We start from the raw sequence: 235,384 nt of genomic DNA on the forward strand, positions 1-235,384 counted from the left end.
GGCTCTCCTCTCCCCGTCGCCACATGTTGCCAGCAGGCACCGCACGGGGCTGCACGAGGTGGCGGCACGGAATGGCTTCCGCGCCGTCCCCGGCACTGCCACTTCCCCCTCTCAGCCCCCCCCGGCCGGGACGAAGGGAGGCTCCCCGCCTCAGCGCGAGGGGGGGGTCTCTGGAGGGCAGCGGAAGGTGACCCCCTGCCCTCCCGCGGGTGCGGCGACCTTGCACCGACGGACAGGAGACGCCGGGGCTGTCACCGAGGGAGGGGGAAGGAGGCCGGCAGCCGCGCAGGGGCCGAACATGCCGCGCGCGCGCGGCCGCCGCCACCAGCAACGGCTGTGCCGAGCACCCCGGAACCATCCTCCCGTCAGCGCTGCGTGCAGCCCGCGCACGGCCGCTACCCCCCAGCCCGCGCCATCTCCTCTCGCACGCTCTCGCCCGCCGCCTCCACACCCAGCTCCGCACCGCTGCCGCCGCCACGCCCGCACCGGGCCCCGCGTGCGCCGGCCATTCACCGGCCTCTCCCGCCCGCCGCCTGCTAAGAGCAGCGCTCCTACTCCCCCCTCCCGCCCCGGCCGTTAACGGACCTGGGTATGGTGCGAAGATCGCCGGACCCCTTGCTCTGGTGAGGCTCCTGCTGCGCGGGCTGCTGCCGGGCGAACCACACCTCCAACAGCTTCTCGGTCCCTTCGAAGAAGTGTGCACCGTTCTCCTTCATGGTGAGACAACTCGGCAACCAACAACCACAGAAATTAACGACAACCAAACTACCGCCCCCGGCCGCTACCGTTTGCTGCTGCACGAGCCGCGCTGCCGCCGCCGGTCCCAGTCCGTGCCGGGCGGGTTTCACCTTCCAGGGGATTTGCTTAATATTAATTAAAAAAAAAAAAAAAGAAAAAAAAAGAATAATAATAAGAAGGATTTTTTTTTTTTTTTTTTTTAAACCAGCGAAAACCACCCGGAGTGCGTGGCGGCGGGTGCGGCGTGAGCGTGTGTGAAAGGGTTACAGTCCGAGCGGGGGTGCGGGCGGGCAGGCGATGCGGTTCGGTTCCTTGTAGTCCGTGTGTTCCCCTGTTACAGAGAAGAGCGTTGAGCGAGCGCTAGCTAATGTCGCCGGCCATACTGTGTAAGCGAGGAACTAAGTGCGCATGCAGCCCGCTTTATACTCCTCAGGTAACTGCATCACGTAGGATCGCGCTTGCCATTGGGCTGCCGCCGCTCGGGCCCGCCCTGCCCTGCTTCCTATTGGAAAACCCTGATGCCTGTCGAGGCATATGCCGGTTTCTCTGGCCCCGCCCACTGCAGCCCGCCTGCCCGCCCGCAGGGAGCGGGAGCGGGAGCGCGGGCGGCGGCAGGGCTGAGGCAGGGCTGGGGCAGGGCTGGGGCAGGGCTGAGGCAGGGCTGAGGCAGCGCCCGGGGCCGCCGTGTGGTGGGGGCGCGCCGGGGCTTGACCGCCCCGGGGGTGCGGGGCCGGGGAGAGAAGCGCGGACTATGGTCGGCAGTGAGCGATCCGGGGGGTTGCGAGGGGGAGCGGGGCTGAACATGGCCGAGAGACGACATAGGAGCAAACCCCGAAACAAGTACGCGCGTAGCGAAGAGCAAACCCGAGAATAAAGCCTCTTCCCGGGCCGAAGCTGCAGCGCTCCCTCTGCACCTACAGCCTCTTGCCCTCTGCGCTGTCTCTCTTGCTAGCTAGCGAAGGGGAGGCTTAACAGCTCCCAGTCGGAATTCTCATTCCCTTCTTCCCTTCAAGGAGTCTAATTCCCCTCTTCCCTTCAAGGAGCTCTGTGTGTGTGACCAAAAGTAAGAAGCTGTAATTTATACGCGTGTATAAATGCCCGGGGAGGGCATATGGAGCTCGGTGCCACACGGGAGAGGCAGCGTCTGCCGGGAGGAGCGGGTGTGTGTGCGGGTGCAAAGATTTGACTACCGGCAATATTAGTATTTCTTATATCTAGAACACATCGTTGCAAACTAAACAGCTTTATGGTCCTTTAAAACATTTTTTTTTCATCTATAGATATACATCAACACACGTCAATACTTTATAGTCCAGAATTGCGATACTTTATCGTCCAAGGAAACACTCACTACTGACCAAACGAAGAACAGAAAGTACTATGTGCCCCAATGAGCCTACAACATAAAGCACGGGACAAGCAGCAGCAGATGGCTGAGGACAGATGAATGAGTCCCTACTAGGAGACAGTGAGATAGTATCAGAGAACATAATAGGCAGTGGGCTCTGTCCACTCTGACTCACTGAGTCCCTGAGTCATTCCCAAGGCAGCTGGATGTGAATCATTGCTTAGGTGGCTAGTTGCCACTGTATGCACCCTGGACACAGCCTTACAGCTGGCAGAGAAACATGTTCTCCAGTCCTGTGGTTTCACTGGCTTTTATTAACTTGTTACTACCATAAAAATAAGGTCTTCAGTTTATTTCTGCCTGCCCACTGCCTCCTTCTTTGTGTTGGTACAAGCACCTGCGAGCTGTGTAGTGGATTGCATCAGGTTTAATGGTAACTACTTAGTTTTAATCATGGTTAATAATTTTCAATTGTGATCAGCTTTAATGTGCATCAGTTTCCCAAGCTGGTTCACATCCCAGCTACATAAATGCTCATGTTGGTATAAATAAGAAGTTATGCTTGGGCAAGCAGAAGAAATTATGGATGGGGAGTGCAGGACCACTTGTTTCAGTAGCCATGATGGATTATAATTGGCTTAAAGTGCTTATGAAACTACAGTTGAGAGTTTGTGGACTCTGTCCAGCCATATTCTTCATTTATTTTTAATATCAGTGCCCCCATCCTTGTTTCTGGATCTGTAACACTAGTTCCTAAGTCCTGTCTCCTGTTGGTTTAATGTTAGTCTCTGTTTTTCAGTCAGGTACTCAGTCCTGCTTTCTGCTTGCAAGCGATCTGCGTGTCACTGCCAGATGTCTTGTATGGAGTCTCTGACTTCACGATCTTTGACTGTGGTCTCACCACGTGTCTTGGACTGTGTGCGCACAAACTCCAACACTTCCTGGAGCCTGGCTCTGTTCTTGTCTGCCCCATTCAACTACTGCTTTCCCTGACTTTTCCAATTCAGCACTTCAATGCCTTCTCACCTGCTACCGGACACCAGCCGGAGTGGGCCTCACCTACTAGCTGTGACGTTGTCTTGTGGTTTTAAGGCACACTGATCATGTTTCTAAGACATTCCAGTTGAGGCAAAACTCAAAAAAATGAAGTAAATTCTTTTTTATCTCTAGGAAGCTTCTCAGTGTGAAGGAGAACCTACAGAACAATGTGAAGTCTGAAAGTTTAACAAGGGACAATACAGCCCAGTATCAGCAGCTGACATGAGGAGGGAAATGATCTCAACGCTGAGTAAGATGGAACAGTGAATGAATTTGAAAACAAAGACAAGTACTTTGTCTGATGTGATAGAGAAGTAGCAGGGTGATGTAGGTATCTGAAGCCAGAGAGTATGGCTATGAACACCTAAAAAGAGATTTATATTAATGCTCAAGGCTGCAGGCCTTCCTTCATGAGAGGCTGGATTGCTGATAGATACACACAAAACACGTGGAGGAGGGAAAGGAGGAAAACACTGAAAGCTCTTTTTTGAACTTGACTGACAACTAGACATGAACAAAGTATTGTCCGAGGGACAGGCTGAGGTTTCAGGAAGGACAGAAGGAGATTGTTGTGGATTAGAGCGAGGTTCTGTGAGTCATCATTGGAAAGATGGTCGCTGAATTCATGTTTACAGCTGAGATTATCCAGGGATAAAGGGCAGAACAGGAGCTGAAGGACTCACAGGTTTGAAACTGTCCATTCAAAAGGGCTGCACTAATTCAACTAGAGCAGTTAAAACTATTAAATCAGTTTTAAAACTGATCTAATAACATTAATCAGACATTTTAATCAGGAGGAAGGAAGGTTTGGGAGGACAGGAAGGCTCAGATATCATCATATGATTGTGAGGCACAGGGCCAAAAATTGTTTATGATCTAGTTCCTTTGTAGTAATTTGCTGGCACAACAGGTACATTGCCCTGTGCGCAGGAGGAAATTCCACATAGTAAAAAACTGTTGCAACTACATCAACTCCATTTGGCATTTTTTATGGTAGGTGTGTGACCAAGCCCAACAGTCGGAGCAGTTCAGAGTTCCTGCATGCCGAAACCGAGCTTTGGGGAAGTCAGAAGGGGGATGCAAGCCTGTATGGTGCCAAAGCTGCTCCCCATTTTTGTTGCTAAACCAGCTGTAGAACACAGAGCTCACGGAATCAGCACAAAAGCAATGTTTGCTCTTACCCATATTCTTGAATAGGGCAAGCTTGGTGTCAATAAATAATTAAGTCCAGAAAGATGAGAAAGTATGAATGTTTTATTGTACTGAAAGGACAATGATGAATTCTGTATTCTTATCCAGTCTCTTTACACTTTTCCAGTAGCACAAAGGGGCTGTAGAGTTCTTGAAATTTCTCCCTTGGGAATATTCCTTCTGTAGAGGTTTCTTCACTTTGAACAGCTATTTTGAGCTGCTGCAACGATCCATAGGGGGCTGTGGCAGCAAAGTAATTTAGAGCTGCCAACTTACATGAGAGTCATTGCCAAGAAAAATGAAGATTCAAATATGGAATAAAGCCGCCTTTACAAGCCCTCCACCGAACAGGCAGCAAAGAGTCATGCTTGCTCTTTGTGAAGGGGAACATTCTTTGTTAATATTTATGTAAAGGTTATGTTACGCTAATTGTATGCAACCCCAGTGCGTGACCGTGAGCAGCAGAAACTGCAGTGTGCTGCAAGGAGGAGCACTTTTGCTGTCTTCCTCAGTTGTTTTGATGGTTGCTACAAAAAGAACAGAAAAGCAAGTTGCTACAGAGCCGGCGTAGGCACAGAGAATGCATGACTTTCAAGGCATTTTTTCTCTTCTTTCAAAAACAAAAGCACTCATCTGTGATACTGCCAACCTGGCCCTGCTCCTCCATTCCCATTCTGATTTACTTGCCCCACTTCTCAGATTTCTGCTTATGAAGAGGACAGCAACCGCAGCCAACTTCACAGTTCAGAGTCAAAAGTTGTGGAACAGAATTTCTCAGCAAATCTGGGCTGTTCTCCTACGTGATAGAAATTCTGAATTGTGTCATTATAGTAACAAGCAGCAATGATCTCAAGCTATTTTTAGCTCAGAATAGTCCCTGCAGGCACCTCATATGATTATTTCCTACCGAATAAATGAATTTATTGTCTGCAACCAGCCAATATCCTTCTAGATTAGATGAGGAAAGTAAATACAAAGAGTTGTCCTTTTCAGAAAGCCTTTTCAGGATGCCATTATCTGAAGTTTTCTCTGCAGTTCATTCAGATTTGACTGATACTTTTAAGTGTAGTGCTGCCACGCAGTTTATCTCCTGACAAATGACAATTGCTGACAAAAACATTGACAATTAAATAAGTCCTGTAAAATTCTGTGTAAGTTAAATTGTGTCAGTAAAAGTAACTTACTTACATTTAATACTTGGACAGTTATGTTTTATTGGAAACATGAAATCACCAAAGCTTCTCAACGTTTAGCTCACACATCCAGCAACAAATATTTGGCAAATAGAGTAATCACTCAATTACATCTGGAAAAGGTAAGTGAAATAAAAAGGCTAGGAATTTCAATTTTGGCATAAACCGTAATTGCTACTAGTTCATGTGTGTTCTGCAGGTCTGGATGTCACGGTGACGGGCTATAAAAACACCACTGCTGGAATGAACCACCTTTTTGGCGATAGGTGTGAAATTTGCTCCTCTCCATTCACCTGGCAGCAGATCCATGAGCTCATGTTCTAGTTCCTTTCAGGAATGGGGTGGGGAAGATCTGGTCTCTTGGTCAGGCTGCATGCATGTTCTTGAGTTCTGCTCTACCTTTGTTCTGAACGATGCTTTTCTGCATGCTCCTGCCATTATCTAAACTGTGTCTGCTCCCATGTACAGTCATTGTACTCATTAAAAAACATGGCACTGTATTTGTTTCAGATCAATAGGAAAGTGCAGTTTATGTTTTGCCAGGATTATCTTCCATGTCTCTCCATTTTATATTCCATAGCACTATAGACCTTTCTTTAATGTCTTTTATTTATGGGGATGAAAAATCTTTTTTGTTGTTTGCTTTTCATCTTTTTGGAAGTCTAACTCTGCTTAACTTTTGGCAATTTTCACTTTGTCCTTCCTTTTCTTCATCCCTTAGAGAGCATTTCCTTTGTGCTTAATCATTTTTGCCATTTTGTAAATGTTCTGGGTTTTGCTTGTGGTTATTTATTCAACTAGCTCTCTTTGGTAGAACTTTTCCTGCTTTCTCAAGACGCAAAGTCTGCATACTTTTATCCCTTTCACTTAATCATATTATCCTCAATATTTGAATTCCTCAGTCCCTGACTTCACAAGTGAGCTCCTTTGTTTATTAAAGCTTGTCCTTTTGAAACTGAGAATATTGTGTACTTTTGCAGTAGAAGATCTTACCATGTTTCCCTAAAATAGTTTTGACCTAATCAAATTATTTTATATCTGTTGTAGCCCTCTTCTGTCATTAGCGTTAACTTCTTTTTGTTAGGCAATGACTATCATGCCTGTACACTTTTTCATATGCATTTGGTTAATTAATACAATGCACTGAATGCAATAATGAATGTAATTCACAGGGTAAGGATTACAACATAAATGTTTTGTCTTTTATCTATGAAGATTACTTATAAATGCTTTTAGCTCAGTTGTAGTTACCTTCACTTTCTATTTGTACCTGATTTATTATTCAACCATATTCAAAACTAGCTACAGGTGAACTTCAAAGATGAACTTTCATCTTTTTTCAAGGAAAGAGACTTGGGTGATCCTGATTGTTTTCTCATTGATGTTATTTTTTCAATGTTCTAAAAACTTGTGTTACTCCCTGCATTTGGATAATTTACAAGTACATGGAAACTGCTGCTTGAGATGTTTTGCAGTTGTGTTCCTAAAAAGACCCACTTAAACTTCCCTCATTCTTCCCTACGGCACCAGTTGCATCTTTGAATCAATGTTGATTTGCAGTCACTAATACAAAGAAAGAAAATTACCATTTCTGGTCCTGAAACTATCCAGGATTACCTTAATAAATGAGGCAAACCAACTGCTTTTCTGTGGCAGTGTTCCTGTGGCACTTGAAAACAAAGCTGTCAGTGAATAGAAAGCAAAACTCATGCTTTCTTCCCTTCCACAGTTTCCAAATGCCCCTGGTCATACAGGTCATCATAGTCCAACCTAAAGGAAGTCAACACCCAAACAAAGGCCTCGCTTCTGCAAACATTTACATGTTTAACTTTTAAGCTAGTTTTGAAGTTGATCGAAGTACCCAAAATCTATGAAACTATTCATGTACAGAAGTATTAGCATGCATGATGGAATAAGAAAGGCAGATTCCTCTTATCTCCTTTGAGAGGAAGAAAAGGTAGTCTACAGTATTATCCATTGTCATCTGTCACCAGGATACAGGATGATCAGAACTGTCTTTTGGAGAGGGGTTTCAGGGAGGAAAATGAACTGTGCCCTTGGTTCTTATTTATGATATTTTTTTGTCAAAACAAAACGTTATTCTCCTTACTTTTAAAATAGGAATTCAGGTTGTATCTGCTCTACCCTCTCCCCTCCACCCACCCCTGGTGAGAGAACAAGAGAAACATGACAAAAAATTAGGTATTTGGTTAAATGACTTCATTGCATTGGCATGTACGGTAGTCAAATACTGAACGAACACATAAGAGATCTTTATTAAAGTTTCTGTGTCTCATTGCCTTGATGTACATTGTTAAAGAGTTCATGTCTGAGACCTCTCCATTATCTTCTGATAAGCAGCTAAACCAAGAAAGGTGCAGTAGGCAAAGGGAAAACATAGTGTTTGTTTCATAAAAAAAATGCAAAGATTTTTTTATAATTTAAGGAAAAGACAAAGCTCCATCTTTTCAAACACCCAAACTGGACTGTATAGAAAACTTTATTTGAAGGAACCAAGCTGGGAGGGATGGGATGTCAACTACACGGAGGAGTTTTATTTACAGAGTAAACAAGATGCACCCCTTTTTTTATGACCCCATATGGAAGGCCAATGGTCAAAGCTAAAAGGATTCTCAGGGAGAAAACACTGTAATACTGAAAGCCAGGTTTCTCCCAAGAGTGCATAGGTATATCCAAAGTTCAGTTTAAAATTATATTCTTTTTTATTTCATTTGGTCCGTCTGAGAAGTAAAGCATGCTCTTTCCTTATTGACTCGTTTGAAGAAAGCCAGGCTGTCTCCCCTTTATCCTGGTTGCTTCTGCAGGGACTGATTGTGATTGATTTACAATCAACCTTCCGCAGGGAAAATTTCATCCTCTTTATCACAAAAGTAATGAAAAAATATTTGTATAGCTTGTAATTGCTTACATTGTTTCTAACTGCTCATTTATATAAAGCAAGGATTTACCTTGGTTATATTATTATCAATTTTAATAAGCCTAAGCATAAAAAATCACCGGTTAGGTCTTAAACTAATGAGATTTGTTAAAAAATAATGAGATTTCAGACATTAATAAATTGGGATTTGACCTCTCGGGTATTTGTCAATGTGTACATTCAAAATTTTAAAACTCTGAAGCTGAAGCCAAAAGAAAACACAAGCCTATTACATGGATAGAAGTACAAATCTTAAAATGAGACACTGAGCGATAGTGATATGATAAAACCAAAATGGCTCTTTATATGGCTTTACACACGCTGCTGTATTTCATCCATAGCAGGAAAAACATTTCTTATAACAAAGAGGAGTAGATACCAGATTTAACGTATAATTAGCTGGTCTACAATTGAAATAATTTATTCTGCTCTACGTGACAGTGTCATTTAAGTCTCTCCGTAGTAGTGTTCCCTGTTGACAATGCTACAGCTGAGCTGGTGTCAGCATTTCAAAAATAAAACCTTTAACCAAAGGTCATGACTCATTTCTGAAAGTTGCTCTGGGATAAACTGTGAGGAAAGTGTATTTTTGGGTGATATGAAACAAAATCTAGCTGTTCTGGAGACTGGAAGGTAAACCTCTTACACAGAGTTCCACATACGCGGAGTTGATCCTAACATCCAAGAAGGTGCTGGCAAAAAATACCAGTTTTTCATGGCTGCGCTCCTTTTTAGTTTCCTATGGACAGCAGTCCTTTATTAACCAGAGCCTAGTTTGTGCCCTCACTTTTCATAAATATTTCCTTCGTAGTTTAATACTACCCCTCCCTCTATGTTTCCAAAATACTAGCTAAGGTCTAAATTGCACAACTGTCTTTGATTGCAGCTTTGAATCTGCGCGCCAGCTAGGCCAACTGGGGTAGAAGATACACATTGAACTTCTATACACTTACTACTAACTGCAAGTGCAGGAGACTGTCTGTCATTCGATCAACAGAGTATCTCTTACTATTGATTTCATCTGTATGCGATTATAGACTGTATGCTGCCTGTTATGAAAAAAGGCACATCTTAAGCAATATGGTCAGTTTAATCACAATAATTTGATGGTTTTGTTTTGTGGTTTTTGTTTTTTTTTAACTCAGTACTTGCAACATATAACATACCTTGATTGTATATTTGAAATAAATAATAGCTTTTCTTCTCCTACCTATCATCTCTCTGGTCTCTTTAATCCCTGTTTCAGGAAGGTGTTCGAGGCTTTTCATCTGAAGAATTCTTCTGATCTGGATACTCTACCCAAACTTGCCCCCAACAAGAAAGCTTGGTCGCTGTAGCAAGAGTGACATACATAAACAGTGGTAGGAGATAGTACTGATTTTCTTGGTTCATAGTCACCCAACATGGTTGGGGTACAAGAGGTTGATAACTTCGCATTAGTTCTTCAAATTATAAAACACCATGTACAAACATTACTTTAGATTTCTGTGATTTAGAGCAAGAAGTTAATTCAGACAATCTCTTTGATCTCCAGTTTTATAAAGGAAATGGCAAGATTTAGACAGGTAACCTAAGGATTTATTTATCTTTCTTTGTATCCAGGTCTGTTTATGTCAGGAAAATAATGTAAATCTGCATGCAACCACTATGTCATTGAGATGACTACTAGAGTGATAAGTTTTACTGTTTTGTTGGTTTAGTTTTCTAGCCTAGAACAGGATATATTTCAGTTTGAGAAACTTTCCATGTTGAATTTTACACCAAAAACTAGAAAATACTCTTTATACGGACCCTCAGTAAATTCTCTCCAGGTTTTGTCTGTTTCCTCTGCCTCAGATTATCTGCTCCAGATCTCTGCTGGTGTATTCTTCCCAACCATGTCTGTGTGCATTTACCTCGTGGACAGTTTCATGACATTCATAATTCCATGACAGATTCATGAAAAGGCTGATCAGTATTTTCCTTTGGTCAAAGAACTTTCAAGAGCTTTCTTGGCTTTCAAAAAATGTGTATTTGAGTTCTTTGGAAGGTGTCAGATGTCTCATTTTTGTCTGTGAAAAATGTCTGAAGCAATTACAGGCACCACCAGAGAAATTAATCTCATTTAACTTTTACATCTGCAGTGCAGATGTTGATAACTAAGATGTGTCACCCAGGGCTTCCCTTGGTGGTCAATGCAGAAGAACAGGTAGGTTTAGGGCATGAATCATCCGACTTATTTTAGACAGGGATTCATTACATTTTCTAGGTACACCAAAGGGTCTACTTGTTCTACTGGAAGAGTAGGCATAAGGGTGGCAGTGAAACTATATGGCCAGTCTGGGAAGAGTGAGCAGAGAACTGAACTGCCTGTGCAGCAACACCAACAGCATTATTACACATTTTCAGAAACACTACAAACTGTATTATAGCAAATAATAACCTATGGAATAATTTCTTTTATTAATATAATTAAACTGGTAGGAGTTTTGCATGAAGGCTGCTTGAAACGACTGAATAAAAGCATGCCTTTCTGTTTCAGGGATTGAAAGACATGCATCTTTACTGGAGAGAAAATATGAATAACTTTCTTGGAAAAAATTTAAAGAATGGCAACAAACCTCCCTGCTGAACACTGACCTGAGAGCATTTGTCTTCTGTCTTTACAGTACCAGCCCTGGAATTTGTATTATCTCACTTTAGGTGTCTGCAGTACTGATGTCTGAGCTAGTTCTCTAGACTTCGAGTCAAAGCAGAGTTAAGTGACAACCCCAAGGTTTCAAGATATGACTACACGAGAAAGTATGCTGTCAGCCTACAACCGCTGACACTGCAACATCAGAGTACACTCATACATAGCTGCTCATCCCGACACAGCCCAGCTTCTCCAAGTGTGGTTGTATGGGGTGGAGCCACACCAAAATGTGGGGAGGTCTCCCTGTGCTAACTCACACTGTGTTCCTCTGTGCAGAATTGTTCCAGTGTCAAGGCCAGGTTGGATGGAGTCTTGGGTGACATGGTTTGGTGTGAGGTGTCCCTGCCCATGGCAGGGGGGTTGAAACTAGATGATCTTAAGGTCCTTTCCAACCCTCACTATTCTGTGATTCTATGATTGTATGATTGTATGATTCTGTATTGGAATCAGTCCCCACAATTCTCCATTGCAAAGTGTTTTCTAAGGTACTATTTATTTTTTTTTTATTTTTATTTTTAATAAAAATCCATACTTTGCAATTTTCTCTCTGCCATCAGCATGCATCTGCCATCTGTAAAAGGTAATGTACCTTACATTTCTGGTTTGCATATCTTTCATATATGTGGAACTTAAGCAAGTCCTTCTAAAATGGTGATTAATGATGGGACAAGAATGATGAAATTTTGGGGGAGGAGGTAAAAATAACTTCACACTATGGAATAATGTTTCTAGCCCTAAAAAACACAGTAGAAGGTGAAATTGTGTCTTGCAGGTTTGGGGTGACTCGCAGTGGATGAGGAAATTCAGAGTGAAGAAAGCCATATAAATGAAATTGTATGCTGAAGAGGTACTGGCCCCAGCCTTCATCAAAGAGACACCAGAGTGAGAGGCACTTTGATGACAGATAAGCAAATAGTGTTCATGCTCTAGAAGTTAGCAATGCTAGCCTGCTAACCAGACAGTGGGCAGCCAATGGGGCTGGAAAATCCTCAGTGAAAACAGTTGTTGTGCAGGTCTGCAAGATCATCAAGCATCTCCTACTTTCTTGAGATTATGAATCAGGGTGGTGCCTGGGGAACAGAGGAATCTGAAGCGGGGGATGACAAGTTTGTGGTAGGGAAATAGGTTGGATACATCCTGAGTCTGCATCCTCTGAATACAAATGGGCACGTTTGATTTGTCCATGATGCAAACCTTGGTCGATCAAGGAAGATACACAGTACTCACAGGAAACATTTTTCTTTGACTGTTTTTTATTGAAGCGTGGGTAGTGAAACTTAGCCTTTGCTTCCCAAATGCAGAAACCAAAAAGAAGCGATTCAACATTTGTTTCAGCAAATGCAAGATGAATTTGGATTATTTACTTAAAATTCATAAGTAACACATTATATTAAGTGTAATCTAAGTGAAATAAGCATGCTGCTTGTAACCGTTGCAGACTTTCAGGTCAGGTTTTGTGAGGCCTGCTTTAAGCAGTAGAAAAGCATGGCAGTAGATTGGCAGGTTGAGCAGGCAAGCATCTGGTTAGTAACTATGGCATTGTTTGCCTAAGGGAAACATTAGCGGGTCCTTGTAGAGCTGTCCTCTGAGAAGGGCTGTTTCCTCATGGTCAGTTTTCCCACTATGGACCTTAGAAACAATTATCAGTTTCAAATTAACTACATTCATTACTGAAGTCTCCTCAGTTTGAGGTCAGAGTCCAGAGGCTGAGGGAGGGTTTGGAAATGTCCAGGAGCACCAGAACACGCTCAGGAAGCAAAGAGAACATGCAGCACCAGTGCAGGGTACTTCTGGAGGGTCCTCCCCTCGCTGGCCCACACATGATGCACACGTCTAGGCATGGATCTGCAGAACAAACAATCTTCCACACCAAAATACCAACGTGGTTGCGCTCTCTATATGGCCAGAACATTCTCCCTGAGGCTCTCCCAGCCTCCAGGAGTTCATCACTTCAGGCTCTGCTCTCCTTGCAAGAACTGCCAGGGGAGCACCGTGCCAGAGCGGCCAGTGGCAGGAACCATGTTACCTGCAATAAGTCAAGAAGGACAAGTAAAGGGCAAGGCAGATTGGGCTGCCTGGAGTTAGAGACGATGTGCTTGAGGATGGAGCTGGGAGCCAGAACTGAGGGCCTCAGGGAACAGGGTGTTGTACAAGGACTTGTGTGCAAGCTTTAAATGTGAGTGTTGTTACAGAAACTTCTGCTATTCAGTCAGCATTGTCGTTACAAAGAGAAACCTATTCTTATGCTAAAGAAGCTGCTGGGGTTTGATTGCTTTTAACATTGGTATATGAGCACTCAGTGTAGTGGTAACGTACTCTGCAGTTTTCCATTCTGAGGGAGAAAAGCTGAGTTGGTACTATAGACAACTTCCCAGGGAGTTAATTTTGTACTTTAAATATCCTTACTGAAAGTAAACAAAAAATCAGTGATTGAATACATACGTGATCAGGAACTGATCAGTACTTTGTTGGATTTTTAGATTAATGGACTAAACCTGTTAGCGTGCTACTAAGGCAACTGCGTCTTTCTTCAGCTAGCCGGGATGGTTTCTGTACAGGTAATCAATTTTTTTCTGGTTTCCCTGGCTGGGTGGTCAGGCTGGTAAGGAGGCCGGCAATAGCTGTTGTTTGCAGGGCGGACCAGGAATTACAGCTCTGCAACCATGGACGTTTGAGAAATTCCAAGGAGGAATTTGAGCCCGAGGGAAAGCTTGTTTCTTTTGCTCCTAAACTGGTTGTCTAGAGAGCTGATTGATAACAGATGCACCTATCTGCCTTTCTGTTTTTCTTGAAGCAAGTTATTTTCAGCAACAGGATTTTCCCTGTGATCTCCGCAGGATATTTCTCCCTCTACTGTCTATGCTCCCAAGTCAGGTCAGCACTCTGTGTGGAATAAAGAGGCTCGGAAAGCATATTATCCTTTGTTTAACCTGTTTTTCCCATTAATCTGCATCAGTCCTTCAGCAGTTATGGAGGCTGTGTTTTTCCAGGACTCTCTGTTAAAGAAGAGATTGTTAGATTTGCTAACAATCTAACAATTCCTGGTAACAAGAAGGAGAAGGAATTTGGAAACTTCTGAGACTTCTTTCCCTGCAGGAAGGTCTGTGTCCTCCCAGACAGCTTGCTCTGGGTAAGGTAAAGGCATTGCTGCAGGGATGCTAAATTGCTGGGGATTGCCAATGAGTCCTATGAAAGGGGGAACTGATATAGAGGATCTTAACACATGAGCACTGGAACAGTGTAGTCAGCATAAGGCTTAGTACAGGCGGCAGTGGTTATGACCATGAGAATGTCCCCAGCAATGACAAAGGCCCACCAGATACACACTGTTGCAAGTTCCCAACCATATGTATTGGGAAGATCCAAGGGCATATCTTCATGCAGTGAAGATAAGGAAAGCATGGGAACCTAAGAAAATTATGTGGAGGAATCAGAAAGGATCCAGGAGGATAAAAAGGCAATTTTTCTATAGGTAAAATATATATTCTGAAGAAATCAGAAGTTTTCCCTTGTCTGGAAACCAAAGAAAAGCAAGCTACCACTAAAAACCTGTTCCTTTGATATGCTAAGCTGCAGAAGAAAAGAAAAGGATGTTCCTTTGAAAAGAAAGGAGTCAAGTTCAAGCATTGCCACAAAGGAAGAAGCAGACCTTTTACAGTAAAATGCAGTAGGACATCCTTGAGCTCCTGCCCCCTTTCCTTACTGTACTCATTTTGGTTCTTTGGGAATTGGCCTCTAACCCCACCCCATTTCAAAGAATCCCTGGCTCTCCAACACTGGTGCCTGCCCTGCCTTAACACTCTGCTCTCTGCTTGCTCTTCAGAGGTAGGGGTTTTGTTCCATTTCAAGTGTGAGGATTTTGGGGGAATTATATTATTCAGGCAACACAAAAGCTTAGTTTTCACTTCAGTTTGGTGATGGAAATATGGATAAATATGACACAAGTTAGCACTTTAATTGTGGTACAGTATGCACATTTTCATTACAGATTCAAGAGAATAAATAAAAAGCAACTCAGTGCTGTGGCATTACTATGGAGGTCAACCAGCAGAGCATGCTCTCTGCAATCTCCTCTCATATGCTTTTCATGATGATACATTAATTAAAAGCAAATAGATTTACGATCAATAGTCTCTCTGTAGGTCATAGAAAAATAAGTGGTAGGCCCTTCCAAGACCTGCTGTAGCAGAGAAATAAGAGGTACAAAATATTCCTAAACTTGAACAGGGCCTTTTGCTTCTAGAATTACATCCAGCTTTAATAGAAACTGCAGCTATTAATGGGCTCTCACGTAATACAACAGAATTACTTGAGCAGGATTGTTTATTCCCAATCCTACCAACAGCTCTGGGTGAGCCCAGTTCAGTCAGGTGTTAAATATGATTAACTGCAGTGGCTTTGGGTGGCTTAACATTTTATTTCCAACACCTAGTTTCTTACAGTGCTGCAATACATGAGGCAATCTGAAGATAATACAGCTATTGATTTTTTAAAAGGACACAAGTGCATTTAATGGAAAACACCAGGATAAGAAAAGCAAGAGTATGTATGATTATTATCAGTATATAAGATAATGTAATAAAAGTGAAACAAAAGTAGCATTCCTAGTACAAGACTAAAGTGGTTAATTCTGCCATGTAATTGCAACTGATCATAGGGGGACTATACACAAGTTGAAACCATTCTGAAAACATGCCCACACACATCTTAGGTGTTACATGGGATCCAAAATCAATAGACACAATAAATTCCTTATTCTCTGATTTGATACTAGTTTTCTGGAAGTCACAACTGGCTCCCCTACAACACCTTAAGCCTATCAGTTGAGACTATCTTCCTGTCAAACCCTATCTCCAATGGGACTTGTTTCAAGGAATGACAAAGCTTGTGCACAGATCTGGTGCTCTGACATTGGGTTTGTTTAGCCTTCTGGGGCGTGTTGCTCCTTGTACTGATTTAACACAGTCTGTGAGACTTTATGCAAACAGCTACCAGGTATTTATGTGTGTCAGGGACACACCTTGGACCAGCTGCTGAGCGTTCCCGCATTTTCTGCATAAATGCCATTGCAGTTGCAGATAGGCATCTCACTGGGATAATGTGAAGGCTCAGGGTCTGCGGTCCCGGTGCAGAACAGCCACACGTTGATCTACTTGAACTCTGGGCAGTGAGAAACACACGTCAAATGTGCCAGGAGTTGAGATCATCTGTTTTGAAATTAAGGGATATACCACTCCCTTATTTTCTATCAACAAGGGTGATGGTGCAGGGTGGCCTCTACTAATCAAGAGAGTGCAGCGATGATGGGAGCTGCTGCAGCCTACCAACTCAGAGTACCAAATGGCCCGGTTGTTCCGAGCTGCTGAGCAACTTGGAGTCACGTTCTGTCAAATCTTTTCTGACACAGGGTGTATGCCAAGTTTTCTTTGTGTCTTCACTTTTAATAGGAAGTGCAATTTTTTTGCTTCAGGGGTAGTTTGTCTTCAGGGTCCTTCTCATGGGTTTTCTGATTCCTGAGCTGGGAAGACATGTACATTTTCCATCGAACTCTCTCTGACAGACTTTATGCAAACAGATACCAGTGAAAAACAGGGAAGGGTAGTGGTAATCTCATTAACTCCAGCAGGATTAAATAACTATTATGGATGTCAGTGTGCAGTCCCAGGATTTACCTCTACTCTGGGATACCCTTACACAATACACCATCATTATCAGGATGTCAGCTCCTGACACCTCTGTTTGGTACCTGTCTGTCAAAATGGTTTTATTCCAGTAAACTGAATCTTGGCTAGAAAAAATAGATAGATTCATGTCTTAATCTGTGAGCTTTCTTATGTCTTATCTAAATTGTTTTAATGCCGTATCTAAATAATTCAAATAAAGAAATTAAGCTTCTTGCCTGCATATACTGCATATACTGGGCTTGCTATTTTTCATATTAGCAGGCTCTTTCTTTTTTATATTAATTATAGTGCAGCTTTCAGAATGACTTAAGCTTCAAATCTTCTGACTAAGAAAGATATCTGAGTTTGCTATTTTCGTGCAGAAACTGTCCCACAGGATAAAATGATTGGATTTGGATTTGTTATAAGATTACAAAGAAGGAACCTCCTACCAGGATCAGTGTGCTGCAAAATATTTGCATTCCCAAGACATGTAGAGTGCCTAGGTGGAGCTTTTACTAAGTATTAAGCCACTTTTGAAGTCTCTAACTCTGATGCTGCCTTTGGGAAGACTGTCACTCAGTTCTTATACTATTAGGGATTTGGGTGTCTGACAGCCACAGTATGGAATTACTTGCCCACCACGTGGCCACAGGCACTGGCAAGTACTTGAATATGCACTACTTGTCTGCAAGTACTGGTGCTCCTGGTCTGCTGTACATGTATATAGCTTTACAACTCACCCCACTCAGCAGGAAGTTCTGAGGAATTCATGTTTCAGGTGAACTGAAAGGGAAGGGCAGACCCTTACAACAATACAGAAACACATAGAAGGCATGGTGCTAAACCGCACCTGAAGGTCACACTTCAAGCAATAATTCACCAGTTATAAAGCTCATAACACACAATGCTATAAAGCACACCCACAAAGTAAATGTACAGATAGAAGAATAAGGTAAGCAGCCTTACCATATTAATGCAATCTTATTATTAGAAAAATATAATAATTTTACATGCTATGTATTTATGCATATAGTAATGACTTCTGGGAGGTTTCTCAAGGCAGATATTTTTTAAATAAGGAGCATAATTTAGAAATATATTGGGTAATAATTACAATGTTGAGACTGAAGGATTTCAATATCCACTTAATCTGCTGGTTTACTTGGTTTCAAGTTGTAGCCTTTCAACTGCCCCAAAAGAGCATTCAGGAGTCCTGGCTACAGCTGAGGCCATCAGCATCCCTCAGTATGGCACACTCCATGCCATGTAGCACAGGAACAATATGGTTACTTACAGCCTGTCCCTCCCAGCTCTGCTGCAGCTTCATTTGGCCCTGCTCAGTAGCTTTTTTGGTGTTTTGGTCCATTAAGCTAATAAAGGCCTCGTAGAACTACTGAAAAATTGCACTACTTTACATTACAGTATAATTAGATAAGATTAAATTAAAACAGTCTTGTGAGAATGATAAAGAAAAGATGTAGATAAAGATCTCATCTTCTTTTGTGCTTATATATTGGCTCAGGATGCAGCACAACTTCCTGCTGTAGATTATGATAAAATAGCTATTGTATTAGAGATAAATTTATAGGAATATCACATCAGTTAAAACAAACCCTTTAGAATGCTAGAAATATGCTTGCACAAGGGGGTTTCCAGGTTAGCAGGATTGATTTTCAAATCAGTATAGCAAGTACAGTACACAAGGCTGTGTGAAATCAAGGTTTTAGCATGATTCAGATCTGTTTATACAGGTTTAGCCATCAGCAGGGCAGCAGACTGCAGTTTCCTTCCCAACATAGCTGGAGCAGATGAAGATACAATGTCTCACTACTTGTCACCATCCAGCAGCAGGTTACTGCACCCGTATCTCTTTTGTAGGTGCTCCTTGGCTCATCCCCTTGGACACTTCACGGATGTCATTCACCAGCCTCACTGGCACCGAGGGACCCGTTTGGGCACAGGCTGGCAGAACTGTGGGTGGAAGTGGCCTTTTGCAAAAGGTCATTGATGATGGGCTGGGGAGTAGTAACGACTTTGAACGAAGCAACTGTTTGCAAACTTAATTTGTGCTTATGGTCTACATGTATTGTCATAAACCTGACAGATAAAAATAGTTTTAAGTCAGTATAAGAGAGACAATACAAAAAAATTTCAACTAATTTGGTTAATAGTGCTTGAATTAAGTCCATATAGTTTCTGTATGTAGATTTGGCCTGCTGAGAGCCCTGCAGTGGTCACAGCTCTGCTTCTTCTATGAACAGTTTGAGCTGGGAAATAAAATTCCCCAAATTCTGGGGCTTTCCTCCATCTTTTATCCTTATTTTCAATATTGTTTCTCATATAGATGTGCAGAATTTCTCCATTAGCTCCCTTCTCTGTGAAAGTACATTATGTGCCCTGCTGCCTGACCAACACAAGCTATAGTCTCTGCACATCGTTTGCTCATCAGTAACTGAGCAGATTTAGCCCCTGATTTTCAGTGCATTCAGAATTGGTACAGCCAACAGATTGCTTTCAGGTATTAAATTCTTCTTAAACCTCTTTTTGACACTAAATGGCTTTTCCTATCATTTCAGTGACCTGACTTCTTCTCAATGAAATCTGAATTATTGACAGACAAAAATAAATTCATTTGTAATGTCACTGAGTTCAGTTCATGTCTTTGTCTTCTTTCCATCAAAGTCATATCAAGGTCAATTTGATGTCTGCCTTCCCCCCCAACTCCCTTTAATGTGTACTGGGAGGGATAATGATGACATGTGGTATCAATATTTAAGTGATATCAAGGAAAAAAGATTACACACGAAAGAAAGCATGCAATTTTACCAGACTTTAGAACAGGTATCATGTTACCTGCACCGTGCCAAACCCCGTTCAGTATTTTTTTGTATCTGAATTTAAGTCCGATACAGTCTAGGATGTTGGAAATGTTAAGAAAGAACGCACTTAATGTAAGGCAGAAAATCAACTCATACATACACAACCATACGATTCTCATCTGTGGATGTTTAGGTAGAAGATCTTTCACATGCAGGAAGTCCTAAAAGCAGTGAAAATACTTTATTCAGTAGAGTCATATGGTATGGACCTATGAATACTTTTTTCTTTTTTTCATTTTTTATTTATAAATGCTCCCCCCTCCCCTTAGGTTCTGACAGCAAACTACAATTTTTTATGTTTGGGAAATGGTGCTTAACTGCTGGAGCAGAAACACTGAACAAGGACTCATGTTCTGCCTCTCTGCCAGACCCTACTAATTAATGTATTAATCCAAATAATTCAAAACAACTGGGGTTTTTTCTGCTATGATGACACTAAATGGCTTTCGAGATTTCCCTTCAATGTTGTAAACAGTATGGAAGCTCCCAAGACTGATACTTTGCATATTGCCCAGACCTTTCATCCTCAGACCTTACTCATGAACTACTGGGAATTGTCTCTGTGATTGTAAGCCCCAGGAAACAGGGTTTAGGTGATATGCTGTTTGCCTACTTATCTTGTCAGACCCTCTTTAACAACTTTTGAACCCATGAGTTCATTTCAGTTACATTTGACGCAGAAATAGAAAACTTCAGGCTATGAAATTCCTCCAAGTTTCATGAAACGTAACAGCTCAGTAAAGGAAAGACTACTTTCTTCAGATTATTACCGTGACTGAAAGGCTGTTGCTGGAGCTCTAAGGTTATTTATGATGTTTAGTTTGCTGGCAGCCAGCACATACCTAATTCAAAAGTAGCCACATTTCCTTGTTTCTCACCTGCCTGGTAGCTGGAAGGCAGGAGGAGGGAGCTATTAACACTGGGGGAAAGGAAGTCTCATGATGGACAGGGAGCTGGAGCTGTGGACATCAGGAAAGGAAGAAGAACAGAATGCGGATCCAAGGAAGCCAGGGCTTAATTTCTGCCACTTGTTAAGAGCACAATTTGTTCTCTACCTGGGAATGACTTGAGTCAAAAGTGACACATCAAAATTAAGCAGACTGAAATGAGCTTGGCACCCAAAATGCACTCTTAGTTTAAACAGCACAATGGTCACCATTTAAACAAACTTGCTGTATATTAGTTTATCTTCTTTTCGAAAGCATCCAGTTCATTACATACAGTGTGTAGGATTTTATTACTGAGAACTATTTGGTAATCTGATGCTAGTCTACTGCTATTGTTTCTGTTGCCATTGATATCATAATTGTTTCTATTTCAAGCATGCTTGCTTCTAAACCAAGCATGCTAAAGTTACAGCTCCGTGTGTTTTGTGTTATACCAAAGATTCTATTGCAAGTGATGGACTCAATAGGTTATATGAAGAAAATTTTGTTTGCGCTAGCAACTATCATTTTACAATAATAAAGTAATAGCAATAAAATAATGATTAATAATCAGAGTATCCAAAGTTACCAATTAGATTTGAGATAATCCATTAAGGATGTCTAAATGTTATTACTCCTACTTTCTGGACCCAAGAACTGAAACACATATGATGTAGTTTTTCTGGTGGTAACAATGAGGTTTTCAACAGACTCTGGGATAAACATGGCTCCAGTAAGTTACTATTGAAGCTCCATTTGATTTAAAGAGCGTATGGATTTCACTCCCTAAAATGTAACTCTTCTTACTCTGAAATAGCAAACAAAAACCCTATGTTTTTTGCTTTCACACAGCCCTGAAGAACTCATGAGCCTGTAGAATCCAAATTCCTACAGTTTCTCAGAAGTCACAGGGTTACTGGAAGAGCCTGTTTTGCCTTAGGTTTACCCAATGGTGAGAAAACATCAGCCAGAGGAAGATTTTGGTTTGGTTGTCATGATATCAAACTGTGGCTGCGCAGTATCGAATACAACAGTTTCAGACTGAGGGAGACGAGAGATTAACACTCAAGTTCTTGTGACATCTTGTGACACTAAGGAGAGAGCAAACTCTGTAAAATGACACTACAGGATGCTGGTAAGCATCTGCTGGGTCCAAGGTGACAGGGTAACAATGGCTTCAGCAATGTTTGCTTTTTCTGACAGCTGGACACGCAGAATGTGCAGGAACTTCTGTACTTGCACTGCCTGCTCTTTGTCATATGGTGTAGCTCTTGCAGAAGCCACACACAAGCTTCACAGGTTGCCTGTGCCTGCATTAGAGGTTGGAAGAAGCAGCACATTTTCTTTGGTTGGTGCACACAACAGGAAGTTATCACTTTGTTAATCCTTTTTTGATCCATACGGTCTTCTTGCTGACACTAGTAGACAGGGAAGAGAAAATGACCTGTGACTTCTTCTACCCAGTCCTAATAAAAAGGATTTGGTAGTTTACCCACACAGAGTAGAAGATGAGAGGCATGGCAATTAGCCTAGTAAGATGCATCCCGTCTCATTCTTACCTTAGAGCTTTGCTATAGGTGGTGGGTTGACCCTGGCCAACAGCTAAACAACCACCTAGATGCTCACTTACTGCCCCCGAAGTGGGATGTGGGCGAGACTCCAAAGGGCAAAAGCAAGAAAAATGCATGGCTTGAGATACAGATAGTTTCCTGAGTCAAGAAAAGAAAAAAAGGAAAGACAAAGAAATAAGTGATGGAGAGGCACTCACTTGCCACCTCCCACCAGAGACTGATGCCCAGCCAGTCTGCAAGCAATGGCAACTTTGCAAAAACTCCCCACACCCCCCCACATCCCCCCCCAGTTTTATCACTGAGCATGATGTTATATGGCATGCAGTATCTCTTTGGTCAGCCCATGTCAGCCTACTTGCTGCGGGGGCAGGGTGAGAAACAGAGAAGGCCTTGATGCTGTGCAAGCAGTGCTCAGCAGTAGCTAAAACACTGGTGTGTTATCAGCGCTGTTTAGGTCACAAATCTAAAACACAACACCATACGGGTTGCTATGAAGAAAATTAACCTCATCCCAACCAGACACAATATACTATCAGAAGCTACAGGGAACCAAGGGCACTTTATCCTTCAAAGAAACATTAGGATGGCAGTTGAAAGTACTTCAGCTTAGAATTAAAACTAATTCAATAGTTTTGATTGCCTTAATTTTGTTGTGTAAAATTGGAATGAGGAAAAGACAGAAACTAGTGACAAGAAGTCTTACTCAGCAGCAAGGGCACTCGTTCTGTAGTAAGAGCAGCTACTGACTGTCTATGGGTCTATCCCCGTACTTCCCTTCCATCAACTCTTGTTTCTGCACCTTCTGTGAGGCCAAAGTCACAGTCACCTTTTCTGTGATATTTTATCCAGACAGAAGCACTGTAGGGGTTTGACAAGAAAATTTTTGATGTCTGTGGTAAGGATATAAAGTATTTTTTGGTTCAACAGTCAGTGCTTAGTCTTTTCTATATATGGCATTAGCACTAGGTATTTCACTCAGGATAGTCTCTTTTTTTTCCAAATTGTACTGGCAAGATCATAGCCTAAAGTATAAAAAGATTTTGGTCAGTTCTTTTTTCAGGCTGAAATTTGGCTGACTGCAAATTGTTTACTGGTCAATGGACATATCTACTAAAGCTAACCCATATTTTCAGTAATACTTTAATGCAAAAGTTTTCGTAAGGATGCAGAAATATTGTGCCTTACATTACAGATAGAAAACCTGGTCCTCAAAGAAATAAAACCATGTAGGACAATGGAACTCCTGTTCCTCGTCTCACTAGACCATCTGGCTTTCTTTTAAAATTCAGAGTTGCTCAACTTCAGCTTTGCGAGCCAACAGCCAATGCTGTCATTTCCTATTTGGCTGTAAATACAGTTCTGGAATCTAGATAATTTAGGATTTTGCCACTGAGGCACGGATGGAGTTAGGAAATAATAAAATTAGGGCGGAAATAAGAAAACCAGAACTTCAGCAAAATATTGAGGCTCTCCGCCTCAATATTTTCTTAGGTTTTACTGAATATAATTCTGCCATAGTTTCACAAAGCACAAAATCATTCGCAGGCAGGAGGGATTCAGCGCTTGGATCACTTGTTTCTTCTGTTAGCACATCCATCTCCTCAGATTCTAACAAACTGTGTTCTGGTGAATTCCTGATCTGGAAGTTTCCTCTGGTCCATGGTACACAATAGCCACAAATGACAGTATTAATTAAATATGCCTTCTGGCTTGATTTTTTTTTAATCATTTATCACACCCCCAATAATTTATTTTTCCAGCTAACAAATCCAAACGTATTTAGCCTCTCCTCGTAGGATCATACGAATGGCTGTAATAGATGAGACCAGAGGCCCATCTGGTACCTGATGAAAGAGTATACAAAAAGGGCAGGCAGACAGCAATAATCCTTTCTGTGTGCCTTCCCAACTTCCAGTAATGTGAGTCCTGCAGACTTGCTAAAACAGAGGCAGTATTTTGTATTTAAAAGCTGCTAATGTATTTGTATCCCATCATTTTGCCATTTCATATTTCTGAGTTTTGGTTATCCAAGCCTGAATGTTACTAATCCTAATTATGGATTCTGAGATGAGATGACTAGGACTGAAAGCAATATGCAAGTAGTGCACCGCAGTTATATGCAGTACTATGTGTTTTATGTTTCTTTTCTTATCCTTTTTCTAAAACAGTTTACCTTTCTTGTACTATTAACCACCTCTGAGAACTGAACCTTTTTTCATACAACTGCTCGCAGTGACTTCAAGAGTTTTAATGACTGACACTAGCTTTTAGAGGTCATCATCATGTCTGTATGTTTTTACCCCCATGTGCATTACACCGCAGTCTGGAACATTGCTTTTCAACTACCACTACTCACACAGTGTTGTGGAAGCCTCTTGCAGTACTTTTCAATCAGCTTTAGATCTGAATTATTAGACATGTTCTTCAAATGTTGTCACATCATTATTCATTCCTTTTCCCAGTTCACTAACAAATTGTAAACAGCTCAGCTTTAAGTACAAATCCTTGTGGGATAATCCTTCTGTCACAGAACCTCATGGTTTACTTCTGTCTTTTGGGTTTTGTCTTTTAACGGGTTAGTCCATGAAATGAGGCTTCTTATGTCATACAGAATAACAGAATCATAGAAAAATAGGGCTGGAAAGAAAACCAAGAAATCTAATTTCTAGCTACTCTCCTCAACATGGTAATGCTACCTTACCTACAAAATTTCTAAAAGAGATTTATCTAACTTTTTCTCAGAAATACCTAATTATTTTAATTTTAGTCTAATGATTACACAGTATCTCCAGACAATTTCATTATATAACTATCTTTATCCCTCAAAGGTTTTCCTATACATAAATTGCACTTGGTATAACTGAAGTTTGTTATTTCTTCTACAAAGACAATTTATTAAAGCGCTTTTGAACATTTGCTGCTGAAAACACTTGTAATAAGACATCTCTATCTATTTGGCTAGGAGCAACACTAAAGTATAATAGTTCTCTCTTTATAAATTATATATGCTCTATAGACTTGTCATGAAGTACTGTTCTATAGCCATAGCTTGTCTTTAGGATTAATTTGGCTGATACAGCAGTATAAAACTTATTATATCCAATGGAAAAAGTTGAAAACCTACCAGTAGAACTTGATACGGTTCAGGTTATCTGTTTAGCACAGTTCTGTTTCTTCTGTGCAGATGAATTTAACTTCAGAAAGCTATCAGACAGTGCAGTTTTGCTGTATCTTCCTTTATATGCCTCAAGCGAACCATATCCTGGGCTGCATCAAAAGAATCATGACCGGCAGGCTGAGGGAGATGATTCTTCCCCTCAACTTTGCTCTCTACTCTGCAGTACCGCATTCAGCTCTGGGGTCCCCAGCACAAGAGGGATGTGGAGCTGTTGGAGCGAGTCCAGGAGATGGCCACGAGGACGCTCCGAAGGCTGGAGCACCTCTCCTGTGATGCCAGGCTGAGAGAACTGGGCTTGTTCAGCCTGGAGAAGAGAAGGCTCCACGCAGACCTTGGAGCAGCTTCCAGTACCTAAAGGGGCCTACAAGAAATCTGGAGAGAGGCTTTTTACAAAGACACGGAGGGAGGGATGCATGGAGGGACAGGACAAGGGACAATGGTTTTAAATTGAAAGCGGGTAGATTTAGATTAGATATTAGGAAGAAGTTCTTCACTATGAGGGTGGTGAGGCACTGGCACAGGTTGCCCAGAGAAGTTGCAGATGCCCCATCACTGGCAGTGTTCAAGGCCAGGTTGGATGGGGCTTTGAGCAACCTAGTCTAGTGAAAGGTGTGCCTATCCACAGCAGTGGGGTTGGAACTAGATGAGCTTTAAAGTCCCTTCCAACCCAAACCAGTCTAGGATTCTATGAATTAAAGAAACACTTTTCCTTTTTCATTACATGCTACTGGCTTTCCCATTTCATGGAAAAAGATCAGTGGATTCTACTGGGAAATTTAGAATTATTATAGCTTCTGAAAACCTTTAGCTTCTTAAACCTGAAAGGAAACAGAGTAGGTGGAATATGGTGGTGCTGGAATGAAGATGCCAACAATGCAGGTGGATTGAAAGCATGTATATCATCAAAGCCAAGGAAACTCAGTTACACCGACAGTGCAGCTCCAAAATATTCAAATTTTGGCTGCTATGTTCAGAATTAGAGTTTATGCTTTCTCCATAATGGGCAACTTCTACATTTTTAGAAATCAAGGTTTTCTCTACATCTCTGCTTTGGAGCTATTGGCTGGCCCTCTAAACCAGCTATCATGCCGATTCTCAAGTGGGAATGCAATGGCGTTGGTTGATAGCATTCTCTAGCTTTTTGGATTTTTTTTCTGACAAATTGAAGCAAACCCGCTACACTGCACGCTGTACCCCAAATGAAATAAGCTCATGCATCTTGCTTCACAATTCACAGGGAGCAAGCGATATGCTAAGAAAGATATACACGTGGTTACACTTAGTTGATCAGCGATCAGGTTGAGTTGCAGTTGTGCAACGATGAACTGTGGCACACCGTGCAATGCAGAATTATTTCACTTCTACTTTGCTGTCTCCCACTTTTTGGGAGGTTTTAGTGGCTGAATGCTGAATTCCCTTGGTTTTGTTATGTAACTGCTCAATCTGGCCAGTCCATAAAGAGAAGGTAAGTAATAGCTTTTGTGATCTTGTGAGGGTTTTCTTTTCCTCAGGAAAAATCATGGGGAAAAACCATACAGCCTGTTTTGCGACCAGGTTCTTGGATTACACTCAAGAAAAGCAGCACAAGGTTTCTATTTTAGTACTGTTTGGATTATGGTACTATAAAAATGATTTAAAAAACAAAAACAAAAACACAGCTAGCCAAATAATTATATAATCAGAGCAGAAGTCAGGACTCCTATTTTCTGTTCCTAGCATACTCTCTCGATTAACTATAAAATCTTGGTAGAGCCTCTTAGTTATGTATTATTGTATTCTAAACCTCTAGAATAATGTTAATACTTTTATGATAGGTGTTTATAAGTTAATTGACATAAAAGATTCTAAAATTCAGAGTTTTACTGGGAATGATAATGCATGAACTTACAGCCAGTTGAAGATTTTCTAATCTATCCCTACTAGAAATTGCCTGGTATACTGTCCCACTTTCATTAGGCTCTTCACACTCTCACAGTAATATGTTTAAAAATCCCAAGTATATTTCTACATTTCTTGGAATAGAACTGTTAGTTTCTCTCTGCTTCTGTAAAGATGATAAGACAGTTCATGTGAGACCCATATTCACTGTAAATTTTCTCTACTCTTATTCTTCAGACTTCTGAGATTTATTCTTCCACTCTTAAGTGAAGCAACATCAGCTTAAATGTGACCGATGTAAGTAAACACTGTTTGCATATGTTTACAAGTGCCCCACTCAAGATCTGCTGGAAAAATGCTGTCTTGATCCCTGAGAAGCCCAAATTTCCCACTGGATTAACAAGTAAGAGCTTACAGAGAGAGTAAGTTAAGAAAAGGTGCAAATACTTCCAGATGTGGCCTAGAAAAATTAAAAAAAAAACCCCAAACAAAACAGAACAAAACCCACACGTATTTTTTGGTCTCACTAATATATGAAGAGAGAACTGTAAGAGACTGCATATGACAGAAAATACAACTTTACAAGCCAAGGAATGAAGTTAAGACAAGCTGGAAAGAAAATAAACCAGTGTATTTTACACGCAGGGCAATCTGCAAAGAAGAAAAACGGTCTGTGTGTGCTACTTGCTTGATACTAAAGTGTTAAAGATCAAATTCTTCTTTTTTTTTTTTTTTTTTTTGCATTAGAAATTCATGTCTTATCTGTCTTGGAGACAGATAATTCTCCACTGTCTTGGAGAATTCTGGTCACCAGAGAACTGGTGAGAATATTCAATTCCTCAACTTTCAGGCTTGCTTGAAACACCTTTTCTCTCCAACAGTCTGGGAACTATTTAACTGCAGTGACTTGACATTCAGAAGAATTGGTGATTTGAATGAGCAACAGCCCAGCAGCTTCAGTTAGGCTGGCAGGCTGAAAAACATCATGCTTGCAATCTGCAAGCCTGTCATTTTCTATTTTCTTTGGTGGGGCTACTCAGACATTCTACATCAGCACAATTAACAAATGATAGGGCATTACGTATTAAAAATGTCACAGTAATTTCTCTTCTGACTAGAATCGAATAATACAATAAGCCACTTTAAAAACCTCCATGAACGCTATTAAATATGTATTACCGCTGTCGCAACCATTCTACAAACATGGAAGACCAATGGTTATGTCATGATACTGTTCTGCCTCCTTCTCTCACCCCAGTTGCCACTGTTCAAAGGTTCACCTCTGCTCTGTAAATGGCTGCCTGCCACTGCTCCTCCTCTGGGAACCACCTGGAGAAGAGATGCCAGGCAGCTGTTCTCGGATAGGCCTGACAGCATGTGCCCACATAAAGAGTTTTCTCCACCTTTGTGAACTTGAAGTGGGATCCTGCCATGTGCTCCAACCTCAAGAAAAAACAAATGTGCCCATTTTCCATCTTTTAACCATGGATTGATAAAACTTTTGCATTCTGTAGGAAGGCAGCCTCATTCCTACTGGCTCTGAGATGGCCTACACTTGGAGCTGCCTAGTTGATTCTACACTTTCAATGGCATTTATGTGGCCAATGTAAGGATTCAGAAACTAGAAGCAGGGCTGTCTCACGAGACCAGGAACCAGGGCACAGATCATGTTCTGTATTTCCCACAACTAGCTTTGCATCAGGCCAGCTTCTGCTGGGGCGGCTCTTGAGGGGGATGAGAAGAGCATGGTTTGTTTAGTCCAGCAAAATAAAGGCTGTGTGGGGGTGAGATTGCTATCTATAAATACTTTTGGCAGGGGATACACACAGGAGAGCGGGAAAGGCTACTTCAGGACAGTATCTGCAGAGGAAGAAAAGATGGATGTGGACTGGTCACAGGAAATGTACGTTTGAAATTTTAAAAAGGCTTCCAGCTGTTAGAGAGGTTTCTCTCGGACAGCCTCTTAGCAGCACCAACAAAGGCCAAAATTCTTACTGATAATGATCAGTTTATGGAAGAAAGGATAAATTGGCTGCTTACAACACTAGGGAGCTGGGTAGCATAGGGTAGAGGGAAATTAAGCTGTCTTGGCTTACAAATGCCAGCCTAGCTGGGCTTTCATAACCAGGGGTGCCATTAGCCCTCTCTCACCAGTGCTGTGGACATACAATGAATTACAGTAAACAACAATCTTGTTGTTATATGGTGGAATTGTAAGGGTAGAAAACGAAAACCTTAGTGATGAAAATGGGCAGTTAACAGCTATTTTTTTGGTCCAAGAGGGCAATGGGAAATACTTGAAGAGTTTATTACCAACAGCAAGGTAGTCCTTATTCCTAATGACTTGAAGACTGAATGAATATATCTGGGTAGCATAACCTTCTACAGCTACATGCTTGCCCTTTTAAGTCTGTGTCCCTTTCTTCTCAGTGTTGGCTTTGATTACTAGGTGACCAAAGATGTGAACACTTTGCAAAATTTAAAGCTCTAACTTTAGCAAATGTCTTTAATGTTGACACTGAAAGATCAATGGTGTTCTCTCTCCTGTGTTCAGGAAATTTGCCAGCTCATGATCAGGCCTTGTTCTGTACCCACAACTGCAGAGAAAAGCACTCGTAGTTCTCTGGGAAATATTACTTTGGTAAAGGAGTGATTAAGTTTTCTGAGAATTTCAGTTGTTATCTACCTGGCACAAGGGAAATTCTGAATCATCTATTACCTGCTGGAGGAAATAATCACTTCAAAATGGTTACACTCCTTCTGCCATTGCTTGAGAAACAAACTTCTGGTTAGGACCTCATGGCTTAGCTATGCAGTAGTAATCATATATAGTACCTTACCTCGTAGTGCAGCTGACCCCTCCCTTTGCTTTGTCAGCATTGACAGCTTCCCAGCAGCTCGCTTACCCCTCCCATCCAGTGTGTCAGGCAGTGGAAGAACTTTCCATTTAAGTAACCAGTGCTGGCTGGGCAGGTGATGACCGAGATGGTTTCTGTATATGGACAGCCTCTGGTTTTACTCTTCCCTTCTCTGATTTCGTTCTATTTCCTTTACTTGCTGCTGTTATTAGCCAAGGTTGAATACAGAAGGTGGGGATTATTACTTGCTTGTATGACAGGATATAACCTTGGTATTTTGCTAGCTCTGTATGGTGGTTCTATAATGCAAATAAGCTTGCAGAGAGTGATGTTTTTCACTAAGAAAAACCTGAATGAGACAGACGTAATTCCAAAATGCCTAAGTACTTCTATCATCTCAAAATACTTAGCATGAAATCTGAACCTGAAAGCAGCATCATGTTTGGCTAAAAGCTCTGTGCTTGGGGCCGAAGGGACATAGCTTTGCTGTATTGACATCAGAAAGCCTCAGCAATAAGCCCGAGTTCGTATTTGGATGCAAACACTGTAACCTGTCCCTGCGATCCCCACTGTGAACGACCGTTTTACTCAGCAGCGCCTGGCTACATCCATCCGCCTTGCGAGGATCCGTGTTTCCAACATGGAACCGCAGCCACACAAAGGTTACTCCCGCTTTCCGCTCCTCCTTCCAGTTCGGCTCCAAACGGCCGTGGGCCTGCAGCGCGGCCCCGCCGGACCGGCATACCCGGGGCCGGGGCCGCGCCGAGGCCCCCGCTCGGCCGAGGAGCCGTTTGCTCTGGGGGGGGGGGCACGGCCCGAGCATTGCCGGCACCGGACGTGGCCCAACCGCCGCCCCCGCGCGCCGCTTGTCACCGGCAGCAACCGCCACTCCCGGGGCCACGCCCCCGCCCTCAACCCAGCAGTGGCTCTTCCCCAACGCCGCAGCCCCACCGGGGGCGGAGCGAGATTGACCAATCAGAGGGCAGCATCCAGAAAGGGGGCGGGGCCTGGCCATGAGTGGCAGGTCGCGAGATAAACAAGGTGCCGCACTGTTCAGCGCCCCGCAGCCCGGCGTGCGCGGCGAGGCCCAGCGGCGGCGGGGCGCACGGTCTCCATCCCTCCCAGTGAGAGGCGCCGAGCCCGGCCGCGCTCCCCGCTCCCGCCTCTGCCTGCAACGTGAAGAGTCAGCAAGCTCCCAGGGGCCGCTGAAACGCTCGGTGTCTCCCGGGAGCGCAGTGCGCAGACGCCGCCTAACCGGGGCGTCCCGGGGCATGCCGGGAGTTGTAGTTCTGCCGCCACAGCATCCCGCCCGCGTCGCCGGGGCCGGCTCCCGCAGCCGCACTACGACTCCCGGCATCCCGCGCGCCGCGCCGCGAGGAGCCCAGTTGAAGCGGGTGGCGGCGGAGCGCGCCCCCTCCCCCCGCCGAAAAGCCCCAAACCAAAACAAAAACAAACCGCCCCCCCGCCCGCCCTCCAACCCCCCGCTCGCCCGCCGAGCCCCGGAAATGGCGGCGCCGGGAGGGGGCTTTGCCAGCCGGGGGTGCTGATCCGGCCGCCGTGTCCCCTGCCCGTCCCTCCCCGCCCATGGGTGAGACATGGACTACGAGTTCAAGTCGAAGCTGGCGGCCGAGCGCGAGCGGGTGGAGGACCTGTTCGAGTACGAGGGCTGCAAAGTGGGCAGAGGCACCTACGGGCACGTCTACAAGGCCCGCCGCAAGGACGGGTAAGGGCCGCGCCGAAAGCGGCCGGCGGGGCCCCCCCTTCCTCCCTTAGCACCCCCCAAACCCTCCTCTCGCCGGTGCCCTCTTCCGTTCCCCTCCCCGGAAAGTTTCTGGCAGCGCGCGGGGGCCAGAGCGCGAGCCCGCCCAGGCAGCCCCCGCCCCGCGGCGGGAGCGGGCCCCCGGTGCCCTGGCCCCGGGGGGGGGTCGGCCCGCGGCCCAGCGGTGCGTGTGCGGCCGCTGGTCGGTGCCCGCCGAGCCCTGGCGACGCGTGAGGGGAAACGGAGCTCGGCCGGCCCTGACCCTGGGCTGCCCCGCCGTACCCCCCGCCTGTGCCCTCCGTCCTGCCGGCCGTGACCGAGGCCGAGGTGGCGCGTCCTGTTCTGTACATCTGCCGCGCTCCTAATGCCGGTGTAGCGGGCAAGGGGTGCTGTGTCAGCAGGCTGTGCCGGTGGGGTCACCTTTGGTTTTCATACCGGGCTTCAGGTCATGGCTTTTGTCTTTTGTGTGACTGCGCTCGTGCCTTGGCGTTCTGCTCTAAGAACTTGCTGGGAGGGCATTGAGAAACGAGCAAGTTTGATGCAAGGAGCACCTGACTGCCGACCGCCTCTCCCTGGGTTCTCCCGTTCAGGCCGATGCACCCAAGTGGTCCAGGAAGCCCCTGGGAGCATGTTGGTTCCTGGTCTGGTGCCAAGTACGAGGCTGCACACAGAGTCTGGCAGGCTTGGCCTGGTGGCCTGTCTGGGAGGCTCCAACAGGCAGAGCTGGCAGCACCTGTCAGTACCTATACACAGGTGTGCAGGAGGTGTGTCTCTATCAGCACCCATTTCCCATGTGAGAGCATGGCACTTGTCCATGTCCCCAAATACGTGGCTACTGGCTAGATCCTGAGAGGTCGTTTAGCCACTGAGCTCATGTATGTTGGCTAAGCCAGGCTTCCTTCTTTCCCGCTGGGAGAAGACAGCTGACACCATGGGGTAGGTGAACCGTGGATGCCTTTTTCTCTGTACTGTGGTTAAGAGAGCAATGGAGAACTCAGATTGCAGTTTGGGATTGCTTGGCTGGTGCAGCCACTGAAGAGGAGCAGTCCTGAGGCCTGAGTAAGGCTCTCACTCAGGTGCAGGTTCCAGATACAACCCTTTTCTTTCAGAAGAGCCATTAAGCGCTTTTTCACTGTTGTGTGTGGACAGTGCACAAACATGGACTGTATTTATAGAAGTGTTCTAAGGATACTGTGAAGTTCGACAAAATATGCTTGCAAATCGGAGGTATTGCCTTTCTAACAGAAAGCCAAAGAGCAGAAACCTTCCATTGTAGGCAGCTGAAACTTTGGAGAAGAAAAGACCAAATATAGAAAATTGGCAATTTTTTTCAGTAGAATTCTGGAAGTGGTTAATGGAATGCTGCTGTTTTAGATTAATAGAGAAGTCCAGGGATTTTTCTGTAGGAGTAAATTGCATTCATGTGTGTCTTCAAAATTTAAACGCTTGAGTTAAGAAGATGTAGTATCAAAGTGATTAGTAACTGAAAGGTAGCACACTAAGTCAGGTGGAGGATTAAATGCTGGAAAATGAGCTCTGATTCTGACTAGCTTGCTTTGCAACCTTAAGGATAATAGAGCATAGCTAAATTGAAAAGGGAATGTTAAATCTTTCCTGGGTATCACAGCTGCCACTGAGGTCTTCTAATATTTGTGGGTTTAGTAGTTGTGTCTTCTTTTTTTTTTTAAGTTTTCATTTGTTTATATTATTTATATATATGAGAGGAAGTGGTAATAAAAACACCCAAAAATACTCGTTAAATGTGTCGGGTTTTTTTTTTTTCTTTTTGTGTTCTTTGAGATAGTAATCCTAAAATTGCTGCTTGTAAGAACAGCATAGAAGAGGCAGAGGTTTGGGTTTGTCATTTTACCGGGGGGGTGGGGGGGTGGGCGGGGGGGCGGAGAGAAGAAAGAAAGATGTCTGTTTCTGACATATCTGTTTCATTTCAATCATTGGCAATGGAAAGCCGTTGCAAGAATTGCATTGATATTGCAAAGCACCATAAAGGACGTGTATTCAGAATCCCTACGATGATAGTAGTGTTATAAATGCAAACGGATAGTAAAGCAAAAGTAAACATGGTAAAAAAGATAGCTAATCTCTCAGGGCTGGCAATAATCAAAGGGAGACCTTGAGCCGTAAGAAAACTGTCTGGTAAAGAAAGTGCAAAGTTTCAGTAGGCAGATAGATTGAAATGTGATATGATATGGCACAAATGCAACTGTACTGTATACTCAGAGGTTTTACTTCATGAAGCTTGCCAACTAGGTTATTCTCCCTTCATTTGGGTTTTCTTTTTATGACACTGGTGAGTTTGCTCTTAGTTGCTTTTGTGTAACTTTGGGTAAAAGCAAAAAGTGAGCAAGTTAGACGAATATTATAGAACAACCTAAATCATTGAGATAAGGTGATTTTCTTATGAAAATATCCAGCTAAAATATCTCTGTGGGGTGGAGGATATTTAGTATTAGTTCTTCACTTTAAGGGGTCTTTAATAGCAGAGAGAAACTTTTTCCACTGCTGGCAACAGAAACCTAGTAATGCTGCATATTTATAGTGTGCTGGTCACTGGGGGATTTTGAGCCTCATGTGAAGGAATTCTTCTTTGGCCGATTATCATAGAGACTGTTTCAGTATTTCAAGTTTGCAAGGCATTCCTGTGTAAAAGAAAAAGATCCTGGTTACTTGCTTCTTATAGTCAATTTACAGTCTCAGGAGGGCTGAAGGCAATAAGAGCCTCGTAGCTCTGTAGAAATTCCACTGAGAGCCTGTCACTTCATGTTTCAAAAACTTGGCGTATAAATTTTATGAAATAGTAAAATGTGTTTATACAGAGCTTGGCAAGCTGCTCGATAGAATGCTTGTAAAAAAGTGGTTGCATTGCTTAGATCTCCGTGAATGGCTTGGGCATAAAAGCAGTTTTTTGACAAAGTAACAGCTTAGTTTGGCTTTTTCAGCCTGGAGTAGAATATTATTTGGGCATGTTTCTAGTGAGCTGATTGATTTCTATGACAGTTTAAAATTATTGTTCTTTTTTTTCGTAGGCAGATTTGAACAATGTTGGTGTGACATTTGCATGTACTGCATGAGTATATTTTTAAAGATGTCGAGCACCTGCAGCTTCCATTTACTTCAGTAGTATTTGTGTGGTCTGATAAGTTCTGGAGGTATTACCTAAATTAGGCACCTGGGTTTACAAAAGTTTTCATTAATATCTTTGTAGTCCAGAAAGGCTAAAATAAAAAAAGAGGTTTATTTCGGTGAACACAAAAACTGGACCAGAGGCTTCGAGCAGGGGAAATAGTGATAATAAGCCTCATGATTGGAGTTCAGTAGTCAGTGTGAAGTTTCCAGCTTTTTATGTAGCTGGAAAATCTTTTAGAATTTGTGTGTGTGTGTGCTGTCTCAAAACGTCATGTCGGCTTTCGCTGACTTTTTTTGACACTTGTTCACGTTTGTCCAGTAAAACAAAGAATGCGATTTTTCCAGTCACAGTTAGGAAAATGTTATTTTTGACCTCTCCTCATTAAGTTCCTTGCCACTTCTTTGATCCCAGTTTAAGCCACGATGTTGTGCTTAGTTGTTTCATTTCCTGTATCTCCTCATCATATGAGAGGCAATTTTTAGGATGAAGTGAGGGTTGATGCACGTGCCTGAATTATTTCCCTTTACTCTTCGGGAAAGATCAGTCTGTCAGTCCAGGCCACTACAGAGTATTTCTGTTCCTTGACCAGGATGTCAGCTCACCTGCAGGAGAATGTTTGGATGAGTCAGCAAGCTGAAAAGATACTGCTGTTGGTTAGTCAGGAGCGTGCAAGGAATAACGGGATGTTAGTCAAACAGAAAATAGGCCACTCTGTTCCTCATTATGTAGCAGCGACAGCAGATGTAACGCTTGCAAAAAGCTGAAATCTTCATGTGAATAATACCTTTCCAGTTATTGCTGCTTCTGCTTACCTTTAAACAAACAGCTGAGCTGGCTGCTTTCTCAAACACTATGGTTATGTTATATCTTTCTTTGACTCAAAACTGGGATTGGGTTTATTAAAATAAAATATTTTTTTTTTTTCTTTCCAAGTATCTACATAGGTAATATTTTTAATCTGTATGTTTCAAAGTGCCTTTTAAAAAGCAGGTATGTGCTTTTTAATCTTGTTATGGAGGGAATGGTAGACTTACAGAGCGACCAGCTTCCACGATGATGCCATCAGAAATGCCAGGAGTTGTACCCTGGGCAGCTCTAAAGCTCCTCTCCTGCTCAGCAGCTCGTGCTGCCCTGGCAGAGCCTCCTGACATGTTATCCTTTGGCAAGTCTGAAAGGTCTGGCACTGCCCTGTATTGTACAACGTATCAGCTGAATGAAGCGTGTAGGTTTATATGCTAATACAGTAATACACTTCTTAAAAAAAAAAAAAAAAAAAAAAAAAAAGGATGATTTGTAACCATTTGAAAGATACAAATACATTAACAGTGAAGTAATCTGACAAGAGAATTGGTATAAACCAGGCTTCACCTTAGCTGCCAAATATGGAATTCTCTTTTGGAAATCGGGCAATAGTAATGCAAATCCAAAAACATCACTGTAAAGTACAGGCATAGGAGGAGGGAGACAAATAAAATCTTCTTTCCATCTTTTGCCTCCAGTTTTCGAGTACTAAAAGCTTGCAACTGAAGAGGAGAGTCTGTTTTCCATCTTGGACTAATGCCGGTGTGCAGAAGCATTAATGTAAAGTTCTTAATGTGGATTTGAAGAGCTTACAGCATCTAAGTCCACACAAGAGTCGAGTGAAAGTTAGGGCATGGGAAGAGAAAGGATGATGAAGTACATAGCCAAGGCAAGCGTATCATCCAACCTAGGAATGCTGACTGTGGTCCTGGCCATGTAACGTTTTGCTTGGTTTTGGTTTTTTTTCTTTGATGAATCTTATTTTTTGGAGCAGAATTGGAAAAATATTGATGAAGAGAGAAAAAGTAGTGTGTTGTGAGGCATGGCTCTATTGGAAAAACAGGCTTTCTCCTGGGGCGATTTGCTGTGGTTGGGGTTTCTGCTAGTATCGTTATGTTGTTCAGAGGTTGCATCTGGTCACACTTAACGCCTAAGATCACTGTGGTGGTAGAAAACTTTGAGTGTAGAAGAGGCTAAGCTAATCTGCTTAATCTCCTAAATCAGTATACATATAGCAATAATTTGTGTACCGTTCTCCCCAGATTGTTGTTCTGCAGCACTTACTGAAGTCATATAGCACGAGTGTGTCAGGAAACGAAACTTGCACTCAAGTTGACTAAATGCTACAAATGAACAATGTTGGCGGTAAAATCATAGGAGAATGGTAATATGAGTACTGCCATTACATTTACTGTTAAAAGGGAGGCAACTCATTGATGTGGCAAAGATTACACTCTCTTGAGTGTGAATCTGGAGTGTACCAGTACAAGTTTATACTTGTAAGATATTTAAGATTCTATAATAATTTATGTATTTACATCTTATTTCCTCTATTGAAGATTATCTTGAATGTAAGTAATTTGAGTGTTCCTGTGACAGGCTAAATTACAGAAATATTGACCCAAGTCAGAAAGCAGTGTATTTGATCCTGAACCTTTCTCTGCAGCAAAGTCTCTAGCAGTGATGGTGTCTGAAGAGCTATGTTTTTCTTCCCGCTTTCTTATTTTTTTTTTCCTTGATGAAACTCACTATCTTGAGGAAGGTAAAATGACTGAAGGCATTCATGCTTTGCTACGATGTCTCAATAGTTAAGTAAACCTAAATACTAGACAAACCTGCAAATCCTGAAAACACTTGTTAGCACTGAGTGCTCGTGTGTGTGGAGCAGCAGAACTAACCCAGACCTGTCTGACTAGTTGCCTGCAATGCATTCTAATAAAAATACCCAGTCTAGGAAGAGATCATTAGTATTTTATAACTGTGCTTTACTGAGAGCTGCTAGTGCAACTATACTATGGCTTTGCTTCCTGCCCAAGAGGATAGTGCAAGTGGTGATAGGGTAATTTCTGTGCTTCCCACAGACTCTTGCATACAGTCTCTCCCATGGCTTCATGTGGCAAACATGAAGGTATTGTGGTAGTGGTAGGAGCTCGAGAAGAAAGGAGGTGAGTGTGGGTGATGAGATGTAGAAGAGGTTACATTCGAGAGGCAAACAGATCAAAATTTTTTGCCACACTTGCAGAGGAAGACTCATGCATAAATTAGCCCATAATAAGCTGTGAGGGAAAACCTCTCAAGATTTAGTGTTTCGTGTTTTTTAAGAGATGAAGAGGATAAGAAGTTTCCTGTTACAGGGTGAGGGGGTTAAGAGTTTTGTAATAGTGCTGCAGGAAAAGGAAGTAAGAGCTTGAAGGGGAAGGAGAGAGTCATTTCTGCCCCCTACTTGGTAAGAGGATGCAAAGCAAGGTAGAACGGGGGCTAGTTCAGAAGTGAAATACTCCTCATATGAACTACCTGGCACAGAAATTTAGTATGTCGGTGTACTTCTGGGTCATCCAGTCTGTTGTAGGTAGAAGTGTTGTAAAGTTTCTTTCATAAATTCATGTTTAAAATGAGTATTTTCACATCATGCGTGATTTAAAAGCAAACAAAAAAAACCCCCAACAAAAACCCCAAGCCCCAGAAATTGCCGTGATTCAGAATGCTACAGTTGTGTTTGCATAAGTAACCAGAATTTCTGTGGAATGTTCTAACCAAATTTCACTAAAGATTTGTTAGTAACATTAAATTTTCCCATATCTTTTGAAAATACCTACTGAAATGGTATGTTTGCCTCTTCTGTGGACTTAATCAAGCTCATGATTTGCATAGATGCCTTCTGACCCAAGTCTTTCCCCTCTCTTTTTAACTGCCGAGTTCTATGTTGTGAAATAAGATTCTGTTTGCATGTGCTCACTGCTGCTTAACGTACAGTTCAGGAGATGATATGGTCTATGGGTATGATCAAGGAAGGTACTGTCAGCATAAGTGATTGGCAGATCTTACATTTTGCTTTCAAATATATGTTGTTTCTTGAGCTGCTTTGCTGGCATTTGAGAACTGACGCAGGCTGCAATTTTATATTCTCTTTTACTGAAATAAAGTATTAGAACTTAAAAAAGATTTATTTGTTTCAATAACAGTGTGTTTGCCTGAAGGAATGCTGAAACTGGTCCAGGACAACTGCTTTTAGAATAAATTGGCTAACTCAGCATGTGACTTTAGGAAATGAACAGTTCTTGTTCTACTTGTATAGCAAATACAAAACCTGATGAGTCTGTTTTGACTTGACTTACAAGTGTCATGCATCTAAATAATTTAGGTTTATAAAAGACCTTCCTGCTCTGGAGACTTGGTTTACATGCGTCACCTGACTGTAAGTGATCTGGCTGACAGATAAAAATGCTACTTGTGCTGATATTAGAAATTATTATACTCTTGTGAACTTCAGCTATCTCAACAGATTCAAGAAGGAAGAATACAGCAAACCTTTTAAATCAAAATTAGCTGTTAACAAAATCCCATGAAAGTCTTTAAGTAGTACTTAACTTCTGTATCTGAATTTCTCATTAATATTTTCTTAGCCTTGTCTGTGGGAGCACAATTCTTTCATCCAGCAGTGGGGTTTTTTTGAGAATTTGTGGAATATTAGTGTATTTAATAAGACTGTCTGAAAGGGAAGGAGTGTTGCAGAAATAATAGTAACTCACCTTTGCGAAATTGCTGTCTGTAAGTGCGGGTTGGGTTTTTTGGTTGATGTAGGTTTTTGTGGGTGGTGTTTTTTTGTTTTGTTTTGTTTTTTTTTTTAATATTGGAAAGCAGAAATTTCTGGATGTGAGAAAGATTGGAGGAGCTGAGATTACTGCAGTAGTGGATCTCTGAAGGGCATTATACATGTTTGCTTCTGTCTTTCCTGCGATTAGCAGTTTTAAATAAATATTTTCCGATGACACTACTGCATAACTCCTTGTTTCTGCCTCAGTTGTCATCTGTTTTTTACAAAATTCATGATCTTGAAATATTCTAGGGTTATTAATCTCGTAGATGAAACCATACCGAGGTCAAGCTTTCCAATAGGCAAAGCAACAGCTATAGATTCCTGCATGTGCTTCCTGTACTGGATTGCTCGCTTAAGGGTAAGGGTTCTGGGCTAACAAAGAGCACAGGTGTGAACTGGGGGCAGTCTCAAGACAGTATGGCTTCAAACATGTGTTGCCATAAATTTGGCCTCATGTGTGGTATGATTATTTTTTTTGTTCATCCCCTGCTAACTTCAGTAGAAGATGCTGTTGATTTCATTTTATAGTCAAGTGAAAAGAAATGTTATAAGCAATTGACTTGGAGGCAGGAGCTAGATCTGCTGGAATTGAAACTACATCCAGAGGTGTGTTTGATTATTTTGAAGCAGTGTATCTGATTTCCTCGTGCATTAATTTCAGGAAAGTAAATCCTTTTCATGTGGCTGGAAGGTTTTCTGCCTTTTTTTGTCCCTCCTTTCTTATCCTGTCTACTAGAGCACTTGGAAGCATTCACACAGGTAATGCTGGGACTCTGCTCCGGCTGCAGTTGTGCTTGACTCTCCCATCTATTTTGTATGTCATGGGGTCTGAGTGCCTGAAGAGATCTGTTGATACAAAGGCCACTCGCGTATGGAATTCTACCAGCATGAAATTTATCGTTTCACTCCCAAGTAGTTTGTTTTGAGAGATGCTTACTTCTTATCTTATGAATTCTGCAAATTCAGAGGTGTTTAGAGAAAATTCTTATCCCTGTTAGTACTTCCATGGATTATCACAGATTCATGCTAAGATACAACACCGTGCTTACTCAAAATGCCATGTTTGTTGCCTTGGTTCATTATTGTTAGTGCAGCTGACAGTGGGTTTCAGCCTGTGTCTTCGAATGTGTGTATTCCTGAAACAGAGTTCCTGTACGAGTTGTTGCCATGTTCTCAAGGGTGCTGTAGACTTCAAAGTTAGCTTTATTTTCATACCTTTTAATTAAAACCACTCATTGTACAGGATGACTAGTTGTTCCTTTGCCCAGTTCTGTCATGCTCCAAATGAGGAACAAAGGCAGACAAATTACTAAATTTAATTTGGTCCTCGGTTCTGAACAACCAGAAGACTGTTACAAGTTGAATGCCATTTATTCTACCTTTACCGTGATTTCAGTGGTGGGGAAAAAAAAAATCACTGTAAAAGTTTATCCAAGTGATGCTCTTAAACTACAGAAGGAGCTCAAGAGAAGCCTGTTCTGACTATGGAGCATGAAGTTTTAAAGTTCAAAGGAAGCAGAACATGGCTTTCATTCCCTACGAACAGATACAATGATTGCTGAATAAAGACCTTGTTTGTTGTTGGGAGGTAGGAAGACTCTCTTAGTGGCTGGAATAGACATCTGTAACTTTGTGAAATCCTATTCACCTGACATTGAAATGAGGAAAAAAAGTGGAAATCTTAATTACCAATTGTGATTTTTTTAATTTAATTTTATTTATTTATTTTTTTCCCCCACCATTTCAGACTGAATTCCATTAGACCTCATCATGACTCTGTAGAATTTGATTCTGGTCCTTATGCCTTCTTGTGAGGGTGTTTTTTCAACTCTGCAACTTTCCAATTGTCACAAATGTGCTCTGTCTCACTCTGGCCCTGCAGAATGTTGGGTGCTGCTGCTTACTCATGATTTGGGTGCCAGCTTTTGTATCCAAAGGCTAGTTTGTTAACTAAAAATTACATGCACATTGTGTTGGTAAGCTTTCATGTAGGTCTGGCTACAAGAACTGAATTCGCACCAGATCATTTGAGTTGGGAAGTCTGAAGGAAAAGAAGAACAGAAATTGTGTGGCAGGTCTCTGATAAATGTAGGTTTTCCATGTGCTTTATAAGAAGCATTTGATTATGTCGTGAGCTAGAAAAGGAAAGTTGAATAACTGCATTTTTTAGGCAATTGTCCTTCTGATAGGTCTTGCATTGAGTCAAAATTTGTTTCTTCTGCTACAGGTTAGCTTATTGCTTGATAAAGATTTAGAAAAAAAATCTGCATTTGGTGTTTCAATCAGGTTCTCACCAAAAAGACCCCAAAGAAATACAGGCTTCCTAATATTTGGTGATTTAATAGTAATTTCCTACCTTTCAAAGCTGCAGTACTTAGCCAGATTTAACACTATTGAGAAAGGGATGTGGTGCACATTGAGCTGGACTGTGTACTTACAGTATGGTTTTACAGTATAGTTTAGGACCTATGGTTATAAATTGACGGAAAACAGACAGCTAATGTTCTTGACTTTTATAGTTAGTCACAAACATTCTTCTTATAAGTGGTTTTATGAAACAAATGGCAAATTCTTCTCTGGTGTAGTCTAGATGTCCCTGTGCCTGTGGCCTTGATACATAATTCGCTGATAAATAAAAGTTTGTTTTGTCTTTATTCAAGAGGTATTTTTTTTTTCCTTGCTGCTGCTATTCCTTATTTTAAAGTAACAAATCCTTGCATGCAGTGTCTTTTCTGGAAGAGAGGTATTTCCTTAATCTATTCATTATCTGTAATTAAGCCTGTCTATAAGATCAGGTACAGCTCTATCCTCTGCTTTAGTGTAGCAGATGCTGGAAGAAATTAACCTGGAGCAGCAGAATAATTTTACAGCTTTCAAGATTTAATGTGAACACTTCAGTTTTTACCTTTATAAACAGGCTGTCAAATCTGCTTATGCCAATCTATTATAAAATAAACTCATTCGTATGAAATTCACAGTTCTCAGTCACTCAGGATATTTTAGAGCCAGTCTTAATTTTAGCAATGGCAGCAGCCTTGTAGCTGGTTGAGGTCTCTGTGAATCTTCAACAATAGATTTGGGGTGAGGGTGGCACTAACTGAAATTGTGCTCTCTTTCCTTACAAATTCAAAGTTTTTGTTATTATAGTGTAAATTTTATCACTAAATTTTAATGAGATTAAGGTTAGTAAAATTGCCAATGATTTGATATTACAGAGGTCTTAAAGATCTGTGGTTGTGACTGTGAAATAGTCTGAAACTATTGTTAACAGTTAGAAGGTATCTATGCTACAAAGATTTGCTTTTAATTTTCTGAATTAGAAACTACTGGAAAGAAGGAAGACGATATAGTTAGGTTGTTTGTAATGGTTCTGTAATAGTTCCAATCTCCTCATGTTGCTATTAAAAGACCTCTGCTTCCCACTCCCAGTGTATTGAAATTATAGCTGGGTAGATTTTTCTTTTAATAACAGTAAATCTTAGCTCAGATTCACAGTTTTGTCTTATTAATCAGCTGTCATACATAAAGAACACATCACCTATGATAGGTGAAGATTGGATGGTTTTTTTAAAGTATTTATCATCTTTTGCGAGACTCTGTGGAAGCACACAATATAAATGTTGTTTAATGGCTAGTAGCTTAGCATCACTTTAAGAACTTGTCTTGTTCTTTAACATGCACATTTCCTTCTGCATTCATAAACTGGTTTACAGAGGAATAAACAAACAGAAGGGTAGTCACATCAACAGTGGCTTTTAGAGGTACACCTGGGGATATTCTGTAGGTAATAGAACAAAATCTGGGTATAGTTCACTTTCTAATATACTGTGATAACACTGACAGTTTATTCATAATCTGATGCCAGTGGTGCCCTTAATACGATCTCTTTTATATGGCTGGAATATGCCAGATTTTCCAGCAGGCTAAAATCTGTGTAGCTGTTGTGCCGCATGTTTCTTATAACATATGTAATGAAAGTCAGATATTTTTAAAAAAAGGCTAATTGTTGTAATCAGTTGCTCTATATTTGACTGTCTCTGCCAATTTATAAACGTTTATGGCAGACTTAATTTTAGAATGTTAATTTCAACCAACCAAATGTTCTCCTTTTTAATTGGAAGTTTTTATTTTTAAACCAACAACAAAAAAATCATTGTATTAAAAATTCACAGATTATATTACGAGTCCTGAGTTAGCCTTCTTTTGAGCATACATTTATGCAAGTACTTGACATTGGCAAGTCCATAAAATTATTGGAAAATGAGATAGGAAGCTATGCTTGGTGTTCAGTGCATTTTGAGAAGAGTAACATCTAAAATGACACAAACTTGTCTTTTGTTACTGCTGTGTTCAGAGACTCCAGAAGGGTTTCATGTATGAACCTTAAGTCTTGGAGGTAATGGAATATAAAGTGCTGCCTTCTGGTGTTACTGTATGTATATGCTGAGGTAGCTGGTGTCACCTGGGACGTTTAGAGGGAGACCTAGCAGAGTTTAGCAGGTATCATCAGGCAGTGACACCAATGAGCTGTGTAGCAGTCAGGGCCCTTTTTGAAAATTGAGATTATAAGGACTTTGTGAGACAAAAGATTCAGAAACGCAGTATGAAATGTGGCATATTGTTTCCATTTCAAAAAGTGTTTTCCTTGTGTGTATCTGGATCAGCCTTGGAGAGTCTCTTTTTACTCCAGCTTTTTTTATATTGCATAGTAAAGACTGTCCTATTTGGTTTGTTGCCTTGCTCCCACTCCCCAAGTTTACTTTTAGGTGTTGTTTCAGACAAGATGAAAGCTGAACTTTTAAAGATTGTATAGTCATTGCCTGCTGGGGAGGTTGGCTTCCCACCCTGCCACTAAGAGGAAAGTCCAGGCCCAGGTTCAAGCAGATGACGTGACAGACATATCTTTCTGTATGAGGAGTCCCTTCCTCTGCTCTACACATGTGTGCTCTTCTGTTTGCAGCACAAGATCCATGGACATGGTTTCACCATAGCGGAATGAGGTAAAAGTCTGCTAGTTTCATCGATTCTTGTCATGCCAAAATCAGCCAAATATAACTCTGGTATCCATGTCATATTGAACTTGCCTGGGACTGGGCTGTAGGAACAACTTGTGGCTGCTGTGAAGTTTTTTAGCAGAGCAGCAGACTGCTGCCCTTGAAGCTGAAGAAAGACAAACCTTTTAAAGGGCTGATGTGGTTATAAATTTCTTTTAAAGTTCTGCTTACTATCCTTACTGTTTCACATTTTGAGTTTTTATGTAGCCTCTCAAAATGAACTAATATATATGCAATGAAATTTAGCATGTGTACTGTTTTCTGGAAATAGATTAAGATCAACCCGTAGATTCCCAGCTTCTGTCATTTGTTGCTGCACGGATGAAAAGGAGCTGGCTGAGCTGCTGACTGGATAAGGCTTGATATAGTTTGAGGAGAACGATAAAAGAAAATCACTTTCCTAGTCTGTTGAAGAACATGTACCTTAGTGACACCATGTGTGGATTTTTTTTGATCTTGTAATTCTTTTGGCTTAGTGGCTACTTCTATATGCATAAAATACACTAAAGCATAGGAACTCATCACTTTTTGGGGAAGGATTAGGTCCCTTTTCCCAGTCATTCATAGACACTTCTGCTGGTACTATTACCTTTGTAAAGAGCTGTGGCCATGTGCTATGTGTAGAATTAAATCTGTGAGCAGCTTGCATGAGGTAACCAGTGTTCAAAGTGATCAGTTTAGTGGCTTTGCTGCCATGTTCCAGATACCATGAACAGTTTTTCAGTTAACTTCTAGGTGCACTTCAGTGCCATGGTTTTGCCTTTTTTGGGGGGGAGGCGCACAGGGAGTAGTTTGTACCTCTTGATCTCCTGCTGAGTGATTAACTTTATGCTGCATGGCAGCAATGAAACAAAGTGGTTAGAGCATAACAAGATACCTATATGAATGTTGTCCTTCCACTGTGTTTGAAGAACACTGAACTCAGTGTTCCCAGGCTTTGTCCTACAAAGTCACAAATGTTTAAATTCCGTTAGTGTTGCTTAGAAGGGTGAATTGTTGTTGCTTTCTGTTACTTTTTTCTAGCTAGGTGTTGGAATGTATTTATGGTGCACTTCATTTGTTTAAGAAAACATGGACTTTAATCATTATTTATGATAGTGTGCACTTAAAGTTATTATTAGTTTACACTGTAATGTTAATATCTGTATTAACTGATGTGATACAGATGTAGCTTCAGTGTGATTGCAGTCTTCCAAGCCAGTTCCTTGACGTGCATAATTAATTCTGAAGTTGGGAGGTATGTTAAAATATCTGTGAATTCAAGAGGGACTATCATTAAAAGTTTAAAAATTTGAGTAATAGGGATAAAACAATAGTTTGAACCATGCACTATTTGCAAATCCTCCTTCTTAAGTTGTTTCTAGTTTTGCATTGGCTTGTTTGTAAAGTAGTTTCTCATATGATGGGAGCACTCCGAAGTACAATTGCAATAGTTAAGACAGTTTAACTCCTTTGAAATGTTTTAATTATTCAAAGTCCTCTGAACTGTACCCTTCTAAAGTGAATTTGTTACTTTGTTCTTTTCAAAGCATTTGGAAAATGGAAGCTGAAAGCGTTACCCAGAACAAGTAATAACCTTTTTTTTGTTTTCTGCATTGAATACTGCAGTTGAACATAAGCCAGCTGAGTTAAATTTTTTTGGGGGGCTAGAGGACAGAAATCTCCCTTGCATGGTACAAATTAAAATGTTAACCTTAGGGATTGCAGAATGGAATATATATTGGTGAGGGAGAAAAGCTTAATATCAAAGACCAAGTTATAGCCTTACACTGGTATGGATTTTTATAACAGAAGGATGTTCTTAGTTATTGCTGGTAGTCATGAGGACCCTTCCATTTGGATGCTGCCTATGGCAATCTGAAATAGAGAGTCAGGAAGTTTTCAGGATGGGGCTATCTCATATCAGCACTTTAATTTTTTGTAAAAAGCGAATCCCTCTTAAAATAGCATGAATTGTAGTGCTTCTAGAACTGGAAACAATGTTGATTTTAATCTTTACCCCTAGTTTTGGATAAGGGAACTGGAGGTGTGGAGATGCTTGGTGGTGGTGTGACACTGCTTGTTTTATAAGGCAAATTCTTCTGCATAATTTCGAAAAGGTTTAATAAAGATTGTGAAGTCATGGCCTCTTAAGGAATAGCGGTCCCGTTCAGTTCTGTTTTGCTATGCTTTTATCTCAGATTCAGTGAGCACATTGCCACTGTTAGCCTGGGCTGGCTGTTTAATAGAACCTGCTTGATTAAACCTTGGTCTATGCCTTTTGCTCTGGCCCTCAGACAAACCCTCAACAACAGGACCTTGAAGTTAGTTGGCCTGCTCCCAAGCCAGTATTTCTGTGGACCAGATGAAAGTGATTATGGACACAAACCTTGCTTCTCCTTGGCTGTCCCTAGCATCGGGTGCCTTTTGCCTCATACCCGAGCTGTGTGTTTTGTTGTTGTTCAGGTTTGGTTTTTAAACTTTATCATGCTTGCTCTGCTCTCTAGTGAAAAATGTACTGCTATAGGATCTGCCAGAAAAGGGTTTATGAAAACTTTCCCGCTATATAATTCTGTACAAGTTCTTGAGATGTGTTCGGAGTTTACTGGAGTTTTTCCTGTATATTCAACATGAAGTAGAAATACTTCCCCCTGCCTCAAGTGTTTTGTAAGAGCATAGGTCTTCAGGGAGTTAAACAGTATACTTGCCTATCACACACACCATTTGACATTATTTATTGAATTTTTAAGTGTAAGTAGAGTGCTTATTATTTTATTTTTTGGCCATTTAGTACCATTTTTCTTTGGCCATTTAATACCATTTTATTGAGTAATCTGAATTGTATATTTCATCAGATTACATGGCATTGAAATTTTGAATATATTTCTTTCTTTCTCAGATTATCTTGAGATTACTGTTAAGTAGGAAATACTTTTAGTTAAAATACCACTTGGTGGAAATCTTATGGAAAGTACTTTAAACAGCTATTATATTTGCATAGTAAGAACAGTTAACTTTGGAAAAGTATTCATATAGACTTGCATTTCTGCCAAAGCAAGTAAATGGTATATATGTCTTTAAAGGAGGCTATGATTCCAAAGCTGTTGGTAAAAAAAAAAAAAAAATAAAATTTGAGAGATCTAGAATATTTTATCTTTGGAGTTCTTTATCCTTGATACCCATTTATTTTAGGTAAGTATTTCATTATCCCCATTTTTGCTCATTGTTCATAAACCCCAGTGTCCTAGAAGTATCTTCTGTGCAGCTCTGAGATTGTCTTCCCCCCTCCCCCTCCCATGCTATAATACCTTAAGTTGTTGGATTGTTTGTTTGTTTGTTTTTTTGTTTTTTTCTTTTTTTTTTAACATCTTTCATAATTTCTTGTTTGTATCTTAAAATCCTATGTCGAGTGGCTGGCTGTTAAGTGATGACAGACTCGCAGTGGCAGTGGTGTTAAGCAATGCTTGTGAGGGCAGTGTGTGCCAAATGGCATGCTCAGTCTCTGCAGTGACCTTCAGTCTATGAAGGTCTGAGTAAAGTGAAGGGCTGAGTAACTGAATGCAATGTCTGCATCTGTAGAACTAGTTCAGGGGTAGCCGTGTTGGCGGGGTGGTGCCCCCGGTTAAGTAGGCTAAAAGAAAGGGTATACTGCAGTCCTGTAGTGACTGCCTTGTTTGGGGATTCAAGATTATGTGTGTGCATGGGATTGCTTTGTACCATGCTGTTTTAAGCATGACCATAGTTTAAAAGCCATGAACAATTTTAAATGTCCAGAGTTGGTTTTGGTTCTGCAGACAATATAATTTTGTCTTCGCAATCTCAGTAAGTGATCTGAGTTGTGGAGTTAATACTTTGCAGTTTACATACTTCTGCATAGGTAGCAGAATCGTGTAGGAGAGGAGATGAGCACTTATTATTTACTCTTTAACATTTGGATTAATAAAAACATTTGATTAATAAAATAAAACTGATTTCTGTGAGATAAGGTATGAGCTGATTACCTGTAAAGTTATGTTTCTTGGTTTTGCATCCACATCTTGAGCCAAGTTTTCAAATGACCAATTCATGAAAATAAAGGGCAGCCCAGTGGGGAGCAAAGAAGGAATCCCAATTACTGTATCAGTAGATTCTGGTGAATCCTTCTACTTGGGAAGCAGACATGTCCACTTCTGAACCAACTGCTCGAACTACTTGTGAAAGTGTAGTTGGTGAACTACTCTTGTAAGGTGTTAATGCAGGGTTTGGCCTGATTTTAGTGATGGTAACTTCTTTGGCTTTCTTTTGCCTTTGAAAAGTTTTGGGTGGAGGCCCCCCCCCCCCGAATCTTCTGAATACAGATTCAAAAGTTATATGCTTAAAATACTGCAATATGAAACTACTTCATTCTAATTACCATAGGGGAATAAAGCCCCCAGAACTTGGAGTTCGTAGTTTGAACTGAGTAGCTGCTGAGTGACTCCTACTTCTTCCGACGTGGGTTTACTTTTTGCAAAACTTGCAGTGCACTGAGTTTTCATGTGTAGTCAGAATGCCTCTGGAATTTTTCTTGTCATTTTTTTGCTTCAAAAATGGGAATCAAGCACAATGTTAACTATAAGTATGCATTGTGGGTTTAGTTGCTACTGAAAATTATTGGGAATAATGATCACCTGTAGTTACTAACACATGTCGACAGCTTTAATTTCTGTTTGATCTCATCCTCTCCCCACATTCCTCCATTCAGCCACTTCACGTCCAATGAATTTCAGAGTTTTGGGGGTCTGGAGGAGAGTGGGAAAAGAAGCTGATGTTGGGCAGGATACAGGCCTTAAGGTAAAACCTAGAGTGTCTGAAATGAATTCAAGGTAACTTTTCAATGTAACAAACCAAAATGGCTTGGGACTAGTAGAACGGGAAACTAAAATCTGCCAGAAATGCCATATGGAATTTGGATGGGGGGCTTGTGGTTTGTTTGCTTGTAACTGGTGAGTCTGCAGGAGTGCATCAGCACTGGGAGTATTGGTGCTTAACATCTATTGATGACAGCTGAATCCTGCAAAACTGTACTGTAGGCAGTAAGCTGGTTACATTGTATTGCAAGGGCTTCAAGATACTACTTAATTTTCTTATTCTGTTGGTCTTAGCTCTAAATCACTTCAAACTGTGTTTATTTAATAGGATAGTACTATGTTCATGTTGAACGTTATCACGCTCTCCAGCTTTGTGCTTCAGAGTACACAGTTTCATATGCCCTGAAGGGGTCTGTCAGTAGCCAGTGCTTATATAGTAAGGATAGTTTGTTTAAAAGAACAGTATTTCTGGAGTAAAAGTGGATTGACAGTGGCTTGTAAAATTAAGTAAGAACCTTGTGGTTCCTGGATATTTCTAGGAGATTTTTCCAGGCGTGGAATACTACTGTGTGGCTTTTTCATGATAGTGGACAGTATCCTGGAATTTCAGGAAAATTGTTCTTTGTAGACACATTTGCAGTTATCTGTATGCTTTCAGAAAGAAATGGCTATAGGCTAACAAAGTTGCTTTATGTTTGTTTGGAATTTTTGAAGTATGTGTTAAAAGGAAACTTGCTTTTAATAATATATGTAATTTATGCATAAAAATGGTTTGCCTTTTTAGCTTCGTGATCCAGACCAAATTAAGATAAATCATTAAACTTGTATTAATTATTGTAATATGTCAGAGCTAAAAATATTTCTCTTTTTTTTGTTTTGTTTTGTTTTTGTTTGTACAGAAAAGATGAGAAGGAGTATGCACTGAAGCAAATTGAAGGTACAGGGATATCCATGTCAGCCTGTAGAGAGATTGCAGTAAGTGTGCATAAATGAAAGTATTTTTACTGACATTATTATTCAACAAATATTTTATTTTCTCTGAGTTAAGTAACATAAAGGTTGTCTAACTGTTCTCTTTAAGTATGCAAGCATGAAAGTTATTCAAACATGACCTTTTCTTAAAATGCTTTCTCCAAATAATAGTGGTGGGGTTTTTTGGGGTTTTTTTGGTTTTTTTGGTTTTTTTTTTTTTTTTTTTTTTTACTGGAAAGATCTAGGTAATATACCTCTTCCTGGTATAATTTTGTTTCATCTGCTTTTATGTGTTGAGAGGAATATACATGTGAACTTTTTATTGAAGATTTATTTTTAAGAAAGGAAGTTTTTATAATAACTTGAAGGAAAAAGGTTCTGAAAGATTACAACTGTCATTACAAGTCTGCTTGCTAATAATGTATTCTATTTCAGACTAATGGTAGCTTACTCTTCTTTAGTACCTGAGAACAGTTTGTTGTCCTCTTTCCTTACTTGTTTTGCTAAGTGTGTAGAAATTTCATAGCAAAATAAGAAAGTTTTAATTGTATTTTTATTACATGTGTCTTAAGCAAAAAAACAGATTCAGAAATTATATGCTTTTGAGCACAGTAGTGCCTGTAATTCCTTCTAAGTGTATGAAGCAAAGAATTTGATCTTTAAGTGTTTATTTTATAACTGAAAATTGTGCATTACTATCGAAGTGCTGGAGAGTGAGTACAATTTTGAAATGCAAATATTTCTTGCATTGCAACAGTGCACTTGCTTGATGAAATATTTACATTGTTTTAATGCTGTCACTATGCTGAGGGCTGTTGAAATGTATGTTAGGATTGTGCCTAAAGCTTTTTATAATCCAATAGTGTTGCATTTAAATAGAGCATTCAGGTGTGCAGTGCAATATGAAGCATTAGAAACTCATGATGTTCGTGAACTGAATAAACCACTGTGCTGTGTTTAGTGCCCACGGTAATTCTGTGTGAAGAGACTTAGCAGATAAAACTACTATCCTTTTGAAGTGCTTGTCACCATAAGGTCAAGGTCACTTGTGGATTTGAGAGTTGGCTGCGTTACTGTCAGTCACTTTACACAGAATCTATGTGACCTTTTTGCTAATATTTCTGACTTTGGAAGAAATTAAGTAATCCTCTTAACATCAGTACTAGATTATATTCTCGTTAATATAAAGTCAATTTTGACCACATTGAGGTTTTTGTTTGTTTGTTTCTTTGATTCTTGTCCTTTGTTTTAAGTTGTACTGCTATGGAGATGATGTATGGAATAGTCCGAAGGAGACTTTCCTGTTGTCGTGATAGCACTGTGATATGTGGTATGAAGCTGGTTCTGTCATACCTGGACACAACATTGTGAGGAAGTAGTATGTCAGATTATTTTTTTTTCTTTGGATGATACATCACCATTTCAGTCTTGATTCAAAAAAAAACCAAACCCAATAACCTCAACCAACTTTTTTGTTTCTTTTAATTGATGGAGCTTTGTGCAAAGTTCAGTACAGCCTGGGAAGTTTCACGACTACTGTGTAAGTTGCTTGAGTCTTCTGAATGGTTCTTCCTGTAATTCTTCCTTGAATGATACTTTACTCTTCTTCAGGCTTTATTGTAAAACTCAATAACCTGAAATAATGTAGCAAACCACTGTTTGCCTCAGTGGAATTTCACGTTGGTCAAATATTAGAAATGTGAAAAAGGTAAAGGTGAATTAGTTGAAAAAGAAATCTGAACTTTTTGTCATAGAGAAATAAGCAGAATTAGGTGCATTTTCCATAAAGAGAAGCAGACTTATAATTAGTGCATTAATAATTAATCTTGTATTTAAAGATTTAGATAGGTTATAAAGAGTGTAATGTTTACTGATTAAATAATTAGCCTGAAAAGAGGCCAGGTTAAAATGCCATGACCAGTTCTTCTGATATTTAAACTCCCATCCTACAGCCATCACTGTCACGCCCTCAACACCAAAAAACAAACCCCAAACCACACCCACATTCTATAGAAGCTGAGAAAATGCAAGAAAGGAAAGAAGCACTAATATATGTGCTTCTGTGTGTGTGTGTGTGTGTGTGTATGTGCTCAGAATATTTTAATAATTCTGTAACCTGAAGACATTTGACAAATAACATACCACTGAACTAAAAGGCATTCAGTTTTGCAGTCCAGGATCATTTTGTCTGTAGTATTGCCTTGAAACTCAGAGTAAGATCTACAGGCTAACTTTCCCTAAGAGAAAAGGCAGAGGACCCCTCTCTTTTGGTGTTACAGATCTAGTTGGTCTCTCTTTGCTTAGGACTTTGAAAAACTTTCTTTTATCACTATCAATATGACCTTTTCCTGGAAAGAGGCTTATGTTGGTGAAAACATCATATAGGCAGGGTTCCTCGGGCAAGTGATGATTACTTTCTTTCAACTGTAGGGTGATACATGCTGAAAGAATCCATATTTCAGCCAATTCTGTTGTATTGAATATGAAAGAACTACAGGGGATTCCTATATGTTAAAGAATTGGTGGGGGAGGAGAAACTAATTTCTTTCCTATAATGCAAGTTTATTCTGAAGATAACTGAAATATCAACTATTTCTGTGTTCTTGCTACATGGCAGATTATTGCTCGGCTTAAGCAACACTGTTTTTGAAGAGTAGTGCTGTAAAATATGAATGAGAGTTACGAAATACAGAGTTTGCATTTTTACATGATTATTTTGTTAACAAATATAACACCTCTTTCACCTCAAGACTTGTATTAGCTTATCGTGGAATGCGTGATGGTTCCAACATTGAACAACAGGGTGGGATTTCTGATTCTTTTTGTAAAGTGAGCAAAAAAATTTTTGTGAATTCCTAAAGCAATTTATAGACAAAGTAGCTCTAGGAATTTGGTACTATAGTTTGCATTGTAGACGGTGGAAGAGAAATAAAATACATTTTTAGCCATTAAGACCTTAAGAAAACTCTGTTCCTTTCCATTCAGAGGTGGGACATCAGAGCATATTCATTGCAAGATAGTTCAAAGATACATCGGAAGCCTATGCAGTAAAAGAGCATGTGATTGTGCTGCTGGGTGTTCGGACGAGGAACTAGATTTCTTGATGCAGGATGAACTTTCCTGTATCCTTTGATGTGGAATAAGGAAACCGAAAAGTTGAACATAATCAAGTGTGAAGGTAGACAAGGACAGTAAACTGGATTTAGAAATAATCCAATGCATGTTTTGTGAGAAGTTTTTTCTTCATTATGTTGAAAAGGCAACTTGGGGGGAAAGGAAGACTTTTATTCAGTTTTGCTGCCTTTGTGTTTTACTCTTTGCTCCTTACCTTATTAGAATAGGTTTCTTGGAACAGTGAGTGGAACCAGAACAAACAGACTTGAGGGGTATTTTTCATTAGGGCTGTTTTCTCCTATGGAGTATCTTGGCCATCATCTGTTATGGACCAATAGCTATAACTTTAAAAGTCTGCAAACAGCTAATAGTAATGGAATTTTGTATTTGTTTATCAAAAAAGCACCAGAGTAATAGAGCTTTATCTGAGGTTTCTTGTCTCAAAGGCTTTACTTCCTGTGAGAGGATTATGCTGGTTACTTCAAGTATTTTGCTTTCTACAGTGAAGAGACTATCAAGTTCTGATTGTGGATTTTTGGAAAAACTGAGGCAGAGAAAGAAAAATATAGCCCTTCTCTTAATCAGTGCTATTCACTGGCTGCTTTTAAAATACCTGGATATGTAGCCTGTCCCTGAGCATGGAAGAACTTCAGTGCAATTGTTTCTAATGGTGTAAGAAAAATAGTCTCACTGTGTTAATAAAAGGAGAGCAGAAAAAAAACAGTAAAATGTTTTTGCTTGAATTTATTTATTTATTTTAATTTAGAGAAAGAAATTTAGTGGCTGATTTGGACAGTGGATTTTAGGTTTATGCTGTTGGACTGCACACTGTTTGCAGCTATCTCCATTGGAACTTATGTTGGTGGCTAAGTCACATCCAGAACTTGTGGTTATCTGTTGCTTTTCACGTGAGGAATTGCAGAAACCAAAGGCTGAACGGTAGAAGAGATTAATCTGGAAATCCTTAGAAAAATTGCAGTCTCTAACAACTTGGGGAGCTACAGTATGATTATTGTTAATCGGCTTATTTAGCTATGATGGTGGAGTTTAGAATATTAAGTGGAGGGAGCATGTCAAAAAGCAGGATCACAACCCTGGACTTCAGGAAAGCAGACTTCAACTTCTTCAGAGATCTGCTTGGAAGAATCCAATGAGATTCAGCCCTGGAGAGAAGAGGGATCCAAGAGAGCTTGTTGATATTGAAGGATCACCGTGTCCAAACCCAACTAAGTTCCACCCCAACATGCAGGAAAGCAAGCAAGGGCAGGAGGAGACCTGCATGGATGAGCAAGGAGCTCCTTATTGAACTCGGACATAAAGAGACATCATATATGAGTTGGAATCAGGGATCAGTAACAAGGGAAGTATAGAGTTGCTGTTTGATTCTGCAAGAATAGGGGTTAAGAAAGCCAAGGCTGACCTGGAGTTATCTGGCAAGGGACCTGAAGGGCAGCAAGAGGGGATTCTACAAATACATAAACAGCAAAAGGAAGACGGAAAATGTGAGCCTGCTGCTGAATAGGAACAAATGATACAGAAAAGCTCAAGGTACTCATAACTTTTTGCTTCAGCCTTTACACGTAAGACTAGCCTTCAGGAATCTCATGCTCCTGAGACCAGAGGAAAAGCCAAGCAAGGAAGACATACCTTTGGTGGAGGAGGACTAGGTTAGGGAGCACTTGAACTAGACATACATGAATCTGTGGCGCCTGATGGGTTGCACCTGCAAGTGCTGAGGGAGCTACTTGGATGTCATTATGAGACCACTCTCAATTATCTTTGTAAGGTTGTGGTGACTGGAAGAGGTTCCTGAGAAATGGAAGAGAGCCAATATCATTCCTGTTTCCAAGAAAGAGGATCAGGGGAACTACAGGTTGGTTAGCCACACTGCAGTTGCTGGGAGGATGATGAAGAAAATCCTCCTGGAAACACATGGAGGACAAGATGGTGATTGGGAGTAGTCAGCATGGATTTACAAAGGGGAAATCATCCTTAACCAACCTGACAGTCTTCTACGATGAGATGAACTGCTTAGTGAATGAGGAGAATGCTGCAGATGCTGTTTATCTTGATTTTAGTAAGGCTTTTGATGTTGTCTCCTGTAACGTTCTCACAGACAAGCTAACAAAGTACAGGTTGGATAAGTGGAAAATAAGGTGGATTGAAAACTGGCTGAACTGGGCCCAGAGGATTGTGATCAGTGGCACCAAGTCCAGTTGGAGAGAAGTCACTAATGATGTACCCCAGAGGCTGATAGTGGGGCTGATACTGTTCAGTATCTTCACTAATGAACTGGGTGCTAGGGCAGAGTCTATCCTCAGCAAGTTTGTAATTGGTACAAAACTGTGAGACATAGCTGATACACCAGGTGGTTGTGCTGCTCTTCAGAGGGACCTCAACAAGATGGAGGAATGGGCATTAAGCAGAGCATTGCCAGCAGGTCAGGGGATGTGATCCTTCCCCTCTAATTTGGTACTGGTGAGGACATATCTGAAGTGCTGGGTCCAGCCCTGGGCTCCCCAGTACAAGGGAGGCATGCAGCAACTGGAGTGAGCCCAGTGCAGGGCCATAAAGATGACAAAGGTACTGGAACATCTGGCATAGGAGGAGAGGCTGAGAGAGCTGGGGGTGTTTAGCCTGGAGAAGAGAAGGCTTGGGGGATCTTACCAGTGTGTCTAAATTATGGGAGGGAATGAAGAAGCAGGAACCAGACTCTTCTCTGTGGTGCCCAGTGACGGGACAAAAGGCAATGGGCATGCATTGAAATGCATGAAATTCCGTTTGAATACCAAGACGCTCCTTTACTGTGAGGGTGACCGAGCACTGGAACAGGTTACCCAGAGAGGTTGTGAAGTTTCTATCCGAGGAGATGCTCGGAGCTCGTCTGGACAAAGTTGTGGGCAGCTTGCTCTACCTGACTGTGCTTGAGCATAGAGGTTGGGCTCGATCTCAAGAGGTCCCTTGAAACCAAAGGTTCTGTGATACTGTAAAACAATCTTCTAGTATTTCTGTCCATTTGCAGAAATAGTCGTACCTTTCAGATGTATTTCTAGTAAGCAGATAAATGTTTTGTACTGATAAAATAGTATTATATACTGCTTGGCAGTGAAATACAATGAAGAAACATTAGTTTGCAAAGTTGCAATAAAAGTTGCAAGTCCCTCTTTTATGCTGAGGCTCCTGGCTGGTCGCTGAAGTTAGGTATCTTACGCAAAGTTGTTGGAAAATTTTTGAAGGCTCTGATCTTTATTCCCAGATTCTTTTTTTTGTGTCTCTTTGTCACCAAAACACACATTCAGTCTAGTACTTATAACAGTTTGGTGGTATGAGTTGCACATATATTGAAAAAGTCAGTGGCAAATGAAAAGCAAGTTCTATTTTCCTCTGAAAAACAGTGGGTTTAGTGTATTGTGGCTGTTCTCTTATGGAGACAGTTCCATGGAAGTATATTCAATAAAACAGTAAAATGTCCTGGAAACCAGTGAAGTATTTGTAACAGTCACTTGTACTGCAGTGAGTACAGTCTTTCTCTGAAATTTTTAATCCAGAAGAGGATAGTTTAAGAATGTCTTCTTATAAGACTATTTTTTCCCCCCGAAAGTACATCCTACTTTAGGTTTTGTGTGAACTAGTGACTTGAGTTAGGTCCTAGGAGGCTCTTCTGTCAACTACTGATCTTTTCCAGGTTTTCTCCATCCCCGACACTGAGACCTTCCCCTCTTCCAAGGATAAGTTACCAACTCTAGCCACTTCCTCTGTTAATAGTGATCTTAATTCTAAACTTCATTGGATTTTTCTTATGTCGGGATTTTTTATAGCTCAGTATATTTTTTTTTTTTTTTTTTTTTTTTTTTCCCCTGTGGGGAAAAATAATTAGACCAGGCTGGTACAGATGATTTAAATGGGAGAAGTAGAGCCACAAGCCAGCAGCATTTCTCTACTAACCTTCATTAAGAATGCCCTGAATTGCTGCAGTTTTGCCCTGCATGAATGTTGGGTCTGGGATGTGTAACCATTTTAGTTGCCACATCCTCTGTGTGTGTGTGCTGGTTGTTAGTGAAGCTGCTAGAGGTTGCTCCTTCTGGGAGACCTTGAAACGTTGCCAGTACACTGTGGGACACTAGGGGAACATTAGTTGGCCTTTGTGTTCATACTTGCGTTTATGGGTACAGGCTAAAATAATTCAGACTGTAACATTGAGTTACTGAAAACTCATTCAAACAATTTAGCATGCACAAATTACTCTCAGGCCTTTTGCCTATTGATGCAGTGTATGTTACAGAGTGCTAGAAGGTACAGATATTTGGGCATCCTCAGTTTCTGAGGGTGGACAAGGTTTCAGAAACCTTACAGATTAAATGGTAGGTTTTTGTAAGTTTTCTGTGTTTGTTGACTCTCTTGAGCAAGGCTCAGTCTCACTGTATTTATGTTCTTATCTGCCTCCCTGCTGTCCATGGCCTTCCTTTGCAAGTAGGCAGGTTTTCTGGGCTGTATGTCCCTCCTCTTGACTTCGGGGGTCTGTGGTGGTGTGGTGCTGAAGCTCAGCCAGGGAGGTCCAGCTGGGCTTACTATCTCTGTCTCAAAGCACTCGGTGCCTTTGCTGTGTGCTTCTCAGCAGTGCTGCTGGCAGCATGGCACAGGGACACTCAAGGGGACACATCGTGCCTTGCTGGTAGAGCTCGTAAAGCTTATTTGCTTTTACCTCTGTTAGGTGCTGCATGTCACTTGGAAGCTGCTCTCACCTGCCTGGTTTGAAACTGCTTAGTCAAATGAACTGAATGTGAAGCTACTTTGAGACTGTGGACTAGGCTGGCCTTATAACTTGTTTGACGTGTCTTTGCATCTCTTAGGAATGCAGAAAAGATCAGCTGTACAGGAATAATGACAACTTTTCGGTATTAATAAGACACTGAAGATTTGTAACACCATAGGCATTACAAGTATAGTTATATAGAATTTCATAATAGGTACAAGTCTTCTTCTTTGGCTATATTGACCTTCTATTTGACCTTGCTATCACAGCAGCTTGCAGTGTTTACTGTTACGTAGAAAAATAGGTTTCCAGCCTTCATCCCTGGCTTTGTTTAAGGCGAAGTTAGGTGAAACAAGGCTTTAAAATGTCTGTGTCCCTGAGTACATTTGCTGTAGGAGATTCCTTTTGAATGTCAGAACTTCTTTTCCCTTGCCAAGATAACATAAATGTGTAGAATATTTGGCAGTATAAAATCTCCCCATAAATTCTCTACTACCTAATTAAAAAAGATTGTTAGATTTGTTTGTGGAAACTTTGAAACTCTACTCCCTCATTCAATAGCTGGAGGTAGTGATATAAGTATACATTAAAAAAAAAACAATGGATTTTTATTCAAGAGTTAAGGCATGTGTTGGCTAGAGGTGTCTGTGCATCGTGATTTTATAAGTATGAATCAGCTGGAAGGAAGGTTTTGGTTCAGCTACATGACAACTCATGTTTTGCATGCCATAGGAAGAATAAGAGCTCTTTGCAATACATTGCCTAATCTTGTATAATCTGTCTAATTTGAATGCTTTTTGTGTGAGAGAGTGCTTAAATTCCTGCTTTGGTTATTCTTCAAAAGGGTTCTGTGGACATTTTTTTTCTTTTTTTATTTTACTGTATCTGAAGGAACAATTAACTTCATTAAATAAAGTACACAGGTAGTAAATCTGTGAAATAGAGAGATTTTTGTTTTAATCAATTAAATTTACTTTATTCTTACTGGCCCCACAAATGCACTGTGATGCTTATGAAAAGAAGTTTCACAGCTTGAAGTGTTTTTTTTGTTTTTGTCAAGTAATTGTAATGAAAGTAGAACATCATGTGGGGCAGCTATCAGCTCCATTGTCTAACTACAGCCACCTTTTCAAGCAATTTAACAACAATAAAGAGCACGCAGAGGAGAAAGGAAAAGAGAAACACTGCCTTTAGCACACCATTGCTTTCTAAATACAAAATTCAAAACTTTTTTTTTCCATACAGAGGTTACTTTCTTTTTCTTGAAGTTGTGTCTCCACTCAAAGCAGGAGAGCAATTTTAACACATCTATGGCAAGTGTTTTAAAAAGAAGAATAAAAAGAAAGCTTTTACCCCATTGTAACAGTGTGAGCCGAAGAAGCTCCTCTACAAATTTGGTGCTTGACATCAGTTAGATATAATCTGAATTCCCAGTGCAGCTGGATAGGGAAAATGGGCATTCAGGGCTGTTCAGGCTCAGTTGTTTTCACTTTGAATCTGCTGTTCACTTCAGATCCTGAATGTTCTCAGAACACACAAATGTAAAACCAGCTGACGGTGCCTTCAACAGAAATGAACAAAAAAGCGAAGCCAAGCCTCTTCAGGTTCAGCTGTAGGCAGCAATGCATTGAAAGCAAATAGGTACTTTATCAATTAGATAAAGAACAACAGAGTTGCAGATGTTGCAGGAAAGACATTTTAAAAATACTTATTTGCCAAACTTAAATACTCCCTGCAAAATTGCCTGTGTGTGTACACACATGAACATATACGTTTTAAAGCTGCAGTTGGAATGTTTTGTGAATTTTGGGTTCTCTTCTGAATTTGTGTCATAAACCTTTCTTTGTCTCTTCTGTTTCTCATTGTCTCTTTCTCATTACATTTTTTCCTTATGTTCCTCCATTTGTACTTACCCTGTAGTTCAGTAAAATTAGTTTACATATGTTTTCAGTTTATTCTGTGGGGAGTTTTAAAATTGTTTGAATGGTATATTGACTTCACATAACTCTAGAATGTGCCTTTATCTAATTTAACATTACATATGGCTGGTTTTGATGCCTCAGACTGAAAGGTGATGACATGGGTTTTCAGATGGTGAATACTTTTTAAGTCGGGACCTCTGTTTTCAGATACTTTACTAAATTGCCCGCTTCATTCAGCAACTGGCTCACATTTTCTTGTTCATTTCGTAACTAATGTAGCAGAAGCTCTTCCTGTTGCCCTCAGCATTCCTTGCAAGTGGAAAAATCTTTAGGGCTTGGCCAAATGTTAATAAAAAAAGTTACTTTTTTTCAATACATCGATTGGCATTGGTTTCTGTCCTGTGTATGGCTAAGTGGATAGTGGTTTTAGTCTACAGTCATATTTTACTCTGCAGGTTTTTGTATGTAAGTTGTAGTCAGCTTTGTTATTGAAGGCAAAATGTCATGTGACCTTCTACTAAAACTTTATTGTATCTTCATTGAGTTTTGTTATAAGTTTCAGTGTGCTGTTCGTTTTCTTGTGAACCTCTGTCCATTTCTGTGGTAAGCTGAAAAATATCTGTTAAGTACAACTTCCACTGTATCATACTGAGTTTTTTTCCTTATCTTTATGATGACTTTATATATTATTGTATGGGGATTTTGAGACTCAGGGAGGCCTTCCTGTTCCCATTAGTTCCCATTCCTGTAGTTAACAGTACAATGGTCACTAAATGGATAGCCTGGATGTCTTTAATCCTGTGATGCATTTTCCACAGACTTACAGTGTGAGGTTGGTAATGTGTAGAGTTTGCTTAGTTTGCATTTTGATAAGAAAGGTGTGAGCATCATGGTTCCACTTGGCCATCAGACTGGCAAAATGCTCCTTTCCTGTAGAAAGAGCATTATGATCATCCTTCCTATCTCATTAGCAGTGTCAGGGTGCTTCCTGCCTGTTGCCTCTATGCAGTGCATGTGCTAAACTGTGAGTATATGTATATTCTCAGTATACTTGACTTTGATTTTTTCATATGCGGCCACCCAAGGATACTGACATTAGGGTAGTCCTGACAGGCCATACAATTGGAAAAAGTAATACTTTTTTTTTCTTTTAATATGGGAACAGCATATTGAAAGAAGCTATCAGTAGAATAATTTTGATTATAAACAGTTATGAAATATGACATCTGCTGCCAGTTCTTGAAGACATTTGAGGAAGCCTCTGCCTTTTCTTTCAGTGCTAATGAATTTATCCCACCCCATGGCCCCTGCAGAGTTTGTTTCTCAACTCTCATTGTCTTTCCATGTTTTCACGTATTACTCTAGTTCTTTTTTACCTCAGTTGCCTTCTGTACTATTTTCCTTGCTTTTTTCTCCCTTTATCTCCAGATGCCTTTAATATTTACAAGCAATACAGTGGTTTCATGCCCACTAGCTCTGTCTTGGATCCATTTTGATTTGACTTCTCTAAGCTTCTGCTCTAAAAAGTTCCTTATTAGTGTGATTAATGATCTATCTCTGACCAAACTCCAAGGTTTGTTCAGTATTCCCATCTGCCTTATTATGTTTGCACTTCAGACCAATAACTGTTCTTTTTTGACTTGTTATTTTTGTTATGTGTTAGTGATTTTGTTGTTGCCTAGGTTTTATCTAGTCTGTTTTATTTTTCTGAGGATGGGTGATCCTTGCAGCTTTACATTCTATCTCTAAGTATTTTATGCTTGAGGCCTAAAAATATTTTACAGCTACTAAATTGTCTTTTGTACTGTTCTGAAATTCACTGAACTTGCTCGAAGCTTTGTAGTCTAACTGAGGAATTCTACTGTGATTTTAAGTGTTAATCTTTTTCAGCTATCTCCATTGTTCAGAGTTTCAGTCTGAGGCCAGATGGATTATTTCATTTTTCCTTATTCTGGGTATCTCAAATCCAGACCATTTTCAAGCTCTTAGTTTGTTTCTTCAGTACTTCATGGGCTTTTCTTTCAGCACAGATGGGCCTGAGAAATGGATCTATATTCCTATCCCATTGGGATTATTTTAAATGTTATCTTTCTCCTATGAAACACTGCTGATAAAGTGCTTCTATGGAAGCCTTCCTTTAAAGCCATTTCTGTCTTATCAAATTAAGTTGCTTTGAATTCCCTCTAAAAATGCAGAATCTGCAAAACAAACAAAATCCCACACTTATCTTTTGTGGCTAAACTTAATATACTCCTGGTTACTCTAGTTAATGCTCAAAATGCCATCTCCTTGCTTATCACATGTTCATGTAATTATTTCTGTGTTCTTCTGCATACTAGTGGAAATGTAACTTGTCAGAGCATTCTCATAAAAGTACCAGTCATGTTTGCATTTTTAAAGTCCTGAAGTGTTTAGTTCTCTTGTGTGGTCTGTGGTGAGCTGCTTGCTTGTATTTTGGTTTAATAGCCTTTCTCCTTTACTTACTTGGCATTTTCTGGTGCTATTGAGTTGTACTGATTGACTAACTTGAAGCTTTAAGTACACACCCAGGACATGATTACTATTGCATGTGCAAAACCAAATATGTAAAAGCTTTAGAGGTTTTTTTTACAGAAGTTTCTCCCACAGCTACAGCATATGCATTTGAGGATAGACAGTGCTGCTCCTCTTCTCCCAGCCGAGAAGAAGGTGAAGGAGGAGGGAAAGTTAGTTCAGGGTACTGTCAGAAGGAAGATGAAGTGAGATGAAATTAGAGTGATAGTTGGGTGGTGGTGATTGTTTTGCAGCTTGTTCTGCCTCAGTGAGCTCTGTTTTCCTTTCTGAGTGCTTAATCTTTAGGTTTCACACACCATATGAGCTTCCATGTTCATTGGTCCTCCATCACATGCACATAGGAAAAAAATCTATCCCTCTAACTGAAGCATGCAGAGGAATTTGTCAGCTGGTGCACTTCATTGTTGTTCATATTTCATCAATATTCATAAATTTGTGGTGAGTTTGCTAAGGCAACGAAAGGCATCTTCTAAAGGTTAATTAGCTGCTGCTCTCCTTAATTTGGCCGGAGGGCACTAGTGAGTGCCGGTATGGGATAAGTTCCTGCAGCGCTTAAATATCTACAGTAATCCAGCAGCATGGCAGTGAATGTGACTGTTTCTGCACCACATTCAAGGGGACTGAGCTGAGATTTCTAGATTTCATAAGACTTGCTCTCAGAGTACTCATAAGCTGCAGCATTTTCAGCTTGACAACTTGGCAGTCATGGTGGTAGAAACTGGTTGGATACAAAGCCTCAGAGTGATTATTGCTTGGCCAAGGGACAATAACACAGCTGTTATGTTTAATGCATGTGAAAGTGGGCCTGAGTTTATGTGATCTGATAAATATGGGCTTAATGTTAAAAAGTCACAGCATTTGGTTGCATTAACGGCGGTAAGGGAGCGATGGGAAGAACGAATATGAAGTGTGACTTAGGGTGATATTGCCCTTTTATAGTGTATGATGCTCAGAAGGATTCTGTTGTCTAGGTAACAGGGTCTGTACTTCATTTCTTAAGAAAGATGGAACAGATGTTCTTGCAAGAAGCAACCAATTATCACCACTGAGAATATTGGCAGTATTTAAACTAATTGCTCTGTTGTTGCATACAGTCCAATTCATATGCTATGAATAGTAAAGAAAATTTAAAGGAAAGAATCTTCCTTGCATAGCTTTTCTTGAATAAGGTTTCTAAAATTTATATGCAATTATAAAATAGCACTCATCAGTGTGTCTTTTCACACTTCCATTTATCATTGTATTTTCTTCAATATCATTCAATCTTTTTATTTGGTATTTGTAACATCTCTTTCATGATCATTGAGTCCCATTGCTCCATCAAATCTGTGTCATATCACATTAAATTATTGTGTTCGGTTAAAATACTTAAAATTCTGAAGGCAGTGGGGTAAAACGATGCTCACAGTGGAATAAGAGACTGAAGGGTTTTTCTAAGTCATGTAAATATGTTCTGAGATTTGATTTTTTTTTTTTGTGGCAAAATCTAGGCACAGCTACTCATATAGGGACTATGCCATAAAAAAGCTGGGGCAAAAGGGAAGCCATGTAGACATGTATATACATGAAACCTCTGTGTGCTGCTTAGGTAGGGAGGACATGTGTGTATGTGGTAGGATGAGCAGGTGGTGACAGTGGCAAAAAAGAAAGGAGAGCTGAAGGGAACTGTGGGACAAGTTCTTTCACTGCAGCAGTCATCAGCAATGTGCCTTGTTTTTATGAAAGGTTGTGCTACAGCAACTTAATGTATTAATTAAAGTATTTATCTTGCTTATGGATATAGCTTTGTCTTCCTGAGAGATTATTGTCTTTACAGCATAGGATATGCTCTTGTCCTTTATAAGAGATCTGGGGGGAGATGTGAATGTAAATATGTTTTTATCCTTCGGGATAAAATCTGACATTGGATATTAAATAAGAAGAGAGGGCATTGGGACCAGAATCTCAGGGCACTGTTTGTGGGTCTTCAGCAAAGCTAAGCCATACCATTATGCATTTTAACAAAACATCTGGCCCCTTGCCTGAACTTTTCCGTGCTTCTTGCCAAATATAAAAGGTCTATTCTGGTTTTTTAGGTAGGGCATTGCAGAAACATGTTTTCTGTCTTGGCAATAATAGGATAAAGGAAGAATCCTTGACCTACTCTGCTTTTATCAGCTCTGATAAAGGACGTGCTGTTTTGATTTTTATCCAACTGTGGAAAATGTCATAATGAGTGGAAACAAAGTGCATGTTGCATTACTTAGATTATTTGGCTGCGTTATCCTATTGTATAGTAGTGACATGTTGATTGGGACAAAATGTCTTATTACATTCAGTTATTTCAATAACCATTGTAAAACATTTGCGGTCTGAGTAAGGAAAAAATATTATTTGTAGGGTTTTAAAATCCTTTTTACCAGGCTACTTGCATGCAACTTCTAATCTTTGGCTTGTCATCCTTCCTCTGACTCTGGCTCCTGGCTGTCTTTCTGTGAACTCTGCTGCATTCATCCTCTGTAATTTAATGCAGATGATGCATCTGGTTGCTTAGCTGTGCGTATGAGCTTGTGCTTGCCTCTGCAGTCGGGCAATACTACTTCAATGTTCACGTTCACTAGCAGAGCTGCTCTTTGTTGTCCTTTTCAAATGCTGTTGTCTCTAATTCCTGTTCTAAACCTTTTCTTTGTCATATATTCTTCTTTGTATAGTATCCTACATATTCCATTGCTTAGACTTCCTTATGATATCTGGTGTGTAAGTATTTGTGACTTCTCATATCCTCTTGTTCCTCCTTGCTTTTCTTCTGTTGATACACTTTCCGATTTGCCTCATGTTTTCCTGTTCTATCACAGGGTCTGTCAGCAGCAATATTTACTACTTTTGCAGCTTCTTTTTTATGTTAGAGTGCTTATAATAAAATCCTACAATCAGCTTCTGTGGATTTTTCCCCTGCTTTCATGAGTTTTCTCCATTTTTACAGTTTAATTGTATCACGTATTGCCAGTCCCAGGTTCTTGTCACCACCCTTTATGTAGTCTTTGAGCTTTCCTCTTTTTCTGCCTTCCCTTTTCACGTGAATCTAACTGATTTTATTCCTGAAGGTCATGCTGAAAGGATAAAAGAATTTTACGGGTACTGTATTTTTTGCCATTTTCTGTACTTGGAAATAGAAGCTTCTTCGTATGGCCATTGTTTTCTCCGCAGTGGTTCCATTCCTTATGACTTGTTTTCTTGTTTTCAACCTGCTCACAACACAGACATTAGCCTGCTATCTTAAGTAACTTCACTGTCATGGGAACTAATGCTTAAAAGAGGAGGAGGAGGGCACTTTTGCCAGAGGTTGGCAGGCTCTGGACTTTGTGCCGGTATTAGGAGGGGTGTTTGCTGTGTCAGACACTTTTCTGTGAGTTTTTCCTCCTTGACATTTTCAATATTTGCCCTTTGCTTTCCCCTTCAATAGTCCTTTTGCCTCAGTCTTGTTTTTGCTATGTAGTTCATTCCTCTTTGTCTCATTTTCCCCTCCTTACCTCACCAACACCTTTTTTCCCTCTTCAGCTTTGCTCGTGTGCCTTGCCCTCTGCTCCCCGCCCTTTCCCTTCTGTTTCCACAGCCAGTCGCATTCCTCACCACTGATGCACTATTGTAGTCCCTGTATCCTTCTCCCCTGGTCTAGTCTTTTCATTTTCCTAGTGTCTTTCTGTAAGGTCTCATGTGTCCCCTCACTGCTGATTCCAGCTCTGCAGTTCCTGCCAGTCCCAGTGTTGCTGAGCGGAACAGATGGTAAGCTGCAGCCTGTGTCTCTCTCCTCCTGCTGGTTTCCTTCTCCCTGGGGCAGTTCTTCTGACCAACTCTTCCTTCACCTTCTTTTTACCTCTTCTCTTTCTGGAGTGAGTTTCATGTCCCTTGGCCCAGATGAAGTCAGCCTTCTCCTCAGGGATTGAACTAAGCAGGATAAAAATGGGGAAAACTTTCTCCTTTGTTTTAGTGCCAGAGCTGTTTCTAACATGTGGCATTTAACAGCTCTAAAGGTCTCGTAAGTCCATTTCTACAGAGTATGCACAAATAACTTTTTTTTCCCCCAAGGGAAAGTGAAGAATCAGATGACAGTTCAGTGGTACAAAATTGCTTAGCCTGGTTTTATTTCTTTGCTAACCTGTGCAGAAGTGCAAAATATCTCATAATATTGAGCAGCTTCTGTGGTAAAATTGTGTTTGCTTCTATCAGCATTGAATTGTAGTGTAGTGGAAATGGGAGAGAAACAACCCTAGCTATTTACAGACAGCGGTGGCTTCTTGAACAGTCATTACTGTGGTGCAGATTGAGGGTAGGGGGAGAATCTTTGAATCTTCATCACTATTCTTCTGGAAGCAGCTATAAGTTTAGGAGCCGTTAAAAAGTCAAATTCAAATTAGAATGACTTTAAAGTGAATTACTAAAGACCTGAGAGCAAACCAGACTCTGTCAACTTTGTAAATCCCTGGTGTGTTCAGATGTTGAGTGTGCCATCCTGATACCTGTCCGCCTCCGAAAGGGTACAGTAGCACTAGAAAAGGTAAAGAAAAAGGGAATCAAGAAAGTTGGTGATACAAAACTACTTCCATATGAACAGTGAAAAAATAGACTGGGAATCTGTGGGTTGGAAGGGGATGATGCTGAAAGAAGGTGCAGGAGGTCTAAAATCACAGACTTGTATGGAAAAGTTAATTAAGGAAATGTTTTTCAGTGTTTATCAGAACCGAAGAACTAGGGTGACTAAAGGAAGATATCCAATCTCTCCCTAGTATAACTTGATTTTGAAACACAGCTTCCCATCTTGTAGAGATGAGGGATAGGACTAAGTTAGGGAGGAGGAATGCGATTGGGGGCTAGTTGAGCAAATGCACAAAATCAGTGAATGGCCTTGGTTTAAATTGGTTCTCTTATCTGGTGTATTGCTGGAAGCTGACTGCTCATACCGCAAAAGGCTTGTACTGTCTGTGAGCTGCTCAGCGTGTTCTTTTCCTTAGTGTTTGCCTCAGCTACAGCAGGGGCAGGATAATAAGCAGGCTTGAAATGAATCTTGAGTCTGGATCAAGTACAGCAGCTCTTACTTCTTTGAGTAGGAACATACATGTATTGCATGTTTTGTCCTCAGTGGTGTTCTTGGATAAATGGTTTATGGGAACAATCAGATGTTCACTAGTGCCCAGACTGGAAAATCTCAGCTCAAACAATTAGCTTGGCAAAGTTAGGAGCAACAAACATGCAGGAGGCTTGTTGTATTCTTGTGGATTCTTAGCAGCAGATGATGGCATAATTGTGTAAGAAATGTTCCTAAATTCCAAGAGATGTATTTCTCTTTCTCTAGGCAGTCTGAATTTTTATTCCAGAAAGTGCTCTAGCCACACCGCTCAAGTCTTGGAAGGCAGATGTGGGGACTGTGAGAATGAAGACCTTAGCCCCACTGTAGGAGAGAATATCTTAGGAACCATGGGACCTGATGAAATCCATCCACAGGTCCTGAGGGAGCTGGTGAATGAAGCTGCTAAGCCACTGTCCATCTTACTTGAAAAATCATGGCAGTCAGGTGAAGTTCCCAATGACCAGAAAAAGGGAAATATAACCCCCATTTTCAAGAAGGGGAAAATGGAAGACCCAGGGAACTACAGACCAGTCAGTCTCACCTCGGTGCCTGGCAGGATCATGGAGCAGATTCTCCTGGAAAACATGCTAAGGCACATGAAAAACAACGAGGTGGTTCAGCCAACATGGCTTCACTAAGGGGAAATCCTGCCTGACCAATTTGGTGGCCTGCTATGATGGGGCTACAGAACTGACAGAATAGGGGCAAAGCAGTCGACATTGTCTACCTGGACTTGCGGAAAGGTTCAACACTGTCCTGCACAACATCCTTGACTCTAAACTAGAGAGACATAAATTTGATAGATGGACCACTCGGTGGATAAAGAATTGGCTGGATGGCCACATGCAGAGAATTGCAGTCAATGGCTCAATGTCCAACTGGAGACCGATAATGAGTGGTGTCCCTCAGGGGTTGGTGTTGGGATTGATCCTGTCCTACACCTTTGTTGGTGACATGGACAGTGGGAATGAGGCGCCCTCAGCAAGTCTGCCAACAACACCAAGCTCTGTGGTGTGGTCAATACGCTGGAGGGAAGGGGTGCCATCCAGAGGGACCTTGACACGCTTGAGGGGTGGGCCAATGCCAACCTCATGAAGTTTAACCAAGCCAAGCGCAAGGTCCTACACCTGGGTCAGGGCAATCCCAGGCACAGCTACAGGTTTGGCAGAGAAGAGATTCAGAGCAGCCCTGCAGAGAAGGACTTGGGGGTGTTGGTCGGTGAGAAACTGCACATGAGCCAGCTTCAGTGTGCGCTTGCAGTCCGGAAAGCCAACCATATCCTGGGCTGCATCAAAAGAAGCGTGACCAGCGGGTCAAAGGAGGTGATCCTGCCCCTCTACTCTGCTGTCGTGAGACCTCATTTGCAGTATTGTGTACAGTTCTGGTGCCTTCAACATAAGAAGGACATGGAGCTGTTGGAGCGAGTCCAGAGGAGGACCACGATGATACAGGGCCTGGAGCACCTCCCGTATGAAGACAGGCTGAGAAAGTTGGGGCTGTTCAGTCTGGAGAAGAGAAGGCTGCGTGGAGACCTCATAGCCGCCTTCCAGTATCTGAAGGGGGCGTACAAGGATGCCGGAGAGGGACTTTTCATCAGGGACTGTTGCAATTGGACAAGGAGTAATGGGTTCATATTTAAACAGGGGAAATTCAGGTTAGATATAAGGAAGAAGTTCTTTACTGTGAGGGTGGTGAGGCACTGGAACAGGTTGCCCAAAGAAGTGTAAATGCTCTATCCCTTGCAGTGTTCAAGAGCCTTGAGTGATATGGTCTAGTGTGAGGTGTCCCTGCTCATGGCAGGGGGTTGGAACTGGATGATCTTAAGGTCCTTTCCAACCTTAACCATTCTATAATTATAAAGAAGATGCACATAAATGAACATTGTCATTTTGTCTGGGATTATAAAAATGTTATTTGATACTGCTAATTGCATGTTTAATGAGATACACCATATCTGGAAGAGTTCTCTGGCAGGTCTTGAGAGTGACTTCCAGTTACTCATTTCTGCATTTCTGGGACAGTCTGCACTCAGTTCTTGGGAAGAGTCTAACGTGAGTGCTCACAGTATGTTGTTTTCAGGGCCACATGGCTTTTCCTGCCTGGAGTTAAAAGTCAGTGCAGTACCTACTTGCTTGCAGTAAAAGTTACTTTAGAGAAAGGCTATATTCAGTGTAAGGTTAAATGCAGAACATCACATGCCCAACCTCTCATGGTGGTAAATACTAACCAGTTACTAGTTTCTACAAGTTACTAGTTTCTTCATCTTATTGCTTACTGTTTTTTCAAAACCTCTCTTACAAACCCGATGTTGTTCTGAGTCTTTATGGGTTGCCATAAGAGCATATTTACCATATCTTTTTTATATTTTTATCTCTTTGCTCACCAGATTTTGTGAATTACATGAAGCCACCTTTTGAGCCTTCCCAAACTGTATTGCTCCTTATTGGGGAAAATACTGGTTTTGCTGCATTCATTGCCTCATTGAAGATTTTTTCTTATATAATAGAAGAATGAGGAAATAGCAGGCCTTAGATTGCAAACTGACTTTTTTATCCAGTTGCAGTCTGATCCTGAGAGTATGAGAGGAATCTTGTGGTAGGCGTTTAATGACTTGGGAGGCCGCCAATGAACATCTTGTTTTAGCTTGCTTCACACATTAGATTTATCTAACGTGTGGCTAAAAAGATTGCATAAAATTCGGGTAAAAAGTGAAAACCTATGAGCAAAAGCAGAACAAATTTAATGGTTAATTGTGTTAATAAACACTAAGAACCATCCTAGCCTTGTACTTCCAGAGTGAAATGTTAAATTTGTTGTAAATAACTGTCAACAGAATTACTTCTATAATTCTTGGGTAAAAGCACTGAAAGAGTAATATTCTTAAGTGTATCTTATCCTGAAACAGTATACAAGAAATCTGATTGTAAAACTGTGTGCAAAACTTGCTGTCTTAAACAGACACAAGTTAATGAAAGGAAGTGAGAAACAAAAAAATGCTCACATTCTCTCCTCTAGTCTGCTGGCGTGTTTCTCACTTGGAGTGTGGTATTAGACTAGATTTATATTTACAGCTATAGGCTTGTCTATTGGCTTGTTTAACTAGAGGTAAGACATCTAAGCAGATCAATTGAAGTACCTCAAACTTTAGTGGATGCTGTCATTCAGAACTAAAGCAGCTTTGATTCCCATAAGGAATGGAGGTTTAATGTGCTTAACATGTTTTGAATTCGTATCTTGGATTTGATTTAATTTTCCATTTAAGGAAGACCTGAACTGTAAATCATGCATCTAAACTCCTGCCTCCCAGTCTGGAGTAAGCAGAATAAGTACATGTGAAAAATAATCATTAGTTTTTCTTCTTTTTTTTTTTCTCTCTCTCTAACTGTACAAAGGCAATTTTTAATTTTAATCCTGACATGCTAAAACCCATACAATTTATGTCACATAGTGCTGTCACTGAAAACTTAGTGTGATCTTCAAGACTGTATTATTCCTCCCTAAAAATTCTATTTCTGTAATTTGGCATCATTGGAACAGGACCTGATAGAGTTGTATCCTCACTGGAGGTTGCTGTTGTGTTGCTGGATCCAGATTAGGTCATAGGCACTTGGTTTAATCTCTTTTTAGGTTCTCCAAGTAAGGACTTCATGCTGGTTTAGGCTGACTACAGAATAGCTGATAGCTGATCTAACATACAAACAGTGGATACAAAGTTAAGACATCATTGATTTTATTTTATTTTATTTTTTCCTCCCTAAACAGTTTTGAATCACAGGAGAGTGTTGGATTAATACTTTGCATTATGAGGAGAGTGCCTTTTTAATATGCCATTGGAAATTCTAAATTACTGTTAGACTGTTGCCTAATTATAATACTTGGTATGTATTCCTGTGTAGTTTTGTATGAGGGAGATAAATGTATATAAGTTGAGGACTTGGATGTGACAGTTCTCTGTAGCAGCATATTCTTTGACCTTGAATAATACACCAGGTCATTTACAAAGCAGGGGTAGAGTTAAATTCTGGAGTTGGGTCCATAACATTCCGCATGCACAGTTGAGAAGCTGAGTAGGACTGAAGTTACATGATGTATCTAACATTTCTTAGCTCTTTCCAGGCCTGGGATAGCTTTCTTCAGGCTGCAGAGAGTCACCTCTACTTGGATATGGTCCTGAAGTCTGCATGTGCTTGAGCTTTCAGGTACAGTGCCCCTTCCACTCAGCAGGTCAGAGCTGTGGAGAGGGCTGAAGCCAGGTTTGCCACTTGGTGCTTTGGTTATTGAACAGTCAGATAAAGAGGAGATGCTCGCAATCTCCCAGCCAGTTACCTGTTATCTGAGAACACCCCTCACCAATTGAATTTAACAGGTGGTTTTGGCAGAGATTTTGGATCTTGGGTATAGGTGTGAGAGGGGTATTGGTAGCTTAGTACCATCATACTTGATGTATTCTGAGTTTATATAGAAGCAAACCGGGGAAATTTTCATATCATATGATGGCGAACTTCAGGATCAAAAGCAGAGGAACATAGTTGCACTTTTCTCTGAGTCCAATAGATGTGTTTAGCAAGTTAGAAGTCTGGTTGTTACCAATAGTAGGATACAAAAAATTGTTAGATAGAAGTTTTTTCGAGATCTAGATTTTGTTTTCATGGTAACTGTCAAATAACTTGTATTGTAAGTCATGTTGCATAGATTGTGATGTGTAAACTGTGGAAAATGGAAGAATATCACAAAAACGAAAATCTGATTCAATAATAAAAACATAAAAAGTGCAGGGGATAATAAGTAAGCTTCAGGAATAATGAGAAAAAAAATAGGTTGTAAAAGTATTTTCTGTGGGAATTCTTTTCAGCATAGTGTTGCAATCACTGCCCAATCTTTTGCATAGATTAGAACTTTATTACCTCTCAAGAGATGCATCACTGTGGTGCCATAATTAATTATGTTGAGGTTGGAAAAACATTTTTGGCCATTCTTCACTATTCCTCTTACTCTCTTTTGTATAACATTTATCTTCCTGAATTTTTTTTGGTAGGAAAGCCTATTTTGAAAAATTGATACCTAGTCTTGTTAGTTGCCCTTCTAGAAAGGTTTTGGGAAGTCTCAGTTGCCATCACTGTTTATTCTCTGTGAGATAGAGTGCAAGAGGAAGGCGATAACTGCTTGCCAGCAAATCGGAGAAGTGCAGAAATGTTAGAATAAGCACTGCAAGAGAAAATTAGTTGCAGTTTAAAAACCCAGACTGAATCTGTAGTTTTGTGGAATTATGGGATGTTTTTTCTGAATTGTAAAGATAGATTAGCGAAGTAGTGTGTGTCTGTCTGTCTGTGTGTGTGTCCCTCCGCACCGTCCCATTGTAAAGGCTGCTCTGATATAGCTTTAGGTTTAAGAGACTTTGTTAGTTTGATAGGAAATGTCTTCCATCTTCTCAGAAGCACAATAAATTTCTAGTCAACCGAAAAGCAAATTCAGGGTATCTTAAAATCTGAAGAAATGACAAACGTTCCATATTTATTTTAGCAGGTTACTTTCTATAGATGTTTTCAATTTAGTTATTGGTATTATCTGTGTGGATGAATGTTCTTTTCTTTTACTGTAGGCCAAATGAGGAGAAAAATCTCAGTTGAGAGAGACAGAGCTTAAACTTCTCTATACGTTTCAATTGGGAGGAAAATGGTTACTGTTAAATCTCTGTCAGTCTGACCAAATTTGACTACAAGGCTGCCTTTAACAGAAGAAAGCACAGAATGTGATCATCCTAAAAGAAACAAGGTGTTTCCTTGTTTTGGGGTGTTTTTTTGGTGTTTTTGGGGTTTTTCTGTTTTTTTTGTGGGATTTTGCTCATTTTTTTTTTTTACGCCCGCTGGGCGTAAGGAAACAAGGTTTCCTTTAGGAAGATGCAGAAATTCAGTAATAATTCAGATGTATTTTATGGGAGAGATGAAAATAAATTATATATTTAGTATGTGCAGTGGATTTAAATTGATATTGTATGATCTTAACGTTGGAATTCCTTATCTATTTTTTATAAAAATTTAACAATTTTCTTGTTTTGGAAGTAATTTTACAACAGCTCTTTCTTTCTATTTAAAAGTCTATGCCGTGGTATACCATAGTGGTAACTAACCAATGGAAAGAATCATTATACTTGTATTTCTGTCTATGTTCTTCAAGAAGAGTGCTGAAGTCACTTAATTTTCTTTTGCTGGGAACTTCAAGAATTAAAAATGCAGTTACCCTGGTTTCTATTTCTTTATTTTAGTTAAAATGTAATATTTATGAAAAGCCTTTTGCCAAGCTTTTGTTTTAGTATAATAATGTTATTTAGCAATGCCAGGCCATTTTCAGCTCCCGAAATGAAAATATTTATAGAATAAATACTTTCTTAATCCTTGTCATGAGAGGAGGGTGGGGCAGGTTTTTGTCCTCCTCCTGTCCTGACATTTGGCAATTTACTGGCTAAATTCTATTCAGTGTATTTTTACTTATTTCTTTTATAAAACTGTGTCTTTCTGTGGAAGTTTGGAGCCCTCAGTATGGGGGCTGTGTGCTTTAGAAAGATGGAAGCATGAAGAAAGGAGAAGGTTAAAGGGTGTGTAGATCAAAGTTTAGAGGGATGTTTCAATATGAAGGACTGCTTGGGGTAAAACTTATGAAAATTGGGTGGTTTTTAAATGTGGTTTGCTGTTTTAGTTCCTTTCTCTTTTCTTCTTCCTGATAACTTTGAGACCTATAGCACAGTTAGCAAAGGATTGTTCTTACAAGTTTAAGAAAATTAATAGCTGCCTGCTCTTATTTTTTATTTTGAGAGTCCTATGTATACCTCCCTGAGGGAGCAGCTGCAGCATGAGCTCAGTATGATCTGATGCTCAATAGGCATCAGAGAGTCTTTGTGGAAAGGGTAATATTAATAACATGGAGGAGAGGATCTGGTCTTGATTAATAACATCTAAGTAAATTGGAATTTTTAAAGAGCTTCTGAAGAAGTAAAATGACGATCTTAGGTTCCTTTGAAAACCTCAGCTTCAATTTAAAACTAACTTCAGTGACCCTAGAGGCTTTGAATGTATTTATCACGCAAGAGGCAACTTTAAAATTCTACACTGTACAATTGCTTTTATGAACAATCAGGCTCATGCTTTGGTCTTTCCTTTGACTTGTGATCTGCATCTCTGCCTGTTAAAGGTTTTGGCTCTAACTTTGAAAGTGATTAAATACATTACAGCGTGCATTTCCATCAAAGAAACTATCAAGGTTGTTCCAGATCAGTTTAACTACATAGGTGAAAAGTCTGGAGTAAACTACATGAAAGATAAGAACACCTCTTAGATGAGATTGGTCTCAGAATATATTTCTGAAGATGATTATAGGTTTTGTCATCACTGACACAGAAATACATGTTTACTGCAAGTTTTACTGGTGTCATAGTGAGAGCAGTGTTTGTCTCCCAGTTTTCTCTAATTTTTCTTAGGTTTCCTTCACAGCAAGATGAAAGTGTCTGTCCTCACCCTGCTCTTGTAGGTGGTAGCTAGAAAGCGTTATTCATCCTATGGTGTAAAATTATTTCCGTGTGAGAGTTATTTCTTTGAGGAATGTGCTGTCTATTTTTACATGTGCTAAACACCTTCATAATTCACCATGTTGTTTATATGAGTGACAGCATAGCTCTCTTCCTTCTGTCTTATAGAAGTCTTTTTCTTTGGGGGGGAAAATGGCAGAACTTTCTATACCTTAGAAGAGCAAGAGGCTTTCTAGTTGTTACTGCTTCATGTAAAAGTTACTTGCATTATATGGTGATAGGAAGTTTCTAGGCTAAGTTCAAAGAGTTTAAACCAGATTACTGTAGGAGCTGACTGTCAATCAGTGCATGATTTTTTTCATCTGCTGGAGATGATCGATAGAAGCTCACCAAACCCACCTTTCATGAAGGCTTCCCTAGAAGCACATGAATCTAGTATCTTACTGTTACATCAAATTCGTCAAATAACTTTTTTCCAATGGTGATCAAGCTGCAAATGAGATATGCTGGTTTTCCTACTATTGAGAAACTATTCCTGAACCTTCCTGTTCATGAGGTGCCATCTTGCAGGGTAAATTTGTCTCTTATCAGTTGTATCAGTTTGTTCTTGAACCATGATTATCATTTAGCGTAATTATGTCTTTCATCTTTGGTGCTCACACCTTTGTATTTTAGTGGATATCAATCGTATTTCTGTTCAATATTTGATCAGTTACAGTAATTGAGCAAGCTTTCTTCCCTGTTGAGAGATAGATTGTTTGCTCCTTTGGTTGCCCTTTGCCTCTTTCAGGGTGAATTCATCTCTCTGTGTCTGTGTAGAAGGGAAGGTGTTTGAGCGTAGGAAAAGAAAACTGCATTCAGTGTTATAAAAATATATCACAGAAACCTTTTGTGTGTTGATATCAATACCTCCCTTTTTCTAAATACCTCAAATAGTATATATAATATTAGATTTACCCTCTTAATTTTCTTTATATTATAGAAATCCAGCTCTACCATTTTGTCACTTGTTCCTGATGACTTCTCAGTCTATAGTAGAAACTCTTGGTTAGTTTCTAAATGCATGAATTCAGATTTTGTGCTCTTTAATTTCATCCCATTTCTGTTACCTTTTGTTTACTCAGTCATAGAATAAAGTATCATAAACGATGATGTATTATCACACTCCTTTTCTTTGGGAATGCTGCCTTAATTTAATCAGATAATTTAACTCATGCTCATTATTTGGATGCTAAGATGGGTTTTATTAACAATCACAATACCTATTCTTTTGTTACTCTGCAAATAGTTAATATATAGAACTCCTTTACCTTGAAATATTTTCCATCATCAGCTCCCTTTTTAGGTAAGTTCTTGCTCACCTCAAAATTATTCTAGTTGTCATCCTTCCTGTCAGACAAAAAACACTATTATAAAGTTGAAATGTGAACACAGATCGTCTGCTTGTATAGAAAATCAGTTATCAGAGATGAAAATCAGTGTAATTTGTTTTTATTACATTTTTCTTTATATTCATTGTTTCAAAATTTTTTTTCATGCTTTGGATTAACAGGGCTGCAAATGCATTGTCTCCTTTCCTTGTCCCCTCTGTAAATCTATGTGCTGTATTTGTTAATCATATGATGCCGCCTCTGAGTTCTGCTTATATCTGACTTTTAGACTAGAATTAACCAAGTCTCCAAACTGATATGCTTCTGCACAACACCTAAGAAAAATTGGCATTAGGTTTCATTTATCTGTTTTGTATGTTTGACATTTATATGGCAACCTGTAGTGCAGAAAAGCTGTAGACGATGATTTACTGTGTCTCTGATGTGGTCCTTGGGATTCTAGGTGTGACGAAATGCACATTTATGGTGTTCAACAGAAGTTGAACCATTTCAGGAAGAGGTGCATGACTTAACTGTTAGATGTATGTGGCATGTGACAGCTAATAAAGGGAGCAGTGGAAGGGCGAAACTGGAAGGTGAGCCATTAGATTAAGCTAAAGCCTTACCTAACTGGTCTTATGACACCACTCCCATCCCCACTTCTGCCCTATATCTCCTATTTGGACAATATATTTAAAAATTGCCTCTTCTGCTCCCTTATTCAAAGAACTTGAAGTCAGGTTTGTTCTCAGCCTGCACAAAGGCAATAGGAAGCACGAGACCTTCATAGCAGAAGATGGTAGAAAAGCAAAAGTGACAAATCTAACATGAGTTATGTTTTTGTTTTCAAGATTAGGGTTAGCTGAAGAACTAAGTGCTACTCTGACATCCTTTAAAGCAATACATGATTTTTAAGCCATTCAGCCAAAAAATAATGACAGTACAGTTAGGCGATTGGTGTAGAAGTTAAATATTGGCAAAATTCTAGTCAAACATAAAAGTCATGAGGATAGGTAGTTGATACAACCGTGATGCAAATAGCTTTAAATACATCCTCATGTTTTCACATAATTGGCTTCTACATGTCTACTTTAAGTAAAATACTGTTTATGAAGTCTCTGGCTTTTTTTAGCTAAACCTTAGATCAATACTTGTTGTCAAAACACTTGTCTTAAAGTTGCTGTCTCTTGATTTTCATAGCTGTATGTTTGGTTCTGCCCTATATTCCTTTCTCATAGCATCTTTCTAGTGCTTTTTGAATACTCCACTCATCTCCACTCTTCATGTACCTGTGAATAACATCAGTCCCTGTGGCCACCCTCTCTTCTGCTGTAGTCTTGTCTCTGGACAAGATTATTTTTAGACATAAATCTGACCAACATTTCTGTTCGTTACTTGTACCCTAAGCTTTAGTTTCTGATCACATCCAGTTGGTGTCTATCACCATTGCAAGCCCAGCATAGCTAGAGCAGAGCTCCTGTTCTTGACCTAGTGCATTGGACTCTGGAGCTGACATTTCCTTGGTCTGGCTCCTGCTGCTGGAGCACTCGCTGCTGCAGTACTTCCAGTCATCATGGCCAGAATGTAACAAAGCCTTTTAAAACCATTCTGGTTTGCATGTGCACCGCTTCTTTCCACTTGCAGCTTTCTACTTTACATGAAATTTCTTATGTCATCTTGTTATATTAGGGTTGTGGCTCAGTAGTAGAAGAAGGTATAAAGGTCTGTTGTCTGTTGAAACTACAAAAGCACTTCCAAAATTACTATCCATAAGTGCTAAAGTATTCACTTAAGACAGACACATGAGAAAAACGTAAAATTTTAGTTGCCTTCTTCCTTAATTACAAATGTGTTCATCTGTTGGAGTACAGAATTGATAGCACAAAAGCTTTTTTAAATATTCTTAATAACTTATCAGTATTCTCTGTTACACACTGTTAGATGGAAGAAGATGATTTGACAAGTTTCAGTCTAGTGTTTAATATTGGTCAGTGTATAAATAATTACAGAATGAGTTTAAGTCAGGGAATCAAGTCCATAAATGTTCTGAATAAATTATGAATATCTTAAATGCTATTAGAGAAGCTGTGTTTTGATGAGCATTCATGTCTCTGAAATGTTTTGCTTTATAACTGCTCTTCTTGAGAGGAAAAAATATTGTTATTTTATAAGGCTAATGTAGCCCCTATGATTAATGTGTTGGGAACATCTTGGCATCTTCTAGATTGCAACTTTAAAAATAACCACATTGCTTTTAACATGTTCATTTACAATATGGTTTATTGTAAATGAATTATTGCTAGCTTTTCTGAGCAGAGCAGACTTGAGAAGCAAGCAGGTAGAGAGTGTGCCTGCAACCTGTGGAATCAGACTTTGTTAGTCTGGTGGGAGCTCTTGCCCTCTGTGGCTGCAACTGTAACCAGCGGTCCAGTAGCTGAAAAATAGAGCCTCAGAACTTTTTTGCAGAGCCTGTTTGTTGGCCTTCAGCTTCAGGTCAGATACAGATGTTCGCTGTTGGAAACTCAACACATGTAGTATAAAAGTGACATAATGATCTCTTCCTCGTGTTCTCATGTTTTTTACAGAAATTGGTGTTTTAAATCATACCAGTAATAACTTGATTCTGTTGTGTGAAAAATGCTGGGTTTGGATAAGGATGCTTGTTGTGTCATCTATGTTGAATCAAAAAGGAGAATGATGCATAAGAAATAACTTACTCATTGTAAATGTGTATGTCATTGTTTTGGATAAGAAATGTACCACTTTAATAAGAAAGTGTCCTTTTGCACTGGCTTGCATGAAAAGGAGAGATTTCAGGTTTCATTTATTAATCAGGCTGTTCTGATAGATGGTGATCACTGCTATATACACACTGCTTTCTCTGTGTGGCTTGGTGTGAGCAGAGGTGTTTGGGAGCTGCAGAGTGTACACATTCCTGTCTTGTTTTCATATACCACCTTTCTGTTAATGCACAACACTTCAGGCATTCTTTCTAACCTTATGCTCCATATAATATTTCTGTTAACTTGTTTATTGTATGCTAGCATTTGATATGGAACTATATACTCTCTAGTTGTTTCTTGTTGCAAAGTTGTACTTATTTATTTTGAGAGAATGCTTTTTTCCCCACCCTAAAAAACAGCAACAATTTGAAATTATTTTATATTGCTATTGCTGCCAACAGTATCTTTAAGAAAAATTAATAGCAATTAAAAAAAAAATGTGCCTACTATAATGTTTTTAGTCCTCCTAGTCAAAAATTATCCTAAAATGAGAGATACCATTTATTAAAAAAAGCAAAGAAAAAAGGCATCAGCATCCAATCAAATACTTACTGGAAAATAGTTTTTAATACTACTAAAGACAAGCAACATGTCTTGATGCATGTCACAGAGACATGCAATTTCAATCTGCAGCGTTCTGTTAGTTGCTACTATTTGTTAAGTGGCAAAATGTTTATAACTCTATCTCATAAGTACTACCTGGACATGACTGTTAATCAGTTCATTAGGGAGGAATTTCTTTCTTTTACAACTAGAAACGCTTAGTGTTAGGGAGAGGAAGAAAAAAGGGAAGACGACACTTCCTACATGGGAGAAGAAGTATTTAACTGACTTCATTTGCTGGAAAGTGGAATAGATTTAAGCAGTCGTAATATTCTTTAGAAGATTTCTTGTCTTGACAGATACCTATATAGACAAAGGATAATAGCATTTCAAATTAATCCTTTTCCTTATTTTTCCCCCCAAAATAAATATCTTGAGTCTTTTTCTGTAAGGTGAGAAAGGGGAAGATTCATTTCTCTCAAATGTGCCTTGGAACCTTCTCCATTTACTGTTTTGCCATTATAAATTGATTCTTGGCAATTTATATACTAGTGCTGCAGATGCAAGCAATTTACAGATAAACCAGAAGTGATCAATCATTCTTGAGACAGCAGTATGGAGGGGAGAAAAAAGTGATTTCATGGAAATGATATTTTTGGGAGTACTGCTTCCCAGCTCCTCCCGAGACTGATTTAATCTGGCAGAAGGATGACTTCAACAGCGGTGCCTCCTTTAATGTGCTGTCTAATTAGTCATGAGACCTAGTTTTCTTTCTGGCAGGCAGTAAATAAGCTTGAGTTTATTTCTGGATTACAGGATAGTAGCTGAAACAACCTTTAGAAAAATGGTTTTGGTAAACCTTGCTTTGAAAATACCCTTATGTTCTGAGAACAACCACCCAGTGGACTTCAGGGCAAGTCAGGCAGGGATCCAATGCAAAAAAAAGTTATCGGTAATACAGTAATTATGTGATGATCAAGAATTGTGTTATCCACACAAAGAACTGGACCAGCTGTGTAAGCTTCATTCTGGCATCCTCAAATCCTGATGTTCACCTTTGATAAGTTATGTTTGTGTGTAGTAACATCTTGAAATAAAAGATAGAAGCTGAGGGCAAGTGGGATGGGCAACTGTGTGCTGAGTATGGGACAGACAAAGGTAGCTGGTGAGGGTCAGCTGTGCTGGCAGAGCAGCAACCCGTGCCACAGAGGCTGTGTATATCCTGATTTTGACCTTTCTGAAGATAATGTGCTCAATCAGTGGTGTCTCTTTTAGGGCCTGTTTTAGCATTACTTGTTTGCTATTTGTGCTAAGACCTGTTTTGTTGTGTTTTCTTCACAAGCACAGAAATAACAAGAGCTTCTCTATTTCTCTGCAGCTTTTACGAGAGTTGAAGCACCCTAATGTGATTGCATTGCAGAAGGTTTTCCTTTCTCATAGTGACAGAAAGGTTTGGCTGCTGTTTGATTATGCTGAACATGATCTGTGGGTAAGTAGAGATTTCCCTGAGTGTTTGAGCTAGTGTAATATAAGCTTGTTCGAAGTGACATGTATATGGCATACCTTTGTATAGCACAGAGATACAGAAATTTCTTTCTCAGTAATTAAAGGTCTAACTGACATCCTGTTATTTGTATGTTTTAAAAACCTGCAAAAGGCTATGTAGAATTTTTTAAAGTCGAATTGTATTTTGAAGCTAAAAGAATTTTCCTACAAGCTCTAATTGCAGTTAAAGAAAGCATTCCTAAATTGAGACCTTCTAAAATAGAGTTTGGGAATGTATTTAATTTTTACTGTTTTTCGGCAGTTTCACGCATGCTTAGGCACACACACACACAAAGAAAACAAGGAGAGAGACTGCTTTACTGAGTCTTCTCACTGAGATATAGTGGAAATGACCAACATTCAATCATCTAATTCTAAACAGTGAATTTATGACAGTATGAGTGGAAAGAAAATAAGAAAAAAGAGTAAGCCCTGCTAATTTGGCCTACTAATGGAGTATCACTATGTGGAAGAGGAGTAGAGACTTAGGTGTCCATTTTTAAGTTTCCAGCAAAATATGGTTTGGTATAATCTGTTGTAGGGGTGGACATCATTGACATCATGAGTTGAACTCAGGTACAAATATTCAAGCTCCACACTTACTGATAAGGTATGAGTTGCTTGGGCCTGGATTTGTGCTTAAACCCAAAAGAAATCAAACACTAAGAACAATCAGTATGCTTATAATTCCTTTAAAAATACTGTCAAGGAGAGGAAGTGGCAATATTAATTCCAATATTATTTTTTAAGGCTTCAGTAATATAAAAGTTGCTTTGACTAATGTTAGTGACAAATTGGTCAGTTTTTTTTGTACTTTGCTCTCAAGAGATGATTAATACATGCTTGTAAATGACACAAAATTGTAATCGGGAAGGAAAATAAATTTAGGCCATGTAAAAAGATACTTCTGGCTCAGAACAAGTAAAGTCATGGTATTTCATTCCCCTTCATATGCTTTGAAAATATATCATTTGATTTCTCAAATGTAGTAGGTTTGTATTTTAGAAGTTTTCTTCATCAAAGGTTAGTGTATGCTGAGAGTTTGTGTATTTCCCATAACTGGTGGCAGTGATGATGAATAGGAATGCAGCAGCTAAAACCCCGTATGGACAGAATTTATTTGTGCATCAAATGAGTTTACACATTTTATAGAACAATCACAACAAACACATTGAACTGCTACATTGAATGGCATGTTTAAAACACCTTTTTTTCTAACCTTTTCCATTAGAATTTATTTTGGGCGTGTGTTTTTTACAGTGTGTGGTGATCTTTCACATGATTAACAGCTTTAGATAAAGAATTACTGCAGTCTAATGTTCTTGCCACTCCTCACATCTGGCTGGGTTTTGGTCATAATCACAGTGAAGTTAATTCTTTTCTATTGTTTGAGACTGAAATGTTTGTTACACTAGTTATTTGATGTGAACTGGTCTCCCACTTCTTAACGCTCTTTTATTTTTTTCCTTTGGGACATGCTACACAAATCATTTCTCCTTTCCTGTATAATTGCCCATGTTTCCTTGCTTTTTAAGCCTTTGCCAGGAGTTCTTTTTCCTCCCTTGCATAAAGTTGGCCATGTTCAAGGCATTCTTGGTTCTGGCTTAAACTTGGTCTTCATTTCCTTTACTGTCAGCACTTCCCAAGCATCGCTCTTAATTCCCCTTTTGTCTCTTTTGCTCACTCCCAACTTTGTGTCTTTTTCCACGCTGCCTCCTACACATGGAACAGCCTCCCAATTAACGTACGTAAAGATCCTTCACTATCCTCCTTCAAAAAACTCCTCAAAATCCACTTAATTTCGTAACGCATTTCAGTAATAACAACCACTTGTCATTCTGTCTGTGTTGTGTTGTGTTTTGCATTTCCTGTGCTTTACAGCTTGTACCCTTTCAGCTCTTTGGGGTAGAAATTGTAATAGGGGATTGGCACATTTTGTTATTGCTTAGTACTATGTGCTTCCTCAGCACTACCTAAAACCAAAAATAAATCTATTCCTTGTGGGTATCAGTTTAGAAGGGTTTAAGTTTTGGAATGGTAGATGTGCTGTCACTAGAGAGATGTAGATTTCCAGAGACCAACAGTTTCAAATGTAGGTAGCTTAGAGTTACTGAACAAAATCTGTAAGTATGGGAATCATCCTTCCCTTCGAAGCTGCCTGGCTTTAGTAACTCCTGTTGGCTTCAATGAGAAGAGTAAATGCTTATCACTTACAAACATGAGATTAATTAAAATCATTACATTTTTCAGCTTCTGTACTGGAAACATTTGGCAAGAGATGAATAAACTATATTAGATGCTATCTTATTCTGTTCGTGTTGTAATACTGAAAAAAAAAATGTCCCATTCTAATGAGGAAACGTGATGGTGCCAGTTAAGCTTATTAAAAAGTTCTTTCATGGTGAGCAAGATTTTGGTTTTTTTTTTTTTTTTTTACTTTGCATGTAATTCTCAAGGATTAGACTGCTCAAATCTGAAATTCGAGTATAGATAGCTGCATACTTTATAATTTGGTGTAACTTGTGTTTAATACCATTACCAAGGGATGAAGAAAGCTATTCTAATTTGAACTACTAGTGACAGGTATTGGTGAAGATTTATTATGTTGTCCTTCCCTCAGAGATATTCAGTGTTTAATAACTAAGCCCATGAAAGACTTTTCCTTCATCACCTCTCAAGTTACATTATGCAAAACAATGCAAAGCCATTCATGAGATTACAATAAAGAATAGAGGCATTCTTTTGACCAATTGATTTATAACTCTTGTTTGTTTTAATTACCAAAATTCTTAGTGTAATCCACAAATGATTTCCTTATGATTTTTCTTGGCTATTAGTCTCTGTCAACTGGTAAAGTTCTTAGGCTGTTGGATGTGCCACATATGTTCATTTATAGTGTATTGTCTACACTGTCATCACTGCTTGTATATGCTCCTGCTACGAGGTGAATGCAAGATTTCTTAGCTTATACCTCAATGTAAAAGGAGCATCGGATGCAAGGTTAAAAATGTGTATGTCCACAGATGCCACTGAACATCTCGCACATGATAGGCCACATCCTTTCTTAATTCTTGATAACCTGCTTCAGTCTCACACCTTTATATTCCAATTGTCTGAAACTTTCAGCTTCAGATTTTCATAGCCACAGAGCCATCTCCTGTTCCTTCCCTTGTGGGGGACATGCCTTTTTTAGTATCTACTTGTAAGGTCTTGGATGCTTTTAGTTCAAATTGTATCCAGGTTTTCTGCCTTGGTTACTTTATGTTGAAAAATATAAAATTACAAAAAAAATGTAATTCAGTTAACACATAGCTGAATTCATCTTAAGTCAACGAGTCAAATTGATACCATTTTTTAAAGTTACATTTTCCAGTACACAGTTAGAACTTTAAAGTCTTACAAAACTATGCATGGGTTAAATCTTTCCAAGAAAAAGTGTAATTCCTTCAACTGATACACGTACTTTTCTGCTATGTTCATTTTTTACCTTTTTTTTTTCTTTAAAAAAAAAGGTTGGTTTACATGCGTGAATTTTTGCTGTTTTACAACTAGAGGATAACTTTTTTTGCTATTTAACTTTCATGTATGTTATTATTTTACCTTAGTCTTAAGTTGTATACTGCTGTCCAGAACTTCCTATGTAAAGCTTATACACTTTAATTATTCAAATTTATATGAAATACATTAAATGCATGATAATTAGTTAATTGGATTTAAAGAAAAGTTTGATACAAATGAGATCTACTCTGGAGGTCAACTGTTTGTTGTCAGTGTAGTTACTTTTAGCCATTGGATGGGTTATAATACTAGAGCTTTTCTTCTGTTCCTAGCTACTCTCCTATACTTTTACAGCATCAGATTTTTAGTATTTGAAATATTTTTCTGAAGCACACATTTTTGGTTTTTGTAATGCAGATAAGTGCCCATTCAATATCTTCAACTCCATTGTCTCTGTATTTTTAATTTTTGATTGTAAGCAACATTTTTTTAACTCTTTTTTTATATATTCTGAATTGATAGGGTATCTACTTTTTTAGCTATGGTACAGAGTTAATTCTCAGGCTCGTTTAATATGTGTGTGTAACCTCAAAGCTTTAACATCCCTTTTTCTGGAAATCTCTGTTATAACTGAAATCAGAAGCTTCTGAATTACCACCTTTTTTTTTTTTTTTTAAATTTCATTCTGAAAAGCAGTGACACTTTCATCACAGTAAAATGTGTTGAATGTGTTTTATAGCCATAAAAACTATTGTTGGTTCTTAATAAGTGAGTAAATAAATTAACTATGATTTGATAATATTGTATATGATGATACATTCACTGTCCAAGACCAGTAAACCATTCTGTGGGTTGTGGGTTTTTTTAGGTATGGTTGAATGTTTCTTTCTTATTATTAGATTCCAGTGAACTCTTAAGGGTTAACTGCTTCACAACAAATGCCACTGAGAAACACGGAGTAAAATTTAGCTTGAAATTACTGTTGATAGTGATAAAAATATATGGACAGACTGGCTTTGTATTATGTGAAATACTTGTTACGTATATATTCTGCTTTTTAAAAATGTAAGATAGAGATTATCGCATAGCCATGTGTATCTAAAAATAATAATCAAATAATGGAAAAGAGAAAATATTCTTCCTACATGTGGATTTGCTAACGCTACCTTGACTCTCTCAATATGCAAATAAATATACTGAATTTCAGCTAACAGCATTCTGTTCTTACATGCTAAATGAAATTGTGTGGGTGTTGCATACTAATTTGTGCAATAAACCTGCACATTTTTAAATCATGTGAATGTTTTCTAATAGATCTGATTTTTAAAGTATTCCTCAAGTATGGTGTAACCAGTTATAATTCTTCCACTAAGCTTCAGTTTAGCTCTTAACCATGAGGATAATTCAGATGCTAATTGATCATGAGTAGTTTTTACATACATAGAAATAACTTAGCGTAGCAGTATTATTTTTCTCTTTTAATTTTCTATATATGTATATGTTTTTGTTTTAATTCAGTCCTGCTCCACTAGGTGATTCTTTGTTCAGTCTGCTCTGTTGTGTGCGTATTTAGCAATATAGGATTGTGCTAGCTGGCAGAAGAATGTAAGATTTGTTGGCACAGAAAGGAATGTGCTAGCGTAGGTTTTGATTGCTTTAAAGTTACAATTTTTATCATCAGCCACTATTACAGAAAGTCTTTACAGCATGATTTATCCCTTCCAAATATAATGGATGAGGTTTTTTTTGACACTAAAGTGATGGTTGGATTTCTTGCAGAGAGCAGCGACATTCCTTGCTGATAGCTGTCTGTTCTGAGAATGCGCTTGTCACTCACAAAACTTGCTTTTTCTGCCAGAGTTGTAGGGATTTGAGGGTATTTTGTGTGGATTCATTCTTTGTACCACGAAGCATGAGAATTGGAGGAAACAACAGGTAGGAACAGACCTCAAAGACAGAGGCAAGGGTGCAAAAGGATGAAGTGTGTGAAGAATTAATGTGAAAAGTGGTGTGAATACTGAGTGTTGCAGAAGGGGTAGCTGAATTCTTATGGGTTTTATTATCATTATATAGACTTATTTTGACATATTTAGGTCTGAAAGATGTAGAAGACCTGGAAAGACCCCAGCAAAAACTAGGAAAATGATACTGAATCTGTTTATATCTGCTCTGTGTTTCAAAGCTTAGGTATTTGAAGCAAGTTGGCATTAGCAAAATTTAGTGTATTAAAGCTCCTTTCAGTGTTTCTTAAAATGTTCACTTACTGTCACTTGGAATTGGATTTTTTGTTGAGCACTTTGGTTAATGACATTCTAAAGGCAATACTTGATGATGGCCATGTACTGGCACTGTTTAGAATGTGTTGAGGTGTGTTTTTTCCCAGCCTTGTCTTTTAAAGGGCTGTTGTGTGTTGGTGGTTGTAATGCTTTCAAAATTGGAAACCTACATGATTGTTGTAGAAAGACTTTTACCCACTTTTGTTTTGATTTTATTAAATTTTACTTGTGATATACCCTTGACCCCTTTTTTTTTTTTTTGTGTCTGAAATGAGTCTTAAGTGTAGCCATATGAAGCTATGATTTATTTTCGAAACAGCAAACAAGCATTGCTCAGGTTAGTTGGATCTATCTTTGCTGCTGCTTTTTGAAAATTGTGCAAACAATGCATGATTAGTTTTTATAGCCCCTTTAGATTTTGATTTATTCTCCCATAGCCATTTAAGTGCTTTACATTTAACACTCAACAATATTAGTTACCTTTTTTTGGGTATTGATTGCTGAAGAGAGAAGATGGAAATCGTTTTATGTTTAAAATGAGACTTGAAGCCATATAATCTGTATCTTCCTCTTGACCTTGGCACAGATTTAATGTGCATCCAAGCTTCCATCTCTTTAATATTAAAATGTAATTTTACTTTGTACTGGTGCATTGACATAATTCTATTTTATTCTCAAAGGTTGGGTTAGGATTGGATAGAAGGAAAGGGTTTTGCTTAAGTGTGGGAGCAAACAGTTTATTTCAGCAGGGAGAGGCATCTGTGTTGACATGATTGCGTTTCAGTTGATGGAGATGCATGGAAGTTTGAAGTAAGCATTGCCTTGAAGAGTAGAACTCAAGTAGTCAGGTTTTCTAGGGGGTTGTGCCTTGAGGTCTGTGGCTCATCTTATGTCTCTTGAGGTGGGAGGTCACGCTAACTGCATTTAGTCAGACATGCATAAAATCTCTCCTTTAGCTGGCTTCTTACTTCCATGAAGATTTTCCAGGTCTGACTTGTTTTAACCTCTGTCATACTGAAGAGCAATTCTCAGAATCAGGAATGGGATGACACAAACAGAGAGTATGTTTGCATCAGCTTGGCTTCCTTGAAGCAGGCTGAAATTAGGATCTTTTTGAATGCTTATTTAACTGCTTATTAAATACTAGGGGTTTTCATGAAACTGAATGAGTTTGCTCTATATTGTCATGCATTGTGTATGGTGGAGGATTTAGAAAATATGAGTAATTCTTCCATCAGCCGATTTTTCACATCAGTCTCAACACATTAGGTAACATAGAAGGCAAATGAACTACTAGACTGAATATGAGTTACTGCTGCATTTTCTTTCCAAATGCTTAGCTCTTAATTTCTTTATGTGTTAATTGTTTATATGGTCTTGCCTTTGCAAAGGCTGAAATGGTCTTACTGAAATAAGCCAGTTCATCCATTTTTCCTCTCAATTTTATTTTATTTTTTGAAGTTGGAAATTGGGAATAAGCAGTTAGGAAACAAAACCAGTAGTCCCAGATATTGCAAACAGCAATTATAGCATGCCTCTGAAAGCTTCATTACTTTTCTAGAATGATTATAAATTCTGTTCTGTGTTCTTTAATGTTCTTCAGTGAAGTATTAATTTAGAGTATAGACGTAAAGCCACTGACACAAAGTTAATGCCTTGTTTAAATTTAAAACGAAATATGAAAAAGCAATAGAAATATTTTTACATAATGTTTATTTGCAAAAGTGAATACTTAATTGCCTCACAATGTTTTTGGAACCCAGTCAGGGGCAGCATGTTTTTAAGATTTAGGAATATGAAAATACAGATGCACAGAAGGGAAAAGCAACTTGGCTACTTTTGCTGAATAGATTTGAATATTGCTTGGAATTTCATTTACCTCATATGACATGCATTCTTTCATTTTAAAGCTTTTTAGATATATGGGAAGGAAAGCTTGCATCTGCAGTGTTCTAATGAACTAATTTAAATTAAATTATGACTGGATAATGTTGTGGGTGGTTTCTGTTCTGTAGCATGTGAATGGTATAGTGCACACAGACAGTTAAGGCTTCCTTAAACTTTTGCTCAAAGTGTCTGGGTATTTTCCAGCTTTTGTGGCCAGGTGATCTGTCAGAATACGGGAATTAAATTATCATTAGAGAACAACAGTGAAAAAAGATTTGGAGAATGCTGAAGCTGTTTCATTCTCTGCTTGTCTTGCTACAAACATGCCTCTTTGACTTGACTGAATTGTGGAACTCCTTATGCTTTGTTCTTAGTGGTTATCCATTAGGGGTAAGATTCAGCAAAGAACTTAAGCGTACCTAAAGCTGCAGTGTCCAAGCTCACCTCCTGGTTCCTGAAGAGAGATGCAGAATGTCCTTCTACCTGTCAGGTTTCAAATCTGTACTCCTAACTCACGGGGCAGTCTTGATGCTGTGCGATTCTGCAGAAAGATTTATTGAATGAGAGAAAGGAGGAGCGTGGTTTGGAAGCCTAGTGGTTAGGGCAGTCGTCTGGGGAATGGGAAACAGGTTGCAATTCCTATAATTCCTGTAAGTTATTCATACCTTTATTATGTCTGAGATTATGGCCTTTATATGCTGTACTTGAGGCTGTACTTTGTGACTATTCAGGAAGCGAAGCTAGTAGAGAATGCCTCATCACTTGCATAGTGCAGTTATGTATAAAGAACATACTAGTTTGTGCTGGTATCTGCATCCGTTTCTGTACCTGGGGTTTTGGATTTAAAGTATTAAATGTTTTGACTCAGAGCGTATCTCCCTCCCCTCCCAAAGTCAGCAGAATTACTTAAGAAATTCCTTTAGCATAGTTGTACTGGTATGGCATCCTTGCCCATTGGAGCTTACTCTACTCCTCTGTTTGAGGGATATTTTCCCACAAGAGTGATGGGATAATATAGATATATTTCTGAAAATATGCAGAAATAAGAAAAAGCTTGGGCTTGCTATTCAGCAATTGCACCTATTTGCCCTTCAGTTTCTTAGATGGACACTGCCATTAAAATTACTGATTAGCACTGGTTATGCATGTTGGTCTTTCTTTATGTGGGTAGTTCCCTACAAGAAATTGGATGAACTGCTTTTTTTACAAAACACTTGAGGGTAGGAATTGGTCACAACCACTGTGGATTCATTCCTATGGCATGGGGCAAATACAGCTTTTCAGTTCCCTGTGCTATTTGGCCTTGCAGTATGTTTTTAGTTTAATTTTTCTTCATTTCTCTAATCTAAACTGATGGGATGAAGTTTGTGATTTGACGAATATACACTTCTGTAGAGTAAGTTGGCAACAATAATTTTTATTTGCTTTTATAGGAAATTGAATTTTATCTAATAGTGATAGCGCTTACTTAAAACTATCAGTTTTAGTTCACTTCTGCAATTCAGTAACTCTTTCAAGAAAGGAGCTTGCTTTCTTAGCCTTTCTGACTGGGACAAGCAAGCATCAAAGCAAGATGATTTAAAAATGTGTGTAAGTGGTATTTCAGAGGCAAATAAGAGCAAGCTCTGTCATCTTCTGGAACGTGTGCTAGCTTTGGTCAGTGTGATGGGAAGCCTCAGTTATCAAGTCTGGTTGGGTAACTTAGCTTAGCATTGTGCTGATTTAGTTACGCTGGCTCTGGTTTAGAGGTAACTTGTGTGCTTAAAGCTCAGTGTAAGGGCAGATTATCTGCCTCAAAAGTTCGCTTAGGTGTTCCTGTGGAACGAGAGGAAGAAAGGGGATGCTGCTGCTATGAGTTGCCGCAGAAAAAAACCTTCCCCTCCTCTACCCTTGTGTGAGCATTACTTTGCCAGTCTTGTGGATGGCCCTGGCATACTAGTAGCTACTTGATTGATAGTGTCTTTTCCTGAACAGATTTCTTGCATTGCTTTAAACATCTGCTTAGTTCTTCAGTTTCTCATGGGACAAAATGTTTGGTGGGGTTTTCAATTCGTTGGAAGGAACCAGGAACCACATGGGAGGGCAGGGGCAGAAATCAGGGGGCATGAGAGCCTGATGCTGCCATACTTTCTTCCTTCAGAGGTACCAAAGGGGCTGTGGTAGGGCCAGAGGCAGAGCGTCCTCAATGCATCCGCAATTACTTGTGTCCCATTCTGTCCTATGAGACCCGTTTTCAGTTTAATTTTCTGTATGCCTTCGTTATAAGGAATAATGTTTTGTGTGGATGCTAGTCAGTTTTAAAAAGGCTATAAAAGTCCCTTTTAGTGATTACATGCATGTTGAAAAAGGGCTGGGTTTATGGGTGTTTGTGTTGTGACCTTTGCCCATTGGTGTTCTTGTATTTTTTCATACCATTTATTAATAAAGATATTCATTTGGAAGTTTATGGTTTCATTACTGATTTATAAAACATATTGTAATTACACGTGAAGGTTATTACCTGGTGAGCGTTGTGCAGTACTGGAAGGCAGGGACTCCTAGTTGAAGTTTTGACACAATCTTCTTGTGATATGATTAGAAAAAGCTTTTCTAAGGAAATGATCCTTTGAGGTTTTCCATTATAGTTTTCAGAATGCATAATTAAAGGATCAGGTACTAAGAGATTGTTTTGTTTACTGATGCTCATTTGTATATTAAAAACTGATAGTTGTGTAGATTTCTTTCTTATACTTTTTTTTAATATTCAGCCATCACTGTTGTCCATGTAGTGTGGAAGGCTCAGTGGGAATATTGCTGTTGATAAGGGAGTAAGCAGGCTGTTGTTCTGATGTGTTTTGCTTTTTTTTTTTTTTTTTTAATATTTAAACAGTATTGTCTACACCTTTGCTAAGCACAGTTTGACAGCGGCTAGAGAACTGGTGACAGCCAGAGGTAGCATTTACCATGAGGAAACATTAACCCATTACCATTTGCATTGGGAACAGTAGTGACAGACTTGGCGGGTGGTGGTGGTGGAGGGAGCAGAGGTCTAATGAAAGCACAGCCATTGGCTACCTCTTTAACCTGGGGAGGGGGATGATCTTGAACTAGACAAATGCTGTTTGAAGAACTGGGTAATTAGTAGTCTTGTCACTCTGCAGATTAGCATTTTGAATCGCTTTCAGTAAAAATGCAAACTGCCTTTATTATTTCTGTCTTTCAAAAAGCACATAATTGAAAACTTTTGTTATCTGAGATGCTTCTTTGAATTGCCTTCAAAAAGGAGATTTTTTTTTATTTTTTTTTTTCTTCATGCGAATGAATGGATTTAGTAGTTCGCAGAATGGCAGTATGTTGAGATTGGGTTTGTGCCTTGCATAGCCCCACCTTGTCTGAGGTTTGAAAAGGTAGAATGGCCTCACCACACTTTATTTCTTGTACAGAGTAGCAAAACCAAACCTAACTCATCATCTCCACATTGATCTTACAATGAATATTAAGTAGGTTATGAATATTTCATGATATCTCAGTAATCTTCTAATGATTTTTTTTTTTCCCATTCTTCAACTGACTAATGCTGGGTTCCTTTTCTGCATTCCCTGTTTTCAAGTGGTATTTGTCCTCTAATGGGCTGACTGACTTCTATAATCCAAAAGCCACTAGCTGGTTATCATCAATGAAGTATACACCCACAACTTGGAAGCAAGAATATAACCATTTTTAAATGTTTGAACGTGAGCTGACCCTAATGTGGTGCGGGGTTTTTGAAGTTGTGTCACATTGTGTGCCCTCTGCCCCCAATTTATTTAAATATTTATTTAATCTCTCTTTACTGGGTTTCTGATTTAGGGGGGAAACACTAAAGTAGGTGCAAGTACAGTGTTCTGGTGCTTTTGTAGAGGAGGAGGGAAGGTGTGAGAGCATAGAGTGTGGTCCTCTTTCTGTCAGATACTGCTGGTTTGGGAGTTTCTGCTCTAGCTGCTGAGGATAAGAGGATCCCAAATGGGGAGGAGGGAGGGAGGAGAATGTCTAAGACCCTTTACTGGAGGTAAGTAGCCAGTCTTTAGATATTAAGAAAAGCTTGACAGCTGTTTTTTTTAAAGCAACTCAGAGAGTAAAAACACTTTAAGAAAATTGTGAGCACATCACTATTACTTTCAATTGCAAAGTTTAGCAAACTTTGTATTTCATTCCATTATTTAGTGTTAATAGTTTATAAAAAAACAATACAACAAAAAATTTATCTAACATGCTTCGTGTTTCTACTTGTTTTATTTCTAGCATATTATCAAGTTTCACCGTGCCTCAAAAGCAAATAAAAAGCCCATGCAGTTGCCAAGATCTATGGTTAAATCCCTACTCTACCAGATCCTCGATGGAATCCATTACCTCCATGCAAACTGGGTGCTTCACAGAGATCTGGTAAGCGTCACATATATTACCTGGTTAAGAAAGTTTCACGTGCGTATCGTTGGGTAGGAGAAGAAAAGTCCCTATTAGTAATCTTGCATATCGATCCGTACAGCTCTTCCTGTTATTGTCGCAGGAGGCCAATGGAGACTTTAAACATGAAAACAAACTATGTTTTCACATTGTTTTTATCTGAGTCATCTGAGCTCAGACAATGATGCTAGATCCGGTAAAAGGTTTGCAGATACCAATATCCGAAAACAGTACGTGAGTCAGCTGATATATGTTGGTTGAACATTCTTATAAGTTTGTGCACGACTTTGAAAAGGCATTTAAGTAGGAAAGTGATTGATACCCTTGTACATTGTTTGGCTTACGTGCAAGTTACCATAAAAGCTAGTGAAAAAGTAGTTTTTTCATGGAGTATTTCTTTTCCATGTGGTATTTTTTCTGACCGTGGGAAGAGAACTATGAAAGGGTTGTCATCTTGAAATTTCTCATGACCTGAAGTGGCTCTGAAGATTGACTGCAGATTACAAGGGCAGCTGGTTGCCTTGTCTTAGTTACCCTTTTCCTCTGAAAAGTTTCCCACCACTTCTCATAACTTAAGTGAAGTGCCTACCAAGGGTTGCAGAATGACTCCTCCAATATGGGTGTAGTGTTTGCTGCCACTTGCATTGTAACTAGAATCTGTGACATGAGACAAACAACGTGATGGTTGCCAGAACAGTGCCAGAACTGTTCTAATAGTTATGCTATTGTAACAGCAGTAGTAGTTATGGTAGGAAGTGTAGTGTAATCTGTGTATAACGCCACTGCTTTTATTTGGTTATTTTTCCATAGTTGACCTAGTACATCAAAATAGGGATGTATGTCCAGAAACTTCTAATCACTAATAAAGTTAGATGAGACATAGATTGTTCTTGGGTCTTTAATAGCAAATAGGGGCTTGGATTAGTTTTTGAATGTAGAGCAAATGCTTTCTTAAAAGATACGAAAAAACTAAGGCAGGCCTGAAGTCACAGTCATCTTCTGAAATAAATTTTATTTCATTTTTGTCATAATACCTAAAAACAGTGGCCGGCAGTGGGGTTTCAGGTTTCGGTATGCATGATTTTATTTGTTTATTTGTTTTTTTGTTTTTTTGCTTTTTTAACCTTTAGAATTTATTGACAGTTTTTCTGTCAATATTAGTATACTTGGTGGGAGGGGGAGGTCACCTTTGGAATAGTAACTGTGAGCAAACACAGGAAGCAAGTACAACCCTGATTCTCATGCTACAATTACTGCTTTCCTTAGGAGACAGCTGTTGCTTTGGCAGAGTTCTGAGATGTAATTAAATACAGCTTGAGAAGGAACACCTGAAAAATCTATATTCAGCTATGTTTAGGGGAATTGTATGTGTTCATGGAACTATTAAGTATATATACACTCAGGTGCCATACACGAACTTGGTATCTTGATAGGAAATACAAGATGGTATCTAAGATAATAACAATGAATACCCTTGAGAATTTTCTTGCTGGTGTTGCTATTTCCAGCCTGCAGCACCAGGTGTTTTGTGTGCCTAGTGCTGCTACTTTATAGGTCTTATCTGCTGTTGATGAGTTGCAGCAATGCTGGTGCCTAGTATCTCCATTTTTTTTCTTGGAACTTCAGGAGGCGATAGCTGCTGTTATAAAAAGATGACTATTTTTCATGCCTCTGGAATGATGGTGCTTGATGATGTTGGCATAATGAAGAAGGAAGAACAGAAATTTTTGAAGTCTTAATGTGTTCTTGGTATGCAGATAACTTTAAGATAATGAATTCTGGGATACCTCAGTGAGAGAAAGGAAACCATTTTAAAAACTGCTGCGGTACGCTGGTGATTTAAAGGTGAATTCAGAATCTTTGCCTTTTTTAAAATTATTGTGGATTTCTGAAGCATTCCGGTATTTCAAGTAGTTATTTTGTACCTTGAACACAGTAAGAAAAAGCTGATATTATTCTGAATGTGTCCTGTCTGCTCTTGAAATTAAAAGTTAATGTAATCCTTTAGTAACCAACTTAAATTCTCACTGAATCAAAAATTTTATATACCTCTAATTTTTGTTCATACACTCAGACCTGTGATTTTTGCTTCTGAGAGCGGTACCTCAAGCATGATTTCACTGGGATCAGTTTCTTACATAATACATACATACCAACTGTTCAGTGTTTTCTTAAGATGGGGAGCAGTTTGTCTGGTGTTTTTCTCTTAGCTGTTTTAATTTACATCTGCTGGAAAAATATTTTTCTATTTTATGTAAACCAAATTTTGCATCAAGACACCTTGTACTTTGCTGGTTTAATATAACTCTGTTCTTACTATTTTTAGCATGCGTTTGGATGTAGACCAAAGATGGCAACATCCATAAAAGTCATGTTATGCTTATTTCATTGCTTAAAAAAAAAAAGATTCTTCAAGAATATTTATCATAATATTATAATATTAGTCACGTTCTCCTGAGCCATGGAAATGACCTTCAGAATCTATTTAACAGATGTTGCAATGAAAAAACCAGAAACATGGGAGGTAAGGTATTTGTGAGAGTACTTGCTTGGAGGTATTTGAAGAACGTTGTTTAAATCTTAATTTGTTACTGTCGTAGAGTTTTTAAAGAAGCTAGAATACCAGATGTGCTTTTCAAAACTCCCTGGTTCTCAGAATACTAAATGTTTTTTAGAAACCCCTTGTTCTCAATGGATCTGTATTTTTAGATACCTTAAAAGTGTTACTCAAGTTATTTTTAAGATCAGCAGTAGCCAGCAAGAGCATGACAGAGTAATAAAACTGATGAACAATGTGAACTTGCAGTCTTGCAATACTATGTCCTGTCCTTTGGCTGAGCTGGTGGATATTTTCTACCACAAGGAGACAGTCTTGTTCCCCTCTTCAATGCTACTAGGCATTGCCATCCATTCTCATGGCCTGGCAGGTGACACATGCGACTCATGGTGAGCTCATTCAGGGAGTTGAACCTGCAGAAAGTACTCACTTTTCTCCTGCAGAGCTCAATTTATGCAAGATTAACTCCCTGAGGATCGCACTAGGAGCTTATGGCTTACGTGTGCAGGAGTTGGCACAGAAGGAGTGTGAGGCTGGAGGTAGTGGCAGTAAGCTCAACAGGTCATTCTAGCATCATCTGCCATTGCATCAGATTATTTCATTGTTAAAATGCACCTTTTTCTAATTCTTAGATAAAATGCAAGTGTTTTTAGAAAATTAAACTCAGTTGTGGTTCTAAATCACTGTAATTTTTATGTTTATCTTGAATCTCTTCTGATGTGAGACTTATGTCAGCTTAAACTTTCCCAACACAAGTCCAAATTTAGGAAAGGGTCCAAACTGAAGCAAATTATAACACCAAATGCACTCTTACTTACACTTCTAGAAATCTGAAAATAATTTAGTGTAGTGTATCTTTCAGCTTGTTGTAATACCAGGGTTGTTTCTGGCTTTCTTATCCCGAAAGTAGCTAAAAGGTGCTAAGTGACTATTTAGATATATTTTTTTGTCCAAGGTGTTAATTTCTGTCAGTTAAAAAAGTATTCAGCAGTAACTTTCTTTATGGCAAGATTCAAACCAGTACAGAATGCGGGACAGGAGCATTAGAGTTTTGATTTCTTTGAATAGCATTTTGGCAGTTTATACACCTCGGAGTTGGTGTAAGTCTGTAAAAATTCATACACTTGTTCTCCTATCAAGCCATTTGGAGTGCAGTTTTGTTGTTGAACTGCATGTGGTTGGGCAATGATAATTTTGCCTTTTCAACATAGCAGCATTCCTGAAAACTGCATGTGGGAAGAAGGAGGCTTTGCTGGCTCTGCTAGTTGCTGGGGCATTTCATTATGAACAAGAGGTTAATATAGGTAGACATTAGAGAAATAACCTTTTAGTACTAAGCTTTTGATTTTTAAAGTCTTCTGTATACAGCGTGTCCACTTGAAGATGCAAAATTGTGCTCTGTACCTTGAGTCAGTAGCAAGCTAGAAGATGCAGCGCATGGAGTATAGTATTTCAGGGTATTATGATACCTTTATCGCCTCCTCCCCCAAATGTGAATTACTTAGATTCTACAGGAACATTCAGCAAAGGCCTTGCTTTGCAGAGGCATCTAAAAATGGAGATCTTCCATACAGTGTTCACGGTGTGCGCTCATGTTAGCAGCAGAAAGGATTCTGGCACTTTTTCTTGTGCTAATAACCCTTCTGTAGTTGATGTTAGTTGCTTAAGGACAAAAGCAGGCAGAGACCATTTCCTTTAGAACTTGATAAAAGCAATTTCTATATGTAATAGGATGTGTTTTCCTGGAGGGAAGTATTATCTATGAGATGTTTTAAGTGTACAGAAACCATATTGAGGAATTCATTTAAGATTCCGCTTATATCCCTGAGCATTTCTTTAGAATACTGCTTAATGTTATTAAAACTACTGGTTGAAAAGCTGATGTTGGAAAACAAACTCACCAGAGAAATGCACTTTTACCCCCCTTCCTTGTAGGATTGTGTTAAATGGTTGCTTTCAGCATTCTGAAATCAGAAACTTACTCATTGCAATAGTCATATAAACTACCTTTGTAAAATGAGCCGAGTTTCTAAATTTTAAATACTAGTTGACTAAGAATTTCTCAACTTTCTCTCGTATTGGCCCTTTACAGCTTTAGAATGTTTAAGTTGACTGCGTGGGTTTGTTTTTTTTACAAATAAAACAGATTAGCTTACAGCAGAAGTCTTTTAGATGGAATGACAGTAATATAAGTGAAAATACGCAATGTTTGACACACCTTTGAACTCAAAATTTTGATTGCATACGGAAGGCACAGTTAACATGTCCTGATGGAACAAAAAGTGTCCATGAGTCTTAAATTGCAGAGATTTTTTTTTTTTTAAATATCCTTTTCACTCTAATAATTGATTTGTATTATTCTGTTTAGAAAGAGATTTAGGTGTCTAAAGTATAAGTGCGACATAGGCTAGATTATAGCTGACGTGGTTCACTGGGCAGGCTTGGATGCATAACTTACTGTTGATGCAGGAGGAGGTCATGCTGCCTCTACTTCTCCTTGTTCCACCATGTTCCTCCTCCAAGCTGGGGATTGGCAAGATTTGTGAAGAAGAGGTTGACCTGTATGCAAGTTCATTCCCCGATCTGGTTTGGCTCACAATTGCATAAATGTTTAGGTAAGGTGGATATATGGGCAAGATGGATGTATGTGTGGGAGCCCAGAGGTCAAGGATGGGACATAAGAGAAGGATAGATTTCGATTTTCAGTGGCATTATCCTATTCTGCTGGCAGTGTTAAACATATGATCTGTAATCCTTCTCCTTAACCACTTTGGTACCTGTAAATTTGTTGGTGCCTAGTTTTTTGGCAAGAATGAATAAAATGAACACCTGAAATTTCTCAATGTAAGAAATCAAAGATTTGGTGGTTTGAGTTGTGTTTTTTGAAGAATCTATTTGCAGTTGTTTGAAAACAATAGGCTTTGCCATTGGTTTCCCATCTCTAGCTTTTTTATTACTATCCGTATGTCTCTCAAAGCAGGTGAAGATCATGGATGTGTTCTGTAGTTTGCTTCACTGTTGTCTGTTAGCAGAAGCTATTGTCATTGTGTGCTTAAGCTAATCAGTTTGTGTTTCTTTCTGGAGCGGATTATGGAGTGTTCATGCACTTCTGCCACCTGCAGAATTTATGGAGTGCTAATCTGGGCATTTTTTGTGGAAGGATGTAGCAGACAGCTGAGGTTTGATATAATTTTGACTCTGCCTGTCTGCTTATATAGCAAGTGTCTGTAGACAGCCTTTGGGATGATCAGATGTGAGCTCCTAGATTCAGGCTTCTTAACAGGTCCCCTGAATATCCAGCTGCTGCAGTAACAGTAAACCCAGTATCTTTCCAAGGGTAAGTCTTCAGCAGAGCCAAGAGACATTGTTGTAGTGACCGGTGCAGGCTCCAGCTGGCCAAGGTTTTTTTCCCCAGTGCTCCAGCTCAGTATCACTTCTGGAGTGGTGTGTAGTGGCCAATGCAATACTTGTTCTCTCTCAGGGTTGTCTGTAGACTGTGGCTTTTCTTCTGTCAGAAGTAAAGCAGAAAGGGAAAGGCCAAACTGAAGGGGCCAGGCATGACTTTCTGTGGGAATCAGCAACTTCTGTCTTCCTCAGAGGCCCAGCCAATTCAGAAATGATTAATAAGTGTTTCATCTTGTAACTGAAAATTTGTGATTTAAAAAAAGAAATTAATTTATTCAGAATATTTTAAGTGATCCGTCATGATGTTTGTGTAGAATAACAACATGTCAGTATATTTTCAGTAATTCAATTGTATTCAATAAAGCTCAAACAGTTTTCAGATTTTTAGTTGACCGGTTGACTTCCAGTTTAGGGATTAATTTAAAAAACAGTCATTTTCTTGTAAGAATCCTCCTCTATCCAGTATGTAAATCTGCAGTCTCCTACCATGGACCTCTGCCTGGACTCTGCTCTGCGACTTTGCTGCCACATTGCACAACTGACTTAAACTGGTTTTGCCCCTGTTTTCCAATCAGTTAGCTATTTATGAGGCTAATTTATAGTTTACTACTTTATGTGCTATGAAATCTTTGAGTGAAAGCAGTATAATATCTGTGGTTTGTGTAGTTAACTTGTTTTTGTTGTTTGATAGTCTTCTTCTAATGAGCTGGAAGCATTAACAAAGACTAAGAATTAAAATAATTTGCATGTTGTATGAAGGCACCAGAAAATTTCCTAAAATTTTGTTAATTGGATACTTTTTACTTCTGCTTTCATGTCAAAACCTTTGAGAAATGAAAAAAGTCTCTCTGTGCTTATTATTACTTGTTTATAGTATTTAAGTAGTCTCTCCTCTTCTTCTCTGTGCTCTTGCAAGAAGATTTTCCAGGCCAATAAATAATTAGAAAAGTTACCTAAAAAGTAGCAGAACCGAAATGTTTTTTAAATGTTCCACCTGCGTTTTGCTAAGCAAGCACACTGTGGGTTTGAAAGATAAAAATGATGAGTGTGGGAAACTCCCATTTTTCTGAAAAAAGATTTTTATGTGCTGATATCAAAGGTAAATTTAGACATAGGTTCATGCATCCCTCCCTTGACAAGCAGCTGCTGGGTAGGAATGCAGAACTGTTGGGTCCTGCCTTGTGCCAGTTATTTTGCACTGGCTTGAAGAGCTGCTTATCCCTGTTGCACTCATATGGGTGCACACACGCCTCCTATAAATAAACAAGAAGTCAACCTGTCTGCCAGTTTCTTCAGGCTTCTTAAAAACACTGTAATTATGGTGCCCTCCATTCTGTGTCATCGTGTGTGTGTGTTGTGTGCGTGAGAAGGGTACACACATGTGTACGGACATGCACTCCCAACTCACTTTCTTCTCTAGCTGTATATGTTTGGGCCTCTTAATCCTTTCTTGTTCCATTTGCGTGATGTCTTCTGGGTGAAGGGGGCTTTCCATAGTATCAAAGACCCTTTTCAGATTTACCAAAAGAAAGGAAATGCAAGCTAAACCTACATATTTTGAAAGATCAGACTCCATGATGAATTTATTAGCTGAAAGGTTAACACATTTTTCCTCTTCTATATCTGGTTAGAGAGACTCCCTTATAATGAGTAGTGCAGGCTCCAGCCAGCTATTTTCCCCAGTGCTCCAGCTCCACATCTCTTCTGGAGTGGTGCATAGTGGCCGGTGCAATAGTTGTTCTTTCGCAGGGTTGTCTGGAGACTCTTAGAGAGAAGGTTCACTTTTTTATTTACTGGTGAGGAACAACAGCATGTAGGTGCTTTCTATATGGATACATGCTTCTAGGTAGATAAATGAACCAGAAATGTTACATACCGAATAGCAAACTGAGTTTTGTCAGCATACCCTTTTTTGTTTTTCTGTTTAAACATTAAGCATATATTGAGGGGCACCTACTCAAAATTTCTCATTACTTGGAACTTTGCTTTTCTCCTTCAGTTGTAAAAACTAATATTCATGTGATTTAGAAAGATGTATGAAGACATATACAGAGTATTACCTCTTCTGAGTACATGGAAACAGCAATTTTTCCGAGACTGACTAATGCATACCTTTTGGTTTGTGGCAAGAATATTAAGAAGATGTTTGTAGATTAATTTTACTAATAAAAATAATTACAGTTGAAGAAAAAATGTTTTACCTCAGGATCTGAAACAAGCTTATGAACAAGCTTGTGCCCATAAAACCCTGACTGTATATAAATTCAGATGAGTCAGAAGAAACAAAGGGGCTGATTTAATGTTCTCTTGGCTGTGTTTTGCTGCTAAAGTCAACAGATGACATATGGCTCCTGTGAGCTTCATATCTCTCTTCCTGAGGTGGAAAAAGGGTGAGAAGGAAGCAAAAATGTTGAAGTAATACTAGAATTTGTTGGGGATTTTTTTGTTTGGTTCCCCCCCTTTCCCCCCCGATACAGAAAATACAGAAGGAAAATGTCATCTTTTCTAATAGCCCCAATTCAGATACCATCTACTGTATAAAGGTTTCTAGTAAATACATGATGTATTTAGCTTATTGGTGCAGCTGACCATTTGGAGTAAGCAAACCGGGTTTTGCACTTTAATTGAAAAAATGCAAGGTTCAGGAGAAGCTTTTAAAAGTTTTTCTATTGTAAAAGACTTGTCACGTCTTTTCTGTTGGAGAAAGTACTCTTGGGATGATGGGATTGGCTATGAGATTGGCCATGTCTGTCAGATTATTTCTGTTTGGACTCATTGCCCCTTCTGAGTAAGGCGACAAGGGTTGGCATCACGTTGTTGACGTGTTTATGTTACAGTAATAGAAATAAATGAAGCTTAAAAGTAGTATGTTAAAATCAATGAAGACAGCTAATGTAACAACATACGATCAAGAAAAATGAAAACACTGCATTTGTTCTTGTTCCTTGCCATCTTGCGCTTTCTGTTGTGCGTTTCCCTTCATTTGCAAGCATACTGTAGTTATTACTGCTCTACTAAGATGTTGCAATAACATTGCAGATTGTCTTGCATTTAAATTAAGCGTCTTCAATCAGTGATCCAGTAAGCTGCATTGACTAGTAAAGGATGTTAGTTTACTCCTCAGTTCTGATACGTGTGAACCTTGTCAAAGGAACTGGCTCTGCTGCAGAAAATGGCTGATCAGCTGGTATTTCACTGATGGCTTATCTCAGGGTCTCTTTGTCTTCTCTGACCTCCATCCTTTCTCCTTTCTGGCTAATGTTTCAGAAATTATTAGCCTCACTGTAGCTGTGATACCAAATACCACAGTTATGTCAGTTAAAGAAAATGAAGGAAATCCTTCATGCAGCTTGTCAAGTGGTCCTCTAGGGAACTGGTCATTAGGTCTTCAAATTTATCTTTATTGATGGTTATGGTAGTCTTTTAGTTGTATTTTCCTGAGTTTTATGTAAAAACAGCTTGGAAATAAATTTTCAAGGCATTTTAATAAATACAGGAACAAACCTTCTGCACATCTAGAAAACTGGTAAAAGTATTTACAATTTTCTTTCACCTATTAACAGTGAAGCTGCAAACATTTCCAGACAAGAAGGGCTTGTCATAGTGCAAGTAGTCAGTCTTAAATGCATGCAGTTCTCTGTATACGAAACCCCTGTACTGACAGGATTTCTTTAACTGTTCTTTATCGTCTCTGTTGTTCTCCTGCCTTCTGGAAGCCAAAGCCCATGTGAATACATGACAGGCATTTTGACAGACGCCCATTCCACTTTGTTCAGCACCTCAGTGGTGTTAGAGCACAAGTCGCTGTTACCTTCTGTTTTCCTTTCAGTGGCGTGTAGAAGCACTTCCCCAGCAGTTCAGTAACCTTCCTGTGCTGCTTTGTAAAGTACTAAAAAACAGTGTGGAAATTCTTTTATTCTATTTAAGTAAGCTGATGGCATCTGAAAAAAGGTTTTTATATTGGGATTATGTATTTGCATTCTCAAACAACCCCTCCATCTCACCTTCAAGCTAGTCCCCCTCTGTGATGCTTTGGTTCCTTCTGCCATAATAAACTTTGAATATAAATTTTGGTTGGGTTTGTATCACTTCTGTGTTTTTTATGTTGAAGAAGGAGGGAGGGGACAGGGGACACAGACCAAAACCACCGAAAACCCAAACACCACTCCCCTCCTCCCTCCCTTTCCCCTTAAAATAGTAATGAAAATGAAGTAAGATGGTACTAAAAATTTCTGCTTGCTTATTCTGCTAGCTTAAATATTGAGCCCAAGTAGTTCTGTAGACAGTATTTTGCATTCCTGAAATTCCCCTTGGAATGGGGGATTTTCAGCTACTCGAGCCATTTTGTCTCGCGCTGTAATTGCTGCCAAAGAGTGGGTTTTTCAGAAATGTCTTCTGTTCTACATTTTTCTTTAAGCCATGGAACATGCTTGTACATTTTTACTTTGATTTGCCTTTCATATAGTTACTTTTGATCTAACAGTTGTGGATGATGATTGTTAGAATTATGAATTAAGTGCAAACACCAGTAGGTTACATTTTAATGAGGTGATATTGGCTTCTTATGCTATCAAAATTATTTTTGTGGCTGTTGAACTGTATGATCTTTGCCAGCTCATCTGAAATCAACTCTCTTGAATGGGATGTTAACTTTGGTTTTGCTTCTTGAAATTCAGGATGTGAATTCCAGTCTCAGCCCTAAAACGGATTGCTTGTCAAGTAAATATTCATTTGGATTCTTGATAGTTAAACCCGAAAGAATTGCAGACCCATCTATGTATTGGGTAATGTGTGTGCTTAAAATTCTGGTTATCTGGATAGTTTAATAATTTTGCAGTAGCTTCTTACTAATTTTACTGTCAGCAAATGCGTGTGCTGTGGCTGGTTGACTGCCGCTGTCTGCTAGGATGCAGGATTTTCTTGGAAGCTTATTTCTCTGTGTGTGTCTCCTTGCTTTGGTAGGGAGCTGCAGTTCTTTGGTGCAAACTTCTGTAGAGGTATGGGAAGGGCTTACAGTAGCAGTGAACATTTTAGGGGACCTAAAAGTCATCTTTTCTATGTGACATAAAAATACCTGAGTGTATATGGCAAGTGGACTGTTAAGTTTGAAAAAAAAATGTTAAATTGAGCTGGTTTTATTTTATCATGTTTTCAAGCTGTTTCTCCTCCTGCAGTGTGGACGTTTTGATGCTTATTTTATTCTTATCTATAGGGTTATATATCCCTTTATGATCTATAGTTTACTGAAGTGCTGATCCCACAGTTCTGCTCACTTATGACTTTTTTTTTTGCTTCACTGGAAAAATTCTTGATGCTAATCTCTCTCTTCAGGATGGCGAACATGGGAACACTCTGCAAAGTCTGCATTAACTGTTGAAATAGATTAACTAAGTTATGTTCAACTTCTTTGTGGCTATTCTGAGTGGTCTGAAAACTGAGTTATGCTCAGTTCAACTGTGCCAGTGTGAAATGGTGCTGTCTTAGACCGTCCAGCCCTCTGCTGCACTGGAGGTGGTGGTGCTGGGTACCACGCAGTCAGTGATGCACGTGTGCTCCTCCGCTGCAACTGTCCCAGCCCGTGGTCCCAGTGCTAACTTTTGCCCTTGACAAAGGACTGTTTATTCCTGCTGAGGTGCTACAGTGGACTGGAGGGCCGCAGCAGAGGGGCATGTTCACTGCAACAGTCTGCTGTCTGGGTGATTATCTCCAGCAGAGAGACAGCGTGGACTGCTAGAGGCAGTAACGTTTGAAACTGTACAGCTGTTTTTCTTGGTGCACACGACTTGGAACCCTTCTTCAGTATTTAGGTAGTTTTAATTTAATTTAGTAGAAAAACTTAAACTAAAGTGGAGGGTATGGCTACATTAACAAGTTACAGCAAGGCAGTCTAGGGTGTGGGTTTACTCTGCATTAGTTGCTCTGTAGTAACTGCTCACCTGCATGTTTTTATCCTGCAGAAAATGCGTAGTCCTTTGATATCTCGCTCCTTAATGAAAGTACAATAAAATTGCCTAATGTACCATCATTAAAACTGGACAGCTACTGCCTTAATTTCCAAGTGCCTTATATTGTTTCTGAGGATGATTTAATGAAAATGCTGGTAACCAAATGTCAATATAATAATGACTGTATGTTTGTCTTTTGTGATTGTTTTTCTAACTGGTACCCATATGTTGAGCTTGTAGAACAATTCAACCTTTTGGGTACAGTCCTCTACAGCGCATATCTAGTTTAGTCTTTAGTATGCAAGCACTGCTTCAGTCTTACAAAAAATTGTGTTCAGAATTCAGGGTGGGGTGTGTGTGTGAGTACCTCTTTTCATCTTCTTAATATCAGATTTCAAGTTGTCAAATGAGTTCATAGCTTTCGGATTTTTAATAGTAGGGTCATTACAGCCATTAAATCTGTTAAAGCTATTATTGCCTCTAATAAAGCTTCCCTAGACTTTCATCCTGGTCCTAAGTTTGTAACGTGGCTATTTTCAGAATGGATATTGCAGCTATAGAGAAGAATTTCAGCTGATGGGCATAGCATATACAAAACATGGGACAGACTACCAGGGTGTGGATAGTGCTCTAGTGGTGTGTTCTGAAAGCTAGGGATTTTTTGTTGCACAGTAGGCTTTTCAAAAGTCATAATCTGGCTTTGAGGGACAAGAGTTGAGTGCCTAGCCTATATATGCAGTTTGAAAAAAAGAAACTAAAAATTCCCACAGGGTGTTTTATTTGCATTCTAAGCACTTGATGTTTTGTGAGAATGTCCAAGGACTCATTGGCAGCATCAACACTGAGGTAAATCATAAACCTTGAGCACTAAAAAAACAGATGTTTTTCCTAGTAAACTGGGGCCAATTTGCTGTAGCAAGGACAATCATGTCTTTCTTTGAAAAATGTACTGTGTGTTTGGAGTTGTTTAATGTAAAAAAAAAAAAAAAAAAACCCCAAAAAACCCAACAAACAAAAAAACACCCCAAAAAATTAGGACAGCTTGACCTGCCGCACTTTAACATGCTCATGTTTTTGGCATGAATCACAGCACATTTCTCATGAGTTTGGCGGTATCTCACAGCCACTGCATGTCTGTGCAGGTTGTTTTTAATTTTTTGAAAGGGCATAATGGTTGAATGGAAAAATATTGTAATTAGTTCTGAACTATTTCAGATTTTGTTTTCAGCACGTAGAGCCTTCTTCACAACTCTTCTTCTCTGTTTTCTTTCTTGATGCAAATCTTTCATTTGCTTCCAGCTTCCTGCTCCTCTGCCCACGTTCCTGTATCTGTTGATCTGCCTTTTCCCACCTCTAACATTACTCATATAACCTTGACTCAGCTTTGACTTTCCTGAAATACTCCTCTTTCTTCATCTTCACAACCTTAATTACTGCTCCTCCTTTTGGTCTTTGCAACTTCAAGCCCTGCAGTGGCTGGTACAGGTACAATGTTTCATACCTTGACCAACACGGGGGTACGCTCACGCATTCCAGGTGGAGTGACCCTCCTTTATTTTAGGTTCTCATTAAAAGTACCAATATCTCATTTAAAAACTTCATAGCCTTATTAAAACTGAAGGGTCTCTAGATGCTGAAATTGGTAATGGTCCCTACTGTGATGGTTCTGCGTCAGAAAAGATGTTGAGACCAGCTTCTCTAAGGCTTTTGTTCTCGTTAAAAGTACCAATCTCATTTAAAAACTTCATAGACTCATTAAAACTGAAGGGTCTAGATGCTGAAATTGGTAACGGTCCCTGCTGTGGTGGTTCTGCCTCAGAAAGATGTTGAGACCACCTTTTCTGAGACTTTTGCCTCCCAAAACAGCTTGTATGTACCAAATCTTCTTTGCCTACGCCTTCTAGCTTTTAACTTCTATTAGCAGCTTTAAGAATGAATAGTGTGATCATGTTCATGTATTTTTAAGCTGCTACAGTCTGTAGTTCTGACATGCCTTAGTCTATATCTAATTCTTGTAAAGCATTTGGAGATTATCCTTTACAAAATAAAAAAGGATTTTATCTATTTTGTCTTTGGCAGGCTTCTTTTTTTTTTTTTTTTTAAACAGTAGGTAACTTTTTGTTCTTACACTTCAAAAATATAAAACCAAAAACCAACAACAACAAAAACAAACATTTAACTTTCCAGAAATGTTTGTGTTATTTATATTATTGGAAGCATATGTATTACTGACTACATAGGTGATCCCATATCATGATTAATTCACTTGCAGTTATTTTGCAAGGCAAGTTAGTAATGTGACCAAAAATCTTCAACTGCAGACTTCAGTCCAGAATAATCCTCAATTGGCGATTGATTGAAAAAGCTTTTAATGGTGCTGAAAACTGGCTGTAGGCATTCGAAGTCAGTAACTAATTAACTCTTCCACGTGGTATTAGATACAGTACAGCAACTTCAATTCAGTGTGTAAGAGGAGTCTTGATACTTACTATAGAACTACTAAAAAAATGATGCAATTAACTCGAGACATAAACAAGTTAATAAATAAATGATAATGTGTTAGGTTAAATTTTTCTAAGATGACTTAATGACTTTTTCGGTTTTGGGTTGCATATGTCATTTGGAAGAGCCTAATCTTCAAAAGCAGTTAATGATCAGACTCCCACACCTTGTCTTAGGTTGGCTACCTAAAATATTTAAGCACCACCTGTTTATATTCTGCCAAGAACTGCTTTTTTGTTTGCATTAATGAGGACAAGTAATAATAATACCTAATGTATTTGTTCATGAAAGCATGTGTTAACATAATTTCTTTCGATGCATTTTTATTAATTAGTAAAATAAAAATGAAGATACTAGCAATATACTGCAAAAACAAATGTCTACAATCTGAAATGCCATGTTATAGCAGTACATTACACGAAGTATTGTAAAATAAATTACTGAATGTACTTATTTAAAAAAAAAAAAATTCTTGTACACTTCTGAAGAAATTACTGGTTTCTTGTGTACATTATTCTGGCCTGGTTGCCTTCATTCGTTGATGGAAAGGAGGGAGCAATGTTCACAGCTTTAACATGACGGTGTTGTGGAGTTAAGAATCTCTCTTAGTTGTGTCCCCTATACTTTTTCTATCACAGTGTCTGCAGAATCTTTATTTGAAATTTTGGAGGTGCTGGTTTGAACTGAATGGCTGCGAAGTATTTTGCAGAAAGAAAGACTCTTCTGGATAATGAAATGATGTTTTTCTGAGTGAAAACCTGGAAACAGTAGAAGCAGTTATGGGTAGGGAAAAATACTTCTGGTGCCCAAGATGGCAGGGTACCTAACAGCACTTGCAGCCTTTGCTTCCAACTTGTCTTAGGCTGTATGGTTGACCCTAAAACACAAATTACAAATGCCATTCTACAAAGTGAAACTGTTTTATGTTAACAAAAAAAAAAATATAATTGAAAAATTAGTGTTTATCCCGCTGTGTAAATACTGTGGTATCTGAGAAACGAAAAGATTCCTCTTTTCCAAGGCAAGCAAACTTAACTGTCTTGGACTGTACTAAATACATGCAGCAGCTAAGTAACCTGAATAAATGCTTAAGACTCTTAAAAGATAATTTGTGGTCTCCATAACTTTTTAATTGGCATATTAAATCTTAACTTTAAATAGCTTCTCTTTTCTTGAACCAAGTTCAGGTTTTTAATCTCTGTCCTCAAAGCCAATTCTTTCCCTATTGCTCATATACCTTTCCCAGCCTCCATGAGCTATACCCGTGGCTGCAGACACTTTCCTTGCTCTCTGTCCCTTCCTCCTGCATCTCTGTTGTTTTATGGGTTGGTCTCTGCTTGAAAGAACCTCTCTGCTTACTGTTCTCCAAGTTCTCTCCATCCTTGACACCAAACCCCTGCGCCCCATTTTTGCAGTTGCTGTTTCTTCCCTACGCAATGTGCACTGCTCTGGGTTCACTCTTGTGCCCTGTTGCTGCACTGGCATATCTCAGACTGGAGCTTTCCAAAGCAGGAGCCATTTATTCAGTACTCTACCCATTGTGTCCTTTGTGTACAAGAAGGGTTGCATAAATGAACAATAAAATGCTTGAGTTGGGTGGTTGTGTAGGCAGTGTTCACTCATGTTTCGAATAGCAGTATTCTAGACCTATACCTTTCAGTTGTTCATGGTTGTTAACAAAAGCACATTATGGATTGAGATTGTTTATGCTTGTTCCTGCCTGGTCTGTTAGAAAATTATTTTAAATTGGTTCTGTGTAAGCACAGTAGCCTTTACTTTATCTGAAGAATTGTCTTGATGAGAAGGTTTCAAATTTTTTTTGAGGTGCTGATAATTCTGAATTATTGTTGATTTAAGCATTAGGTCTTCAATTCTTCAGTCAGATCTAGACCATATAGACCTTTATTGTCAGCCTGAGCTGTTGCTGCAGTGAAGATTGGAGTTTATACTACAGAAGGAATACCATAAAAATTTGAATGCCAGCTGAACATTCAGGCTCCTTTTCATAGTATTTATGGATGAAATGAGCAGAAAGGGAATGCAGCATTCTTCTAAATTTTACAGAGGGTGCATACATTAAAAATACTTTGTACTGAGAAACATAAAATCATAATTAATGTAAAACATGCAGATGTGCTACTTAATATTTCAATCTCATATGTATGTAGGAGTATCTGAAACTGGCAGGTAACATATGAATCTCAGGCTTCAGAAAACAAGTAGAAATCTTGTAACTTACAAGTCTATCTGTAAAAATTTAGTTACCTTGGCCTAACTTTTTCTTCTACACGAAAATAGCCTAAAAAGACTAAAGCAGATCATCATATTGTGTTGGCCTTTTACTAACACTGTAGTGTTGAAATCTAATACTGAAGACTGGTGTAACAGTGTATCCAAAAATGTTTTGCTGTGTCTCATTAGGTTCACCACGTCATAAAATCTCATTAATGCGTTTTAATCGACAGAAACCATTGCAGCCCAGCCATGACGGAGCACCTTGAGCACAAGAGCAAGCTGTTGGTGCAGGGGCAGAGCACACCAGCTACTGAGGAGGCCTGTTTTGTGGGGCACAGTTGTGGAGCTGTGGGCTGCGTGATGCTGGACAGCTCTTGAGATGGTGTGGAGGTTCTGCTCTCCTTTAAGTTCTGGTTAATGTTGTGAAACACTTGCACTTTTAAATAACTGAAAATGAAATTAAGCATTTGTTGCCACAGTTGTAGCATGCCGTAGGCAGACCACAATTACTCTGTAGCTGCTTGTTCAGATGGAGACACCCTGAGACAACCTCCAAGGGGAAACTAGGAGAATCCATTTTCTTCAACTTTGTAAGTCGGTCTGAAATACAACTGTTGCTAGAGAAGCTGGCCATTGGTGCTTGGCTCCTTAAAAATCAGCACCTGAGTGGGCCTCAGGATCCCCCATAAGTCAGAAAACCGAGAAGTGGGGGAGTAGCTTCAGCGTGAACTCACTGAGAGATGGAGAGAGATTTAATCCAGTGCCTGAGGTGAACACAGTGGTTCTGCGTTCATAACTAGGGAAAGAGTTTCTATTAGGATGGATTTTAAAAGATATGTTTTGCTTATCTTTGTTCATAATGAACATGTCAGCTGAGCAGTGGTACTTTGTCCATCTGTTTGCTTTGCAGTTCATAGTTGCTTTTTAGCACGACAAGCCACATGAGATTGTGCTGCCTCAACTGATACATTAGTAAGTTGTTTGGCACATGATAACTGGATGGTGAGTTTAAGACCTTACAGTCCAGTGGACTCTTAAATCCCAATTAGTATCGCTGTAGCTGTCAAGGCTTGTATTAGGGTGATAAAATTTCTTCCTGAAGTCTGAAAACTAATCTGCTGGACAAATCATGATGAAAAAGGGACATTTAACTTAGCCCTGCAAATACTGGAAGCTGCGAGCTTGCTTCAAGGAGATACTCTGAGAAAGACTATAGAAAGATTTGGGTTACATTGTAAATCACTGCTCTAGATTATTTCCACACAAAGGAAAAGTTGATGCTATAGCATAACAGGCATTTAAATTGATCATGTAGGGTCAGATTTTTTTAGTCTTTAGACTCAACATGAGAGGAGGAGGGAAGAAGAGATAGGATCTCACCTTTTTTTCCTTGAGATTGTAAGCATAGAAAAACAGCACATATGAAAAGTGGATAAAAAATGTAGCTTGATGCTACAAAGTAATGTATAATAAACTGACATGAGTTAATTAAACTACATGAAATATTATTAGACGTAAACCTTTAATTGCTAAAATCTTGTAAAAGTTTGTGTATTTATTACTTTTCTAAGTCTTGCCGGAAGTTTATATGCTAAAATAATAAAAAAAGATACATGTTCAGTAGCTCTGAGTCCCTTCAGCTATATTCCCATGTCCATGTGTAGACAAAAAGGGACTTGTAAGAGCTACTCGACATGGAAGTAACCTTTCTAGGTAACCATGATACCTTTTTTTTTTCTCCTCTGAAATTTACAATAAAGGACTTCCCATATTTCAAACTAATTCAGTCCGTCTAAGCTATCCAAGCAGAAGCTGGTGTGTAATGAAAATGGGTTACATTTATATCTCTTCATTTGGTATTATATTATTTATTGCAGTCAGAAAAGCTTTGTTAATTCTTTGACTCTACCAGACTCTCAGGGGAATGGAGGTATTGGAGTTCTACTGCCAAAGGTACTTCGTGAAAAGCAATTAACAAAATGTTTTATGACAGTGTCAGCAGTCTCACTTTCAGTCATTTGTCCTTTGATTGGATAGAGGCTTCATCCTCCTGTCTTAATAACCCTACTAAGCTAAGAGGAGTAGTCAGAATATTGTGTAAAACAAATACCGGGATTTGGCAGTGGTGGAATTTAGTGCTGCAACGGAAAGAATTACCAGATATAGCAATTGCAGTACCTAATTTTCATGCTGCTGTAGCAGAAATGAAGTAATACTGAGTTCCAACAGCTGGATCAGGTGAGAATCGCATCATCTTGTTTCCCCCTCCTTTCGGATTCTAGTCTGAAGCTTAGTACAGTCATAGGCTTTCTTATGTTAGTGTTCTGTCAGACTTACTGTCTCTCTGCTCTTGCCTTTAAAAAGGTGAAGAAAGTGATAGTGTTTGTAATGTTTCACACGTGGAAGTATCTCCTTAGTTTATTTGCCTTTCGGTAGTTATTCTGAGTAAAAACAATGTATGGTGAGTAATAAGGACTTGATGGGAACGATGCATAGCCTTTGCTTGACTGCAGTATATTGGGGCATTCAGGATGTCTCTTGGAGCCCCAGCAGAGAAAAAGTTTGACTGTACTTTTATGGAATGAAATTTATTTATCCATTTCCTCTTCGTAATACATTAAAAAGCGGAACATTCTTCCATATTATTTCTGAGGTCTTTGTTCTGTTCCCATACATGATGGGCTTGCACATCACTTAGAAGATGCTTAGAAATGGAGTAGCAGAGCTTGAGCAATCTGTCTTGTCCTATGCTATGCTTGATGCTCCCAAAGAGCTCAGACAAGGTCTAAAGACAAGGCCCTAGATAATTGCTGAGTAGCTTCATGAGTATTTTGCTGGAGTGTGTACTGCAGTGTGCTGAAAATCCCAGGGACAATGTGAATTCAGCGTATTAAATATTTGCTTTATGACATTTTATTTTTCATTGATAATTTATGATTATATTTTTCTCTTTGTTTCTGTCTTCTCCCTTCTTTGTCCTTCTCAAGGTTACATGTAACATTTTAAGTTCAAGTATGCTATTGCAGCACTAGCACCAGCAGAATGCTTTGGATAATGTTGCGTAGCAACACAAAATTTAATTTGTGTCAATGTTTTGGCATTCTCCTAATATGAGGGTTTTTCATTCTTTTCTTTTTCACTTGAACTGCATTGTCATTGATTCGGGTGAAGCCACTGGTACACTAGCACATTGTGAAGATTGTTATAATAGAAGCAATGCCCAGCATCCAAAGTTGTCTGGAGTTTTCATTTTTGTCTTGCAGTAATTTAATGCTCTGTCAGCCTTAAGAAGGCTGAAAGAAATGGCGTGTGAAAGGAGGATTGTTGCGTTTCTGAACTTTTATGTAACCCAGAATTATATTCTTCTCTTGTGATTACTTTTATTTCATATTCCCCTTTTGTTTGCAGTCAGTTTTCCAGCGACATTACTACAACTATATTATCCATTGATTAACAAGCTGGTAGAGTTCGGCGAATAGTCTTTTCCTGTTTCAACAACAATCAAACACCTTGAGTTTGTAAATTAAGTCTATTTTCTAGCAATTGCCTTAGAAACCATTGTTTCAAATAGTTTTTGGAGCAGAGCATTCTTACAAGGAACATGGATGTTTTGCCCACTTCTGGCCTCGGTAGAATTGAGGGGAGTGAATTGAAAGAATTAATGTCAGTTGAGGTGCATGCTTAATTACCTCTCAAGAGAGCATCCAACCTATGAAAAAATGAAGTAAACCAGAGAAATTAATATTCTACCTCACCACTGATTTCATTATTGTAAGGGTGGTTATATATAGACCATATAAGGGTGAGAGTAACTGAAGCCATAACACCTTGAACAGAATGTTCTGTGTGTGATTATATGTAATCTAGTTAACATGAAGGCCAGGGAGGGGAGGGCCTGTCTTTCCCATGGTGAAGTACATTTGTTCTAGACTCCAGAATTCTAGGCTGACACTGTTGTCTCAAATATGTGTTTCCAATGTTAAGCATATATCTATGTACCTCTTCAGCCACAGGTGCAATACAAACACAACAGGGTGATGGAGATAGCTTTGTGTGCGTAAACTGTACTGCCACTGCATTCACCAGCCTCCAGTGTTTCCAGAGTGGACTTTTAACTGCCTAAGGGGGGCTGTAGAGAAGATGAAATGTGCAGAGGAAGGAGAAGGGGGAACAGACACACGATTCAACAAGAGATGTTTTATTAGGTGATGGGAAACTTATTTTTCATCAGCCAGTGCCAGGGAATGCCCACCAGGAAGGCTGAGGAACCACCGTCCTTGGAGAATTATGCTCCCTTGATTATGACTGTCAGCAACCTGATGCAGCTTCAAAGTTGGCTCTAACTTTGAAGTTGGCCCTGTTATGAGCAGGATTGGCATGAGATGACCTCCAGACGTCTTGTCCATCCCAAAGCATTGTATGATTTTGTCTAATCCTCCAGGTAAGTATCCAGATACATGGGCTGTTTTAAATCAATCTGTAACGAAGCCTGCAGAGTCAAATCTTTGCTGTGGTAGGCTAGGTAACCTTAAGTTTATTTCAGGGACTTTTTTTTAAATGTGTGCATATCTGTGGTTGCACTATCAACATAGTTTTAGTATTTCTGCATTCTTCTGCTTTTTGTGCAGAGAAAAGTTTTATAAAAATACATAAACATGAAAAGATTTCTTGGATAGCTAGCTTCGATATGAAAACAGTACGTTTCCCCTCTCAACATGTAACGGATACAGGCAAGGAATGTGTTTAACCAAAATCTTTATCTAAGGCATTCCAAAGAAATATTTCAGATATTTTACACGCAGTTTGTTCCTACTTCTAGCTAGTGATACTTTTTACCATCAGTCTCAGAGCTTGCGGTAAATTCTGTACTTCTAGTTGCTATTAGAGTTTCTGTTATCTGGAATTAACGACTATTTTGACCGTATCATTTCAGCAGCTATGAAATACATACGTCTGTAATGTAATCCGACAGCATGTTTTATGATTGAATATCCAGTTTCTATCTCTCAGAACTATGCAAAAGATTTTTTTTTGTCCCTCTCAAATAGCGGCACATGTCTTTATCAGTATCAAATAGCGGCTTGCATGTCTTTATCAGTTCTTTATGTGCTTCATTTTGAAATTATAAGATGCAAGAATGGAGCTAAAACTAAATGTTACCATGTATATATTATTACCATATTAATAACTATGTTTGAATGCATTAGTTTCCTCCATGCTATGAGTACATTTTCAATTGTTTTTATTGTCACAAATGTTCCTCTAATGATAATCAAGTATGTTTTTGAAACCTTTTTAGGATAACAGTCTGGTGACGCTTAGTTGTAAAATTTTATGCATACACACTTGTTTGTATTTTCATTTTTTTATTGCATAGTAACTTTTGGACTGATATTTTATTTTTAATTTGCCTATAAAGGCCTTCTGTGATAGTCTTTGCTTTCTGTGTTGTCATATATTTACTTAATGTGTTTGCTTCTGATTTTTTTCCCTCCTTTTTAGATATAAACAAGTTTTGAGTTCAGTTGAATGATCTACCACTTCAAAGCATTTTGCATTCCTTGTGATTTTGCTGCCCTTTTAGTTCATGCACTGTAGTGATCAGCTTTATTTGATAATATCTGTAGAAACGTTACTGAGTTGAATGGAATGATAAGTATCTTGATGGGCTTTGTTAATGATACTGCTTTGCAAGGTCAATCATATCAACAGAGTAGAGAAACAGTGGAAGTAAACTGTATGGATTACAAGGGTAGGCAAAAAATACAATGGGATAGGGTGTGATTTTTTGAAGATTAAGGATAACAGCTGACAAAAAAATAAGTTGAAAGTGATTCTGTGTAATCAGAACAGTGACTCTTAATGTGAGTTCACAGTGTATAAGGCTAACAGTTTTTCCTATATGTATTTCAATATATGGAAGGTAATTAAAATGCAAATTATAATGATTTGGAGGTTTGCAGTGCATAATAAAATCTTCTAAGAACCATTTATTTTTTAAACCCTACATAAATTAGATGAAATCTTATCCAAAAACGTTGATACCAGTGTGCCAGTATACTGATCTGAAAACAATGTCTGAGTTTGAACAGTGTTCATCTAAGGCAGGGAAGTTCCTACATTTCCTTGCAGGTGAGAACAACAAAAGCTTTGTTTGCAAATTTCTCTGAACAATCTGCAGCTTCCTCCTAATCCTGAACCTGAAGGCTCAGTGGTCTTTTGAGTAGTGCCTGTGGAGTGGAACACTGTCGTCTTACCTAGGACCTTTGTCATTTGCAGAGCAGTGTGCTAAAAGCTAAGGTAGAATCACCACTGCTCTTGTTTTGGCTTGTGAAATGAGAAGTGCATCTATGTACCAACACTGTGCTGTTTACAATTGCTTTTTTGAAATAATTGAGACTTGAAAAGACCTCATCACAAGCCAGTTTCTTTAATTGTGGAGGGAGCTTTTATCTGGAAGACTTTCAATCTCTTTTACAATAGAAGCCTCCTAATTTCAGATTATTCTTTGTCCAGTGATACATTCCAAACAGGAAACACATTTGTTTGGATATAAACAATAAAGAATGGTGTATGGAAAGTGGTATGTCCCTATGGTCATTTTCTCACAGGACTGTAATTCTGCACCAAATCTCTGAAGAATTGTGTCACCACTGTACTTAAGGAGATAACAACAATTACCATTAAAACTAAAGTATTGCCATCTATTGTTAGACTATTTTTCCTGTTTTGACCCATTATGCTCTTTCAAGACCATAGATGGTTTCTTTTTGTTCCCCATTTCTTCTAATCTACTGCCTAAATATAGGAAGCATATTGATTAAGATAACATGGATGTCCGTATGAGTCCCATTCATGACACTTATTCATGAAAACATACTTCTTAGCCCAACACTTTCATTTCTCTCCCACCAAGATCTGTTAATTGCTCTATTCCCACTCTCCTGCGGATATAGAAAAGTAAATACTATTATCCGTGCATATTATTTGTAAAGAAACCATTATCAACTACATCCCTTTTTGCAGATATTTCGGATTTTTGCTCCAGTTGTTTGTTGCTATTGACCTTGCTCTTTTTGCAAATGTTCTTTAGGCAGTACATCCTCAACTGTATTTCTCAGCAGGGATTTGTCTCTTCATTTTTATAGCTGATCTTAAGTGTGAGATTTCTGACTCTTACTGTTTCTGTTGTTTCTATAGTAACTAGATAGGTAAAGATGCAGCATCATCCCTTTGCTTCACAGCTGGTGTTTTGTGTTCTCAGAAAAGGGGTAGTTTGAGGAAAATAGGGTATTAATTAGGATGTAACTGGTTCAGAAGTGTAATTCATGTTGAGTTACCTCACCCTTTACTGAAGAGTTATTTAATGATTTTAAGCAGGGCATCTCAAACTTTCTTGAATAAAATTCTGTCCTCTCGGAGACAGATATTATTTACTCTGTGTCAGGTTTTGGTCTCTTAGCTGCTTGGGCCTTCATGGTTTTTTCCTCCTAAAAATTCCATTTTCTTTGTGACATGAACAGCAGTAGGATTTGTTTCAGGAACTAGACAGGTGCTTATCACCTGCATGTAGCCTGAACATACATGAAGTACAGGGCTTTTTAATTTCTCTTATTCCCACTTTTTAATCTGTTTTTTGCAGCTGTATAGTGACTATATTATACTAGACTGTAGTTCTATAGTAGACTATTAAGTGACCATCTCAGAGTAAAATGTTTTGATACTTAAACTGCTATATATCCAGAGATTAGACTAACATGTTCTCCCTTCTCCAAAAAGCAGAAGTTATTTGCATTCCCCTTAGCAGTTCTCTCTCTTACCTCATGATGGAAACATTCATTACTTACTTCCTTGAGGATCTCTCACGCCAAATTAATCCCTTTGAAATAACCCAAGATCTTTCCTCCATACCTGGGCACCTGAAGTTCTTCTACTCTGCCTTGGTGCCACTTGTTCAGCCAAGCACTCCAGATCCATGAGGGCTGGGTTGCTCTCAGTGTGGCTTGTGTATCATGAGGACTCTGGGGAGATGAGGAGTTTTACTTTACAGTATGTAACCTACTATTATATAAAATAACCACACATGAAAAAAAATACCGATGTTTTAAGCTGCCCTGAAACTGTTTATTTTCATTAAGTAAAAATTCATGGGTACATGAGCTGGATAACGTTTGTCTCATCTCAGAAGGATGGGTCCTATCAGGTTAGTGTTACTCTTAACTGGTTCAGCGTACATACAGTTAAAAATGCTTTCCTAACCAGAACAGCTCTGATTAGCAAGAGGAATTTGGAAAGTTCTTACCTTTTTAGTAGCCGATAACTAAGTGGTTTCTTTGCTCTAGTGGAAAACAAGGAGTTCAGATATTTTCTCCTTCTGACTTAAGGAACAAGTTTGAACCAAGACTTCTCACCTTCCAGGAAGCCGCCATGGTGCAAGCTGTTATTGAGACAACAGCCTGCGGGTCAGTGAGGATCCCGCAGGCACCAGGATGCCATCTGTAAAATGCCTGTCATCTCCACATTGGTGGTGGTACCTCAGGAGAAGCACTTGCTCTTTTGGAAACAAGATTAAGTTTTCAATTGTTTCCCACTTTATTCCTTCTCTGTTTTCCCTCCCTCTTTTCCTTGCCATGACTCTCTCAAATGGAGAGATTCACAAGAGCTAATGAACATGAAATCTGGTAAGTTTATAAATTAGCGTGCTTCTCTGCAGCTTTCTGAACAGGGTTCTGATCCTCAGTGGATTACATATTTAAATTTTAAGTGGAACAACATCTTTTTAAAACATTCTGATGTAAAAATACATCAATGGACAAGTCCCTTTCTTTCCATAGATTCCAGTCTAGTGTATCCCCGTATGTATAGAGCCACTAAGTTGCTTAGGGATTCAGTGTCTTTGTGAGGCTAAGGGAGCTGAGACTGTTCAGGCTCAAGAGGAGAAGGCTTAGAGAGGATCTTGCCAATGTGTATGCATACCTGATAAGCGGGAGTGAAGAAAACTGAGCCAGACTCTTCTCAATGCTATCCAGTGACATTTTGAGAGGGAATGGGTGTAAATCAGATGTATGAAGAAACTGTTTTTCACTGTGAGGGTGGTCAGACACTGGGATGGTGTTGAGAATTATCCTGAGATTAAAAAAGGAGGAATAAAAGACGCAATGGCATCTGGAAAGAGACGCTGTGACTGGAGCCAGGGAAGAAGCAGTGTCTAGCACTGGGGGTGAGGTGGGAAGGAGAAAGAAGAGTGGTTTTGGTTTCTGGTTGGTTTTCCTCTTTAAAAACGCTAAGGATTTGTAATTTTGAGCCAAATTATGTTTGTGCGTCTAATTTCAGGTAAATAGTGGCAAGCATTAGGAACTTAGAAATGGAGATTATGGTGTTGGCTTTCTGGACATCTCTCTTAGATTCTTGAACAACTCCTGCTCAAGCAGACCTGTTCAGGCATTAGTGATTTTAAATATAATTAATCTTCAGATGAACCTTCCAAAAAGTCTGCTTTGAATGCATCTCTTCATTCAAATCACTTAATGTTTTCAAACTTGATTACTTTTTTACAGCTGTTAATACAATAGGGGAAAAGGTTCCAAGGAATGACTATTGATGTCTGAGGGAGCCTAGGTCCTAATTGCAGAACAATTGCTGTGATGTCATGTGCAGATTTTATATGGTGTTCACAAGTGGCTGCTTGTGAACAACTCCAGATCACATAAAATGGCTATAAAGGTTTTGTTCTACTTGTAAAGCTGTTATCTACACTGTCAAAAGCTTGTGGATATAGCTGTCTGTGCATACTCCTGTTTTAAGTGAATTCTCATAGCATGAAATCAACTTTGTGGAAAAAAGCAGTTTTGCCAATGTGATTTTAATCATTCATACACCAAAACCAAGCACAGCTCCGAAAATGTAGCTATATATGATGATAACAAAAGCAACTCTCGTCTGTGCATTTGAATACCAAGATTTGGCATAATTTTCAATACGTTATATGAGCAAAAGTAGTTCTTGCCGGATCACTGATGTGTAGCGTAACTGTTAGCCTGGTATAAAATTTTTCTGTAGAAGAAAATCTCCCCAGTGAATGTGACCATTCTGGTAAAAATGGGAATGCAAATGTAGTTAAAGATTGTATTTCTTACTGTGAAATGTCAAAGCACTTTACTATTTTTCTAATTGTGAAATTGGTAACTAGGAATAAAAACTACATGTCATCAAAACATAAAGGTATGGTAATTTTAGACTTCTAAGGGTATTTATAGAAATGTTTTCATTTTAGAATAAAGGTATTCTTGAAGATAATTATCAAAGACTGGTCAACTAAATATGCTGGTTTTTGTTTTCCAGAAACCAGCAAACATTCTGGTAATGGGTGAAGGTCCTGAAAGAGGAAGAGTCAAAATAGGTAAACATTTTGAAATAATTTCATTGCACAGCTAAGGAATTACTTAAAAATGCATCTTCAGTGTAAGGTGGAAACAAGTCTTCGTTATTCTTAGAGCATATGTATGCACAACACCTAGTTCAATTTTAAGTCTTATTCACTGAGTTTACAGGCTTGAGAGATTCCAAGCATAGTAGGCATTTGTAAAGCTTGCCAAGGATATTTGATGAGATAGAAGCATCTGTAGGAAACAAGAAAGTAATAAGCATGTAGAACAATGGCAATGGCTATAGCCAGGGTTCTTTTGACTCCTACTATGATTAGTTAGTACAATATTGTTATTTATATATTACATTTGTTCTTAATTATTTGTGTATAAATAACATCAATGCATGTGTTTGTAGAGGTCCAAAGGTTTACTATGCAAAAGGCTATTTGACATCAAAGTGGGAAACACATGTAATTGTAATGGTCTTTATCCAAAATCTAATTACTTGTTTAGATCATAAGCCTCTTAGTCATGTGGATGTAAAGTTTTTAATAAAGCATGTGGCAATCCCTGAGAAGGAAGTAGCATACTGGAACCTCTTTTCTATTCATTGACTTTTGCTGTAGTTGAAAATAGTCAGCTAATTATTTTTGATACATATGCTTGTATTAGTATGGGTAACTCCAAGAAAATTATTCTTTGCATTTTATAACTTTGGAAGCAGAAAGATTTAAGTGAAATTGTATAAAAGATAAGTTTCAGACTTGGATTAAAATGTGTGGTTTTGAATGCAGACCCAAATTTTGTATTTTCCTGTTTAGCATTTCTTAATGTTACAAGATTGTTTCTAGAGGGAATTTTTGAGTTACATAAATTAAATGCTTACATTTAAAGTACACTTCTGCAACAGTAAACACTCACTGATTTCAGTGGTTACAGTTAAAAACTTTTTTCTGCTTCTGGAGTTTGTTCCTCCAAATTATGTCTCAGGCACACCTACAAAAATAGTGCAAAACGATCTACATTGCAGTCGTTTTGGTTTTGCGCTGTGGGTGAATATATAGCAGTCACAAAGGCTCACAGTTCTGTAAACATATATAAAAATGAAAGAGAAAATGTATATTACAGATCTACTATTGACTTCAGTTAAACAGGTTTCAGTTATAGTTCTGTTTAAATAAATAGGCATCTGTGTTATGTAAAGTTTTACAATACCATGATGAAAACACTTAAAAGAGCAACATCATCCTTCATAGTCTTATAAATTAAGTAAATGGAATTTAACCTTAGATAAATTTGGCCCAGTATTGTTACGAGTAACTTGTTACTTTCTTAGAAACTTTGATTTGTAAGTTTTAATGGTTTTTTTGAGCTTGTGTTATAATTGCTTTTTTTGGCAATACTGTTAAATTCTGATTTCTTTGTATTAAAATTTTACATGTTCTCCCCCCGCTGCTGCCCCCAGCTGATATGGGTTTTGCAAGACTGTTCAACTCACCTTTGAAGCCATTGGCAGACTTGGATCCAGTTGTGGTGACATTCTGGTACAGAGCTCCAGAGCTATTACTTGGAGCCAGACATTACACAAAGGCTATTGGTAAGTTCCTGTGTAAGTTCCTTTAAATTTTGTAAAGGAGGGTAGCCTTGCAGTAGATACAATGATCAACTAACCAGCTGGTTTTTTTCCTGAAGTAGCAGCAGATGGTGTATGATCCAATCTGTAAAAGATTGATCCAGTTTGAAACCTTGAGGACTGTGCTTTTATTTTTCAATATAAGTTAAGGTTAATGTTAGACATTTTAAGTTTTTGTTCTGTTTTTAAAATAAAAATATTCTTTGCATTGGTTTGTATGGTTTTCTGATACGGGTTTAGAAATCTTGTAATCTTGTAAACCTTCAAAAGGGAAGGCCGTTTAAGTGGTGGTGTTCTAGGGTGCTTCATGTCCAGCTGCTTCTATAAAGTGTAGCTGGATAAGGAGAAGGGCTGTCTCCTGCACCATGCACAATCTTCAGATCATTCACTCCTTACAACTTAGGAAGCTCTGTGTTCAGGAAATGCTGGTGGCCAGGCTCTTGTCTTCCTTCCCACTTAGTAAGTTCCATAAGCACAGTCATCTTTAACGCCTAGCTGTTTAGCGAATGAAAACACTGAGATGCACAGGAGCCATCCTGCCTGCATGATTAGGTTATATATTGAAGAGAAATGGAAAGGAAATGGCGTACCTCTGTTAATGGGGTTAAATCATTCCTATGTGTACAGAGGTGGCTTTCTTGGCAGTTGCAGGCGTTTTCCTGTTAGAGAAGTTTTTGGAGATGCTATGTGGGCCTTTGTTCAGAGAGTTACGAAACACGTGTTACACTAGCATCTCAGTTGGTGGACCAACATACCCCAACCAGTTCTTCCTTCTTCCTGAGTAACCGATCTGGGAGATGACACGTGTAATATCTGCGTGAAGAAATTTACCCCAACATGCTCCAGAAATCTTTGCAAGGTCCCTGAGGTGATGCTGTTTGTGTCCTGTTTGTTCTTCATGATGCTGCAGAGTCTGTTCACCTCCTCCCACGGCTCCTTTTACGGGTGACTCAGTGCCTCAACCAGAGCGTTGTCTGTTGTAAGGCCACTGCCACCCTGAAGTGTGAGTTCTAGGTGGCAGCACCCTCCGTCTGGGGCTCTGTCTCAGTTGAGGCTTCTGATTTCCCAGGATGTCTTCTCCAGTAGGTGCTGGGGATGGAGCCTTGTAGTGTTCCTCCTCCATGGTTGTGGCACAATCTGATGTTGTCTGAAGCGGATTCTTAGGGCCTGCTTTTCATCTGCTACCATGTAAACAAGGCTGCCAATTTCTAAAGTCTGTGTTTGCTGCAGCCTGTAGTGGGTAAACAGTTACTAGTAAGTGTTCGAAGAAAATACTAACAGGATTACTTTAAACATCTGTAAATTGGGTGCTTAAACTGCCCTGACTATGTTGATTTTGTAAAACACAAGTGAGTGGACCAGATTACTGACCTGTGTGTGTGGTACTGGGAAGTTACCTTAACTGACAATTACATATTTTTGATAGATAATATATTGTTTGCAGATTTAGGTGACTGATATGTACCATTATCTCAGGATATCTCTTTGAAGAATGAATTAGTATAATGCCATTGTTTTTTTAATTATGTCATAAATTACTTGATTCTTGCCCTGAGGGATCTGTAGTCTACACTACAACACAGACAAGGAGTCCCTATGAAACTCTAGAGGATGATCTCTAGGGAGATCTGGTTTTGCTAGTAGTTTATTATTTCTGAGGCTTTTATTTCTTGTATCAGACCCACACCAGTGAATCCCCAGGAGGGGTGCGAATGGATTGTAGAATACCTCATGTGCAATGTGAGTGCTGAGGGCACTCAGAACGGTTTGGGCAGCAAAGTAAAAAATACAGAAATGAAAACAAGGAAAGCTGCAAGATAAGATTTGTAGGCTTACTGAAGCATTAGAAGAGCATGTGACTGAAAAGAATAAAGGTACATGGAGGTGATCTATGTGCAGCTTTAAGGCAAAGGGAGGAAGCGGTAACAAAATGACAGCAGTGATGTTTTGCGGTTTATGAGTCCAGACTTGTGTTTTGCTTCTAGCAGTATATGCACTTAAAAAAAGGTAATCGTAATGAGCTAAGCACGCTAGTGAGAGTTTAACTTGAATGCTAATGTTTTTGGCAAAGGATGCAACTCTTAAAGCTCTCTCTCAAATCTCTGTGCAAGAAATAGAATTTTAACATCTCTTAATATTACATAAATCTCAGGAGCCTTAATGCGTTGCTTTTAATAATAACTCATAAATTATATAAGATTCTCATTTAACTGTTCTTCAGTTGGAAATAATAATTTAGAAGAAAGGTGGTTAGATATAACAATTTATGAAAAAGGCAAGGATGTGTTATTTGGTATAGCTGCTTATTTTCCATAGCTGTTTTCTCATGCCTTTTATATAGTGTATAATTTTGTATAATTATAAAATATCAATAAAATGAGGCTAAAAGCAATGTCATGCCAGCTTTAGTCTATTCTCTTCCAATTTTGTCAATGTGAGAAATATTTTTGGTTGAATGGACTAGAAATGCATTGTCATCAGTTCCCTACTGGAGCACGCTGGACATTGTCCAATAATTGCTGCATAATTCAGATGTTTGCTTAGGTTTTTACTGGCTTAGTCTTATTTTTATTTTATTTTCAATATATTTTATATATTCTGTATCTAATACTCTCTTTCTTAGCTTCACATGTAAGTTTAATTATTAGCAATGTATTCATAATATCCTGTACACTATCTACTATAGTGTCCAATTTGTTTTTGTTCTTATAATAAAGCCTTGCTTGCATGTAAAATAATTCTCATACATGATCAAAGAATGAAATCAGAATTTGATTTTGGTCTCATTCAGGATTTTTGTCCTTGTTTTCTGGACTCCATCTTAGTTACATTTTGTGGGTTTAACTTTTGGAAAAAAATGGACTTAAACACAGTCTGTTTAGAAAAAACTGTATTATACAAAACAATATATAAGTATATTTCATTAATTTAGAGGTAGTTTTTCAGTGACATTTTCCCCTTTAATTTGTCCCTTAATACTAATGAAATAGTCTATTGTTCATTTATTTGCTTACAGAACAAGTAGTTGTTCATCACATGTATAACATAATTTTTTAAAGAGATACAGGAGTTAGGAAAACAGTGTTGCTGAAAAACAGAAATGGCTTTTACTTTCTGCGTGTTAAAAGGATAGTAAAAAGCCCATGTTAGGGTTTCATGGGGAGTAATATTTTGTTTCCTGAACCGTGAACATTTATAATCTAAGCCATACTTGTTAATGAAGTTTCCTATATAATCTGCTACCATAGTTACAAGCAACTAACTTACCAGATAAATACAAATTGGGAAAATGGTGTTGTAGAAGCCAAAGGTCACTCTATATTCTGTTACCGCAATGTAAATCTCTACTAAATTCAGTGTAGCCTGTGGAAGTTGGTCCGCATTTCTAGCGCCATGAAGTAAAACCAGAATCTGTTTCCATGTGTTCATCAAATCCTAATACTTTTGCAAAGAAGTAAAACATGCAAATAAAAGTCACCTGAACTGCAAAAACGTAAAATGCTTGCAAACATTAATAAATTTACTGAACTTTTAGAAAGTCTCCAGCACAGCAGAAAATGCCTTTATATTCAAAATACTAAAGAAACAAGGTTGAAGTAAGTGGCAAGGTACAGTGCTCCTTTCATTTATAGGCAAAGACTTCAGTGCTATAATTTTAAGGAAAGTAAAGGAAATGGCTGTGGTAAAATGAAGGAAAAGTTAAGCTGGCTTTCAGCTTGAAAGGAGACATTAATCAGGTTTTTATTTTTGTTTTTCAGTCTAGGAACATCAAAATAGAAAAGGATTTTTTTAGCAAGTAAAGGAACTAGTAACAACTGTTTTTCGTTATAGGTTAAGAAGGCATGTGACAGTCTTTACTATGATTCATTCTGGGGCAACTTGTAGCATGATATCAAGGCATAATTAAGGCTTGTTTGTTATCAAGTTGCAGCTTGTATAGTTAGCAGTGCTATCAAACAAGAACATGTTATCTTACCTCTCTTTGCCACTTGCATTAATTAGAGAAAAAGTATATTTGATCAGTGGCATCAGATGGCTTATAGTATTCTAGACGGGCAGATTTTGTTGGCGAAAGAGTTCTTCAGAGTGATCATTCAACCACCTGTTAAGCAAGGCTAAAGCACTGTCCTGCACTGGAAAAGGATGGAGTTATTTAGTGTGAAAAATAAATCTGAGATCCCAAGAAATCTCTATTGCTTAGTTACCTTTCCTCGCTTGTCTAGTTTATAAGTCAGCAGGAATGTCAGAAATGGCCATGTGGCAACTGCATTTGCCAGCCTGAACAAGATTTAGGAAAAGAGAAACTGTAATTCAAAGCTTGGGCAGCGCACTGTCACCTCATTCTATTTCCAGACTAACATATGGTTATGGAAGCTGGAAACCATGTGAAAGGTATAAGCAGATAGCAAAATGCCTTTGAAAGCAAATGTCACAGGAAAATATTAGGTGTATCAGAAGGAATGAATTTATAATGAATGCTGGGATCCATCAGAGTTTCAACAACTCCATTTGACTTCATGCAGGAAAAAAATGAGAAATTTCTTGGGGTGTATTATGTAGGATTTAGGATGGAAATATGTGCATATGTGTTCCATATTGCCTATGCAGCGAGTCCCACACTTTGCGAGTGCATCAGATGTCCTTACTTTATGCGCACAGATTGTTGGCACGCTGGATGGGCTGTAGGGCCTCTGGAAATCTTGGACCAATGCCTAAAGCTCTTCTGGTCTCTTGTTCAGGGAGGGTTGGGAGGAAGGAGGAAAAAAGTAAGACCTATCGGGAAAATCTGGTAAACCAGTAATTATAAAAGGAGCCAACCAGAAGGTTGAAAAGTCTTCAGGAAAGATGTACAGGGGAGGTTCCTACCTGTGGGCTGTGGAGCCATGGGAATATGGGCACTGGTTTTAAACATCTGTGAGAGATAAGAACAGCAAATCTATAGTCAGTCAGCTTCTGTTTGCTGCATAGGGATCCATGTTCCTATTTGTGAGAAGTTGTGATTTTGGGGAAGAGGTTGTGAAAAAACTAGAAAAGTAGAGAAGTTTGGAAAATATTTATTTATGTGCTCGGAAAAGAAAAACTTGGGCTGCACTAGGAGGGGAGCCCTGTTCATGCCCTGGGCAATGTTATATGACATGGGAAGTAATTGGATTCAGATGATATTTTGTGGTAAACTTGTTTTGGCATGTGGTAAACTTTCTTCATTTTGATTATCACACTTGTTTTCATGCTTTTTCTGAGAGGCAAAATATTTTACTACCAAAGATTAATTGTTGCTCTCTTATCTAGTTACTGTAGGTGCTGGATGATTTACTGCTGGTTTTTCCTCTTGCTTGACAGTGATCTCTAAAATCTATACAAGTTTATTCTTCAAAAGGAGAAGAAAAAAATAATTAAAAAAAACCCCAAAACCAACAGCATTTGCTACACTCCACAATCTTATCACTGCAATTACCTAAGAAATGTGAAGTTTCATAAACGATTGTTAGGTCACTTACATTTTGAAGCTACTTTAAGAAGTATTTTTGGAATACTTCTTGAGATGCTGACAACAACTCAAGGAATATCATCCACAGGATTCATAGAATCACAGAATGGTTTGGGTTGGAAAGGGCCTTAAGATCACCTAGTTCCACCCCCCCACCACAGACAGGGACGCCTCACGCTAGACCATGTTGCCCGCAGCTCTGTCTAACCTGTCCTTGAACGCTGCAGGGATGGAGCATTTACCACTTCTTTGGGCAACCTGTTCCAGTGCCTCACCAGGCCCACAGTAACGAACTTCTTCCTTATATCTCACCTGAACTTCCCCTGTTTAAGTTTAAATCCTTTTCCCCTTGTCCTATCATTGTTATATGTTTGAATACATTAACTGTTTTGAGATCCAGTATACTAGTTCCTGCCTTGTTCTAACTGTTCTTCCTTCTTCTAACTGTTCTTTTAATTGCTCTTCCTTCTAAAATAATGTTGATTAGCTAGTACAGCTGGCATCTGTTGCCAACTCTGAAGAGCCTGAGAGGTGTGTTTGAGTGTGTACTAGCTTAATAGTCAGGAGAATTGTTAACAGTGCAGTGGGTCAGACCTGTCTCTGCTGTTGCAAAACCAATGGAGGTACGCTAATGTGGGACAGACAGTAAAGTTTCATCTCTTGCTATAGTAAGCTGGGTCTCAGAACACTTGGATTTAAATACTGATTCAGTCCCAAGTGTTTTATGTAGCATACAGCATGTAATTTAATTCATCCCGTGTGTTGTATCATTATCTATAAAGTGGGGATGCTACTTAATGGCATTGTCCTTAAGATAGAATCTTTTAATAGTAATAGGGAACTCCAGTACAAGTATGTTATGAATTACTTTTGTTAACTCAGTGAATGGATTAATTTGCCTGAGAACCTGGGTTGTCACTTAGCATCTGCAGTTAGCTTGAGAAATATACACATTCTGGACATGAAAAAAAAAAAGAAAAGGAAAACAAAACCATTGAATCTTCAATCACAATTAGAATCTGCTAATTGTCCTGACTCAGGTTACTCTGTAAATTAACCTGTAAACTTCTGCCCATGGTCACTCCATACTTTTTCACATGTTCATGATTCTCTACCCTTGCAAAACATATAAAGGGAAGAATCAGGTGCTTTTGCCTTTTCATTCAATATTTTGGCAGATTTGCTATTGCTTGATGATGACTATGACTTAACTGTACATGGATTATTTTAGAGCAGGAAAAATAAAATAACATAAAAGTACTCGGAAGGCAGAATATCCTCTGTAGTAATAGCTTTGTGATTCAAAACCACTTTTGAGCAAGAGATGCCTTCAAAAATCTGCCTGTGCTTAGTCCCATGTACATCAAAAATTGTGGACCAAAACCCCCTCCCTGCCAGTAATAGTCTGTTCCATGTCTTATTCCTTCTAATTATTTTCCACTCAGAGTATCAACTTCATGTTCTTCCCAACTCCTAATAACCACAGGGCCTCTTGTATGAGCAAGCTTTTCATTCCCTGGTATCTCACTGACTTTGCCCTTTACCAGGCAGATGAGCTTTGCAGCAGCAGGATTGATTCTCTAACCTCCACAAGCAACCTAGGCTGTGAGCTCAGTTGAAAAACAAAGATTTAGTGAAGTAAGGCAGGACTTGTTCTTGCAATGACTGTCATAACCCAGAGCAAATAATGGATCCTAATGTGAAAATGAAACATGACTGATGACATAGAAAGCAAGACTCAGCATTTAGAGAAGGTTAGAAGATGCATTTTGCCCACTTTCTCATCGTAGTCAATTCCATTCTGTACATGTCAGTTGGGATATATTGTGATTCTTTGTGATATACTGCAAATACGTTGTTTCTTTTATATATGAGCATGAATGAGATGAATGGTTTGGTGTGGAGTTGAACTTGCATCTCAGAGATGTTTGATTCAGTTTTATATTTTTTAAGGCTTCTTTTAAAAAGCAGTGGACTAAAGGATGATTTCATTTTCTTAAACGAAACATGAGGTTGCCATTTAAAGATCCAAAAGGTTGTCTGTTGTAAAACCTGGTTCCGTAAACATTTTATCCTCGCTAACTAGTGCAGTAATGAAGACTTCTAATGTGCTCTGTTTACTACCATATCTGAAAAGTTCACTCACAAAAGTTGACTTTGGCTGAAAACGAAGTGTCTACTATCATAAGAAGATGCATACTTCTGGTGCAGAGGAATTTTTTTAGCTAATCCATCAGTTTGATCTTCAGGCACAGTTACTTCAGCAATATCAACTGAAACTCAGCACTGCAGCACTGAGTAGAATGACTTGTTCTTAGGACAGGTGGGATTGCTTCACATGTAGACTTCTTGGCAATAGCTGTGACTGACAGCAGATTTACATTTCATAACAGTTTATTTCATTGCTTATCCAGTGGAGTCGTTTATAATTATGTTGGAGTTATTGCCAGTGCTTTATTAGAAATAGCTGTAAGGCTGACCCCTTAGTAACAGAAATTAACATACTGTACAGCACTCCGTTTAGAAGGGCAAATAAGCTTCTCTGACTGTGCTAAGAGGCAAGATACCTTCAGGTGCATTCCTCTCTATTGACTGAAATAAGGTAGGTATCAAAACCTTTATTAACTCCCAGAAAGGACTGTCATGGCTTGTGAATTGGAACAGGCCAGGAAAGTGCTCTTCACACATGTTCCTTGTTATAACTCAATCTACCAGATAGCAGGCCTTTTGCTCACCTTATGTTAGCTCTGAAGGTGTTGACATGTTGGACCTGGTAAAAAGTTGTAATAGTTAAAGACACAAGCCAAGTGAGAGCATACAACAGATTATAAACTCACTGTCCCTCTTTGTTCAGTATGAAGTTAACCTCCAAAGAACTCCACTGTGTACAGAAAAGCTGGTTTGTTAAAATAGTCTGCATTTAATTAGGAAAAAAGGTATTTCTCATTCCAAAAATATGTTCTGCTCTCTTCTCATTTGTTATGGTTCAGAAGAGCACAGAAGATAGCAACATTTTACTATGTGCAAAATAGATTTTATGGTATTGGACACTTATCTGCAGTGGTGGAACAAGATGGGGAAAAGAAATGGTGGAGGAGGGGGGAAATTAATGCTAAAGCACCATGGTTGGGAATCGAGAGCTCCTGGCTGTCCAGTCCTATGATTATATGTTACCATCAATCAATTTTTTTTTTTCCCCCCAATCATTTTTCATATGATAAATTGCAAATGCAAAGCTGTGGATGTTCCCTGAAAAGCTTTGTAAATACTATTTTACCACACAGCAGCACATCTTGACTGTTCTTCATTCTTTCATAATTACAGGAGGAAATGGTAACAATTTTTGTACTAGATCCGCTTAATGCTTTGCAGGATAGAAGAAACTCTTGACCTTTGCAACGAGAAGCTTTCATACTTCCTTTACTTGTTGCAGTTGTTTGATACTTGATAGGGGGAAGTAGCCCTAAGGCTACGAAGCTGCCTTTTCTGTCACCCATTACATTCCTGTGCTTTTGGTGAGTTGTCACTGAAAGAACATTTCTCTATTTACTTTCGTGTCCCTGAAAAGCTTTGGCAGCCTACCGGAGTACCTCTTGGACCCTCTGAGGTATAAGCACCGTTGTTGCTGGAACAGTACATTCTCCACTGCATCTTGAAGTTATAGGAAGTGGCATAAAAATAATAGCCCTTCGCTGTCTGTGAATCATCTGATGTTTTAGGATTAGGGAGAAGATGAGGCTGTGACACGCTTTCCTTGCCAGAACGCAGCACTCATCCCAGTGACCTGATTTTCCTGCCCTGAAGCGACATCACCTGAGGCTGGAGCCCACCCCAGTTTCTGGAAGAAGAACTGAGAGAAGAAAGAGGATGGAACCATCACTCTATTCTGCATTCATGCAACCATCACCCTATGCTGTCTCTCAAGGATGTTAGCCTGCTCTACTGCTAGCTAATGTAGTTAATCTGTAGTTTATACAATAGTAATCTTGGTGACACAAGTGGAGAGTTAAAGAATTGCTGATGAAAACGTGGTATGTAGGATTTGGGAGCAGGTGGGGGAGGAGTATTTGGGAAGACGAGCACTGAAAATCCTTACAAATCCTTTCAGTATAATGTTGGTAAAAGTTTAATTCTTGAGCTTCTGATGTTGGTAAAAGTTGGATTCTTGTGCTCTATGGTACAGTTATTAAGATTGCATTTTCCCCACCTTGAGTACATAGGTTGCACAAGTTAAATACCAGGTTGCTTGTATAGAGCAAGGTTGCTTGTATAGAGCAAGGTTGCGTGTATAGCTATTGTATAGAACCATAAACCTGGAATTTCTAAAATTTTGGATCTGAAGTTCTGTAACTTAAAGGTTAAAGTTCCTTAGCAGGGTTTTTTGTTGGCAATCATTTTTGCTGCATGAGAGAACTACTTAAGGCCTCTGGTCCTATTGTCACTCCCTGTATTAAATCTACTGTCCCTGTATTGTCAAGCTGGCCACAGTAATTTAAGTGTAATGCTGCAAGCTAAATAATGTGTCTAATGTGCAGCAGAAGACTGAAATCATATGATCCAGGATCTTTGTTTAATGGTGATATACTGAAGAATAGGAATTTAAGTGGGAAAATAAATATTTTGACAACCTAAAATAACTCTGTTTAAAGAGAATGAAGAAGTCCTTGCCCACTAAAGCCCTGTAGAAAATTACAGTTTATTTCCATGAACTCAGAATTTCAGTCAGAATGCTTAAAAATATTTAAGGTTGTATTAACTGAAATTCATTAAATTTGTCTTACAAATATGAGAAGAGGGCAGCTTAATTTAAAAGGCTGGGGTGGAGGCATACAAGTAAAAAAAGGATAATAGTTTTCATGACTAATGTGAATGAATATGGTTTTGCCTTTAAAAGTTTTAAAAAGAATTATTGTGACTTTGCATCATGGCACTCTTGAATTAATTACTGCTCTTAGATACATGTTTGGCTGGCTGTGAGCATCCTTCAGATTACTGGGAGGTATTATTTCTGTCTGCTGAACAGTCATCTTTGTGGCTTTACAGTATAAACTTCTGTTCTTCAGTCAAGTTCTGTTGAGATGCTGTTTGTTAACGATCGGTAAACATTGCCTAACTTACCAATGAGTGATAGCAAATTTCTGACCCTTAGCCCACTGACGCCACTTTTTGCTTCCCTTTGAAAAAGCTGTCACCTGTAAATGTTTGACCCCATTCTCAGTTCTCCATAGAGAATGTCAAATTTAAAAAGCTAGTTACTGTTTTGCTGACTAAAGTTTAAGCGAAGCATATAAAAATTGAGACCTTGATGTACAAGTGGAAAGATCTTTCCCTTGTGTCTGTATGCGATAGAAACAGGTATATAGTGGGTATGTCCTGTTCACCTTATTGGACCAAACGAGAAATTCCCCTTTAAAATATATTATTCTTTTAAATCTAATTCTTAGGTATTTAAAACCAGTCTTAAAGTGAATAAACTCTTTTTCTATAGTATCTCTGTGCTCCTAGGTCACTGTGTGTAAATATTCTAGATAAGTTTAGAATCTGCTGCTGTGCCCAGTGTAAGATACAAGATTTTTTATAAAGAGGTCCCTCAGCCCTTCACTTCTTTTCCCGGCATTTGGATGTGTCCTAGAGTCTAGACTTCGTGTTCAAAAGAAACAAAAAAAGCATGTTGGTTGAATTACTGATGCTACTAAACCAAACGTCACTAATGATGAATTCCTCAGGTCAGTTGCAGCTAAACAGCTGTTTTCCAATTCTTGACTTAGCTTTCTTTAACAGAATTTTATTAAAGAATTATATGAGACTAAGTTTATGTATATATTTCTTAGAGATAGTTAAGAATCATGAAGTATTTCATCTTGGACTCTGTCCTGTGTTCAGTGAAACATTTTAGTTAAAATGCATGGAAAAAGATATTTCATTTTGAGAATCAAGGCTATTGCTTAATAAATTGTCCTGTTGTCTTAAATGGTCATAATATTCTTAATGTTTCCAAAATCTTGGAACAAATACAGAAATGAGATTATAGTGCCATAGAAAGGAAAGGATACGTGAGCGTTTGTCTGCTTAATCAGCCCTAGCATTAAAACAGCTATATCAGCATCCTTTTGTATATGCTCCTTGGCTACAGCACTGAAATAGAGCAGGACATGCAGGATTTTTCTCAGCTTCAGTAGCTGGCCTATAAAGCTATTAGAGTCACAGGTTTGAAATCTGGGACATGGACAGACATACAAATATTCTAATAATCTGTGCACTCAGGCATATGTATGTAAAGTCTGTTTACCAACCACAAGTGACCATTTTTAAAAGGCTGTTTTATCCGTTTATAAAATTATGTAGTACTTAAGAAATGTCGTTACACTGGAAAGATATTTCACTGATGAATAGGTTTGAATGGGACCTGAGCAAGCTGTTTGGTGAGGAGTCTAGGGAAAAGAGTATGCTACAAAGGCCTTCGCTCCCACCCCTCTTTGAAGAGCCAGGGAGCAAGATTGGTGTACACTCAGGTTCAGTGTAAACTTGGGAAAGTAAAAACCTTTTACACAGACCATTCCTGAAACCTGATGATAGTAGAAGAGACTGTAAGAAACAGGACCATCCTTGCAGTAAGGGTTATATTACTCTAGTACATAAACTAGGATCCTTACAGGACATCAGATGGGAAAAGATTTGGTATCCAGTGCAATTTTGTAGGACCTTTGTGTCCCAGTTTTCAGTCGTCTGCGATGTAAGAAGTTAAAGTGGGTACTGTCTGTAGGTTAGTTTTGCCTCGGGAACAATGAGTTGATCATTAGTAGAGGGGGGAGCAGAGAACCAATTGTTGGATAATTTTTGCCCCTTATTTTTGGTGGTTGCTTTAAAAAAGAAACTGTTATATAGCATTATAAGAGGTTCCTGTTGTGCTAGAGACAGATGACATGCACTAGACTAATAATGCACTGTACTCATAAAATACTGCTTACGTGTTTCAAGCCTTGTTCATATAAATGCCACTTCTGAGGGGTAGTATGTTTTATCTGGAATAGATGTAATAATGTTGGGTTTGGTTTTGTTTGGGTTTTTCTGGGGGGCAGGGACAGACAGGAAGGAGTGGACACCATCAACTGAAAACATATGAAATGGCCCTGGATAGGGAAATTGCTAATTATTGGCACATTTTTCCATACCTAGAGCTGAAGTTTGAATTTGGTTAACTAATATGAATAATGTAGGAGATAAATACCTATTAGGACTGCTTGTATTGATGAAGCTTTTAAACTTGCCAGATTTTAATGAGGTGTTCCTGCTAGAAAAATGCCACATGTGGCAAATAATCACTGTAAATGATGAATGTTATTTAAAATTAAAAAAAAAAAAAAAAGGACTAGCCAAACATGACAGAAAATAATTAACTGTGAGAATGATTTCAATATGTGCCAAGGATGTGTTCAAGATCAGGTTACATAAAAGTCAGATTCACAAAGGGAAGACCCTGACCTGCTTGAGCTGCATGGCTGTAAGGCCTTTTCCAGCTGTTCAGTCTTCACACACAGATGTTAAAGTTTCATGTTTTCTGTATTAAGTATTCTGGGTTACTTTAGATTAGTTCTTTGAAGCTAAAAAGTATCTGGCAAGAAACCCAGCACTATCAACTACTAGAGAATATAATGACTGATCAGAGTTAAAGAAAACACACCACCAGCTTGGGCGTTACCAGTGTTTATTCAGATCTAGCATCCAGTTGGTACATTGTCTGTCTTTCTCAGACAGTGAATTCTCAAATTGAATTCTCAATGAATTCTCTGAATTCTCAAAGGGTTTAAAATGTGCTCTCTGTATTAATCACAGAGCCAGGAAGTAGGAGTGTGTTGCCATGGTGGTTCTGCTCTCTGGTGAACAAGGAATGAGTTCTAAGGTTTGACATGTCACTTGAGGGAGATTTTGCAGTTCCACTTCGCTGTCAACAAGAATACTAGGTTTTATTTTTGTGGTTGTTTAAAGGAAAAGGTCAGTCTGGATAGAGCAATAATAGAATAATGAGCAGTGGCCCAGCCTCTCTCTCACTATGTTGTGGACAGTGAGCACTGCAGAAAGCAATGAAAACCAAGAGGGCTGCAACTCTTTTGGCCTCTAGATAAACCAGCTCCCAAAGGATTTGCTATCTATTATAAAAATGACTGAATAGATACTGTTAAATGAAGATGCTATTCTTCAAATAATAAGTAATTTCCATTCTGGAGTAGATAATTTATTCTGACTACCCAGGTAGGAATTGTGATTAATATGCTGCATTAGCTGCTTGAGCAGATAAAATCTTAAGAGGTAAATATTTTGTTTTCATACAGATAAGGCTAATAAGAAAATCAAAGGAAGATAAAACCCTGGAAAAGTGATGTAATGCATGGAACAAGTTATACCCTGTTGAAACTGTAAAGTCTGAACGAAATATTATCAGACTCCTTTCTCCCAGGAGGTTGGGAGAAAGCCTTATAAATTGGGCACACCAAGCTCCACACCTGTAATATGATGATGGAACTGACCTGTTTTAGCAAAGAGAGTATGATGGCTCTTTTTTTTTTTTTTTTGTTCCCTACATAGAGAGCAGTGGTTTTTTCTTTCTTCGGGATACCATATGTCTCTTGGGTGGCATAGGCCACCATCATTGACAGCAAGTAGGGTTTTGAGTCTCAGATTAGTTGCAACAAACAAGAGACTTCTCTTGGTGTTCTCTAATAAACCAAATTCCATGGTTTTGTGTTCAGCAATCTATGCTCATTACTCATCTGATCTCAACGTCTTTTTCCAGAGTTATCCCAGACACGTATTTGTCAATGCAGCAAATCCATTTCTTTTCTGCTATTAACCTTCTCACTGAGAAGTTCACACTTTCATTTTAAGATGCATAATAAAGCATTCAGGTCGTACAGAACACTCAGATGGGTGTTGATAGTAGTAACTAGAATGAATACATGTAATCTAGAAATTTCTTCTCCTGTAAATGACACTAATGTTCTTGCCCACAGTAGACTTAATTTTGAAAAGTATATTAATGAGAAATTAATGAAATAGATGTTATGTTCTTTCATTAAAACATCAGTATATCACGCTGTTATTTTCTATATGTACATGACATGTAGATGAGGCAATTCCAGTGGGAGTCAGTTGTCAAGTAGGATTTTGTTTTAATTTTTTTAAAGTTTGGCAATCACGCTTCTATACTTGATTAAAATTAAGATCTTGTTTCTCCATTTTAACTAGCTTACATGTGCCTAAATATATGAGTCATTAGTCTTTTCCTTTTTAGTATTTATTTGGTTATCAATAATCTGTTTGGAAGTGTTCTGAAATATGTGATAGAACTCTTATTTCAATATATTTTTATGGGGGATCTATAGTTTGGTTTTGATGGTCAGTTGAATTCCCTTTAAGCTGTGTAGGTTTCTGCCATAACTGTGAATAGATTAAATACTGCACTGGCAGTGTACAACTTGAAACAGAATTTGGAGACTCTAATTTTGACTGAAAAAGAAAGTATCTCCCATTTTACCCTTTTTATGTATTACATTATTGCATTATTTTCAAAGTACTGTATATAATTAGACTGTGAGGCGTTTTATCTTACTGTGGTTATAGAGGTTGTTGAGAAATGAAACAAAAACCAGAATGATGAAGTACAGTAAATTTGCATGAATTATTCTCCTTTTTTCATAGATATTTGGGCAATTGGCTGCATATTTGCTGAACTGTTGACTTCAGAACCTATATTTCACTGTCGTCAGGAGGACATCAAAACAAGTAATCCTTTTCATCATGATCAGCTAGATCGCATTTTCAGTGTAATGGGATTCCCTGCAGGTAATTTATTTTCATTAAAGTGTCAAACGTAATGCTACAGAGTTGATTTTTTTACTAAAGGAGATGACTAGTTGTGTAGGTACAAAGAAGCTGTCAGTTTGATGGATTTGGAAATGCTGGCAATTATGGAACAGTAGCCCTGGCCAACAGAGTCAAACAACTGCTGTAGTTATTCCTTCTTGTGTATTACTTAACCTACACTTTCAGAATTGTAAATGCTTCTTCTTTTCCCCCCACCAAAGATAAAGATTGGGAAGACATAAGGAAGATGCCAGAATATCCAACTCTTCAGAAAGATTTTAGGAGAACAACGTAAGTGATGCTCATGCAACAACAGTTCAGTGAATGTAGCAGAAGATGGGCAGAAATTGGTTTCTATCCGCTGAGTTTATTGGAGGGAGGGGGGAGTTTTGGAGTTTTTGGGTTCTAATGCTGTGACAGCTGTCCTATTTGAATTAGCCATTTTGCTTGAATGGTGTTCTCTCCTTCAGCTGCTTGTTAAAAGCATCAACTGAGCGGCCTCCTCATTTCCCTAGAAGGGGGTTGTCATAAGTGCCATTTAATCTATGGCAGGCATAGACAAATGAGCTTGCTTAAACTGCTTCTGTTAGCTGTTAAGGATAACTTCATTCATTTTGTGTGAGAAAGGATAGGGAGACACTTCCCTGGTCCTTTTGACCAGCTTTTTTTACTGTGGAGACAATAAAGCAGTGGACAGAAATTTCTAAAGAGAGTGATGTATTCAATAGTTTGTGATGCAAAGCCTATCTGGGATCTGAGAATTTTACACTTTTAGTGTTTCCTGGTGCTTTGGCTAAATTATTCTAGTGGTGGTGGTAGATCAGAGGGTGTAAGGAGATTGTGTTCTTACAGATTCTGTTGTAAGGCAGAGGACGTGTATTCAGGAGTTTTAGATTCTGTTTCCAGCTCTGCCATGGATTCATTACACTGGCTTTAGACAAGATATGAAGCTTATCTGTGCACAAAGCTTCTTTCTTAAAATGACTGTAGATGATTTCTGGATTTATAGATTTAAGACAAAACACAGGTCATACATATCTGAGGCATTTTTGAGCTTGGAACTATAAAGACTCCGTGGTTTGCTGCAGGTTGGGGTCAGGGAGACAGAATGGTGAACAACTGCTTTGCCAGATTGCAGTTGGAAACAATAACTTAGATGTTGTACTGTTACGAACTGCTGTACACTTTTGTGGCAGAAATGCTTTAGAAAACTAGAGTATAAACTCCAAGTTGAGTTTCTCTGTCATATGCCCGTGTCAACAGGTTATCCATACACTATAGAAGTTGCATGTTCCATGGAAATAATCTGTATGCAGTTGTTATTCCTGTTGTGAAAAGCACACTTTGTGTTCAACTGCTTGATAAATATCTGACATGTTTTCTGATAGCAGTTCTTCTTACAGTTCACTTATTAAGGACTAGTAAATGTTTTTGTGATCATTTGGTACAGTTCCGTATTCTTAATGCTTTATTATTTCAGAAATGTCTTCGTTTAACTGTATTTTTCAGATATGCCAATAGCAGCCTCATAAAATACATGGAGAAACATAAAGTCAAGCCTGACAGCAAAGTTTTTCTTTTGGTAGGTACAACTTTAAAATCACTGTGGTTATAAGAATGAAATGCACTTCTCATGGTAATATCCATGTCTGTTGTTCAATCTCATTCTAATGAACACTGATGTTAAAGCTATTTATCACTAACTGGCAGTTTTTGAGATGTGTTTTCTTCGCATACACACACATGCTGAGGGTATACTTAAAGTGCTCTATTGAAGATCTGAAAGTCTTTCCTAATTATGATCTGCAAGGCACTCATATGCCCAGCCTTACCCTTATGTCTGCTGTGCAAATAGGGTAGTATTATATCCCTTGGTTCCGTGTTGTTTCAGAGAGCTAGAGTTTTGTGAAGGAAGGGAAGAGGAAAGGAGAAATTTAATTATTTCCTGTAGTAATTTTCTTTTTCTTTTTTTTTTTTTTGTTTTGTTTGTTTGCCTTTTTTCTTTTTCTTCCCTCTGATAATAGTCCACCTCTGTTCTGTGGGTGATTCCAAACAACATCCATAAACATTTATTTGCTGGTTATCTAGTTGAGTCATTCACTGTAGCTGAATATGGGGTTGTTCTAATACAACGTCATTTCTAGATGCCTCTTTGATGACTTAGTGCTGTCTAAATTTAGGACTGAAGTTCAAAGTGACTTTGCTAGTGCTGTAAAAATGGAGTCCTTGTAATGAGGCTGTTAGTGCAGCTTGAGTTCTAGTGGTCCGTTCTCAGTTATGGATTCAGCATAGTAGTCTTCTCTCTGAGTCCTGGCAAAGACTTGTTAGTAGCTGCCGGATGATGACACAAATAGCTGTGGAAACAGAATAGGTTTGTCCAAGTGGATGGAAGGGAAGCATTCACATAAGAAGTGTGAGACTTGAAGAAAAGATAATTAAAATTTCTTAAACTCAACTTATTGGGCAGACATTGGAATCATCTGGAGGAAAAGTCTAACTGAAAAGATTATAACTGTAAGAGACATTGTTAGTTAGCACCTGAATTTCCCTGTTTTCCTCCTAAAGGTGGAAGCCACCAGAAAGCCTGGTGAAAAGTCAAAGAAGCAAATGGGTTGCTCTCAGCTTATATGGCTAATTCATCAAGGCCATGAACACTAAGTTACGAGTCATTTTCAGTGGGTAGGCTACTTTTTCAGGAGAAATATTAACCAGATGTCTAAAGTACACAAAACGAACCATATTTTGGCACCCTGTGGCATATTATATGTTTATATGTATAAATAAAGGAACTTTTCATGATGGAGAAGTGGTGAGACAAAGTTATTATAGGGTGACTGAACAAATAGATAGGTGTCTATCTGTGAATTCCCCAGTATGATTGTGAGAATGAGAACTGATTCCAAAAGGATAAGAGCTCTTTCTGAAGATCACGAAGAAGACTTAGTTCACTTAGCAAGGTACGTTCTCGTAGTCAAATTTTTCTCACTGTTCATAAATGGGGATGAATAAGGATGGTTGTAGTGATTAGCCATGGAGATGGAGTCTGGTTTTAAATAGGTCAGTCTCCCAGAGCTCTGCATAAGAATGCCCAGGAACATGGACAACTTTCTTGGTATCTCATTGCTGCACTGAGGGGATTCATGTACCTGAATTGCCACTCCTTAGACTTTGTGCTAATGAATACAGAAAGTGTGGCACATAGAGAAAACAGGGCATCAAGGAGACCAGTGCAGTATAGCAAGTGATTCTTCACAAAGAGGAGGATATTGTGCCACTGTGCTGATTGTCATTGAATGGTAATATCTACATGAAGGGCAGAATGTTTTCCATCCAGAAAGAGGCATCTGTTCTTGCTGTCCTGGAAAAGTTATTTATATCTGTCATGTCAGGCCAGTAGAATCTGAGAGCGAGCAATCTTGAGAGCTGCTGAGAAGTATGAGACTGTTGATGAAGTCCAGTCTCACAGGCTTTCTGTATTGTGTTAGCAGCAAACTATGTCCAGACATTTTTATTCACTTTCCTGGGAGCAACAGAAGCTACAGAAAACCAGACTTTGCCAAAGAAAGTTGTTTCACAGTAGCCTCACTGATGGGCAGGAAAACTCATTTGGAGTGATACCATGTGTGGTATCATCTGGAATGGGCAAATAGGTTATATTCTTGGGGGTGGAAGGGGATTACTAAGGGGATGAGCAAACTATTAAAAGGTGTAAGGTATCTTTAGGTCTTCTGCTGTGGTACATTAGCCTTATATTTGAATGATGAAGAATACAGGTCATGTTTGGAGGCAGGTTGTGATACAGTGTTAGATATCTAAAAACTGAAAAACTGGAGCGTTCTCTTGAGAAGTACTGCAGTAACCCATTCTGAGGAAGGAGTCCAGGGGGCAGAAGGTGATGTCCTGTACTCTTCTGTCAATGATGACAGCTGGTACTGAAGACCAAGAGTGGCCTTATACAGAACATGAGTGTTTGTCTCTGGTGTCATTGTGGAGGACCTGGGGAGAAGAAATCTGTATCACCTGTAATGGTGTCACAAGCCACTAACACTGACAGAAATTTTGCCTGTAGGGAGAGATGGTGATTTGGAATAAAGGTACTGAATACTAAAACTGTTGTCTGTATTTATTGAATCATGTAAGGTCACTGTGCAGAGAGCCAACAGCACATTAGAAGTTGAATTTGTTAAGATACACAGGAAAAGTAGGTCTAAGGGTTATCTGACAATACAAAACACAGTAAATAAGTGTACCATGTGAACTCCAGGTGTCTGCAATGCAAAAACATCTTGAGGTGTATTTCTGTACAAGCAGCCAGAATCAATTCAGGAGTTGGTTGCAAATGAACTGATAGGTGGAGACAGCCAAAATGGCTCTTTATTGTGTTGTCAGTCTGTTGAGGTCCATAGCCCACAAAATATGGGAATAAGGAGGGGTGGAAAGGAAGTGGCAAAAGTACAGAGAATTTTGAGATGTAATCTACAAGGTAGGGTTAACTACAACTATTGAGAAAGGAAATACAGGGAATCATATTGATGAGGATGAATGTTTTTACTGAGGCTGTTTAGTGTACCATGTATATAGAATATAGAATTGTTATCAGATTTTTTATTTATTGGACAGAAAGCCCCAAACACCCATCTAAAATCACATTCTTTTGCTGAATATCCAGGGAACTTATGTTGGAGGCCTGGAAGATAGAGTTTGAGCTAAGATGCCCTTTGCAGAAAGAATTTTATTTTCACTGTTGATATGACTTAAGACAGTATTGTGTGAGAGTAGGGTACTGTATGATGTAATTTGAGCCTCAGATTTCCTACTGTGAGTTTATCAGAATGTGATAAGTACCTATTTAAAATAGCATGTTATGCCTCGAATTCCTGTTTTAAACTACTAATATATTGTAATCCTTTTATAGCCTGCTGCAGTCAACAGCATTCCAGCTAATAAATTTATTATTGCTTTCCTCCTAGCAAGGAAGAAAGGTTACTAGGAAGGGTCTGCTCCTCCTCTTTCTCATTTCAATACCAATTAGAGTGGGATTGGGACCTGTGTGAGTGGCAGAGAGCTCTGACTCTGGAATGTTGCCAGTGTGAGAAATGAAGATTTATTGTTTCTGTCCCTAAAGCGATATGGAGAGTCCTGGTCATGTTCAGTTTCTTCTGACACTTTTTTCCTGTTGTGTCAGCAGTACAGAACAGTATAAAAGCTATACATGTGCCACAACAAAACACCATCATTTAGAAATGATGCTTTATGAACCTGTAATAGCTGAATTTAGTGTCACTTTAGCACAGTGGTTCAGCCTTAGCAATTGATATTGCCTGATAGACTTAACCGTATGTCTTACGTGAAAAGTGCTTCACAGCCATCATGCTTTGATGGATGTGCATTCTAATTCTTGGGAACTTCACTGAAAAAGCAATGCTAACTTAGGCTTGTCTGGACAAGCTACAAATAATATAGCAATCCACAATCCAAGACATGTAAGTCATAGTTTGAAAAATGATACTTTGATAAGCTTTTTGCTATTCTTAATATTTTGCTTTGCAGCTTCAGAAGCTTCTTACTATGGACCCTACAAAGAGAATTACCTCAGAGCAGGCTTTGCAGGACCCCTACTTTCAAGAGGATCCTCTGCCTACATCAGAGTATGTATTCCTTCTTCTGTGCTCTTCAGGGGTGTCTTTTTCCTGCTAAATGCTAATCCCTGAAACAAGATGACAGCTGAAAAATTCAAGTATCTACCTATATCCACAAGAAGTAGTAGCTCAGTAGAAACGATTACAGTAGTACCGAAGTGTCTGTAGCTACTGGTGCCAGAACTGAGTGGTTGTGGACAGTGACCCCGTACCTCATTAATGTTGTAATTCTGAATGTACTACCAAAGCTAGTGTGACAATATTATTGCAGTATTTATGTTCTGCCTTGCACAGCCTCACAGAGTCCTGTTCTGCATTGCCTGGTTTCATTACACGTCTCCCTAGGACTACAACAGTTCTCTGACCTACAAACCTTTCCCATGCCCTCTTGCACGTGGTAATAATATGAGGAGAGAAAAGCAAAGAGAACAATGACTGCCTAAAATCCCACAGGTCCCTTGTTCAGAAGGCTTGAGAGTGCAGATTTTATATCTATCTATATTTTATTGTCATGAGAAATTAAAATTATATATTCAGTTCCTACTGGCAGACTTTCCTCTTCCAGTTTCTCTTCCCAGTTTTCAGAAGCATGATGGTTGGTAGCATTATGATCTGTAGGAGCTGGATGGAGGGAGATTTCCACCTTTGCTTTCACTGCTTCCTCAGCTAGCAGGCAACACTAAAAGGAGGGAACAGCCACTGGAGTGCAAAAGGAGTCTAGCTGAGATTGGTTGTTGTCGGGGTTGGTTTTCTTTTCCTTCTTCTGTTTCTCGTGAGACCTCACTTGGAGTATTGTGTACAGTTCTGGTGTCCTCAACATAAAAAGGACATGGAGCTGTTGGAGCAAGTCCAGAGGAGGGCCACGAGGATGATAAGAGGGCTGGAGCACATCCTGTATGAAGGCAGGCTGAGAAAGTTGGGGCTGTTCAGCCTGGAGAAGAGAAGGCTGCGTGGAGACCTCATAGCAGCCTTCCAGTATCTGAAGGGGACCTATAAGGATGCTGGGGAGGGATTCTTCCTTAGAGCCTGTAGTGGTAGGACAAGGGGTAATGGGTTCAAACTTAAACAGGGGAAGTTTAGGTTGGCTATACGGAAGAAGTTCTTTACAGTGAGGGTGGTGAGGCACTGGAATGGGTTGCCCAGGGAGGTTGTGGATGCTTCATCCCTGGCGGTGTTCAAGGCCAGGTTGGACGGAGTCTTGGGTGGCATGGTTTAGTGAGAGGCGTCCCTGCCCATGGCAGGGGGATGGAACTAGATGATCTTAAGGTCCTTTCCAACCATTACTATTCTATGATTCTATGTTTGGATAAGCTGAACACTGCATAGGAGCTAGATTTGTTTACAAACTTTAAAAAATCATGTCGTGCTGATTGTATTCTGAATGCTGGCACAGAAACCTAAGAAATTGATACTGGTCAAGATCGACCAGTAATTTTCTATTTAGTATTTATCTGATGCTATCCTATATAGAGCTATAACTCCCTGTGGATTACAAGATAACATTATGATAAAGTCTCTGCTGTAAACATTAAGTAAGGAATGTTCCAAATCCCATTAGCCAGCTAAATTTAAAAGCTATCTTGTATTTCTTTTTCCTCTAAACAAGACCTGAGAAGCTAATTGAAAGTAACTTTGCAGTTGTGATTGGCAAATATGTTTAAGCCCACTGTAAGCCAAGGCAGGCTTATAAGACATTAATACTTTTTGGATCAGGCCTTTTATTCAGTGAGCCATGCATGTTCCAACTAGGTGTTATGGAACCTTTCACACCGTGTTTGTTCATTTTGCCATCTGGATCAACAAGTGGTCTTTCTGGCATTCGGGCGTGCTCAACCATGCTGTGATTTCTAAATGATGACCTTGTGCCAACAGCAAAGGGATCTGACATTATGATCAGCACCTAATTGCTAGTATCTGCTGTTGTCTTGGATGCTCACACTGCCACTTAGGGAAACAGGACTCATGAAATGCAAGAAATTAAATTGTGTTATGTTCACTTGTTTTCAATACAGCATTAAGTAAATATATGTCATATGTATATATTTGTGGAAGTGTTTAATGTTTACTGTGTTTCAGTGTATTTGCTGGCTGTCAGATTCCATATCCTAAAAGAGAATTCCTCAATGAAGATGAACCTGAAGAGAAAGGGGATAAGGTATAATTTTATTTTCTTTTCTTTTCCCTTTAAGTATGCAGTAAGAATGAATCATGGTGCTACCAAATGAAAACTAATGAAATGTGAAGAGTTAACCAAAAATGTGTTTTCCAGGCAAGGCTCTATCAAAACTGCTTCCCAGACAGATTATCAGGTGGCTTTGGAGTGTCTCAGGCAGTATCACCAGCACAGTTTGCCCTGACCTATGGGGAATGAGCTGGATGGGTTTTTCGGTCAGCAATAGCCTACTTTCAGCTGCCATCATTCCAAGAGGAACTTGCTACCTCCTTCTGCGTCGCATGATGAAAATAAATACGTTATGATCATAAGAAAAGAATGGCATTTCCATTGTATGACTGGCATACATCCAGCCATTCGAAAGTTGATGGCTGTCAGGGTCTCAAGTAAATAGTGGCAGCCTGCTTCTGGCACTACATCAGAACATTTAATCCATCTGCACAGTTTCCTGATCATGTTTTAAGGGCCCTCAGACAAAGGAGTAATAAGGAGCATGAACTGTTCTGGTAACGACAGTCTGCCCTGAATCCTCTCTTTCCCATAGCCCCAAAGACATGGGGAAGAACTTGTTTGTGTGCATAGTAAATTTTGGCATGTTTGCAACATAATCTGACCTGCTTTGTGCATGTAGCTCAGCTGTGCTACGTGACTGCAGTGATTGCCCCATCATGCTGTGAAGGCTGGACAATGGTGCTATAGTGCAGGGAGCAGCTTGCTATTTTCACTTAGAAGTGTACAGTAAGACACCACCTGTAATGTATAGCTAGCAAAATGTGAAGGAAACAGCCTTAAATGGTAATTATCTGAGGACTACAGGAGGAGGACTGTTAATCTTTTGAAGAAACCATTTGACTACATGCATCTTCTGTTTTCAGATTTTTCTTCATAACATGAGAAACTAGTTGAGTTTAGAAGTATGCCTATCACAGTACATTTCAGACAGCAATTTTTGGTTTCAGAACAGACACTGTAGATTTTTCTGTACTAAGAACAAATGGTAACATCCTGGATTTTTGTGTCCAGAGAGTTTTTTTTTTTAAAAAGAGGAAACAGTCACCTAAGCAAAAATAAAAATTGTAATTTAGTTACTAGCTTTGCTTCAACTCAGCTTCAAAACAAGAACAAATCTTATGAATCGAAATTACTCTGCCTTTTGTTAAGTCAGTGTATTTAAAAGTAAATGTCTGCCTTTTTCCTGGGAGTGTTGGGGGGGAACAATGACATATTTATATTCAAACCAGCATTATATAAATGGTCTCTGAAATTGTTGGGGACAGTCACGTATTATGCACACTCCCAATTAAACTTTTGTGAAGCCGTTTAGGTAATACAAGTCACACATTACTCATTGAACATGTTCCCACAGTGTAGAAAATGTACAGGTAAAGGATATTCCAAAAGTTGGATCTGTGCCACGTTCGGTTTTCTTATGATGTTGCAAGTGAAAGGATTTAAATTTCTTTTTAATAGTGTTAGTTTCTGGTTTGCTTTTAAAACCATAAATATCTGTATAGTCCTTTGGAAACCTAGAGATGTTCTCTGTGTTTGTTTATTTGGAACGTGCATCTGAACTGAATAACCTTTAATGTAAGCATTTGTACTTCGAAATGGTTAATCTTTAGTCAGAAAAGCTAAAATGAGTGTTTGTAAAACAAACTCAAACTGTGTTAGGCAAGTTTCCGCTGGGTTCCTTTGGAGGTAGGACTGGAATTTCATTTTTGTAGTTTGTGCCTGAGAGTTGACACATGGTATTATGTTGCTAACTGTAGACCTTTTACAAGTTTATTTATTTAGGGACCACCGTGAACTAGACTGTCCTGAGGACAATGTTTTTGCTGGCATAAGCTGGTTTTGTACACTAAGGAGGTGCAGCTAGAACCCCACCAGAGCCTGCAAAGTAGATCCCAGTCTTTACCCAGGCAGTAGCAGTAGTTGCTGCACAGAAGAGCAAGCTCAGAGCAGTCAGGTAAATTTTGTGCTAATATCCAAAGCACAAAACATAGGACCTATGATGAACTCTTGCCTTTAACTGTGAAAGTTCCTGCAATATTTGTTTATGCATAACAAAACTGCATTTTTCAGCTCTCAGAGTAGCAACCGCCTCATTTGCAGACGAACAGCTCTATGAAAACACAAATTTTGGAATTCTAGCACAAATACCGCCTTAATTGTTTGTTTAAGTGAAGTTCAAACCATTATGAAAAGATAAATTGCTTCTTAACATTTTTTTTTTTTTTTTACAAGCTAGCTTCATTAACTTTTAAAATTATTGAACTTTAAATCTCCTGGGAAACAGAATCTGACTGAGATGGGATCTGAGGACTGTAAGCAGGAGGATACATTATTGGTTTTGCTAAATGTGAAATGGCACAAGCAAGCTGCCTGTGAGTCCTTGAAGATCCTTTGTAATCCTAAATGAATACATCATTACAAATTTTGTCTGATTGTATCTTGGGAGACCGTTGTGATGCATGGCATAGATACAGATCTTTTATGTCATTTATCTGAGGTAACTAAATGCCTTTTGGTGATCGGGGGCATCAGGAATTTTCTGCTGGTGGCAACTGGTTGTCATGCTTTCTGAGAAACTAATAAAGGGAGGTTTTTATAAAAGCATGCTTTGATAATTATATATTTTAGGGGAGAAAGACTCTCCTGAAATACTCCCTCGAGTGTATTGGGGGGAGGGTAATAACGCTTTTTAATTCGAGCCATGACAATTGTAATTTTTTTTCCATGATGAACAAGTGACATACCTCACATTTGGAGAGAAATTGCTTTTCTCTGCAATTCTCTTATGTGCTTTAGTGCTCTGGAGGAAGAGCCATCCCTGGTGTTTGAAAGCAGACAAATGGGTGGTCTTTCCTTGTAATTGTCTAACCATGGAGGGCAGAGTTGCACCCTGCTGTTTTTCTAACCTTTCTTCCAGTTCCCTAATACTCTTTTTAATCTGCAGCCCTCTGAAGCCAGAAGAATACAATGTCTTTGGCTCTTGTGTTCCCCTTCTTAACTTTTTTTCACCCCTTCGTGGCCCTTTTCTCTTTGTCTGTCTTCCTGCTAGGTCCCAGTGTCATCTTAATAGTCTGGCTTCCCTTCCCTTGCCAAATTCTTCTTTCAGCTGTTTCCTCCTCTTTTGTCTTCAACTATTCGTCTCTGGTCAATTTTCACTTTTCTGCTATTTCAGTAAGGTTTTCTGACCCTATATGTAGTGCACTATGCTGGACCATATTCCTAGTATACCACTCCTACACGGTACCTAAAAGCACAGGAGAGCAGAACAGTAATGAAACCTGTTTCTGGTTCTACTACAGAATTTCCTCACAACCTGGAAGAAATTACATAATTTCTCTGGTCTCAATTTGCTTACCTTTCTGGCAGTAAAGCTGCAGCCTCCATTGGGTTATTGTAACGTCATTTGTGAAAGTTTGAAAAGTGGTTTTGATTCTGAGTGAACAAGGCTGTTGAAGCACTTAGAATAATTTACTGTGGTTCACCACATGTGCCGCTGAGCACTAGTGAAATCTTGGGGGCTTTGATTCGGTTCATTAGGCAATTACTTCTTTATAAATTGTTCCTTCCATCCTCCTCTCTGAGTGCTTGTCTAGCTGTAGGAGGCACTAGACTGTCCTTCCAGTTTTACTGTAGCTTGCTTTCTTAAAAATACAAAACGACCACAAATGGGATACCCCACAAAGTGTGTGAGAGTGTACTGAGGACATGTTTCTCCTGACATGCAGACTTGCTGTGTTTTCCCATTGAGCAAGTGGGTCTGCTTCCTTCTCCACTGGCACGGGGGCTGGCAACTCCATGAGGCTCTCAGACTAGCTCAGAGCAAGTGATGGTCTGTGTTGGTTTTTCCCTAGAATCAACAGCAGCAGAATCAACATCAGCAGCAAACAGCACCTCAGCAGCAGCCGCAGGCAGCGCCGCAGCAGCCACAGCCGCAGCAGCAGAACAGCACCCAGGCCAATGGGACGGCCGGGGCCGCTGGCACGGGAGGAGGGGGAGCAGGCGCGGGGCTTCAGCACAGCCAGGACTCCAGCCTCAACCAGGTGCCTCCCAACAAGAAACCACGCATAGGGCCTTCAGGCGCTAACTCAGGCGGGCCTGTCATGCCTTCAGATTATCAGGTACCTCTTGAGTTTTTGCTGCTTCTGATACTGTAGGGCCAAAATGTCGGTTTTCCCCTTCCCCATTGCAAGAATAAATCACATTTTAATGTATTTCCCATGTAACTTCAGCAGGCGTGCTGTGATATGTTAGACAAAAATGTGGGCTTAAAGCTTTAAAGTAAGAAGGTTATGTTCTGTGGTTAGTAGAATACCAGTACGAGTCATATTTGCTGTACCCTGTGAAGTGTCGAGGACTAGTCCACTCCAGGAAAGCACTTAAACATATGTCTAACTTTATGTTCGGGGGTAATCTTGCCGAAGCTAGTGGAACTATTTCATGCATGTGAATGCTGCATGAGATCAAGTTTAGGATACTCTTCTCTTGGCAGTATTAAATTCTGTGTGAGTAGCAGAAGCAAAGATAGAACCAGGCTCTCGCATTTGATTCCTGCTTCATTTTACCTGGTATCATCACGTGTATGGAGTGGTTCTGTAGTTTATTCTAGCATCTTGCTAAGTCTACTCTTACTGTTAAAGAAAAAGAGCATGCTAGCACAGGAATGATGTTTTGGTTCATCATATGATTCATGCTGAAGTAGGGCATAAAGACAAGCATTGTTCCCAATGTAACCGAAGTTGAATAGCTTTTATGTTTTCCAGTACAGTAGCATTCATGAGTAAAAGCATGAAATATTTTTGGATTTGCATATTTGTGTTTGCTTAGTGGAATTGTGTTTTCCAGTGAAAAAGTGACTTGCACTAAATACAGAAAGCATTGAACTTACCAGGATCTTCAATACTTGAGTTTATACTTGCTGGCATAGTAACGAGTTGAAAGCAGAATAAGAAAAATGTAGATATTAAGGGTAGATTTTAAAAGATGCTAGGGATTTTGTTTGCCAGTAGCCTTCAAGAGGATCCCACCGTGAAGAATGGTCTTGTCAGGCTGCTTTAAACTGAAAACAAGTAGCTTTTTTAAAAAAAAAACAGCTCCAGAGTTGCCTTGACTGGAGTCGCCTCCAGACCTCCACAGACAATTGATTTCTCAGTGCCAGACATTTTTCTCCCATTTCTGTCTCACTCTTTTAATTACAAATGATCATGAAGGCATTGAGGGCAGTATAAGGGTAAGGACAACTAGGTTTCTTTTTTGAAGAGTTCCAGACAGGCTTGAGGTCTGGACAGATCACTACAGCTGTCTGACTATGCAGTATTTATGGCTGGCCTCTTTTGGTCTGTGTTCTGAGGGCTGGTGTGCTGCATTTGATATGCCCATTATAGAATCTTTATACACCTCTCTGAATTGTTGGCAAACTTCCCCCTTATAAGTTGTTAGCAGTCTAAATATATTTTTTCTTTTTTTTTGATAGTTAGATTATTATTTTTTACCCCTATGGCACTTTCCTTCTAAAGTTTAACAGCACAAGCATCACAATGATGATCTGTATGGTTCCTTTACGTCACTCACTAAATTGTATGGTGTGATTATCCAATTTTACACTTGCGTTTGGCTATCTGCCCTTAAATTCTAGTTGACTGTCTTCTGTTCCAGAAAGGAATGTCTGCAATTTGTCCAAGTCTGACTTTGTTAGAAACAAATTCTCTTCTGTGAACAAAAATAAGCATGAGCAAGTTAATACATTCTTGTTATCTTATGGCATTGATTTTACTCCATTGTATCTTATTCAGAAGTATGAAGAAGATTCCGTTAGAGTTTCATTTAGCTTGTGATTTAAAGTCTCCATTGAAATTTTTTGTAGTTCACCAACTTCAGTGTATGTTGCTTCCACAAAGGTCAGTGCAAATTCCGTGTTGGATTTTACTGAGCGTTCCTTATGTGACCTCGGGTGTTCTGCTCAGCTCACCATGCTAATGCTTTTCATCCAGAACTAGTTCCTATAAAGTCATAGAATTTATCACAATTCTTTTTCTTTTATGTTAGAAGTTGCTAAAGCTTTCAGAATTTTGAGGCAAATTTCAGTATTCCAGGTTTCAGACACTGTTAATCTAACCATGCAGGCCAAGTATAATCTAGTTATTAACGGCATACATGCTGCTGGAAGACATCTCTTCCAAAGCCAGTGTGATGAGCTGTTATCTCCCACACTGACCTTTTCAAACAAGTGAAGTTACTCCATACAACTACTAGTTATATTAATGTTATATTCCTACATTAATATCATATTGCTACATTAGACAGAACACAGAAAAAGTAATGTGATATTTTTGAGGTTTAGTATGTTTTACAATTTGTGTAAAATTAAAGGTATGAAGCTGTGTACAGAAACAAAGGGCAGAAGTTTTACACTCCCTGAACTTTAGGTTCCTGCTCTTCATCATCCAACTGAAAAGTTGTCAGGAGGCTTTCACAGCTTTCCTGGTTGGGATCTAATGGTTAGATGAGATCACTGACTGAGTTATTGCCTTCACTGAGTAGATTCTTGGTCTGTGGAGGATGTGGTGTTCTTACAGGCCCACTGTCTCCATGGAATTTCCATTCAGAACTCAAACTTCTCCAGAGGCTTTCTGTAACTCATAATCCCGATATTTAATCAGAATGTAGGTTCTTAACACTTTTCCTAGATGATGGCTGTTGGCCACAGTCTTGCTGATGACCCTTGGAAACAGCCAAGTACAACCATTAACTAGACAGTGAACAGAACTCTACTGAATGGCTGCCTGACCCTGCACTTAAATTGGCTGGAAGCAAACTGTTTGCTGACTGCAAATAGTTTTGGGGTGTTTTTGTAGACTCTCTTGTGGATTGGGGTGGGTTTTACCTTACTGGAGAGTCTCCTATCCATCGAGCAGTACTTCTCAGGCAAAGTGATTTTGCAACTTGCATTAGTTTACAGCTTTACATTGTTGCAGCTCATTATTAATTCTGGACAGGGAATGGATATGGTAATTAATAAAAGGAAAATTCAGCAGACTATAGGCAGCAAATGATCCATGAATTTGGCTTGCTGAGATTGTGGTCCACCCAAACATTGAAGGGGAAAAAAAAAGTGCTCAGGAAAATTAATGTTAGGTTATTACACAAACACATGCCCATCTTTAAGCAGTTGTCCTTCCTTCCAATACGTAAGGCAGCAGATTGAAAGACTCACCTGAAATTATTTTATTTTATCCTACTGGACATTTTTCATTTAGATAAATTGAGTAGCTCTTTGGTCATGGTTGTCTCTTTCTCAGGAACAGAATAAACTGTTTCTCTATAACGTTTCGTATTGCCTATCTCAAAAAGGACACTTGTGGCCTTAGCAGTTTGTTTTTCCACTTACAATGATAGACATAAATTTAAGCAACAGCTGAATTCTGAGATGGAGTCTGCCCTCTCTTGTGTCTTGTGTATTTTTCCTTCAAAAAATGGGTGTGTACATGCTGTAGTTCTAGATGTCTGCCAGTGACCTCGTGTATTTTGTGTGCTGTGTTAAGGCTGATTGCAGATCAGGTTGATTACTTGTTTTATGGGACCTTAAATAGTAACAGCATTTAGTCAGCTTCTCCAACAGTCATGTTTTAATGAGCTTCAGAGAGGTTAAAAGTTTCCTGAGTTGCATAGTCCTAACAGGCTGGCTTTCATTCCCATGTTCTCACTCTCTTTTCCTGCAGCACTCCAGCTCACGCCTGAGTTACCAAAGCAACATTCAGGGATCTTCTCAGTCCCAGAGTACAATGGGCTATTCCACGTCGTCTCAGCAGAGCTCCCAGTATCACCAATCTCATCAGTCTCACAGGTACTGAGAGGGCTAACAGGCTGACTCAAAGGAACGGACTAAAAGCCAGAAGACTCCAGCAATATGAAGTTCATAACAATGAGAAGAACCAAAAATACAAACTTATGATGCAGAATTAAATTCACGATGACAAAAGGAAAACTTCACTCACTGAAGACTCTCCCCATATTCCCCCCCTTATCCCTCTATTGCCATAAAGGAGATTCTCGTGAAGTTTTCCTTCCTCCCTGCCCTTGCATGTGCTCCATTGTGGTTACTCTAATGAACCCTTCTGATCTGAACCCAGCACTTAACTTCTTTAACCTTTGGAATTTTGAAGGATTCCTGGTGCACCTTCCTTATGCTGTAGTGATTGCCATAAATCTGTCTTTTCAATCTCTTTGATGGGATTTTAAAGTTTTAAAATCTTGAACTCCCAGGCTTTCAAGCTTGTATATAGTTAGTTTTATACTAGGCAAACCAGTTTAGCTATACAGGTATATTGCACCTTTTTAAAGCACTATGTTATTTTCACAGGATATTACTGTTTTGCTCATGGATGTCAAGAACAGCAAGATTTTACTGTTCCAGAGTATTTTACTATTCTGTTTTTATTAGTCTAGTTTTCAGGCGAGGTCTTAAAAATAAAAAATTTAAAAAATAAATAAAATTTAAAAAAGAAAAAGGAAAAAAATAAAAAAACCACCCAAGTCTCTGCAGCGATAAATATGCTTCATGCTACTGGACTGAACGCCAAACAGAAGATTGCTGATATTTCTTAACTCATTCACATTGAATTCTTGAAATCACAGTGATCGTGCTCTGACTAGTTTTAAACTAAGCGTTATTTTAAATGAAACCAGGACAGTCACATAAAAAGGAGATGCTTTCAGGATCTGTTGGAACAGAAGAATGGAATGTCTTCCCAGGCTGGACACCAAAATAGTCACGAAAAGGTATTTACTGCCCTCAAATCTCGGTAGGAATGTGGATGTTGGGCTTGTTTTTCTGCTAAGCAGCTGATTAATGTACGTGAGAGTTCTATAAATTTAGCTTTCTTTCACATTCCTGAGTCAGTTTTCTAAATGTAAAGGTGACAGAAATACTAAGACTTGTGAAAACAAATGCATTTAATCATTTTATGTTAGAATTAATAATTAAGAGAAATGACTGTGCAGTTTGAAAAGCATGTTGAAAATTGTTCCTTTTTCATGTTTATAATGCATATTCTGTGTCCCTCACATTGCTGTGATTAACCCAGATTAGTTACACCAGATGCACTTGATTGCACTGAAATATTTCTTTTTCCCTAGAGCAAACATGTTTTGATTGTGCCTAAGGATTGTAAGTGGATGGGTAGCTGGCAGAAAATCCCCAGTAATTAAGCAAGAGTTCAGAAGCATAATCAGAGGATTATTGTCCAACTTCTGCAACCACAGTTATTCGGAGAGACACAACATGTAATTTGGGACAGCTTCGTTTTTCCTTCAGCCTTCAGAAATAAGGCTGGTGCTTGTTGCAGAAAACCTGGAAAAATGCATTTAGAAAGCTACCAGCAATGTAACATCAGTGAACTTCTGTAACTAGTGTCCAGACAAGAGGTGAAGTGAGTAGAGTTCATCTGTCAATGGTTAATGTTACAGGCTTTTATACTGCAGTGTGTTCTCTTCTGTACTGTATCCATACAAAAAAATTGTTTATGCCCATACACATTCACACTGAAGTTGTGATCAGACCTAGCAAGATGAGTAAATCTGTTTGCTATGAGGAGAATGTTTTTCATCACAGCTAGACATGGACATGTTTCTACTGGATTTGATCTCCCAATCACTTCTAGTGCTCCGTTCCTCCTCACACACGTGTTGTTTTCATACCTTTTGTGAGCAGTTAGTTGGCTTGCTTTGGCCCTGTCTACCATAATGTGGTGTTGACAATACCCAGCTTCTCTGGAAAAGCAACCAAAACCTGGTTTTGTCATCAACTGGGTAAGAAGGTGGTGAAAATGAAATTAAGCAACTTGGAGGAGAAAAATATTTCTGGGGAAAAATAATCTCCCAAAGGATACTTGCAATGTGTAACCTTTGAACTGCTACATATTATACATACCTTAGTAGCCTGTTTGAAAGAACAGATTTTAATTGTTCCTTTATTTTATTTCAGTGAGGCTGGGGTTACATTCTTTCCATAAGTGTGATGTCTCACCTCTTACTGAGCTTAGGATGAGGTACCTTTGTGCTAATAGCTATTTGGGCAATGCCATAAAGTAACATTTATTTTATATTTCTGTGACTTGAATGTCACATTTCCGGAAATGAACTTTTGGCAGAGTAATTTTTGTCCCCTCCTGTTCTTTTCGCCCTTCTGTTCTCTCAAAATCTTTTGTCTTCTCCATTACAGTTACCTAACGTTTCTTCTCCCTACTGTATCTGATCATCAAAATTCATATAACGTCAGGAGGTGGCAGGAAGAAGTGTTACCATAGAGTTAATTAAGGTGGGCTCTTGTGCCAATAAGGCAAAATCATGGTGTAGATTAATCTGTATGTAGAGTGTGAATCTTCACAGCAATGTAAGGTACTTTAATTGAGTGAGCTTCCAGCTTCTAGAGTGACTGCCATGACCTCTCTCTAAGCTGAACTGGCGTTTCTGCCTTGGCTTGATAGATGACCACACGCTGTTCCTCTCTAGCTAGTGTGCACACATGAAGCCGAGCTGACTTCTCTGTTGCCTTCAAACTCACAACTGGGAGGAGAATGTATAAAAGCAAAAGTGCTGCAAAATGTAAGCTGTGCGCACTCTTCTAGTTCCTTCCTGGTGGTGAAATAATTCGCCTTTCCTTGTGAGCTTGACATGTGTTGCTAGGGTAGGTGGCAGTTGTAGCAGACGAAGCCTTGCTTTCCAGGGGTCATCTTGTCAGGTAAAAATGCTCTGCTTTCAGAAGTGAATCGTGCAGTGTGTCATGGGAAGCCAGGACCATGTCATTTTTATGTTCTTTTTTACCTGTGCAGTTTCATTAGTACTCACAGCTCTGTCTCTGCCCATAACTTTACACCCTGACCAAAGTGTTTCACACGGGCACCAAGAGAGGCGGGTGACACCGGCAGAGCTGTCTTCTCCATCCTGGTCGCCTGGTGGGAGAGCGGCCGCTGAGTATGGCTTTTCCCATCATGGCTCAGAGGAAACAAATGCGTGGGGAATGAATGGGATGAGCAGCCTGGTCTGCGTTGGTGAAGTTTTTATGTAGCACAAACTGCACAATGAAGGAAAAATATAGGGAAAGCTGCGAGTCCTGCACTGTATCTGTGACACTGTATCTGGGGAGGGGGAGGGAAGAGCATTCGTAGCGGGAGGGGTGGCGGGAAGCTAGAAGTGTTCAAATATGTATAATATTTTATATAAACATAATAAGCTTAGTTCCCCTTCATAATCTTCAGGAATGGTACTTTAACACCATTAAGCAAAGAATTGTTTTAGGATTAAATAAATGTATTGTACATAAGGCCATACGTAATCTTCTAAAAATATCGCCAGACAAGAGCGATGTGTATTACTATATGAAAAAAAAAAAAAGTCCTTAATGCACTGTTATCTCCTAAATATTTAGTAGTAAATTAATACTATTTAATTTTTTTAAAAATTTGTCTTGTGTAGACACTAAAAAGTATTACACAAAATCTGGACAGAACGTGTCCTTTTTAACAGCAATTTAAAGAACTTTTTATATATGTAAGGTAGTAACTTTTCAAATTGTTCTAGTTGTATTTTCCCATGTTTACTATTTGTGGAAGTGTGCCTGTCTCTCTTCAGTTAATTTTTTTTCTGATAATTCCATGCACGCATCTTTCATTTTTGTAGTTTTCATTAGAAATTATTGTGTATGCGCCTCATGCTGCCACAAAACTTTGCCGCTATAGATCTGTGGTGGCCACATTTGGCAGTGCCCGTGCCAATGGGCTAGAAAAACCACGAAGCAAAATACTTGTTTCTCATTCTAGAGTTGAGAGTTTACTGCTTTTAAGTTGTCCTGATGTCACTCTTGAAATGACTGTTAAAACTAAACTATGAGTTCATTGCATTTATTTTATATTCTTGGTCGTAATGAAATGGAATTGACTTTGCTTCAGTGTGAATTTTTTTAATAAAATAATATACATTTGTAATAATAATAATAAAAACTTCAAATCAAGTAAGTGTGCTGAAAAGTTTTTGTAAACATTGGCTTTGGACAACCAAGAGGGAAAATATAGCCCACAAAATTGCAGTTGTAATTATGTTCAGGATGTTTATGATATCATACACCACACAAAACAAAGCTTGCAAAACCTCAGAGGTGAAATTACAGCTTTTAAAATGCCCACGAAGATATTCATGGGTATGTGTCTATCAAAATAGAATGAAGCCTTATGGAAAGCAGAATCGATGGAGTGGTTGTCTTAGTTTTTGCCCTCTGCTTAGAAGTATCCTGGCATGCCATGCTGATGGCACTTGTGGAGATTCATTATTACTTGTGTGACAGTCCTACAGACATGTCTCCTAAAAAAAAGCTGGTCTACTGCATTCTAAAGCTAAATGCCCTCTTACCTTTTCCTCATGTGAGAACTTGGAAGATTGAAGTATTTCAGGTGACATTTCTGTTTCATTTAACTGTTGTTTCACAGATGGATAGGTAACTTTTTCCAGAAATCTCACTTGTCTTCTCCATAACAGTTGCACAGGTAAGAATGGGTGAGATTTACTTGCACTATCAATCACGTTAAGAAAGATTTTTTGATGTCTGATGTGCCTTTTGCGCAAGGGTGAGAACAGAAGTAGCCTTTTGCCAAAAAGCTTAGTCTGCATCTCTGACACCTCATGATAAAGAGCTGTTGCTTCAGCCTCAGCACAACTGAGCACCCCCAGCTCTATAATGCTCATAGTTTTCTTTCTGTGTCTGTTGTCCTGTTTGTGGTGCTTAGTCAGCCGCTTTGATTTGGATGTCATTCCTAAAACCTATGTTGGCTCTGTCCCAGTTTTTGTTCTTCTACAGCATCTCACTCTTTTTTTTTTTTTTTTCTACCTGGTCATGCAATTTGCAGTCTAATCCAGCCTCATCATACTGATCTGAATTACAGTGTAATTTCTTTTTCTGTCCTTGACAGCTAGACAATTTAGATTTCACAGTCATTCAAAAAGTTGCAGAGTAGGTTGTTTATTAGTCTCTTGCTTTGACTTGTTGCTTCCTGCTTTGAGTTACTGCCCTGGCTTTGCCATCTCTGTTGCATTAGATGTAAAGCTGCTCTCTTCACTTGCACATCACTGCCAAAGCCTGCTGTTACCCCATCCCTCTTACTCAAATCAAGAAGTTATCTGAGGTCAACCTCTACGCCACCCGTTGCATAAATTTCTGAAAAATTCCCTCCTAGGTGTCTTCTGCATCACTCGTTAAAACTCTTTGGCTTTGATGTCTCCAGAAGCTTAATATTTTAAGCTACTGGTGGGCTATGAGTTATACCTATTGTGTTAATGAAAGCTATCACAATGTTTCATTACACTCTCCAGTCAGTCTGCATTTGTCTGTCACCTCCCTGTACACCCATTCTGAGCTCCCTGAGACAGGAATGCTCGTTTTGTCTTGATACAGTAGCTTCAAGACTGGCATTGCAGCCACTCTGCAATGCAAATAATAATCACTGTAATATCATGGGGTTTTACTACTGGACAATACGCAGTAGTGGTGTGAGGTGTAATTTCCATGTACTGTTTGAACAAGAAAAAAATCATATTGTTGCCAAGTATCAATCTGATCTGGCTAAATATAGAACTTGAGCAAACATTGTTCCAATAGCCAGCAAAGGTTGACAGTGGTTTACCTATAATGTTTTTTTAGCAGGTAATACAGCTTTTTTAGGTTCCAGGGAACTTAATGTCTTTGTTTAAGATCACAGAAAAAACAGAAGCTTTGATTTATTTTGTTATTTTTATTGTAATGTAGAAAAATATTATTGCATGATTACTACAATTATTTTTTCATTTACGAGAAATATTTATTAGAACAATAATTGAGGTAGATTAAAACCACCAATAAGGTTATGAAAGATGTTTGTACAGTCATAGCTGAGCTGCTGAAATTGCTGTGGGAGTACCACAGTTATGTAACAGATACCCAAGATAATCCAGAGTAGGTGTTTAAAATAATAATAATTTGAAGTCTGAAAGTAATGCCAACCTACCTAATAATTTTTATATAGTATGCTTGCCTTGGAATACTGGTATAGGGTCAGTTTTCCAGCTTCCTATACTGGCATACTGCTAAATGTATTGTATAGACTCTAATGGGCCATTTCTGTGATTATTTTGTAGTCTGTTCTTCAAAGTATCTTTGAAGACCTTTGAAAGAGGATGGAGAACTTGAGAGTATGTAACTTTTATGTGTACATTGCATACATTTTGAATACATGCCTGAATGAAACACTCGGCAATACATTCCTTCAGCTAAATTGTCTTCTGATGATGTATAGTAGGAAGTTAGTGAAACCTCTAACTGTTGTTTGAAGTCATTTCAGAAGGTTACCTTTGCTCCAGTCTGGTGTCAGAACAGAGTTTTGCTTTGCTTATATTAGCAGTAAATGTTACAAATACATTAGTAAAGAAGAATCTGCATTATTTTTTAAATAGGACTTTTTAAAACAAGGAAAAAAAAACCAAAAAAACAAACAGGTATTTGCTACCAAGTCTTGGATGTGACCTGTTAGCCAGCGATAATGCATTTTATGCAGTCTCCATCCCACAAGACTAAGCATGTGTCTTAAGTAATGAAAAACCCAGTATGTGAACCACTGAAGAAAGAAAATCTTTGTACTTATCATCAGCAGACAAAGTTTTAATTATGGACGAGGTCCTGCCAAATCATGTATGGCTCAGATGTCATTTCCATAGCCTGCATTTGAGCCTACATTGGGAAGATTCTTACCTACGTCCACAGATTCCTTGGGATGTCGGGGTAGGGGATAAGGAGTGGAAGTGTGCAGCCTTTTGATTTTGTAACAGAGTTTTGATGCTATCGAGTTTAGGTGTCTGAAATTCTCCAGAATATGACGTACTTTCAAATACATTTAAATGTGTATTTTTAAATTGTTAAAAATACTTTCTTCCCACCTTATGTGGGCAGCGTGGAAGGGTGACCTCTAACACTGCATGCCTGACCCGGTCAGGGCCACGGTTGTCAATTTGGAGTCTCGCAGACAATTTACACAAGTGGACACTGAACTTTAACCTGTAAGCTTAGGTCACTCAGGTCTATGGAAAAGCAATCAGCTTTTAAAGAAAACATACTTCCCTGGCTGAAAGGTGAGACAGAGAACTGCAAAATTAAAGGCTTAAAGTCTTTCTGCAGAAGGCTCCTGTAGTTCTCCAATATGACAGATAGTGCTCTGAGATGATAGGGAATTGTTCAGTTCGCATTATTATTGGTAGGCTGTACAGTTCAAAAACATTAGTTGTTGGTCTTGCCATTATCTAATATGATATAGAATGAGTAGTTTGCAAAATCACTATTTTCTTTTTTCAACCTATCTTAATTGTATGATTCGTTCTTGGAGTAGTAGAGAAGAAAGAAGAGTTTCTAGTAGTTTGGTTTTGGCTGTAAAACTCAGAAGATTAACTGGCTAATGAAGAGGAACCAAAGGACATCAGGCTTCTCCCTTGCTGGTGTCCTCCTTTTGCTGCAGCGGAGGAGATTCAAGCAGGCAGATCATATCATGGCATTGTGTAGTAACTGCAGTTCTTGGGAAACATTTGAGTTCGAAAGAGAAAGGTTTATCTTCTAAGTATCGCATCACAACTGTAGAAGGTATGCCTAGAGAAGCTGACAGGAGTGAACCACCTTTACCAAATTCCCTGCACATAGCAAGCAGACTGACTCAATCATGTCAAGGAGTTTGTGGTCTTACCCAACCATTTGCATGAGAATCTGCATAGTTTATGGTTTCAAAATACCCTCCTGGTAATAATGAAGCTTTTGTTTAAACATTTAAAAGTTTCTTGTAGCTTGCAGTATCCCACAAGCATAGAAATAAAACCCTACCCATTTAAGAAACAATGGGGACATCTACTAACACGCCCTGGTGGGTATGTCCCAATGGGGATTATCAAGACTTTCTTCTACATCATGCTGCTGCTGGTTGAAAGCGGGAAGTCCCCTGTGACTTTGAGACAGTCAGTTCTGGGAAGCAGGAATGAAGTAACTTCTCTTATCACCCAGAGTGATGTTAGAGCTGTTCAGGTGTATTTGAGTCATCTGAGATTGTGACGTGTATCATATTTGCACAGTGGCCCTACGCTTTCATCTCCAAGAACTCAATCTTGCATGATAACGTTTACATACATTGTCTGTGGAGAAATGCTCAACTGTGGCTTGTTAATGTAAATCTTATAAAATGCTTATCAGGGGACTGTGTGTGCTGGAGGATGTAAGAATGACCTGCCAGCTAGATCAGAAGCAGACATGTTCTTTCCCTAACGTGCCAAACTCATGTATCAGTCGCTGTGCGTCATGCTTTTATTAATACACAGTGGTGGTACTATTCCAAGACCGTGTTATCATTGCAGCTTCTCACGTATCACAGCTGAGATAATCCGTTTATATTCTACCTAGCTCCTTCATGGTGTTTGGTGTATGACTGGGGAGACCAGCAATTCTCTGATCTGTGACTCTGGGTAGTGCATACACTACCTTGAAAATTAAATCAATGCACTGTAGCGGTATTGAGTCTTGCCCTAGTGTGGACTGAGATTCCAATGCGTGTGACAAGGCACACGTGGAGAGCACAGCAGGAAAAAGTGGGAAGGATCCCTACTTTTGTGGGGTCAGGAATGGTCTCTCCATGTCAATGTCAAAACAAAACACACTTTGGCTTTTGGGTTTCAGGATCTTGCCAGACAGTTCTAGCCAGAATTCTAGCAGTATGCTCATTTAAGTTACTAGGATATGTCCTAAGTTTGTTTAGGGGCCAGCATGGCTAATGAAACTATATTGACATTGGTAGTCATCCATCACCTCTCAAATTAAAAAAAAGAAAAAAAAAGAAAAAAAGACTAACCAAGTTTCATACAATCACAGGAAGGTTTGGGTTGGAAGGAACCTTAAAGATCATCCAGTTCCAACCCCCTGCCATGGGCAGGGACACCTTCCACTAGACCAGGTTGCTCTTGGTCCCCATCCAACCTGGTCTTGAACACTGCCAGGGATGGGGCAGCCACAGCTTCTCTGGGCAACATGTTCCTGTGCCTCACCACCCTCACAGAAAAGAACTGCTTCCTTTGATCTAATCTAAATCTACATTCTTTCAGTTTAAAGCCATTCCTCCTAGAACTATCCCTACATGCCCTTGTAAAAAGTCCCTCTCCAGATTTCTTGCAGGCCCCTTTAGGTGCATAGGTTTCCTATGTCTTGTTCCTCTCATGCACATATCCAAATGTCAGCTAAGGAATAATTCATTTCCCAAAAATGCAGTGAGAAAACAGGATACCGTGTGTAGCCAGCATAGCTGTGCATACTAAATGTAACAGTGCTGAGCATTCATAGACCAGGTTTCAGTCTTATGCCATGTACCGCAGCTTAGGATGTTTGGGGCCAGACATCCCTCCTGTGTAATATGATGGCTTCCTTCAGCTGGGTGCGGGACCCAGCTCCGCAGCTGCTGGTGGGCAATGCACCAGACTGAGCTCCTCCCAGCCAGAACCATCCCTCCTGCACGAGGAGGGCAGATGTGTCAGCCCCTGCATGGACCATGGCACCCATCTGATGTCGAGGTTTGCTACTGTGGATGTTCGCACAGTATTGAGTGAGTCAGTGCTTTGAGAGGGTTTGGAAGTGGTGGGGTCAGTGCAGAGGTCCCCTCTTGGGTCCTGGCTCCGGTGGTGAATGCAAGGGGTGGTGAATGCAACGCACCATCGTGGAGTGGCTCCAACTGCAAGACCCACGTGCTGAGATGTGGAGATGATCCAACCCCCAGGAGCAATGGGCCCACTTTACGCAAGCTGTCAGCACATGTTGCAGGCAGTGGGCGTCTTGGGAAGGTACCAGAAGTACCTGGGGTGAGCTGGGACAGGGTAGCACTGCTGCTGCGCTGCTCTCCCATTTGGGACAGAGAGGGTCTGGCGGTGGGGTCTGTGTTCTCAGGTGCTTTACAAACACCCTGGCACTTCAGAAGAGTTCTGTGGACCCCCTGGAGCCCGACTGCAATTCCCACCCCTGCAAATTAGAGCATGAGCAGCTGAAAGCATGAAAAGGATTGGAGCCAGAAGCAAGGTGCCAGCCTGCTCAGCGATGGGCATGTTGCGCACTGCCTCTGCTCCCCACATACGTTGCTCCCGAGGGCCTCCAGGCGGGAGAGGCAGAGGTGGAAGGTGCCACGTGAGGACCAAGGTGACGCACTGAGCTCCACGGTTGCGTGCCTCTGTGGGGTGTGCCTGCAGCACCCATCTTCCAACATGTTTTAGGCACCCATGTTTCTCGGAGGGTCTGATGAGTCCCACATGTGGGCGAGGGTAGGACTTTTGGATGTTCTTTGCAGCGTGCTCTCCTGCTTCTCTGCAGTGCCCCAGGTCCAGGCCTTGCTTTGCTGCGTTTGAGGTCTGTTCCACAGGAGTGTCACACGGTAACTGTCAGTTCACTGGATCTGGATTATTTGGGAGGTCTGATTCCATTCGGTGTTTTTCCCTCACTCTGTTCTCACTTGCGAGGCTGCTCTAAGCTTTGGCTAAAATGCCCTTCTCCATACTGTGGCTCACTCTGCCCAGGCCTGCACAAATCCCCTCTTCCCCAGACACCTGGCAGCCTGCACCTGAGGAGGGGGTTGGACTAGATGATCTCCAGAGATCCTTTCCAACCCTAATGATTCTGTGATACCATTTTGTGGCTAATGGTAGGTGCATTTAAAACAAAGACCATATTCAGAGAGCCCTTGGGTGGTGTGCTTCACTTGGCTTTTATTGCTGGGGAGGATTTTCTGCTGCCAGTGCTGCCTGGGCCCTGGCTGTCCTGGGGCGCTCTCTGACAGCTCTGGTGTTCGTCCATCAGGACATCTAATGTTACAGCATATTTCAGAGCACGGCATGAGCCCTCTTGCGATTACTGTCTTCAAATTTTCTTTGTGGATGGAAGCATCATGTGTCTTGTGGGAGAGTACTGGAGAAGCTAGAAAGAAAATGGGAGGGAGCCAGTCAGTTCAGCAGTACGGCAGACATCATCTGCTGTGAAGCTGGATCTCCTGGATCATGGAGGTCATGAGTCTTGCTGAGGAAATGCACCTCACTGACCTGCAAGTCAAACAGAAGGGGCTGATGGAAAATTGGATCCCATGGCCATGACAAAAGTAAGTCTGCAGATGCTGTGCTGATGCTCCTGGTGAGGTGAGTTGAGGTTCATGCAAGCTCTCCATAAATCATGGAGGGTTTATGGAACAGAAGCTCCATAAATCATCCGCTGGGTCGGCAGCCTCCTTCTGCCAAGGGAGGGAGGGGAGACAGCAGAGGGGCTGAAGCAAGAAGGGAGTCTCTGGCATCATGTTGTGGGGCTGCAGGATGATTTGCTGCCTCAAACGACAAGGAGGGGCCTGTCCCTTGTGCTTTGCAGAGGGGGACCCTTAGCACCTCACCAGCATCATTGTCTTGGCCTCCTCCCTCTGCAGCCCTGCCTGCCCCATGTGGCAGCTGCTTTTGGGGGAAAACTATCAGCAAAAGACCTACACTGACTCAAATGACTTTCCCAGTGCAGAAGAGGGCAGGAGCTGGGCCTTTCTGGGAAGGCCCTTGAAAATGAACACTTTTTCTTCCCTTTGCAGGTGCTGGCAGAGAATGAGCATGGGGTCACTTAGGGACGATGTGAACAAACCCTGCCAGATCCCATGAGAGGGACTGATGTCCTGGGAGGGGAAGAGAGGTGGGGAAGGCTGGCAGCCTCAGGGGTTGCTCTTTTCTATCCCATTTATGATCTGCTGATTTCCACCTGGCCGGGGTCCGAGCCCACATGATTCATGTTCACATGGGCAGGTGGGAGTGGCTCCATTATTTTGTTTTGAATCACCCCACATTTCTCTGTCACCAGAACACGCTTTAGCAGTTGTGTGTGTGTGTGTGCACACGAGACACAGCGAGCCTGGTGGGAACATGCTGGGCTGACTTTGTCTTGGCTTGGTGGACTTGGCAGTGTTGGGTTTACGGTTGGACTCGATCTTACAGGTCTTTTCCCCCCTAAATGATTCTATGACAGAACTGTGAGCAAGTGCCGTTCTGCAGGAGTTTCTCCTGGCTTCTGTTTTTCACATGAGGTTCTCCAATGAGGAGTCAGGAGCCCCTTTTTGACTGTCCACTGGGCTCTTGGAACACCAGCGTGCTCATTCTGCTTGTTGCATAGCTGGGCAGTGTAAGCCTGCAGCAGTCACTGCTGTTGGAGCTCACTGGTGGTGGGGTCATCACAGACCTGTGGTTCCCACCCACTGTCCAAAGACAAGTAGAGCAAGTCCATAGAAGGGCCATGAAGATGATTAGAGGGCTGCAGCATCTCTGCTATAATGACAGGCTGAGAGAATTGGGGTTGTTCAGCCTGGAGAATAGAAGGCTTCAGGGAGACCTTAAAGCAGCTTCCAGTATCCAAAGGGGCCAACAAGAAATCTGGAGAGAGACTTTTTACAGGGACATGTGGTGACAGGACAAGGGGGAATGGCTTCAAGCTGAAAGAGGGGAGATTTAGATTGGATATTAGGAAGAAATTCTTCCTTTTGAGGGTGGTGAGGCACTGGAGCAGGCTGCCCAGAGAAGCTGTGGCTGCCCCATCCCTGGCAGTGTTCAAGGTCAGGTTGGACAGAGGTTGAAGCAACCTGGTCTAGTGGAAGGTGTCCCTGCCCATGGCAGGGCGTTGGAACTAGATGAGCTTTAAGGTCCCTTCCAACCCAAACCATTCTATGATTCTGTGATTCTATGACTCTATGATTCTAAAATCTTCTTGCCTGTTGTATTGTCAAGTGTCAAGGAATGAGTGAGTTCTGACCTGTTTAATATAGAAAGTCTAATTAAATCTAGCTGCACGTGAGCAGGGCTGTGTCTGGCAGCAGCATCTTGGGATTTGGGAGGCGGATTTGGAGTCAGAAGGTGGGATTATCATTTCACACTGCTGTGCCTAGGAGAGCACAACTCTGAGGCAGCAACTTCATTTGGGAGCACAGCCAGGCCAAGAGAGACGTTCATGGTATGGCTCACAGCAGCAGTATGACCGTGTTCACCAGAAGCTGCTCCTCGCAAACCCCCTCTCAGGAAGGCTGTTGAGAGCTCCAGAAGCAGCCTGAGCCTGGGAGAAAAGGGCCTGAAATCTGAGCCACTGCTGACCTGAAAGCACAGGGCCATCTGGTGCAGACAAGATGTAGGGCTGCCCAGGGCTGGGCTGCAGCAAGCTGAGGCATCGGGGCAGCAAAGCTGTCACTGTCCCACACCCCAGCTCTGCTCAGAGGAGTGGTGCCCACTGGGCGCTGCTGCAGGGGTGGTGCTGTCCTGGCTCAGACGAGCTGGTACAGTCCCCGTGGGAACATGAGTAGAAGAGGAGAGGTGCAGGTATCGTGCACTCTGTGCAGGCAGAGCTGGTCCCTCGAGGGCTGAGCCGCAGCTCCTGTCATGCCTGGAGGGGCGAGCAGCCCCGCAGCTGCACTGGGAGCGCGCCAGCCTGCCTGCTGTGTGCGTGCAGGCAGGGTGGAGGTGGTCAGGCTGGCGGATGCTGTGGTCAGCAGTTGTGCCGTGTGCCAGCCAGCCCCTGGCAGTGCCAATGGGAGGGCAAAAGCCCACTGGTCGTGCTGGTTAACCAAAGCCTGGGAGAGACACTTAACTCCTCTGAGCTGCTACGTGTGCATCTGCAAGGGGAGAGCCACAGTGAGAAATGAGCACCTAGGCTCTGCACATCTAAGGTGCCAGAGAATGAATAACGTACAGGCTCCATATGACGCCCTTTGGCAACTGGCAAGAGTATGTGCAAGCTGGAGGAGGGGGAAGAGCCATGAAGCCCTGCTGCCCAGCCCAGCAGCCCATATCTGAGTTGAAATGGCTTTGGAGCCAGTGCTGTGCCACTGGTACCAGTTGTGGCTCCCAATGAGCCCGGGAGCGCTGGGGCACAGCCAGGCTTTGCAGGTCTGCCAACAGGGTTGTTCTTTAGGAAGGTGGTGCTGTTTATCAGTTAGGGGGGGGTGTTTTATGGGTTTTTCCCTTCTTAATAGTCAACTACGTACAAATGTTGAAATTCACATTTCTCGGCAGGGGTTTGGCTAAATGCTTTCTGTCACACGAACGGCAAACAATTTGAGCACAGGTCTGAGCCAATTCCTTTCCTAGAGCCTTTCGGATCAGGCTTGTTACTGGTTTCATGGGAGGCTTCAGAACAAAGCTGTTGCAGTCTGACTTTGTTTTTGCAAACAGCTGCTTGAGAATGAAATGTCTGTCCCTAGCCATTGCCATTTTCCGCTTGGTGTGTGTCTCTGCCAGCAGCCTCCATGATATTTTGGTTTTGTTTGCCTGTATCCTGGGCAATGCCCAACCAGGGTGAGTGGGTTCAGGGGCCCTGAAACTGAAGTCTGCAGTGTAGTATCTGTTCGGTGTTGACACAGTGTCTTTGATAACGGGCCCCTTTGTCATTACATAAAAAGCAATCTTTAATATCAAAGGTTGATCTGAACAGATAAACCTGCACAGGGTTTGAGGCCTGCTCGCTCTCTCTCCTAAATTTTAACATAGAAGTGTTTCTCTGGGCAAAATGGCTATCAGGTAGCTGAGTGCTCTCTTCTGCACACTGCTGGTGTTGGAACCAAACACCTCTGTGCCGCCTCAGCTGAACACCGTCTCTTTCTTGTCCACCTTCTCACGGCGCCGTGAACACGTGCCAGCATGTTGTTGCACCCGCACGTCTGGGTGGTTTGGATCAGTGCTGCGCCTAGTGTGGGCACAGGTGTGGGGATGGCCAGGGAAGGGGCAGGAAAGCTGGGAGGAGACCTTTCTGCTGTTTGGATGGGACCGGGGAGCTCAGCAGCCAAGCGTTTCTGGCCAGGACCTCTGTGGCTGGTGGGGACCTCTGCCAGGGGTTGCCTGCCATCTGCTGGCAAATCCCATGGGATGGATGCAGCCCAGGAGGGAGCTGGAAAAGGAAAGCTGTTGTGGTTTGGTGGTATCATTCTGACCAGAGACGATACTATGTTTTTCTAGTAGGGCGAGGTTCTGGGGGCCCATCAGAGTATGATTCCAGCTGGCAAGGCTGAAGGCAGCATTACCATCCAACCTGTTTCCATAACCTCATCGTTCTGGCCGGGCTGCAGAGAGATGTGGCCCTGGCAAAGCAAAGCCCTGAAATGCCTGATCTGCATTGCCTGGCGCTCATGTTCATCCTGGTGCTCTGTGTCCAACATTTGCGTACCTCTAACAGGGCCCACAGTGACCACCCCAGGGTCAGCCTGTTCTCTGCAGAGTTTCACAGCCCCAAGCTGTGCTGGATTCAGGGCTATGATGCTTTCTTGCCAAAGCAGGCATCATCAGTGCCTTTCCTCTGGGGCTGGAGGAGAATGACATGAGGATGATCCTACAGCAGAGCATCAGCTGCAGGGCCAACAGGGCAAGGCCACAGAGGTGAGTGGCCCCTGGGAATGAGCCCCTGACCTGCCCATACTAGGACCAACGCCAAAGCTGAGGCTGATCTCCCTCAGGCTGGAAAGGAGCTGCTGGCTGGGGCAGGCAGAGCAGCGAGGTCTGTCTGGTCAAGGGTGAGCAGGCAGCTGGGCACTGGCAATGCGATGAGGTAGATGTCAGTGATTTCAGACTGCCTGACTGTAAGTTTTGTGCCTCTCAACAGCAGTGCCTGAATCTATTTACATACCAGAGTGCTCTTGTGGTCTGGGGCCCAGGCAACCAGGCAAAGAGCATCTGTACGTGTTCCTGGTGCAGAACAACAACACTGTGATTTACAGCAAATGCCTCCCTCCCCCTATCTCTGCCATGGAGATAGGCAGTGTTTTGCCTGTCTTGCTGCTTGCACAGGGAACCTCTTTTCCAAATTACTGAGTACGTATTTTGGCTTTTTCATGTCTGAGTTGTCAGATAATGCTGGAGACTAAGTTAATGCAAAGAGCAAAGGCACCCCAAGAGCCTAGCCTGGCGGGTCAAGCACCATTAGCAGCAGATTTGACCACATGAGCATCTTGTCAGCGATGAGGACACTGGCCGGCCCAAGGCAGCACATGGGGGGCTTCAGCAGGAGAGCAAGAACCATCCCCTGCGCTGGAAAGCACTGCTGGTTGTGCTCTTGGCTCAGTCTTGCTTCCCACTCTATGAAAAGCTGGGCTGAGATAAACTGCTCAGCACTGCCCACCATGGCCACAGCTCTGGTGTTTATTTCTCTGTTCCTTTCCTTTTTTTCCCCCTAGGACTGGATTAGGCTGAGTTTTGTGGCTGGGCAGCCTTGGGTAGTGCCGGGCCCTGGTTGTGAGCAGTGGCAGTTGTGTGAGACACATTTTGGTGAGTTTTTCTAGAAGTTTGTGGCATTCCAGTGCATCTGTCCATGCAAAACCAGGCAGTGAGTCTGCTCTGGCCCTTCTGTACTTTTTGAACCATCTCTGAATTAAAGCTTTGTGTGGGCAGCTTGGAAATGAAGCCAGGAGTAGTTCTGCTACCAGGAGATAGGCATCCTTGGGTATCAGCTCTGGCTGCTGCAACAGTCACTTCTTTAGCCCTGAGAGTTACAGGAGCCAATACCTGTGATGCTTTTTGCTCCATTTTAACTTTGATTTTTTTATCCACAAGTTGTCCCTGTCTTTCTGACTCCTGTCTTGCCCAGGTGTGCTAGCTATGCCTCTTTTGTAATCAACAAATCAACACTTGAAAACACAATCTCATCCCTAACCTGGAGAGCGGATTATTACTGATGACTTAGAGTTCTCATCTGGCAGCAGCAAACCTCACTGCAATTGCTTTGTAACAGCACCTGGAGGCAGAGATGTGGCTTTAATGTAAGGGAGGTATTTGTGAGTGGGATAAGTGCTGCAACTATAAAAAGAAGGAAGACCCTGTTTAATGAAATGGCCTGTACTATGTATGTGTGTGACATTTGCTGTAAAGCTGTGAAAACTGTCTGTCTTTCTTCCCAAGCTGCTTTCTGGCTGTGTTTCTGTATACCCCCGATTCGGAGCTGTTGAAATAGTTCTAAACATTAGGGGTATTGCACAACTTGAGATAACGCTGCCAGTCTTGCTCAATGGCAGAGGGATAATAATGGCAGGCTCTTACAAAAAATACCTGTAGGGAGAGATCCTGGTTTCATTTGCTTGTTTGTTTAAAGCTGAACTGCCATATTTGCATTTGTCAGTGCCAAATTCTCTTGCTCCCTCTGCCATATAACTGAATGCTTGTTTAGTTACCTCAGAATGCAGCCTGAAACAATTCCCTGCTTCATGCAGCTGAGGAGAAAAGAACCCATACATTTTCAGGAGATACTTTGGCAGTGAAAAGGGTAGGTGATGCTCAGGGGGTTGGCATCTCACATGCAGCTCTCCAAGGAAACTCAGTGTGGGGGGAAAGGAGTAACAGCACTTCTTTGCTTCACTTGCAGAGCTGCAGACTTACTCTGCTTTCCCTGAGCCACCTCTCGACCCATTATCATTAGCATTAAAACCCATACCCTATTAATCGCTGTCATTTTTAATAGAGGGTTTTTCTGTCCTGTGCCAATAGAAAGGGTGTCAGCCCCTGAGCCCTTTGGCAGCGGCACGAGGGCTCCCATCGACCCAGTGGGTGCTGGCTCCCGGCCCAGGACAGCCGCCGCTGCCAAGAGCCACGCTGCTGCTCACGCTATCCAAGTGAGAACCCGATAGCAGGGCAGAGCCCAGGACAGCTGCAGCAGTCACACACCAGCGCGCCATTTGGAGACTTACATAGCGGCACAAAAATGAGCTGCCCCTTAATATAACTTATTACAGCCAGCTAAGCCACGCTTCGCAGGAGAAAATTACATCCTCTGCCATGTATCCTAAAGCTGCTGCTGCATCAAGGCGTTCTGAGGGCAGAATAAGATCTTAAAAATACATCAGACAAAATGAAATGCTTTTCTTATAGTGTCACAGTAATCCCGATTAGGGCTATAATGCGCAAATATGTGAGATACATGGTTTCTTAAACAGGGGCTGTTTAGGCAAGCGTTTCCTTGCCGTGCCTGCTGGGAATACAGCCTCGACAGGAAAACGACATTTGCAAACAAATGAGCAGAGCGACACCAAGTCTCATCTCGGAGGGAAAGTAGCATTTTGATATTCTGCACGGGGTTTGGCCAGGGCTCATAGTTGCTGTGTAATAATGACACCAATCATTAATAAATCTGATGCTGAAATGCCACGGGTCGGGGCTGTCTGCATCCCTGGCATGCGGCGGGGGCTCAGAGTGGGAGCTGCTCTCATGGCAGATACCTCCCTGAGAGTATTCTACAATGGATACATTACAAATGGCAAAAACTAAGGGATAAGAGGGGTGACTAGTAAGAGAGCTGAGAGGCATGGAGGTCATGAAAAAACTTCGGTGCTGAGAGAAGGGAGGATGAAGGTGTCACAGGTCTGGTGCTGCTCCTGCTGTGGCGCTGGGACCGAGTATCCTTTGGCGGTGTTTCCACCCCTTGCAAACAGCTGGTCCTCTCTGGGCAGAGGCAGCATGGGCTTGGGGCTTGCGGGATGGGGAGTGGGATGGTGTCATGGTTTCGGCAAGGATGGAGGCAGGGGGCAATCAGGTCCCTGTGTCTCACAGGTGGTGAGTGATTTGGTGGGACAGAGGGAAGGCAGAGGGGATGGAGCCTGACCCAGGCGACAGCTCTGAGGCTTTGCCCAGCAGAAGGAGCTGTAGGCTGGCAGGAAGAACCCCCATGTACCTGCATGGAAGTGGATGTTGCTGGTCTGGGTCCAAGTGCCTGGTCTGAGGACTCACATTTCCACAGCCTTGTACAGAGCTGGGAGGAGATGCTGCTGCAGCTCCCCACTGGCCCACCTCTGCCATCAGTCACGGCATTGTGTGATACATCTTCTATATAATCATATGGAGCAGTTTGCATGGGGAACATCTCTCACAAGCAGCTCCTCCTGTGCCTGTGTCAAGACCACCAACTTCCGATGATGAAGGTTTGAAGCCCCCCTGGCACAGATGGTTGAACCTTCATCTGTACCAGTCCCATCCAGGGACTGCAGGATCCAGGCTAACTGGGAGTGCTTATCCCACCAGACAGCTTGAGGGGTGTTATTCCACAGCAGGCTGCTTAGCAGGATGCACTTGAGTGAAAGTTCTTCACAGGCTAGGCACATCTTGTAACATTATGGTACATCACACAGCCATGGTGAGGCGTTTCTAGCGGCATCTGACACTGTGGCAATTGATTAACAGCAGCAGGTGCCTCTTTAGCCTGAAGCTGCAGTTTCACCCCAGGCCTTTCCCCATAACCTGCTTCTGATGTGATTTTTCTGTCGAATGTATCTGGTGCTCTCACTATTTTATTTTTTTTTTCACTTTAATGACTGCTTTTACTGCTCTCACCAGAGCCATTTGCCAGCTGCCGCAGTTCGCTGTTCCCCACACAGGCAGGAGAGGCTCAAAGCAGGACTTCATTCCACAGAAGGTGAGAAATGCACAGGCTGGGGCTGCTGGCTGGCACTGCTCCCTCACGAGGGTGCTCTCAGAGCCCCAACTGCTCTTTTCTCTCCCTTCTGGGCCTGGTCAGCATAATCTCAGCCTTACCGCTAAGGGCTGGAGTTTCTGGGGACTGATGGCACTTCGTTGTTTTATGTCCTATTTCTGTATGCGTATTTTGGAGGTCTTTCTCTGAGGTCTGCCTGGGTGGCTTTTGCCTCTTTTATGGGATTCTAAAATTATCGGCTGATGCTTATTCTCTTGGTTGGGTGAAAGGTCTACAGCCCCTTGCTAAATCGGAACGGTTCCTCTCTAATTTGCGTTTCTGTCTTCGTCAAACCCTAAAGAGAGAGTGATATTTTGAGTCCAAATTAGTTGTCTAGAAAGTGTACTTTGAGAGAAAAAACATACCGCTAACTGTGCAGTAGGTAAGGCCGAAACCCAACAGATAGCTATGTCGGCTAGCTGTGGAGATTTAACCGAGGCCACTGTCTTCTCAGACGCTCATTTCACTGGGCTACGTGGGTTGTTTTTGTAAGAGGGAGAACTGATTTTAAATCCCTGTTTTCATAATAATGTTATGGGCTCATACTGGTAGTATCTTAATGCCCCATGCAAACTAATGAATTGAGCCCAGCATCTTGTGTTCTGAGTTGTGCCCTGCCCTCCCTACCACAAGGTGTCCACAGGTTTGGCATCTGCTGTTGAAGGCCACAAGCTGGACAAATCCCAAGCCATGAAATACCTGCACAGGCTGGTGGCACTGAAGCCACAACCTGGAGCACCTGTGGAATGGCTCCAGGCAAACCAAGGATGATTTAGTGAGGCTGTAAGGTAATTTCTCCAGGTAATGGAGATAGGAACATCTAAGAAATGCACCTGCCAAAAAATGGCTCCCAGCTGAATGGGTGAGAGTCTTAGGACACCAATGGTCCCAGGACAGACAAAATGATCACACATTTAACCCACAGAACTTCTGGGAGAGGAAGATCAGGCCTGTAATTGGAGCAATAACAGGGGAAAGATTTGCTGTGGTCCATATTTTTTCAGGCACTCCTAGCGTGCCTGAAAGGCAGCCGGCCATGTGGCTTAGTGTTAGGCAGGAATTTCTTATCCTGCCTCCTGTTGCCTGTGCTTAAGACCACATCATTCACGACCACACCAGTCTTGCCCAAAAGTAAATGATAGATCAATAAATCAGGAATGACAAAAACGTTGCCATTGCAATTTCAGGCAGGGTTTAGCCAGATCTGCTCTATCTTTTTTTCTTTATGATCAGGTTAGTTGTTGCACAAGAACAGCTCTGAAGGCAATTTGTAAGAGCTGGAAATGTGAGGGTACATTTTCCATAGAGGACTATGCAGATCAGGGATTTACACTGTTTTTTCACTTGCTGCAGAAGAGCAGTCTGCAAAATAGTGGGAGCTTTTCAAGAGAATGTGATCATCAAGCACACCTCCAGGATTTTGCTTTGTTAGAGATGGCAAGGATGTTATTTGCATTCTCAGCAAGAAATAATTTTCCTTTATCTCTCTGGTGCCCAGACTGTGCAGCTTCTATGAAATGCTGTGCTCCTCTCATGCACTTATTCAAACACACACAAAGGATCACACCAGGAAGCAAGTGATACAGTTGAAGTTGCAGGTTTTGCAGCCATGGAAATCTAGCCAGGATCCCTGAGTGATGGTGGCGATATTAGCTAGACCTCCAAAATCAATGTCTGCACAAGCAAGGAGTTCTCTGGAGCCTGACTTTCAGATTTTTATGTATTTTTTATTTTTCAAGCTCTCCTCAAACAGGCTACCATGCTGCCTTCCTGACTCTCCAGTGAACACACTTATGCTGGATGGAGATAAAGTATCACCATCTACTGGCAGCTGAAAGGATAACGACAGAACATTTTAGAAGGTAATGAGATAAAAGAATTGGCTGTGCTTTTGCCAGGTAACCATGTGAGATGCTGCAGAGAGCCCTGCTCCAAGGGAGGGGAAGGTGGCTTTGCACTGCCTCACCTTGCAGGTCCCCCCTCCTGAAGCCTCCTTGCGTGCATTAGAGCAGCCGAAGCCTGGCAGGGTATTTCTGACTCACCCTTGCTGTGGTTGCACCTGCCCTTTGGTCTTGGGTGCAGGAAAGAGTGACGCTCCTGGCACTGCATGACATACTGGGTGACGCTCCTGGCACTGCATGACATACTGGGTGACGCTTCAATGGGCTGGACCAGTTGTGGTTTGGTTGTCTGGAAATGGAAATGAAGGCTGTGGCCGTGAACCATTCTACCCTAGGAAGCAGGCAGCCCTTCCCCACTGGAGCTGGGCTCAGATGTCTGGACAGCTTCCAGGCTATCCCAGCCAGGTGTCAAGTACAGGCAAGATTCTGTTTCGGCTATGCCCTTAGCAGCAAGGTGACCAGTGAATCCAGAGCAGAGGTGTGTGAAGATAGGAAGATGCTATTTGCTGCTCTGATTCACACCTCTTGATGGGTTGTTGAGATCAGACAGTGATGTGACAAGCCGCCATGACCTGGAGGAGAGGGAGGAGGTGGGGTCATGTCCTGGTGGCAGGGAGAACGCTCCACAGCCCACGACTTTGCTGCTATCCTTGCCTAAAGTTGGGAAAGCAGAGCCATGGCTTGGCTTGCACCCTCTAGAAGTGCCCTAGGGGAGTTGTCGGGTCCCACAGCCCAGGCACAGCCCTCAGCAGGTGAAAGCATGGGTGAGCATGGCTGGAGACAAGGATGGAGGGAACAATGCTGCGGATAGGATCTCTTTGCTCCCATAGCTATCAAGTCCCATCCACTGAAGGCAGGAAAAGGCAATGGTGTATAGGCACTGGCGCTGAGATGGACCTGTGGCATGGGCACACTTTTGTTGAACTGAGGGCGTGGAGCCCGTGGAGCTGACCACCAGCAGCATGCAATGAACCACCCGCACCCACCTGGGCAATAACTTCTCCAAGGGGCTGCTGACAAGTCCTAGCCTATCTTTGGCCAGTGCTCACTGGGATCTGTAGGGTCTGGGGGAGATGGAGGAGAGGAGCAAGGGAAACGATGGGAGGAAATAGAGTGAAGTGATATCAGAAAGCAGCTGGGAAACTGGCTGAGAGAACAGCTTAGGATTTCATGGCAGTGGTCATGGATCTCCTTCAGTAGCAGCAGCTCTTGCCCTGTTTCCCCAAAGTATTTATGTGACTTGGCCTTCTAATATAACCGTACCTTTAGTTTACATGCAGAGCATGTCAAGGTGGTAGTCACCCTGGAGGTTACAGTGCAATGTAGGCTCACATCTTTATTCGCTGCACAGTCACTTCCCCTACTTGCTGGGTGGGTTTTGAAGCCTGGGCTAAGCTTTGTGTTGCTGCAGCTGCCTGAGACAGCAGGATAGAAACTGCACACACATTTGTGTCACTTGTCCGTAAAGATGCACAAGAGATGTGTCTCTTCTTCCCAAGCTACTTGGACCTGTTGTGTTGAATACTTTAAGAGGAATTCCTAGGAACACCAGCATCCAGCAGATGTGTCATGTGGGCTTCTAAGATAGACACCACTGGGCTCTACTAAATCTTGACATTGCCGGTTAAAAGGCAATCTGAGGAACGAGGGACTAAGAGTCACCCTATGTTTAGGTGTTTTGTGCTTTTCGTTACTGAGGACATTATGACTTCTCTTTAAGCACCATCATCTCCCCCCTCTTTGCAAAAGGCTATCATAAAGCAAAGAGAAACACCTCTGCGCTTCAAGAAAATACTGTTCAAATCCTCTCTGTCCATCCGCCACTGCTGTTTCCCTCTCTTCAGTCTACTGTTCTGGGCATTTGCAATGTGCCACAGCAACCACAGCCTGTGTCCCTTGCCCAAGCAGTGCCTGTTGCTCACACTGTCCTGCCTAGGACAAGAGCCCAGCAGCTGGTGGAGCAACTGCTGAGTGAGGAGGAAGCAGGTTGCACTGGGGGCCTCCTGGGGCACCGCCACAGGGCATTTTAATATTCTGGCTTTGTTCCACCTAGCTACAAAACTCCAATATATCAGATTTTCTGTGAAAGGGACTGCAGCCTTGGCTCTGGGGAAAGCAGAAGGTCTCAGACCATGGAAATCATGGGACTGTGGGCTCCTGAGGACTTGAAAATACGGCCACTTGTGTTGCTGGGTGCATGACTGCTTGTCAGGCTGCCAGGGAATAGTGCTGAAGGACTGTTTAGGACATGTGTGGGCTTTGCTGGATCTGTGTCAAAGTCACAGCCTTTCCACAGAATGTTTCAACATTACTGAATTGGCAAATTCTAATGAAAGAAATGTTTCGTCTGATTTTATTTCACTAGCAAAGGGACACAGCCTGTCGGAACAAGCCCTTTGGTAACATATCCAAAGCCACAAATTTGGACTTTCTGTCCCCTCTGTCTCTTTCATGAGTGCTTCAAATCAATCATAGTTTGATGTTTCTCAAATAAGAAGAAAATCCAAAGCCCCATTATTTTACTTCTTTCATTTCACAATTTTCTGCCCTTTTTCTCCACCTGAATTGAAGCAGCGGCAGAGGATGGCAGACCTGATTCCCTTTACCTAAGTTTTTGTCAGGAGTAACTGTCCTGGGATGATTTTTGTTTGTATGTTGGGGAATCTTAGAGAAGCATGAGATGTATAAGTGGTGCACGAAATTATTCCTTTAGCTTCCTGAGTTGCTGGTATTACAGCTGTCAAAATACTGAGTGGTTTGGTTTTGCAATCAAGTGCTTGTGTTAAGCCTTGTGTGTTTTAATGATGCCCTTCAGAAAACTCAGATGTGTATCCTGTGCTATTTGTTCTGAACAGAAACAATATTTAGTACCTTAAAATAATTCCCTTGAGAGGACTGGAAGTCCTTGAGCATGTGCAGATTTAGTTCGGTCCCTCCCGAGTCAGCCAAGCAAATTCAGAAGTAACAGGAGCAGCATTCTGAGTAATCACTGCTTTCTGCTAGAAATCCCACATAGGCCAGCGTGACAGGGTGTAGGAGGAATACTAAATAAACTGTTCATCCCAAAGGCTTGGCAAGAACTTGCTGAGCATACCTGCCTCACTGTGGTCTTTCAGCGTATAGCAGGCATCAGCACATCCAGTTAAAAGACAAACTGGGTCAACTGGGAGGAAAGCAGCTACAAAAAAGGAAAAGAAAAAAAATAGGTGCAATCCAGGTCATTTCCACTGCAAGGTTTAAAAACTAAGTGTATTAAAGGGACAGTAAAGCAGCAGAAATGCTGTAAGGACATTGCCTTTGCTACAAAGTTCACGTTGTACTTCTTTAACAGCAATGTTTGTCCAAAGAACACCAGGACTCTACAAATCTTGAAGAATAACACATACCAATTTCAGAAGTGAAAAGGAGGGACAGCTTCAGCTGGCACCATGCTAGACTAGTGGTGGTTTTTGATAGCTCACTGAAGGGAGGCACTGGAAATGCATAATTTTTCGGTGCAGCATGTGTGCTATAGAGTGTGAAATTCCATCTGCTGTGGGACTCTCTATGCAGACATGAATTACCTTGTGCAGGAAACTGAAGAGTCACAGTTAAGTGCATAGTTCCCAAACTTGCCAGCAAATTTTGACAAAATGTGTCATTTTTCTGGCCTCTGTTGTCCAGGAGTGGTGGTGTGCCTGCAAGGAGGGATAAAACCATGGCTTGGTAGATTTCTCCTGGAAGGTCCTTGCTGTAGTGGCCATCTGTGCTGCTTAGCTTTGGCGTTATCTTCACCTACTCCTGCTTCCCTTGCACTACTTCTGTGTGGAAAAAAACTACCTGGAATATTGCTTGATGAGAGTGGCTCTTCCATACCTCTTAAGAAACAATGGATGTGGCAACAGGACTTGGTATGAGGTTTTCTACGGGGTTGTGCTTGGACAAGGATGTACAGTTAGAATTTGGATTTGCTTTCTAGCCATTTGTGGATTTCACCTGGCTCAGCTTTGCAGTAATCTTTAAAACTGTAAAGTGTTTACATAGCCAACATCAGCCTGAGATTGGACTTCCTGAGTGAGGCATGCTTGCATGCGTCTTTGGAGACTCAGCTTAACAAGCCTCTTTTTGTTTCGGCTCTTCATGGCCTACATAGAATCAGCAGTGAATGCAAATTCACCTGTGGAGTTTTGTATCCCTAACTGGTATGCAGAATGGGAATGATTCTATAATTGTGTGTAGCAATAGCTTTTGAATCTGTTGGCAAAGCTGTCCAAAATTTTTGCCTTCAAATGGGAATTTTTAATGAGAATATCTGACATTACCTGGCTGCATACCCATGCATAATCCCTGTCTGATTTTTGCCAAAACACACACAAAATATATCTCTCCTTTTTAGTACCTCTCCTTTCTTGTAAGGAATTGTTTTTTCTCAAAAATTTCAGTTACGCTTCATTGTTCTTCATGCTATGTTAAAGTCATCTTACATTAGGAAATTAGCTACAAAGTAGCTCCTGCTGACGTATGTAATGTAATTTCTGCTTGTCTGCTTTATTAGTCGAGGTGCTATTTTGCAGTATACAGTACACACAGTATGTATTCCAGACCCCTGAGGCGTTTGTTCTTGGCATCCTTTCTCCTCTGAAATCTGTGCTGCCACTTCCTCATTGCTGAGACCACCAACAGACATGATCTGGAAGTCCAAAATGCAGTGGTTTAAGACACTACTGGCATTCAGGTCCAACCCATGTTTCTGCCAACATAGACAGGGCCAAATAATATGAAATCTGTACCTCAGCCAGCTTGTTTCACAGACCATGTATTTGCTGAGGTATGAAGCAGAGGGCCATGGAGCAGACAGCTGGTATTGGTATCATCTCTAGTCACTTCATTTAAATCTGCCAGATCTCTCTTGATTCTGTCCTTGGTTATCCATGTTAAATAGCTTAAGCTAACATGATATTCTGCTGGTTTTTTTCTGCACTGTTAAGAAGCCACAATGCTTGTCTGTGATGTCCCAGAGAACACCCAGTTGTCAGAAAGAGCTCCGTGTATCGGCATGGAAGCCGTGTAAGGAATTCAGTAATTGCTGGCATGGTTTAACTTATCAACTGCAACAAAAAACAGCCTCATCAATTTTCTCTCTGCATACATTTATAAGATAGAAGGCACTATTTGTATGCCCGATCACTTACATAGAAAGGATATAGAATTTCTACTTGTCTTATTATCAAATTTGATAAATATCTGTCTATATTAGAATATCCCTGTGTCAGAGATTATCTATATCTATCTATCTATCTAAGAAGAAATACATCCAATTTGATGATGCTTAGAAAATTTCAAGAGGTGGAGAATTTCACCAATTCCTTTGATTGATGATTCCAGTAGTTATTTACTACACTTTCTGCTACGGACATGGACCTTGTTTCTCATTTCAATGAATCTGGCTTTAATTTTCAGCTTCTGGTTTATGTTATCTCTGTCTCTGCTTAGTGTATAGGACCACTTAGTAATTGTATTTTTTTCTTTTTCAGGTTCGAATACAGCATAAATTCTAGTCGCTTCTTTATTTTATTTCTAACAAGATTACAAAACAGAACTGTGAGCTCCCTTCCCCCTCTTCAAAGCATTTTCTTATGAATATCTTTTATTGGTATGCAGAAAACAGCAAAACATGGCCAGTACAAAATGCAGGATATTCTAAATGATGTGTATTCTAAAGATGCCTTTACTGTTCCCCAATTGAATACAGACTGGCTGTTTTAGGAGGGCTGTGGGGAATTTGCAAGGCCACGTTGTCACTCTTCTGGTCACACTAATGGTGAGAAAGTTGTAATGAAAACCTTGGAGCAGACACAGCTAGAGAGAATATTGCCCAGACTTTGCCACCGTGCCCCCAGGTGTGCTTTCTGATGCCATGTCTTTGCTAGTATGTGATCACTGATCTTACAGGAAAGAGGGAAACATACTAAAATAATAATAATTGGAACAAATCCAAAGATGGGCTTTTGAGTGTACCATGTTATGTTTAATTAGAGCGCTCTCTTTGGAATTTCTCTTTAAACTTTTGCTAAATGTATTTTTAAGATGTCTATTGGATTTCTCTTTTATAAGGCACCCCTGAAGAACTCTATTGTAAAGACATCATAGAGTTTAGCTCCTGCTTTCCCTAGAAGGCAAAGTCCATGTGTATACCCTGTAGCTGTAGACCAAAATGGAAACTATGTTCAGATAAATTCTCATTGCCAAATTCCTTTTAGACTAGTGCGCCTCTGTTACCCCAAAGAGTTTATATGGAGTAATGACTTGTAAAGCTCTCATTGTTTTCCTGCACATTCAACTTGCTTTTCTGAATTTCTGAATTCTTTTTAGATTATTCAAGAAGGGTGTTTATTCATACTGGACCAGTAAAGACAGTTTCCATGATGAAGTACTCTGTTCACATGTATTCACCATCTGTATGGCTGCAATAACTCCAGACAAAAGGATACTGTGGAGGAAGAGCTCTTGAAAATGTGAAACTGAAGTAGCCCCCACTGAAGTATCATGATTGGATGTATCATTGCAGATGTCTATAGTACAACTAGGAGACACTGTCTAGGCTTCCCAAATCCCATCTGGGCCTTTATTGCACTGAGTATAAATCCTGAGTTCTCTAGAGGAGTCTCTTGTGATTATTTCAGAGTCCCATTCAGGAGACAGTGGAAGAAAAAATATAGCCAAAGCCATAGCAAATCACTTTGGACTGCTACAACTGCCTCGTGCCTGCCTGGTCTGTTGCTTGAGTAGCAGCAGGGGGAAAAGAAGGTATATTGAACACGTTTGTCATGTAGCAGCTGCCAAAAAAACACTCTCAAATCAGAGAGAGGTTATGGCTCTGGGAACGGCTCTAGTTCTTTAAGGTTGATGAGAAAATGCTTGGACTGTCAAGAGGAAACAGGGAATTGCAGGGTTCCTTCCTCATAGTTCAGGAGAATCACGAAAGTTTTTGCGTAGCTGGGTGCACGTGCTGATCTGCTCTATCAACCGACTTGCTGCACTACTAACCATGTTTTTATGTCTGTTATGTGTATAACGATACACAAGTGATTGCAATCTAATTGCAAAACCCCAAAACCACTGAAGCAAAACTCATATAATGCCTTATTTTGCTTTCCAGAAGACAAAAACATCTGCATTACTTCACTACTTTTAGTGAAGACAAGATTTCTGCAAGGTTTTTTCAACACCAGTAATTCAATGGCTGACAGACATTTATGCAAGTAAGACCCATTTGGGGCTTACTCTCTAGAAGCTTCCATTGTGTTTGCATTGATAAATACATTTGCAATGGTCCTGTAGATTTTCCCTGGAAGGAATGAGAAATGGGTAACTTCACAACAGCAGGTGAGAGAAGATTACATTCAAGTTATGCTGTGGCTGATTTTCGGTGAGGTATCACTAGTGTGATAAAAGCAGACACAGGAGACCACTTAGGGATGGGCTCCACCTGCATGCTTAACTCGAGCGCTGGTGGCAGTAGTTAGATCATTTGTTTGACACAGCTGCAGTTCCTGACTCCTTGTAAATACTGCTCCTCAGCTGTGGGTTACAAGCCTTGTGAAAGGGAGTGGGGGAACAGATGGGTCAGAAACTAACTCCGTTTAAGAAGAGTCAATGGAAAGCTCTTGGCAACACTACCAGTTATCTGCCATCCACACCACTTTGGTGTTCAAGGTTCAGCTGTAATTTGAAGCTCAGTGTGCATGTATGAATGTATCAGAACCATGTCACTGACATGTTCCTTGTATACTTTTCATATTTTGTTGATACTACAATTTGACTTCAAAAAGGGGAGACCAGGAACAGCCCTTGCCAGTAGATGTCAGATTTTTCCTAGTGGGAATGACAAACTGAAGGAGGTAATTTTGTAAGCTCTGTCTTCTCCCATTACAAGTTAAGATCACTTTTTCCTCAAGGATTGCACAATATTAAACGGCTCAGTTGAAAAACGGCCTGCTCGTGAGTGCCAGAAATTAGGCTAAACCTGTAACTGTAGGTTTCCTTGTGATGAGCCATTACATATTCCCCTTGCAGGATTAAAAGACCAACATTTTAAACCTCTGGAATACTCTGAAGAGTGTTGTCTGTCGTGGACACCTTCAATCTTTCCATCCCAGTGGTTTCCAAAGACATTATAGGAAAGGGATCATAACCTCCTTTCAGCTCTTCTGTTAATAAAAGCCCTAAAATTCTGGAGTAAGTAGAGCTTGGGTGTGGATAGTCTCGACACATTTTAATTATAGGTATCTTTCATTTCTTCTTTAGATGTTCCCTGTATTTTCTGTTGCACAGAGTTTGTCACACAGCACAATCCTTTGGAAAGAGAGCCATGTACTCTATGTGAGCTGTACTATGACTATTTCTAAGTGACTGCTGTAAAACAACTCAGTGAGGAATAACAGTGACTAAAAGCATAGTTATTACTTCATGTAGCACTGGTGTAAAAGGATAGGAGGGAGGCAGGCGTAAAGCATGTTGAGCATCTTCTCAGGCTTGAAAGGTACAAGGCAAATTTGTGACCACCACATGTTTAAGAGAGCAGACATTGCAGACATGACATTAATAACCTTTGCAAACGCAGACATGTGAAAGTTTGTTATTAACTTTAATAGGAGTATAAATTTTCTTTCTTAACTCTGATATGGGCAGTAAAGTCATGATATTATCAAAGGCAAGCATAGAGAGAAATGTGTGCAAGAATGCCTATGAGAGATTCCACAGAGAAAAAACTATTTGTGGATCTTTTTAGGTATTAAAAAAAAAAGGTGCTGAAAGGGATTTATCTATTTCTCTCCTGCTCGACTTTTACACCAAAAACAGATATTCCCTATACCATAATGCTCTTGAAAACTGATGAATTTACTTGCTGTAGGAGACAAGACACTAAAACCAGGCATATGAGCAGCAATGCAGTATTTAACTGGAATGTTTACTATTCATTGATGTTTGGTTTTACAAATAACTATTTAACTAGTGTGGCTCTTTGCAGAAAGAAAGGCTTTGTTAAAGTACCAGTGCTGCATTCAAGCACATACCATTTCAAACCTGGAAAACATTCTCCAGAAAAACCCCAGGATGATTAAATTTAATGCTGATATTTATGAGGTAAACCCCAAGCAACCAAAAAATTCTTACTGCAAGCAAACAAATCTGTCTTTAGACTTACTAGTTTACACATCCTAAGAAAGAAACTGCAACAAACTCTAGGCTCACTGTTAAAACTTTGCAGATGCACAAAGACTCACGGTAGCTGTGAGGAGCACTCCTCTGCTGAACTTATTATTCGGATTCCTGGTTGTGTAATGTGTTGTTTGCTCATTTCTCTGGTCTGGTCAGGAGCCACTCAGAGCCAAGGAGCCTGAGGAACATTTGCTTTTTCCAGGTCTACACTGGAACAGATTGTCACCCCGAAGCCCCAACATCTGCTCTGTGCAGAGGAACAGTTGTGGTGCTTGCTTGGTGCCAGAGCCTCTTAAAGGCACATTTCCTTGTGAAACCGTGGAGCCTGACACCCTGTGAGGTAGCAGAAGTATTTGGGTCAGGTTTTGGAAAAGGAAGGTTGACTTCCAGTGGGTTAACAGGGGTTTTACTTCTCAGCTTCTTCTGTGCTTCCTAAAAATGAACTATGTATATAAGAAGGTTGAATTGACTTGACTTTTTTGGTTTTGTTAGTTTTGGGGATGGTTTTTTGTCTTGTGGTTTTGTTTGTTTGGTTTGTTTTTTTCCCCTGTGTTTTTCAATAGGGCATCCCAGAAAGAGCTCATGCAATCTGCTGGGAATGTGTCTTTCATCACAGAATCATAAAATTATTTAGGTTGGAAGGAGACTTTGGACAGCCTCTGATCCATCTCCTCACTCAGAGCAGGGACGACTTTGAACTTGGATCTACTCGAGAAGGGAAAACAAGTGCTGTGGGGAGGAAAAACCTTAAATATGAGAGCTGTATCTGCACCATTTTTTTCTGTATCTTGCCTAATTCTCAGAGCTGAGAGCAACTGGGCTGCTTGAGCCTAGCTGTTCCAACAAAACCCACTAAGTACAAAGATCTCCCATTGTAACCCACTTTGCTACTCCTTAAACAATTTCAAATTTATTATCTTGGCGTACTCTTGGTAAGACAGAAAAATAAGTCCAAACATAATTGAGGCTTTGTGACAAACTGGAGTACTAATGACAGTCATACAGATACGGGACAGATTACATATTTTACCTTTATTAAATGATATTATTTTACATTGTGTTCTGTAACTTTGGAAAAAACCAAACCAAAACAAACATGTAATATATCCAAATAACAGAGCAGATGATAAGGCTACTAAAAATAATTAACATTGAAGTAATGTCCTGGGGAAAAAATTGATTATAACTTCCTCTAATTGAAAACATCCATATGAAATACGCAAGAACTTAAATTACATTACAAATTATTGCCACAGGAGGATGTAAGCATATAACTGCCTCCTTAATTTTCATTTTAACGTGGAAAAAAGAGATGCCGCCCGGCGGGGTGGGCAGAGACCCACCTTTCAGAGGGACCTGCCCGAGGCACCCGGTCTGGGCGAGAAGTCGAACCACCCGCTCGGGCGGGAGAGCTCTGAAGGGGACAGGAGCTGTGTGCCGCCCAGGAACGCCTGCCCCGCCCGGTGCTCAGCCAAGCGCGGCCGCGGACCGGCTCCGCGCCAGCGGCGGTTGGCAGCGGGGTGGCGACCGTTATGCCCGCCCCCGGTCCCGCCCCGCCCGCTGGGGCGGAGGGGCCGCGGGCCGGCGGGCGGGGCGCTGGACCCCACCGGGGCACGGGACGGGACAGGGAAGAAGGTGCGTCTTCTCCGCACCGGCGGGACAGCGACACCGAGGCTCCCGGGCTGCTGCCGTGCCGCCATGGCTCCCGGCTCCGAGCGGCTCTTCGACTCCCTGGGACACTTCGGCAGGTACCGGCGCAGCCCCGTCCCGTCCCGAGCGGGGACCGCGGCGGTGGGCTGCGTCCCGTGCTCCGCGCACACGGGCACCGTCACGCTCGCAGTCACGCATCCGCACTTAGGGTCTGACGGACAGCCACGCCGCAGGGGAGCAAGCTCCCCCCGGGACTCACAGGCACACGGGGGCTGGCGCAGGGACACATCACCGTGTGTGGCGGCGTGTGCTGCAGGGGCAGGCACCCGCACCGACCGGCTCCCGCACCGACACACACGTGGGGGCTGACACATGCATTACACACGTGCACACACACTGCACACACACAGGCACGCAGAGGAGCAGGCACATGCGCTACACACGTATTAACGCACACACACGGAGAACTGACACACACTCTGCAACCCGGTGTATAAACTGACACTCTAGAGCTAGGCACTGATGCATCTATTCGCAGCATTCTACACCCCCACCCCCATATATAGTCTTCTATACACATGCTGTGACCCATGCATATGCTGACACAAGCTATGCATGCACCTATATATGCCACTTTCACATATGCATGCACACACTCGCAGTCACACTAGGCTCACACACCTGTAGGCATTCATACACACTATTTATGTGGGCACACATTCACATACATGCACTCTTAAAACACTTAATGTTCACACGTTTCTTGCACATGTGAGTGTGCACACCCCACCCCATACACCTCCCCCCCCCCCCCCCCCCAAGTCCCAGGCCTGAAACAGCCTGAGCTCTTCAGGGGTGACAGGAGGTGTAAGCAGTACGTGTAGGAGTGTTGTGTGCCAAGACAGGGTGTTTCTGCACAGAGCCACAGGCTTGCGTGTGGTAGATAGCGTGTTTTTATTGAGGTTGGGCTTGTTGCATGTCGTACATAGATATGGAGTATATGTATGCATGTTTATTGGCAGGGGATTATCTGCACGGTAAATGGTGGGTTGCATCGTGGCAAGTTTTCTTCAATGTGGTTTGTGGCTCTGATGTGTGTGTATGCAGACCTGGGCTAGTTAGATGGGATACCCATGCATGTGGTATGGGTGTGTATATGCTTCTGTAGCTGGTGTATGAGACTCTGCTTATAGCAGGTAATGGAGAGGCAATGTTTTGCAAGGAAATGAAATTTTAGAGGCTATGAGCTGTAAGACTAAGAGGCACACATCTTCACAGTGGCTTCTGTCCTGTACTTTCATGATGCGCTGATCAGCGTGGATCTTGCAGATGCATATGCCTTGGAGCAGGTGTCTGGAATAGACCAGTGTGTCACAATTTAGCTACAAGCTCAAGCTGTTGAATTGCAATGTTGTGCTTTCTAGCTCAGACGCCAGTGGGCTAGCCTAACCCACACTGTTGATCTCCTCTCTATGGGGGTGCAGGTGGGAGCAGTGTTTCTAACAAGGCCTGGGAGCTCCTTTTTAATGGTAGAAGTGCACACCTGAACTCTACATCAGAAGTGGCCCTAGTATCATGTGCAAGCAGTAGTGGTGGGTATCAATAACTTCTGCAGATACCTAAGATGGAAAGACTGTTTCTTTGCTTAACTAGGACCTTTGCTTAAATTACATGTTTGGCTAAGTTGTGATTTACAGGCCTCTCTGAACAGTATCTCATTCATTATCAGTTGTGGGTCAGCAACAAAACCTTGTTCTGTGTGAACTAGGAGAGAAATCCTAGCAATCAGTTTATTTCACTGTTGCTGTTGTTCTTTTGTCTTGCGTGGTCTTTGTGGAAAACAGGCATTTGACTCTGAATACTGAAATAACACAGAAGTAGTTTTTCCTAACTGCTGAAGTAGTTTTCCTACTTGGGAACATTTATCTATACTTCAGATAAAGTTTTCACAACTACTTCTTGCAACTAAAGGGAGAACAATTGTACAGTGATAACCTCACATCTGAGGGCCAGATTATTTGAGATGCAGTTCAGTAGGGTTTGCATAGGCATCTTAGGCTCATGGCTGTTTGAGATTTCAAAGATCATGTGCTAGAAGTAAGTGTAATAGTAGCTTATGGTGGATGTACCTATTTAAGAAAATGTAAAGTCTTTTTAATCCTTCAATACTGCTAGATAAATGATTACACTTTGCATAAAAAGTTGTTCTTAACTGTAACTATGAAGTTAGTTCTGATTAGCTTGTATTTATGCATCATCATGACTGACAGATGAGCGATCATTTCTTCAGTTTAAGCATTTCTTATAAGGCCTATATAATCTATGCATATATAGATTCTGTAGATTTGCCACAGTCAGATTCTGAGCAATCCCACTATGACTGTCAGTATTTTGAGGCTTCTTAAAATCTGACAGATGCAGTAAAGAATGGCCAGCTGTTTATGTCTATATAAATATATATATGGAGAGAGTACATATGCTTTACATATATATGTAATGTATGTAATATATAGCTATATAAACATTATTTTCATACACATAATATATAAACCTTTCACCTTGATTAAGATTGTGAATTTTGCAGAATTGACATTCATATGGATGCCAACAATATTTTGCTTTCCAGTTGACTATCCTTCAGAAGTCTCAGTGATGCTGTAGGTCTTACAGGGATCTTGAGACTGGGGTCTTTTATGGACAACCATAAATATGTAATGGCTTCTGTATCCTTTGCCATTAAAGGAAAACTTTATGCCTGTCTTTGAATTTGACATGGGTAGCATCTGTGGCCTGAAAATTCAAGGTTTTTTTAAACCTTGTTCTTGAGTCTATCTCTGGAGCATGAGATCATTGCTCGCTGTCGCAGAGGTGAATGAGAAAAAATAGTCCTGACTGCCTCAAATGGCCTCATCTCTAATGTCCTGCCAGGCATTACAGCTTCCAATTTACCTGCATTGAACTGCACCCTACTCCCATGCAGCAGTTCCTGCCCGACTGTGCTTATGGGCTCTCCCTCTCTGCGCCCTGCACCCTCCCCAGCCCCTTTCTGACCACCCACTCGAACTGCAAACACCCGTCCAGGGCCTGTCAGATAAAGAAACCGTTGCCACCGCAGGCAGGCCCCCGTGCTGTGAAAGGGGCAACATGACTAACGGGTGTAAGGTTGGCAGCAGAATATGTGCGTGGTGGGGAAGTGTGCCTTGGAGTCCGGCTGGCTCACACTGCCCATCTGTCTAGTTCCCAGGTAAGCTAAAGGACTTTTACAATAACTTTAGTGACTTTAATCTACCATCAGGACACAGAACTTACTTATCTGGTTGCTTATGAGAAACAGGCTATGTATATTGCAGCTCTGATCCACACCATGACAGAGTGCTGAACGGAGACATGATCTAATCAGGAATAGCTGTCTAGAGAGAAATCTAGTAAGGTACCTCTTATTGTAAGTGTGGGTGAGACTAAGGATTTGATTTCCCAGCTGGAATGTCTGGTAGCTATGAGATGCAGCTTACATGATATGTAGAGTTTTCCCTGTGATTTACAGTTTTCAAGACTTGGCTTATACTTTAGTTAAAAGCAGGTGGTGAAAATTTTTAGGGAGAGGGGGAAAGATTGAGTGTCATTGACACTATTTCTGGGATTCGTGGTGAAGTATTCCTAGACTCTTTTAAAGGATTGCCTTTTATCTAAAAGTATTCTGTCTTTTACAAAGTTGAGTAAGTTATCCAGATTTCCAAATGCTGGTTTTATAATGTATTTTACAAGCAGTTAGACTATCTAATAAATTAACAATGACTGCTCCTTACTGAAATGTTTGTGTATTTATTCAGTTTTTGATATCTTTACATTGTTGTCTTATCTGAACTTGTTGCCTGGTCAGTGGAGTTGCTACAATTTGGACTTTAGAAGCGACCAATACAAGGATTAGCAATGTGAGGAGGAGAGAAGCAGGACAGGCTACCTGTTCAGATAGGGTGCTCGTTGCAGCCAAATGTGGAGTTTACTAGAGAGTAATAAACTTACGAACACTTTCAACACTTTTTGTTAATTCCCCCAAAACTTTTGTAGTGTTCATAAATAGACCAGAGATTATGCTTAGTTTGTGGAAAAAAATGGCTTGACTTTTGTAGAGAGAGATTCTTGCAATGGACTTATACAACGCAGACCCTGCTGGTCAGTGCAGTAGTAACAACATTAGAACACTCAGTGCTAATGCCATTTCTCTTCTCCCAACTTTGTAGTGCTCTTGGTTCACTTCTAAAAAGTCCTGCACCAAATGGTCTATTTTCTTTTCACATCCCCAAACTTTTCCAGGCTCCTATTTTCATGCTGATGCCCTTACCCTCTCCTGTTTCATAGCTCACAGCCCATGTGATCAGATTACATCTTCTGCAAATTGTGGTGTGTACATGCTACTTCCGGGAATTTTTGGGTTTGTATCAAAGAACAGAGTCCCAAGTATCTAAAAGATCATGCTCAGCACTTCTTTTCACAAAAAGAAAATAAAAATACTTTCAAGCAATTTTTTTTCAAACTGAAATATTTTACAGATGTCTTAAAAGTTTCTTTCCCAAGAAGGATACATTTTTCAATTGGAGAAGTGTACTTGCTGGACATGCAAAGAAATTGGTTTTCCTTTTCCAATTTAGGATGGAGAAACAGACAGTCATATTCAGCATTTGAACAGATGATTAGCTTTAACTTAGAAAATGAAAACATTAATAGCTTTTTCTGAAATGGGGCTTTGAGCAACTTGGTCTAGTGGAAAGTGTCCCTGTCCATGGCAGGTGATCTCCTGAGGTCCCTTCCAACCCTGACAATTCTGTGATATACTGGCTATTCTATACAGTGGAAAAGTTGTCACAACATATCTGTCATTCAGTTTTCAAAATGTGTAAGTGGACAGCTGTTTGTGTTTACTGAATGTACCGGACAGAAGAATCTCAAATCAAAGTCCTCCTTTGGCTCCTAGTCAGGGGTGGTGTTTGACAGAAATGTTTGATAAATGTTCTTCAGCTTTATAGCTATGCTATATTATAAAATCTGAATCAGTCTGTGCTCATCTCAGATGTTCATAGGATAAAATAAGTGGACTACATTTAACTTTTTTCCTTTTTTTTTTTATTTTTCTTTGGAGAGGAGGGGTAAGGGGGTGGTGTCTGGATATTTTGCAAAGAGTACTTGATCCCATTGCTGAATGGTGTCATAATAGCCTTGGAGAAGCGAGACGAGCCATGCGTTTTCACAGGGCAGACTCTAGCAGCTTAAACAAAGATCTTATTATCTGTGCCTGACCAGGCAAGAGTAGAAATACACTCAAGTCGCAGAACCAAAGCTGGATACTGGCAAGCGCTCCTGGATAACGGTGACAACACACTAGCAGTGTGGCCTGCAAAAGGTACTAACAGTACTTGCTAGGATCCAGGTCATACCAGAAGCAGTCTAATGCAGGATCTGCATAGACAAAAGTGTACTGCAGGAGAATGTGCTGGCCATATCACCCTGCCTATTTCTGGGTTGAAAAAGTAGATTATAACAGTAGATTAAAAAGTAGATCACAATAATAGAAAAATAACCAAATAAAACCGGGATGAAATTGCACTTGTACTATCCATTACCTCTTTAAGGTGAAAACCTGCAGTGCAAACCACAGTTAAACTTAAGGCTAGTAAATCAATTATGATTAGTAAAACAGCTGCTGAGATTCAGACTGCACCTCTGAAATGCTGGCAGCCCCCCAGTGTGGCTTCTAGATGATGTTGTAGCATGGATACAGTTATGGCAGCATGAGGCAATTATCACAGACATCAAGGAGCTGATGATCAGCTGTCCCATCCCAAAATATTATGGTATGAATGAAAATGAAATATATAAGGCACTGCACAGTGTGTTCCCTGTAATACAATGTCTGGGACTGAGATACCACTCTTATGAAAGTTCTGTCAATAGTTTTCTCACAGTAGTCGTGATTTTCAGCAGGACTAAGATATCTCAAAGTTGGAAGGAAATGTTTTATTAAAGGGCTTACTCATGGAAAATTTGACCAGTTTATTGCAGGAAGTGAAATGATACAAGTAGAAAACAATCGTAAATTTAGAGAGTTTTTCTAAGGTCGCAGAAGCCTTCAGCACATGCTATGAAAATTGCTGTGCTACCGTTCTGCTATACATAACAAGAATGGAACTGAGATACATACACAGATGACATTTTATTTAAGATAGCTTGAGGCATGAAGCTGTTTCAGCTGAGCGAGAACACAAAATTCTCAACTTCTCAGAAATATGGAAAAAAATAGTAAGACAAAAAATATCAACTGGAGTAGGTATGTCTCAGTTGCAAGGCCAAGACTGGAAAAACTGTCATGACAAACTGTACAAGACAGAGATTTACAAGGATGGAAAATGGTGGTTGATCTGTCAGATTGTCCATATACTTGGAGAGAAATTTCAGCTGTCTTTGAAAAATACTGTAATTATCTAGAGAGCTAACATATACCTTGACATCATACATTGACAGCCAAACTATAGTGCTCACATCACCTAGAGCATATGTTCTTGGAAAATCACATGCAATGAAAATGTGATTTGAGGAATCTAAAAGCACCATCCATTGGGTCACAGTCTGAACCCTTTTCTCAAGAAACTGTTTTCATCAAGAGGTGTAGTTGGGTTTCTTCCTGTTATTTGGAGACATTGCTATTAGGTAGTAGCATCAAAGGTGCAGCCTCAGCCATGATGCTGAGGCAAGGATACAGGACAAGTCCTGGAGAATAGATGGAAAAGGCAGCAGGAAGTAAGAAGTGCTGAAAATGTGCTTCAAGGAACTGGGAATAATTTGTTGCTATATAAAGAGCAGTCAGCACCATGCTTTGGATGGAGCTCAGTGCCATTTAAATGTGTTGTATCCATGACGGCCTGGACTTCTCCAGCCATATCATGACTTCTTTCTCCTCTCTAAGTTGTGAAAGAGATTTGGAAGAGTCTTAAGTTCCCACCTGTATACATCTGTATAAGTCTATTCTAGCTGTGTGGGGAAATAATCTGTCCAAATCAAGGCACTAGTGAGCTTATCTCACTAACTTTAGAGGCCTATAGTATAAATTTCAGACATCTGCATTAGTCACCTTGTCAGGCGAGAGAATTAGACCCTTTAAGGGCATGATCCATCTGTCTTACCTTGTCTTAAACCACTCATTGGAAATACATGGTGCAGCTAGATTTGTTTGTGATTCCTTACTGAATGAAAAAGGGATCTAGGGAAGTAATGTACATCTATATGGATTGCATACAGTATGCAGTATATTGCATCCAAGTGTACAGTACACATGCAGGTTCATTAGTTTCAACCTAAATCAACTATTTAAGTCTTAACTAGAAGCTTGGGATGTGGGAAATGCTTCTGGCAGGACACTTTCTGTGTCATAGCATCAGCCAGCATCTCAAGATGTGAAGCAGATACCAAGATCCTTGCTCTGCTGTCAGACATCAGAAAAACTGTCACGTATGCAACAATACTACTGTTACAATGCTTGCTATGTTGTTAGCTTTTCCTTAATACTTGCTGTCAGTTTCTTAAATACAGGTAATTTCAGGAAAGACTGATTTTGGTGAACTGTTGAATGGAGAGCATTAAGATCAGAGAAATAAGAGATCAAACCTGTTCTGGAAACATGAAATCCCGAAGGTATGGAAAGTGAGGGAATAAAACCTTAAACTTTCTGAGAAGGAAAAAGGAAGATTAATGCAATCATTTAGAACTTAAAAAGTAGACAGAAATACATTTTTTTTTTAGCCTTTAAATTGTAGATCTTTGTGTCCTTGGTGAAAAATTGGAAAATACTACCAATAAAACTCATTTAGCCCTTGTCCTGTAAATAAACATTACCATATCTATGATAAAATATTTACTTTGGTGGATGTCTGCCTAGTGCTAGAGAACAAGTCAAATACAAAAGGTGAAAAATGAGCAAAAATAGATAAGCACTATCCAACAGCATTCTCTGACACAAAGCCATTGGATATATGGTGAGATTATACTGATGAGACCACATTTAAGTTAAATGATTTATATTAATGTCTCATATTGCAGAAAAAATTATTTGGATTTTTCTTTCTTTTTTTTTTCTTTTTTTAATCTTTTTAACTGGTGTAGGTCAGCAATGCTGGGAAATAGCATAAACTTGTTACAGCTCCACCCTTATGAGAGAGGTAATTCATGTTAGTCCCAGGGTCAGAGCAACTGGGACCTCATCTCATTTGTGCTTGTATAGCATATATGCTTGTAGGCTCCTCAGAGAACTGTCGTCGTCTGTAGATCAGTGTAGTCAAACTCAGTTCTGTCTCACTTATCCATTGAGAATAGAGGGAGGAGCTGGTACAAAACCAGATGTATGTAGAAGAATCCTTGTAGTCTGTGCAGAATCCAGCTTCTTTACTGGATTCTTGTGGAGAATGGGGCCTGTATATTGCTTGTAAATATTTAATAGTTAGAAAACAGCATTATTCCAGACCATTCCCTTGTATGAGCTACCATGAGAGAAACCACCGAAGGAAAGAACCTGACAGTGCTCTGGTATAAGCAGGTAGAATAAGTGTTACAGAATATATTTAATAAGAAGTCAAAGTGCATTCTTAGCCTTGGAAACAGTCAAATCTGTAATTTGCATTTGTTTGTTTTTAATTTAAATTGCTTCCAATTTTAACAGTTCAAAGAGGAAGGTAGTAGAATCATCTTCCTTGAAGATGACAGGAAGTGAGAAGGTTGCTTTCCATTAAGAAATCAAGAACAATATAGAATAGCTCTGTCTCTTGGTCATGAAAGAGATAAATGACCAATAAAACTAATGAAAATATTTTTTTCTTTGGAAAGATCAGTAATGCTGTTAAGATTTTGACAAGAGAGGATGTAGAAAAGCTCTTTGTCTAGTTAAAATAAAAACCAGTATGCCAAATATCCCAAATCTATTAAATCAACTTTTGGCATTTCATACTATTTAATATACTCTACAATGTGTAAATCTCTCACATGAGAGAAAACAGAAATATTTTTCTTGTCTCGTGAAGAAACAGGCAAAACCCATATTCAGGACTGAAACTTCAAGGGGATATAAGTAAATAAAAATTGGACAGAAGTTCATGACCAAGTTGCTAATCAAAACAGAACAAACTGGAAAGTTCTCCAATGGGAATTAATCATTTAATAAGGTCTTCTTATGGGGCAGATTCCCATGACCATTTGGGAAAATGGGTTAAGAACTTCTAAGCAAAGAGTGAGTTACACATCTGCAGTGAAGAGGAACGGTTTGGAGGGAAGGGGAGCTACAAACCTGCAAAAAGATGCTGAACGTCCTCTTGTGCTCACTAACCTTGGTGCGAAGGCTATTTTCCGCTTGAATGTAGCATGTAGCTGCTAAATAAGGATGTACTTAATTCATACGTAAGCAAAACCAAAAAATAGAGACAATACTATAATAATATACTACGCAATAGTAAGGCTTAATTATTTTGCAAAATTGTCTTTAAAGAATAGATTGCTGTTTTCTTCAGTATGGACAGTTTTCACCATAGTGAAGTAGGTATTCAATCCATGTATTTGTACCTTCAGCTGTACCGGGTTCAGAGTTTTGCAGATAAAAAAATGTAAATTTACATAGTTTGAACAAAGTTAATGCAATGTGTCATCAAGGTAAGCTGCAGAAAACATCAGATTTCCTAAATCGGAAAAGGAGAATGAAATATAACAGTTTATAATGAAGTACTGACTATGTCTATAATTAGATGGAATCTCAATAAAAGCACTTAAATTCTATTAGACGCTTTGCAGATTATGATGTGAAATCATTTGCTTACATAAGATGATGGAAACACTGCAGTGTAGAAGTGAATGAAATAACTAATTTGTATTTGTCCCCCAAAAAGAGGCTGACCAAAAGAAAATGGCGTTACCAAACATACTGGAATTGAGTTTTCCCTGTGAGAAGTAATGCTAGTAATAACATGCAGAGAAAGTACATGCACATTTTCTAGATGTTAGATGTTTATAGAGCCTGAAGTGTTACTACCGTTCCAGTGTAACCACTTTGCTGTGTTTAGCACTGATCCAAATAATTCCAAAACAAACCTAAATAACTTAAAAACTTCATGATCATGTTCTTTTCTAATTAAATTACCTTGTATATGCCCTTGACACACGTAAAGCAGAAAGGACAAGTGGATAACAAGAATGAAATAGACTGACTGCAGCTTTGCCATCGGAAGGTGTTGGAATTGCTGTTGCAATTGCAATCCATTCCTGCTTGCCAGTATTGTTCCCATTGTGATTGCCACTCCACCGGTAACTGCTGTAGACCCATTTGGAGCCATGACCTCGAGTTCAAGGACTGCTTTATGGGTACCTCTGTGGGTGCAAATCTATCAGAATTACAAAAACTTTTTTCATACCGATTTTGATAATCAAAAAGGCTGACCAGAAGAAAGTTAGAAATCAATGTGCACTGTTTAATGTTTGACCAGTGTTTTCGGTGACAGTTTTGAATGCCCACTTTTTATTTCCCTTTTATTGCTTTATTTCTACTAGTTGTAAGATAGATACTATAAATATGTGGAGGAGAAAAACTGCAGTTTCTCCTGACAGCAAGCAAGCAAGATGTCAGGATTTTTTCTTGCTGCCCTTTAATGGCATCTTTAATGGCAGCTGCACTTTCTGCTGTGCATGGCTGTCCATAGATGAAAGGTATGCTACTAAACTGTCGAAACCCAGCAATATTTATCAACTGGATTATTTTAGTCACAAGTGATGACAGAAAGCTAATGTGCCTGATTAAATAGTCACAGAACTGTTCCATTAATTGCCAAAAAAAAAAAAGTATTTTAAAAGTATGGCTTTTAATTCTGTAGCACTAATTCTTGATTTTTACACTAATGCGACTTTCTTCATCTAAGCTGTCATCCCAAATGTGCAGTAGTGAGCAGCCAATGTATTTTATTCCTTGACTCTGGTGAACAAATGCTGGGCTTGCGTTAATCAGAGAGAAACATGCATAAGTTCAATGGGATAGAAGTGTTACAATTCTTCAGAGAATCAGTTTTAAGTGATAGTAACAATGATTTGGTAAATATCTGCTGTTTGGTGACTGCGTGTTGATACATACATTATCACCAGTGATGATACATAATTCCTGGGGCCTTTCTGATCCCTACAGGCTTTCTTACTCCTGTTGCATCTGTGCTGTTGGTATGTCCAGCACAACATCTGTCTCTGAAAACAAATTCTGGAAATAAGCATCTTGCTGATGTGTACTGAGACCAAGCCTTACTGGTAGTTTAAACTGCTCTTAGGAAAGAGGGAAGTTTAATCTTGACACTGTAAGTCAGATAAGGCCATGTCTATTGTATATTTAAGGCTGCTTCCAAATCTGCATCTGCACCATAGCAAAGATACTTCTCCTGAGTCTCATTCAGCTCCTTTCCTCTCAAAAACTGAACGTGTAAGTGCATCACAGCTTTTTGGTTTAGAGTGGAAAGAATGCTGAATGGCTTTTCTCACATAAAAAAAAAAAAAAACCAACCCAGGATGGGATACAGAGGTGAAAGTGGTTACTGAACACAAGTTCTTTCAGAAATAGTAAGTATCTGGAAATTTCTTTCCACTGAAGCCATCCTGTTGAGTGTACACTGCACAACAAAAACACACTGTGTTTTCTGACTAAGCAATTTGCTACGAGGTGGTTAAAAAGACAAACAGTAAAAATAGTTCTTGTAAAACCTGTGGAATAGTACTAATCTTTTGCTAATCACAGAACAGCCTTGTGACTCTATCGTACACTTGAAAGACTTTTAAATTTTTATATTAGCTTTTAATGAGTATCTAGTAATTCCCCCTCTTCTCTCTTTGGTGGACAGACAAGGAAACAAGTATTATCAGAAACATCTTTTATTTAACATAAAATTAGTGTCCAACAATAAGTTTTGTCTCTGCAATAACTGACAATGGTAAAAGTAGTCTGAGGCTGGGGGTTTATTCTCTCATGCATATGCAGCAATGTCCGCTTCAGGTATTTTTGCATGCCAGATATACCACCTTTTAAATACACTGGTGCAGATAATTTGCATCGATGCAGTATAAATTGGATCGAGCAGCTAATGTGGCTTGGTTTATGGTTTTTAGTCATCATCTATTCTGACTTCTTTTTTTTTCCAAGTTAGATCAGCTTCCCAGATAAAATTCACAGCTGGTCCACATAAAAAGTACCACCACAACTGAGGATAGAGTGCTCTGTGTGTCAGGGGATGTGTGAACAGCAGGAAAGGAGAAGGGAGGAAATACCCTACAGTGACAGTGTCACAGAGATGTTGTGTCATGAGACTACAGCCAGAGCGACAGTGGTCTGAGATCTGGTTAATTATCTTTATGGAAGAATACTTCTTCAATTCAAATACTGACATTACGATATTACCAGTTGATTTCCTTACTGGTGAGATCTTAAAACTTGTGAGGAGAAGTTAAAAAATGTGAAAGTCTTTTTTACTATAAGCTGTAAATTGAAAAAAAGAATAACGGGGAAGAAGTTTCTCCGAAATATTTTAAGAAAGACTGGAACATTTTCATGTTGTGTCTTGCTCAAGGTTTTGCGAAGACCGTTTTATGCTCATTTGACTTCTGGCATTCATTAGGAGTCTCTATACTAGAGCAGTAACCTACAAAGTCTTCTTGACTTCTATATTTGACACTCTTGGCAAGAGTGACAAAATGTACTTGCCAAATAATTATCTCTCATGGCAAGTCACTGAAGAGATGGAAAAACACTGAGAGAGATTATCATACCTTTTAGGACAGTCATCATGTTTACAGATCTTAAAAAATGCAAAAAGTGTGGGTTTTTTTAAAGAGTCTGTAAAATAGGTTATTGAAAACTGCTGGTTGCAGCAATATATGTTATGTAATCTGGTGGGTGCATGGGAAAATAACTGGTTTATAAATTACCCTTGCCAAAAACTGCCCTTTTCGAGATCAGCCCAGGAAAACAGATCACAGGCTTTGTTTTCTTTTGTTGAATTTAGAGAGTATTCATTACTGCTGCAATGGTATTTTCATATAATTCTGGCACATGACCAGCAGTATTTCTTTTTTTTTCAGGAAAATGTAACTTTAGAACGGAGTTTGGTGAGGTTACTAAAAGGATTACGTAAAGATTATTAGGTTTGCCTGTAATAGAGAGATTTAAGCTTAGTAATAAAGGAGTTTCTTATCAGTCTGGTGTTCTTAAGAATTCAGGAAAAGAGTTAATAATTTACAGTAGGTATCAAGGATAGCATAGACTTTAACCTGTGCCTCAGGGTCAGTGAAGTGTATGACCTGTATACATTCTGCTGAGACCTCCTGACCCAGCAAAGCCTGCGCAGGGGCTGCTCCTGGCTCCCCAGGCAGGAGGGCTGTGCTCCCCCAACACCAAGTCCTCCTGCAAGGAAGAGAAGCTGTGACCCTGGGGTTTTAAGATTAGGGAAGAACATTGACATGGCCACAGACAAGAGGGCTGAGGGAAAAAATCATGCATCCAAAGGTCCAAAAGGAGGGGTCCCAAACTAGTAATAAAAGCAGGCGGAAGCTTTATGTTCCTCTCTGCTCAGCACTGTCTCCTGCCTCAACCTCTGTTCTAGCAAACTGAGGTCTACCATGAGGCCGAGCCTGTGTCTTTCTCTGTTCCTTTTCAATTTTTATCTGTTCTGGAAAGCAAAGTTCAATGCATCTGTAGTATTCTTCCATCCCACATATCATCCTCCCTACATACTTCTCATGCTTTCTTTATGTTTGCACTAGTTGCCTAACTAATTCCTTTTTGGTAACTATGCAAGTTAAAAAATTTTCTGACCTCTCTGCAACTGGTCTTTCTAGAAAAGCTCTTTCCACCCACAGGAGAGTCTCAACAGCTCATAATGTTGGGCTTTTCAAACTAACATCTAGTGGGGGTGAGTTCATGACTACTGTAGTCAGCAATGAATTTTGCCTTCAGAGCAAAAGAGGGCTTTCAGAATGTGTGTGTTTCTTGTATATGTGTGTACGCAGAGGGAGGCTTAGCCCAGCCCAATGTGGAATTTTACTGGAGAGAGCAGTAGATAGGTTTTACAGGCAGGGGAGCAGCCCATTAGTGCAGTGGCAGCCTGCTCCTGTGGTTTGGGATGCCTCCAACCACTGGTGCTGCCAAACACTTTTCTAGCTTCATATCAGGCCTTATTCTTCCCTATTCTTGCTCTCCCTGCCTACTCCTTGGCTTTTTTTATTGAGCATTTAGAGGCTAAAAACTGAAGTTCAATCAGCCTTGCAGGATTCTGCAACAACATGACCATTTTGCTGTAAAAAACATGCTTTCCTGTTCTTAAATGAATTCATAAACAGCATAAATTGTCTATTATTGTGTATGTGGAACTCTGACTTTTTCTGTTTGTTTAGCATAGGTGCTGCAAATTAGGTAAGAAAAATAATGGTAACTGCCGAGTGGATGTCTTCATTGGAACTGAATAAGGAAAAGGAAAATGGAAGAACATTTTTACAAGAATCAGTTATATCATGTTCTAAGTTAAACCCTTGAAAGATGAATGAAATATGGCATGTCACAGATATTTCTTTATAATAAATCCTTTCTTGCTTTTTATAGAGGTCGAAACTGATCTGTATGACACAAAGAAAAAATGAGGAAAGGGTAAGGGACTGTAATTTATATAGTTTTAGAAAGTAAGGAGAGGGGGATAACCAATAAATCTGTACAAAGAAATTATAAAAGACAGGGAAGATTTATTTAAGGTTACACAAGGATGTTTTATAAGTTGCTAATAATCTTACACTGGAAAAAGGGACATCAAAATTAGATTTAATGAGAAACTTTCCAACAGAAAGATTTGACAGTGGAGCAGTCTGTCAAAATGGTTATTAAAGTATGATCACAAACATCGTTCAGGAAGAGATAAAATGAAACTCTCAAGGGAGCAGTTAGTGTGGAGATTAGCTAGTCCTGATCCAAATCAGAGCTCTGGTGATGCATTGGGGATTTGGGTTTTAAAAATTACTGTGGTGCATTGGTTCATGCCATCTTCTCAGTTTGTATCCTTAGAAGTTATCTTCTTTCAAGCCTCTCCAACAAGAAAGGGCATAAATATAATTGTCCTGCTCACTCTCACTGGGTGGAAGAGAAATGGTATTTCCTTGTATTTCTTGTACTGCAAGAGCTAATTAGGAAATGCAAGAAGAACATATGGGAGTTTGAAATTATTTCGTTCTTCCTCTGTCTGGGAAATACCAACTGGAAATTGCAGTTTCCTGATGCATAATGACAGATGCTGTAAATACTGGGGATGCTGGTTCCAGGTATGCCACTTTTTATTAGCTAGTAGAAGATGTAACTGCACAGGTTCTAGGGATTTAATTTGCTACTTCGCTAGAGGTCTTCTAGTCCTGATTTCAGTCATTCTGCATACTGCAACAATAGCCAAAGTTGTTGATTTTTGGTCTTGCTTTGCTATTTTTAAAATGTGTTTGTGACTTTTGATGGGAACAGTTAAGATGAAACTAGAGAAGAGTAACTAAAGCCTGTTGTTGACCATATTTGTCTGTATTGATAGAGCAACAAAGGTTACATTTCATATAACCTTTGCTTTTTTGTGGTCTAAGACAGTCTCAAAGCCATTCAAAACTGTTTTAGCCTTGCTTTGATATTTATGGCTAGCTACTTAGTCCTCAAGAAGCTGTTCTCTTGAGAGGGGATTGATAGGCTTAAGGGATTCAGTGGGTATATTTAGTTTCTCTTTACCGTATCTTTCACAAGATTTGTTGGGAAAAAGCAGCATAGCACCTCTGTGAGATTGCCTTGCAGTGTCATCAAGAGGGAAGTGGAGCCAGATTTTAGGTTGCCATGATGGGTTTAGCAATTCAACCGTCTCCTCAGACTGCTATGGATAAGTTAATAGAGCTGTTGTCAAGAGAAAAGGGGATAAAAAATGCTGCATCTGAAGAGCAACAATGCTATTGGAAAGACATGATGGGCAACTAGGTTTACATTTACCAAGGTAAGACAGAAGAATCATAAGATAAAAGACAAAGGAGAATGAGGATGGTGAATGCAGTTATGTTATACGAGAGAACTGTTTAATTGCAGGAGTTAATTGGACATAAAAACAATGCATTCAGCAAATTCTATTTAAATACTTTGGTTATAGATAGTTCACAAATTGATTAGAAATTGTGCTGATAGATGATTTAAAAGTCCTAGGCTAGATACTTCTGCAATCTTAATTATGGGAATTCAAAGGTAGATTTTGAAGATCGTTTTGGAGAGGAGTGATCTAGAGGCCATGTTTGTTATGGGGACTGGAATTCCTCTGACTTTTCCCATCAGACATTTCAAGGCAATTATTTTTTAGGCACCATTTCCTATAACTTCAGCAGAGAAAGCCTCTGATAATTAAAAAAAAAAGCTCCTTTTCATTTCATACCAGCAAGGCCCACCACGTACTGCAGTAACTATGTACGTATAGAACCTCACTGAATGCATCTTCAATTAGTACAATTGATTTGCCTTCAGAAAATAAAAAGTGGAGGAGAAAACAAAGCTATGTTGTTTTTGCTGAACAGATGTACTAATTATGTGCAGTTTTCACATTTAATTGAGGAAAAGTCTTATGCTTAGAGTATCAGAAACTGTCTAGAATTTGCTTTCAGAGATACTAGACTTCATTGCAAGTCTTTCAAAATTCAGAATACATGTGCAATTTATATACTGAGATTTACTTGCATGCCAAGCATTTTTAAAAGCTGTTAAAATGCCAAAGTTCAGGCTATGCATAAAAAATTCTTTTACCACATTTGCTTTATGATACAATCTTTAATGGCTAACTGCACACCCTGTTTAAGCCAAAACCCAACCCAGTTTACAGCTATGTTTTGGTACCAAACATTTCACACTGTTCAGATTCTATCTATCCTCCTCTGCATGTGTCTACATGCATTCTCTCTTTGTCTTTTGGAGGCAATATAGAGAGACGGAAGACAGATGGAACACAGTTATATGGATAAATTAGGTGAAATGAAGTGCCTCAGAGCCTGAGGTGTTTCTAACCATTCAAGTAATCTAAGGCCTTATTTTGAGGGAATGTACTACACAGAATTGAAAGGGTGGAAGGTTGCTTCAAACTAAGTGCTTAAATTCAGAATTGTTTCTTTTTAAATGGTCTTCTCTGTATATGGCTAAACGCATGACTAAAAGTAGCATTGTTTCCTGACAATAGATTACTGTGCATCTTTTCTCATCTTTGGTCTCTTGCAGGGCTTAGATGATGTTGAAGCAGCACTACATAACAAAATACTAGACACTTGAATAATGTCTTCATTTACTGATCCTAGCGAAATAATTATGTTGATTTATTCGTTTTTCATGTATAGAGGGCTTTTCTTCAGTAAACTTTTTTCTTTCCCTTTACAGATTTCAAGCATGTGTTTATTTTGCATCTGTCTTTCAAGCTATGTCATGTGGTATCCATTACTTGGCATCTGTGTTCATGGCTGTTACTCCTAAATTTGTATGTGGGATCCCTGGAAATGTGAATAGTATTCTTTTCCACAACTCCTCCGAATCAAGTATAGAGGACATCTGGACACTATGGGCATCAGCAGAAAATTACATTGTAGTCCAGCTGGAAAATGGAGAAATTTGGGAACTTGATCAGTGCAGCAGGTCCAAACGAGAAGTCAGTTTGGATCTGACATATGAATACGAAGGCAACAAGTCCATATTTTCTTGTTCTGATGGATTTCTCTATGATGATACGAAGTGGAAGAGCACTGTTGTTACACAGTGGGATCTGGTCTGTGACCGAGAATGGCTTGCAAAATTAATCCAGCCTACATTCATGCTTGGAGTCTTGTTTGGAGCAGTGATTTTTGGTGACATTGCTGACAGGTAAATTGCCATCCTCTGAAAATTGTAGCTTCAGATTGCAGTAGCTTCACGTGTATCTACCTGTTTGTTGTTCTCATTCATCATGTATTCATAATTATGTACTCCTAATTCAGAAGGTTTGGATATTGTTTTATTCACAGCTATGTTTAACTTAATTTCTTTTTTGCTTTTAGATTTTTTTCCCTATTTCATATCATCAATTGTTCTAGGACATTGCTCTGTGCAGCTAGTATTTTAGGCTCTTTGTTTAACAGGAATAGCAATAGTTAGTAGTAATAGCAACAGTAAAATCTGGGAGTAGATTTTCAGCTCATTTTCCATGAGGAGAGATTCCTTATGGAAACATATATTTTTACTTCTGGATATGATAAACAGCTGAAAGGCTACTGGAAGGTTAAAAATAATGTATTTCAAAATCACAAATTTCTTAGTCATGAATAGAGCTCTGTGGGGCTGATGCAAAGGGTTTGATCAGGCCCTATGTTCTTAAACTAAATACCCATACAGTAGTTTTCCTTGCTGTCCAAATGTAGTTTTTCCCTGAATGGTTAACTTAAACTTTAGTCTCTTGAAGGTTACTCCAGATGGGAGGAAAAATGGTTGTCAATGAGCTGAGCTGTAATTTCACTTACTTACCAGCACATACAAAGTTCTGTTTGAGTATGAGGAGAGTCAGTCCATGGAAGGACTCAACCTGAGCAGTTTCTTGCTCACTGTGCTGAGGCTGTCCTTCAGCCCTCTCCCCTCCAGCTCTTACTCCCTGGATGTTCTCTCAGATCACGCGCTGAGATCCAGCATCAGAGCTGGTCTCAGAAGCACTAGAGAGATTCAGTTTGTACATCTGTATCCTGCTTCTCTTGGTTTTCTCTCCCAACACAAGCACACACATTCCTACCTGAGAAGAACACCCAGCTATGCCCCTCTATCCATATCAGAGTCAAACACCTAAACTATGTTGTACTTGGTTTTGTCTCAGGCAGTTTATGTACCTGTGTTTTGCTTTGAATGCTTGTTTAGTGTTATTTATCTCTTTCTATAAAGGAGCTTGTTGACTAACAGCTCTATCAGGTGGAGGGTGACGTTTTATCCCACAGTTAACAGTATAAGCAGAAAAAGGAGACCAGGCGTGTAATTTTCTGATTTTTCCTTCATTAGCACAATGCTGTGATGGGATAGTTACAACATGGGAATGTAAAAGTAAAGATGATCTTTTTTTAATTTGGCTTTCAGAAAACACGGACTCAATCCTGCTTCCCGATCCAAGGCTTTGTAAAACTATTTAGTACAAAACTAGAATATAGTGCCAACATTTGTTCTGCATCCCTTTAAATCATTCATAGCTTTATTAATTAATATTCAGATGTGATTTATAAGGTTATGATCATATTGTTCTGATTTCCATTAATTCAAGCCATGGACAGCCAGTAAAGATAATACATACATTCTGAGTTGCAGATTTACAACTGTAGATTTTACAGCTGAAAGTGATTATTTTCTGACACATCCTGGCTGGTGGGAAGTAAATTTATGGGTCTCTCCCATTCCCAGTTAACAGATTTCCCAACAGAATTGCTCCAACATCTAGAACTCACTGTGATATCTTCTGGCAGGGATCACAAACCAAATGTGCATGACTCCAGGTCAAGGTTGGAGAAAAATAGGGTTTGGTTCAATATAGTACCAAATACTCATGAAGAAAAACTGATAAATGAGCCCACATCCCTGAAAGTCCTCAGGATCTCTGTGTAAATGCAATATCCACATCTGTAAAAAGCTGTTGGCAGTGGACTAGGTAATAAGAGTCCAAGAGAATATTATCAGGGAAGAAAAGTGATTCCACGCATGTTGTTTTACAGAACGTTTGTAGATAGAATATAATGAATCCTCAGTAGAGTCTTGTAGATATATTGCCAATTTCTAGGTTTTCTTCTCAGACAAGCTTCTTATTGCTAGTATGTGCTCCCTTATTTAGGGAAAACTGGCTCTATTTGGTATATTTTCTCCCTGAGATATGGGAAGAAGATAAACAAATAGAAGTTTCTTTTTGCTAAATGCCCTTCTTTTACACTGGAAATTACTATGTTGTTGATGTATTTGACATACATTTTTTTGTTGTTAGTAAATGATCTTCCTGAATTTCTGTGTTTGTACATGCATGCTTCTGTGCTGTGATGCAATCAGAAAATTCAGGGGAACTATGTAATTGTCATTTATAAGGGAATTCAACTTTAAATAAGTGGACAAAGTTATGTTACAGAAGCCTTTCATTACTATCTAAATTGGTTGTTTGGCAAGAGATGGCATGTGTTGTCACAGCTAAATTGTATTAGAAATTGTTAACTATAACTATATATTACTTAGTATAAAATATGTGTAAAAATGAGTCTTACCTACTGTCTTCATAAATAACAGAGTAAATTTGCAGATTAGTTATGTAGAAGTTAAACCTGAAACTGGAGATGAGCATATATAATTCTCACTTCTGCACGTTGCTTCCAGCCACGAATTGTGGAATGGAAGTTCCATCCATAGGAGCTTCCTTTTTCTTGGAAGTTGAAAGTACTGAAAAATTAATACAGGTAACTAAACCAATGTTTTTGTGGTGAATGAAAGTATTAAGTACAATATTTTCAGACTCATTCCAGATAGGCTTTCTGGAGTTGCAGAAAAATACAACTCCATTTTTGCTGTTGTATTTTAATGGAATGTTTGTGGTTATTCAAAACTTTATTACTGCTGTGATTTGCAGACTGGGAAGACAGCGTGTTATATGGTTCACAAGTGCTGGTCAGTTTGTATTTGGCATCGCAGTGGCCTTCACATTTGACTACTACAGTTTTGTGATTGTGCGCTTTCTCCTTGCTATGGTAAGAAAGGATGTTCACCCTGGTTCTTTCTACTTGTCATTTCCTACCCCTTCTCAGGAAAACCTCCCTTTTTATTATTTCCTCCCTACTTCATTGTTCTAAAGTCCCCTCTGTTGCACTTATTTCAGCAGAGCAGGGAGAGTCTGAATGTTCTTGGACCACAGCACTTTACCTCTTTGAATTAATAGAAAGCGTCTGTATGAAGCAGTGTTTGGTACTTCCTCCGTCCCAACCTCTGCTGGACTGGTAATTAAATACCAAGTGTGAGCAGCAAACTTTGATTTCCGCATTGCAGCTGCCATTGCATTTCTCCTTATTGTTAGAATTGGAGTATATTTTTCTTAACATAACAAATCTATAATTATGATTTTTATCTCTACTGTTTTGAGTGATGGAGGAGAGATGCACATTTTTTCTTCCATGTATCTCTTTGGCATTTTAAGCTACATCTGAAATACTAAATGCATAGGTAGAGCTGTTTAACACCTAGATGTTTATACTGTACTTATGGTTTCTCCAGGATATGTGTTTATGCATAATTATACACATAGTTTAAAAAATATATATATGTATGACATATATCCAATATCTGATGTATCTGATATATATTCAATATTTTTACATAGTAACCAATTTCAAGTTGCTATTTTACATCCAAAAGTACAATATTTGTAGTCTATCATAATATAATGCATAAAGAAATTAGAATGCTATCACGAGAAAAATGATGCAAGGTTAGAAATTTGAAAATAATCACATAATTTATTTTGTTCCTGCTGACAGTACATTAGTCAATGATGTCAATGCACCTTGCACCTGGGGCATCCTTTGCCTGATTAGAGCTCAGAATGATTTCCTAGCAGGAAAAACTGCATGGGCATTTGAGCCTCAAACAGTGAGATCAACAGGAGTTCGTCTACTGACTCCTTTGGCTGTTGATGCTAGGGGCTGTGGTAATTTAGAAAAGCAAAAACCTCTGACTAGACCAATGCTGTAGGTTTTAACTGGCCACTGGGACTGACCTGCGAGATAGAGGTCTAAAGCTCTAGCCCCGTGTCAATAAGATCAGCACAGCTTTCCTGTCAGGTTCAGTGGGTTTAGAATCAGAGATTATTAACTGGAATATTTTAAACCAGAAAATTGATTAATCATAGCAATATACTGGAATATTTTCTAGTCTAGATTTTCTAGCTATGTTCGAAATATTTTGAGATACCAAGAGTTTGATTGTTGATAGAGAAATTGAAATATATATTCAATAAATATATAGTCAATGAAGAAATACTATAATGCAGAACATGCCAGTAATTGCATTCAGTAGATAACATGTGAGAACCTATAACCATATGAGATTCTCTTCCAACATTGTCAAAATTTGATTTAATGAGATAATTTACAAGGGCGTGGAAGGTATTTCTCAGTAAATTTGCAGTTCCCTGATGTACAGATTATTAATAGTCTACTTAAAGCCAAGATCAAGATTTTCAGCAGTGGCAATTAGTTCACAGGACCTCATTTTTCCCAAATGTCCAGTTTGCAATGCCATTAAAGGACATGATTTTTGGAGGTGAAGGGCTTAGTGACATCAGCAAATTAGGGTCTTTTTCAGGTGTCTCTTGCTGGCTCTCCCCCACTACAGAGAAGTGTACAAAACCACATTTTTAAATACAGTGTCTGGGCAGTCTGAAGCTTTGAGTGAACTTTTTCTCCATCTGATTTGTTTTCAGGGTTTTTTCCGTCAGTGTGGGACATGCCAGTGCAGTGACAATTAAGTGTACACGAATGTGGAACACTGTTAGCTGTTTGTTTTTATTGCTGATGTATAAGGAAAGTAGATACAAACCTTATTCTTTTTTTTTTTTCTCTCTCCACCCCACTTCCCTAGGTTTCAAGTGGCTATCTGGTTGTGGCTTTTGTTTACGTGACTGAATTTGTTGGCATTAAAGCACGAACCTGGGCTTCTATGCATGTCCATGCTTTTTTTGCTATGGGAATTATGGTTGTGGCACTTGTGGGATTTTTGGTTCGGACCTGGTGGGTCTATCAGATATTTCTCTCCATAGCAACTCTTCCGTTTATCTTGTGCTGCTGGATGCTCCCAGAAACGCCTTTTTGGCTCCTGTCAAAGGAAAGATACGAAGATGCACAAAAAGTAATTCATATAATGGCAAGATGGAATAAAGTAAGCACTCCCTGCAAAGTTTCTGAACTCTACTCTGTCCAACAAGATGATCTAGTGAGTGGCAGAATGGGTGACGGTGACACATCCTCAACAAAGAAGCACAGCATCTTAGACCTGTTTTGTAACTGGCACATTGCAAGAAGGACCATCACAGTCTGGCTGATCTGGTTCACTGGGAGCTTGGGGTACTATGTCTTCTCCCTCAGTTCTGTCAGTCTAGGAGGCAATGAATACTTAAATCTCTTTCTTATAGGTAAATATTTTTGTACCTTATTCTGTTTATGGCAGAACTAGAACATAACATTTAGAAATGTCTATAGACTTGACAGCCAATTTTAAAACTTTGTTTATTCAGTTATGAACCCTGTTCAAAAAGTTTCTTGCTAACTCTTCAGAAAGTTGACTAACACAGGAGTACCATTCACTCCAAGTCTCCCTGTTTCTGGAAAAAAAAGAAAAAAAAGGGTATTTAGAATGTGTCGGTGTACAAAATTCTTCTCCGTCTGTCTTTGATTTTAAAACCGTATTCTGCTTTTCTTGTCTTTGCCCTGCAAGCATATAACAGATCTACACAAACACCAAGGGAAGCAGTCCAGCAACACAAAATTCATACAGCTCTGCTAAAGGCACAAACTAGGAAAACAAGAGAAAAAACATATTCCTTTAATCACTTATAGTCGTGATACTTTGTGTCTGTGTAGAAAACAGTTTCATAATTCTCAGAAGCAAGAGTAATTTTAGTTTTCTCAAAAGTATATTTTTAATTTAGTTGTAATATTCTTTTAATTTTAATTACAGTCTGGCTGTAATCTTCCTCTGGTATCTAAGTTTTTTATAAAGGCAGCTTAGTGCATTCAAGGCCTGACCCAAAGCTTGTTAAGATCAGTGGAAATATTTCATTGACTTCAGAAGACTTCAGATCAGGCACGCAGCTCTGAGCCAGCGAAGAATTCAATCATGCACTTTGCTTTATGCAACCGAGTACTCTCAGTACAGTGAATGTGACTGTTCATGTACATAAGCACACAGAAGGACTGGTCTCTCCTAAATTCAGTTTGTGTTGTCATGCGTGTTAGCATATTCATAGATTGATATGTCGAAGAGAGGATGCTAGTATTGCACAGATAAGTAAACTGTTATGGTAGAGTACAGTGCATAAATCACCATATCCACCTCTTCCAAAAATATTTTAGCAGACTAACAAACACAGAACAATTGCAACCTGCTTTTACCGACACAAGACCAAAAGATTGCTTCCTGATATTATAGGAAACTGTAATACTACATGTGCTTAGTAAAGGGACGCAGGGGATACAGGGCTGTATCTTATGTTCTTCCTTGATTTTACATTGGATGTAGTAGCATTCTTCACTAGCAAGTTGGTTTAAGACATGTCCAAACTGACTTAGGTTCAATATAATTTGTCTAGGGGCAAATCATGTTTACACAGGGTTTGTGAGCAATCATAGCCAAACCCCAGTTCCTGTAGAGCTGCAGAAGTTTTTCTCTGGAAAGACGAGATATGAGTAAGAGTGGGATATTGTAAGCAACTGCCCTCCTTTCAATGGACTCAGAAAACTGGACCTGGAGAGACCTTGCTTGCTTTATATGTTGGGGTGATTTGGGGCTGTAGCTGGGGGATGCACCTGTGGCTGTAGTTCTATGTCCAGGTGGAAGCTGGCAAGTCCTGAGAGGTGTGTTGGTGCGACACTGGCAATATTCCTTGTGGGCATGTGTAAGCTGTTGATGTGAAAATACTCGAAGCAGAAGACCAGCAAATGGAGAGCTTCCAGTCACAAGTGCCAGTGTCATAGAAGCAGAGTCATGGCCTTGCTGTTTTCTGTAATTTTCCACCCCAATGAGAAACAGAGCTGCTCTGCACTGTGAAACCCATTTCTCTTGTCCTTCTCTATCCCCTCCTACTGTATTTTAAGCCACATTTTCTGCCTTCTGTTGCCATTTCTGATAACAAATGAACTACCACAACTGCTTATGTCTGGAGTTCACTTATTTATTGCCCTCTAGATTAAACTAATCCTTATAAAGAGGGAGTTAGAGTTATAACATGAATGTGCGTAATCATGACTTAAACCAAAATAATTTCATACTGACAGGTGCTGTGGAGTTGCCTTGCTATATCATTGCTTGCATTGGGATGGACAAACTGGGAAGGAGAAACACACTCATTCCGTTCCTTATTTTAAGTGCACTGATCTGTGTTTTAATTATGTTCATACCGCAGGTTAGTCATGTGTTGTTGAAAGTGTTCCTATAGTAGAAATTGATTTTAAAGGCTCTTAAGTCTGTAGATGCAGCTGCTCTTTCTAAATCATGTAGTTGATTAAAGGTGGTTTTTAAATTGCAGCTGCCAGTCCAAGATAGATTTCTGTATTTTCAGTGCAGGCTTCACTATCATTGCTGGTGTCACATGTAAAATATTCCCAGGGCTTCAGTGAACCAGGACTGGTAAAAAGTGATATGGACACTAGTAACTTGAGACTGATTTTAAAAAAGCAAGCCATAAGTACTGCTTGTTGTTCAAAGAAGGGTCACAACTTCTGAAGGAATTGAATGAAGTTTGAAACAGTGTTATTTTCTGGTGATTTATTTATTTGTGCTCTCTTTCAATAGGATTTCAATATATTAATTATCTTGGCAAATATGGCTGGAAAATTTTCAATAGGTGTGGCATTTGGCCTTATATATCTCTACACGGCAGAACTATACCCAACAATTGTAAGGTAAGAACTTTTGCCAGTTATGTATTTTTTTATTATTTTACTCTTATTTCTTTTCCATTGTTATGCTCCTATTCCAGAGCAAGCAGCTCTTGGCATCAGTGGTGGTGGTCTGAAAAACTTGGGATGGGATGAGTTCTTCACCTGCTTCAGAGACGTCTAGGGTTTGGCAGTACCATAAATTTTTACCTGTTTTTCATTCCATGTGCATTCGTTGATTTAATTGGGGAACTAGAAGAATACTCAATGGGAACTAGAAGAATACTCAATAGTTTCTTAAACATTATATACGCCTTTCTTAAAAGCCCTGGTTGTTCATCCTGTGATCTGTGCTGAATGATGATTCTATTTTTAATCTTAATTATAGAAGCAGCTGAATTTTGTTACAATGTAAATTTACATCAGTGTAGCAATAGCCTCCTGGTATAATTGCTTAAAGACATGTATCCTACTGATATTTTAAGTGGCTGTTCATTTCTAATAGTTTCCTTTATCTGCCAGAATTCTTATCAAAGTCTTTGTTTTATGTATAGATCACTTGCTGTTGGAAGTGGAAGCATGATGTGTCGTGTAGGAAGTGTGGTTGCTCCTTTCTGTGTATATCTGAGAAGTGTTTGGATTTTCATGCCTCTTGTAAGTATTTATTTCAATGGTGAACATTTCTGGTTTTGAAAATGCACGTCACTTGTTTTTTTCAGGAACCAAAAACTGAACTTATATCTTGAAAAGGAAATTGAGCCAACCATTCCTGTTAAAAATTTTAAGTCTCAAAGATTAGTAACTTCATATTGTTAAAAATATGCAGCTAAAGCAAAAGGGAAACTTTGAGTCAGTGAAGTCTGTTGAAATGGAAGACAAAAAAATACTTACGCACTGAGTCCTAGTATAAAATTGCTAAAAATACTTTCCATGAAAATATACTTCATCTACTATGTAACATTTAGGAAGTGTCTTAGTCTATAATTATTTACTTTGCAGGCCTAGAAGTTCTTGACCATGCTCCTGATTTATTGTAACCCTTTTTCAAAGGCACAGTTCTTCCATTTTGGAATTCACCATGGGTGGCTGTTTTTTCATTGCATCTTTGCAATAGCCTTCCAAAAGATCAAGAATGTCTTATGCTTACTATACTTGGTCTTCACAGCTGACTCAAAGCTTCCTTTTTGTGTTTTTCATCTACAAGAACTGAACAAAACAATAGATGAGATAGAAAAACAGAAGCAAATGGGACATTGATGAGGTTCACGGTGACTTTGACGAGCAACAGAACCATAGCTTCATTAAGCACAATCTACTTGTAGGTGACGCCAGGTCATGCTACCATTCGGTTTTGTCTTCATATCGAAAGGTGAAAATGTAATGGGATGTGTCTTTAATCTTACTCTAAATTTGTCTACCGCTTTGGAATTTCCTGAAAAAGTGGAATTGTGTCCCTTTGATTTTGCAACTATAAAATCCTCAATTACAGATGCCAGAGATTGGTTTCAGATAATTCTCGGGAACTCGTTCCATTATTTAAATTAATTGCTTTCAGTTGTTTTGGATTAAAATTAAGAGGATTGAAGGAGACCACAAATTAATTTATTCCCTCAAGCTCCCATACAAACCAGGATACCATCCTGGGAAAGACAAAGAAACATTTGCACAACAGAGTGGTCATGGGAGAGCATTCTTTTTCTCTTGTTACTGTTTTGCCTTTACTGACTGAGAGAAGCTTTATCTGTGCAGAAGTGCTGCAGTTAAACCACAGATGGGGAAATGCTGGAGAGCAGTGCAAATAGCAGTATAAACAAAGGATTATTTCAGCTATGAACAACTCAGTGTAAAAAAAGTATCAGAGTATTTGTAGAGTTCTGTAATAGTTCCCAGTGAATATGTTTTCATTATTAACTCCTATTATAAAACTTTTTTCAGTTTATTAAATAGGCTTGTCTTGAGTTGGAGCATAGTGTGGCAAGTCTCAGGTTACATAAGTGTTTTGGAATGGAAATGAAATCAAATGGATTACATTTGTAAGTAAACTGATATATATTTTGTTGATCTATTGTATACACCACACATTGTCAAGCAGTTACTACTGCCATTTGTTTGACAATCTGCCTTATGTATGGTTATGCCACCTGTGAGTAATGATGTGAGCATCTCATCTGAATATCTATAAATCTAGAGTAACTTGCCAAGTATGTTTTTCATGTGACAACTTTCTCGAAAACTTACAGTGAAGCAACTGCTCCATGTATAGCCTATTTCTGTTTCTAAGCTGTTAAGAATTATATTACAGTAGCCCTTTAACAGGCTTGATTTTTCTCTCAGATAAACTGTAAATTATAAATTTTAAAAAAACTCCACTGAGGTCAGTAAAGTAAAACAAATGTAAATCCTTTGTCTAATAGATTTTTCAGGACAAAATTTAACCTTTTTTTTGTTGAAGTAGGAATTTTGCAAATAAGATCACATTTAGATCAGTTCAGAGACAACAAACGTGGATACAAATATAAACAGCAGACTAGAATAATCATTTGTTCTCAGAAGTAAAAGTATTATTTTGTAGGGATATTTAATTCAAATTATCTTTGTTCTAGACTAAATGTATTAAGTCCTGGTCTTAGACCACTGTGAAGTCAAAACTGTTGCTCCACATAGGGAGGACATATGAAAAATGGCGGTAAACCTTTTTTTGAAGTTTTTCATGGTAGCTGTTGGAAGCTGCTGGCTGTACTGAAATGCTGGGAATACTCTGAGAATTTGACTAAGCAGAAAGTCAGATTTCAAATTAAGACCCTGAAAAAACAATGAATTTAAGCAGGCACTTCTGTCAAATTAACTTCAATGGAGCTTAAACATACTTAAATACTTTATACAATAGCTTAATCCATAAGCATTTAATTCATTGACTATATCAGAAGAACATTTTCCGATGCTGAATATATATGTAAAATAGTACATACATAGGAAACGTACACATTTTTTATGCCTCATGAAGACGTATGCCAAGATAAGTTTGCAAAAGACTTGTTTTGACTAAATGTGAGTAACTTCATTGGTAAGTGTGGTTACTGCCCCAAAAGGGTAGATGACATTTGGGAAGTCCTTTTGTTAATATACTGTGACCTAATTGTTTCATAGTCTGTCTTTTGTAGAAAATATTGGAAAATGCTTTGTAGGGCATTTGTAGGGCCAGGGAGATGGAAAACACTCTGAATTAGCCAGCATGTCGTAGCTTTCCCATTGGAAAAAAAAGAAAACTAACACGTGATGAAGTTTTGCTTTAACTGTGTTCTGTTGGCAATCCGTAGTGACCCTGTTCTCATAAACTCCAAATGTATGAGTGTCCATAAGCTTCAATATCTTTTACAGCCCTTAATATCCTTAAATATAAACTTAAAACAGCCTAAAGGATGTCTATAAGAATAGCTGCCATGTGTCTATTTATCCTGTCTTACCATGCAGAAAATCATGTTTTGATAGTGAAGAAGAGTTTTGACACTCAGAGGTGAGACTTTAATATGTTGGAGTATATTTTTAAAGATCACTCCTGCCACCTATTTACGTCTACGAGGATTTCCCTCAGTTTGCCACTCAGTGCCACTTCCAATGGTTCTATTATTGCTAGGATTTTTTTACATTTATTTTTCATGTTAAAAGCATGACTATTTTATTTCCACTGTAGTTGTAGTATTCGACAGTATTTTGCTTAATTTTGTATTTTGTCAGCCTCTATATTTAATGCAAGTGCAAAAAGAGGAGTGTATGCAACAGTGCAGCTTCTGCTTCTTAAAAGCTTCTGCTTAAGACAAGTTGTCCTCTTCTTTTGGAAGGGAGAGGAAGCAAAAGCAGCATGGTGCATGTGCATGAAAATAGCACTGCTCAAGGCTACAACGGAGAATTTCCATTTTAAAGCACCTTTCTGACTTAAAGAGAAAGTCTGGCTTAGCTGCAGATGGTAGCTGGCCAGTTCTTGCCTCAAGCTCTGTGTGAGAGGCACAGGCATAGTGATTCCAAATGTTCTCTCTCACACTTGGAAAGAAAGTATTAAACAAACAAGACAGACCCGAGAATCAGCATAGGGCAAGATAAGGATAGTACAGTATCAAAGCGCACAGTCTTAAAATGGAAAAACACTGAGGCCAGGCCTGAAGTACTGTGCCGAAGTATTTCTATCAAGAGAGATTTGGGTCCTTTGTAACCTAGTGTTGGAAGAATGTCAGGGTTTTAATGCTGTTCCGTATTCAAAGGAGGAAAGTGGGAATTGTTCTCATTGAATAAGTCACAGAAATTAAGGGAAAGAAAAGATACGCCTGAGGCATGTGTGTGCTTCTGTATCTACCCCACATAATCATGATCCTTGCACCACTCATGCTGAAGTAAGCTGTCGTGATGGAACAGTGTACACCATGGGCAAATCCAAGATGTGACCCCAGTGTGAATTTCAGTTAATGCCTACATCCTTAACAGCTCTTTCAAACTGAGTTTAGCAAAATATTCCTGCTGAGATCTAGCTCGTTATCTGCTGAAGAGCTCTCCAGAGCACGGATGTGCACTTTTGTGGCTCCAGGCCAACAAGCCATGCCGAGGAATTCTGGTCTGGCTGTGTGCAGGAGGAACAGGCACACAGGTATAGGGGGAATAGTTTCAGGAGCTGGAGTATGGATTGAGATTACAGGTGGCAGGGAAATTGTAGCTCTATGAACATATGAGCATACGAAAAAATAAATGTATGAAATCCTAGAATTAGTTTTTAAATACATACCTGATAGTAGAAATACCAGATTAAGATATATGTATTGTTTTCTTGAAATGATTCCTGCTTGCGCTGTATTGGTCTCTTGTGAACAAAGCACTTCACTTGCTCTTCATTAGTTCTGCTGCATAATCTTTCATTTATGCAGCAAAAAGGCTGATCTTTTACAGAGTCAACATTCAAGACTTACAGTCTTTGCTTACGTTACAGTTCCTTGTGCTTAATTTAAATATACTCTCAAGCAAGGCTGAAGATAAGCATAACTTGAAAGACATTTCTATCTTTACAGCTACTGTTTGTTTCTTCTAGTTGCTTGTTGGAATCATGGCTCTTCTGAGTGGAATATTAACAATAATGCTTCCAGAAACACTGGGAAAACCATTGACTAATACTTTGGTGGAAGCTACAGAAATGGGAAGAAACAAGAAAAGCTGTTCAGAAAAGACTTCTCCAGCACATTGTGGTGCAGCATGAGAAAAGATAGAGATGTTTGGTCAAGAAAACAGTCAGCACTGAGAAATAAAGCAACTGCAAAACAGCTGTTCCAATTTTAATCATTACCTAGTATGTAAGATCTTTTTGTTCCAGAAATGTTACTGTTCTGTAGTATCTGTGCCTTTTACTTTGTATCCAGTCTTGCCTTTTCATTAGAGCAAGTATTTATGACGTTTGTGACTGAGGTACTCCATAAAATTTGATAGGATTTCTAGTTCCCTTGTCAAACTTACCCAGACTTTAGAAAACCTATCTTGACTTGCTGTGGACAGTTGGAATGATTACTGTAAATGTTGGAACATACCTGATTACACATAGGTAAAAAATATGCCAAATCTTTGCTTCACATTTCCTGCTGTTAGATTTGCAAAACCACCACAGAGTGCCCTGTCCACTCTTGTCCTGTTGCAGCTGACAGTTACAGGCTTGAGACTTCAACACACAGTAAACTCAGACAGTTATGATTCAAGAGAGAAGCCTTAACATTGCATCAAGTCATATCAATAATTTTAAACTAATTTATTATTTTTTTTCCCAAGTTTTCTACTAGAAAAGGTGCCATTACTAATAAGGAAAGTATTCTGTGGAACAGCTTCAGACTGAAAAGAAATAATACTAAGTTTGCAAAATATGCAAATAGTTTGTATATTCATTCTGTTGAATGGCAAATGCATTTTTATTAGTGGTTTAGAAAAATGGGTCTTACTCAGGCTCTCTGCACAGAGGTGGACTTAGTTACTAATGAGTGTTTAGTAGACATGGAGTAGTAGACACACAGACATTTTTCTCATAGATCAGCTGTCTGTAGCTCATTTTTTCCTTATACTACACAAAATCAGTTAGAAAAATACAATTTTAAAAATGGTAGCTGGAGCACACTGATCAATAGAAAGAAAAGTTACCAGTTACTCTTGTAGTTGTAGTCAAAGTGTGTGTAAATGTCCCACTGTTGCTACACCTTATGTAGATCAACACCACTTACTTGCTGTGTGGTGATTCTGCCTTACAACTGTGGACCACAGAAAGCTGGTAAATAGGAATACATCATTCTGGCTGCTACTTTTGTGGCTTTCTGTCCCACCACCCCTTTTTCAGTCTACCTCCAGACCTGGGCGTTCCTTTCTTGCCTGAGGATCTGTATCCTCTTTGCTTGGCCACCCTTGGCTTGAGGGGAGCAGCACAGGAAACTTCTGCCTGTTGAGGTTCAGACAGTTCTCTCTCGCCTGGGCTGTATGAACCCTGTCATCTCTGTTTTGAAATCAGGGTTCTTCTCATCTTAGGCACATACCCTCATGCTAGCTGGTACAATTTCATCAAAACAAGTCATCCTTGTTTACTTCTTTGCTATGTACCCCAAAATAAGACATCTATGTTACCGTAGATAAATATTCTATAAGCTGTAGAGGTTAATGGCCACATTTTTCAATTGTATCTGTACAGTCAAATTAGTTTCAATGACTTCTGAAACCAGAATAATGGTTTATATACCCTTATAAAAGATTTTTCTTTTCTTCACTGCATTGTCCTAGAGTGTCAAATAGCATTTTGGTCCCGGTGTTAGGACAAAATCATATCCTATATTAGGACTAAAATGCTTCAAAGCAAGCTAAAACCAGTAAGTTTAAGTTCAGGGAGTTTCTGTGTAATAATTACACGGAAAGCAGAAAGGAATCTTTATGCTTCCTTCAATTCTGTGGGTGTTCCAGTATTTGCAGAGAAAACCTCTGAAGAGAATGGCATAGAATACTGTGGCTTCTGTCCAAATATATTAGTTCAGCAAAAGCATGTGCTTAACCTTACCCGCATGAGTAATCCCATCTTTATTCAGAGAATGACTTGAATACATACTTTTATGAGTGAAGATACGATTACTCACATGCTGTGGCTTTTTGTTTTGCTGAAGAGCAGACCTAGTATTCTTCCACTGCTTTCAGATCCCCCTCCATTTCCCAGAGCAGAACAACTCTCCTTATCTGCAAGATCAGTTGCCTAACCCTGCGTGCTCTGCCTTAAACAAGGTTTTAACCATGCTAAAAGAGAAAATGTCATGCAATACATCTAACAAGGAATTAAACTGGTACTGTCTGACATTACAACCACCCTCCCTCTTGAGAGCTCCAAGTAATTGCATTATTTTGGGTTTTTTCCACACTGATAACTCCCTCTTTTATTAGTACAAGGTCCTATCTTAAACTCCTTAGTCTTGAGTGCAGGGGCCAGTATAGACTATTTCTAGCAAGGTACTAAAGAACTATTAAAATTAATTTTTCTACTTCCTTACCTGCTGAATAACTGATTTGGGAGTTACCCTGCTAAAAACAGTCAATGCATGTTCTGTGTTCCTTTGACTTGACGGATCCAGGACCTGGTCATCTGTTATGATATACATAACATAAAGAAAAAAAAAGAAGAAAGTGAAAACTTACATGCACCAATGATACTGAGCAATGCTTGCAGGCTAAAGTCTAATGATGATCTAAAACACAGTGTAGTTTGATAGCTTTTAATCCCAAAAGCCAGTTCCTCCTGTCACTGAAGTCAGTTGGTATTTGGTCTTTGATTCAAGTTAGATCTGAATTTCCCTGAACTAATGATGTTACTTTTTGCCATAGAAATAAAAATTTTATTGATCCACAGGTACCCCTTTTGTGATTTTATGCATGAACAGGGTAGAGGATGCCTTGGGTTATCCTGTTCTTTAACCTGAGAAAGCATATTACTGTAAAGAAGGAAATAGCATGTGTCTATATGTCTAGCATTTCTGTTTGTTTATTTTTTCCATATCGACGAAAATATGTTTAACACTAGTTATACATTATAAGCATAACGCAGACAGGGTGAGTTGATGTCTTTCTCTTAAATATTCATAGATTATCTAAATCTCTCACAAGATAACACCAAGTTTGAGAAGGCTTCTGTCCCTGTGGGATATATTTAACTGTCGTTGCTCATAAAAAGAATTACTTTTCAGAGTTTCTGAAACTGAGTCCTTAAGTTCTTTTATGTTTGCATTTCTCATCTCTATCTTAGTGCAAATTTATTGTGCTGATCAATGTCTCTGGAGTTACATAATGGTTTTAGGAAATAGGTTAGATAGATTAGAATTCTTACCTGTCTTAATTGCTGGTCACTATTGCACAATGACAAATGGTTTTGTCCTAAATTTTATATCATATTTTATTAGACAGACTTGCAGTTTGTTAAGGACATACTTTCTGGGTTAAATATAGGAATGAAGGCAATTATCATTGGTTTAATGATAACTAAGGATAAATAATAAGTAAATGTGTTTGATATTTTGAATCTGTATTTTGAAACTGATAAGATGTATTTTCTACTTTAACAGCTCACTTCTTACATTTCTTTGTGCAAATTTCTATAGTTTAAACAACTATGTAAAAAAAAAAAGCAAGCTATGCAAACTTTGTGCAATCTGTAGAATGTTTTGGGTGGTCCCCTGTCTGTCTGAACAAGGGGGTGAATCCTGCCTGAAGGCTGAGGCCTTCTGCGTAACGGCTCTGTGGAAACAAGATGGTCTGACATCCCAGCTCTGGGATGGAGTGGAGGACTCATTGGCATTCTCCTGCATCTTTCACAGCTTATTTTTGCCAACTTCTTAGGTGCAGTCATTTAGGAATCCTCCGCAGCATTGGGCTCAGCAACACGCAAAGCCTGCGAGTGCCTTTTGCAGGGGCTTGTAAAAGGCATGGAGGCGTGATGCCAAAAGGCATTTGTGGCTGCAAACAGGAGGGTCTGGATTCCTCCTATGCCTTTTACAAACATCTTAAAGATGCTTGTCTGAATCTCAGAACAGATTTGTAGGGGACAAATTAAACTCAAAGATTTTTTTATTTTTTTTTTTTAAGAGTGTTGACAAAAGAACAAGTTTATTCTGTCAGGAAAAATTCTAGTAATGCAGTCAAGCAGTATCTGCATTGTTACATCTCACATGAAGAAAGATTAAAGCACATCTATGTACTGGTAACCTGATAATTTTGTACAAGATTCTGTACTAGGTGGCATGTGCATTTTGTTAACATGGGGAAATATGTACTCACAGGAAAGCATTTGCCCAGAATATATGGATTTAATACAATATATGTTAATGGGATTTTTCTTATGTGTGCTTATTATCTGCAATTATGTGCAAGAATAAAGTCAAACACACATTATTTATCTTTACCTTTATGAAATTTAATGAACTGTTAACACCAATTCTGAGTTTGGTACATGTTCCCTTGCAAGAGCTGGGCTGGAGCTTCGGCCTTCCACGAAGAGCCCATGGTTTAGGCTGGCAGGTATCGTGTGTGTCTTTTCCCTGTTTGCGGGTGTAAATGAAGGTTTGGGTAATGTGTTAGGTGGTGACTATGACAAAATTTGCAATAAAATGTCACATGTTTTGGATTTCAGTTGCAGGAAGAATATGGTTCTTTTTTGCCTATATTTGTATAAGCTGACTGGGACAGTAGTCCCTCAAACACATTCAGTAGTGACAAAAATAGCTGCAGATATTCTAGAATGGGTATGAGTTGATCAGAAGAGAGAGTAGGTGACTGTAGGAATGACAAAACAATGTAACTTGTAACCACTTGGTGTTCCGTGGATGTGAAAACTTACTGTAACTTCTTCACACAGAAACTGGAGTGGGCAGACAGTGCAAGGAAAATGAGAATTGCAGCAGTTTACAGCCCTATTTTTTGTGATTTGTCCCCTTAGCTCTTTTCAGGAACCTATTTATTTTCCACTTCCCTTAAGCATCTAATTAGTGTAAATTATTAATTTTTCCATGCATATTTTATTAATGTTATGTTTTCTGATCAAGTTACACCCATCAATTGGCTTAATCATTTGTGTTTTGATGGCCTTATGTGCCCTTCCCAGGTGATTTACATTTCTTCCTGAAAGTAACCATAGTGAATGGTTCAAATATTTGCTAAAGTTGAGAAATTTGAATCATCCCTGATATACTGATTTCAAAAGCACCGAGTTCAATCAAGCTGAGAAAAATCAAGCCTAAAAAGTATATACTTCAAACGGAGAGGTATCCTTTTTTCAGTATGACTGATGTATAAAATGACTGCAGAGAGGTTTGTACACAAAACCAGCTCTTTCAAAGAAATTACTAACCTAGGTTTATGAGTAATCAGAAGCAACAGGGAACATCTCATTTAGTGACAAACCAACTCCTTTTTCTGCCTTCCTGTCTAACACACAGGCTTGGATACTGCTTGGGTGTTGCGGATTAGTAGGATCCGGCTATGGAGTGCTTACAGGCATCTAGTTATTAACATTGCCTCATTATGTTCCATGTAGAGATGAACTGACTTGCACAGGAATAAGAAAAAACCAGCACCCAGGGGTGGTTCTTGTGAAGATTCTCTCCACAGTGCCAGTGATGAGAATGAAAAGCCATTTTGACTAAGGTGATCAGCTGCTCACATGCTTTGCATGCTGTTGCTGTATGTAGAGATGCCCTTTGGAAGGCTACTGTTTTGTATTTAAATGGCTATGAAGAATAGGCACCTGCTTGGAAGATCCATGGCAAATGCTGTTTGACAGGGTCAGGGAGGGAAATGGTCTACAAACGCTGTCTTGCTGAGCCTGCTTAGGGACAAATACTCAGGCTCTCAAATATTAGCCAAAATGTCTTGCTAATGGCAAATGCCCTGGAGCCAAGAAGCCCTGGTGTACAATTTCATCCCAGTGATCCTCCAGACAGGTTTGCTTTTGACAAACTTGTGGTTTTCTGCTGAAAAGGTTAATCCAAACAGCCCTGCCCGGCTGTGCTCGTTAGGTATTTGCGGTTTAGCAGGGATTCATTCTTCATTGACCTGTGATGACTGAAATTACTGGCCCCAGGGACAAGCTTGTGTTGCTGCCATCCTGACTGCTAGCATGATTGCACAAGCACTATGGCAACCTTAAGACAGCTTCAGAACATAATTAATTGCTTGTAGGAGATTTAAAAAGACAATATATTCTGTGCAGGACAGCAGGAGCGCTGGAGCGCACTGGGGAAACCATCCAGGAAAATGTTATCAGCAGGCGGCGAAGGGCACAGCTCCGGCAGCGCCAATGTGCGGCGGCCGGGCTCTCCGGGAGAGGTGCCAGCGCTGGACGTGGCCTTTGCCTGGACACAAACAGCTCCTTCATTAGCAGAGGGACAGGGAGCTGGGTGCTCGGGGAGCCACCTCGGGGAACGGGAGCTGCCAGCGGCCCCTCAGCCTCCTCCCCCAGCAACACACTTCGTCCTCTTCTGCTCCACTTCCCCGTGCTTCCCGGGAGGGTGACTCTTCCAGCAGGAAGGAGGCCGCCTCCTCACCAGGTATTGCCTTCTCTGCCCACTTGTTTGTTCTGTTTTGGTGGTTTTTTTTTGGACTACTTCCAGTCGAAGAGGGAAATGTTAGATAACGGAGCCCTTTTCGGCGGGGGAAGGCGGCCGGGGGGGCTGCGCAGGGACCTGGCACAAACCAGCTCTGTAAGCTCAGGCGGGGAGGGGTTTAGGCCACAGACAGAGGCAGCTGCGCAGTGTGAATGCGGTGGCTGTCACGGGTGGCTGTGGCGTGAGCAGCGAGCCGCAGGGTTTGGCTGGGGCTGTGAGATCCCTGCCGCACGCCCCAGGGGAGCCAGGGCCCTGCCAAACCTCCTCTTGTCCCTGCTTCCGCCCTCCTCGCACAGAGAGGCAGCGGGCTCAACAGCTCCCTACAGGGAATGAGGATTGCAGACTTCCCTGGTTTTGGAGAAAAGCAAGAGCTTTGCTCTGCATAGAGGTGCTGCTGGTGGAGGTTACTCCTGTTGGTGGCTTATAGGGTGGGTATAACCTACCGTCCTTTAGGAGGTGTTTTTCATGCACGCATAGGGGAACACCTATCTAAAAGAGGAACTGAGGCCTCCCTGAGAGCCCTGGGGTTTCCTGTGGTGGTGGCTGACACACCTGCTCTCTGGCAGAGGTGCTGTATGTGAAGAAAGGCTGAGGGGATCACAAGGAGCCTCCAGTGTCCTTTGTTCAGTGCAGAGAGAGCACCGTCACCTTCCTCCTGCGATAGATCCCAAATGTACATCTCACAGAGCAGCCCAAATGACAGAAGAGAGACCAGGCCAGAGTCAAAAGGCCAAAATTGGGGCCACCTCCTTAGCAAACTCTCAGGAATGGCTCAAGCTTCGTGAGCATCTGTAACTACCTTTAGCAAAGAGCCTGGCAAAACCCCACTGTGGGGTCAGGCGAAGGGATGCAACGGTGAGGCAGCTTGTAAACTGGGGAAGTGAATAAGCGAAAGAGTGAACTGCAAAAAAACAAGAAGGGATAAAGTGCTCCACATCAGGCATGGACAGGGTTGGTGGGTGCAGCAGCCCTGGTGGATGAGTAGCCCGCCACTGTAGTTCAGAAAGGCTGAAGCCTTTGCTCCCCAGTGTTGCAAGCTTCGGGAGATCCAAAGCAATGTTTCAGCGCTTAGATACAGTGAGAGTTAGTAAAAAAAACCAACCCCTACAGGGCTTCAAATGTAACATGTTTTGATTTTCTTTAGTTACTTCCTGTTGACCCATTTTCTGGTCAACAGTTCAGTTGGGCTTTTTCAGCTGCGTATTTGCGTGTGCAAATATGCTTGGCTTGGTAGGTCAGTCGGGTTGCGACACAAGCTGAGAGTGACCAGCCTGCCAGAGAAGCATGCATGTGGAGTTGGGCCATAGGAGGAAAAGGGTATGGTGAGCCCTGCCTGTAATGCCGTGATGCCAAAGCAATAGCATTCATGCAGCTCTTCCAACTGAGGGATGCCAGTTTTCCAGGGTCTGTCACAGCCCTGAGGGACCACGGGCCAAGAGGCTGCAGCTGGCAGTGGGTGCCCATGTTCCTCTGTGTGTAATAGAATCACAGAATGGTTTGGTTTGGAAGAGACCTTAAAGACCATCTTTCCAGTTCCAACCTGCCTGCCACAGGCAGGGACACTTTCCACTAGACCAGGTTTCTCAAAGCCCCATCCAGCATGGCCGTGAATGCTGCCAGGGATGGAGCAGCCACAGCTTCTCTGGGCAACCTGTGCCAGTGTCTCACCACTCTCAGAGTAAAGGACTTCTTCCTAATATCTAATCCCAATCTACATTCCGTCAGTTTAAAGCCATTCCCCCTTGGTTTATCCCTACATGGCCTTGTGCTAAAAGTCCCTCTCCAGATTTCTTGTATGTGCATGTATGTGTGCTGTTGACCTGGAATGATGTTAAGGCTGAAGGTTAGTGGCACTCAGTGGTTATACACAGCTGTGTGAAGCAAAAAAGAGTAAGTACCCTCTTGCATCACAGGAGGCTGACATTGTCTCCTCAGCTGCGGGAGTTGGGACATTAAGTCACATCACAAAGTATCTCAATTTTAAAAAAAATAATTCATTCTGGGAGGAGAAGGAGGGCAGCAGGGGCATGAAGCCCATGTCAGGCAGCTGCTGTCCTCTTTGCTGGGGAGTTACAGCTCCAGGTGGCTTCATCTGGCTTCTGTCCCATTCTGACACTAAGAAAGGACATAGATAAACAGTACCTGACATCCTTTGCCTCCCTCCTCAACACCTACTGCAACTGATTTGCCTTTTAAATGGTGATTTTTGCAAACCCCTCAGCACAAGCCAGTCTGAGGGGGCAAGGAGTGTCACCCTCGCTGGCACTAAGCTGCCCTGCCGCATCAGCTTGACACAGTTTCTTCTCCTGTGCCCTACCAGCAAGGTGCAGGACTGCCAGCTGAGGCAGGCTATGCTGCCAGGACAGTCCTGCAGTCACAGTGGGGTCAGTGGCTCTGCAAAGCCCAAGCTGCGCTTGCTGATACAAGCTGTGTGTAGCTTCTGCTTTGCACCTGGTTATTTTTTGGCACATTAACACATTAGGGCTTGATGTGCTCCTGGGCTGCAGCAGTAAGTGCTTGCAAAACAGTGCATTCAACAGGTGCCCGTCACAGCCTTCTGAGCCATTCCTGGAGGCTGCAGCATGATCAGCAGCCCGTCCTAGCCCTCATTGGCCTTTGCAACATCCAGATCCGTGGATACTGAAAATCCCACCCGAATTGGGAAGACCTGTGAAACCTGACCCTCCGCCGAGCTGCAGCTCCTCTGTCTAACCCAGCAACAGGGAGGTCAGGCAGGAAATTCAATCTCCATCATGGTTCAAGGGCTTCAGCGAATGGGAGTGGCGAGGGGCATAATGTACCCGTCACGTATGTTCCAGGGACGGCTGAAAAAGCAGGACTGTGGTCATCCATGGCCTGCTGGGCATGCTAAGAACTGCATGCCATTTCCACAGCTGCCAATGTTGAGTGAGGTTTGTTAATAAAAATGTGTTTAGAGACCTCTCTCAGAACCAATTTTCCTAAGTAATTTTAGCATTATTACCCCTCCCCCCCATTTCTTGTTACTAATATCTTCCTTCCTCTTTCTCCTTCCTTTTCCCTTTTCCCTTTCCCTTTCTCTTTCCCATCCCCTTCCCTTCCCTTGCCCTGGCACTTTTTCAGGTGGGGTTTGTGGGTGGCAGGCATGCAGGCCAGCGGTTCAGGTTCAGGGTACATTCTACCCCTGCACTGCGTCCTTTCTCCCTGCTGTGTGGGAAACTTTTACAGTTAGTTTGTGAAAGAAAACGTAATAATTAACAGGAAGAAACTTAAACCTTGCCCTGAGAGGAAGAAGAGGGGTTGTAACAACCCTTGGCTGTGATGCAGAAGGAATGCAATAATAGGCAACGATGCCTGCTCCTCTCTCTCTTCCTACATAGTAGGGACATCAAATTTTATGTAGTAAAACCTCAGGGGTAAGTGAGAAGCTGTGAGAAGAGTTATGAGCAAGGATCTCATAAATAAACCTGACCTATCATAATCCCACACAGTCTGCTTGCCTGAATTTACAGCAAAGATGCCAAAAGCCACAGAAAAATGGGAAATCAGCCCATCCTTATAACTGCAGGCACTGGTTCCAGAAAACATTCTTGGAAAGCAGTTAATGAGGCTGGATTTCTAGTCAAGGATGAGCGAGTCCCATGGTTGAAAGCAACACCATAAAGGGAGCAAGACCAAAGGTCCATCTCGCTCAGCATCCCCTCCAAGAGTGAAAATTGGTAGAATACTCCAGGAAAACATAAGACCCATAGGCCAAGGAGATTCTCCCCCTACATCCCTGCTCAGCTTTTGGCAGTGACCCTTTGAAGGAACACCTGAGCCAGCAGCTGCACCCAAATCACCTGTTTCAAAGCAGCTGAGGGATTTATCACCTCTGAGGTTGGCCGGTCTCTTTTGGACCCATTTAGTTCCTGCCTTCAGGGAGTTTGCAGTGTGCCCTGGGTTGCATGGTTCAGTTGTGCTTTGTGTCTCCCCTGGTGTGAAACCTGCTGGGTGGCTGTGGCCAGGCACATAGGCTGGCACCTTGCTGGGATGGGCACCCAGGTGATTATCAACCAGGAGTGTGCACCACTCACTAGGACAGGTGACAAGCTCCCAGACTTGGTCAGGACTAAGGAAACAGGGATGTCTCACCTCCTGCAGTAGCGATCAGCAGTTGAAGATGCTGAGGAGTGGAGTGGAGCTACTCCAGGATGTAAAGCAAGGCAGAGAGAGGCAAACATACAGGCTCTTGGGGCAGCAAGGCTGGCTGGCTCCTGGGGACCACTGTGTGCTGCTGGGAAATGTGGCAGCCTCAGATGCCCACGAATCTTTTGCCTCTGACACGATAGAAAACTTGCCAGGTGCCTCACTCCCGCGGGTTTTATTGAAAAAACCTTGCCCCAGATTGCTAAAGCCCAAACACCAGTGCTGTAAGTACAGATAGTTCCCTTGCCCTCTGCTCTTGTGCTGAGAATGGGGTAGTGGCTATTGAAATACTTCTCAAAAATTTGTTGTCGTACTGAAGGCTGATGATTTTTTAATCATACAATCATAGAATGGTTTGGGTTGGAAGGGACCTTAAGATCATCTAGTTCCAACCCCCATGCCAAAGGCAGGGACACCTCACACTAGACCAGGTTGCTCAAAGCCCTGTCCAGCCTGGCCTTGAACACTGCCAGGGATGGAGCATTCACCACTTCTTCGGGCAACCTGTTCCAGTGCCTCACCAGCCCCACAGTAAAGAACTTCTTCCTTATATCTAACCTGAACTTCCCCTGTTTAAGTTTAAACCCATTACCCCTTGTCCTATCGCTACAGTTTGTGATGAAGAGACCCTCTCTGGCATCCTTAGTCTTGGCTATGTGCAGCTGTTAGTCTTCATTAGCTGCTCCAGGAGTTATGTTACATCTTGTGCGGGTATTTTATAGCCTGGCGAGGGTGTCTGGCAGGGATCTTGGTAACACAGGACATGTTATTTTCAAATGCAGGGTAGGTACCTCTCTCCTTTGGCTCTGCATCCTGAAGATGGCAGCACCCAAGGTTGCAGTGGTTGGTGCGGGAGTCATTGGCCTGTCTACAGCACTGTGCATCATGGAGACTTGTCCCAGCTGCTCTGTCACGATCCTTTCAGAGCAGTTCAGCCCCAACACAACGAGTGATGTCGCAGCCGGGATGCTCATCCCTCACACCTACCCAGGTACGTGCCGCCCAGTGTGGTGCTGCTCATGGCACCTCATGTGGCTGCATGTCCGCATGTGCAGAGATGCACAGAGGTTCAGGAAGAAAAGTGCCATAACCTGTGCTCCCCGTCTGTCCCATCTCTTCAACACTGGATTGTATGCTTCTGTTCTTTGCATTATTCCTCTCCGCATGTTTGATTTTCTTTACTTGCAGGCACACCGATCCACGTGCAGAAGCAGTGGTTCAAAGAGACCTTCACTTACCTTTTTGCCATCAGCAACTCAGCTGAGGCATCGGAGGCTGGCATTCACCTGGTCTCTGGGTAAGGACAACCCCCTGGGGCAGCCTTTAGTATGTTTGTGCTGTGTGCGGGAGCAGACAGAGAGGTTTTCCTAGCCAGATTTCAGGTGTATTCCCTTCATAGAGTATCTCTTACGATCATATTCCCAAGAAACTGAATTGCAGCTGTTCAGATATGATGTATTTTGAAGCAAAATTAATTCATAGGTGCACACAGAGAAACCACTCGAGACTGGCCAGCACCAAATGTCTTTTAATAACTCATGTTTTCCGTACTGTCAACCACCAGTTGCTTGCAGCAGGGGTGGTCTCCTTAGGGGTGGGACTGCAGGATCTTCCAGCTTCAGCAACTAGGTATAGGGATGCAATCGCAGGGGGTGGTTGGGGTTTCTTTATGATGTCTATTATGTACAGAAATTCACCTCTTGGGAGTGTTGAGGCTGGTCCCTTTGTAGCTTTATGGGTACCCAAAAACCTGTGACCAGGTGTGCCAGTGGCCCTACATGCAGGTCCAGCCATTGTGGCTGCAGCTATGGTGGGGACACTGTGAGGGGACTTTGTACTTCTACAGCTGGAAGTACATGCAGTGTAGCTGGAAGAACTCTCTCCAGTTCATTTACCATGGTGTGTCACCCTCAAGCTCAGCTGTGGCAGCCCTCTGCCTGTTTGCCAAAGCAGGTATTGCAGTAGCAGGCAGCCATGTTCCCTGTTGCTGTTAACCTTACCGAGATACACTGATGAGCGGGGATCAGGTTCCTGAATTCCTGGGTTTGTGCAGAGATTGCCATGACACATAATATGGCAGAGCAATAGCACTAAGTTTTGCAGCTTTTTCTCTGTGTCCTTTTAGGTGGCAGATCTTTAAAAACACTCCCAAGGAAGAGTTGCCTTTCTGGTCGGATGTTGTCCTGGGATTTCGACCAATGACCAAAGCAGAACTCCAAAAGTTTCCGCAGCATCGATTTGGTCAGGCCTTTACGACACTGAAATGTGACTGTCCACCCTACCTCCTGTGGCTGGAGAAAAGGTTGGTTTTGCTTCAGAGTGGGCACGTGGAGAGAAACCCAGGCAGAAGGACTTGGGGCAAGCTGGGGTTTCCTTGAGAGCCTTAGGTTTGAGCAAAACTGGCAAAGGGCTGTTTCTCACTGGGGAAAATGCAGCAAGTTCTTTCTTGGGGAGAAGCATAAGAAATAAATAACCAGTCTTTTCAAAATGTGAAAGTTATGCAATGCCCACTTTCCACCACTGTGGCTGTATGGTTGGACTTACAGCGGGAGTGCCTCTGGGCATAGGATTGACACAACCACAGGGCCACACTTGGCCTGCCAGACCTTGAACGTACATTGGGAACCTGCCATATCCTAAGAAAACCTGTGGGTGCTCCTCATTTGTCAAACTTCCCAAATAATACCCCTCTGTTCTTGAAGGTACATCCAACCTCTGGGAGAACAGGCATGTCTAGGAGGATGTCTTATCTGTGAAGACTGAATTTAAGAAATAAGATGGACCAATTAAGCTCAAATTTGGTCGACAACTGGGCTAATTTCTTAATCCAGTCAGGTGAAAAATGGTCAAATAGCATCATCTTGTAGCAAACCTTTTGGAAATGTTTGCCTGTATAAGACGGGTGATGGACTCGCTCCGAGGAGTCATGGCTTCAGAGTTCATGCCTGGATTGACATGAACGTTAGAAAATGTGCCGATTTCCAAGTTTCCTCAAAATACATGGATTTTGGATAGCTGTAGGGAAGTCAGGATGCAGATCTAAAAAGGTTCTGACACCCAGCATGTGCATTTAATCCACTTAAGTACCTGTAAAGTGAGCAAATAGTTGTCTCCTCTTGAGAGAAAGCGAAAGGCTGCAAGCTGATTTGAGGTTAAGTGAAGAGACGTGTACTGACACTATGGTACAAACTGCCAGCTCAGCTGGCTTCTTGCATGCCTTTCATCTCACTGAAAAATGTGAAAACCCATGTCTTGTTCTAGCAGCCAGCCAGGCTGGGAGTACTCCAGTGCCACCAGTGCCATGTGAGGTATATGCTGTCTCCTTGGTGCAAATACTCTGTCATGTTTCATTACCTAACTGAGTCAGAAATTTCTGCTGAAGCACAACTAAGTTGTACAACCCATTTAGTATCTGCCACGTGATTTCTGCTCTCTCCTTATTCCTGCTATAGCCAACTTAATTCTCAAAGGATGTAGTCTAATAAGATGATCAAGCTCCTTTTCTTTCTCTTCTCCCTGGTGATGAGAAGCGAGAGCGTATTAAACATGTAACTAATTCTCAAACCCCTAGTGACTCAAGCAGTATTTATAGACCATTCTCTTGGCAATCCACAAGGAAAATTGTCTCTGTGCCCACCTTGCTAGTCCAAAAAGGGGCTTCAGGACTTTTTTCCTGCTTGCCTGCCTGAATTTAGGAGTTTTCAGCAGTTTTTTTAGTGGTGTATTTTTATGTCATGATGTCCAATTACATAGTCCCAATTACAACACTTACGAGCTCTCCCAGCAAGTTGCCCAGCTAGAGCTGCTGCGTGAGACCTCCCCTGTTCTTCCCAGCCAGCCTCAGTGTCCTGCCAAACCAAGCCCCCAGAGTATCAGCTGTGCCCTAGATCCTTGGCTCACTCACTGCTTTGAGGGAAATCTCGGAGTTCATAGGGGAGTTGATCACTTTGCCAGCTGCCAGACTATTGCAAAGGACAGGATCTTCCACTTGGCGCATTGTCATATTTGCTCACGCTAAACCCCCCACTAAAGACCCCCAGCAACTGGATCCAGCTGGCAGGATGCAGGGCTCCATCTCACACCAATGTTTTTCCACAGGGAAGGGCTTCAAGCTTCAGGCAAGTTTAGGGTGGAATTTGGCTTGAACATGAGGACCTGACTTCTGCCTAGGGTCTTGTGCCAGACCCTTGTCTAATATTGATCAACCTGATGTATCTTTTCCAGCCCAAGTATGCTAAAAAATATAGCTTTGATGAGATTGAATCAGACAAATCACATACAGAAACCCCATGGCATTTTCTTCACTTTTTGTCCAATCTGTTTTGTTTTGACCAATATGTTAAAGGCAATCTATCTCATTTACTGAATGTGCATAATAATTACATGAGGGTTTAGGGGTTTCTTTTCTGCCTCACTTCTGCAGTCTTTTGCAGGTTGAAAGCAGCTGGCGTCCAGATGTACACCAGAAAAGTTGCAGACTTGTGGGAGCTGCATAGTGAATATGACATCGTTGTCAACTGCGCGGGCATAGGAGCCCACCAGCTCATAGGGGATAAGAAGCTCTTTCCCATCAGAGGACAAGTACTCAAGGTTCATGCTCCTTGGGTGAAAAACTTCATCCGGGATGGGGATGGCTTAACTTACGTCTACCCAGGGATACACAGGATAACCCTAGGTGGAACCAGGGAAAAGGAGAACTGGAGTCTCTCCCCTGACCCTGGCACTACCAAAGACATCTTTGACAGATGCTGCTCCCTTGAGCCCTCACTGCGGGGAGCTCAGGATATTCAGGTGAAGGTGGGCCTGAGGCCATCCAGGCAGTGTGTGAGACTGCAGAGAGAAGTCTTGAGTCAAGGAGGAGTTAAGCTCCTGGTGGTCCACAACTATGGTCATGGGGCAGGTGGATTTTCAGTGCACAGGGGCACAGCCAAAGAAGCTGCTTGCCTTGTGGGAGAGTGCATTGCTGCCCTGCAAGACTCCTCATCAAGGGCCAAGCTTTGAATCACAGAGGCTCCCTTTCCATTTACAACAGGCTAGCGTGGCATCTCCTAGTAGCAGCTTTGGACTTTTATTCCGTTACTGGATAGAAGGAATCTAAGACAACAGCTTGTGCTATTGCAGAGGCTGAGTGGTATCTCACCTGGCTAACAGCTGCTGCTTTGGAAAGGCATGATGGATTGATGCAAACATTTGTCCAGTACTTGCTCCTCCTCCATCTGGCATTGTTTCTGCCCTGGGCATTTCTCCTAGCCTCATGTTAAAGAGAAGGCGGGATATTTAAATATTCTTCACATAATGGGGGTCACATTGCTGCAGCATTTAGCATTTCTTCATGTGCAGCTAGAGGATACCAGATGCACTAGCTTTACATTCAGTAAAAACTAGTTGTTTCCTCTTGTGCCAAATCTAATCTAGTACTGCCTTTGCTCCTGCCATCTTAGTAACAAAATTCACAATTTTCCATATGATTTACAAGGAAAAGAAGACCCCTGCAGTGCTGCATTCCAGTGCTCGAGGTCAGCTCTTACAGAAAGCAATTTTAGTGCACAGTGTCCAGGCAAGTGTGATTTCAAGAGCAGGTATGTGACATTGATCACTGCATTTGCTCATATTACACCTCAGGGAGCTTAACGCAAAGGTTTTGAGAGAAGAAGTTGCCCCATATGAGCTACGGGTTTGTGCATCTTTTCTCACATGTGTTTGCAAATCACTTTTTTTTTCTCTTCAAGCCCCTGAGATTTTGCTGTCAGACACAGATGATTTTTTCCTCCCAAGAGCAACATTGACATGGCCTGTGTTCTACAGAGAGGATTTATCAGGGTGGTCTTGGGAGTGCAAGCATCTCTATTCTACTTTGCATCAGCACTGGCTGCTTTCCTTGCAACAGCTGGTATGAATGAATCCCAGACAAACCAACAAGGATTTTTACACCAGCTTCAGAGGCCACCAGAACCCAGACGCTCACTCCATGGCAGAGGCTGAGTGGGCCTCTCAGCAATCCCCCAAGCCTTTGATGTCACTCCTAAAATCAGAGCTTACTGTCGAAGTATAAGTCTGACTGTTAGTGATTAAACCACTCATTAGCTCTTAAATGGCTTACTCAAAAGGATTAGCATCCACTTTTATCTAGTTGGGTTGGGTTTTTTTGACGTTATAGTTACAAACCAAATCAAAATCTTTCAAGACTTCACATTATTAAAATGAACTGATAAATAAAGTTCTAAGAATAGAGCAAAGATCACTTCTCTAGTGTTTCCTTTCATAAACGAAGGGTTTTCTTTAATTTGTGATGACCTGACGGGGCCAAGAAAGGCCACATTCAGACATGGCTGCCAACTCCTGCTATTCTCGGGGTGGGGATGAGGACAGTTTCCTTCACAAGGGACAGCTGTCAGAAGAAACATCACCAAATTAACTTACAGGTCAATAAGCACCTAGGATCAGCCTAAGCCAGCCCTGCCTTCAGCAGCTTTGCCCTCTTCTCCTCAGTTCTGAAGGCTAATTTTGCATTCTCCTCACCCATCATTTGTCCTTTCCAGCAATAGAAAAGGGCAGAGCTGCTGCTTTTGGCAGCAGCATTGGCATAGGGCTTGTCAAACTGCAGCTTTGCCCTCAGCTAACATGGAACGTAAAAATACACGGGAAAAGGTATGAGACCATCTCAGGAACCTGAGGGTGCATGAGTCCATGGGAACTGATGAGATGCAGTTGCAGGTCCTGAAGGAACTGGTGGATGAAGTGACTAAGCCACTATCCATCATATTTGAGAAGTCACGGCAGTCCAGTGAAGTTCCCACTGACTGGAAAAAGGGAAAAGTTGGGGTTGTTTAGGCTGGAGAAGGCTCTAGGGAGATGATTTTTGCAGCTCCTTGCAGGCTGTTTGTATTTTACTACCTTGAACAAGCTGGTACCACCAGCAGACTGAGCCACTTCACCGTTTACTGCCTGACAGCTATGTGGATTATCCCTCCAATCCCTATAGGATGTCACTGGTGACTTCACTGTGAAAAACAGATAATTTATGGTTACCTTGTCTCTCTATCCTATGCGCAGTTGCTGACTCATGAGAGAAGCCTTGCCAGATTAGCTTCTTTATGAATCCTTGGTGACAGATGTTACTAAGGGCTTTCCAGAAGCTGAGCAGATCATACTGAGTGGTTGCTCTAGTCTGCAGCTTCACTGTTTCCTCTGAAGGCGTAAGAGGGTTGTGAAGCACAGCTTCATAGCTCCTCACTGCAAAGCTCTGCCAATTCCTCTCTTAGTCTGTATCCCTCCTTGCAACTGTTCTATTACCATGGCTTTTACCGTTTGCCTGCTACTGGTATTAGATTTAGCAGTTTGCATTTCTCCAGATCCCTCACAGCGCTTAAACCAAAACAATGTCATGTGCTATACTCTTTTTTTTCCAGCTGTTTCGGAAAAAATTTTATACACCAGCCCTAATAGTACAACAATTTTCCATTAGCATTCCTTAAAACCCCGCAAGTAACACTTGCTTCTTATGAATTTGCTACTATCCCTTGCATCTATTTGTTCTAAGACCTCATCTAATGGCCCTTCAATCTGAGGCAGCTTCTCTGCATCATCCCCTTAACAAATGGCTCTGTCATGGGAATTTCACTGAACTCTTCTATACTGAATGCAGACACAAGTAATCTGTTTAGCTGTTGTGTTAGGGCTTGTTTTCTCTCAGATTCCTTTGCCACTCTGACCATCTGCTGACTGCATATTCTGGTCACCTGCAGAACCTTCCAGCAAGCTCCCTGCTCCTGCTGGGGTAGAGGAAGCTTTTTGCCTATTAGCAAGTTATTTCCTCAAAATCTTTTTTAGCCTGCCTTTCTGTTTCTGCTTTTAATTTGACAGAGTTCATGTCCTTTTCCTCATTTAGAAGGGATCTATTTTGGTTCTTTGCCATGTAATTTTTATTATGCTTTTACAATGAGCCAGTAATTATCTTTCTGGAATGTCTCTGATATTTCAATATCTTTATATAAAAATTAAGCATTTTAGACCCATATCTTATTTTCAGACTTATAGCAAATAGAAACAAGTGTG

General features: G+C 40.3%; 4 protein-coding genes and 1 long non-coding RNA gene across 9 annotated transcripts in view; 4 read left to right on the top strand and 1 right to left on the bottom strand.

Annotated features, from left to right (window-relative positions):
- AMD1 (adenosylmethionine decarboxylase 1) overlaps window positions 1-1,132 on the bottom strand; it is a 19,923-nt gene extending 18,791 nt beyond the window's left edge. Inside the window, exon 1 of the mRNA XM_030490882.1 lies at window positions 586-1,132. Within this exon, the coding sequence (XP_030346742.1) occupies window positions 586-716 (131 nt within the window). The 5' untranslated portion in view covers window positions 717-1,132. The remainder of the gene's footprint in view (window positions 1-585) is intronic.
- Window positions 1,133-27,356: 26,224 nt separating this feature from the next.
- Window positions 27,357-28,669, top strand: LOC115609995. The gene is made up of 2 exons (XR_003992069.1): window positions 27,357-27,515; window positions 27,966-28,669. It is a non-coding gene; the product is annotated as an uncharacterized LOC115609995 (long non-coding RNA).
- Window positions 28,670-31,172: 2,503 nt separating this feature from the next.
- CDK19 (cyclin dependent kinase 19) lies at window positions 31,173-157,542 on the top strand. 2 transcript variants are annotated; one of them, XM_030490885.1, is made up of 13 exons: window positions 31,173-31,799; window positions 50,360-50,435; window positions 81,472-81,582; window positions 93,560-93,700; window positions 120,707-120,764; window positions 122,198-122,329; window positions 137,550-137,693; window positions 137,936-138,005; window positions 139,224-139,296; window positions 143,265-143,362; window positions 145,430-145,508; window positions 149,390-149,656; window positions 153,254-157,542. In XM_030490885.1, exons 1-13 carry the CDS (start codon window positions 31,672-31,674, stop codon window positions 153,383-153,385), a joined length of 1,509 nt encoding a protein of 502 aa, XP_030346745.1. In that variant the 5' UTR covers window positions 31,173-31,671; the 3' UTR covers window positions 153,386-157,542. The 2 variants fall into 2 exon arrangements, with proteins under 2 accessions (XP_030346745.1, XP_030346746.1); XM_030490886.1 differs by lacking the exons at window positions 31,173-31,799; window positions 50,360-50,435 and adding an exon at window positions 83,370-83,382 and having other exon boundaries at window positions 81,516-81,582.
- A 28,089-nt stretch (window positions 157,543-185,631) lies between these two features.
- Window positions 185,632-221,189, top strand: SLC22A16 (solute carrier family 22 member 16). 2 transcript variants are annotated; one of them, XM_030490801.1, is made up of 8 exons: window positions 185,799-185,911; window positions 203,281-203,757; window positions 206,507-206,624; window positions 208,510-209,059; window positions 210,921-211,048; window positions 211,438-211,547; window positions 212,078-212,177; window positions 216,595-221,189. In XM_030490801.1, the coding sequence occupies exons 1-8, from the start codon at window positions 185,862-185,864 to the stop codon at window positions 216,757-216,759; spliced, it is 1,698 nt and encodes a 565-aa protein (XP_030346661.1). In that variant the 5' UTR covers window positions 185,799-185,861; the 3' UTR covers window positions 216,760-221,189. The 2 variants fall into 2 exon arrangements, with proteins under 2 accessions (XP_030346662.1, XP_030346661.1); XM_030490802.1 differs by lacking the exon at window positions 210,921-211,048 and having other exon boundaries at window positions 185,632-185,911.
- Window positions 221,190-222,843: 1,654 nt separating this feature from the next.
- DDO (D-aspartate oxidase) lies at window positions 222,844-233,565 on the top strand. Of its 3 annotated transcripts, XM_030490523.1 has the most exons (6): window positions 222,844-223,105; window positions 228,112-228,320; window positions 228,518-228,626; window positions 229,455-229,631; window positions 231,763-231,919; window positions 233,059-233,565. In XM_030490523.1, the coding sequence occupies exons 2-6, from the start codon at window positions 228,149-228,151 to the stop codon at window positions 233,113-233,115; spliced, it is 672 nt and encodes a 223-aa protein (XP_030346383.1). In that variant the 5' UTR covers window positions 222,844-223,105; window positions 228,112-228,148; the 3' UTR covers window positions 233,116-233,565. The 3 variants fall into 3 exon arrangements, with proteins under 3 accessions (XP_030346383.1, XP_030346382.1, XP_030346381.1); XM_030490522.1 differs by having other exon boundaries at window positions 222,846-223,105; window positions 228,106-228,320; window positions 231,763-233,565; XM_030490521.1 differs by having other exon boundaries at window positions 222,846-223,105; window positions 231,763-233,565.
- Window positions 233,566-235,384: the final 1,819 nt, after the last annotated feature.

This window comes from Strigops habroptila, chromosome 6, assembly GCF_004027225.2.
Source record: "Strigops habroptila isolate Jane chromosome 6, bStrHab1.2.pri, whole genome shotgun sequence".
NCBI lineage: Eukaryota > Metazoa > Chordata > Aves > Psittaciformes > Psittacidae > Strigops > Strigops habroptila.

Coding starts and splice junctions, on each gene's coding strand:
- DDO (XM_030490522.1), top strand. CDS start 228,149: ATGGCAGCACCCAAGGTTGCAGTGGTTGGTGCGGGAGTCATTGGCCTG. Junction 228,321..228,517: donor CATCCCTCACACCTACCCAG/GTACGTGCCGCC, acceptor CTTTACTTGCAG/GCACACCGATCCACGTGCAG. Junction 229,632..231,762: donor CTCCTGTGGCTGGAGAAAAG/GTTGGTTTTGCT, acceptor AGTCTTTTGCAG/GTTGAAAGCAGCTGGCGTCC.
- SLC22A16 (XM_030490801.1), top strand. CDS start 185,862: ATGGCTCCCGGCTCCGAGCGGCTCTTCGACTCCCTGGGACACTTCGGC. Junction 206,625..208,509: donor TGCGCTTTCTCCTTGCTATG/GTAAGAAAGGAT, acceptor CCACTTCCCTAG/GTTTCAAGTGGCTATCTGGT. Junction 211,049..211,437: donor TAATTATGTTCATACCGCAG/GTTAGTCATGTG, acceptor CTCTTTCAATAG/GATTTCAATATATTAATTAT.
- CDK19 (XM_030490885.1), top strand. CDS start 31,672: ATGGACTACGAGTTCAAGTCGAAGCTGGCGGCCGAGCGCGAGCGGGTG. Junction 31,800..50,359: donor AAGGCCCGCCGCAAGGACGG/GTAAGGGCCGCG, acceptor TTGTTTGTACAG/AAAAGATGAGAAGGAGTATG. Junction 149,657..153,253: donor TCATGCCTTCAGATTATCAG/GTACCTCTTGAG, acceptor CTTTTCCTGCAG/CACTCCAGCTCACGCCTGAG.